Source organism: Neodiprion fabricii, chromosome 5, assembly GCF_021155785.1.
Source record: "Neodiprion fabricii isolate iyNeoFabr1 chromosome 5, iyNeoFabr1.1, whole genome shotgun sequence".
Taxonomy (NCBI): Eukaryota; Metazoa; Arthropoda; class Insecta; order Hymenoptera; family Diprionidae; genus Neodiprion; species Neodiprion fabricii.
The window spans coordinates 17,680,224-17,968,581 of record NC_060243.1 but is presented as its reverse complement, the minus strand read 5'-3'; the positions used below and the strand labels follow the sequence as shown (position 1 = coordinate 17,968,581).

The following is a 288,358-nucleotide window of genomic DNA, read 5'->3' as shown; positions in this document are numbered from 1 at the left end:
ACTTTCGATTGAAAATTTATGTACTTTCCTATGACCCTCGGTGAGAGAAGTTGTGAAACATTTATTAGAAAGCCGATGTTACAAGAATTCGAGGATAATTTTTTATGAAACTCTTACTAAACGCTTAAGCAAGAAATAATTAACTAACCCTGCACCGAGATATTTCGACAACATACAAGAAAATGGAATAAGAAAAACTGAAATTAACAGTGCCAGTCAGTAAATATTCAACCACAACAACTTGTGAATAATTAAAATCACATCGATTTTCATATTAAACGATTATATTTCTCATAGACACTCGTCATCGTTTAAAAAAAATATCTATCCTCATTCATCCTGTAATATCAATTTCTCAACGGTTAAGACCGCTTTGTCATCTATTAAAAAAAAAACTGTACTCAAAATTCTGCCGAAAAAGAAAGAAAACAAAAAATGCGTTTAGACAACCTGTTACAAACTCGTTCTTCAAGTATTATGACATCAACGAGGGCAGCTCGCACGGAACGATAGCTTCACCTGTTATACCTATACGATCATAACGAGTAAAAGTCGAGGGGTAGTTTTTGCTACGACGTAAAAAAATTCCCCCTTGCCCTACCCACTTAAGGGGCGTTCCACGGTTCAACGTTTAAAAAAAAGCCCCCTTCGACTTACAGGTTACGTAAGCTCATTATATCGTGTAGTGTACCAGACAGGCTAACAGAACCTACGTATCTATGATGTGGCAGGTATTTTAGGGTGATCCTGTCTTTTTTTTTACCACCCATTCGCCTTTCATCCCTTAGTTCGACTGTTTATTCTTTTCCTGATCCTTCGTTGGGATGAAATATTTTTTATTAGTGATTTTTTTTTACTTTTTCTTTTAATTGATCATTGAACGGATTCGAAAATTTGGCGAAGAAACGAGATAATTGTATAATATTACATGTATATAAAATTACTCAAATTTTCACACAATTTTACGTTCACTTGTTCTGTTCGTTGTGTTTTGTACATTCGTGAAATTCAAATTCCAACGATTGTATTTCACTGAAGAAATTCCCTCAAAAAGTGAACTATTTAGGGTATTTCACGCGAAACGGTCCGGTTTTCGGTCAGAATCTCATTCCTCACGATTTTGTGAACAGTTTTCCGTAGTTTTCGATCCCAAATAATTCTTGGCTCCCCGCAAACCGTGATTGAAGGAATTTCGTTACGATCTACTCGATTCGCTTGAAAATTGTACTAAACGTAGTTCAAGTTGTGAAAAAAGTGTGGTATAATTTTCGGCTGGACGCATTTTTTTGTCCGCCGGCAATAAATTCTTGAAAAAAATAATTCTGGGATAAAAATGTTTTTCGATACCAAGGCTTTATTGAAATCAATTGATTATAATTAGCATAGTAAAAAAACTAACCTAGTCTAGTGCAACAAGACACCAAATATAGTTATACATGTTTGCAGCGACCACTCAACTGCAAGACACGATTGTTTTTAAACTGTTTTATATTAGCATTTGGCGTCTGTAGTCGATTTCAACAAAGTTCATTATGTTCAGTAACATTTTCAAACGAATCGAGTAGACCACAAGACAATTCCTCCAATCGCGATTTGCGGGGAGTCAAGAATTATTTGGGATCGAAAACTGCGTAAAACTCTTCACAGAATTGTAAGGATTGAAATTTTGACTGGACGTTAAATTCTTTAAAAACGTTTTGTTTGATTGATACATATTATAAGTGAATTCGTTTCTTACTCAATGTCAACTGAGATACTGTATTGAATTGATTAGGTAAGCAAACGAATTAAAATATAGTTTCTGGCAAATAGAACCAACGGATAATTTGAGAAAAAATGTGCAACAAGCTTGTGGATTTCAAGAAAGAAATGATCGTTTGGTAAGAGTTAATTTTAGTTACATTTATAAGTTTGAAAACGCAAAGTAGGAAAGATTTTGCAAGAATAAAAATGAAAAACTTAATATTCACATAACCTCGTTTCCACCCGGTTTTCAAAATATGATGGATCCGAAAGTTAGCGCAAAATAAAGCTTCCGAAGTTCATAAAAATTGCGGTAAAGTTTCTACCTTCATTCAACTTTATTTTAGTTGCGAGCCTGAACGTTTCTTTTCTGTTGCCAAAGTTATTTACACATTCTTAATAAGATGTAGGGTGTTTGAAAAATGTTTTTTCATCAGATTGCTGGTAGAGATTTACTTTTTTTCATATAGTCAATTCAACATTACCCGTCGAGGATCGCGATCAATACCGGTGAATGTTGTAGGATCAAATATTAACCAATGCCAACGTGGTAAAAGAAGAATGTTTCAGGGAATTCTTAGAAAATATTCTACTGAACAAAAGGAGCCATTGTCGAGTGAAATCACGAAGCAATAGAAAGGAGGAGTGAAATCAATCGAATCTACCATATTTTTAACAATTTTGAAGTCATCTGATTCAAAGTTCTCGTCATCTAAGCTTCTGTTTACAATTTCGTTACTTCCTATTTTTCTATTTCCACAGAAATTTCGACAGTTTACGAAAATGAAAATTAAACAAGTGCACAAGGTACGATTGTCTCATGATGAAATTAATAAAAATTACCGATTTTTGACAAGCCAACCTCCTTCGGTTGAAAATTTATTGAACACGTAGGTGCAAAAATTGGGAACAACTGAAGCGTCCTATCATAAACATCATGGCACGGATGGTCACGCACAGCCTACGTAAACACAATTCAAAAATTTGTGGAATTTTTGAACCGACATAGAAATAACAAGCTGCATTTTAAAGGGTGGCTCGTAATTTACCACAGCTGGCTGTCAAGACAACTGGCAGTGCCAAGTAATCCGGGAAAAGGACAGCTAGTCGAGAACAATGTACCTGTCATCCTCGGGGGATTATTTAACCATAAAACCCGGTTAATCCCACGTCACAAAGGATTAGTATTTCTAGCACCGTCATTCAAACATTACAATAACGCGGTGTCGATTTATTATTTTATCCAGAGAATTATTTGTGCAATCTTTACCCCCTGCGATTTTCACCGGTCGTTGAACTAAATTTCGGTGAAATTTGAACGGGGCTTTATTTTCTTCCCCGATTTTCTACACCTTTTCTTTAATTCCTGATCTATTTATACATTTGTTTTCAATGTGGACAGTTCAGGTGGAGATATAAATTTTCTTTACCTGTTTCTTCCCGTCTACGAGTCTCTCGATGACGTACAAATAAATTTTTAACAAGTAAGACGTACTATCCAAGGAATTACGTGAAGAAAATTGGAATTTTCTCTTCAAAAATGGTTTTTCACTTCGTAACGAACTCCCTTAAAATTATTGTTCGATGAAAGTTTATACTTTGCAAGATAATTGAAATGAAAGGTAAACGGTTTTTGAAGAATTTATAAAAACTTGCAAAAAACGTGCGAAAGAAAAATGAATGGTGTAAAAATATGAGTTTCTCTTGTGAGAAAAAAAATTTAACCCGTACCTACTTCAAACCCCGTAACTTCGGTTACGGTGAATATATCATGTACCGTTACAGAGCTGAAAAAGAAAGAGAGAGAGAGGGTAGAGACAATAAGAGGAAAAAATTAGGTACGCATAACAGGATAAAAGTAACGGGTTTTCAATTCATAAAATGTTAAGCTGGTTTAAAACTGTCTTGAAATTGTGAAAAGTTCAACCCGTATTTACAACGAAGAGTTGAAGATAAAGTACCGTACAACCTGCATTGTAAATTTCCACCCGAAATCCTTCTCACCTCAACCAGTGCAGCTGTTACATTGGTAAATCGGCACAAGCTGGAATAATATATTTTAGCTAGTGACAAGACTGTCAGTTTTATGGCGTTAGGGACTGGCCGCAGGTAACCCGCCCTGTTTGCAGGTCGGACGATGCTAACCCCCTTTTCATTTGCATATTTTAGGTACAGGCTAATTTTGTGCAATTTACAATACGGTGCGAAAAATAAGGCGGTAACGTTTCGGCCAGTTTTCTCTTCCTCGACCAGTTTAAAACCATTTTTCACATTCAAAGTCAATTCGGTGCGAATTTTCTTGGCGGGTAATTTTCGGAAACTCTAAAGAGTTGGGTCAAATTTTGGTAATCAGTGGTTATCGCATTTCTCTTAGAATTTATTTATTATTACTCCTCGCAATTTATTTAGCACGATAATATTTCACGGGTGTTTTGAAGAATTTTTGATTAATAGGACGTTAGTTCCAAAATCTGAAATACGAGCTGCTAAAAATTTTTGGTAATCATAGTTTCTATTAAAGCATTCGAAATTCAGAGTTTTTATCCCATTTTTGTGTTTTTCAGTTCTTACCAGATAGCATCTGCACAACTTCTTTAGACACTAATTTTGTTTTTTCTTTTACACGCTTTCGGGTTCACGTTGGAATTTTTATAAGCTATTAATTGATCCGGCATCACAAAACAATTTGCTGTAAGAAATGTATTTGACTTCTTGAATATTATTCGGAAAATTTACGGGGATCTAATTAGCGAGCAAAGTGAGCCCAAAAACGTTAGAATCGGATCGAAAACACTAGAATTTAATAATTTTCAACGTTTTAACTACACGAGGTTTTTCAAATTGTTGACGCCCTTCTTGCGTTAGCTTGTGTTAAATTCAAATCGATTGACATTCATATTTATTACAAGTGGGAATACTGTTTCATATATGTTCTTCATTGTTGACACAAATAAAATTGAAAAAGATTTCTCAGGCGGTTAGTCTCATCAGTTCTCTTAGTCTCATTAATTCCTAACGCTCATAAAACCAATTTGTTTTTTTTTACAATATACGCAAAAATACGAACATACGGAATCCTTTTCGCAGTTCGTCTCAGTCGTTGTGAAACGAGCAGCTTTTCGAACTATTTTTTTTCCCCGTGGTTTGGAAATTTCCGACGTTTTTCAACCAGCTGAACATATCGACCCGGGTTCGTGTTTTCTTTCCTCCGCAGAAAACGGGGAAACCGAAACTGTGGGTGGAGTGCGAGTGAATCGAGGGCCAATCAAACCGATCGTGGTGAGTCGGCTGGCGGAGCTGTGGGGTCGGAAAAACTGCACATTGCACTCCATAATGGGCGAGGGGATTTCCCCCTACTTCGAAAGACGAGGGGGAGAACGTAAAAAATATACATATTTATATGCTTCCATGTTTGCGACCGTTGTAGCGAAACAATAATCAATGACAACCGGCATCTTATTTGCACTGACGACGATGAGCTGGACAAGTTTTTTTTTTTTTTATTCTCTTTTCATAAGGCAGGTTATAGTGAAAAATCAGTACTTTTCCTCGGCTTTGTCGAGAGATAGTCTTACACGTTGAATGTTTGTTAAATTTTCGTGTTCGTAAGCTACGAAAATCTCTTCAAAAGTAAAAAAATTGAAAGTACTCGAATTTCAAACGAAAGCTTATACGTTGATGCTCCATTACGAATTGGTTGAAGGTGCTTGAAAATCTAGTGGATTTGTTCCATTTCAGTCAACGATGGCTGGTTGCATTCAAAACACTGTTATTTACAAGGTCGGTGAAACGGATTTTCTTTTTTTCCAGTGATCAATTTACTCTTGCCATTTGTTAATCGTGATTAATAGCGATACAATGCTGTTGAATTGTACATACATCGAAGGATGCAATACATTGAAAACATAAAGTGTTCCCATGATTCATCGAAAATAGTTTTGTGAATAAAATGAGCCGTCGCAGAGTAAACTTGAACCAATTTACCAGATTTTTAAAAATTTTGTTTATAAATCTAGTATTTTCAGTGTTTGCATTCTTATAGAGATTCTCGAAGCTTTTAAGTATTATAATTCAAAAAATATTCCACGTCCAACTATCTCGTTGCAAACTTGATAAGAAGTTCACATAATTTTGGTCGTCAAAGAATAATCTCTGAATATAAAAGCATGTTGTGCGAAATGTCGTGGAAACTATATTTTTTAATCTCGTAATTTGTTCAATGGTTGATCGAATGGTTTGAACGATACTGCGATGGTGTTTTTAAAATCTCACGAATTCTAGAAAAGCTTATCTACGAGTGAATCAAATTCGGATCATCCTTTTGAATCACAATGTTGAGCAAATTAGCTATTTTGCTGGTATTTTGAAAGCTAGTATACCGAATAACCATGATAAACATAGGAAGAACGAGAATTTTGAACAGACCGACATTTTTAGAACTTTTTTTAAGAAATCTGTTTCTTATTTGACTCGAAAGTTCAAAATGTATTTATTTTCAAGGTAACTAGTTAACAGTTCTTTCGCGAAATTTAAAAAATTCAATTCGATCGAAGAAGCACCATTTAAAATAACTTTAAAATTAGTTTTAAATATTCATTATGTTAACGTCATCTTACAGAATAAGCTCGAACTATGAAGGATGGTTATTGATGCTGGTTGCAGCCGAAACACAATAAGGGGCAGCGATGTAAAAGAATATCATCAAGTCTTCGATTTTTGAAATACTTATTCTTAAGATCCGTTGTCTGTTGAAATATTCGACCCAAGTTCCAAACCTTTTCAAATGAATTGTAATCTCGGAAAGATTTAAAAACTGTTGGTAACGTGATGAACATAAATTTTAGAACGATTAAAAATATTCGAAACACTTCTGAACTATATATAATATTTTTCAAATTCGCATGGTGTATTTCTAATTGACTTTGGATTGCCGTGAAAGTTTATGATAGCACTGTCGTGAAATAAAATGAATTTCTCGGGATAATTTCAAAATTATACAGCTCCTTTGTTAGGTCATAAAACCTTTTCATCGACCGGCTTGAAGGTCAAAAATGACTCACGTGTAAATAAGTAAGAAATTACAGTGTCGAGACACGCTGTGAATCCATTTCATTTACGACTGAATCCTGAACCAGACGGACTGGCGTCGGTATTGATTTTACGGAAGTGACTTACTTACTAACTGTTATTGTTGTCAAGTTGGTTGGACATCTTTTCCGACCGCTAATATATTCATACGTCATTACGGTGTCTATCGCCCCCGGAATAAGCAACCGAAATGACGTGACCATACAGGTTAGCGACAGGTTAGCGAATAAGGGATTCTAGAGAATTTAGGGAATCTAGGGATTCGCTAACTACGAACTTCATTCGTTCGCAAGCCTCAAATTTTGCGACCACTCGAGTCAACGGATCCCTACATCACCTAAGCTATCGCTAACAGTGCCTAGATATAAGAACGATCGATCTAAGCTTTTTGACTTCATTTGCGGCCAGAAAAAAGGAGCAGGATCGTTTTCTCACAATGTCTACTAGGGTAGCGCTAGGGACATTACTGTCGGGGTATATCTAGGGACCCTGCTGTCAGGTTCATGAGGTTCATGGGGTCCGTTTGTTATTGTCTATCTATTCCTCTTGTTAGTTGTATCACGCGATTACAGCATTCCCCTTCTTAAATTTGAAAAAAACCTGACATCAGCAACTCTAGCGTCTCTAGCACGGACTTATGGACGGAGCGTAAGCTAGACTTGATGGCGAGGGGTATGCGCCTTGGGGAGAGTACATGTGGTAGCACATCGGCCATATTGATGAGCTAAGTTTTCAGGCGCCACGTTTAAACGATTCACTTTAGGCAGTATTACTTTTTCGGACAGATCATTGCCATAAACCATTTCCTCGGACTGTATAAGTATGTACGAACTCAGCTTCAATTGTTTTTGTATAAGAAACTGTGCAAGCAAGCACATTTTTTTTAAATCCAATTTTAATTCCGGCGTACATTCTATAGAGGTACAAAGCACCTGACATAGAACCAGAATAATACTCAGTATAAATGTATACAAAGAAAAAACCAAACCTGAATGAATATAGATACAAATACATCACTTGTTATCACAGCATTCACATTATTTACAGTTCCAGAAGCGTTACTTGTACTTACAGGTGAAATGTAGCCTTATTCTCTACTTCGACCTCGCATTGTTTTTGTGATTATGAAAAAGATCTGTTTTTGCAATTAGGGGCTACACGATAAGGCATGTTGTATTATTCTGAATTCTCAGTCCGTGATCGGCTACCTTCTGACCTAACCTATACAATGATAAACAACTGCACGTGCGTATACATCCGTGTGCGTCCGTGGTCCGTGGTATACGTATACCTATTTAGCTCATCAAGATGGCTGACGGCTCTGATTCCCTTTCCTTCTTTCGCCGCATCCCCGCATAAGTCCGTGATCTCTGCTGTAGAAAGATGTTCCAAGATTGTCATGATTGAAAAGTGAACGAACCAATTAATGTAGTAGCGACACAAAAATTGAAGAAAAATCACCATTCCAGAACTTTGGAATCATTTTTAAATACGAGTCTCGAGATGTGCCTCAGTGAAAGTAGAATGTAATCTACATGTTACTCAGGTATAAGTGATATTCTACAGTGGATGGTAATTGTTCCCTGCGATGAGAGTAAGTCGTTTCTGATCACCTCTACTCTAAATCGTAACTATTCAAATGTTCATGCTCAAGAATATCATGAATGAAAGTATTAATGGCGATTTATGACAATATGGAATTACTGCAATTAGTTATATGTATAGCCTCTACAAAAATAAAGTGTCTGATATCAGTTGACACGAATATTGACACACTTTTGGCATGATTGACGATTTTCATGAGGATAGTATGATTGATCATCAACATGCGAATGTTCTTACTGCAATCCTTTTTATTTCGGATGAAAATCACAAAATATACTCATAATAATTAACATTAAAAGTGGTAAACTTCTCCCGCAACTCGAAATAATTCTTTTCCGAAACCATATGCGTAACGATATTTTTCCTCGTTAATAAACTAACGAAGCTCGTATATCTCGATTCTGAAACATGTATGATTAATGTTGCCTTAAGCAAAATCATGCTTCCGTGTGCGCCTCTCGATCCTTACTGAGATAGGAATCACGGGTCTTAACAGAAATTCTATCTTTATCCGTACATCTTTGTCTGGTATTACGTTATCCTGTCTTATAACGTATTTCCAAAGAATCGTTGCTGCAATTGTCTTTAAGAACATCATAGCGTACTTCGATCCTGAAATTGAAGCCAACTCGTCAACTCTCATTCAGCCATTTTCATCGGAAACTACAATTCTATCCACAAGACAGCAAAACTATTCTGATTTAAATCAGTCAATTGATTATTTCGTTCAAGGTGTTTGTCAATCTTGAAACATACTCCATAAAGCTACATGAATAACTCAACCAATCCCAATTAATCATCAGTATAATGATATTTAACTATTGTCAGAACTGGTGTTTCCCTTACCGATACAATTTCTTGCACCGCCACTGAACGGTAAGTAGGAGAATGGTCGTTGGTTCGCGAATCTTTCAGGTAAGAATCTGTCCGGATCGAATGTTAACGGATCTGTCCAATACTTTTCACTTCTGTGGACTCCTATAATGTTGAGAGCGACCGTACTTCCTTTCAGCAGAGTATACTGATCTGAAAAATCAGTGTTCATTTATGAAGTAACTCCGCGTACACCTCGTTGCAATACATATTAGGTACAGCTTTAACTTTGAAACCCGGTTTTTTGAAACATACGGTAGGAGATGAATGAACAATGTGACGAAAGCTTGCAAACCTAAATCCAAATCGTCGCTCAGCTTCCGGAAGATTATAGGTGCAACTGGGAAGAGGCGCATAGTTTCTTTGATCACTCTTTCCATGTATATCATGCTTGACAAGGCTTCAGGCGTGATCTGTAACTCTCCACTGTCATCGTATGCTGAATCTCCTCCAAATATGCCAGTCAATTCCTGGTATGCTTTTTCCTACATACGACGATATTTAAATGCGAATAATGGAATGACTTCGCACAGCATTAAAGATACATAGCATGAAATGCCTGTATACGCAATATTTCGATTACAAAGTCAAGGCAATTAGTATATTAGACAAACCTGAACATCTGGGTGAGAAGCTAGCATCATCATCAAAAAGGATGCTGTTATTGCAGATGTGTCACTGCCCTGAAAAAGAAAAATTCGAAACGACTAATCATCATATAATTGCGTTTGCCTTCGCTCATTTTGTCATGGTAAAAATGGTACGCTTACGTTGTTTCTTTCCAGTTTGTAGTGAAATTGACTACAGTAATGATTTTTAAAAGCCACCACCTTTGAGTAATATCCAGTATGTATCAAACGCAATACTCACAGCCGTCATCATTGTATCGACTTGTTCCCGGACCGCTTTATCTGTCAGGATCTTGTTGTCGTTGGATAGTTTCAGAAGACCATCTATCAATGTCTCAAAGTGTGTCGACGAGCTATCTGTAACATAAATGCGAATGATAAATATGAAGATGGCAGTCGTTACACTTGCGTAAAGTAAATCACGTGCAGTAACCTAAAATCATTCATCTGTCATTGTTTCAGGAATGATGTTTAGACTTTTCGATTCTATGTCCGACTATGACTGTGAGACTGTTTTCGGATGTTTTTCTTCGAATACAAATGATGTCACAACCAGTACCGTTAATTCTTATAGTACTTCACGTCCATAATGAAACTGTCAGTTGTTTACCTGCAACTTGTTCATTGTCGGCTGATTCCCTTTGACTCGTACGCTGGTGAATTTCTTTTTTCTTCTCTCGTATTATCTGGAATAAAATTGCAGAGGTCAATGACTAGTTCCTGATATTCTTGAAACTCCTATGGTCAATACTGGCGTGGACTGATTGTGAGACCAGGATTAATTTCTATTCAACCAAGATTCGCGGCATTGAATCATCGTCAATTATCCGTAGGCCAATATCATCAAAGCTACCAAGAATCATTTGCCCAGCCAAACTAGCCGCTATACTTCACATATATAATTAATGCATCATATCTTGTAAACCACTAATTGTAACCAGTTTTCGACGAAACTTGCACACCCTGACTTCCCAGGGAGAAAGAACGTTTCCTGTAATTTTCGAACAATTCCAGTTATTGAACATCAAAGATGGTGAAAATATTGTTCTTTTTCTTCTTCGTCATTATCGTTCCGTGCCGAGCCGCATTTCTTTTTTTTTATAACAGATATTACAAAATTAAATCTAGAGCTAATAAGTATCGAATTTACGGGTAAGTAACGTTGCTTCGCTTTTATACATACACAGGATAACTCATGGCTTAATTCTAGAAAAAATCAGACTATAGATGGTTGCCCGAGCCTAACTCGCAAGCTTAAAAAATAGCCTGATCGACTCATGAGATTCTTTAAGAGTTCGACTAGCGATGTAGGACTCGTGGGAACGACAATGCTCGTATAACAAGCAAAATATACAATATACAAGTCGTTGAGGCAATGTCGACACAAACATTAGTCTTTGGCTATCAGAGCACTAATTGTACGTTAGGCATTTGCATGGGCGAAACTGTCCGATAAAATGACGACACGGCCGATCTTAAAAGAAACGGAACGAATCTAGAGATTTCGTACTTACATTGTCAGAAAACTCATGCAGAAACTTGATGTTCTTCTGTTGTTCCTTGCCAAGTTGCGTTCGGTAGAAAATAAAGTCCAGATACAGCCAGGGACTGGTAATCCGTTTGACCACTCCTGAAATTACGCTACGAAAACAAAATATACGGTAGTTTCGTCCCAGGAATAAAACCGGTTGCTCAATAAAAGTAGCCTATTATTCAGATAGTGTCATTCCGTAAAAATTACATCGCGCGTAGCTTGAAGTTTTTTGACATTGTGGATGAAATGTGGATGAGAAAGATAATCTTTACGTCAATAAAATTCCAATTGTTGAACTTACTTTTCTACCACCTCTCCGAAGTCGCAACTCTCACTCGTCTGTGCCTCTAATTTTATACCCATAGCCGTTTCTGTGATGTAAATTATCATATACGCGTCATTAGTCAGGGATAAAGTATGTAGGAACATGTAGTTTAGGTCGCCCAAAACATAACTGCAGTGACCTACCGCATATGACGTCCAACGTACACAGTGAAAGGTATTTATGTATTTGAAATTCTGGCCCATCCAAGTGCCGCTCCAGTTTTTTGGCCATTATGGATGACTGGGCGGAAAATGTATTTACATAAGACTTCAGAATCATGTGATTGAAAGATGGCTGAATCAGCTTCCGGTGCACGTTCCATACAGACCCTGTAATAAAAAGACTTATCGAAATGCCGAAAAAACTTTGTATTGTCGTTGAGAACTGATGCAAGTTGCGTGATTCAGAAGCCTTTATCTCAATCGACTGAATTCGCAATTAGTTTAACGACGAAGTGACGTATTATTCGCCTACCAGAAGCCGTGATTAATCCATCTCCCAGCCAGGGCCGCCCGAAATCGTAGAACTCGTTTTTTTCTGTGGTTTTTGAGCTGAGAAACAGTACCTAAAATTTCGAATCAATTCATGACTGGAATTTCTTACTGCGTTAGATCATTATTAAATCATTTTACCTTCAGTTGTTCAGGAATAACCGTAACGAAGATTGAAATATTGCCGAGTGAGGTTTTGAAACATGGAGGATACGCTTTTCCCACCTCGAGGATCCTTTTCAAAGTAACTGTAATGACATAGATTGTAAAACGCGATGGTTTTATTAGCTAATGAGGATTCTGTAACTGCGAAAAAATGTCACTCCGTAATTATATACCTTCGGTGCCACCCAACGTTAGATACGCGACGCCTATAAAAGGCAACGTTCGGGGCCCTTCTGATTTAGGTGCATAATCAGAGAGAGGTCCGATTAGCAAAAGCTGGATCGCAACGTTGATAATATTGTAGAATATAAAGCACGCCACCACACAAATCGCTGCCGTCAAAGGGTCCATTTTGGTATTCGCGAGTCTCGGTAAGGGACGTCTGTCACTCGGTAATTATCACCTATTATGACGTAGAAAAGTCAACGCGTTATGTTTATTGAATAATTCCTGTCACCTTATAGTACTATTAACCAAGGATAATTAACATATCCGCCTCTGTTTAGACTGAACTGATCTATGAGAGCCTAAGTTAGATTCACTGCTCTTTTAAAGGTAAAGAAGAGCCTAATTTATTCCCCACTAAGGTACTTACGGATTACGTAATATTGTTAAACAAGACCCAAGCATACAAGATCCATCATTCTTGACCACTTACATGAAGTCAATGAGTGCGGATAAAAACTCATGACTTCAACTTGAGCCCATATTCGAGAATCGTTACTTATACACAGCTTCACGAGTATAATGATACGTATCTGACATTTGAGACTGATGGAAGTTTTGACTTTATCTTCGGCACATGTATGTAGGATCACACCTGAAACCGAATTTCACAGTTTGAATTCTCTGAAATGATGACAAATTTTCCGATATCCAGAAGTATCGGTACAGAAATTATCTCTATAATATGAAAGCACGCGGCGTGAAATGACACCGGAGAATTCGAGGCTCCGCTAAAATTGAGAGAAAAAAATCCCACTGTCGAGACGCGTATAATTCCATTTCGGGTAAACAATAATTTTCCACGTCCAGTGGCTACCAAGCAGTATTTTACGCAAAACGAAACGATGTCTGAAGTAACTGACACATAATTTAACCGTGAGATTAATCTTAAAAACTGAGAATTTATCCCGCGAAAATTAATAATTGTATGCGTGTATGAATCACGGAAGTCTCACGCAAAAAATGAACCGTGTTTAATTCACCTAAGCGAGAGATTGCGTGAGCTTCGGGTGAGATAAGGTGTCATTATTTACTCGTACTTACTAATGGATTCTCTACGCGTAAGATGAAATAATTTTAGTTGTGAATTTGAAAAATTTATCCTACAGGGCATTCTTAGTGTACACATTCGGCAAAATAAAAAAAATAAACGTTCATCCCTTTTTCCAACTTATTGTAATACTTGAAGAAATTTTCGGTTTTGTGAAAACAAACTGTTAACGAGGCCGTCTCATTTTGAAATCGATATAAATCGATGCGACGTACGTCTTGTCAAAGGAGGTAGATTCAAAAGCTCTTGGTTCTCATCTTACTGAAAATGTGCAAGCTGTTTCTAGTCAAAATTTATTTGAAAAAACACATTTTTATAGTCGAATAAGAGACTTTAGTTATTCTTGAAAACCATCGCAAAAACAATATAATTCTCCTAATCGATCGAAAATATTAAGTCACGTGATCTTTCCTTTCTTTTTAAATAATTTAAGAAATTGTGAATAATTTTCGATAACGTTTTGCAGGAATTGGCCCATATCACAAGTAATGCCATATATGTAACCTCACAAAAGTGTTTTGAGAGACAGTTTATATCGAAGGTATCCATTAACTTTGAGGGTCTTTTGAAGTTCGTGTATCCGAATCCAAATCTGTTAACGTGTAGAGCACTAAGCTGACATCGACGGAACTTATACCTAATGGAGTGGTCAGTTACGAAACTAAACCTGTATCCATCATTTGATCATTAGATACTTTAAAAAAATAGCACAACAGTTATAGCATTTTTCTCAATTTCATGCAAAAAAGGCAGTATTAATATCGCAATTTCGTGTCTCAAATGCAAAAATGGGCTTGAAAGCCTCATTCTATACGCAATTTTGAACAAAAACGCTCCAATCCATTTTCATTTGTCGCAGAAATAAAGAAATGTCATGAGATCTACGAAATCGTAACAGTAAATGGCAGACTATGTTATCTTTGAGGTCATAAAACTTTCAAGCGAATTTTATGTTGGATCGTATTTCCGAAAAATCATTGTTGTAAATGTCTTCTTTATCATCATCAAGCGTTATACTTCGTTCCTAAAAATGGAACAAACCCATGAAGTAATTCTCAGCAAATTCAAATCTATGTCCTTGTATATCAATTTTATTAATTATTTTATATCAAAAAATTTTTTACAAAACAATATGTATAACCGACAAAGCTAAATAAAGATCTCAGCTAATCCCAACAAATCATCACTACAGTGACACAAAAGTGTTACCAACTCTTATCTATTTCCGTCATCGATATAATCCTTTTGACCAGCACAAAATGGTAAGTATTAACAATGGTTGTTATTTCGCAAATCTTTCGAGTAGAAATCTCTCTGGATCAAATTTCAAATATTCGGGTCAGTAAGTCGCAATAATAATATCGAGTATAAACGGTGCGTTGTATCTACAGCCTCCATCATTGTATCAACATAATCCCGGATCGCTTTGTCCGTCAGTGTTTCCTTGTCGTTGGATAGTTTCAAAAGATTGTCAACCAGTAGTGAGGTTGAGCCATCAAGTTATCTGATACGAAAAGATAGACGAAATTATAAAACCGGTGAACATCATACATAACTCAAGTATGAGTCTCCGCGTAAGCGGTGTTGAAACCTTTCGTCCCAACATCAAACCGCGTCAGTTTCCAGATCTCTTTCCTAAAATTTGTGAGGCCGAAAGTTTCAGGGAAGAAAAGCACCGTTAATGAACGACAACGTTCTTGGGTTACTTTACGTCTGTATCCAAAATATGGTCTATACTGTATCGGCGCTTGCTAGCTGTGTCTTATTCGTTATCGGCTGATTCCTTATGAGTGTAACGTTGGCTTTTTTGAAGTTGGATTCTTTATGATCCCTACGCTGAGTAATTCGTTCATTTCTCTCCCATTCACCTGGGATGGACCAGCAGGAGTCAGTCACTCAATTCCCCGCAAAGCTTATCTTGTGGGTTGTTTTCAGCAGTTTCCATTGATCGAGAACTCCAAAAACAGCTATTAGTTCAATTACGTAGTTCTCAGACGTACTTGTACTTTTTGTAAGTAATAATGAATGGTTGCTCGAGTATAATTCTAAGGTATAACGTCAGTGCAGATGGTATAATCGTTAGGGGCCAAATTTTACCGTGCAAAAATTTATCGCGCATAAGATACCGCGCGTATAAAACGTGTGAGCGGTTTTCGGACAACAATCGTCGCGCAAGGATTTTTTTGCGGAATGTGATATTCAAAACGAAATGATGCCGGAAGTAACTGACACATGATTTAATCATCAGATTAATCTTAGAAACTGAGAATTTATCCCGCGAAAATCACTAATTGTATACGTGTACAAATCACGGAAGTCTCACGCAAAAAATTAACTGCACATGATTCATTCAGGCGAGAGATTGCGTGAGTTTCGGGTGAGATAAGGTGCCATAGTTTACTCGTAATCATGGATTCTCTAGGCGTAATATGAAATAATTATATTTATTAACTTGAAAAATTTTTAATACGGACCATTCTTAGTCAACTGGACCAGATTCCGCAAAATGTTTACACAACGAGGTCCCACTTTTTCTACTTATCACAATATTTGACGAAACTTTGGTGAATTTTTTCGGATTTTGAAAATAAACTGTAAAGGAGGTACACTTCATTTTTATAAAATCATTACAAATCCGATATAACACGAGTCGTGTCAAAAAAGATAGATCCAATAAGGTTGGATTTTTTGGTTAACTTACTTAAGCGCGGAACTCTTGGTTCTCATCTTACTGAAAATGTTAAACCCGTTCCTAGTCAAATGTTGCTACAAATCTAAAGCACATTTTTTTTAACGAATAAAAGACCTTACCTTCACGAAAAAAACCGAAATTGGATGTAAATTCGCTCCCCCAAGTCATAGATGATGCTAAATTCCCACAAGAAAAGAGTAGAGGGAGCGAATTTACACCCATTTACACTCGATTACTACCCGAAACAAACTTTCCAGTTTTGGCCCAATGCGATTGATTTCGATAAAACCGAATGTAGGGTCAAATCCGTGGAAAAATAATTTGATACACATGTACGAATGTGCGGTGTAGTATTTTTTTATTGAATGACAACTTATAAACGACACCTGCCGATAATAAATGATACTGAGAGTAAAAAAAAAAAATTCCCACAACCTGGTATAATCGTTCTCCACACGTAAATATGTAACGATATTATTTTGTCTCTCGAGCCAAATGGGGCATACTTGGCTCCTCAAATATCTCTGAAAATGACAAACGTTAATTTACGAAAATTTATGCTCTTATGTGCGTCTCTTGATCCTAATTGCGATTGGGACCGCGGGCCTCATCATAAATTCCATCTTCAATCGTACATCTTCCACTGGTGTCGCTTTATCCACTGCTAAAACGTATCTTCGAAGAATCATCGTTGTGAATGTCTTTATTAACATCATAGCGTACTTCGATCCTGAAAATGGAACATAACTCATCCAGTCATTTTTTCTAGTGCACCTATATTCATTGTATCCACAATTATTGACAACAAAACTTCTATTACTCATGTTATTCCAAACATTTTTTCGTTTTGAAATACGATCCCATAAAGGTACGTGCAGATATCGACCAGTTCCATTAGGTCATCAGTATAATGATATTCGATTATACATATATTATCAACTCGGCTATTTTCCTCACCTATACAATTTCTTGGACCGCCACTGAATGGTAAGTATGAGAATGGTTCCTGTTGTGCAAATCTTTCAGGTAGGAATCTGTCCGGATCAAATTTCAAAGGATCTGGCCAGTATTTCTCATTTCTGTGAACTGCTATAATATTGAGAGCGACCGTACTTCCTTTTGGTACGGTACAATTGCCTATAATATCAGTAATCGTCTAAGAAGTAACTTCATGCACGTATTTACAACAATGTATTACTACACGGAGCACAGTATTTGCAAAGATGTAATAGTAACAGAATAGATAAGGTGACGAAAGCTTACGAACCTAAATCCAAATCATCCGTCGCCTTTCGGAAAAGTAAGGGTCCAATTGGAAACAAGCGCATAGTTTCTTTGATCACTCTTTCCATGTAGGTCATTCTCATCAAGACTTCTGACGTGACGGGTGGTTCTCCATTATCATCGTATGCTGCATTTCCTCCAAAAATGTCACACAATTCCTGGTACGCTTTTTCCTATACGATGGTATCGAATGCGAGTAATTGCACGTGTTAACAATGACATAGAGATACTAGACTGTGATGCCAAAGTAATTAGGAGATTAGACAAACCTGCACACCTGGTTGAGAAGCAAGCATCATAATCACAAAGGATCCTACCACTGTCGTTGTGTCACTGCCCTGCAAAAACGTATAGGAACGACTGATCGTTACACAATTGCGTGTACCTACACTCATGCTGTCTACTTGACGTTGCCATGTGCATATGTTTCATCTTCCCGGTTTATAGTAAAACTGACTATCATGATAATTTTTCAAAGCAATTTGGAATAACATCCGATATGAACCGGACGCAATACTTACAGCCACCATCATTGTATCAACCTCTTCCCGGACCATTTCATCCGTCAGAATCTTATTGTGGTTGGATAGTTTTATAAGATTGTCTATCAGTATCTCGCGATGATTCAACAAACTGTTGGCTGTGTAAGTATGAACGTTAATTATACAGTTCACGGTTGTTACACGTACGCGAGATAAGTAAATCGCTCTCAGTAATATAAAATAGTTCATATGAGTTTAATGTTTTTGTGAATCATGTTCAGACTTTTCGGGTTCATAATTCAGGTTTTTAGTGTCTGACGAATAGCCCTGAGCCTGTTTTCGGGTACTTAGCCTTGCTTTAGACGCAGACGGAATCGGAATCAGTACCTCTCACTCATCCAACTCTGGTTAGAATTTTTTGGGAACACGTTCCGTCTATAATGAAAGTATGTGGTGTTTACCTGCATCTTGTTTATTTCCAACTGATTCTCTTTGGCTAGTACACTGGCTTATTCGTTCCTTCTTCGCCCGTATTACCTGCAATGAAACCACAGAAGTCACCAGCCCGCCCCCTGTCTATTCTTTAAGCCAATACTAGTGCAATCCGAGACCTGGTTTGTAGTCTGTCTAACTTCATTCATTATCTGTCATACGATCGTGTTTCTTGCGTACTGATAGTGATCGCACATTTTTTACGTCGAATAGAGGCTCGGTATTGCGGCTAGGGCTAGAAACGTACCCATTCTCAAGCAGTGTCGGCAGCATATTACTCAACACAAAGCTCAAACACCACGTTGCGATCACTTGTGCTTGAAAAATTGTCAGAGTTACCCCGCCAAATATACTATGGATATATCTATACAATAAAAACAAAACAAAATTGAACGGGATGGATTCGGAGCCAGAGACAAGTAGCAATAAGTACTGAAACAGTTCTTCAAATTCATCTTCATGTGTTATTATGACCGTTGCGGATTTCTAAAGAATAAAGGTAATATACATACTTTCAAATGCCGGTTGATGTTCTACACTCAAGTTTAAAGTGACCCTTAAAGGAATACTCACGAACTTTGCATCGGAGCACCAATGCTAAGTGAAGCATTTGTGAGAAAGAAACTCTATAACTAGCAGATGATGCAAGGAGTGTCCAAAGGATTTAATACAACCTGCAGATTTCACACTTACGTCGTCAACGAACCCGTGCAGAAATTTGATATTCTTCTGTTGGTCTTTGCCAAGTCGCGTACGATAGAAAATGAAGTCCGGGTACAGCCAGGGACTGAGAGATCGTTTGGTTATACCAGCGATGACCCTACGTAAACAGAACGTATAGTATTTTCCTACCGAGAAAATACTTGGTCAAAGCGATCTATAAATTTTTCGGACGGCATCATCGAGTAAACATTTTATAATGTAAACTTCAAGCGTTTGGACATTGTGCATAACGAGACAAAAACTAACGATAAGGAAGAGAACCTTCCTGTTAATGAGATTCCAATTATTGACTTACTTGTCTGCTGCCTCTCCGTAGTCACAATTCTCTTTCGTTTGTGCTTCTAAATTTATACCCATAGCCGTTTCTGAGACATAAGATGATAATTTATACATGTCATTAGTCAAGAAAAAATGATCACTCAAATGTTATTTAGGTTGTCTAATACGTAGTTGCAATGACCTACCGCAAATAACATCGAACGTACACAATGAAAGATATTTGTGTATTTCAAATTCTGGTCCATCCAAGTGACGTTCCATTTTTTTAACCAGTATGGCTGTCTGGGCGGAAAATATTTCGACGAAAGACTTGAGGGCTATGGAATTGAAAGATGGCTGTATCAGTTTCCGGTGCACTTCCCATATTGACGCTGAAATAAAAAACTTTTCAAAATTGTGCAAAAATGTTGGATACTACACAGACTCGCCTAATTCGCGGGTTAAATTTTTTTTCTTCAAATTTAACAGTACAATGTACCTCATCTTCCTTATTTCGCTACTCTTCATCTTCTAAATCCAACAAGATGATGACGAGGCTGATGATTGTAAGGATGATAGAGATGGTATGATAAACATGATTACAATCATATCAATTTATTGACGATTTAACAATAATGACTCGCGTCGGTATGCCTGTGAATGATCTGAGTATTTGTTGGTACGGCAATAATGGTATGGTGAGTATCGTTAGGATCACGAATTAGATGAAGGTGAAATTTTTTCAAAGTATATGAGTCATATATTCGCACATTCGCTTGATATAACTCATACAGCCAAATTGCTCGTGTGTTTCCTTTCACCACCATTGTTGAAGAAACCAAAATGAATGCGATATAAATTCAGAAGATCTAAAAAATTGTGCGATCCAAGCAAGCTATCCTATTACTCTAATATCTCATGTTCAAGTGTCAAAATACGATCATTCACCTACCAGGAGCTATGAATATTCCGTTTCCCAGCCAAGGCCGCGCAAAGTCGAAAAACTCATTTTTCTCAATGGTTTTTGAACTGAGAAGTACAACCTGAAATGGTGAAATAATGGATGGCTGCAACTTTGATCTGCGTTGAATGATTATCAGAATTACTTTACCTTCAATTGTTCAGGAATACCCGTGACGAAGATTGGAATTTTTCCTAATGACGTTTGAAAAGATGGAGGATATGTTTTTCCCATGTCAATGATTTTCTTCATAGTAGCTGTAATTTCACATATTACAGAACACGACGAATTCATTAGCTACTAGATATTCGCTAGCTATGGCAAAATGTCTCTCCTTAATTACCTTCAGCGCTGCCCATGAAGAGATAAGCAAGACCTATGATAGGTATACCCTGCGGTCCGTCAAACTTAGACGTGTAATCGGAAAATGATCCTATTTTCAAAAGTTTCACCGCCACTTTGATAACGTTGTAGAGTATGAAGCACGCCAAGGTACAAATCGCGACCGTCAAAGGATTCATTCTACAATTCGCGAGTGTCCGTAAGGGTGGCTGTACGATATTTGTTAATCGCTGGTTATCAGCTTTAGCGGTAAATAAAAGTTGACCGTTTGTTCTCTATGTCTTCACAGAATGAAACCTTTCGTCGTGTATATTACTAACCGTAGGCAGGTATCACTTCTGCCACTGTTACGACCGAACTGAACTCTGGAGGGTAAAATAAGATTCGCCGTTCTTTTAATGACTATAACATCGTGATATTGTATGATTCCCCCTAAGGCATTCTCAGAATACGCAATTCTGTCATACGACACTCAAGCTTGTTATTTTTTATCGCTCATGTGAAATCAGCGAGAGCAAGTAAACAAAACTGATTTTCATCGCAAGCCCGCATTCAGAATTACAGGCATGGCTTGCTACTCCATCTAACTTGGTAAGTACCTGAACTTTGAATTAAACGATTACATATTTTTCGAACTGTTCAAAAGAGAATTATGGCTCAAGTAACTGCTACGTGATTGCGTACTCAGATAAATTGTTGAAACTGACATGAGAGTTGGCCCCATAAAAGTCACTCGTATGTGTTGCAAAGCATCCAGCCACCGAGGTTGGCATTGAGAGAGAGAATCACCAACACTTCTAAGGTGATCGACACATGTTAATGTCACAAGAGCTAACAGCGACCACGGACATAGCACAACCTGAATATAATCTTTTTTCCACCTTCGGCATCAGCAGCGGCAACACAGCGCGAACTGGATCGAACCAGAATTTAACTACAAATATGTACGAGAAGGAACGACACCTCGCTAGCAGACATAGGGATGGAAAAGTGACGCGAAAAGTGGACTTTCGACTCTCCGATCGAATTTGAATCTCTCAACTTGTAAAATCGATTAATCCATCCCAAGTCGTAGATTGAATAAATATCGTTGAAATATATCACAGTCACATCGGGCTCAGAGTTCTGATTTCCTAGCTCCAAGGAGGGTGGCGGCTAGGGTAATTTATACCTCCCAAGTCTGTGAAAACAGCGTCCAAAGGTAGCTCTGGCAATTTATTGTCCGAGTCTACAAAATAGGCAGCCTCGCTATCTTATTATTATGTTACCCAAGTCCGCAACAAGGCGGCTCTGGTATTTTATCCGAAAATCTGTGAAACGAAATAACTAGTTAATCAGAATGTTTCGAGTTGACCGAGCCAACAGTCTGTCTACCTAAAAAGAGAAGTTCCCTTCTTTATAAATTAAAATTTCACTGTCAGCAAGGCAAAGATCACTCACGATAAACCACATACGGACCAGAGGCTTGCACCACCTGCAAACATTACAGTGCGTAGAAGTCATAGTAATGTTACACAAATAAAAATGAACCGCCTATCACCTACTTAACCTTTCATCTTTCGTAGCGCTAGTAAGCGCGTGAGGTCTTCAGAGACTCCACGCTGTTAATGCAATATCTTCATCAGCAATACAAATATAAGGTTTAATATTAAAAATTGTGGTTGTGCGAAATGTGTGGTTTATACGTCTGGCAATAAGAACTTACGTGTTGCAAATTTCAATTTCATTCCTTATTATAAATTAACAATATTTCATCTCAGATGGCGAAAAATCTGAAAATTTTACCCATGCAAATGGTTTTTTTCAGCCTAGCTGCTAAGACGCAGTTATAAACTAAGAAAATAATCCATGACGCAAAATTTTTCAATAAATGAGTCCAGTTGTTATTGCCTTAGAGAATCAAGTACCTTTTTCGAGCAACGAAAAACTAGATGTAATGAGAAAAACGAACTAAATAAGTATTTATAAATTCCCAAGTTTATGTCGTTAATATGATTTTAAACTTTCGTTAAAATTTCAATTGACCCAAACAAAGGAATGACTTTACGTTTAGTTCTGTACCACAGAAAATATTCGTTCCCGTTATACACCACGATTAGTAACGCCAGTACGTGCGTGGGGTCCGTGGAGACCCCGACGAAGTTTAACGACTTATGATTGCGAAATCAATGAGGAAAATAGCGCGGCAACATAGACAATGGCTTTATTGGAAGATTCCTGGAAGATACTAAAAACAACAGCACCGGAAATTTTTTTCGGAGCAATGTGTAAAAAATGAAAGGCATTGGGTCTCTACGGCCCGCACGCCCCTAATGAAGAGTTAGGTAAGAGATTTCGTGAGCCTAGGGTGACATAAGGTGTCATTATGTACTCGTGCCTATGTTTCCATTCAAGACGAGTAAAAATATTGATTTTGAATTTTCTATATTCATCATATGGAACAATTATATATCATGCCATGGACATGGAGAATTCATACATACAAGGTGATTAACAAAAGATGATGAAAATTACAATACCATATATCAAGCATGAATTTTTATTACAAGAATCAAGCAGGATAGGATGTAAAATTTATTGTTCAAGTTGCCAACTACGATGTAGGTAAGTATGTTACTCGTGGCGAATAAAGAAGACCATGCAGTGGCAAGTGGACTATCCTTGAAACATTCTTTACGTTCTTTTCAGAACGAATGGTACTTTTTTTTATAATGAAGCGGTGAATCGTATAAAGACGTAATACCTGAATCAAATTCGTAGAGTATTAGGCTTGAATTTAAAATCCGCACTTACGCTTACGTGTGCAACAATGGTTAACATGATTAAAGTTATTCTGGGCTTTCATCGAATATATATGAGGTCATCTCATCAAAGCGAAGTCTTATGAGTGAATCTTCAAGTAATTTGAGCACTATTGTTGAACATAGCACAACAGAAAATTGTGGTTCTACCAGTGGATGGCCACTATTAAGATTAATCGCATGTCGAAACATATTTTCTGTGACGCAAGCTATGTAAATGACACTGGAACTTAGTAGAGTCAAGCTACCTCGGTTCTTTGACAACGTCAACTGTAAGTTTCTCGGTGGATTTTGCAGATCTTCTTCTGAAGCAGTGTAAGCCTGAAGTAGTAAGCCTAGTCGGCAATGGTCGCATTTTAAATGCTTTAAGGTCTTTATGGTTTTTATTTTATTCTAACTTATTTCAAGAATCCATTCATTACTTACCTGTGGAATGTCCTTCGGTTATATTTCTTCTTAGCAACTTTACAATAGTCACATCGACCCATTATTCATTGATTTTTAACTAACATTAAAAATGATGCTGGAAAAAAACTGTCCGATTGAAACAAACCGCGGTCGGCTTATTGCGTTGTTGACAACATATGACCATAACGTGACACTGTCATTCGACCATAGAGATATTATAAATAGAGTAAGTAAAGTGAACCTTCACGTAAGTAAAGTGAACCGTATAGGCGTCCAAGCAAAAAAAGAGTCCGTCTGACCTTTCCACTTATGCTAAAAGATGCTAACCCCTATACCTTGCCTACTGTTTTTGCGTTTATTGAAGCTATTTATAATATCTCATATTAAGGTGTGTCATTTTAGGGCGATATTTTTTTTTTTTTTTTGTTGGGAAATGGGAAAACTTCAATACCGTTGAGCTACCTCTAAATATTTTTTGACAGCGCTCCCCTTGCGCGAGGATTTGTTTTCAGATGCGAACTAAAGACTTTTCGGGTGATGGACAAAAAAAAAATATCGCTCTAAAATGACACACCCTAATCTCATATACGACTGACATACTACGACAAATGACGTCACACGTCTCGTTGGTCCCATTAACATTGAGAATGGACCGCGTGTTCTCCACCTAAGCAATGCACGGAATATGTCCGCCGCTATGCAAGCGAGACAGAACATGGATTTCAGATATTAATACTATAAAAACGAATACAATGAGATGAAAAAAATGCGATATTAAAGAGAATGGGCATTGTCATGATGGCTAGTGGATTTTAAGCCAATTGTACATTCAAGCGGGCCCGAGGACCGTAAATGAATTTTTTTACATCTTGTACGAGAGTAATAATGTTTAGCTTTAGTAATAATGTTTGGGTTTCTTGGGTTCGATCCCCCTTTGAAATTTTTTGTTTCCAAAAATAATTTTTCCGAAAATATTAAATAAATGGGCTTCCATGTTAAAATTTAAAAAAATTCTTTATGAAAAAAGTGGTTTATCAAACCCTCCATTGAACACTCGTTACCTTCGTTTTATACACACTTGTGCAAGTGCCAGTGTTCCGGCTATGTATTTATGTCTGGAGACCACGGTCTTTAGCGGTTTGCGACAACGGCCAAAAATAACGAAATTTGAGGTTCTGTAACTCAGCCCTACTAGATAGTAGCGACGCAGTGCCGAAACCGTAAACTACAAATTGATTCAATATCTGAGTCACTCCTAGCCTACCTCCACCACCAGAGTTGCAAGACCTGTGTGTAAGACCGTGCCGTGGACTCTCTGGCTCTTAGATTTCCCCACCTTATGGGTTCCCCGCTACCTGCGGTCAAAGTTGTAGAGTAAACTGCAAAGCTAACCTCAAATGTTAGTGCAGCGAGAGTGTAAGTTTCACGTCAACTTATACAGAAGAAACTACCATGAACTTCTAACGATAGCTTGTAGCCATATCTACAATGCCCAGGTCTTGTGTTGTTTCCAAATGCAAAACTGGTTATAAAAGTTTGAAGGTTAAACGCTCGGTTTTCAAAGCACCATCGAATGTTGAATTGTTTGACAAGTGGAAAGCGGTGTTACCGGAGGGAGTTCGTTTAACTGCGACGAAATTTGTCTGTGAAAGACATTTCAAAGAAGAAGATATCGTTAGAAGATATGTTAGATTCGATCAGAATGGTCGAAAAATTGCAGATGTAAGTTTATCACGTTTATCCGTAGTTACTCTCTATAATTTTCAACTTCTCACTACAGAATAAAATTAAACAAGGTTGAAGTTGGTAACTTTTACTTAACTGAAAAGTGAAACAGAAGAAAACACCATTTTTGAATTTTTTAGTGATTGAGCTTGACTTGTTTTGTTACGATTCTTTGAAATTGAGACAATCTAACACATTTTCAGTTTCCACATTTCCGGAAAACCTGGGAAACTTGAAATAGTTAGGGATTTTTGGTTCTACGTGTAAAATCCATGGAAAAGTCATTGAGTTTCCTCAAATTCTTGTATAAACTTAACTTTTATATCATTATTCAAACGTTGAACTTTCAGCAAAATTTTTAGCATACCTGTGTATAATGACTAACCATTCAATTTTGAATGAAAAATTCAAATGTAACTGAAGTGCAAGGACTTGAAAATAAATAAAAGATAACTTGTAATGATTGATTTAATTGTTTCATTGATTATTTCAATTTAAAAAGACACAAAAGATGTGTGGAATATTTTAATTTTGTAACGTTAATCAATGATATACTTTTAGGAAAAATCGTTTTTTCGCTACTTTAGAGTTGTCAGGAATTTAGTAAACTATTATAAGCAAAATATGTCTGATATTTTTTATTTAATGCAACACTTTCAAAGCCATTGCAAAGCTGTAAATTAGTAATTCTTGTCCATGTTATGTTAATGTTACCAACTTCAATCTCACAATTAAATACCTTGTGCTTGTTTTTTGTTCGCAAATGGACGTTTTGTGTTACACTCAAAAGGTTCCCTTCAAGTGTCCTCGATTGGCGGACCAGGCTGTTCCGTCGATATTTACTCCCGATGACGAGACTGCTCAATCCTTTTCTTCAGTCACCAATTACAGTGAATTGTCAGACTCGAGTATGTGTATGTCTACATACTTTTAAACAAACCCCAGTCGAATTACATAATTGGTTATCAAGATATAAATTCCTAAAATTTAGAACGTTTTTCAGTTATCCACTCGAGTAAACTTTCTTAATTTATTACAGTAGTCGAGAAAAATGATTCTCAGACATTCAAAGCCATGGAAGCGTCAAATATTACTCACGAGGAAGTAAAATTGGCGGAAGAAAAACCATTGCCACAATTTTCACAAACAGAAATTGAAAATGTGAGAACATCACCTGCATCTAAATCACAGACTGGAAATTATTTAACTGTGTTACTGAAAAATGAAATGAGCATTTGTACGGCTGAAGACTCTGAACTAGTCGCTGTCAATCAGGCTAAAATATCAGAAGAACCAAAAACATCTGTACATTTGTTTAATGCACTTACTTCAAAAATCAATCAAGGTTTGTTTACAATACTGTTCATCAATAATCGTCACGAAGATTCAGATTCCCATTATTCCATTAGTTGAAAAGAATCACTTGTCAAAAAATATCGTTATCTCGAATGTTGTTTTTCAGGTGAAGATATTTCGAAAGCCAATGAAAATGACTTCTCGATTCCTACAAGTTGGACGGTTATAAATCAGCTTTCCCCAAACAAGCAATGTGTTACAATCACCCACACACGATATATGAAAAAAAACGGTGTGCATCACCCGATCTTTGATAAATATGTCACAATTGATATCGATAATCGAATACGATACTTCATTTCGGGACGCGTTGTAGAAGCGCAAGAGGCCGGACTGCAAGAAACTTTATTAAATAAAATAGAACTGACCAACATTTTGAACAAATTTGGAAACATCAATTTGTGTGGAGGTTTAGGAAACGTTGACACGCAATATCTTGAACTGAACAACGAATTCAGAGATTATTTCGGTGATTTGCACAGTGATAATTGTTCTCTGATATCAAAGATGAAGCGATGTCGCAGTTGTATAAAGCTGCGGAAAATCGCTTTTCAGAGAAAATCCAGGTACAATAACGATCAGCCGATACGACGTATGCGAAAGGCTATGAATCCGATTGATCAGAGATTGTTGCTAGCATCACAGAAGAAATTGAAACGTCAAAAACGTAAATTAAAACGAATCATGGCGGAAAGAGAATTGTTGAAGAATTCGCTAGCTGAAAAGACCCAAGAGTTGACCAAAATCAACAACGAACCGTTTGATGAAAAGTGTTCAAAACTCAACATCCCAGCTGCTCAAAGAATAACACTGAATGAAATAATCGCAGCCGCTTCCACAACCAAATCCAATGGCCGACGTTATTCGAACGAATGGATAATGCAGTGTCTTTTGTTGAACATAAAGTCGCCATCTTTGTACGAGTATTTAAGGGTGAATAACATTCTACCGTTACCCTGTTCAACAACTATTCGTCGATATTTTTCACTCGCAAACAAGAAGTGCAACTTTGATCAAAATTTCACCGAGGTACTGAGGCGTAAATTTGACAAACTAAAACAGAAAGGACTTAAACTGGACGGTCTGATTTTGTTAAAGGATCTCGAAACGAAAAATCCAATGGATATTTCTGCAGAAAGTCCAGCCTATGTCAGTGTATCGGATTTCAGAAACGACGTCCTAAAGTCTCAAAGTGTCAATGATCAACCCACGCACGGTCTTGTTCTGATGTTTCAATCGTTGACGGACAGACAGACTCATCCCGTTGCAGTTTTCAATGACGAAAATCCTATCCGAGGTGAACAAATATCAAAATTAATTATCGAGGCGATCGCATGCCTAGAAAACTGTGGGGCCACAATTCATGGCGTTATCGCTGATGATAAAACGATGAATAAGAAAATCTGGTCTTCGTTGGGTGTCGAAGGCTCGATTAATGGCATCAAAACATGGTTTACACACCCTGTCGATGAGAGCCGCAAAGTTTTCGCATTTTCCAATGCGTTGCACTTGATAAGATGCATAAGAGATCAATTATACGATAATAAACGACTGCGTGTAAGTTGAAGAGAAATTAATGCAGTGCTAAAAAATATTTTTGTATGCCTATCCTCGAAAACATGATTTCAGATAAATTCTCGTAGTAATTACATTGAGTGGAAATATATCCAGGCTTTATTCATTCTCGACAGTGATGAAGCGAGGGCTAGAGTTTGTCCTGAAATTACACAGAATCATGTAAAATTGGATAGCACATTAAGAATGTGCGATTGTCTTGCAACGCAGGTGATTTACTCATATTTTTTAAAATTCTTATTGTAATTATAATTTATGGTTACGTTATTGATGGATTGATTCAGGTGTTCAGTAATTCTGTGGCAAACGGGCTCAAATTTTATTTGGATCGAAACTGTGATTCATTAATCGGGTGTGAAGAAACTATTGCATTCTGCAAACGCATGAATGACATGTTTGATGCCTTGAAGTGTAACGCCGCAAATCAAGGACTCACCCCTGATTCTGCCAATCTCAAGGTGAGAGATTGATAACATGTATAATACATGTAAAATACATTAGTTTACTGTTGTGTCATTTATTTACTTTTTTAGGTATTGGACGATTGTTTGAAATGGTTAAATACTTGGGAATTAGCGCAGTTCAACGGCGAAATAACGGCGGACGAATTTTTAAATACAGAAACAGCGCACGGGTTGCGTGTAAGCTTAACGTCGACTATCGAGTTATGCAAATATCTGACAGGGAGACTCGAATTCGAATGTCAATTTGCAGGTGAAGCAAGCTAAAAGACAAGGCAGAGGTGTTTTTTCATACGATTCATTAAAAATATTCCCGTTTCAAACGAAAATTATTAAGATTCTTTTCCTGTCTTTCCTTTAGACACATTTTTCAGCTTTCATTCAGTTATCGAGGGTGTTGCATTATAAATTGACTGACATGTCTTTTCAATAAGCATTAAAAATATCAGTTTTGTAAAAGTTGTATCAATATATACACATAATGGCCATGATTGTGAAATTAACAATAAATTTGCGTCAGCGCACGTTGGTCCCAAACCCCAAAAAGCCAGTCAAATTTTGAAAGAAGTTTCTTTTCTAGGGACTTTTGACTGTTGGGGTAGTGTAGGAGTTCATATAGTATGTATTATGACCGCGGATGGGCAAGGTTTCTTACCTGACTTAGGAATTCAATTCGTTCTTTAGCGTCAAGAGTGTCGCATCATTAGCTTGTGATACGCCAAAAAATTCATCGGTTTGAAACATGCGTAGAATGATGAGAAGTTGACCGATTTGGATTCTGTAAAATGGATTCTTCCCCAGAAAGTAATTACAATCTGAATGTGTGAAAACGCGAAATTGTTATTAACAATATATGAGCTAGTAGATTAATAATAAAGGTATTCGTATTTTTCTTGGTCACACTCTAAAAATTCATGATACCAAAAGCAATAAGTCAAATGTTCCATCAGATCCCACTCTGAAACCAAACAGAAGTTGTTGAAAAAAGATTTGTTCAAAACGTATCAAAAAATTAATTACCTATTCAGCTTCAGTTATAATTTTCATGCAATGATGTGCGAATGCATTTCAATCTGTACATATTCCACTTTCAGTTTTTCGTAATGGTCCTGTATAAAATACTGTTTATAATTGGTGAAAATAATTCTATTGATCTTTCTTTCCAACTTTTACAGAATCTACAAATTTTGACTAAACAACAGAAATTTCTTATGCAAGAAAGGGAATTTTAATATTTTTGTAAACAGTATTAACCAAAAATATTAACGTAAAGAATGACAATATTGAAACAGAGATGTTAAATAAATTCAGGCATCCATACATTGTGCCACAAACGCATTTCATCAAAATTGGACCAAATCGAATAACCTTTTCATAAAATATTTATACCATTTTGTATTTTGGTTTTTTTTTTATTTGTAATCAGTGGCCTAAAAATCTCCAAGCTGGAAATTTCCAAAAATAGAATGATTATTCGACACATCAGAACCATTTTTGTGCGATATTAGCGCCCCCAGTTTGACCTTTTCTAAATTTGACTTTCGATTCGTAATCAGAGACTTCGAAAACCGCTATCTACGAATTTTCATCGAAATTAATAAACACTTTCTACGTTTTACCGTTTTTTCGGGATTTAGGAACACTGTACAACGCCACTCGGTGAATATTGACGGTAAGTGGTACGTAATTAACGGTTGGAAATTTTTTCAGTTACAAATTATTATTCTGACTGATATTACATCACAATATAATAAACATAGAGTACCAAAATGCTGAATACTTTTTTCTTGGTCAGTTTGTTTGAGATTTTAGCTGCAAACATATTATATATTTATAAGTGTTTAATGAATACTTGAATAAACCGATGATGCTTTCATGCGAAATCTCGCACGGTGAGTAAACATCGGTGAGTGATATTCTTATTTAATAATCGGTTTGCGGACGCTTCTCAATCCAAGCTTTGATTTTCGGCAATTCGAGAACTCTTGCTCTAAGTTGCTTGAGATTTTCATACTTCTCAAGTATGTCTCCCTTTGCCATGAAATTGATGTAATCGAGCAGGGCGACGAAAGTAAGATCGGCCCAAGTTACAGCACCACCGACAAAATAGCCGCCGTTCTTTTTAACTTGCTCATCTAATTTCTCAAGATAGTACGGGATTGTTTCCTTGAACAATATGCCCTCTTTCAGTGCTTTCGCTGCTGGCTCCGTTTCGTAATGCCAAGCTCCGATTTCTAAAATATGGCAAGAAATTTTTGATAAATAATAAACTGTGAAATTTTGTAAGATCCAGCTATAACAGTTTCGTTTTGCAATACGCTGCAAAAACTGTAACATTTGGAACGATATTACGAAACTTTCAGTTTTTAAATTTTAGTTTTTCCATAAATTTGATTGAGCAATTCCCCGACCTGTCTATGATTCTTCCACATAAAACAAAAATCTCTGACTTTTCCCAGGTTTTACTGATTTCCAAGTAGAGTGAGAAACCTGATTATTTGAAACATGTTTACATGAACCCAAGTGATTTTTGTGAACTCGATTCTCGTTTATTAGAATTTAAGTAATGGTGAAGTTAAACTTCAGCAGCTCTTGCTGTCATTTTGTTTGGCGCAAATAACAGTTGTTATCCGAGTTCCAAAAGCCAATTTAGAGCCAAAGTAAAATTATACGAGTGTGACCAACAACGGTCATTTTCATTTTGCGCATAAATTCGAATCCATTTGAGAAATGTTAGAGCGATTTTTTCCGCAGTAATGCTAATCAAATATTGTCGATCGTAATTTCACTCCACACATTTTACTGAAGCAATAAGTTTCTTCCATCTAATATTTGATAAATACCTTTCAATCTCCATGAATTTAGCGTGTAAAAGTTACCCTGACATATAAGATAAAGATAGTACAGTAATACAAGCCACGACAAGGACGTAATTCAGAAATATTTAGAGACGGGAGGTTTTCACATTCCCTTATACTCATTGATTGAAAATTATTGCACGATTTGAGAATAAAATGAGATCTTCGAATATTTATGTGATTCGCAATATTTCTATGGCTTGTTTAGCATTTTATTACTATTTAGATTTACTTCATTTGGAATATTTGCAAAATCTTTGCTTGTGCTTTAATATATGCAAATACTTACTGTTTCTGAAGTCATCAATGGTGGCGACACTAGCATCAATCTCCATGGCTTCCCAGTCATCTTTGCCAGCAATTCCAAACTGTTTAGCCAAATAGCGTGCAATGGCCGTCGATTGATTGATCTTTTTACCATCAATTTCTAGCACTGGTACTTGCCCAAATGGCATTGCTGAAAGAACAATAAAATTTCATCTCATAGAGATTGATTTATCGAAAAATATTTCGTTCTATGCACAGTCCAGAAAATTGCAGATTGAACATTTCTAACGCTGTCGCAACAAAGAAGATTGATTGAATGCTGGAACAGCAGTATTACGCACTAAAATTGAGAAAAGTTGGTAGAATTTGAGATTCACAAAATTCATCATCAAATAAATTTTAAACTGAGCAATGTTTCAACTTACAGGGCTTCAACTTTGGCCAATCTTCGCGATCGAAGCGGTCGTCCACGAAATCAACACCTCCATAGCTCAGTATAAAGCGAATGGGTTCCGCCAAACCCTTGATGGGGAAATAAGTCAACTTGTAGGTAGGCATTATTCTGGAAAAAAGCAAATAAAGAGACTTACACAATTGATGGAACTCAAGGTAGACACAACATTGCACGACGAACGACACGTAAATTGACCCAATTCTGATTTCACATTTGCTCTCACTTTGAGTGCACTTATTTGATCAATACAGTCTCATGTAAATTTGGGCAGAGACCAAGAAACACTGTCCATCAACATGGATTATACTCCTTTGTTCATTCATTTAAATCTTGATGGGACATGCCTATTTACAAAAATAAAAAAAAAAGAAACTATACAGTAGAGAGCGGCTATTGTTACATCCGTGTATTACCCCCTAAATCAACTTCAAATAATTGAAAAACAATTGCCTAATTTTTTCAGATTTTCAACTCAATTATAACTTGTGCCACAAAGAGGATGAATTTAAATAAATCGCACAGCCTCGAAATCTCGTGTTTTTTTTTTTTTTTTATTTAGAGCTAGTGCAATTTGTCTACATTGCCTGGTATGATGAAACCATCCTACCGAGTATGCATACATTTGTTTATAACATTTTCTTAAGCTTATCCCATCCGCGTTCAAACACTTTATTTTATAGGTCAAGAGAGATAAGTCGATTCAATCAGTAAGCAAAATACTTTCAAATCACACGTGATGTTATCAGTGTATACAAAACACGAACTTTACAAACTGTTAGATCTAAAGTAGCAGCTTGAAACAGATACTGTTTTATTTAGTCCAAATGATCAAATAAATAATGAAATATATAATCTTATTAAACTGCAGGATTACTAACAAATTATTATAATAAACTGCATCGAAAATCATTTTGCAATTATGCTTATAGCAAACTTACGGTTCATAAAAGTTTTCACTGTTATTATTGCAAGGTATTTCTGAGTACTGAATAACTATGCCTAATTATGAGAAATTCTCGGTTTTATCTTGTATGTAATAAAGTAATATTATTACTGCTTTCTTCTGATATGGTAAAAATATGAGGCCTTAGTATAATGCCTAAATTATCAGCAGGTTGAACAACCGTTCACTGATATCTATGTGTCTGGAAACAAGACAAAAAAAACTACACGTAGCTTAAGATTAAAATAGTCGACGAAAGAATTGAATTAATTTTTACGTATTTCAGGATTTCTAGTTTTTAAGGTTAAAATTGGCACATTAATTATAAAGAGAAATTAATTCAAGAGAACATATAAGATTGTTGTAAAAGGTGTTAGTGTTATTTTTTTTGAATTTAAAATCCACAACAAAAAGTTAAAACTAAAAATAATATCTCTGTAAGAATGAAAACTTTATCTTCCTGAACTGAATAGCGATTTTTTCAGGATTATAAAGTGAAGCATAGAGCCGTTCAAATTACACACAATGAGTAAACATGTTACATAAGGTGATAAAAGATGGAACAGGCATTTCTTCTTAGTTATCAACAGCTTAACTGATATAATTAGCTATTCGAAGAAGGTAAACGACATTTCAAAGCATTTTTAACATTCATAGAAAAATTACGTAACAAACGTTGAGAATAATTTTGGTAATGAATGTAAGTAATATAAGGATTTCTATGTATGACATTTTAACGTTTGACCAATCCTAATCTGCTCAAATAATAACATGTTGAGCGTAGAGTTTGAAATTTCAAAATGATAAGGTAAATCTGATACTGATGCTTCAAACCCTAACGGATTAAATTAAATGCAGTGGTAAAAGTCTGCTTATAGTGTACCATTTGTATATCGCAAAAGTAACGTTGGATGTTAAAGAGAATTTATGTATAATTTTCAGCATTCTAACTTTCAACTTTTTTAATTTATAATATAACATTGCAGCTAATAAAGTTAAAGTGGCGAAATGCTCAAAGAAAAAATAATATTTTGCAAATTTTGGAATGACATTGAATAAGTTGAGTTTGTAAAATATGAGTGTGAATGCCATATTACATATAGTTGATTAAATTTGCAGACAATCCGAACTTTGCGATGTACTAAATTTATGGTTGACAATTCATAAAGCGTTAATTTTAAATTTATGCCTATAACCTATGACATTTATCATGTTTTTTACAATAAACAATGATTTACAACTTTGATTGTAGCTACAAGTAATACTTGATAGTGTTCTTCATAGACCTTTATGTATAATAATAATCATTACATAACTGACAACATTGATTTATCATTGAATATACATAAATATATCTGATTGTTCCATTCTTGGACGATAGATCAACGTTGTATTACGTAACGATTATTGCTATATACATATACATAAAGATAATAAAATACAGGCATTTCTCCTGAGTTCCGTATGTATGATATATGATTATTTCACGATGTGCGAAAATCATCAGTAACTGAAGACGCATTGCGGGGAAAATTTGATATGCATTTCGCAATTACCCTGAAATCTCAACTCCCCAACACAGTCATTCTGCAGTTGTAAAAGTTATTTTTCTTTCGACGCTTCGTTACTAACTTCAACCTCATCCATCGAAAGCCCCGGCGATAATAGGTTAGAATTTTACCGGCTTTAGTTTTCAATGATTCCACAAGCATATAATACATCGATACAGTAACATCAGTGATAAGTAAACAAGAAAACATTAATAATGCGTCGGAAAATATTAAATTACCTGAATAACTTACCTATAATCAGAACTTGCTTGTTACAGCCGAACAACGTTAACTCACACTGAATTAAGAGATCTAGAATATTCTCTCCAAGGTTCTTTCGACGTACGCAGGATTCAGCGTTTGTTGAAGGTATCACAGAATTAGGGGAATCCACATATGTGACCGTTGGGTTGTCTATCTGCAGGCGAAACAACCTGTTCGTCGATTGCCTATCTGTACGTAACTGCCGTCATGTGAATACAAAGAAGCGAGAAATCGAAATAAGCTCGACTTAAACAGGTAAATAAAATTAATACTACCCATTATAGTTAAATGAGAACTACTTTAATGGTTCGTTAAGCAGCGACGAACGAAGTGAATAATGAAATGTGGTACCGTTTTAGTTTAGCATTAAAATGGATGAAAGTAGCAACAGGCTCGGGAAAAACGTATAATTAACACACCTAATTGGATTCAAATTTTGTCTCTATCTAATATGATCCGTTGTCTGACCTAACGATGTATAATTTATAGTTCGAAATGGGTCATATGACATCATATGATTATTGCATCAGATCATAACGTCGAAATTTTTACCCAATTTGATCAATTCAATTTTTCTGGGTTTGTAATGTCTAATACAAATGATTAAAGGACAAATAATTGTACAAACTAATCAAACACCGTTGAAGATCTGCAGTTGAAAGAATGAGCTTTTGGCAATTATTTTGAACAATTATCACTATAGTAACATGTATACGTGATAACGTTCAACCATAGTAAACATACTTATTGAACTTGCATGATGAAAGATGCATGATACAAGATGTTTACAATTTTGTAAATTTTCTGCCTACATTAATTATAATTTTTATTTCACGATAGACAAAGTTCCTGACTCGTTTATATAGATCAACCAAAACAAGTATCTGCTTGACGCCGCAGATTGAAGCTATCAGAGTATATAGTTTCTCTTTGGTTCACTTAGATAATATCACATATGGTATAACAGATAATCCCGTACTGATTAAACCAAGCTATTTTTACTGACCTATAAAATGAATCTTCGAACACTGATAAGATAAGCCTTGATACATGGTATTAATAAATGTAACGTATGATTCGTCTCAATCGACAGTGTCAGCTACTCTCTGCTCCTGAATTAAAGTAAGTTTATCATTATCAAATAAGACTGTTTACTGAGGGTCAGAACAGATGTGAGAGCAGTATTAGGTCATTGACTTATCGTTCATCAATGGAGATTGTGTTCACCTCAAATCCCATAAACTCGATCACTCTCATTATTTGCCTTTTTCCAGAATAATGCCTACCTACAAGTTGACTTATTTCCCTACTAAGGGCGTGGCGGAACCCATTCGCTTTATACTGAGCTATGGAGGTGTCGATTTCGTGGATGATCGCTTCAATCGCGAAGATTGGCCCAAGTTGAAACCCTGTAAGTTGAAACATTTCTCGGTGTAAGATTGAATTGATCAAATTTAATCAAAGCTTAAAGCAATGTAATAAAGTTTCACTAGAAATTTAGCAATGCCATTTTTTCTCGCTATCGATGAGTTCAATTTTTCATTTAGTGGTTTATACTCTTTAATAGACTTTGAAGCACGCTTTGACCGTAGTTGGTTCATGATTTTCTCGACTCATATTGAGCATTGTCTGGAGATAAATTTCGAAAGTGCCCCAACTTCTCGATTTGAGAAGTAATCTAATGTGCAAAACATTTATGAATTACGTCGTCTACCAGCCAAAGTTATGAGATGCATTTGAATCAACTTATCACATCATTGATACCGCCATAAGTGACTTATATAAAGCACAGAGATGTTCATTCGCATTATTAGTGCTGCACGAATGGGAGTCTTTTTGGTTTTAGCATTGTTTGAAATGAGCAAAACCCAATTTTCTAGACTGTAAATATAACCCAGTATTTACTATTTAGCCAATGTTTATCAACTGGAACTTTTTGTTCTTTTAGCAATGCTATTTGGACAAGTACCGATCCTGGAAGTCGATGGTAAAAAGATCAATCAATCAACGGCAATTTCTCGTTATTTAGCTAAACAGTTCGGAATTGCTGGTAGAAATGAATGGGAAGCATTAGAGATCGATGCTATTGTTGCCACCATTGATGACTTCAGAAGCAGTAAGTAACTCCAAAATCTTATTTTTTTACGGTTAAGCTCTATAGTGTAAATGATCAAAGTGATCCCAAAGTCACGATTGCATAAATTGTATTTTACGACTAGCGAAGTGGGAAGAAATTATGGGTGTCGAGTAATCGACCTGATCACTGATGTTCGCATAGTGAGAAAATTTACTGAGATAATAAGCAGCTCTGTTGAAATGTTTCAGAAATTGCAGCTTGGCATTACGAAACCGATGAAGCGACTAAAAAACGGAAAGAGGGTCCATTGTTCAAGGAAACAATCCCGTTCTACCTTGAAAATTTGGACGCCCAAGTCAAAAAAAATGGTGGATACTTTGTCGGTGGTGCTTTAAGTTGGGCTGATCTCTTATTCGTTGCTATGCTCGACTACATCAATTTTATGGCAAAGACAGATGTTATCGGGAAGTATGAAAATCTAAAGCAACTCAAAGCGAAGGTTCTCGATTTACCGAAAATCAAAGCTTGGGTGGAAAAACGTCCACACTCTGACAGTTAACTAAACAGATGATCGCTTAGGGATTATTCAACAAATACTTCCGAGTTTTTAAAAGATTTTTGAACAGAGAGATTGCTCTTTTATCGTCGCTTTCTCTGATTCAAAACTCCGGTATTATATTTTCAGGCAATATCATGTGGGCAAATTTTTGTGAAATCACGGAAAATCTTTTCCTTATTTAATTGCAGTTCGCATTGCAAAGTTTGCGGTAAAAAACAGATACGATTTTTCTTGTATCGTCATTGATCGTATAAGACCATCATTATCTCGAGGCACTTGGTTGTGACGAAAACAAAAAAATTCTGCCCGAAGAACTTTTTGAATATACAGAAACTGTAGAACTCGCATAATCTGTGTATTTTACAATTTGGGAAACAAAACATTGGCAGCACTTCGAAAAATGATCGATTCTTTCTATAATTCTGACGTCTTGTTCGATCAAGTCAAACTCGTTTTCTATTTTTTCAATTTCTCGACAATTTTTATTTTTATCATTATTGATGTTTTCAGCTACTTTTTTCATGTCGTAATATCTATAGTAGCAACTACCGCAACATCAATTATTCAGTTTCAGTTATTGAAAAATGCTAAAAAGGAATCACAGTCTAATATGATATATCTCTTTTGAACAGTGATTTTATAAAAATATTTAATAAGCTGACAAGTTAGGGATTACAATTACATAACTCTTTAATAAAATTATTGTTACCTTGTGCTACAGTATTCTTCTAACACTTTTCAACATCTTATGTGATCTACGATTAAGAAGTAAACTGATCACGAGAAAATTACCCAATATTTGTAATATACTCTGTATATACGTTTAATAGCATTCTGTTGTGATATTAATTCGAATAAAATATATACCTAAAGACAAGACTTTCCGGTCATTGACTGCAAACCATTTACATGACCGCTCATTCCGAACCTAAGATTCGAACCTTGCATATTTTCTAACTTTCGAAACATTCGAAACTTTCGTAAGAATATAAAAAGTATAATAATCTACGAAATAATTGTATGCCAAAACTACGCACGTGTCTGAATTTCTCTACTGAATCGTAGAAATTTTCGTAGAAAATTATGAATAAAATTCGTAGTTTGGCGTAGAAATTATTTCCACCAGGGTAACCACTACGATATACTACCACTTTCAAAATCTTCCAAGTTTTCCTTATATGTTGTCATTTCTGCCAAAGCAATAATGAAATTTGGCAACAATAAAATGACTAATTACTAAAAAAAATTCTATTTTGTCGCCACAGTATAATAAATGGATAATGTATTACAGGAATATAGTTTAAGTGAAATTTTCCAAAGTAATGAAAATGTTGGGTGGTATCTTAAATATGTCTAAAATATTTCAGAAATATTGTATACGGCATATTTGGATCGTCAATTGTTAATATTTTTGAAATAATTAAACAATTTCGTTTAAAATAACATGTTTCTATTCTTCAATATTTAGGCCGTGATATATGCATTCAAAACAAATTTCAAACTACTGGGATGAAAATGGAGACGCAAGGAACCTTTCGATGAATATTCTGCTCTCATATACAGCTCTCTATTCTGCTTTTCATTCTGCTGAAAATCATTTTATATCTTATGTAGAATTCACTACTAAGAGAAAAATAAGCTTCGTCTTAAATCCCTCTTACCTTCATCTTTCCAGAAACCATGAAAGACAAATTACAACGTAATTTATTATCAAAGAGTATAAAATTAAGTTTAACTTGGTATCAATTCCAAGTTTAATATATACGAAAAACAAGAACTAAATTAAACTTGGGATCAAATCGAAATTTAGGTGGTACGGAAATCAAGTAAAATCAAATAATACTTAGATTCAGAAACTCCGAACTCAAGTATTTCTATTGCAATATAATTAAACAATCTTATGAGTGAATAAGATCTGGTTACAAAATTTAAATCTGAATCATGCGGCGAATTAAAGATCTCTCGCAGGGTTCTTCCCAAAACTAAAACGGTGCTTCTTCTTCCTCCAAATGCACTGATATATGCAAATGGCTACCTCCAAAAACGGAATGTGCCAAAGTAACATTTGCTTTATTCTTTATTTTTTACGGTTCAAATTTATTTAACAGTTTAATTTTTGGATTTAATAACTTTTTTTTATTTGAGTTTTATTTATCATACATATAATATATAAGCATTAAACTGAGCACGCGAAAACACAATTACGCCACGCGCGAGGTGAAAGTTTTCGGTGAGAAATAAAAATTAGCATTCGTAATTCCTCTTCGATCAATAGTTTCTTGTGATACGTGCCAAAATAATTATCAACAAAGTGGAGGATACTTTTTTGGAGAATTTAAAAATTTTGTACAGAGGTAGTAAAAATTACTTGAATGATTTTATTTTCATAATTTGAACGGATTTTTGTTATACGTACCGCATATTTTTAAATCCACGAAATATTAATCTAACCAACCTCGAAACAGACAGCCCCCCCCCCCCCCCCCTTTTCAGAACCGCTTTCGAACGCCATTATATCACCTACGCATAATTGAAACATTTATTTTTGTAAAGCATAAGTTATTATAATTATATGCATCAATTTATACTATTACACAATTGTAATATTGCTACAATGTGTCTGCGACGTGGCAACCCCAACTGAAATGTAGCAATGTTGATGCAATATTACGCACTGTACGGGATATTCTTGAAATTACGTAATGAATCGGAAATGATGTGACACTTTTGAAATGTTTCTAGTACGAAAGCCCACGACTAAGATTTTTGTCTTATCAAACCAAGGATGAAACCATATATGTAGAAACGATGGATTGAATCACTCTGAGCCCAAAAATATAATTTTCTGAATTTTGCGTTTTGCGTCTGACATGAGCGCATTTTCAAAAATATCATAAAATTTAGCCGACTCGTATCACAGAAGAAAGTCTAATTTACCGAATGTAGTTAAATTATAGCCCTGAGCTACCGAAAACACGGTTTTCATACAAAAATTGTGTTGCGCTTGCCCAGGAACCAATTACCAAAAGAAAAATGAGACGAAAAAAATATATATATAAGTAAAGTTGGGTTATTTGATGCGAAGTAATCAATTTTTGGAAAAAAAATCTATTCGCCGGTGGCGAAGCGTCTGAAAATTGTTCGACATGATAAAATGAGTTGCCCAGATGTAGAATAAACCGATATCAGTCAATTTGTATATTTCACCGGCCGTATCAGACAATTTTTGGATGGTAAAAACAAAAAAAAATCGTATCTATACCCATTTAAAGTATGTATAAAATATTAAAAGTAGTGGTTTTATCGACAATACCTTTCATGGATGTCGACTCATTATTCAACATAACGTCACTCGATTCCGGCAATTGGTTGTCAAATCATCCGAAATCCGTGGCTTTAAATGCAGTTGGACTTTTCTTATGAGCGTTATTCCATATTTCCGTGATATATTCCGTTCGTAATAAATGTTGTTGGAGTTCTGTTTTGCACGGCGCGACGGCAGATTACAAGCATCATGATTCGACAAACTTAGAGTGAGCGTGGATCCATGCCCACCTTTAAATTTGTATGTTTGCGTAAAAATTTCCATTCTGGCCGCATGAACGTCATTGCTTCTTTTGTTTTTTGTTTTTTTTCTTCTTTTCATATAGTTGACAGGCGTAATCCTCCAAGGTGTTGAATGCACCGTTCTTACCAAAAGAACATGCACTGAATTTTGCAACAGCCTCTTGGTACCGTATACAATTTTTTAAATACCGTCAGAGATATCTTTTCCCATCCGATGCAATGCGGAATTGTAGTCACAGCCTGTCATCGCGTGAGAACCGAGCAAAGGTCTGGTTAATGACGGTTTTAGTATTTCATAAAGCCGCGAAACGTTGATGTAACGCCGTGAGCATAACAACCGGTAAGCCATTTGGCAGGCAGTTTCGAAACGTTCTTATCGTTTGTAACTTAATAGGTATAATTGAAAATGACAGAAAACAGTATTTTAGTAATCCCTGTAGGCATACAAAAGCTGTGAAACAATTTGCAAGTCAATTCCTGTGGTATCAGTCGGATGAATTTTATGAAATTTTTTAAAAATGCGCTCGGGTCAAACGCAAGACGCACAATGACTGAAAACTGTATTTTTAGTAATACAGTAACAAAATCTATTTCACTTTTAATATCAGACGTATCATGATAACACGATCCGGCTTTTTTTAAATAGCTAGTCGGCTCTAGGGTCATCTAAACTATCGATTCTATATGATTTTATCCTTGGTACGATGACGCGTGGTTTTGGTCGTGGGCTCACGTGCCTCCCGTTTTATTCTGCCATATTCATGCCGTGTGAGTATGCAAGTGTCGTTTGTTTCAGCACTAGTCAATTATACAAACAGAATATATAAGACGCGCTGCTAACTTGACACCCAGATCAGTTAGAAGCAAACTTCGGTTTCGTTCGGCGAGAGAAGACGAAAGGACAATATTGATAAATCGGACCCGATATTTTTTACATTCGTTCACGATTTCCAAAGAGAATCGATTACATTTACGTAGCTTGCAAGTCGAGAGCTTCCAAAATTCTAACTAATTGTGTTACCAAGTTTTTAAAACCATAAATCGGTAAATCAATTTGCATCGTCCTGCAAATTTCGGAGGTAATTATAGATATTGTTCAAGCATACAATTTATATTCATGAAAAATCAACGCTACTCAATACGTATATTATACTGTTGTTATCGATAACGCTCCGAATTTTTTTTATTCTATAACGTCCACGGCTTTCTCAGTACAATCTGAGCTTGTGGAACTCCGTTACGGTGACTTTCGTGTTCTCTAAACTAACGAATAAAGTTACATTAAATTTACTTGATTGCGAGGAACTCTGTTCGGTTCCGGATTGGAGGTATGTTAAGTTCGTTGTTTTTGATTCGGATTAGTATAGCTATGTGCTGACTCAGGCGGTTAATTCGTTGCAGCTCTATGCAATTTGGTAAGCAAGTTTTGCCGTCCAGGTTTCAGTGACGCGGGCAATTATGCCGTAGCGCATCGCCAAATTAAAGCTCCGCTGCTTTTCCGTATTGGCTAACACGGAGTCAGACTCCAAAGTCGTTCCCGCTTTCTTTTATCTCCTAAGCTGTCAGACACAGGGATGGCACCCGTTGCTGCACTGTGTCACTAAGGCAGGTGGTTGGGCCGTTCCCTATTTCCCTGTGCTACAGTTCTGTGTATTATGTTATTCAAGTGTTCGTCAGCAGCAAACAAGCAGGTATATTGCATTTCTCCAATAAAGCTTCATTATCATCCAAGGTATAACAATAGAAGATAAAAAAATATTTCCAAACGTGTTACCCCCCAAGCACATGTTCCTACGGTAACCAACTTTGAATCAAAACTTGACGCTCATTATCTTTGCTTCTATCAAAGATTAAAAGACAGACAATTGCGTCATGCTTAGGCCATGTTCCTACTGAGATTTATTGGAATCGATCCGTTTATCGACCTATTGTATTTCTTCCACCTACTTCGTCCGATCAACTATACTTAGAGTTTAATTTTGATATTGCCATCCGGAAGAGGGTCCTTTGTTTTAACCTTCTTTGGCGGTACAATTCGGTCGAGCACGGTGGCGTTGGTCAAGCCATCTGCCGGTGATCCGTCTCACTGCCCGCACCTGTGTCCCAGCATCGTGCATAGGTGAGAAGGCGTCACTGCGATCGTTAGTTCGTGATGTGTCGAAGATCGGTGTGTTGGCCGTTCTGTTAATCTCTACTCAGCCTCGGCCATGGTGTAAGAAAATATTACACCATGGCCTCGGCGTTATGGCCGAACATTTCACAATGTATGTATATAAACAGAGAGATGAAGAGATTAAATTCGAATTCTTATCAAACCTTGAAAAACCTACGCTTCACGCTGTACTTCAATTCATTTTTTACTTTATACCTGTTTGCGGAAAAATCAAGTTTACTCAATTGGTTGAACGGAAATAGGGTTACCAACTGTAAAATAGTTTTTACCGCAGGCAAATGTATTCGGCTGAATGTAACTTCTCGCGGTTAAAAAACCTAACAATATTGACAGCAAAGAAAAGAAAAAAAATAAAAAAATGGGAAATGATTTCATTATAAGGCGCAAATGGAACTTAATTCCATATTCCAATACTTAATTCAATGATATCTAAGGCACATCGGTAGAATTAAAATTAGTTGGTATAGTTTTGAAAACTCTAATCTTCATCATTTCAGTTTGTAATGCTGGGAATTGAGAACAAGCACGTTTATATACGTAGATTTAAAAAAATGCAATTTATGCCCCGGTCGATTATAATAAAGATATTATAATAGAAAAAGAGTTTTCCAAAAATGAAAAGCTGTATAACCTTTTTTTAAATATAACCAACTCAACCGAATAACGGGAAATCATTTTTCAAGTCCTTAATTTCAATTCACTTATAACTTGCTTGAATTGGATTTATTTTTTTCTTTTGACACACCTGCGTTGAATAAATAAAAAATCTTCTCCCATCAAATTTACAAAAAGTGTTTGTTTTTTTCATCTTTATGCAATTCACTTATAGCATATAATCCATAAAAAAATGGCGGTGCCCCATTTCGAATATTCTACAATGATGAATGAAAATATCATTCTTTTCAGGGCTGTTAGTGGTCAAGCCCCCTCCAAGAATATGACGCTAAAATTACCGAAATATGCTTATAATGCGGCTTAAAAATATTCGTAAAACAACGATAAAAACGTGATTAATGAATTTTCAACGAAGCATCATGCATGGTGTACAGAAACAAAACTGAATAAAAATTATAGTAAGACGGGTAGAGAAAACGGAAAATGAAATCAAAGCCTAGCAATCTATATATTAGGGTGTCCGTTATTTTGGTTATTTTGACATTTTTTTGATTTTCCGCAAAAACATGTCCATATTATAGAGAAAAAAAAAACCTGTAAATATAAAATTTTTCAGATATTACCAGGTGTGCGTGAGCGATTGAAATTTAAAATGTGAAATACATCCAAATTTACGATGTTTTCAATTTTTCTTTTTTTTCTCATCAGCTAAAATGGACCGAAAGAATGAATTTGATGCTTGAGAAAAATCTTTGCACTTCCAACTTAACATCAGAACAGAAGAGAAAATAATACATCATTTTCAAGTTTAACTTAGTGTCGTTATCTACGGGATACGTACGCTCATCTCAAATTATTTTGTTCCTGTGTATAGTTGGGAGTATAGACATTGGTCTCAAGCACTAAAATGGTTTTTACAGTTCATTTTAGTCTATGAAAACAAATAATTCAAGAACATGTTAGCTTTCAATGAATTAGACATTAACAATTTCAATCGGCACTGGCGCGTGTTAATGATATACCTCATAAAAGAGTTAGGACGTTATACGTACTACATTTAATAAAATTCACGCGACGTCACGCCATGAGCTTGCAAAATTAGTCTGTCGCTTCAACACTGTGCGGAATGAAATAGATTCGTTCAATTTCACTCTACGATCGTTCGTTTTATTGATATGACTATTTTCATCACACTGGCATCGTTGAATATTTGATTTAATAATATTGCCCCAATATTGATTACGGTCAACAAATGACTACTAAACAGAAAGAAAATCTGTTTCATTAACTTTGTAAAAAATAATGTTCTGAATAGAATGAACCGTTGTAAAGTAACATCGAACGAATCTGATAGATTTTTAACAACTTCGAAGCAATTTGAAATGAAGCATTGTTATCTGAGATTTTATCGATAATTTAAGGATTGTGTATTTTATGAACAGACCTTCGTAATTTACGAATAGAATGATTCGTATTATTTTGGGCATCACACTTGGGAGACGTAAATTGATGCATCAAAACAATATTTTGTAGTTTCTGTGGCTCGAAGCTGAATCCCGCAGCCTGCGAGGTATCGCTATCACATTCTCTGAAACAGTACGAGCAGGTCAATTGTCGCGATAAATCTCACAAGAGGGTTAAATGAAGCTAACTGCAATTTTCACGTTTCTAAGTGAAGGGATATGTACTAACATATGCGACACGACGCAATGTACGATTCGTTTAGTGAACCAACAAACTAGCCGTTGATACATAATATTGTTTTAAATGAGTCCTGCAAGCTACGTGGGGAATTGCATGTTCTGTTGATATCAAATTTACAGCATTTCCTGTTGTATTATATTCTACAATGCCGTTTTCTATCTGTTAAACAAAGTACCTTGATTAAAATTTTATCCTCTGGACATTAACGTTTAAAATTTTAGCTCATATAAAACAGATAATCTAGAGTCAGATTGAAATTCAAATGTAGTTAACGTTGAATTTCGTCATTCCTTAGCAATAAAACTGTGATGAAATATGACTGACTGTAGCGGAATCTAATTTGAGTTTACGTGTGGTGACGATATCGTTGATCGATAGTAACCGTAGCTGGTTACCGATTGATGGTAATGGTATACATTTTTCACTATTTACTACTTGGACATTTATAACTGATAGGCAGATCATTGAGATTGGGCAAAGGTGCGATTAGAATAGGCTATGATACGAATATGGCGGAGAAACATTTTCTTCTTACGAAGAAGTATCATAAAATTTATCAGTCTGGCAGTACCTTAACAAGGTCTCAACTCATTGTTCTGGCAATATGATTACACAATAGTTGGCATCATTAGCTGCAATTGAAAACAAAAATCAGCCTTGGTAAATGTTTTTTTTTTTTTTAACTTTTTTAGTTACTTGCGACACCGACCCCTCCCACCTGCTACAGAACTCGCCGGCTAGACGCGACATTATCAGTTGGTGATTATATCACAATATGAGTGCATCGAAAACTTTCTTAATAAAATGATGTGGGTTCAAACGTTGCTGACTCTCCGTCTACAACAAGAAATTAGTAGAACAATAGAATTTGTGTTATCAAGTGGAACTCCGTTTAACAATTCCTTTTTTTTGTGTATTGATTAGCGATAAATTGATTCGTTAGACTCGTTTCACTTGGCACGTGAAGAATTGAAGAATATTGACGCTTAATTGAAACTTTAATTTCATTTTGATCATTGTCTGCATAAATTCATTTTATCGATCGACTAAAGCAGTCGGTAGTATGTTTTGACACACGAAATTGGATGCAGCCTAATTTCGGGAAATAATTTCAGCTAAATAAATCATCAATATCATTTAAGACAGTTTTGAGTTCGTCATTTAATTGATTACTAACATTCTGGATGCGTTATCCCGTGCCTACAAGGTGTACTTTTTGACTGTTTTATTTTCAAAATTTACCTCGAAATGAAGAAGATGAGTCGAAAGATGAGATAAGAAGTGTTGCTGTAATTCATTGTGAACTTAATCGTTGGTTCAAATCTTTTCTCTTTCAAATCTTTTCCAAAAACTGCCTTGAGTGCAAAAATCCAGGAATAAATGGAATAAAGTGTTATTATTATTATTTTTTATTTTTTTCGTACAAGTATTCAACGTCTATTGCCACGATTAGGAAAATACAACGGCATTTATTTAGAAATCATAGAAAAATCTTCTGATTTCAGACTTGTTTGTGGTAAATGAAAATCAAATATTCTTACTACAAAAACGAATACTGGATAGGAGATTTTAAATAAATCAAGAAAATGGTCGCGACTCCCGAGGAGGCGACAATGATCCAGAAGGGTAAAGTTGAAAGGAGAGTTCAAAACTTCGACGATGTTCTCCCTTATGTCGGAGGTGCTGGATGTTATCAGTGGATTCTATTTTTTCTACTTCTACCGTTTGCCTTTGGCTACGCTTTTCTCTACTTCACTCAATATTTCATCACCCTCACACCAGATCAACATTGGTGCACGGTACCTGAATTGGAAGGATGGAATTTGACCGATCGGGAAAAGTGAGCATTTCCATGAAAAAACGTAACGTAATTTCGAAATTTTTTAAATACTCACTTCGCAGAGAAACTCGCGTAGATTTTGAAAGTATTATCACACATTATGATTGCCGAAAAGGTTTCACACAAATTTTATTACGCTCACCAAATTGGTGACTGATTAGAATTTGTTTTTTTTTTTTTTTTTTTTTGTTGCAAAATACCGAAGCCTTCTGAGAATTATTTCAGAACCACTGAAAGTGTTTTAATTCGATGAAAATTGAAAATGAATAATGTCATTTATATTTCACGCTTTAGAAACAAAAAAAATTGGTGGCACGTAGAAACTCGATTTTACAGCATAAACCGACGTGTTCATAAAGCAAAAAAATTTCGACGTTCGACAATACGGAAAGTATTGAATTAAGAATGATGTAAATTTTCAAATTATTTCGAGGAATCAATTCACGAGAACATTTAGAATTTGTACCCCCCGATAATTTGAATGAGAATGTTAACCATTCAAACACTAATTGTGATCGAAGTCATGCAAATCTTGACTAACTCCAAAAATGTCTAAATAATTATTGAAGATAATTTTCTCGGTTCTAGAATTGCCTTTTCCATTCCGATTGTCAGCACGACGGTTAATGAATCGGTAAAGGATAGTGTCGAGACTTATTCAAGATGCAACATGTACAATGTAAACTTCACAGAGTTACTGAGTAATGGAATCAAGGAGCCGAATCGATCTTGGCCAAAAACCCCGTGTCTCCATGGATGGACATTTAATTTCAGCACCATTCCTTACGCGTCACTTGCAGCAGAGGTAAGCTTCAAGTGCAATTTAATTCCGTCAAGTCAAAATCATGCATGCAGCTTTTTGATTTCACAGCTTGAGTGGGTATGTAACAAAACGTATTACTCTTCGCTGGCTCAATCGACCTTCTACGTTGGCAGTATCATCGGTGGATTTATTTTCGGTTACATAGCCGATAATCATGGACGAATGCCTGCTTTAGTCATCTGCAACATGGTTGGTTGTGCCGCTGCGATTGCCACATCGTTTTGTAACAATTTCTGGTCGTTTTGTCTCTGCCGGTTCCTGGCAGGAACTGCGTTTGACAACTGCTTCAACATGATGTTCATCATTCGTAAGTCATACGAGTAATGATACTCTGTAATAACATGTATATGAGCATTGTACAGTGTGAAAATTGATGGTGTTGAAATTAGCTAAGACTTGCTCGTGTGGATTATTAAAAAAACAATATTCTTTAGGTCAAATTGTAAATTCTACATCGGATAATGTCATATTGGCATCAGGAAGTAGGTGGTAGATTGACCTCAGATGGTATTAGATTGAAATCAGATAGTGCCAGACTGACATCAGACAGCGTCAGATTGACACCAAATTATAGTCCATAGTAATCAACACAGTATTTTTTCCAGTGTAAATTGATTATTGGAGATAGACCGAATGGCATTGTTTACAGTGATCGAGTACGTTGATCTGCAGCATCGAACCTTCATGGCAAACGCATCCTTTGGTCTGTATTTTTCTTGCTCCGCCGGCGTTTTACCGTGGCTTGCATACTACATTGCTGATTGGCGAATTCTCAGTGGGGTTACGGCGATACCATTGATGGCGGCGCTTTTTGCACCCTGGATAGTGCCTGAAAGTGCCAGGTGAGTGCTCGAAGTAAGGTCATCTCGAGCATTCCATGTTACAAACGTTGGGAGTAGATTTGTTCGTGATGTTTGCACGAGGTCCATTTCTTCCAGATGGTACATCTCGAGCGGTAAGATTCCGAAAGCTGTGAAGACTTTGAAGAAAATTGCAAAGATCAACGGTAAGACCGTGGACAACGAAATCTACAAGGAATTCGAGGAGAGCTGTAACGAGATCATCAAGAACGACAAGTCACATGACAACTACACTGTTATGGATCTTTTCAAAAAGCCTCGCCTTGCCTTTATCACGGTCATGCTTAACATATACTGGTAAGATCATGGAGAAGTTATGGGAGATGTAGCATCCATCCCCCCCATTTTCAGTTGAGTAGCCCAAGTCAACATCATTTTTCTACTTGATTAATGCAAACAAGTTTGATGTCATTTTTCACCATAACAGTTAAAAAATCGTTGTTACGTATCAAAAACTTTTTTTTTATGAGCAGACGAGCGGCAAACTTAATCCGACCGTCAGCGATCGTTTCAGTACGATAAGTCGAAAGTTTCTACCTATTAAACTGGTCTATTTTTTACATATTTACACAAAATCAACTAACTCAAGTTATTAAGTCGTCAGACATATTCAGTCTGCTAAATTTTGACGTTTTCTCTCAATATATATAACCAAATATTTCATATGAGAAACGTATCAACTCCGCATTTGTTTCTATACATATAGGCTTCTCATTCTTTTCGTGTATGACGGTCATGTTTGGAACATGAAATTGTTGGATCCGGATGTTTTCACGTCGTTCTCCTTGGGTGCTTTGACGGAATTGCCAGCTGCCTTAATACTGGTACTTTACCTCGATAAATGGGGTCGCCGATGGATGAGTTTTCTCTCTATGTTCGTCTGTGCAATATTTTCTTTCATTGCCTTGGCCGTGCCTACAGGTGAGCAAATATTTTATAAAGTATTATAAGTTTATTATAAACGACCATGTACATGCCAGGAAATTATTTCTGAGAAATCACAGTTTCATTGCAACGAATTAAATTTCAAACTCATCTAGATTTTTATTGAATACACATTGACGGCAAACAATTTTTTATCACTCCCGAAAACTGAGGAAAATATCCTAAAAAATACACCTAAGCCGATCCGTTCTCAAGAAATCAAAATGCATAAGTCACACGAATAAATTTGATCTGACGCAGCCAAAAAAAAATATAAAATCATATAATAAAAAAATAGAAACCTCTATTGTGCGAACAGAAGAGTTTTTTGAAGTGACTAAAATTCAGTGCATTATTTAACGCGTCGTAAAGTTTTCTCAATAGAATTTTCAGTTTATACGTTATTTCTGACGGGTACTCGAGGGAAACAAAAAGTTATTTGCTCAAATGATAGAGAAATCTATGCCACGAGGTACAAATTTTTAACGGTGTTTGTAAAGAAATAAAAAGATGCTCACATTGACATGAATTTTTGCGAATTTTAAGGTGTTTCCCTCCCGGTAAAATTTGTAGCATTTTAATTGGGCATCGCTAAGATAATGTTTATTTACGCTCCTCCTAGTTTTATTTTAGGTGCTACCGCAGTTGCAATGGGAATAATTGCGCGCTTTGGGGTGAACTTAGCTGGGAATATTGGATTTCAGTATGCCGCAGAAATGTTGCCCACGGTTGTCAGGGCGCAGGGTGTATCCCTGATTCACACTCTCGGATACATTGCCCATATTATCGGACCCTACATCGTTTATTTGGTAAGTTTCTCTACCTACGAATAACATAAGTTTTACGATTTGTTGAAGCCAATAGCTCAGTATGATCCAGAAAGATTCAAATATTTCATTCTTTCGCAAAACTCGGTGGCAAGAGGTACAACACTTTTAACGACATCTCTCAAAAAATGATATGTGCAAAAATCAGAAGTTTTTCGTGTAACTTTTGATGAAATTTTGATTTGCTATCATGTATAGTAATGAGTAACAGGAAACTTCAAAAGGGGAAGAATAAGAATTTTTGTGACACAGCGAATCAAGTTATAATTCAAATTCTGCTATTTTTATGGCTGAGGTTTGTTCTCTGCAATCAGAAAAGAATTTTCAAAACATAAATTACTACGAATAAGAGAGAGGAGAGACAACATAAAAAGATGAATCATGCTTTAATAACGATCCTGTTTATTTTTTGATTCATGCGTTCACTTAGGCCCTTCTACAATTTTCAATTATTTTGCAGCTATGGATGTAGCTACTTCCAATTATAGTTTCATTGATCTATCATCTTACCATCATTTTTCAGGATGACGTATCTCCGTACCTACCATTGACGGTACTTGGACTGCTTTCTCTTGTTGTGGCTGTGCAATCTTTATTTCTGCCCGAAACGTTGGGCCAAGATTTACCGCAGACGTTGCAGGATGGAAATGACTTCGGTATTGAACAGAACTTTTGGTGGATGCCATGCATATCAAGGTGAGAAACGAGAACATATTCGCATTATTGGTAATAATAAATGCCAGAAACCAATGATTGATAGTAGACTGGCATGTATCGTCTTAATTGAAGAATCAGTCACTTGGTGTGATCCTCACGCTGTAATAAAATGGACAAATTCAAGTCTTGCTTTTTTTACAGTCGATTTTGAAAACCATATTGAATTAGATTATCTACCGATCCTTTTGTGATTTCCAAATGCGCTCTCAAATCCCTCTAAGAACTAGTGGAGCTGGTAACGCAACCTATAACACCGAAACTTATAAGCATTACATTATTTTGGCGTTCTAACTGAAAGTTTAACCGCGGAAACAATTAAGGATCTCCTCGTTTTAGGCCGATAAAGGTTCAACTTTGAAACGCTGTAAATTACGAGTAGAAAGTTGAATGGGAAACGATTTTGAAGCCGATAACCTTGACTTCAAGCTCAATTTTTCAGATATAGTCTCTACATGTTTTTTCTCAAGTAATCGTATCTCTAAGACACTTATGTCAAATTTGTAAAGTGAACGTTTGACGTCACGTGGCCATACGTGATGAACGGGATATTATTTTTGATTTTCAAGACAGACGTTTTGCAGCTTGGAGTTTTCCGTTAAACATGGTTATTTCAAATTTTGTCCACGACATTTTTTCACCTGATTATCCAGTATCAAATGAAATAGGGTCTGAACAACTTTTATCCTACGTAACAAATGGAAAAACCTTGGATAAATGCTGATGCCGAAGGTAAGCGTACAATCTCCGTTCTACGTTTGAATTCCAGTATCTTTGGTATTGAAGAACATAGGAAAAGTTTAAAAAATAGGGTTTTGAAGAGAAACCTTTATTCTTTGAGATGCTGTGACAGAAAGCATGATCGTGATTTTTACTGAAGTTGTGTACCGATAAAGTGTAAATTTTGATCACCATATTTTAAGGGCCATCTTTCGAAATTTGTGGAATTTTTCATTGACGTCAAAGATAATTTACGATCCAAGATTCGAAAAAGCAGCATTCAAATTTTTAACCTTTGTTCAAAAAAAATGTTGCACATTGGTTTTTTCGCCTGTTACGTAGGATCAAAGTTTTTCGGATACTGTGTCTTTTGATATTGAACAACTTGACAAGGAAAAATCACAGACAAAATTTGAAAAGACCATTTTGAACGTAAAACTCCCAAGCTATTACTGGGTGAATCAGCTGCTCCGATTCCCGCGTAGCGACCTGTCGCGCCGGGTGTTAATTGCCGAATGATCTCGCGCGCTGAGCGCTCCGATTTTCAGTTTGATCGCTTCGATTGCCGGTGGCGCCCTCTGCGAGCGGAACAGATTTGTCGCGCGGTTACCACATTTCGGTAGCGTATGTATGTATGTATGTACGCACGTAGTTTTGTTCTTTCGGCATATCCATCGAGGCAATCCCAAGCGACACGAGCATCTTTGCGTTCTGTCTTTCAGAACAGCCCATTGCGCATTGCGTTCATTCCTTGTGCCGCGCCTTGGAATTCAATCACCCCTCAGGGCACTACCCCCGCCATCTCGGGGGTTCATTCTCTTCATTTTCCGGGTTGTCTGGATCCATAATTGACTCGTAGATAAAATGGTTACGTCCCACGGCCCAGATCACGATACAGTCGACAACACAAGCTACAAAATGGCTATCATGAAAAACTAAAACAAAATGTCGTTCATCGCACTTCATCATACTCGTTTTAAATGCAATTTTGTACATGCAATTTACGCAAAAATGCAACGTTTCAAAGTTGGTTAATTTTTTACACGTGTGTCGTTCAAATAGTTAATTGAAAACGTAAATGTTAGCATTTCAAAATCACAAAAGAATCGGTAGATATTCTAATTCAAATGTTTTTTGAAATAAGCGAATACAAAATGAAGAAATTAATTCACACAGCTGATCATTTTTCCACAAAAATTTACTCAAAATATTGCAGCACTTCCGAAAGGAAGAAAAAATTCCGGAAGCTCTCACCTACAAATGTGCTGCCGTAAAGGATCAGCAGCCTCGACCGGTTGGATCGAAAGAATTATAACAGTATGCAAAGCCAAAGCGTTATAAAATGTAAATAAAAATCTTTTATTGCGCTTAGCAAACCCAATAGTTTGAAGAGTGATCACAAGTATCGACTAATTATTGGGATTTCCATAAAGAACAAACAACCCTGAGAAAAAAAATTAGATCTACGTATACACTTTTTGATACGATTTTGACTAAATTTTATCTTCATAGATCTAAATTTTAGAGAATCATAGATCTGCCGAGATTTCCATAGATATAAGTAGATTTACGTACACTTGAGTTCGTCTGACATTGCGAATGAATACTTATGCCTCTTAGATCTCCGTATATCTACTTAAATTTCGGTAGATTTACTTAAACCGGAATAGACCACATTGAATTAGAACTTTGTCCTGATTAAATCTAAGTAAATCTGATTTGATTTATGTAGATCTTTTCAGACCTGGTTGTACATCTGAATATAAGTTCGAACCTGAACAGACCAACCAGTACCTACTCAATTTTATTTTAAGTACTATCTAACCAGTTGTACTAGGTATAAGCTAAACATGATACGCATTTCAAAGATCGCCGTGGCTCAAATGGTAGAATACAAGTCACTGAAATATAATAATACTGGAACGCTCACCGCATGGCTCGATATACGGCTGGCTTTCCAGCGAGAGAGAGATAGCTCCGAAGTGAAGTGCTGTCTCTCTTGCACCAGTAAAGTCTTCCAAAAAGCTTGTAGACCGAAGATCAGTGTCCCTTTCACATGTGTTTTCTATTGTAAATCAGTGATGTTACATTTTTGCTTAGACTGTTCCACGCATGCGCAGAAAAGGTTTCTCTCTGCTCCAAGCCCCTTCCTATACATATAACGCAGCGTGACCGTCTTACAGCCTGTGTTTCTCAATTTGTGCACCAACGACCGGAGCGCTGCAATCTCCGAGGCCGGTGTGCAACAAAGAAAGGAATATAGGGCAGCCGTCTTTTTCACCGTGCGCTTGCGTGCTAAGTAGGCCTCTCCTTCACTAGCGCCAGCGGCGAAAATTCACAACATCGGCTTCATTTTCGAGCACGGTTTTACAACCGGAGTCCCCAGACCTGTGTATACGACCGTGCCTCCGAGCTATTTCTCTTTCCGGAACTCCCGTCACTGCTGTGAGCGTTTCAGTATTATTATATTATATTATACAAGTGTCAATTTTAATTTTTACGCCGGTAGTTATGTGTAAAACTACATCGATTAACATTAGATCTAACGCAGATTTCATTTGATCTAGGGAAATCTAACTATATGCACATAGATCTATCTCAAAATCTGAATCTACGTAGATGTTCCGTGTTAGATCTACGTAGATATAAAATGTTTTTTCCCGGAAATCGAATTATTTTGTTTTTCATGCCATATTATTATATCTATGTGAACCACATCACGGAATGTCTTGCGGGTTTAATTTATTAATCAAAACTATTATTCAAATTAGGTATAAAAAATATCAGCACCAGCTGAAACGTGTTTGAAACAAACTTTGAGTAAGAAACAACTTCTGCGAATTTACTATGGACTGTCCAATAGTCTGGCGACTTATGGAGTTATTGGCTTGGGTAGTCATTATGATACGACATATGATCCTCTACGCAGACTTTAGAACAGAATCTTCAAGATAATTGCAGTTGATGTGAACAAATCGAATGAACCAATAGATATTAAAAAATATTTTACATCTATAACGTATCAGTATGAGCAACTCAAAAATTCATATTATGCGAATTCAAAGAATATAAGAAACAAAAATATTCAACATTCGAAACGTAAATTAGCAATTGGTCAAAGAAGTTATACCTACTACGCAATAAAATTTTACAATGGTCTACCTAATGATTTGAAAGTTCTAAGTGTTAGTAAGGAAACTGAAAAAGAAATTGAAGGGCGATATTCGTAAATTTATTGCTAAGTGAACATTTCAGTCTATTATTGTGTTATATAAAATTCTTATTCTGTTAAATAATTTTATGTAGGGGAAGGGGGGGGGGGGGGTAAAACGGGGTAGGCGGGCAAAATGGGGTATCCCAAAAATTTAAAGAAATTTTTTTTTTTTGAAAAAATTTCGTAAATGGTCAAAAATGACGTCTAGCATCATTTTACACTATAAAAGCTAAAAAAAAAAACATTTGTATACTTTTTGCGAAGAAATACAAATAAAAGATATGGAAATAACAAGAAAAAACTGTTTTAAAATTATGTTGAGAGTAAATTTTATTACCAACGTTAATTTAAAAAGTAATTATTACACATATTTTATTTACTTAAAAAAAAAAAAAAATAACTTTCTTTAGGGGTACCCCATTTTGCCCGCGAAAATAAAAATTTTTTTTTTACTGGAAATTGAGAATTGACATTATTTACGTTGTTTGCAACTAAAAAAAAGAAAATTTAACATATTTACGTTCACGAAATTTTAGTATTTCCTTAAGTACCCCGTTTTGCCCCCCCCCCCCCCTTCCCCTAATTGTAAATGAGTTGTTGATTGTTTTTTGCAACTATTTAAGAAGTATAGCTTTCTACTTTGTCTATTTCGTATCTTAATTTCTCATTTTATGTTTGTTATTATTTATAACACCCATTATTTTTATTTTTTCAATTTTGTGGGACTAATCTATGTACGGGCACGTATATGCCTCTAATAGATTCTTACGCACGGGTCCTTTACAAATAAATAAATCAGTTTAAAAAAAAATTATATCCAAAGTGGATGAAAACAGATTTTGTGCAGTACCTAAATACGGTACAACCGATGTTCATCAACAATTGGAATCGGGTGTTATAACTATGCTATAATATAAGATTTCTAGACAATTTGCCAGGATCTGGTAAAGTAGGAAAATGAATCTGAAAACATAAAAATTTGCTCAAAAGGCTAGAGTTTGATCATTTTTCGTATACTAATTATAAAGCCTTTCCTCAAATTATTGACACCTTAGCTTGTGATATTTTTTTCTCATTTCTTAACTTTTGATTCAGACGGTACAGTCCATTCATACCCAATACTTCATGCATTTGTAGAGATGCGACCCAGGATGACTTGCGCTTAGCACAATCTTAATTCTGAACTTCATAGCGCGGTCCAGCATTTTAATTAAAATAGTCACGTGGTTCACACACGTAATATTACAGCAGTAACTTGAACACAGAACAAAAGGCGCCGCCGGCTCAAGACCCGGATCAGTTGACAGTCAGCTTGAATCAGTCAAGTGTGAGATACCAAAGAGACAAAACAACTCAAACATCACACTTACGTCATCTGCTCATAATATTTGTACGCTCTGAACCGGAGAATCGAAGATTTTGATGGAGTCTGCAAGCTTAACTTTGACTATTGTAACTTCTGTTACAAAAACATTTGTAATCACGAATGATCGGAAGATCCTCATCAATCCATATATATTAAGGTGATTATGATAACTATTTACTCCCATCGTTGTGATATTTAAATCACCGTTGCACAACTTGAGTATTACAAAAATAAAATTTCACCGTAATCCCTCGTTCCACTTGACTGGGAACCTTATTCAAAATCCAACAATTATAGAACTCATTCGATAATCATAAAATCTCGTAGTATCTAAATTTTCGCGCATATTATAACTTTTGTACGTTAGAATTTTCGTATTAAATAAAACGGACAGCTGAAGAGTGAAAATATAGGAAATAAAGATCGAAATCTAAATATTATTTCTCAGTATCGCCTAATCGAAATTTTATTGGTCATAAATTGTCGAATGCTTGAAAAAAAATCTATGCGGCTACTTTAAATACCGGTATAGCAACCCCAAAAAAAGGATGGAATCGGTCGTTTTCTGATGGCGTTCGAGACAACGGCCAATAGATTATGGATAATAATGAAATCTGAATATTACCGATTTAATATTCGTATAATATCCAACAGCAACTGGATTTATCCGCATATTTTACTTGGGCATCAGTGATTACGACCGAACCTTAATTTTTTCAAAATTAATCTCCCAGCATTGGAACATCGCTATAAGATTTTTTCTTAATTGATACAATTCAGTCAATTGCTGAGAAATGTCACACGACAAGGTTAAACGAAGTCAAGTGCGATTTTCGCGATGTAGACAATTAGCGCAATTTCAAACGCCGGTATCATTATTGGTTTTGTGAAAAGCCAACTCAAACTTGAAACAACACAAATAAGCTGTATAAACCGCTAATTGTAAAAGTATTAGTCAATTTCGGCCATTTTATCTTTAACAACGAATAAAGGCTCCGAAGGATTATCACTAGATTTACTGGAAAGTTTATGCAAACGTCACGATTTTGCATGTGCAAATGATGACACAAATCCACTGTGACTATAAAAAAAATCCGGTTATTTGAAAAATGTGATGAAATAAAAATTATTTTTCACAGTTTCTAATCGCAAAAAACTTTTACTCGCGAATCAGTAATAAACTCAAAACGCAAGTCGTTCGAATTGGAGGCATACTTTACGGATAGAATTGCGAATTCTACGGTTTTTATGAATAGGTCTGGGCTCAAACATGTTTTCTTGGTCACCAAGTGCTAATATACACAGCTTATCAGTTGCGCGATATACGTTCTTTAATACTGGAATAAAACCAGATCATTCCTTTATAATTCTACCGTCATAATAGTATAGTGATTTCATACATCCAAAATAAAAAAATATTATACAACTGCAGATAAATTCAGCAATTTAATTGGCGCAATTTTTGCGTTCTCAGTCGTAGAAAAAACACCAAGTTTCTTTTAACTAAAACTAATCAACCGATTCAGCAGATCTAGATGATGGAATTGTGAAAACCATAATGATGGATAGGCAGTTGGACTGAAAATCAAATAGTAGTTCAATTTTCACGTAAATTACTTTGGAAGTGTTTTTTTTTTTTTTTTTTCTTGCTACTTAATTTCTAGTTGCTGAATTTTACTGCGAAGATAATTTCAGCATCAAATGATCTTCACCTGGATCTTTTATTCAATAATTGAATGTACCAGTAAACTTTCGTTTTGACGCACAAAACGTGAAGTTATTGAATTTAGAAATTTTTTCCATATGATTTCAAACTCCGCATAAATGATAAACACGCTTTACAATTTTTTTTTTTTTTTTTAATTTCAGTCTTTCCGTACCGATAACAACAAGAGTATTTTGACCACAAATAAAATCAAATATTCGATGTAGCGAAAGGAATTCAAGCATAGTACGTGAAATAAAACCTTACAAATTGCGCAGGTCGCGAATTGAGCACTGCACAAATTTTAGGAACAATTGATGATAATAAGATGTCGACTGCTGGAAATGCGACGACGACTATGGAAGGCGGCGAGGTGGTAAAAAAAATCGAAAACTTCGATGATATCCTTCCTCATGTCGGAGGCGCTGGACGTTATCAGTGGATTTTGTTTTTTTTGCTTCTGCCGTTTGCCTTCGTCTACGCGTTTCTCTACTTCGCTCAATTTTTTATCACTCTAACGCCCGAAGAACATTGGTGCACCGTGCCTGAGTTGAACGGATGGAATCTCACCGATGAGCAAAAGTAAGTACCTAATTATTACTCTGATTGTAAGAAATATGTCGTCGAGAATTCCTGATTTTCGTTTGTAGTGGTCGCGGATTCCTTTTTTTAATTTTTTTGTAGAAAATCTTTTTTATAAAAAAAAAAAAAAATCTCAACTTCAATACAGTACAAATTTTTTTTATGATACACATCCTGCTAGATTATAATTCTCAAGTTTTTCATATTTTAGTTAATTTATATTTCTCATACTACAGATTCAATCACATCGCAAATAGTTGAAACAATTGTCTATCGAATTTCGGTCCTTATTTTTCGACTAGAATACTTGAATACGAGAACAAAAATATCGATCACAACAATGTATCAGAAATTGTCAAATACTTCATATAATTAACAGATCTGCGTGATTGAATTCACTGGATTTCGAATAGGAATTTTTGATATCAAGCGTAATTTACTCTGTCCCAGAATCGCCCTTTCCATACCAATTAGTGACGCCACAGGGTATAAATCTGCAGATGATAATTCAATTTCTTATTCGAGATGTGAAATGTACGATGTGAACTTCACAGAATCATTGATTAACGGAAATTACGATCCTGATCCAACTTGGCCAAAAACGCCATGTCGCCACGGGTGGACTTTCAATCATAGCGATATTCCTTACGTTTCAATTGCTGCAGAGGTAATTTTCAAGCACAGACTTATGAAAACAGCAGCGACGATTAGATTTTTCAATTTCAGCTCGAGTGGGTTTGCGGAAAATCTTATTACTCCTCGCTGTCGCAATCGATCTTTTACATCGGCAGTATAATCGGTGGTTTTGTCTTCAGTTTCATAGCCGATAATTACGGTCGATTGCCTGCTTTAGTCGCCTGCAATGCCGTTGGATTTTTTTCCTCGATTGGAACGGCGTTTTCCGACAGCTTCTGGTCGTTTTGTCTCTGCAGATTCATCGCTGGAACAGCGTTTGACAACTGCTTCAACATTATTTTCATCATTTGTAAGTGACGATCGTGTTACAAGTTCAGTGTTGATCAATACAGCGAGTTTAGTATTATTATATGATTATTCGGGTCAAAAACAATTTATCATGAAATTATTTCCATCAAAGATAAGATTATCCGTCTTTTCATTCGGACTATCGAAAAGATAATAATCAAAAATTGAGATTCTCAACACATTGAATTATAAAAATTGTTTGTTTCACTGCAATATTTTTATGCGGTTGGAAGAAAAAATATGTAATTTCAGCGTACCATTTTTTTTTTATTCGCGCAACGAAAGATTCTGCGGCATGTGATTTAGTGACACAATGGCGTTGCCTATGTTCCAGTAAGCAGTTTATTTTGTTTTCACAGGGTAAAAAAAATTAACTTATCTCTGTGGGACAAAAGATGAGGTGAATCTGTCCATGATAATTATCTTGGATGAAATTATCCAGATAACATTCAAAGCTGATTACAATTTAGCTCACCCTGTTACAATCAACTTCGTGACATTTTTTCACAGTGATCGAATACGTTGGTCCACAGCATCGAACCTTCATGGCAAACATGTCTTTTGGCATTTATTTTTCCGGTTCTGCGAGCCTTTTGCCATGGCTTGCATATTACATCGCTGATTGGCGAATCCTGTGCGGAGTCACAGCTGTGCCGATGATATCGGCATTTTTTGCACCCTGGATAGTGCCTGAAAGTGCCAGGTAAGTTCTTCCAATGCGTTGACCTTATTCTGGAGTAGTCAATACGTGTTAAACAATCGACAATAGGTGAAAACTGGAAGAAGTTTGGTTTACTTGTGATTGTTTCATCGTTTCCATTTTTCCCAGATGGTACATATCAAGTGGAAATATTCCAAAAGCGGTAGAGACGTTGAAGAACATCGCGAAAGTGAACGGGAAAACTGTGGAAAAGGAAATTTTCGTGGAATTTGAAGAAAGCTGTAATAAAATGATAAAGAACGAGAAATTACACAACTACACTGTTCTGGACCTCTTTAAGAAAATACGCCTCGCTTACATCACTGTCATGCTGAACATATACTGGTGAGAAAACACTTCGAATGTGCTCGAATTAGTTCAATATTAGTTCACAAAATTTTGACCCAAAATGTTACGATAACATTGCTGCAATATATCTGTATTGCAATTGCAGTTGCGAAATTTCCGAAATATTGGAGTAATTTTTAAATATTCTTCTTTCTATATAAACATGTATAATACAGTAATATTGCAATTACATTGGAAATTTATGTTAATATATATTTAATTGTCTTCATCTTGGTATTCTAAACACCTTTTCAACACCTTTGCGTACCAAACTCGGAACAGGATATCATTTTTTGGGAATATCTCCGAAATATGGAGGATATTCAAGGAAACAAATACCTCTGTTGTTTTGATGGCTATTTTCACGCGCAGTGACCTGTAGAAAAATCGCTCATCCTAAGATTGGAGTGAAATATTTTCGCCACAAACATTCGAAAAGAGCATTTGTTCCCAGGCTTATTATTCTTATCGTGTACGATGGTCACGTATGGAATATGAAGTCGTTGGATCCGGATGTTTTCACATCGTTCTCTTTGGGTGCTCTGACGGAATTTCCGGCTGCTATTTTCCTGACACTTTACCTCGACAAATGGGGTCGCCGATGGATGAGTTTTATTTCGATGATGATCTGTGGGGTTTTTTCTTTCATCACCTTAGCTATGCCCCCAGGTAAACAATAAATAAAACAGCATGTAGATAATTAGCTGCTTGCAGCATGTCCGTTTGCAATAATAGATACAATACACATAAACACAGCGTCAAAGAGCTTTATTCCAAACGATTTCATTGACCTACTCGAAATTTTTCTCTGACACGCGGTTAAATACTTTCAAAAACACTGCTAGATTAAAATACAAACCATGTTTACGTAAGTCAAACAAAAAAAAAAAAATAATTTTAATACTAATATTTCGTATTGCTAGTTGATCCGATACCAAATCTATGCCATAGCATCTAAATTTCAGGTATCTGGTGGTAGTAAATTATATGCAACACTGACTGGGTGATCGTAGCTGTAATTATAAAAGCAGTTTTTAATCGCATATGTATCACCTTACATTTATTTAATGTCACAAATTAAAAGTCGAACTGTTCGCACTATGCTTTCTGTATCTTGATATTCGTTAAATTAACCTGCAACGATCAGCTGATAGCTCACTTTGACGCCATATGTTTGTATCGTGTGTTGTTTCAGGTGCTGTTACGGTTACAATGGGAATTATTGCACGCTTCGGGGTCAACATAGCTGGTAATATCGGATTCCAGTACGCTGCAGAAATGTTGCCAACCGTCGTTAGGGCGCAGGGTGTATCCCTGATCCACACTCTCGGATACATTGCTCATATCATCGGACCCTACGTCGTTTATTTGGTACATTTCGGCAATCAGAATCTGCTTAAATTTTGCAAATTTCAGAGAAATAGAAGTGAACGTAAAATGAATCCACATAAAATTTGAATGACCCTATTTTGACGAACAAAACGGTATAAATTCGACGAAGAAAGTGGCTAGAAAATTAGCATCCTACACAGAAATTGTAATTTCGGAACGCAACAATTATGTGTAGGCCCACACGGAACATTTACCTCTAGTGGACGTACCACGGATACGCAATATATCTATTAGACATCCATTTCAACCGAAATGACGTACGATAGAGCTTTATTAAGGATCCAAATGTCCGCTTGTTACACATCGAGTAGAACTCTACTAGATATTCTTACAGATCTCCATTAGAGATATCATTTTGTGGAGAAAAAATGCGGACGTCGTTTCTATCCATTATTCATGTGCATTGTGCACCTCTATTTTGCCCACACCGAACATTTACCCCTGATGGACGTATCGTGAGAAGTATCAGAAACTATCATGTCCAAATCTTACTTGGGCAATATAACTATATACGCATTCAAAAACGACCAAGTGCGTTATACATACCGGATGAAATTCGGAGTAAACAAAACGGCTAAATTGCTAAGGGTTTGTATAATTTGGATCCCTCTTTTGAAAGCGGAGACTGAGGAGAGATATCCATGGATATCTATCGCAAATTTTAATTGTCCGTGTAGTGGATTTCTGTAGATGTTTATTAGAAATCCACCATGAATATGGATCTTTTATGTTACTGTGTATGGACATCTAACAGATTGAGTGTTCCGTGTGGCCGATAATTTCTCAGAATGATAATTATATAGTTTTACGAGGAGGAAATGGTGAAATATGGAAAATTCTAAATCCGAGTGCGCACGCGCAAGCTTTGTTGTCTCTTCGTGCAGGCTGGACACCTTAACCTTTAACTGTCAAGCACGATTTATGGAGGTTATATAGGTAATGCGTATTTTTGGGGTTTAAGCAGATGTCGAATAGTCTATGCGATCATTCAGAAATGCTTGGCAAATTTATATTGTTGACTGATTAATCGCTGCTATGAGTCATATAACAACACAATTTGAATTCGCTACTTGAAGCCCGAGAGTTTGACATCTTATGACCCGTTGCGGGTCAAGATGGCTCTCCTGCTTTGCAGACGAAAATATCGCCATGGTACGATTTCGCCGCCCAATAGAATCCAATCATTTTGCGCATGCGCAATCGTACATTCGGTCTATTAAGTTTCACAATATCCTCTATGTTCGCCATTTTCACTTCAAATTGGAACCGAAAAGTAATATTTTTTGACTCATTGTTTTTCAGTCAGACGTATCTCCATCTCTACCACTGACAGTACTTGGATTACTTTCCGTTACTGTAGCCATACAGTCTTTATTCATGCCTGAAACCTTGGGCCAGGATTTACCGCAAACTTTGCAGGATGGAAATGACTTTGGTAGGGAACAGAGCTTTTGGTGGATACCATGCATATCCAGGTAAGAATCGAGAGTATATAATAATTTCAACGCCTAACTACGAATTTGATTTTACGATTAAGTAGAGAAATTCAGACACTTTCGTTCTGAGATAGAATTAAAGTAGATTACCGTACTTTTTCATGAAAAATAGTACTTATGCGTAGATTATCGTCATATTTTACAGATAATTATAGAATAGCTCGTATTTACGCGATCGTTTTTCTCATATCAAATTGTTGATGTGGATATAATTTGCTGCAGAATATCGCGAAATTCCTGTTTTAGAAAAATGAAAAATGTTAGTTTTTTCACTAGTGTTACCTATCGAGATTAGGCGAGTTCCATAAAATACGACAGATTCTCTAAATCCGTAAAGATCATACTCAAATCTGCTAGGTACTTAATTTGTCTGCCATAAGTTTTCCTAGTGAGAGCGATACGATAATTAGAGGTGGTTTAAAAATTCGTGAAATTTTAGGAATGTTGCAAGAAAAAAAAACTCGAATCGTCTGGGTCCAAAATGGTAATTATCTTTCGCAGCAAATTGTAAATTTTTATAATTTTTCGTAGAAACTGGTAGTTTCTTACGAAATTCCACGAGTTTCTACGGAAAAAAACTCCTTTTGTTTGTGTTAAGTATTGTAATTATTTTTTATAAAAAATTGTAGATTTTTTAAATTTACATAAGAATTTGTAATTTTCCATGCAAAATACTACGAATTTCGACGGTTTTCCACAATGTTCCACGGTTTGGGCAATTTTCTAAGATTTTCAAAGATTTCCTGCAATTTTTAACGAACTGCACTTTAATGTAGTTTGGCGTAGAAATTATTTTCGCCAAGGTATTCACGTTGCCAATGCTTAATGATAGATGAATACTAAATAAACCAAAACCAACGCTATTTTATACTTATCTCCACAAGTTCAGAGAAAATCCCTCACTCCCCTCTCTTCTTTTCATTTACGGCCCACAAAGTTCTCAAGATACAGTCGTGTTCCATCGAAGTTGAAATACTCGATAATATGTCGTTTACAGACGTTTTCGGTACCGTTTCGAAAAATCTATCATCAAATATTACAGTCCAGATGTCTAATGTTTCTATGTTATCTATGTATTACAACAATTTTACAGGTTCTATATTTATATTTTAATAATACATCGAACTTACAATCCTGTAGTCAAAAATCAGCGAATGCAAAAATATTATAAACCGCGGAATTGGATTTCAAACATCAAACCAGAGTTGAAAGCGCTGAAATTAGTTAAATTAATAGTACTAAACTTACTTCCTTTGTACACTCGTGGGCCTTTATTAATTGCTAAACACGTAAGAGTCCATTGATTGCAATGTTTTAAATCCTCTTAGTCAAATCGTGTTGAAAACTTACAGCTCTCACGAGAAGAAGGAGAAATTCAGAAAGCCGGTGACAAGTGCTCAATAGAGGATCAGCTACAGCGGGTTAGACCAAGAATAACATCTCCAATACTGATAAATAATTGCCAGCTATATTATACACTGAACAGATCCAACAGTTGTAGAACAAAATTCATATTAGATTACAACATATCTTCAGATATTTGTAAAATAGAACACATCGTAATCAACGGTTTGGCAAACGAAATCAATTTTCTTGGCCATAGTTATACCTATAATAGCTTAGCACATACTTAAGCAAATAGCCGTGTAATTATAATCTGTGAAAATAAAAGTCAAATATACTATAACCTTTTCTCAAGTTGAGTAATTAGCAAGTAATATCTCAAGCGTTTTTATACTTGTACGTTCAATTCGTTTCAAGTGGAATGTATTCAAGTGGAATACATTTATGGACGTTAATTGTTAAATTAAATCATAAAGAAATTGTTTATTGCTCTAATTACATTGCACTCGTGTAATAGTTTTGTGTAACGACTCCTCGATTCACTCTTCATACCGAGGCGCGCGATAAGAAGTTCCTTCAACAACTTCGTGAAACCGTCTATCAACCGAAACGATAATGTATCGAATGTTCCGAGAAGATTTCAGGTCATTCTACCACAGGATTTTCGAGAGGTTTTGCAAATTTGTACACATAATGCGTAAGAGATGGTAATGGAAAGTAGTATTGAATAAATTACGTACGGGTACCAAAAATTTATCTGTATTCGAATCAGCGTCCTAATCAGGCATTTTAATTCATGCGTCAATTCTAGGAATAAAAACAAACAGTTCTTTGAAATTCAAACTGGTTGTGTTCGACTCGTTCAACTGAAGTTATTTAACGTAGACTTAAAGTATACTCACCATCTTTCCGTTTCACAGTGGTCCAGATCGCGAAAAAACTGGCGAGAAATGGAAGTTACTGTTTAATCTCAACGGAATTTGGCATTTGGTGATTTTTGGGGTCGCGGATTACGAATCTAAGGTCAAGTTCTCAAAAAAAATATGGCAGCCCAAAAATGGCGGATCACTTTCTCCAAAACAGAATCAAACTGTACGAAATCCGAGAGTTTTTGAGGTCGCCGATTACGAATCTAAGGTTAAATTCTCAAAAAACAAGATGAGGTGATCCAAATCGCAAAAAAACTAGCCAGAAGTAGAAGAATATTTTGGAATTAGTTAAATCCAGTATGTGTTTCGAGTCGATGAATCCCAATTTCGAATCAAGATTCAAAAATCAAAATCGCCAACTCAAAATGGCGGCAATTTTTAGTAAAAAAAAATATCCGTTCAGAGCGAAATTGTGAACTTTTAAAAACCCGAAAATGTTAACCTAATATGACTGTACTTTTTTGTTTAAAATGTTTTTTCCAACATTCCAATTTGGGAATCAAGATTCGTCTTTAAATGTTTTTGGAGACTGTCAAGGATTTCCTTTTTCGCATAGGTGTAAAATTTGTAGAAAAAACACCATCAAATTATGTACCTAGTAATAGTCTCCATTTTGGAGTTTGTCATTTACTTGCAAATATTATCTAATTCAATGCTTTATAATTTGACTAAACGGTATTATTGTCAAAAGACATTTGTTTCAATATGAGCACCGATACATTTCTTAGACAATTCTCGAAGTACGCACCGTTAACTGTACTGTGAGTCATTCAAAATCGCGGGATCTCCTGGGATCACAACTAGTGCGATGATAAAATGTTTGTTACAGCTCTGTTTTTTTTTCAAACATTCTTCGCAGGAAACTAAATGTGTTTCCAAAAATCCAAATAAATTTGTTTGACAACTGTCAAAGGAAGTTTTATTTGCTAGATGCTTTTTGTTTTCGGCATCTCACTCCACCGCCAACTTCATGCGTATACTATTGTTATTATAATATTTTTTATACTATTGTTATTATAATCTTTTTCACCTGTTGCTACTTCTTTTTTATTTGTTCAGAACTTTTTTATTAGATAGAGAGATTATACATATAGTATAGAAAAAATTGATACTTACCTTCACATCGGAACTTATAGAAAATAAAACAAATTGAATGACTTATTTAGTTTTTTAAGATCTTTATAAATGGCGTTTACGTAATGTCATACCATAAAAGACCAATCATCAATGATTGCAGTTTTAAATTATGAACCCTGCAATATCCTCTGTGAAACGTCATGAAATTCAATGACTTTTTTGAGCCATGTTACGACTTGCGTAATACCAATAGGAGTTATGAGATTCGATAAGTACTTGTAAATCCGTATTAACCAGTGTGAAAATTTTCAATACTTTAATCTCTCAAATACAAAACAATAACTCTATCGAATGCGTATACCTATATGGGCAATAACAGTTGGCCATAATTTTATAACCATGGCTGAATCGTGCAACGAGATTTAATTACTTCAGTTTTAAATTAAGATGGATCTTCGTACTGTCGATACTCGTCATCTTCGCTGCCACTGTCCGAATCCGAAACCGCGTCAGCCAAATCATTGTCCATTTCGGCATTGATCCTCGCCTTGTATTTTGCATATTCGAAGCCAAAGTGGTCAACGTCATCCTCGGGTAGCGCGTAGACGAAGTCTTCATCGACGCTCGACACATCACTATCACCTCTAAGGCTTATCCTTTTCACTGCGGACCGCATATCGTCCTCGCATATGGAATTCTCGGAATGGTCGGAGTCCGGATAATCGTTCCTCCAATTGGATTCAGAATTTGAGTCTTCGGACTGATCATATACTTCTGCATCTATTCCGTTATCTCTGTAGGAACCAAACACCAGCTCGTCTTGAAATGGGTGAATTGAGACTAGTTGATCTATCAGCATGTCGTGACCGGTTTGAGTATAATACAAATCGTAGACATAGTTTTCATCCTAAAACGAGACATATCAAATCGTTAGGGATGTTTCGATTTTAAGGAACATGTAGCTTTTTTCTTTCTTCAAAACTAATATGCTTTCAGGAAGCACTGCTAACAGAAAGTTGTTCAACTTTCGTTAGCAAACTGTTACTTTAATGCTTGAGTGACTAAACTCTTCTAATTAGAATTCTATTTATGCAGCAAAACTAACCAACGAAACGGAAAAGAAACAAACAAATTTTATAGAACTTTCCGCTGATTTCCGCCATTGTTTCCGTAAATGATAGTATTTTATAAAGCCTTGGTATTTTCACAAAACTTGAAAACATCGCAAGAACAATTTTACTCAAAATCTGATCAGTTCTAAGTTCAATGGAGCTAAGATAAGAGACCCAATTTCCGTTAAGGCAGTCCGCTTGTTTCCAAATTGTGGATTTTGAAAGAAGAATGTACATTTGATTTTAGCAAATATCTATAGAAGAGCCTAACCGATTTAGCCAAAATTCTATTGATTCTCAAGCAAAAAAATGGCATTGGTTGAAATGAAAATCATAAATAAACTACCTGTGCAATGACTACCGTTTCTTCAGAGATAGCAGAAGTTGAATCTTCGACATCAATTACAGAAATTTCCTTGTCAACAAGTTCCTCTACATCGTTTGATTCGAGAGAGCGAAAGTAGTTTACTACTTTGTACCGATTTTCCTGTGATTTTTGTTTAGACTGCTCGCGTGTCTTTGACGTAACATTGGCCACAATATGATTCTTGAAATTAGCCTTCAATTCTTCTTTTGTGAGTGTTTTACTGATACACTCGATGACATTGTCAGCCTGAAATTGAAATGTAAAACAAAGATGAAGTCGAAGGTAAGTTTGAATTAAGTACAATTTCAAGCAGTAAAATTGACAAGAGTGAATTCCTGTCTACGAACAACAAGGATAACAGGCAGGAGATTAAAATGAACAAGTGTATATAGGAAAATTGACGGTGGAAATGACAAAACAGCTGAATCGAAATTAAAGGGATGTAAAAATATCTGAATTGAAAAATTACTTATGAAATCACTAAACGAAATTCAGGTACAAAGAATATTGTACGAAGTAAAGATTTCCCAAATTTTTCACATTTTCCAGATAAAAAATTCTTAATTTTGCAATTACCCTTACATCTTTTAATATTAGAATGATGAATGAGTAAATTAGATCAATTGTTACAGATTATATTCAATTTATTTCAAAGCATTAGACTTCGCTTGTATTAAAAAATTAAGTACAAACTCAATAATCACACATATGCAGATGCACTAAAAGTTTCGCTAAGGTAAGAGTAGGACAGATATAAACGTTAAGGTTTAAAATTTTTAATTTTTCCAAAAATTCGACAAAATTCCTTGGCGTTTTCACGATTCTTTTGGGTAAAAGAAAAATCCCTAATATCAGATCGAGTGGCAACCATGCATAACCTTGTTTTATAATAATGGTAAATTATGTACAATTCGAATGAATAATGCGTTTACTTATATTTGCGTAAACTTTAACTGACTTGTATGTCGCGTACGAATATAATGGATTATATATACCTGATTTTTGACCGTACCGGCAAACTTTAATACGGCTGTGACAGGATCGCTGGCTGCGATGTCTGCGCCGTCGATATTTTCAGTTTTTCGCCGTTTACAAGCGATCACTAAAGCCTCCAGAGGTTCCTCGGCGTTTCTTCGTTTCACGCGCAAAACCGCTGCCATATCTGATTCTTTAATGCAACTGAACTAAGCGAGAAATTGCGAGAATATTCAATGATGTTCGTTGCACCGAAAGAAAACCAAACAACCGAATGCTGAAGCGATATTGCGATTCCCGGTTCAACCCTAGAAGCATACAAATAGAAGCATCACCGCAATCCTACGGGTGGGGAAAAGTTTTCCTGCAGTCAGCGCCACTTGCCTTGCCGTGGTTCAGTACCAAAGAGTAATGAGGAATTGGTAGCGGGAAATTCGAATTTAGAGTAGTGAATACTTTTTCACGTGTAATAAAATTATTACTAAAAGAAGAGTGATTAAATAAATGATTCAATTAGACTGGTATATATTTGATGTCTTATAAATAATATGTTCGTCGCCAATTTCGCTAAATCTCGGTTGTTGAGCTTGATGTTTCCGTATAGCAAACACATCCTTTTGAAGTTATACTTCTTTAGGCGCGTTATGAAAAACTGATGAGAGTGAAATTTCAAGATGCGCGCGCATCACTGTAACACAAAATTAACAGGATGAAGTTGCCCACTCAACCGAATTCATTAAGTCTCGAGTCACAACACGTGTTTTATTTTCATACAAGTGCGAATTATATACGTGGCAATAAAATATATTCAGTAGTGATTTAAGTTGAATATTTGGATTAATATTATTTACTATTTGTGAATATTAGTAAAAAAATTGTGCTAAAATACTTTTTCAAGTGCTCCAATATAATTGAGGTTAGTTATCCGTATGTATTATTTATTGATATAAATTAAAATTTCATTATTTAATATAATTAATACTAAATATTATTAAATTATCAATGTTGAATATTTATTATTGGTTTTTTAATATTTAAAAAATACAGAAATAAATTTAATAGAACATTTAATAAAAAGTCCGTGACGAAAATTTAATAGATTATTTAAATATAATGTAAAACATCCGTTATTTGTTTTATTGTTTTTTAATGATGCCAAAGAAGTATAACTTTTCACGCGCGTACATAAGTACACGCACCCATTTTTTATATATTCCTTTTTATTCAGATATTGTTCATATAATTAGGCTTCATATTGATTTTAATTTTGAAAGATGTCACGTGGTTATTCAAACTGGGAAAATTGGCAAAGGCAGTTCTGAAACAGTCAATTATCTCATCTTATTCGAATTTAAAGGAAATATATGATTAGGTGTAGGCTCTAGTTCGCCAGTTATTTGTATCCGCCAATACTTCGAGGCTTCGGCATATATAGGCCAAGGATTGAACGGATCCAATAATGGCGTGTCCTGATAGTCGGAACGTCGATAGAACGACAATTTTAATGTAAACTTAGGAATAAAATAAAATGAAACTTCCAAAAGAAAAATGCACGCGAACTAGGCACAGTAACCAATCGGTTCATTTTCCCCACTTCGAAAGCATGCCACATAAAACTAACGCGGTGATCCACTCAGACTTTTAGAGCTATAAGTATCAGGGACACGCTTCCGCACGAGAAATTTCGTTCAAAAACTTCGAATTCTTAGAGGGTAAGGTTCTTTTCTGTTATTTTACTATATTTGGTGTTTGCGATTGACGTTCCTCTTACCATTTTTCTCAAAAGACGGTTTGCATATTCTTTAATTTTAAGAGAAACATTCACATCATGCGTTCTATTATTTATACTATGTCATTTCATTATTATTGTCGATAAAACTTTACGTTTAATCCAAAGTTATCACACATATTTTACAAAAAGTTCCAGTACTTTTCATATTCCTTTTGATTTTTGGCCGTGTTCGAAAATTGACCGACAGTACTGTCAGCAATCTTTCATCTCTTTTGCGCTTGCAAGTTCACGAATAGCTCTGACTCTGTCCTAGGGAATTTTCAGTACTGTCAGTCAATTTACGAACACGGCCTTTATAGAGATTGGGTGTGGCCAACGTGTAATCAATATGGCGGCCACAGAAGATTAATTTTTTATTATTAGTTACCTGCAGTTATTCAACGCGCACAAGTGCAGATCGTTGTAATTCCGAATGGCGTGATGCGTGGACAGGTATGATCCTTTCTTTTCTGTCATGTATACTACATGTATATATACCGCTCGGAGTTTTAGTGATTGTGCCTTATTAATTTCACTGTAGTCACACTTTCACCCCGAACAGAATATATCCCAGACCTGTGTATGAAACCACGATTGACAAAGTAGCAAATTGCGAACGAGTCCAATGCTTTTTGTTGCAAATTTGTTTTCGATGCGTCACTTTTTCGGCCGTAAAATGAGACTAGACAAAACAGGCTATCTATTGGACCAAATTTTATCGGGAATTTATATGGAAATTTTATGGGGTTTGAAGCATTTATATGGGGCTTTGAGCAATTTTCACGTGGGATTCAAGGATATGAGATACGATACAAGTAGATTATTGTCATAATATATTCTAAGTGTGAAATACTTCCTGTTTTACACCACGTATATGATATATTATTGATAATAATCAAACATCACAATATCCGTAATAAACGTTACATTCGTTGAGCTACCAATATAATGTTTTTGACGGAATTAATTGACCAGTGTATAAGATAATGCTCTTCAATTTATGAATTAAAAATGCGTTGCAGTAAAGTTAAACCGATTGAAATTTTGTATTTACTATGTTTCTTTAGTGTCAGTTCGTGAAATTGAATCAGCGGAATGAGCGATGAAAGGAGCTGAATGATGGATGGGATTTGCAGTACGGAGTTGCGTATACCGAAAGTATGGAAGAGCAGGTCATTGTGTGGCAGGAGCTGTGGCAGACAGGAAAATGGAAGTACTGAAATGGCAGGTGGAAGAACAAGGTGTTGATATTGGCATTAAGAAAAAGAACGGTTAATAATTGAAATAATTTTCTAGAACCGAGCAGTCTTGCGCTCTCGTTTCGAACCGTCTTTATTCTTAGTATGAATACCAACGTTCTTCCACCAGCCACTTCAGTACCCCCAAGTTCTCAATTTATCATCGACCCTGGCTTTTTATTTGTATAAGCATCGGAGTATAAGCATCCTTAATTTTTTCTTAGCGTTAACATCGACGCTGGCTGATATAAAAGGAAGGCGTCGATGTTAACGCCAAGAGAAATTCAAAACGGATATAACTGCGTGACTGCTGCACACGAAACATGGAAGGACTGATGAAACGATAAGATGTCATTTTCGCGCTGAGGATGGTCGAAGAATACTTCTGTGCAGCACCTTATATCGTAACCATGTCTATTCGATACTCTGATAGATATCATTTTAATCACCATAAGGTTATTCTATGTGAGGCGAACCAGTAAAGTTAGCAATTTTAATGTTGTAATCTTGCTTACCGATTGTACACTGGGTTCGCATTATAAGACGAATGATTGGAAAACGCAAATTATAACAAGGTTACCTTCCTCTCGGTACTGCACAACTTTGTGCGATAGAGGAAGATTGCTGTTTTATTGCACAGTGGAAAAACACATTAAGACAGGCAAATACCAGTAAACGGATGAAACAGTGGGTTAAGTTTGGAAATTTACATTAATAATGTCTTATTTAAAAGTATGTATATCGAGCTTTGTTAAAATATATTTTTCATTAGAATCAACGAATAGGAAGCATTGTTGTGGACAAAAACGTGAACCAGTTCGCTCTGTGACACAGTTTTTGGTGGCTACAATATTTGAAATACGACTCAACCGATTTACTTCAAATATGGAGACAGTATTCTCGGATGGTTAATTTTCTTTGCCACGATCTGACTTTTTTTTGTTACATTATTTTATGGTTAATTGAATCAAAACGTGATTTTAAGATTAGAAACAGTATGTCAGCTGCGAACGGTCGCTACGCTGTTTAAAAAAAAAAAAATTGAAATCATGGCGTATACGTTATTGTGGAAAATTGTAAATAAATATATAAATGTGAAATATATTTTTGTATGTGAATTGAATGAACAATGAATTCGAGCATTTCTTCATAATGACTACCATTTACAGGATGTCTACTAAAGGCAGGACCATAAATTCCCTGAAGATTCCAGGTTTTCCTAAGCAATTTATCAATTTTTATAAAAGTATTGGAGAGTGAATACAATTTTTCATATTTCGATCGTTAAAAAAGTCAATACCTATTCGTAAGCGTGTATAAGTTTATGGTTATTTTCATTATTAAAAAACAAATTACACCAAAATTCCCTGAGAATTTCAGGATATTCTAGGAGTTGAAAAAGAATCCCTGAGAATTCGAGGACTTCCAAGTTTTTTCAGGTAGCAGATACCATGATTTAACTCGTTCCCAGAAATGAGCGTTTTTAGTCATCAAAATCAAATCAGCTGATGGGTTCGTAATAAATAATGAAATGGTGGTAATCTTAAAAAACTTATGACAAGCTGCACAATCAATATTATGCATTTGATGTGTATTCAGGAAAATTTCGAAAATCTAGGTCAGAAATAGAAAAAAAAACTGCTAAAACAATCTCTAGCAATGTTATTTGCATCAATGATGTTAATTAGAAATAAATTCGAACAAATTGGAATGACACAAACTGAGATAAAACCATTTTGAGAAAAGGTTCACCATCATTGGAGCAAATAACATTGCTATAGATTTTTCAACAGTTCTTTTCTCCTAAATTTTCATGAGCCAGTACGATACATTCGATTCTCGCTAAATGAATTAACGCGGATGAATTAATAATACTTAATTGGATCGTTACGAAAATTTATTCACAATATAGCTCTCATAGCATATATATGTATAATAAGTAGCATGTCAGAATTGTACACCATTAAAATACATTTACGAATGTAATATATTTGATCAGTAAATGTACACGTGAGTGATTCGTCGTTCCCGTACCTACTTGAGCTCTATATAACTATGAATAAATGAAGCCCCAGAAAAAAATCTACTAGAAGGCTTTTATTATACAATTAATATGTACGTACTTCGTCACTGATCGGAAGCTTAAAATACAGAATAAAATTTCTGCTGATTCAAAGCAATATCGAAACTACTTTTTTGTTCATTGTGTTTGTGCAATTTCTAGTTTTACTTTACTTTGTAAAATATATCCAGTATCTTGCACGTGCACCTATCACTCTAAATAATCAACAATATTTAGTTTTCAAAGCAAGGTATTGAAATACATATATTCATTTATTTATAAACTGAAGTTAATTCTTTGGCGTTTCTTTTACGCTTCGGTTATCGTCAACAAAATTTCTATAATATCGATACATTACTCATAGTAAAGTCGAAATTTTACATAAGCCTTGTTCAGAACCAGTGCAAAGAATATCTGACGGTGTTGTAGTGCTAAAAAAAAATTATACCGTTGACTAAACAGGTAAACATTGTGTGTTGCTTTGAAATTCGTCACGATCGGTTATTTATTGTTATTATTATTGTTATTGTTATTATCGTTATATAAATTCATCTGGTTCCCTCGGCGCATCAAGATCTCTGTAGTGGATCACTGGCCTCATGTCACTTCCGCCACCACTGAAAATGAGAGAAAATAGAACAAGAATAAACTTTATTCAGCGATGACGACGGGACCAGATATCTTTCTTTTAACAAAATGAAATGAACAAAATTTATCATCAAAGGTAGAAAATAAATGGTACAAAAAAAATTATCACTTCTTGTATAAACGATTCTACAGATAATCAACGGGTTTTAGAATGCACGGAAAAACAAACAAATAACATTGAAGCGCACGACAACTAGAACATTTTTATTTCAATTTTTTTTATATATCTGTATTCTGTTGCAAAATCAGAAGCAAGAAAGAAAAGAACATTTTCAAAAAAGGGTGCAATCGAAATGGTGATGAAAAGAAAAGGCGAAACTTCACGTGGGATACGACATATTAAAGTACGAACACACAAAGGTTACAATTTGTAACATACATAATGCGCATACATCATGCAACAAATAAGCATTTTTTTCACATTTTTTGTTGTTAGTTTCTTTTCAATTTTCTTCAACAGTTTTTCCGACCAACTGAACTTCTGAGGGATGAAATTGGTGTGGGATAAAAAATAAAAGAAACGATTAATCAGGAACGAAATATATTTTCATTTATCTCTTGCGGGTCCATGATTTTTATTTAATCTTTTATTCGTATGATTCACCATTATTTATTACTATCATTCATTTATATATGTATATATATATATATATGTATATATCTAAGTATTATATACAGAAAGTTAGTTTTGATCTAAGGCCGTAATGAGTAAATTCATGACACCGATTACGACGTATTGTCAATGAGTTTTTTCTTTTCTAAACAACCATAGATTTTCGCCTCACGGATTTAAGCAAATACCTCCGTTGTGCTTGTGTAAAATTAAGAAACTTAATTGTTCAATTGTTGAAATAATTGGCATCTATGCCAACATTTTGTCTTTTTATTCTTTTCAAAGCCATGATCTTTGATCAGTTTGCTGTCAGAATTCCCGATGTAGTGAATTTGTTTATGTAACAAAAGTACGATTTATAAAACATTCATCTCCACGTAAAAACACTTACGGAATATCTTTTTTTTTTTTTTTCAAGATCATTGCCGGAAATCGTTCAATTAATAGCAATCTACCACAAAAAGTTTGGTATGAAATTTTTAGCATGATTAAATATGATATCAAACGATATTCACATTAAGAACTGACACATGAAAACTAAAATAATAATAATAATAAATAATAATAATAACAACAATTGTTATTATTTTAGATTTGATCAATTGTTTATCTCTTTCAATCACCAGAGGCGCAAATCCATTATATTCTTTACAAAAGTTACAAAAGGTTTTTTGAAACCATCAATCGTATACAAACTTTGTATTTATAGACATTTTTTTTTTTTTATTTGAACTGTCAGAGTACAGAAGTTTAAACTTTTATTTAATTTATAACCCCAAAGGCGACTTTTATAGTTCTGGCTTGTAAAAATTTCAATTATTTCAACAACTGAACAGTTTGTCTAGTTGATTGAAACTAAGAATTTTATAGAAAATTTTTCGGGAATATTATAAAATTTCAACTTGAATTGCTTGTTATATTATGACTTCTGTGACTGTAAAGCGTGAAAGAATCGTTAAATAAAATATACTTCACAGTGAAAACACAAAAACGGGAATTCGAATAGGATCAAATGTGAATTTTAATAAAGAACCGAACATAAAACGTTTGAAAATCTATCCAATGAAAAAAAAAAAAAAAAACTAGACAACAATCGGTATTTGAACTAATAGATAATACTAATCAAGCTTCATCAAGAATGATTGACTTTATTATGAAAAGTTAAGTAAAAAACGAACAATAAATGCCTAACTCGACGTTTATTGCTAGCTTAGAATTTTCAATTACGTCCCTTTCACCAAGTTTGAATAAAAAAAAATATATATAAAAACGCCAAAATATATTCTAATATGCGTCATAGTAGTTTGCAATACAAGTACGTGAAGTAAGTTTTTATGTGCGATGATTGTATGAGGTCGTAAAAACTTACGCACGCATATTGAACGGTATTTTTTATAACAACGTGGGTGAAGTAAGCTTTTCTTTTGATCGTGATTTCCGTGGATAATCTGCTACTTTTTGGCATAACATGGAAAAAGTGAAGTCATATTGATACGGCGTTTCGAAATACTCGCGGTACGCACGGTATGCCATAAAATAGCACTTTACGCACAGAAAGAAAGATGAAAAATGTTTACGCACATTGTTATAAAAATACTTCGTTTGACTTTCTCATTGTAAATTTTAATTATTGTTTCGGAATATAAAACAAACAGAATCAATTTCATGGTTTATCGTATTTAAATTCTGTGATACTGCGATATACGTGTTGGGCAATTATCACGTGTCGTTGAATATCGATCAAAATATAAATAAGCTAGATAAGAAGTTGATGGAAAATTTTCATAAATCAGGGAGATTGTATGTTTTTTTTTCTTCTTTTTTTGCATTGCTAAATCTCGTGTCAATGATATTTTACTATTTCCAATTGACACAAATGGTTGTGAAATTACAGCTTAATATTCTCAATTGAAGCGTTAATAATTCACAGATAGAGGAAAAAAGATTAAGAAACAGAAAGAGGAGAGGGAGAGAGAGATAGCAACGGAGAAAAATGAATCAGGTTGGGATATATAAAACTTAAAAAATGTCCATGTCAGGCTGGTCCAAGTCGTTATAACTAATAACAGTCCTTGACGTCGAGTCTGGAGCAGCCCTGTAATCATTACGTGACCCTTATACAATAGAAAATAGAATGCAAACTAGACAATCTAGTTGTTCCTGTTATTCATTGCTAGGTGAAAAATGTGTACGGCGCATGCGCAATTACTAGATTTGCAGTCATGGATTATCAATTTCAGTGTGAATCATCGATTAATAATAAATTTTTAAATTGTTTTTCATTTATACTGAATAAAAACAAGAAAAAAATTCAAAGTTCATGGCTGATATTAACATTTGTACATAGGATAAAAAAAAAAAAACACACCAAGTACCAAATTAAAGTGATTATTTTTCTAATTATCATGTTTTGTAAGAATTGTGTGGAAACTGTAAGAAGAAATTTCTCCCAATATAGATTTTCAGTAAAATTTAACAGTCCAGTTATCGATGTCATGACGAACACGTTTTGGCATGCGCTTCTAAAGTAGACATTGAGATTGTTAAAAGAAATTCTTAGCCATTGTTTAAAACTCACCGTCCTCGATTGAATCCTCCACGATTGGGACGCGGCATTCCGAATCCACCGCTAAATCCTCCACCGCCTCCGCCATATCCAGAACCATAACCGCCGCCACGTCCACCGTAACCTCCACCGTAACCCCCAAATCTACTGGGAGAAGGCAAATGAAATTTTCCAATCAAACTATCTGTAGATTAATGAGTAACAACTTTTTTTCCACCTCAAAATAAAATTGAAAATATAATTTCCGTCATCGGAAATGTTTGGACAACTTTGGCATGTATTTCGAGAATAAACATCAATCTTCAAAAGTACTGAGCATGTAATTTTAGATGTTTATTCGATACGAAGTGTGGACATATTTATTATTCAATAAATGTTTTTTTACGAAATCCTTACGCTGTATTTTCCTTATCTGAAGAAAAATTATTTCAAGGTCGATATTGGAACATTAAAATCTTTGTACATTTTCAATTGGTGTAATATTTCAATATAGAAAGTTTTTACTCAATGAAATTCCGTTTGCAAATTAGAAACTTCATAAATTATCTAGTCATGTAAATTTTTCACCATGTTAGAAAAGGAATGATTAAATTGCACACTCTCATTTCCTGCTTCTATAATTCTAACGTCATCACATAATAAATAATGAGCACCAATGCTCATAAAAACTACAAAATAGTCGAGTTGTTGACAGGGGTGGCGTAGAAACTTGTTTCTTTAACCTTTTGTACCTGTTTTAGATTCGTTTCAAATGGAACAAAAGAAAAAAATACGGGTTCAAATAATTTTTCTCTGACGTGCTGAAACAGGAAGTAAAAAAATGAATACCATGAATCTTCCCTGTAAATACAGACTAAGGAATAATCATAAAAGTCTTTGATTATTCATCATTTGTAATCTGACAGAATTACTCACACTGCGCCACCGTAAGGTGAAAATCCGTCACGAGGTCCTTCTCTAACAGGCGCTTTGTTACCCGGATGTTCAGAGAGCTGAGGACGCTTTGGATCCTTCAAATAATTGTTGAAATACTCGGCCTCAGCTTTGACCTCTGCTACCTTCTCTCCATGCTTGTTGAAAATATGCTTTCTGATGAAATCCGGCCCCTTGAATTTTTTCCCGCTTAAAGGACAAAGCCATTTGTCTTTCGAAAGCTCTTGCGTGTTCGCTTGCACGAATTTTTCCACCTCACTAATCAACGACGAAGATGTTAAGGATACGTATTTAGGTGCCGTTCTAATACTACAGGAGCAAATTCGAATTGTTTTTCTGATTAATCGATCAATCGAGTTTTTGAATCATCGACTAATCAGCGGTTACAACTAACCGATTAATGGAGGGTTTTGCTTAATTGTTTTTCCGATTGTTCGCACAGTGAATAAATCAAACATCAAATTTTCTTACAGTAGAATTTCGAAACATCGTCTCAAAAGAAGCAGTTACGAGGCAATACCTCAGTCATTCACCAATGCAACTGATTTAAATATAACCGAAACGAACAGTTCATTTCGACCGGCAATATCGAATGTACAACATGTGAAATTATATATAAGTAATAATTGTGTGAAACAAGGATACGCTTCGGAATTTTTAGCGCCAAGTTTGTCGAATTCATCGGAGGTAGTTGTTGCCATCGGTGTCAGAAATACGGACATCTTGCTCTCAAAATTACGACAATACTCGGAAAGTTCAGTCGCGGATACTTTGGCGGTTGGCGGAGATCCTCTGACGTGCATTATGCCGCATCTGTTCGGCATCTCGTCTTCGTTCGGATATTCACAGTGGTTGTAGTAATCCACAGAATGCACTATACGCAGGTAGAGAACTAATCTGTCCAGAACCTGAAGTAAAACGAAACGAAGTGTTTATATCGCAGGTAAATTGAATGGCAACGAGTCACAGTTACTTCGATTATTGTTGTTTCATTTTAATAACAGGGTGGCCACTAAATTTAGTTCTGAAACTTTTCTTCTTTTATACTTTATCTTAGATCGAAATTACGCTTTTTTCTGACTTTATGCTTCTACCACACATCGTATTTCGTAATAAATTTTACAGTATATTTAGAAAAAAAAAATGGAATTGCACAGTTCTTTAGAAAAAAAGAAAAAAAAAAAAAAACAGAAGTTGCTGGTAAATATGAAGTTTGGTCTTTAAGCATTATATTATTATCATCGTTATCGTTGTTATAAATAAGTATTGACAACCGAGCGAGTTCAACAAGTGAAATAAGAATTGGAGAAAAATTTAAACAAGCAATAAAAATTATGAACGGCTAGTTTAAATTACTGATAATACATGAAAAATTTAGAGACCGCATTCAATACGGTATTTTGCAAGATTACCAAGAACGACAAAAAGCGTTTCCTAGAATTAGCCACTCTGTTGAGTGAACCTGAATTTCCTGTCGATTTTTAAATATCCCTCAGGTTTCAATATGAAGGATCATTATAATTTCTGCGACCTCGCAAGGATTCTACAAACGAATTCTTTAGATCGTCATTAACTTTACTGAGATTTTTACACTGGAGCTACAATTCTTTTTAAATTCTGTGAATATTTGAAGAATTACAACTGATCCGACTGATGTTTTTTTTTCATCATACTTTACTATGTGATTACCGCAAATTTGTAAAAATATGAGATGCGAATTTGTGATATTTCACAATAATCAATTTCACTCAAATTACTTTTATGAGGAAATTATCAACATATTTAAATTCTCGTCAATTTCTTTGTTTGGTGAATTGTTCGAGTTACATTTACCCATTGAACACGAAATATTCATGTAATTAAATATCTGTGTGAATTACTGTAGAATGTTACATTTTTGGTGATCCAAATATGACGTTTAAATCGTTTTAGTTTCATTTCCAGCTGGTAATACATGGTTTTTATCGAAAAACGGGTCCAATATCGCACTCTTGCATCTTATAAAAATCCCTTTATTATATCATGGAATTAGATTCGTCCTCTACCTTCTACAATAATTCTCTTCTTGAAGTAAAGTTTCATAGAGTACCTTTATAAGCAGCGGGTCACGTTCTATGGGACCATCGCCATCGCCGCCAACTTGTCCTTCTTCTTGGTCTCCGGACATACCAAGAAGTTCTTCCTCCTCGGCGGATGCTTCCTCTATCAAATAATCCGTTATATTCTTCAAGACCGGATTTTTCGAAGAGAGTCCAAAAGCCTATTGAAAACAAAAAAAAATAATGTTCTAAACCGATGTGCAGACTACACATATTACAAATTGATAAAACATACTAAACAGCAAACAACTAAATGGTGTAATGGATATCTGAATAATGTCTGATAACCCATGTTTTGACATCAAAAAGTTACGAAAGACATTTTTTAGCCATAAAGATCTCTTAAATCAAAGTATTTCAGGGAGTTTTAATATTAAATTGGTTTCAAAAATCAATTTAAAATAAGTGCTCAGACAGGACGAAAAAATAAAAAATCTTGATCTCTCTTAGTAATAATAATGATATTGTTACAAAGGGTGAAATCACCCGTTTTGTCCCCTTTTAAATGATCTAGTAGTCATCATAGATAAAAGACGTTTATAAACCTCTTATGTCTTTAAAAAGAATAAGGTTGCTGCGTCAACCGACATTATTGTAAAAACAGTCAGTCTCTAGACTTTAAAAAGAGAACTCCGTATCCAAATACATCTATTTTCTTTCTAAAATATTCCTTGTTCGTGAGACTTCTTTGGCTCGGCGTTCGCTTAAATCGCACAGAGAACTCTTTGATTCTCTTAGATCTTTCTTAATTTCCCCCGTTGTTACAATATTTAAAAAAAAAAGCTGAATACACCGAAAAATATCGGTCGAAGTGTGAACAATAACACACTACAATTATTCCATGTATTTTCGACGATTCAAGAATTCAAAACAAGTAATTAGAAATAAGGAAACGGGATTTTTTCAAATCCCACAATAGTCACTAACCAAAGTAAGAATGAATCAAAGGAGCGATAAATAAAGAGATATTTACAGCTTGTTCTACTTCGTTGGAGGTTCTGCTGTCCTTGCCATCGACACCCTCTTTCGAAGCATTGCCATCTTTTTTATCCTCATTCCAAAGTCCTATTCTGTTGTCTAAGTTGTGGACGATTTTCGCACTGAGTTTTATGTCATGTCTGACGATTTGTTTGTGCGAAGTAAGTCCGTTGACCGTTCGAATACGCCGAGAAAGATCCCGATTAACAATTGCGCCTAGTTCACAGTCTCGAAGCTGTAACATGCGAAACATGATTTGTTTTTCCTTTTTCTTTTTTCTGAAGAGTGAATACAATAACTTTCTTTTCTCATTGAACAGGGAATTGAAAAATGATATTTATACGTACTCTTATATTATTCAGGCTCCAGCAGATCTCTTTTATGTTGACTTGCCGCTCGAAAGACACCCATCCTCGGCGGAACCAGCGTCTTTCAGGTTGAGGATCGGCAATAGCGACACGCAGAAAGCCAGGAAACCGTTTGCACATCTGCATATTGTTAAAATTCAAATTAGACGTGGCAGAAAGTTGCATGGGGAAAAGAAAACAACGTTTTTATGTTTATGTTTTAGAAAACATGTTTTTATATTGTTCAAGGACCGTTTTGCACTGGTACTCAAAGCACAGAACTGCCACATTTTTCTATTTTATTTGAAAATCCATACGTGAGTCTTTTCTATTCATACTTGCACTTGCCAATGATCCAAAGGAATGGAACTGAGTTACTTTAAAGCTAGTTTGTCAATGAAAATAGGTAATTGGCCGAGACGGAATACGAAAAATGCTTGAAAATGATACAAAACTGAATAAATGAGCAGTTTTAAAACTAGTTTGTCATTGAAAATAGACCATTGAGACAGAACACAAAAAATTTAACAAAATTCTCAAAGAATACTTTGCACAATTTAATTTCATAAAAAAAATACATGAAGAAACCGAAACTAGTCGTTTGAATAAAAATAACTAGAAATAAGGTTCTGAAGAAAACAATGATCTGAGATTTCATTAAAACAAGAATGAATAACTTAAATTCAATGTCATCGTCAAATTCATTATAATATTTATTCTTATTTTTTTATACATTACAAATAAAATTTCTGACCAATGTTCAGTTATTCATTTACAAATAAAGTTCAGAGCTTTAAAGTTTTTTTCCTACTTACCGCCTCGACTTCAGCTTTGGTAATAGTTGGTGCTAAATTCCGGAGAAATATGCTACTAGTTTTGTGGAGTGCTCTTGGTTCTCTGTCTTTCTCCTCGCTAGCCAAATCTATAACAGTTTCAGGTTCGTTGGCATCCTTGCTTGTTTCCTCCTCGCCCTCTTCTTTGTCTTTGCTTTCCTCAGCTTTCTCGTCATCTTTGATTTCAATTTTCTCTTCCTCGTCTTTGGCCCCAGATTTTTCTTCCGGTTCTGAAAAAAAAAAACATGTTAGTAACACTCTCCATCTTTCTTTATTTTACATTCCATATAGAAAATGCTGAAAGCCAGATCAAAAGAATCGCGTAATTTGTTATTGAGAACAGAAAAAAAATCTTTTTTGTCGAAAAAAAAAAAAGAAAAAAAGCCTGATTGACGCAATATTATTATTTAAAATACGCTTGTTTCACTCTTTGTATTGAAAACCTGGAAATTTAAGTACTGCAAATTATAATCGGGAATTTTTTAAAATGATCCAGACCTTCAAGTCAGAAATTCCCGGGCTCATGTTGCTTTTTAAGTATATGAGAAGAAGAAATTTAAAAGTACAAGAGGATACGATTGATGGTCAATTACTAGAAGTTTTCTACCTAAGCAGCAAAAACAATATTTTACTCACGAAATTAATGGGGATAATCATAGACGACGTTTGGGAATTGATCTTGACATAGAATAATCGAAAGCCATAAACCCAAAGGACCGACATTATTTCAGACCGAGCATAAGTTTGCGATATGAGTCGTAGGTGAGTGTATTCATTATTTATAAGTTCAACATTATAAATTAAAGAGTGTATTTACATATATAATATTGCAAATCTAATAATTGCAAAGCTTTTTTCTTCATATTATCCGCCACTTTCGCATAATTTTATTGTACTCGCACTCGCCACCAAGTTCCAACGACGATGTCACTTTTTGTGCACTCGATGCAAAAAACTTGCGCTAGATTTTGAAATCAAATACATTGCACTTTAAAAGTGGGCGCTAAACTCCCAAGTGGAGCATGCAACCTGCACGTGCTGCGCGCAAGCTGGTGCCTTCAAGTGAAAAACGCTATAGTTGAAATAAATCGTTTCGTTTCCGACACTTACGAGCATCAGCTTTTGGAGTGTCTGGTTTATTACTGTCGCTGTCAGAAAGGCTGCTTGAACTACTGCTGCTGCTGCTGCTGCTATTGCTGTCTGAACGTTTTCGCTTCTTGGAGTTTGGTTCCTCGGATTTTTCCTCTGTTGAATGATAAATCTTAGCATTTAAGCACTTATTGAGAGGACAAAACTAGTTGTTTTGCTGAAATCAAGGCTCGAGGAATTAATGACAAGGAGTTGAAACAGAAAAGAATCGCGTGTTTTTAAAACTGGTAAATACCTTTTTCACCCGGAGTTTGAACCTCTTGAACCTCATCTTCCTTGACCTCAGAATTCTCAGCTAATTTCTCCGACTCATCTGTCTTCTCCTCTTTTTCTTCATCCTCCATTTCAGCGTCACCGTTCACCTCATCGTTTTCATTCTGTTTATCAGCATCTGCTGGTTTCTCAGATTTATTATCATCTTCCCTGTAAAGCGATCGAAATATAAACTATACAAACATGAAAAATGTACAGATGACAAAGTATTGTAAACTATTTATTTTTTAGACACACTAGAATCGATACTTTAAATTTAGTGTAAATATAGGAAGTTCAACTCCCAAGCAGGTACATATTTATACTGTCATTAGTATCATTATGAACAATTGGTTTAAATCACCAGGAATGATTTCAAGATTTCAACAAGTCATCAAACACCACATTTTACAGAATTTCCAAGAAAAACTACAAGTATTTCTTAAAATTTTCCCTACTTTTAGAGAGGAATAGTCATCCTGGAATTTGATCCATTCCTTTCGGTTCTCAGTAAAAAAAAAATCTACCCATGCACTTACGCTTTTTCTGGCTCTTTTTCCGGCTCTTGGTCAACTTTTTGTTCTTTAACTTCCTTCTCCTTAGGTGCAGGAGTCGTTTCCTTCGGAGTGGGAGGATTAGGCGGTTTGGCGTCAAGAACTTTGAGGTCTTCTTCGTTTCCGCCTTCCAGTTTAATAACGACCGCATCCAAAAGGTGTAGCAAAGCGTCTGCTTGATCAGCATCGACAGAGACTTTGTCGATTTCGCCTAGCCGAAGCATTTCCAAAAACACTTCGACACGTTTCTAAATTGGGCACATAAATCATTTTAAAATTAACCAAATTCCTCATTGGTATATCTTTTATCCAACCAATGATTTTTCTTAAGATATGAAACAATTTTTGGAATGAATGATGAGAACATTTTTTTGTCTTTTTACAAAAAAGAATTGTGTGCATCTTTTTTCATAAATGTGTTTCGATTTTCGACGGTTTTTTTTTTTTCAAAAAAGAAATAAAAGTAGAGCATTTATAAAATGAACGAAATGCAAACTGTGAAGACTCGTCTCGTACCTTGAGCGCAGATATTTGTTCATCTTTCCTCTTGACAGATTCTTCAGGGTGGTATTTTATCTTGAACCTATCGCCGCATAAAACAAATATTCTCAATTATAAAATGCCAATATTTAAAAAGAAAGTAAGAAAAATAGTATAACAATAATAATAGCAATAATATTGTGGTAATAACAATTTCAAAATGAAAAATCTCTTATAATCAGTCGAATGAAGTGATATTTTGATTAAGGAATATTCATTCAATATAAACAAAATTGATGCTTGATTCGTATGACAAATTTTTCAAATAAACACTGAAAACGAGTACGCGAGAAGTCTTCGGCAAGAATAAATTTTGTGAGATAAATATATTGAAAAAGTTTCAGCAACGCGTTGAAATCCTTGATCTTTACAAGTTTCGTATTCTATGTTTCGATTTTTATTCTTTTTCGAACTAATCGTACGCAGAAAATTATCACTGGATATTCGATAGGAACGCACAAAAACATTATTGAGCAATTAAGATGCATCTTTTTTTTCTTTTTCATCATCTTGCAAAACCAAAACGTATCGAATATCCAGTGTTTAAGTTCAATCAAATCAAAGGTGGATAGAGAAAAGTTAAGAAATATTTTTTAATATGTTGTTATCAAGGATTGCGAACAAAATTTGTCAATGATTTAAAAAAATTTTACAATGCATTAACAATTGTCACGTATTCTGTAGGCAAACATGAGAGAGAAGATTAAAATTCTGTGAAAATATTGTTTAGGAGAGTTTTTCCACCCTTGACCTGATTAGAAACGGACAGTGTTGTTATTCATGTAAGTTAAAAATATTTATAGTACCTTGAAGTAATGTATAATACATCTATAATATTGTAAAGTATCCCGTCTTAATCTACCCAGGAAAATTATTCTCTTTTAACATGACCAGAAATCTTAGAGTCGACCAATATTAAAGAATTACTCTTGAGAGAACCTTTTTATTCTAAATATATCTAAATTCTTGAGTGTGCAAAAATCTAAAGAGAATTATACACTTTAGATTAAAGTCGCTACTAAAGAACATTCTTTTATCTTTTTCAAATTTGAACCGAGTGTATGCAGTAAATTTTGTATCTTGAACTGTAGAAAAATGGGTTCATCAATTTGAAGGAAAATTGAATGAAGTATAAATACCTCTTTTGAAGCTTTTCCTGCTTCTGGTTACCGAATCGCAAATTTGTGCAACTTTTCAATAATTGTTGCGCGTATTCTAAATTATAGAGGAACGGCTCGATCAATTCGGACAATATTTTAGTGACACATCAATTAATCAGTAAAGACATTTTTCAAACTCCTACTACTTCCTAACGAGCGAGTAAATTTGTGATGAAAATGAACTATTCAATGAAGGTATAAAACAAATTTTTTTGAGCATCTCTCAACTCCTGGTTATAAGATAGCAGTAAACCAATTATTGGGAAAAAAAAATCACAACTGTCAAAATTCTCCTGCAATTTGCCTAGAATTTTGTAAAACGATCTTTGTTTGCTATTTATTATAATTCAGTGTTTGGAGATAATTTATTCCAAAATATTTTACTTGATTGTTCCAATTGCTTTTTCACGTGTATCAGTTTCTTTCTCGTTACAATTCGCTGCGTTGAATTATTTTTAAAACGAAAATTCCACACATTTTAATCTATTCAAACATCCAATAAACTAAACCGAGCTGTTAAAAACAATTTGGTGCAGTAAAAGTTGAACGTTTTTTGTAGAGCCGTGACGTTGATACGTGTCTAGTCGTTAAAAGAGAATAATTTGAGAAAATTTGAGTAGGCGGATTAGGACGAAACACGTTGGAAAAAACGAGTGTTATGCATGTGACAATGACAGCATGGTTCATTTACAGAATGGAGCCTCACCTGTATTCTGATATATGTATTTGCTCGCATTCAGTTTCTCGACGTTTCTGAGAGAGCGATTTATAGATATCTACAACCATTATTTCATAACGGCAAGTTGTTGATATATAAGATATTATTTGCGGGTTTAGAACGCGGCCTAACCGAGCATATTTGGGCTTTGCGCGCCCAGCTCGTAATCTCTCAGTCATATTTTGTAAACTTATGTCAAGAAACGGCGTTTCTCTGTTTGTTTGTTTGCTTTTTTAAGGTCTTCTCGTTGATGCGCGTAACGCGGTTATTAAAATTTTCTTTTTTCATTAAAAATCGTATCAAAAATAATAAACGGACGTTGCGGCCTGTGCTCGAGGCATAGGGCGACCGGCGGCTCTGTGTGCTGTAGGGATAGACAGATCTGATCACATTGTTACAAATTTTACGAAGATTAAACTGTGGCTTATATCGTTTGGTCTTGGTTTTTATTACCCTTTCTTTCGTCATTTGTTTAAAGAGGCTTGTATTGGTTGAAAATTGATACTTTTTATACATTTTATTACAAGATAGTCGCGAGTCAAGTATTCATCAAATTATCATATTCGTAAGCTACAAAGATCTCTTTAAATATACAAACATAGAGAATAGTCCAGTTGTGAAGTAAAGCTTAGATATCGACGCTTGGAAATTGGTAAAAAAAAATCTAAATTTGTTCGATTTCACTCTACGATCACTCATTTTGTTCGGAAGACCATTTTCTACAAATTTACTGAAAAACTGTATACTTTTTTTTTATTCTACCAGCGTAGTTGAATATTTAATTGATACAGATAATTTACTACCGTGAAGAAAGGAAATATGTTTCAGTGACTTTATAGAAAATAGTCTTCCAAATAAAGTAAGCCATCGTAAAGACTCAACTCGAACGAATCTACTAGATTTTTGACAATTATGAAACGTTTAAAATTACTTATAATTGAAGTATTTTCGGTGTTTCTATTATATTGAAAAAAATCTTGTCTGTAAATATGTATTAGTAAATATAATAATTAGGTAAATAATGAACGTGCAAATATCTTGTAACACAATTGATAATGAACATTGATTTTGGCCAGCAAACCTCGTTATAATATCTAAATAATTCTTGTCCCATTTTTTGTTATTTTTCGTTTTTTCCCCCCTCATCCCGTTAAGTTTCCATCAATATTTTTCTATTCTTCTATGTCTATTCTGGCCATTTTCTCACACTTCAAAAACGGCTTTCCTTTCGTTCGGATTTTCTTTACTCTATTAACACGCCCCCCCCCCCCCCCCCCCCCCCCCGTAAATGAAACAAAATTACCAAAAACTTATTCATTTTTTAAATTTCTGAAAAACTCCAAGACCTTTCCGAACAATTGTGTGATTGCAAAAGCAAGAACGGTGCAAAATTCGAGAGAAGAAAAAAAAAAAGGATGTAAGATAATATTCATACTGTAAAGATTTGTATGCAACACTAGTAATTCCGACAACATTAAGTAGGTAATATTTGTGATAATCTCATACAAAGTCCGACACATAAGAAGAAATACAATGATTTTTTTAAAGATTTCATCGCAAACAAAAAGCCGTTGTTGAAGTCGATTCAAGCATAATAATAATAATAATAAGAGCAATAATAAGAACAATAATAATAATGCTATCAAGTTATCTACATTCTGAGAAAATCACCAGTATTTAATTTCTTTACATCATTTTTTCCCCCAGCTTTTTACTCATTTAGCCTCGTTTTTGATTTAAACGTGAAACATGTGCCAATAAAACTCCAAACCCTGGGTATAAATATATTATGCCAGCTCTAGGAATAGAGTTAATGAAGTGACATATATATATATATAATATATATTTTATAACATAGACGTGTAATAACAATAAATAACAACAATGATAAAGATACAATCACAATATAATGAATAAGCTATGGATCGTCACTTACCACTCTTCGTCCTTGTGAGCGACAAAGAATTCGTTGAGTTGCTGCCGCCTAAACTCCAGTTTGTACTCGTTGTAGCGTTTTATCGCTTCCTCATCTGTAATTGAGTCTTCTTGCGTGCCAAGGAACGCCTTGAACGACATCATCGGTGGCTGTGTCTCCACATTCGAATTACTGAAGTTTCCGGCAACTTCGCGACTGTGAAAAATATCAGGTTGCGTTAGAAGAAATAATATTTCTATAGTTTTTTGAAATACCAGTAACTTGTTAAAAATAAAACGTGACAAGTGCAGGTCAAGTGAAAAAAAAAACACTTGTCATAAATTCCCCGAAAAGATTTTCACCACTAAAACTATTCTTTGAATAGATTGAATTCAATCGATGAGATTTAGCATAGTTGCAGAATTTTGAATAATTTTAAACGAATCGAAAACGAAAGAGTGCCTTCTATGATCACTTTAAGAAAGAAAGATCAGGATGCCAGATTGTAAAACAAAGAGATGAACAAAATCACGTACAGAAAACTGAGGAATCGCCTCATGTAAACCCTAAGAACTTCTTTAATTGCGTCAATACGTTAGACAACAGTAACACGATTCCTAACAGCATACATTTCGACGACCAATCAGTCCACAAAGGGACTGCGATAACTAACTTGTTTGCTTGTAAGTCCGCAAGTGTTTATAGTGACTCTGATTTGAATCTTACCAAAGTCTCATTCGAACACAGTGGCTCTTTCGGGAGCATCTTATTCACAACTAACGACATTGAAAAGTCTGTAATAGGTTTAGATACAAATTCTAGTCGAGGATCCGACAATGTCCACCCGTCTTAGTTAAAAAATGCATATCATCCATCTCGGGTTGCCTGAAAGATCTTGCTAACTTTTTTTTCAAGAATGGCGTATACCTTGAATCTTGGAAATTTTCTGGACAACTGATATGAATAACTATAGGCTAAGTAACAAATACAGCGTTTTTGCAAAGTTGTACGATAGCCTAGTTCATGATAAATTGAATATCTACTTAAGAAAGTATATCATTGTACAACAACATGAATTTTTGAAATCATAACTCGGTAAACGCCACATATGCTGACCTACCCAAAGCTTTTGATCTTGTAAATATCAAGTTACTCCATGGAAAACTTGCTTACTACGATGTACATGGTTCGCTGCTCTGTTGGATTGAGTCTTTTCTTACTGGCTGATTACAAAGGATGAAAATAAAAAATTATCAATCTCGCTTGATCGCTCCTTTGTCTGGTGTGGCTCAAGGTATCCACTTAGGCCCATTGTGTTTCCTAATATTTGTTAACGATGTATCACTAGCTATAAAACATAGCTCTCTCTTACTTTTTGCAGATGACATTAAACTCTTTAAGGAAATCCGTAATTTAACGGACTCTGCACTCTTATAGGACGATATAAATGCACTCTTTAAATACTGTTGTCTACATGGTTTACGGTGCAATAATAAAAAATGCTTCGATATAACTTTTGGGAAACCTAAATTACCAATGGACAACTACTTTTTGAACAATCATGTAAGGGATCTCGGAGTAATCTTCTATACCAAGCTTTCCTTCATATTTCATTTTGAATACATCCAAGTTAAAGCTCGTAGAACCATTGGCTTCATTAAAAGATTTACTAAGAAATTCATCAAACCCTGACACTTTTATAGTAATTTTAGCCTGCAAGCTTTTTAACAACTTCATCGACGGCAGTAATCTGATATTAAAATTCAACTTGCATCTTCCTAATTGATACCTAAGAGACAATTATCGTAACGGTCTTTCTTTTTGCAATGGATACCAATTCGTCCCTTGCTTCACCATGCGAGCGACTTGCGAGTATGTGCAATAAATATACGGATCGACTTGACACTTATAATCCTAATCTTTACCACATTAAGACGAAATCTAAATGCATATTTCAACATAACTGAGGCTTTCCCAAGTTGTATCTAGAATTTAAAGCATCATGCCTATCGATGTAATACTATTAGCGGCAACTAAAGGCCTGGATTGTTTTAGTTTATATATTATGTAATTGGGCCCGTCCCGTCGATATGAATACATAAATAAACATTTATGTAATGAAGACATTTTCAAGAGGATGTCCAACGATTTCATGTGATTTACTGCTGATTTTGAAAGATTTATCAAAGTATTAACTACTTCAAGGACTTCGAGAGATTTCATTCCCCGATATTAATTAGATTCATTAGAATCTTATGATGCACATAAGTAGAAATGGTGGAAACTTTTTTTCAAAAATCATTCGAAAGTAGCGCAAAATGGTAAATTCAGTATCAATGTTTTGTTATGTTATTGTTACTAACTCCATTTGCGATAATATCACATATTATTCAAACATTTTAAAACAATTTTGATTGATTTTTCATTGAAATGGATTTTCATTGAAGAGGATTCAGAAAGATTTTATTTAAGATGGCTCCCGTGCAACTTTGTAAATTAAACGAAAATCCTCGGGGTGTTATTTATTTACCAGAGCTTAAAATTAAAATTAATGTTGAAATATTTCTCAGTTGCACAAATACGTAATGAAATTTGCTACACAATAACAATAAGTATAAAAAAAAAACAATTTTTTCTCATGGAACGCAGTATATCCTTGATACGTGTAGTGCTTTTGACAGCGCCAAATGCGGCAATCCTGTATGTAAACATGACATGGATCGTGTGTTATCGTCTGCGGTCTAAACTGTTTATATCGTTTGTGCTTTGAACTTATTTGAGTACGAGGGGGCCACAACTCGTGTACATGCACGCCAAGAATGTTAGATCGGGCATCGTCGCTTTTGATCACTATTTTTAGAAAAACTTCAACGTCAATGCACACTTTTCTCAAGTTTATTCGATTGTTAATATCCATATATATCCACACTATACCTCAATTTTTTTTTTATATTAACACTGCAAATAATCACTACGTTTTAAATGCAGCATTCTTCGTTAGGATTATTTTCAAAATTTTAACGATGAACGCCACTACTTCTGTACATCATTGTCAAATTCAAGACTTATTCTATCCCTTCATTGTATTCGCTCAACATTTAAGTGTTTATTAAGTCAAAGGAAGGCTTAAGAAATCTCAACAACTTCGAGGTTTTCAAAAATCTTCATTGTTAGAGCTACAAACTCCAACAATTTTGCGAAATATCAAGAAAAAATAATGAATACCTACCTCATCCTGGCCAAAAGTCTAGGCGTGAATCTGCTGCGCTTTGGCAACATGCCGTGCGAAATAAGAGCGGACAAAACTCTATTATCGTCATATAATCTCTTCATGGTTAATTACAGCGAGACAATAATTAATGTAAATGACAGAATAAAATGACCACGGAACCTTATTCTCATCGATCGTTAGCAGATGCAGCTATTTGTGATAAAAGTAGCAATGGGCATTTGAAAAGAAAAAACAGACAAGCTCACCTGTTGTTGTTTGAATGGTTGCCGTAGTGATGGTTGCTATGGTGTGCTGGCGTGTAATGATCTGGACCCCAGGAAGTTCCGCCACCATAATAATCGTGGCCCCCGTAACGCGGACGGTCTTCCCAGTCAGCCCGCATTCGCTTCATCGGGGGAGCCATTTCCTGGGATCGAGCTGGGCTGTATCGCTCTCGACCTCCGCCTCCCCCGCCACCTCGATACTCACGGTACTCGGGCCTCGCTCTTGGACGACTCGACCATTCCCTGGGAACGGAAACCAAAATTTTTAATATAAGGGTGCATTTGGTATAAGATGTTGTCTTGAAAATACAAGTGCAAGGCTTGATAGAAGAGGAAGAATTAATGAATACAATCGAGTATGACGTTAAAGTTTGCGAAGTTATCGTAATGGCGGAATATCAAAAATACTCGTTGTCTATTAACTTTCTGATGTGTCTGAAATCCAGAAAATCTGCATATCATACTGTTTTAGCAAATTCGTATCTTTGAAATTCAACTCCTTCAAACTTCATTTTGAAGCTAAGGGTTGTTACATTTTTTTTTATCATGCTAAATTCTCTGATTTTTACAGGTTTCTTATAAAACCTATAGACGAGAGATTTGTAGCATACACGATACAAAATCTAAATTGATAAAAGCACTATGTTAAGGGTCAATGGGTCCCACCGTCTGAATCGAAAATTTAGAAACAAAGGAAAGAAAGGAAAAGTAATTTAGAAGATCCTCTGCAGTATTATTTGGGCAAATGATAGTGAACACAATATCTTCTAAACAGTTTTAACTCTTTTCCGAACTTTCATTTAAACAACCCAAGTAATTAATCCTTGATTCGACATATAAATTATTCAGCATATGGGATTGTTCTCTCATTTATTTAGATTTATTAATGACCTTGAACTTAGTAACGATAATGTGATGAAACATTTAAGAAAAATTAGGCATCTGCACCTTTGGAACTATTTCGAATAAATCCAGTTTCCAAAATATAAATTAAGGGTATGGTATAACTTAGTTACAGTTTACCAAATTTCAGACAATACTGCTGTTGCAATATATTGTATTTTCTAGCAAATCTGTTGTTACAAAAATGTTGTTAATGCCTGGACTGCTGCTTGGACAGTGTTTTTAATGAAGCATCTGAAATTGTCTTCGCAGAGCTGAACCTAAAAGAACTTCACTTAGAGTAAAAGATTTGCACGTACCTGTCAACCCACTCATCTCGGCGACGATCATCGCCACGTCTTCCTTCTCTGGAGTATGACTCGGTTCTTTCGCCCCTGAATTTGTCCCTCCTCTTTCTATCGTACTCGTCATCAGAATCTGCCATTATAATCTGTAATTTTGTAAACGATCGATTCAACAAAGTGCCCAGATTAATAATAGAGACCATTGTTTACTATTCTCAACTCGTACAGTCGTAGAAAACTAATACAGCGCAAGATCCACGATAACAATAATAATAATATAGATTATTGTAAGAGGCGTCCAGATAAGGTGAAAGCTTTCGGGGACAGAAAACGAGATCAGTACGATACGAATGATCTCCGATAGACACAAACTCGTCGCGAAATTCGACTGTCGTTAATTTGTGATGCGCTAAATGACGACGCGTACTCTCGTTGGCTTGGACGGCGGTACGGAGACTTGATTGACGCGTTATTGGGAGGTTATGCTCGACGTTTCAGTTCTGTGGCCGGGTTTTTGTCATGCGAAATGTATACTTGTACAAAATAAAAGCACAGTACAATTACCTGAACGATCGCGGATTAAACAACCGGCTTCACGGCGTAGCACTCAACACGACACACGATTTTTCCTCCCACGGCTCTTCGCTTTGGGTCGCTACAACACTGAGATGTAAGTAGTTTCAGTGGGCTACAACCAGCCCCTGACACAAGCTGCTAAAAGTGGTTCGCAAAATGTCCCTCGATTCTGCCGCCAATCTCCACCACTAGTGGCGCTAGTAGTTATCTGACGGCTTGCGCGCAGTCAGCAAGGGCAGCATGCGTATCAGAAGTCTACTAGCGCCAGGTAGCGGAACTAAAAAACGGGGACAAAACGCGTACAATTTTTTAATATACGAGCAGTGGTGAGTGTCAAGGGCACGGCTACAACCCTTTTTCGGTGTTCGGTTCTCTTCTTCGGGTGAATTTGGTAACAAACTTGCTAACCGAGTTCTAGGGATTTTTAGACATAGCGTAAGACGATTTGTCTATCAATGGGATCATATCAAATCAGAAATAATGTGACGTTACTTGACTTGACTTGAAAATATAAAAATTAATAAGCAGCAAGTCAAGTTGTCCCAATCTCTTGAAATATACCTAGCAGTTAACTTCTAGAAGCTGAAAAAATGTGTATCCATACTTCGATATCGGACATGCTGTGGATTACTCCTATGAAGTTAAAAATTTTGGGAATCTCTCCTCTATCTTTCGGCTCCAGCAGGCATCATCACTGCTAGACGAAGATTAAATTAGATCTAATAAAAGAGTTGCTGTCACAGCATCTACTTCGACTCTTTCACGATCGGCAGCCATAATTGCAATTCAGGGCAATATTTTACGCACTCAGTGCTAAATTCACGCACTCGAGCTGCCAGTGGAACACGCTGGAAATACGAGTCTACCGCTAGTGCGCTCTCAGTTCATACTCAGTGCAACCAGTGGAAAACGCTATGAATTCATTTTCCCTAGGATTTCGGTTTTTCTGTTGGCCAGAAACTGGGTAAATCGCACTCAGTGCGCACAAAGTGCAGTTTAAATTTTACCTTTGCTATTAAGCTGGGATTTCATGGGCAGAAATAAGCAGCAGTTTAGTATCTAATACTAGATGTTACTAATATCTGTCCAGTGATTTGACGCAACAGCAGTTCTGCTCATAATATAATGCGCTCATTTCTTGCGTTTGCTGGTTTAATGATGAATTTCAAACATCAAAAACTTGCGCCGCAAGTGCTGGTAACTTTTAGTGAATTGCTGCTATTGCTGCTCCTTTTTCCTGCCCATGGAATCCCAGCCCTAAGTTAAAAACAAGGGAAATTGCAGTCGGTGCGCACCCAGTGTAACCAGCTAAAAACGGGATAAAATGGACATAGTTGCCGTTGTCCTCGCCTGGCAGCACTGCGATACACTATGTGGCCACAGTAGTTAACCAGCAGGAAAACAAAGTGGAGGTGACGAAAGTTTGGTAAGCATCTGTCGCACATATTTTCGCTTTTATATCCGTTTATACGGGCGCGTTTTTAATATGAGTTACCGAGAATGACGCGAAAATGTTTCGTCCGCGGATGCTCGAGTGGCTACGCATCTGAAAACAGAGAAAGCACTTCTAAAGGAAAAAGGAGAAGAACTTTGTTTAGTACACCACGGGTAAGCGAATGCTTGTTTCCTTCAGCAATATATGAATTACGGGCTATTCAAAAATTTTGGAAACGATATATTTGTGTTGCATAAACATTAGGAACTTATCACTTTCTGTAACGAAAAACATATTCTTCTACATCACAGTGCGAAGAGCTGCGGAACAAGTGGAATGCCGCCTTGGCTCGCGATGACCGAACGTTATCTGCAAATGACTCAGTTTGCGAACTTCACTTCCATGATAGCGACGTCGAAAAATGTTATCAAACTAAAATGCCTGACGGAACTATCCACAGGATAGAACGTGGTAGATACAAGTTAAAACCTGGCGCTATACCATCTGCTTTTGTAATCAAACGTTCAGAGGTACAGTCCCTAAATTTGGTTCAACGGATAAAGTTATAGTAGCGTACATACTCTTGATTTCTTTTCTAGTATATGCATATGTATTAATAAATATTTAGGATGCTGAGGACAGAGCTACAAGTGTGGAGAAGCAAATTTTAAAGGAGAACGATACGAACCTGTCACTAATAAAAATAACAAAAGTGGAAACAGAGCACACTTGTTTGACTAATTTCAATGAAAATTTTACTGAAGATGATTTGATGAATGAGCAAGTTCAATCTGATGATGAGAACATATTTGAGGAATTTAGCAAAGACCATAAAAGCCTCATAACAAAGACTATGGAAGAGTTACCTCAACAAACACTAGAGAATAGTATTGAAATGTGTCAAGAAGATTCGAGTTTACCGTACAGCACGGAAAGACTGAAATTTGACTTGGATAAATTTCGCCTGCCCAAGGGGTGGGCATACATATTTGTTGGCGAAGGACTTCACTTATGCCACTTATCTCTAACCGGCCAACCAGATTTAAACCTCCTGATTGATGGGAACATGGAAATGAAGGTAAAAATGTGCTAATTTTTTCTTCAAATCTAAATCATGCGAGTTTACTCAATAATTTGCGTTTTTCCTTTCAGATTTCGACAGGTGATAACAAAGCGACTTTGCAATATCCAGAGGAGTTGAAGTCCTTTCAAGATTTTCTGTCCAACTTGAAAACGCTGGAGATACTGGCAAATTCGCCGTGTCAAGGAACTGGATTTGACAATTCGTATGACGAATATTTCCATGTTTGATGTAACTTGTAGTGTTATCATATTTCTGAAAATGTTTCAAACTTAAGGAGAAATATCCAAGTCGGTGGCGGAAAAAGTGGGCGAATTTCGGTAATTCATGGTCCAACAACTGAATATTCAATTCAACTGGGATTTGTCTCAATTAAGAGTATACAGTTCGCGTTTCATCTCAATGTTTCTTTCATTAAAATCCATTAACAGAAAGTATTGTTATTGCAATGTAAACAATAATGTAATTTTGTTCGATGCCATGTTTTGCGTCACCCATGATATCTCTAAAATGATTTAACCTATTTGCTTAAAATTTATACCAATATTATACCACTCTCTTTACAACGATCCATATCTAATTTTTTTTTTCACTTTCTAACATAAACTTGATTTCTTGTCTAAAATTTACAATATTTTTTATTTTGTCATCAAAAAAATATGTCAACTAAAACAAAATGGAGATTGTAGCAAAGAAGATGAACTGCCCATTATTGTTAATAACAATTTTTGCTATTAATTATTGCTGAAGAAATGAATTCCTAAATGAAATTCAATCTACGTATTTTTAACGAAAAAAGCTTGAATCGAATCAAATCATTGATAGTCGGAATATTAATTCCCAGAATTCATCCACTTTATCAACCGTCTGCTTGCATATGCTCTTTTAATGAATTTATTTTGTAGGAGGGCAGTGCTATGTACGGCCTTTTGCACCAAAAAGTTGTTGTCGAGGCGATATTGTTTTAAAAGGTGTTCCGCGTGTCGACTTTTGAGAAACCAGAAACTTAGTCAGGAAAGATCGAAGCGCTTGAATGATAATAAACAACAGAAGAGGGCTAACTTGTTGAGATCGCTCAAACGTAAAAACGCACGTCTACAGGGAAAGGTATGTATTAAAAAATTCCGCGACTTATAACGTGTATAATATCAACACGTTACTCAAATTTGTGTAATATTTCAAGGTGCTCAAATTGAAGAAAATTGTTGACACGGCTATGAAAAGAATCGCGCTCCTCAATACCACGATTATAAAGAGAAAAATTGGTGGATTGAACGCCTCACAAGAAATTGCACGAACATGTTTCATTGAAAAAAAAAAATGCTAATGTAAGTTGTAAGTAACTCAGTGATTAGTTACGAACGAAATGCCTTTGTTACATATAAATATACGTTTTAGTTCATAATCAGGAGATAATATAGTCATCAAGATGTCAGATGTGACTACCTCGAATGTTTTAGATAAAATATAACTTACGAAAAAACAGTAATCTCTTGGAATGAAAAATTCTAGCAAATAAAAATAGAAAATTAGCAGTACCAGAAGGTTCGATTGTAAAACGGCAATCTGTTTATTTTTATATATCAACGACATAAAAAAAAAATATATATACTTTTAGTATCAACATTCCAAGCTAAGTAGCCACAAAGTTTCAATACACGATAAAACCATTATTAATCATTCTCATCAGTTATTAGAACGCAACCGAACTTAGAGTTATTTTTCGACTACTAACTACACAAAAATAACATAGAATAAAGAAAAAAACGACTGTCAAAATCGGTGTAACAACATGGACGGACTGAACTCGTGTCTTTAGCGTTCTCACTCAACAACTCTTGAATAGTGAAAATGAAAAATTTAACATCATTTGACGCTGGACATAGTTACCGAGTTGAGATTCCAAAATATTATGTGAAAGAAGCATTTCACAGTGAAAATTTGAATTCTTTTTGCTAGCATACATGATATTGGTAAATGGATCTTATAAAGCTATAATCCAACGTCTTTGAAAAAGTGTCTTGAACGTTAGTTCATTCGTTCAAACATTATTTCGTCGAGTGTGAAAATACTTTTTGTTTACTTTGCGAGCAGATTGGTGAAAAGGTGAATGAGGTTCGGGAATTTATAGTTCGTCAACTAATATTGCGATTCGGTTGAGCAATTCAACTTCCTGCAATTACCATTTTTGTTAGAACATATGAATAAAAAAAAACGTGGCAAAGAGGATAAGCCATTCAAAAATTCTCCCTCCAAATTTGAAGTAAATGGGATTAGGCCGTTTTTGAGATATGGTCGGCAACACAAAACTTGCCATCGAGAAAAATGGTTGACCTTAATTGTCAATAACGATGCTTGCTATCAGTTGATTCTGGTGAAAAAATATGCAAATGCAGCTCAATTTATCCACTTTTGAATAAAACAAACCCCAACCGAATTAAACAATTGCTTGTCGAGATATAAATTATCAAAATTCACTCACATTTTCAGTTTTCTACTCGGATATTATACGTGTACTTAAGAATAGTAATAATGGCCATAACTAATCTGCAGAGATTTTTTGGTGTATCAAAACTTGAATTTTCTTATCCAATCTTTTCAGATCTTCTATTCTTTCCGGGGTATCAATTGCCGAGGGCGCGTCTCCGCCTCCGATTGTTGAACACTGGTCTATTCTGTCTGCAGCCATAGATTCACCCAAGTTTGTTAGGCTTGCATCTCTCTCCACGTTAATTATACTCTCGGTAATATCTCGCGATGCCTTTACCTCAGGCAGCGACATGTCTTTTGTACTCTGAACTTTTCCAGGCGAGCAAGAAATTGATAACGTCGAACTTAGCGTGTCGGAGAGACATGTTATCTTGTCCAATATTCCTGGTGATCAAAAAACAAACACGAAATGTTACGTTGTGTTAAATTTTCTTTTCTTTTGTTCCATCAGAAAAGGTTTAGATGAAAAATTTCAAGTACTTCTAATGTCGCAAACTACACGTATGACGGAATAAATTGAATAAAAAGGGCACAGGAACAAACACTCCTTGAATAATTCATTTTCAGAAAATAACAGAGTTTGAAAAACTATCGATGACTACTGTTAAACTGTGAAAACTATTCCAAAGTGAATTTATTTCGTAATATTTCAATTTCACCCCAATTTATGGACACTGGTAGGTTTTTCTGTAGTTTTGGAAAGAAAGTTTTCAACTAGGATTATTAACGTAATTTTCGTTTGAATTTAAATGGAATAAAGTGATAAAGTTCAGCAAAATCAAGAAATAACAAATACAATGTAGGTAAACAATTGATGATCAAACAAAATTGAATAAGATTTTCAGTAACCAGTGAAGAAACTAAAACTGAGAAGACTTGAATCTCTTGTGTTGAGCAAAAGTTGACTGAATATATTCAAAGTATACAGAACTCGTTCAAAATCGTGTTGCACAAGAAGTCAGAGACTGAAATTGAAGGAAATGGCCTCTTATATTGCTCTATCTGTATGTTCGTCATACAAACGGAGAATAATAAGAGAGTTCTCACTGAATTTCGAGCAATGACTTTCGAAGTAGCGGAATGTTGATTAATTAGTCAGAGTGTGTAGAAAAATGATCAGGCTCGAATAACGTTCAAATTTCTATCTTACCAGTCAAGTCGAAACTCTCCGAATTCATATCAATGTCTTGTTTTATGTCAAAACTGTCCCTGCTAAACAGGTGCTGCCTGACAATGGATAAATTTCTAGTTCTCGATTGATTGTTAGCTTCAAAAGTTTCCTCTGAATTTATAGATATTTCCTTGACATCGGCTTTCGGTGTTTTGTACATGATCGATCTGTCAGTTCGCATCGTCCTGCCGCGTTTTATGTATGGAATCAAACGCGACTGATTAGTCGGTGTCCTTGGCGAACTGTTCGCCGGTTGTATGGACAGAGGCTGCTTGTTGCTATTGACTGATGGAAAAAACGTTGACGAAAATGTTATTGAGGAGGCCGGTTGACCCAAAATCGATACTCCTTAGTTATTTTATTGCAACATAGTTGAATATTGACTAATTCTAAGAGTATTATATCCGCAAGCTGTGAGGATCTCTGAAAATACGAGAATAGAAAACACTGGAATCATAAATAAATGCTTAGATATCCATGCTTTGTTTCAAATCGCCTCAAAGTGGTTGAAATTCTAGTACACTTGCTCAATTTCACTCTACGGTGTATGATTCTATTCAGAAGACTATTTTCTGTAAATCCACTGAAACTTTTATTTCTATCATGTTGGCCTAGGATTTTATAACAGAGTTGTCCAAGCTTTTGTTTATAATTCGTGTACTTTTCTATTTTTGTGTTTTCAAAGAGTTTTTCGTTACGAATAAAATAATTGACTGAATACTCAATGTACGATTATTTCGTGAACAATTTAATGAAAATGATCAACTTCTGGCCAACTAATTTCCTTAGAAAATAAAAAATGAACGTTAAATAGTTATAATATTAGGAATACCGAGAAAAGAAAAAAAAAAAATAAACACATTATTGTAAACTTTATTCTTACCGAACATTTTTATTCGAAACAATTCATGTTTGCAATCTGTGTTCAGGGTTGAATTGTTTTCCTTTTCTTTTTTTTTCACCTTTTAATTTTCAATTACTAGACGGGCACAGTAGTTTAGGTATGACTATGAATAAATGTATTATAAATACCTGTATATGGTGTCCTGATGTACGTAAAGGTTCGTTCGTTTCTGGTGAACCCGTAAATATCCGCAGAAAATGTGAGCCCTGGATCTACATGATAAGAAAACTGATTGAAATACATATATGCAATTTGCAGTTGAAATTTTCCTACTTGAGTCTTGTCTGAAATTCAGTAAACAATAATAAGATGAAGAAATACTCATATTTTGTACACTCAACTCCATCAAAATCTATATGAAAAATACAAAAACAGTGATTTTTAATTGAATGTTTTGTTACGTAAACATTACTGGCTCCAAACTCGTAATAATTTGACAAGCAGTTTACAACTCAGTTTTTTTTTTCCCATTTATTTATGGTTAATTGGGAATATTGACGGTCATTTTGAAACGAGGATAGAATTAAGCATTTCTTTTTAGTATTAGAATGCTTCATTTACCGTGCAATGTATCACCTTGACCCATGCTCGCCTTTCCATAACTTGTGTGCATCGAGGTGGAACTATTTATCAAAGCGACCAGCGCAGGCTGCAGGCGTTTAATAACATTAAGAATTAGCTCGCATCTTTTTATAACTCGCAACTGCTGCGCTTCTGTTGCGCTATCGAGGAGTATTTTTGACGCCATTCCAGCTTCGTAAATTGCTAAAATTTATTAACAATTAGTAAGAAGAAATGGTAAGCAGTTGATTTTTCAACTTTGTAAAGTATACGTGATTGAATATAATTCAGCCAGGTTGGCATTTAAGATACTTCGACAGTTTTCTACGAATTTTAAAGACATATACTGTGAAAAAGTTGATGAAATACGAAAAAAAATTGGTTCACAATTACTCAAAATCTTACACAAAGTTATTAAACCTTATGCTACACCCTCGGGTCAAATTGACCCCACGGCATGTCCACCGTTCTACAGCACCCTTAGTTAAGACATACTTTATGAATTTTTTGTTTCATATTCAAAATTTGATCTTGCTAAAAATAACTAATTTGCCTTGAAATTTAATAGTTATAGAGTATTGCAGAATTCATTCAAGTTATTTGAATCAATATCTCCTCCATTAAATAAACGAATGCGGATTTTCCCAATAGCTTAATCGTCTCTAGTATGACAGAATCGTGAAAAATTTTAGTCTGATAATTGTTCGAAAGACTAATGTTAAAGAAACTGTTATTTCTGTGGAGCAATTATATCATTACGTCCATCATCTGAATCAGTATCTTTGAAATTCACTTTGTCAAAATTGTAAAAAGAACAACAGAAGTACCTAATTAAACAATCCAAGATAGGTTAGATTTTTCATTCATTCTTTCCCTATCCATTGTATTCTACAATTTTGTTTGTCTTTAATTCAAATGGAATTATTCAACTTTTCACAATTTCTCGGACAACAATACTTTAGTTTTTCTGTTTTCAGCACAGGATTGAGAACGAAAATTATTGTAAAGGTTAAGTAAAATAAAATCTTTTCAACTGTCGCAATTGATCGAAGAAAGTTTCAAGCTTTCAATGAACTCTATGTCTTTCGATAAGATATTTTTTACCAGCTTTCAGTTCTTGTATCATCATAATCGTTGGCCTTTCGATTTGATCCCTCCCAATGTCTTCGACTGTTGCATCTATTTGGCTGGATAGTGACAAAGCCCTTTGCACAACTCCTTGAACCTGGGCTTGGGTCACACCTTCTCTGTTATCAAGGTACTCGGACATCCTCATCACTCGCTGTTGTATGTCATCCAGAATTACCTACAAATTTCAATTAAGGAAAGTCGTTACGTTATGGTTATAATAATTTATTTATTCATTTATTTATTAAGCCAGAACAGGATTAAAGATTATTCTTTAAAATTCGAGACCACATTCACATTCTGCAGAAATCACATTCTCAAATTTCTTAATTTTCCCAAGATTTCAAAGCTCAAGAAAAATCCCTAAGCAAGTAGTTCAGCCGCTATAGATGCTCAACTTATTGTTTAACTTAACCGAGTGGCCATTCAATTAGATTTTAGAAGTTCTCCGCCCGAAATTACGCGTTTTCCCGACTTCTTACTGTGACATTTAGCATTTCGGAGAATTCTCTTTGTATTCCTCAAAAAGTTAACATTGAACAGTTCATTCATGAAAACGAGACAGACTTAAGTACTAGTAAACATAAAGTTTCACCTTGAGCATGAATATTCACATTCTTATTAATATCGTCATAAACAACTAGTTTAAACTATTACTAATAGCTCAAAAAACTAGAGATCGCATTAAACACTATAATACATAGTAGAATTTCCAGGAACAACTGTAAACATTTACTACAATTTCCAGACTTTTTCTGAACTATCATTCAAGTGGTACGTATTTACCTGACAATATGCGCCAGAGTCAACAATAACATCGACCAATTTATGCAATTTGTTCATTTCCAACTGCCACTGCCCAGTCAACAGTTTAACGGTGGCTCGCATTTCCTTGTTGTCAGGATGCAGATAAAAGGCTGTTGTTGCAGGAACAAGTTCGGGCTCCAGAGATTCAAGACTAGCTAAGCAGGTTCGGATTTTCGTTACTCCTGTAAAAAAAAGTTTTAGTCGAAACTATTTTATCCAAATTTATTGCATTTCATTGACGTTTCATCGAAATCGGCGGGATTTCATCTAGTATTCGAAATCTTGTGTGGTAATATAACAGAAATTAATCAAATTTCATGAGGATTATCTCATTTTAAGCACGATTTAGCTTTAGGTGAAAGGATTACGATGTTTAACGGTTTAAGATTTTGTAAAATATCACGATACTTCATCGAGGTATCGAAAAGAAAAAAAAAAAAAGTTTCACCAAATTTTTAGTGAAAAATATTAATCACTGATGTTTTACTGATTACTTACTGTTCATGTCCTTGCAGCAAGCAATGGCAAACATTCCGATCTGCATAGCTTTGTCAGTTGTTTGGTCGAACTCCTCGATCGCGGTGCTCAGGTCGATTCTGCTGCGTTCTTGCGCCGCCAGAGAATTTCCACAGGTTTTTATGAGCTTCCTAAGCGCGCCATAAGGATCGCTGAACACTTCCATGACCAGAGTCAGCACCGAAACGTTTACTTTTTGTTCAAGTCTGTACAGAGCATCATTCAAAGTATTCATGTACAGGTTGTTTATACTGGGATCAGGCTTCTCGGAGGTCAGTTGCGCCTTCAGGCTCTCGTATTCGGTGATTATTGACTGAGAAACTCCGGTAATTGCGTTGAAGTTGTAAGGATGACAGACTTGCGCTATGGCCATTGCATGGGCAAAGACGTCCTCGAGTGCGGACCATAAATACTCGCAATCTAGGATTTGATCCTCCCCAGTTTTTGTTGACATTTCAGCCAAAATGTCTAGTGCCAGATCCATTCTAAAGAAACATGACAAACCGTTTATTATGAATTGAACGATCGTGAAATTGCTGAAAACATTAGTCGAGTGAATAGAACATTTCTACAATTTGCCTGTTCTATCATAGATTGACTATCACTTGTCTTGTGATATTAAGAACTCTTTATAATTCTAAGATGTCAATAATTCTACAAGATTTTAGAATCTGTAATATTTACACTGAAAATAAATAAATAAATAAGCTGGCTGACGGATTGAATTTCTACCTGTAAACAAAGTGGTTTTCTTTTTCAAAATTTTCCTCCTCGGCTGTTGGATTAGGAGCATCAAGAACGTTCACAAGCATTTTAAAGCACCAGCTCATTCTGTCACAGGCGTACTTCTTGCAGCTCTGTAATAATGAGTCATCGAGTTAATCAAGCCTGCAGGTTCTGTCAGCAAATATTCGTTCTTATTAAGATTAACATCGTGTTGAACTTTGAAAATGCAACGCATGTTTTCAAGCTCTACAATTTAATGTAAAATTATCCGCAGAGTCTAAATGTCATGTGGAGGGAGTAAAGGAATTATTTCTCACATAAATTGGACTGTTGAGTTGGTGCTGTTCTTGGATAAGCAGAAAGAGGACATTCAGAGCTGCGCAAAGCTGGCTTGAATAGAGAGCAACCTTTTGGGATAGTAAATACGAGGCTAAGCTTTTCCTGAACTTCTGCAGGGGGCTGAAAACTTCCACAATTGAGGCTCCCAATTCCTGTGGAGTGAACAGTAAAAAAAATACTGAAACCACTGCTATCTTACGCGACAGGAGTTTACAATTACTTTGAGACCTAAACTGACCTTAATGTTTTGAAAGTCTTCAATCTCTTGTTCAGCTCCCATGTCTTTAACATAGTCCCAAGAATCCTGGAGACTTTGTTTCAACGGCAGACATTCTAATTTTTCCAGAGCTTCCAAGGCACTTGTAAATTTATCGAGGATATCAGAAACTAGATCTTGGCTATCCACTTTGTGCAATTGCATCACCTGTAATTATATTTAGATAGTAAGGTTGAAACGCACAAAATATAGAATTAGTAGTGGTAAAAACATGATACTGTTTCAATGTTGTCACAAATGTTTATAACATTTATAACAAGCCGCCTGGCACACAAATGAATAAAAAATGCAATTGAAGTTTGTTACAAAATGACTATTTCGTAATTGCAGAATGATTTTGAAGGAGTTATTAAGTTTTCAAAATATGAGCACATTTTGCTCTATGAATGTTCTCAAACTTAGATGGTTCGACTTTCAAATAATCCTAGTTACAAAAAACCGATTTTTCTTTCTAAAAATGTATTATTATATTGACGTGACACACTTCAACCTCATGTGAAGAAAGATGTAAGACCCACAATGGATCAATGAATCAAAAGACAAGTAACAGTACTTGAGAATAGGTTTTGCAAAGTTAAAGTTGAATAGTTGAATTTTTCCTGGCGACAAAAAAAATTTGTAAAATATTGTAATTATTTATGGATCTGAATAAGCTTATATAAAATCATATCGAGTATATGTATACATATTATATAGTATACGAGAAAAGACTAAAAAATCAGGAGTCCAGGTAGAATGATTTCCAGATATACTGACCAAGTTGTTGTTTTTATTAGTAGAACAGAATTGTCCGATCAATGCAACGATTTTGCTCTTCATTTCTTCAGAGTCATTGCAATCGTTGTTTGATAATAATTTCTCAAGCTCGTCCGCTAAAGTATGCAATTCCTCAGAGAGTGATGATGAATCCATTACAGTGTCAGGGATTTCAGGATTTTTTGTTGACAATAATCCTCTTAATTGTTGAACCTGGTGAGTTACATCTTGGATTAATTTTTGAAACATCTTGGATTATCTGACATTTTTCAACAAAATTTTAGCGAACCTACCATTGAAACTTATCGTCGATGATCACATCTTTACTGCAATTTAAAATTTTATACCCCATTTTTCACCTTGGCTTACGCAAAAGACTGTCCACCTTTTGTTAAGCTTATTCAGTTATTTCTATATTCGTCATATGATAAATAATTCAGTGATGGAATCACGAAGGTGTCAAGTTTTCAATTAGTGGGATTTAAAAGTGTGATGCCCAAGTTGTTTGGTGCACATATTCTGATGATGATGCAGACGATGATCTATAAGGCATTTTTTAGCGCGTCATTGGTGTGGGTACTAAAATGAACCAAGGTAAGTTTATGTGACACAGAATATTGTTCTGGTTCACTTTGGTTGCTACACTAATGGCTCGCCAAAAATGCCGGTATTACGAGAATAAAGTTTTAGGGTACCTGAGCCTCGATGGGTTCTAATATCCTACGCATTTCAATAGTTTTCAGGAGCATCTTTCCGACTAAAATTCTACGTCCAAATTAGTCTGGAAAATTCGTGACATAAGTTTACGAATTGTGACGATTTCTCTTTTTCGAAATGTGAGTGAACCAACTGTTTGTAAACAAGATGAACATAGTAGATATCCAATATCCAATCACAATACATCACATATCAAAATATGCATACAGCGTGCGTTCCAAAACTAGCTTACAGCGTCGCAGCGCTAAGAACTCTCTAGGACAGATGCAAAGCTTAAGGGTGCTATTTCATGAGCAGTAAAAAGCAGCAGTGGATTAGTAACTTGCTATTTTTCACTAGCATCAGTCTGGTAATTTTACGCAGCAGCAGCGCTGCTCATGAAATAGGTCGTGGCTTCTTGTGATCTTGTGGCTTGTCGCTCGGGAAACTAAACTGCAAGCAGCAGAAACCTGCGCCGGAAGTGATAGGGGAAAACTGCTGCTGCTGCTGCTTTTTACTGCTCATGAAACAGCACCCTATGGCAGAAAAGGGAACAACGAGGCAACACTTGCTGCTCTATGCCTTGTTTCAAAATGCCGTCCGAGTGAGTAGGTTGGGTGCATTATCTCTTTTGCACTGTTGAATTGATGACTAGCTCTGCCTCTATGGAATAGAGATTGCATAAGGCACGGACTTTATATGAGGAGCCAGACTCTATGTAAAGAATCCGCTGTCTGAAATAAGGTGCCACATATGTTCCGTATGCACCAAAGACAGTGAGTGTTTGATACATTTATCCCATTTGATTCCTCTTCCTTATACAGTCTATGCTCTATGGCCTCCATCATTGGGTGGTCAGGTTATAGACTTATACAGATAGACTGAGCCAGCCCCCTGCAACTAGATCGAGCGAAAAAGTAAAAAGACTAACCTAGTATGTCATATAATTTTAGTTCTTATTGAAGGCGCTAGTAGTGCAGTTGCACGGGTTGCACCACTGTATCAGTGGGTTGCACTCTGTAAAGGCCGTAAAGGTAATCGCGCAAACCGTGCAACTGTACTACTAACGCTCTCTATCGAGTGTGACAACATAGACTCGTTTTCTGAAACACGGAGTGACAGGGGGCTGGACTGAGCGCTCTTATGAGCCGCTTGAAGCAAACATTTAAAGGACAGAAATATTCCGGTAGACTCCATTCTCTCTCTGACGATATTTGTGGCGGGGATCGAGGTGGTAGAGGAGAATGAATAGAATGAGGCAAAATTATGCGCCTATATCTATAGCTGTAACACGTCACTGCGCCGTTGTCTCCCACCATGACGCCGATTGAAATGAGAGAGCAGTACTCCCGGTATATCTCTGTCTATCATATGTAATTGTCAGTTCCTCTTATAGGAGCGCTCAGCCTATCTCTATAAGTCTATGGGCCAGGTACACGGTCTTACATACAGGCCTGGAAACTCTGGTGGTGGGGGTATGTCCTCTTATTGGTGGGTGCTTTCCATTTACTGACACAAGTCGACTTGAGTCAGTAAATGGAAAGCACCCATTGAAGCACCCGTCGTTTCGCCTAGTGACCACGAGTGTCGCTGCGATAGAGGGATTCTGGTTGCGCGAGAGAGATGGAAACAGTTTGTTGACGTCCGTGATTTTGAAACCTGTTTCCGTCTCTCTCACACAGCCTGAATCCCTCGATAGTAGCGACACTCGTGGTCACTGGGCGAAACGGCCGGTGTTTCAATAAGAGGACACCCCCACCATTGAAATTTTGAGCGAGTTTCCAAACCTGTATGTAAGACCGTGGTCAGGTGCACCTGGGCGGCTGTTTAGAACGCACTCTCAGTAAGTTGAGTGAGTTCAGTGAGTGTGTGTTGATTGAAAATATGAGGTTCAAATCAGCCGTCGCTCGATTGTGCCAGTGCCAGTGCTTATTAAGTATTTAGAACCTTTTTTTTACGTCATGTTTATTTCTCAGTGTTAAAATCAGGCATGGCGCACTCTATTTTCGACGCTTTGACAGGTGAGACACTGTCAATAATTACTTCTGCGCCATGTATTTCCGATTACACTAATACCAAACTTGCATTAGTGCATAGACATTTTTCATTTCACTGTGATATCCCATATTTTCCTCATTTCAGGAGTCTCTTTGGATCCTTCGGTGCAGTCGCTCCTTGAATCTCAAGCACTAATTACAGAAGTTGAAAACGCTGGTAAGTATCTTCGCTGATTTCATTTAGTTGCCCTCAATTGTACGCAGCGAAAGAATAAGTGCTTCTCTAAATTCGCTCTAGCCGTTTGTTTCCTTCCAAAAGTTCTTCTAACTTGATAATAGTCAAATTTACAATTTACATTTATGTACAATTAATATGCCTATTCTGCTTGTTCAAGTAATTCGTTGTCACTCCATCAGCATTGAACATGAAACCTAATTGTCAGCTTTGCGTGACCATAACAATCAAATTTCTTCGTATACTTTCTTAGATTGTTGAATTTCTTACCACATATATATATTATAAAATATGCAAGAAACAATTTTTCTACTCAGTCGTTACTTGATGAATTTTTCTTACAATCATGTGGGAACAAGAAATTGCATATTCAGTTATCATTGATACAGTAGTACAAATAATGACTTGACAACTATGATTAGTACTCATTCAGCTGTTATGCAACAATAAACGTTTTTTATAAAACATTCGTAAATAAACCTATTCAATATTAACAATAATGTGTGGGGCTGCTAATACCGAACAATGAAACCATATTTCACACAATAAACACGTAGTAAAATCTCAAGAACCATTTTATAGTTACTTCTTCATACAAAATCAACAAATCATATTTACAATTTTTATGGTTCAAGAATTCCAAAATGATGTTCTCATAGTTCGTTGGAATAATCGGAAGCTAATATTTTATTTGGTCGTTTATTTTCAACAGCTGGAATAGATCAGGATGAGGAAGATATATTTCAGTGCGGAAAGTGTAAAACCCAGTTTACATCCCTGCACATGTTCATACTGCACAAAAAACAGCACATCAAATTGGAAGAGCAGACTGTAGATATTAATCAATACCTGACCTGCCATGACGATCGTATAAATCAACCTAAAGCTGTAATCCAAGAAACTGTACAGTTTGCTTCACAAGAAACGTTCATACAGGCAGATACGATGGGTGAACCTATTATACTTGAGGAAAGCGACATGCTGTTTAGGTGAGATTAAGGACCATGCTGAATCAATTTTGGACTTTCAGTCTGTTTAAAAAAAAGGAAGAGTTATTGTATTAAACTCAAAATATAAATGTTCGGTAAAGGGTGTCAGTTCATGAAATCGAAGTTCATAACATTAATGTAACAATATATGTTTCTTTAAATACATAATTTCGCAACTGTGGTCTTGTCTGAACTTCAGTAAATAATAACAAAGACAGTAATACGTTCGATTTGAGAATTCAACTTATTAAAAATCGTTACAATAAATTGCAAAATAGTTATTGTTGCTTCAATATTTCATTACATTGATGTTATTTCAGAATGGATAGATTGATTTAGATATAGCTTGGTCTACTGATTTCACTTCAATCTACTTATGAGTAATGAATTTTTTAGCAAAATCAATAGAGCCATTCCTAAGTTATTTGCGAAAATGCAAATCCTTTTCTCCGTGATTTTTACTTCTAGTCTATTTTTCTGACTTGACTTTTGGCAGAATAACTTGTGTCATGATATTGGTCGAGACCAATCAAATATTAATATCAAATCAATTTATGCACCATGTGTTGTGAATTGGTTCACTAATTTCAACTCTTATTTCATAGTCATGAAAAAACAGTCAACATATGAATCACGTCTTTATTTTATATTCCGTATGTTCCAAACTACTAATATTTAATTTGATTACACAGTATGGAGCAGGAAGGTGCGAGCTACTTGACACCTGATTCGAGCTTCAGTCACGTACCGATAATTCTGACGTCAGAGAACCTCGATAGTTTTGAAAATCCTGTAATGAATCCTGAAAATGACACTACGCAGGAACTGAAAGAAATTCAATTACCGTCTGAGCAGTGTTTGATGCCTGAGGAATCTTCTATGGAGACTGAAACTCCTGTATCGTATCAACAGAATAATAACGAAGAAGAGGAAGGTGGAGGTGGCCAAAATTTAAAGGTGAATTATTTGTTAATGTAACAATGCTTTTTTGGGAAAACGCGTTACTTTGAGATGTATCCGAATAATTCGAGTTTGTTAAACCATTCGTTCAGAAATCCCAAAGTGCAATCTTTTTATTTGTTTAATTTTTTTTCCAAGTTGACTCTCTTTTGAGTTTTTCTTAGTTTTTAAATTTTGCAAAAAAATATATTCACCTATCCATATTTTACTTGAAATTTACTTCTCAATTTGAACAAACCACAAAAAAATTCTGATAGTCACGGAGAATTTCAGAGTCAAACCGAATAATTTGAATAGTTGGAATTGTTTGTCTTACATACTCAGATATTTGATTCAAATTTGCAAAAATAGTGAGTTTTCTAACACCGTTTTGTTACGTTAAAATTACTTATCTCAATCTTGTATCTTTCCGACATCCAGCAGCCAATTTGACTTTGTTTATTAATGTTTCGTATGACACTTTCAGTACAAATGCAGCTACTGTACAAAACAGTTTTCTAAAAAATTCTATTGGCAGCAACATGTGCGATCCCATACTGGTGAAAAACCATATCAGTGCGTTGTTTGCGGACGAGCATTTGCCCAGAAATCAAACGTCAAGAAACACATGTCGTCGCATAAAGTTTGGCCTGGCACTGCTATACATTCTCTACCGCCAGATGTAAGATATTCATCAACCCATTCACCAGGAATTTATTTATTTATCCACATCTTTTCTCTCAGAACAATGATCTCAAAATTTTTTACGTATTGGTAAAGTAAGAATCAAAACCTCAAATTTACGAACCTTTTTTCGTTTCTTGAAAAAAATAAATTTAAGAATCACACAAGCTCTTGTCCGACTTCTTACTCTCTAATTTATATATTCCAAAGAAACTTGAAGACAAAATGTGATAATATCTCTATATCACTACAAATTAACGTTGAATCATTTTATTCATCAATTCCGGCATACCTTGGGTGTTTTTTTTTTTATTGATCCCCCTTTGTATTTAATCTTTTCAGACACCTCCCGAGGGAGACATGGATCGCACTTACCATTGTCAGTTCTGCAAAGAAATATTTGATTCTTACAAAGCGTTGAAAAGGCACCTAATTGTCTCCCATCTAACGCTAAAAGTATACAAATGTGTGCAGAGCAGCTGCAGCATGATGTTTGCCGAACTCGAAGATTTTCTCGAGCATACACGTAGCCATAAACGTTCAGAATATCGTTGTCACGTTTGCGGTGAAGTCTTCAACACGCTGTCAGATCTGGGTCTCCACCAGTATACGCATTCTTTTCAGAAGCAAAAGACTTCAGAAAAGTGAGTGGCTGCTATCTCAACAACTGAATCATTATTATTATCAGAACACAATTAAATTGAAATACATTTTTTTCGCTGAACAACAACTGGGTGAATTTTGGGATTTTATATCTGGATATCCTGTTATTCAATTCGATTTGGGTTTGTGTTTACAAAAGAATGTAGATCGACCTACATTTACTAATTTTTCTTATACTGTAACCAATTCAAAAGAAGCATTGCTATTGACAATAACTTCAACCATTTTTCTCTGTGATAATGTTTTATGGTTTCCACAATATCTCAAAAACGGCTCAACTTATTTGTTTCAAGTTTGAAGACACTATTCTTGGATAGTTCGTCTCCCTTGCTATGGTCATATATTTTTTTGCCTCTTTTTTAAAAACAAAATGGTGATCGCTTAAAGTTGGAGTTTGATTTTTCGTTCTAAGTTCATGACGCTTTTGTGTAATTAACAAAAGAATATGATAATTTAAAAATAAATATGGCATTATGACAAGAAGGATAAAGTGTCCAAAAATTCTGTCTCCAAATTTCAAATAAATCAGTTGAGTAGTGTTCGAGATGTCGTGGGTATTGCAAAACATTGTTACTGAGTAAAACAGTTGACGTTACTGTCAATAACAATGCGTTCCGTTAATTCAATCTAATGAAAAAAATATGTCAACGAAACTCGATCTGTAATAGTTCATAATTAAACGAAACCCAATCAAATTGAATAGTTTGTTGTCGAGACAGGAATTCCTACAATTCGCCTATTTTTTCAGCCAACTAGGATTCAATTACTGTATCTAATCGTCGGTTTGCGATGAAAAACATAATTGAAAAACTGTAAGTATAGTCTGGAAATAGGTCACTATGATAATCTGTGCATGTCTGATTAATTTCGCAAAGGTACTATTGCTGCTCTGTGTGCAAATCGTCGTTTGCGAATCTGGAGGCTCTTCAACATCACACCGAAACAACGACACACAACTACTCATGCCCTCACTGCAGTAAAAGCTTTCCTGTCGAACGTTATCTACGTCGGCATTTAAAAACGCATGCAACGTCGGCCCAATTCACCTGTGAAGATTGCGGAAAGGCTTTTAAAACTGAACAATACTTGGCCAATCACCGACTAATTCACAGCGAAGCAACTCCGTTCCCTTGTCCGGTAAGTATTTTCAATATGCAAAATTTAAGAATACTTTCAGGGTCATTATCGAGCCACTTCTCTTTGTTTTAGTAAAAGCATTCTGATATCGACCCTGCAATATCACTTGATTGTTCGCTTTCTCTTTTACGTTATTACCAATTATTACTGAAAACGATTATCAGTGGTAAGAATAATTTTTTGCAGCACTGTTCAGCAAAGTTTAAGAGGAAAGATAGACTTGGGCGCCACATGCTGATTCATGATTTAACAAAGAGGCTCAAGTGTCCATTCAGAGGATATTTGGGATGCATGAGCGAATTCTCTCGCCCCGACAAACTGAAAAGACACCTGCTTACCCACAGTAATATTAAACGGTTCAACTGTAGCCATTGTAGCCGAAATTTTCATCGAGCTCAAGCACTGAAGCATCACGAAATCAACAAACACAATCTAAAGTGTGACACTTGCTCGCATGTACGTATTTTCAAATGAATCGTGGTTCTTGGTTTTCTTGAAATGTTTACATTGATACGTTTCAAGTGATAATTAGAAAGTGTCATCGAACAACTCAGTCGTAGTTGGTAACTGTGATGTAACAAAACAATTGAATTTGAAAGCCAAGATTTCCGAAAGAAATTCTACTATTCATTGAGAAAAATTCATATTCATTGTTCCAGCCATGGAAATACTTTTTTTTTCTGAATCGGCGAACAAAATTGTAGTAATTTATGTCTGATTATTATTGTTGATATTTGTATGAATTACAAAGATTTTTTGCGTATTTCATGCACACTGCATAGAAGAATTGTATTCACAATTTGTGCGTAGAATTGTACACTATTTCCATTTTACTACATCACTCAGATAGGAATAGAAATATATTATGGAATCTTATCTTTTTAATTATCGCAACGAAAATGAGGATAATCTCATCTTTTAGAGAAACAGTTGCAATGAGAAACTATATCTCATATTATCTAAATTAATTTCTACCTGAGTAATTTCTCTAGATAATAATGCTAAATTATTATCTGAAAAGCTCAATTTATGCTCCAGAAAAAGCAATCTTTTCATCTGTGATCTTTTCATAAACTTTAGATATAGTGTTCAGGAAGTATGTCTGATAGATTGATGAAATATTTGTCTCATATTATTATTTTACACGATATAAGGACGTTAAGTAGTGTAAGAATGGAATTGATTGCAGGCTTTCAAGTCCAAGGAACAGTTGGTTCTTCACAATTGCGAAATTACCACGACAGATGTTAAGCGACACCGGAAGGCATCTGGGAGTTTCAAACCGCGAAAACCAACACCACGTAGGCAAATTTTATCAAAACCGACAATCAGCAGTGGAGATAAAGAAAAACCTGGCAAATCCCAAGCTGAGGAATCACAAGCCAAGGTTTGTACTTGGTTCTATACATCTTAGTCAATCTATTGAAGTGCTGGGGAAAAAGTTTCTCGCAAGTAGTAACTATGTATAAAACGATATTCAAATAAAAAAAAATCATTATTTTATTAAATTTTATGTTTCAGGATTTTTTACATGAGGCAACAAAATTGGATGCCATCAATCGCAAAGCGATAGCGATTAAAAAGGCAGAGATTACGGAGATATCTAACACGTCGAACCCTGCGTTCGAAATGATCTTGTTACCCTTTCCAACTGAGAAAGAAACCGAATACGAACTGCAAGTGCATTCAAATAAGGATAGTAAGAGTTTGCAAGACATTTCAGCTTGTTGAAGTAAACACTGCTCAGCTGTACAATCAATCTAAAGAAGAAGAACAAACTTCAACATAAGTTGATTGTCTCAAAATTTGACTTTAATTGTATATATGTATATTATGTATGTTATGTATATGCATTTGAACTTTCTCGTGTTAGATACTAATATTTTTTACTTCGAGACGTTGGAGATTTTGCTGAAATACCTGGCATATTTCTGCATTTGTAACTCGAAACTAACATTTTCAAAATTATCGATAGCTCAAGTTTCGAAAAGATTGTCAAAATCTTGGGGCTCAAACATCATCGACGTCTAATAAGTGCTGATTGGTTTGTGAGCAGGTTATTTGAAATTCAATGTACTGCTTTAACGGTTGATAGATCTGGAATTTCGATAGGAAATATCGATTCATTCCGATCCTGGAAATTGAGATTGGCAAATTGAAAGAAAAATTTGTTCGTTTCAAAAACATTTTAATAAGGCCCGAAGTAAAAAGGTGTAATTAATCCTCGAGGAAATGTTCATATATCTTTTTTACATATCTGTGATAATTACATTATTATTATTATTATTATTATATACATAAACAGTCCATGCACAGGTTCTGGCGCCTAAAACGCTATGAGTCAGTCAAAATGTCAGTTTTAAAAATATTTTGCGTTGTTGAGAAAAACTTGTTTTAACTGCATAAAGGCATATTAGAATTTTTAGGCTCAGCTTAACGTTATAGATATTAATTTGTAGATTTTTTGGCTCTTGTCACAAATTAACAAATATTTTATTCTAAATCGTCTGTCTTTAAAAACTCTAAAAAGTCCAGAAAAAAAGAAATGATGCGAACATCTTTACATCGAAATTCAAAGTAGTCTTTAAAAAAAAAAAAAAAAATGCAATTTATAGGTAAAAACTTTGTGCTCTTATGATTATTTTGTATGATATTATATTAACTTTTATCATGTTAGTGTTTGAAATTTTTCTCGGAATATTAAATGGCATATCACGCGATACCGAAAAAAATGTAATCAAGATAGGTAATTTTAACATTTTTAAGCTGAAACTTTATGATGATTTTAACATCATCTCGATGTGTCTTAGCTAAAAATTATGCCACCCACGGCTCTTTTACCAGGTATTAATTTATTTATTGGTAAAATAGGACCTTTTTTCTTGTCATAAAAGACCAAAAAAGTTGTTTACGAGACTTTGATTTCTAACTTTTTGTACGCCAGACCCTGTCTAGATACGTATGTACCTAGGTATAAATGTAAGTATGCAGTTGAATGTGAATATTAATTGGGATTGTTTTACTCAATGAAACTTGGAAAAGTCGGTTTCATTATTATTCAATGTCACTTGCATCGATTTGATATTTTTCTATGTACATAATAATGACGACAAAAACGTCAATGGCAATCCCAGTAATGTATTTGTGCGTTGTGTATGTTTTATGAATGTATCAATTATTTACATTTTATCTTTTAATAAAAAATTTCGCAATCGTGTTTATTGAGGGAATAAACGTTCAACTCGATATAATTCATTTGGAGAATTTTCTACCCACTTTGCTCTGTAAAACTTTGTGTTCGCTTTAATTTTATTACACATAATCTGAATCGGAATGGCTTTGCATGCAGCTTATTTTTGCGAATGTAGAAAAGCATTTTAAAGGAGTTCCTTTGCAAACCTGAAGCTTGTAAAAATTTAAAATTGTCGGAAGAACATTTGCAATTCGTGCGTACAAAAATGTTCTCAGAACAGTCAAAGAGGTTTCTGGTACGGTCATTTAATTAAAGGGTGATTGAAGATCCTCAATTATTTGGTAAACTGACAATTTTTTCAAGGAAATCTTATGCGTGAATACACGTATGTTTTTATATAAATATAAATGTATACATTCCTCAAGTTTTTTTTTTTTCGAGCTGCCAAATTTGTAAAATATAATTAACAATTTTACTGGAACGGAAGTATTACACAGAGTATCTAAACTATTGATAGTACTAATCTATGATTAAGGGTATTCGTTTTGCTTTTATTAAAGACGAGATTTTGTAGATTTCACATAAATATTGTTGCATTATGTCAGAACTCTGATTGGTCAAGTTACATTCAAAAGAACTTGGCTTGCGACGTAAAAATTATTCACTTATTATTCAAACGTTGTATAGATCAGTATTGAAAAAGAGAAGTTTGTAAGTACTGATACCTAAATACGAAGATTAGGGTTTGAGCTTACGTATTCACATTGTAATTAATCATCATCATTCTTACCACTTTCATGAATAAATTTCTACAATCGAGAGAGTCCAGCAAGTGAAATAAGAATCTTGAAAATATTCGAGCGAGCGATGAAAAATTATGAACGGCTGGTTTAAATTCCCAGCAACAGTTGAAGAATTTATAGGTGGTATTGAACACGCCATATTTCAAAGAATTTCTAAGAACAACTGCAAGTATTTCCTAAAATTCTCTCATCTATCAAAAATTCCTCGTCTTATTACCAAACGAAATAATTCATTGACATCTTCTAGTTTCCCTAGACAAAAAGCCACTCTGAAGTTGGGCACAATTTCCACAGTTGTCAAGCTGATTGCAGGTGGCGCACAATCATTGGTCCACTTTGCCGTGATATTCCGGTATTCCAAAATCAAAAAGTATTTTGTTTGGACGATTGAAGAATTTAAACAGGTTAATTTGCCATGCTGCTTTTCTCCAAGTGACGAAAAAAGATCTTCAATAAAGGAAAATTAATTTCATGTAATATTGTATGCTTGAATTTGAATTTTGAACCAACGATTGTGCTGCCATCAAGCTTTAAGAGTTGGCAGTGTGGTTCCCCATTGAATTAAACAATTTAAGGAGATTCTTCAAGTTCACCTTACTTTCGTTGTCTTTTTGTGGACAACTTGAAGGCAGCGATTTCTAGGAACGATATCGCGACAAGAAGCTCCTGCCTGTCACTCGCATTCCCGTTAAAGTAAGTAAAAGGGAAAAAGCCGTTTGAGAAATTATGGCATCGAGTTGGTATTTCGTTAGATTGATGAGGAAATTGATAAACAAATGACTATCTGATCTGAAGATGAGAATCTGTACCAAATCTTATGATATAATCGTGACATGTATTCAACTACACGAGCTTGGGCTATGTTTGTACCTTGTCACCACGCTGATAAAGGTAATGACCGTCATTTTGAACAATATTCACAGAACTACCTTGAACGGAGAACCCTCTGCATCACCACTAACAGTGTTTAAACGAATTAAGGCCCCGATGTCACATTGTGACATATGTTTCAGCCAGAATGATAATGGTGCTGTTGGAATCGATGTATAATTTATTGTACGTTTAATATTTATTGCATTACAAGCGATATGCTAATAAAATATGACCCTAATCAACTGTACATACCACAAGCAGATTTATTTCATTCGACAAATAGACTTACATTTTTTTGCTTTGCACCCGTGTCTACATTGTACGTACATATTAATAATAATATTGAGTAGACGTGTCATGAAATTATATTCCTTGGCAATACGTGTATTTTTTACCTATCTCATACGTATTACGAGAAAAATGGTATGTTTCGTGTATTTCAGTCTGCATGGTGACCTATCATACTCATATAGTCATTTCCAAAATTTACGATACTTAATATAGTTTCTTTAGACGGCGAAAAATTCTTAGTTGTGGTACCTATGTACGGTCCCTAACTATTTTCATTTTTTGTTTTAACCGAAAAATATGTTTCTGGGTACAAAATGAAAATTAATTTTGTACCTGTAAATAGAAAATCAAGGGTGGGTTTTATTCTTTTCGATTATAGTCATTCGTATCATATCTTCTGTAACTACGATAATTAGATGTTGATGACACAATAAATTGATTTGTGGCCCCGATGAACTAAAACATGTTGCGGTAACCAGAATATCTAGTATTGATAACTACTATCACACTGAAGGGGTGGTACTTGTACCAATTTTTTTTCTAATCCCAATAATATCTAAACCGTTATTGTAACGATACACTCATCTTAATGATATTTTCTAGTAATTATACAAGTGATATTTATCACAGTTCACTGGTATATTTTTGACACAAACGGCTGTTTCTTGAGATGAAACATAAACTCATTGATTAGGTGGGAGTGCTTCGGTATCACGACCAAAGTCTATACCGTCGAGGTGAGGAAAATTATATGTTTTTTCCTCAGGGCGGACTTTGGTTCCCGTTTTGCACTGCCAGGCTTCTCCAAGGGCTTCGTTATTGGCGGCAGTTATCGCAATCCGTAGTCGGCTTGGCAAGTTTTCGTCTTCGTAGAGCGATCTGAAGGATGTTGTGAGAGGCTTCTTTGTGCAATGCATCTGTAAATATTGGAACAACAGTTACGAGCGGTCAAGTGGTAGGTTTAACAATGAAAAGCGTAGTGCGTATCAGTCGAAAATGATCTATGATCTTTGCTCTTTACCAACTGCTCGGTTCCTCTGTCAGCACGTACTGTGATTTCTCTATGAGAATACAGTATTCAGCATCCGTTGGAGCTTAACCATTTCCCGTTAGACTAATTTAGACGTTGAACATACAACGAACAGCGACCACATGCATAAAAAAAAAGTATTACAAGTGTCAATTAGGTAGGCACCTGAGCATAGGCCAAGAAGAATTGTTGTATCTCGTTGGATTCCGAGTTCGAAAGCCAGGGCAATGGTATTTTGGCTTCCGCGGGTAAGTTTAACATCGTATCGTAGGCGAGTCGCAGGCCCGCGTCGTCTGAGAATCTCTCATTGAGACTGAGGTCGGATATCTGCAAATTCAGTCAATTCCAAACAGTTTATTCTGGTTTTATTTATGAGATTAAAAATTGGGGTTACAATGACAAAATACATGATGTTTTGAATTATGACATTTTCCTTATTACATGCGTAATGACACTAGTTTGACCAAATCAACAGTCCAGCGAAATTGAATTGAATTCTACAAGGCACTCGCTTAGGGCATCCGAGCAAAATTATAATTATTGAGCGTAGTGAAAAAATCAATTCTATCCATTTAGTCGTGCCGGCGAGTTATAGAAAATTCAAAGTATGCGTCCAGTGTGAATTCGATAAAGATTTTAACGAACGACTTGTTACATACAACTGATTTGGTACAATTTTTTGAAATCATCCACAACTTTAGCAATTAGACAGTCGGGATTTATCATAATTTATTGACGATTTACCCGAGTCATTCAAACTTTGCTCAGAGAATACATTTTCAGAAATGCAAAAAAAAATTATTTTACTACGACCCCATATTTGATTTGTCTAACCAATGAATAAAACGGACAATGCTGAACGTCTGTGGCTTACGCTGTAATGAATATTTTGAGAAGTCGATGGCAGGAAGATGGAGTCCATTTTTCCCCTCAAATTTTGGTATTGGTTTTTGTAGTCGCTTCTGTAAGCTGTATCATCCTCCGTGTTAGAGCAGAAAACAGGCGCCACGCCCCTACCTTTCCGACCGTTCAGGTAATTTATGCCTGAAAAGAGATTAATAACTGTCTCAATATCTCCAATGTATATCGTCATATGTATTCTCTCAGCTTTCATCAAATCTGAGTTGTCTGTCTGATCTCTCGCGACACAGTTCGCACATATCTCGCTCAAATAAAGTATATCTTTTATTGTGTATTAATCATCGACTATCTTCAATCATGATGCCGATTCACTCGCTCTTGTCTTCTGTCACTAATTCACGGATCCCACGTCAATGATCTAGCTATCTTTGTAAACATTAATATTTTCGGGAATGCCGAGATTTTCGGGAATCCGACCCGAAACTGATAGATTTTTCCCGATCAGAGCTGAAGAATTCTGGTATCCGCACGTCCCTACTCGAGGCGTTATTATACATAATTACCGTTATTGTATGAATAATTAAAAAACAATAGCGTAAAGGTTGCACGATCCAACTTTCGGCAAATATAAGTTTCAATTTAGCTTCCCCCTGCCCAATTTCCCATCACATTTCAGTCAAGTATACTGAAAAAATTTATAGTTTTGGCAAATATGAAATAACTAAAAAATCTGATGCACTCCCGGTCCTTCAATGTTCTATTGTTATACTAACTATAAAAAATGTAGCAACATCAGGTATTATCATCTACATCGCCAACGATAATCATTTAGTTACGTTGACTAAACGGTTTTACTACGAAACTTCTTTGGCATAATTTATTTGCTGTGATTGCCATATCAAATTTACTCGCTCGTATTACAAAATTACATATTTTGATACTACATTAGGATGCTCGTAAGGACTGTTACGTCTGGCAAAACCAATCATAATATATCGTTATGTCGATTATTGTTGTTGTCATCCGGTCACAAGTGATGGGGTGGTTATGGTGTTCTTCCGCCCAAGAATTGAACTCGTTACGTGGATAAGTTTAACTTTTGTATGTAGGGTGTCCCAAAATTCGCGCAAGATTTAAATTTCGCGCAATTTGTGCGGTAAAGTGTTGCCACCAAAAATCAAAATACAGCGTGACAGCTGCCACTTCGGGGTTATTAAAAATGGGGCGATACTCGAAATAAAAACGCGTTTTCATTGTTAAGCAATAATTTAAAAATAACGAAGGCTTGACAGCTACAGTTTGCAATTTTTGCACAAAATCTGGTCCGAATAGTGATTTAAATTCATCAAATGTGAGGAGATTAATTAAAAATGTAGATCGACTAGATCAATTAGTCATCTTGAACACTCTGGCGGTCGTTGAAGGACTCGTACCTTTGAGGAGGAAATTGAGCGCTGTGTCAGTGAAATTCAGCCATACTTACGCAAAACGGTAATGCAGAAAAATTTCAAAAAAAGAGCGCGTATGTGCCAGCAATGCTATTGCATACACAACTCTGTTCTGTATACTTTATGGATCAATAAAAAATCGACTATTAGTAACTATAAAGCAGGGTTTTCCACCAAAATTACTTTTTGCGCGAGTTTTGAGACACCTTATATAGTTGTCAGAAGCATATGCGATAGATTTAATAACTAAACACGAGCATGTAATCATTTGGAGTAGTTCTAATCAACAAATAAAATTCAAATATGTAGCCTGATTATGGCCATTAGGCACATCTTTCTGACATGTCAATTACTTATAATTGATTGCAAATCGGGAAAAGCTAATTTTTATCTTAAATCCCGAAAAAACGCCGCACGCACAATTTTGCTCGGGACGCCAACCCATAGACTTACAGAGATAGACTGCGCGCTCTGTTCACCAAGCTGAAGCCGTAAGCCGTATTCAGAGAGTGAGAGAGAGAGAGGGAGCAAGAGTTGGCCCTCTCACTCTAACCGGTGACTCGGGTCGAAGTACAACAAAAAGAAAGGTGGTAGAAATCTATAGAAACGACTCTGAAGCTATCCCCGTTGGAAGAATCCGACTATCTTTGCAAACAGAAGAGTTAGCTTTTATAAAAATCAAAGAAACGACTCCATCTTTTGTTGACTCAAAGTATAAATGAAAAAAATGGTGATACAAGCGGGCACCAACGAAGTACAATTCATATTAGTTTTTGAAATGTTTTTTTCCACAGTCGTGTGACAGATTCACATAGGTCTTAAGCGGCCCCGTAACACCGCACAGTCTATCTCCATAAGCCTGTGTTCGAATCTGGGACTCCACGGATGACTATATTCTTTAATGGCGACAGAATATTTAGTTAAAACAATGTCAATTAACCGCAGGTACATCCTTCTTTACGCGGATCGGTCGCGATTTATTTTCATAAAATGATGATCGAACGAACAATTTTCCAATAAATCGGTTTGGTTTATTAAACGATACTTATCTCTACGTATATGAAAAGGAGACGTACATAATTTCCATAATTATGGCATCTATTTTCATATTGAATCGAACTCAAGCGCCGTTCGCGTAACTCGTTCGCGCTGGTTCGTTCAACTACAGAAAATCGTTAACGTTTTCGTTGCGTGTGAAATTACAGTATGGTTAACTGTTCATACACATGACGGGTTATACGTGTTAAAGCAACTACGCGTTATTTTCATGACAATCACACCGAACGTTATACGTACAACGCAGCGCCATGCGTGAAACCAACGGTAACTTCATAGCAGTCGCTACCAACGAAGAACATAGTTGCCATAAATGATTTCTTTCGCTATATTCTTGAAGTTGATATCGTCATTCAATTATCTGGTGTTGCAGCGAGGGAAGTTGTATTTAATGTTTCCCCCAACTACAGTCGTTCTATGTACACATAGGTATATCACGTAGTTGTTTTGACTCTAGCATTTTTTTAGTGTACTCACGACGCGTCACGTACCTGTGAAGTCAAAATGATGAGCAATTTCATTGGCGATAAGCGTTCCAAGAGTAGCTAGCCCCAAATGCTGCGTTGACGTGGTGTAGGAACGGCCCAAAAAGCGCCAATCTACAGCTCCGAACGGTATAATTATTTTCTCGAGCTCGTATATAGATGAAGTCGACGCGTCGTACGGTTGGGCGAAGTACGTCCATCTGTGAATCGAAAATCGACTTTCAGACCAATGCTGACCGATCGGGACAATTTATATTCCCTGCGAAACTGATCATCGATTTCGTATCGCGGGGACCGTAAAAATGATCGTCAACCAAGCAAACGCATACATTTCTTCGCTTGGCCGTTTATCCAGCATCTGGTACATGGACGTTCTGTACATCTTCCGCAGCGCCATTGTGTCGTTGAAAAAATCGCCTGTAAGTTCGATCTGTAAAATATAACGTCTGTGGTTTAAACAATCCGTTCTAGCCCGCTATCCGAAGGAAGGTGTCTGCGGTTTGATGTTGCGTACCTCACTGTCGTTTGAGTTATGATAATCGGTTCGGTGGGCGGGTGTCGCGATTGAGAGACTTGCGATTTTCTTCAAAATTGCTTCTTTGCTCTTCTTCCCAATCCATTTCTGTTTCAATACATTCGACTCCAATGTTTTCCTTAATTTTTCAAACATTTCGGTCATCTGAAGCCACAACAACAATCTTGGTTCACAATCAGATCGATACATCGTGAATTATATGCTTGGAACGTCGCAGAATTCGAAGGCTTTATTCGCTTACCGTTCTGTCCATGACCTCGAGTTCCTCGCTTTTGAATGATGACATGTATAAACTGGATGCATGCGTCTTCATCAGGTTAGTTGCTAGTCGCTTGCAGTAATTTTCGACATCGTGGCGCGGAGCAACAAACTGCGAGAAAAAAAACAAAATCCGGAAATTGTACGAAATAAGTTGGTTTCAAGTCGAAACTAATATTACATCGCGTTTCTAATTACTTAAGGTCGTAGGCTTAAAATTAGATGAGCTTTTAGTGTTCGTGAAGAGGAAAGGTGGTATAAATTTTTGAACTTCCCGTTTCCTTGTTCTCAGATAAGAAAGGAAGTAATTGGAATTACCCCGAAAACAAAAAGTTGAGTTTTCAATAGATCTCGACTTTACGAGATATAGAGAAAGACATGCAACCATTTTCGGATGGACGTACATATGTGTGGATGTATGTTTTTATATGTATGTTTTTATGTATGCATCTGTGTGATCAGTTATTTCGTCCGACGATGTCTCGAGAGCGAGTTACCGGATTTCAATTAGTTTGGCCCAGTCGACGCGGCTTCTCCAAACTTCGAGCTAATTAAATTTTGGCTTTGATCGTTTTACTAGTCGGATTGTTTAAGTAAGAAAATTCCAAAATATAAAATACAAATGATGTCTCGAGAATGAATAAATAGATTCTATTGAAAATTGGTACCGTAAGGTTTGTTGGTTGGCTGATCACGAATCTGAGGTCAGATTTACGAAATCCAAAATTGTAGAACCAATATGGTGGAAAAAAATCTAGAAATATTCGGATTTCGGTAGAAATTAGTAGGTGGAGATCTTTTGGGTCATTGATAACGAATCCGAGCTCAGACTTCCAAAATTTGTGACGGTGGATCCGTTATAGTGGTTAAAAATAAAAAATCGTCATATCTTCATGTAATGGTATCTGAGGTCTTTTAAATCGTTAATCACGAATCTGAATATGTAGTTAGAAATTCGAACTGGATATTACTATTTTTTTTTCTGTGAACTTGGAACCTGCAGTGTGAGAACGGAAAGTTCGAGGGCTTATTTTTAAATATTAAATTAGATTAAATTATAGGCTTATTTATAAAGCCGCTTATTTTTCGTTATAATTCGGCGAAATTTGAAGAGTATTATCAAAAATGTTGATATTGAAAAATTGATAAGTTATTGACACAAGGTCGTAAGAACTGGTGCACGGGACTATTGGCCCATTCTGAAAGGACGAATAATGCGAACCAATCACAGTAGTCCATAAGCGATATTATGTAAATGAATAGATCGAATTATGTTGAGAAGTTTTCATAATGGTTTCACTAAAAATGTTTAATAAGCATATTTACTTATATGAATATATTATTCATAAAAACAAAGCGATAAAGGTAACAACATATTATTGTCTGGTGGATCTACTACACAGCACACTCTATTGGCCTATAGACAACCTTTTGCTTTCTAGTTTTCGGATCATTGATTCTAACTTGTTCATGGATTTGTTCATAATTTTTGTCGGAATCAGTAAAAAAACACGAGGTGACCCTTCGTCCGAAAAATCACATTTTGGCGCTTATGACTTCAAGCTATCAAACACGAGATAATAGTTTTGAATCATCACGATACAGACTCTTCACCCCATGCATTTCGATCTCCAACGGCCCCTCATCAAATGACGAAACTTACCTCGTGATAGACATCGTTAGCGTAAATTGCGAGGAGAGCATCATTTATCCACGTTTCGTCACTAATGTGATAGCTTCGAAAGGCGACATTCTTTACAGCTCGAATAAGGTCTTCAAGAAGATAACCATGCCAGCGTTTTCTTTCCACATTTGCTCGAGGTGGTAATAGTTTCTTGAAATCAAGCTACAAGAGTAACGATGTTTGATGAAATTCTTCGATATATCATCGGATTCTTATTTTTTCCTCTGCTGCAATGTGTAGATTTCTCTGTAATTTACTTACGAATGGCGGTTGTTTATGTGCCCGTCTGACAGAGAGGTCATCGTCACCCTTCAAGATATATTTCTTGGTTGCGTAGGCCTTACGGATTTCATCTTCATCCATCTCCTGCAATGCAGAATCACCATTATAGATGACATATTATAGACGATCATTGCACACGTATGGAATCAAAAAATGAGATACATGCCGGCACAAGGAAAAGTTTCATCAGCTTCTCAACGTCAAACCCGACTTGTTTCGATCGAATATCATCCGTTCCGAAAATTTTTTTCACGCGATCTTTGATGGACGTTGTAAAGGTGCCCAAGTAGTTCTGTCAACAAAGTTTACTTCAAGGGTTAAATTTACTGTTACAGGTAATATAATTACCTGTCATTCCAGCATCGCATGTACGTATAAGATATGTAATCGTGCTATTGGATTGTATTATGTAAAAACCAGGTATCGAAGGCATACTTAATCTCACCTCGCACTCTTTGTAAGTTCCGTAGACTTCTGTCAAATTCACTTCCGGTTCGTTTCTCACCGATTCCTGCTGTTTATAGCATTCCTCTGCTCTTCTATTCGTGTAGGGGTCAGTTCTGCTGATCAGTGGCCCAATTTTCCAAGTAAACTGAACTGTTTCTGGCTCTGTGTTACATTTCCCTTCTTTTACTGCGAGGTCTGGAGTAATGTCGAATAAGAGGGCGCTGCGAATCAGACCTCATGCTTACTCGATAGGATTTAGATTTTTTTCTAACAACGAAACTTGCATTCCATCCGCGATTGCGTTGACTTGTAGTCAGAAGTGACTCGAGAATTCAAATGTTATAACTTTAATGCGTTTCGGATGTAACTGTACGACCATTAGGGTGGTTAAAAAAAAAACCTTTTCTGCTCTTACCCCCTCAAATGTTAGTGCTTGATAGAAAAAAATCCTCCCAACAGATGAGCTCTCCAGCTTAAGTCGGGTGGGGGTCAAAATATTCGTTCTCAAAAAAAAAAAAAAAATAAAAATGTTAGTATTCATTTATTTATACATTTTTGCGTTCTCAATTTTTATCTTTCTACAAGTCATCTTTTCGTATTTTTGGTCTTTCTACGTTTTTAACTGTCGGCAGTTTAATTTTCGGGATTTCGTCCCGTCGACTTTTTGGTCTTTCGCATTTTTGTACCCCACCCCTCAAATTTAACAGGTCATTCATTTAACATGGGAAGTAAACATGGAAAGAGCGACAAACACTAACATCTGAAGTGGTAAGAGCGGACAAAATTTTTTTTTTTAACCACCCTGATGAGCATGCTGTGAAAAGTGCCTTTACCTCGATTTTATCACATCTTCTGTCACGTGTTTTCAGCTAAAGTAATACCAAATTATGTCAAATTCTGAACATTCATTGACCGTAGTTTGATAGCAATCTTTAATAAACACAGGAAAAGCATATTTTTTCGCGAAAAGTTCAAGTTTAATACAGTACATGAGATGATTCATGTATCATGAACATGTTGTGTCGATGTGTTTGCAATACAGGGCTACCATTTGAGTCCCGCAATAATCCTACAGGAATTGGGTTTTAGTGGAATCGTCTGGATTTTTGATATGTTATAGATCTTGGCATTCTGAACAAAAGCCTTCACAGGCACGGCCCTTCCCTATGAATAGTTTCCAAGCTAGATACCACCGAACCTTACAATGTTCATTCTATTCCCAGTTTCCTTTGTGCAAGACAAACAACGAAAAGAAAATTATTTCTAATAGATAAAACTGAGGCATGTAACCGAACATGACCACCTCAAGTCTATAGACTCATCCCCTCCTGCAACCTCAATGATCTTACCTGTAGACGACGTTACCTGGCGGGACCTGGTGCAAAAAAGTGTTTTTGGTTCTCCGATGGAAGAATGGAGATAATAAAGTGCCGTATATATATGTATATGTGTATCGCATATACTAGACCGGTTCAAAAAAAATTTACGAAGCTTTTATTCCAAGTCACACGTTTCATAGTTGTAGGAAGCGGAAATAAGATGCCAGTGAAAATTTGAGCCCTTGATGTTGACATTTAGTGGTTCATGAACGCCATTTTTCATTTTCCATTCGATTGATAATCGAAAATGGTTTTAGTTTAATTCTGAAATCTGTAGCTCAGTAACGAGGTGATGTACATAAATGTCCGATAAATATTTTTGTAGTGAATTCAACGCTCTGCAATAATGGTCTCTTATAATTTTTTACGAAAAATGCACTTTATGACTCGTATCATCTCCCAAACCACTTCATAAAGTACGGTAAAAAAAATGTATGTTGCTTTGTGACCTAAAAGAAACCCGCAACATTATTGTAATAGATATGTGTGCTATAATAGGGTACAATATTTACGTTTTTTATGTCAAAGTTTACCACTTGACCCTTTCAAAACTGAATTGAATCTAGCGCTGGAATAAAATTTGCTTAGGCGTGTATCGATTCCCTATCTTTCACATGAGCTTTCTAATCTTTTTCAGAATGTTCCTTAACCTGTATTAAAAGCTAATCGTGGGTCCATTCTAATGGATACGAAGTGTTCATTGGCAAGATTTGAAGAAAATTTAAATTTAATATTCCTATCACTACTTTTATTATATAATTTGTGATGTTGGGAAAATTGTTAATTAAGCAATTGGATAATTCGAAAACATATTGATGATTCGGAAAAAATATTGAAGTAGGAAAAATGATAAACAATCGATGGAAATAATGTGTCCAACCCGAGAGCTTATTCCTTTTAATTATAATCCATGAATAGCATTTATTTCTTTACAAGTGCGTTCTACATGTTAAATAAATATCGTTACATGTTTTTCTTGCGTGCACATATGATGACCACTAGGGTGTGCCAAAAAAAAATAATTATTTTCCCAAACGCGCATCAAAATTCTGGTAGAGCATCTCAAATAGAATATCTCAGCCAAACATGAGCTCTTAATATGGATATTTAGAGACGCCTATTTTATTATTTCCAATTTCCATTTGAATAACACTTATTGTTAGAAAAATAGGAGGATTTTCAATTCATTTTCTCGTAAACGGCTCGACTTATAAACTACGTAAATACAGATTCTTATGGGAAATTTCACACTATATTAAAAGTTCTGAGATAGAATTTTCCTCGCTTTAACTGATCAGAAGATATTCAAGATGACTCAATGTTTACAGACGAATACATCTTAATTGGTTAGAGTTAGGAAAATTTTATCTCAATACTTTTTTATAGAGCGTGAAATTTCCTTTAAGAATCTGTGTTTAGATAGTTTATAATAGCCGTTTACAAAAGAAAAACAAAATTCCGATTTTTTTACGTGTTATTTAAATACAAAATGGAAAAAATTAAATAGGCACCTCTAAATATCGATATTTTGAGCTCATATTTGGTCGAGATATTCTATTTCAGATGATTCACTGAAATTTTGTTGCGTGTTTGAAAAAAATAATTTCTGGCACTCCCTAATGACCATATATGTATAATAAATCTTTTTTTTCTCATGACAGAATCTTTGCATTAATTGTTGCCAAGCTTATCTATTTTTTCATAACGTTTGAGGCTATCCTGGAAGCATAAATGTTTTTTCCAGAAAGAGAGTTGACATTAAATAGCCTACAAAAGTAGAAATAAAAACAAAAGTCACACGCATCTCTTTTTTTAACTATTGAAGCTGCACTTTTTCGACTAGACAACATGCTCAAATGAAGGAATAGTCTTCAATATGTGGTTTTTCAAATAGTTATTGGAAATGTTGTCAAAACCCATACTTTACAAAAACTCTGTTGAAAGAAGCATTTGTTCTGAATTTTCAAAATGCACAACCACTGCAATGGTCAAGGGTTCTGAAAGGGTCAAGCTGCTATTTAAGTCGAATGAAAATACTCTTATCACTGTGAAATCATCTTGGATGAAACGTTTCAAACAGGGAAAAATACGATTATATTTACGATCGTAAGAGATAAGAAATTTTTGGGTCAGAAATATTTTATTATGACTATTAGTAGGCGTGATGGAATTAAAAAAGAATCTGCCGTGAAATCTTTTTTTTTCGCGATACTTTTCATCGTCATGAGAATGGAGAGTCTGTCGGGCTGTTTGAAAATCTGCCGTGATGATCGCAAAAACGGCTAAACGAAAAATCTGAAACTGCCGAGACTTGACAATGAAATGAAAAAGTATTGAAAGAAAATTTAGAAGAATAAAACATTTTCTACAGAACAAAAAATTCATACATTTTTTTTTCAAATAAAAATATAAACTTGGAAAAACATAAAGTAATTTAATGAAGAAGAAAAAGTATAAGTTTTTCGGTTAAACATTAAAAAGCGATTCATTTCCGGTAGAACCGAAAGTTCAAATTGAAAGGGATATGGAAATTTTTCATGGCAATCATTTAGGCTGTGAAAATCTGTGATTTATAGATTTTTTCATCGAGATGTTTTCGAAATCATTGCGGAAGTTTTTCGGACAGACCAACAGGCCGGCAGACCGACCGACACTTCTATAAAAACCTGTTTTTCGAATTGTAGAGGATCGAAAACGTAAAGATTCCTTAACATTAGCAAACGTGATTTTCGACTGACACTAATACTTCTCTGACATCAGGAGAGGTGTTGAAAAGTAATAATATTTTATGATACTATTGTATGACATTCTTTAGATGAGAAAAAGAACACTTCAATTTTTCTTAGCGTACTTTATGAAATAGTTTGGGAGATAATAGGACTAAAAATACAATTGTCGTAAAAACATGCCATTTTTCACCAATGGAAAAAGAACGGGCAATGCTATCGTATCCAGCGCACCAAAATATGTCGGAATTACACTAACTCATTCATTTACGATTTTCTCGCAAAAATTTGATAACACTGAGATGATATTATTACTTTAGCATTTAGACTGAGAAATATTTTTTATAATCAGGTATAGCAACCACCGTGATGGATGCATTTATCGCGGAGTGATTGTCAGAATTCTGTTATAAAAATTAGTCATGTATGCACCAACATGACGAGTGCTTTACCAATTTCGTATAAATCTCGTAAACTCTTCAAGATTTGGAAACATACTTTCGAACGATTAAAAATATTTCGTGTGTTTTTTTACGTCTAAAGCTAACATTTTTCATTGACACGACGTGGCGTCAATAGCCTAATAATCCAAACCAAGGTCTACTTACATACCTATGCTTGATTCATAAATGACTACGGCGTTCTTCTTATTGCTTGCCTTTTAAACGATATATTTCACACCTGTGATCAAGCGGGCAAAGATTAGCCAGTAGAAATACTAATGGTAAGCTCACCTGTTCCGTTCGAGAAGTCTCTGAAGCGTATCGCGGAATTTAGGTTGGGTATCATCCTTCCCAATGTTATCCGTGTAATTAAAACGTCCGATTTCTTGTACAGCTCGTCGAACTACAACGTGATGAAAACAATGCCTATTACTAAGTACAAAAATACCTGCCGTTCATTTGATTCGGTCCAGTAAGGTTTCAATTGCCTACCGTTAGCCAATCTTTCAGACTGATTGGTTGTCTTTTCGTAATTCAAGCAGCTTTCGTAATAGTCGAGAAAGGGCTGTTTGTCACTTCGGCGTTTTTGAGCCTCGGCTAGAAAATGGAAGAGAACAAAAACAGTTGATAACGTTAACACCGAAACGTGTGTACTGCACACTGCAGCCCTATACAGAAGTTTCAGTATACCACCCAAAACTACAAGCTTGATCTACCGAGCACGTTTTCCGGTTCAATATTAGTGTAATTTTGGGCGCATTAAATTAATGCAATTGATCGAGTTGCACGCCCGTTGGTCTTTTCTTTCGCAACTAGGTATCGCCGATTGGCGATGAAATACAAAACTACTTCCACTAAAGGAATTTTTCAGACTCTACATCGACTTATGTTCGTTAAATGTGTGGACGAAAAATCCATACGACTGGCCTCGACTCGTGTCATTGCAAGCTTCGTATCGAGAACTTATTAGATGTCTCATGATATTGCATTGTAATCTTGCATCTATCGTGGAACAGTCATACATCGACATGTTACATCTTTAGACAGTTTATTATTTTCGATTATTGTGACACAGCCAGACACAACGATTTTCCGCGTCAATGAAGTAGATCAAACCTGTGCCAATACAGTGAAAAAATCCTATCGAATTATGCTTCATTTGAGTGCACGTCGGATGATTGACTCAGAATATCGTTTTTGTCGTGTTATGTTTGAGTTCCGTTCTCATGGTAAACTTGTATAATAAGGTGAGATTATTTACTGAAAATTCGTTGCATTGCTTGTTCTGCGAGGTCATTTTCTGTCATCAGCTGGTTATCTTCGAACTCTCCACAAGCGTATTCATAAAAATCATCACATGCATCAGAGGAATGGTTCATGTAGGAAAGAATTCGACTCGTTGTGCCTTTGGCCATTTTTGACATAACTTCAGATAACGTCACAGGTTGCATGTGATTTCTGAAAGTATCAGTTGTTGTACATGAGGTAACACAATCGAGGAACTACAAGACAAAGTTTCATAAAGTAAGCTAGCGAGATGATCACGAATTCTCTAAGCGGCTACGTTTTATACAATCAACGAATGTTTATGATGAATACATGAGGTAACTCACGTTAGGGGTGAAGTGTCCGGTGTTTCAGTAGTCGTAGTCTCCAGTCTAGATTCGCCACCTGCCCTGTTAACAAGAGATGGAGTGAGTAAGCGAGTTGGCTAATCAGGAATTCTCTAAACGACTATGTGTCATGCTATCAACGAACGTTGATGATGAACAAATAAGGTAACTCACGTTGAAGGTGAAGTGTCCGGTGTTTGGGGAGTCGTAGTCTCCTGTCTAGATTCGCCGCCTGCCCTGTTAGCAAGAGATGGAGTAAGTAAGCGAGTTAGCTATTCAGGAATTCTCTAAACGACTATGTTTTATACTATCAACGAACTTTGATGATGAACTAATGATGTAACTCACGTTAAAGGTGAAGTGTCCGGTGTTTGGGGAGTCGTAGTCTCCTGTCTAGATTCGTCGCCTGCCCTGTAAAAAGAGATGGAGTAAGTAAGCGAGTTAGGTAATCAGGAATTCTCTAAACGATTACGTTTTATACTATCAACGAACTTTCATGATGAACTAATGAGGTAACTCACGTTGAAGGTGAAGTGTCCGGTGTTTGGGGAGTCGTAGTCTCCTGTCTAGATTCGACGCCTGCCCTGTTAACAAAATATGGAGTAAGTAAGCGAGTTAGCTAATCAGGAATTCTTTAAACGATTACGTTTTATACTATCAACGAACTTTGATGATGAACTAATGATGTAACTCACGTTAAAGGTGAAGTGTCCGGTGTTTGGGGAGTCGTAGTCTCCTGTCTAGATTCGTCGCCTGCCCTGTAAAAAGAGATGGAGTAAGTAAGCGAGTTAGGTAATCAGGAATTCTCTAAACGATTACGTTTTATACTATCAACGAACTTTCATGATGAACTAATGAGGTAACTCACGTTGAAGGTGAAGTGTCCGGTGTTTCAGTAGTCGTAGTCTCCAGTCTAGATTCGCCACCTGCCCTGTTAACAAGAGATGGAGTGAGTAAGCGAGTTGGCTAATCAGGAATTCTCTAAACGACTATGTGTCATGCTATCAACGAACGTTGATGATGAACAAATAAGGTAACTCACGTTGAAGGTGAAGTGTCCGGTGTTTGGGGAGTCGTAGTCTCCTGTCTAGATTCGCCGCCTGCCCTGTTAGCAAGAGATGGAGTAAGTAAGCGAGTTAGCTATTCAGGAATTCTCTGAACGACTATGTTTTATACTATCAGCGAACTTTGATGATGAACTAATGATGTAACTCACGTTAAAGGTGAAGTGTCCGGTGTTTGGGGAGTCGTAGTCTCCTGTCTAGATTCGTCGCCTGCCCTGTAAAAAGAGATGGAGTAAGTAAGCGAGTTAGGTAATCAGGAATTCTCTAAACGATTACGTTTTATACTATCAACGAACTTTCATGATGAACTAATGAGGTAACTCACGTTGAAGGTGAAGTGTCCGGTGTTTGGGGAGTCGTAGTCTCCTGTCTAGATTCGTCGCCTGCCCTGTAAAAAGAGATGGAGTAAGTAAGCGAGTTAGGTAATCAGGAATTCTCTAAACGATTACGTTTTATACTATCAACGAACGTTGATGATGAACAAATAAGGTAACTCACGTAGAAGGTGAAGTGTCCGGTGTTTCAGTAGTCGTAGTCTCCTGTCTAGATTCGCCGCCTGCCCTGTTAGCAAGAGATGGAGTAAGTAAGCGAGTTAGCTATTCAGGAATTCTCTAAACGACTATGTTTTATACTATCAACGAACGTTGATGATGAACAAATGAGGTAACTCACGTTAAAGGTGAAGTGTCCGGTGTTTGGGGAGTCGTAGTCTCCTGTCTAGATTCGACGCCTGCCCTGTTAAGAAGAGATGGAGTGAGTAAGCGAGTTAGCTAATCAGGAATTCTCTAAACGATTACGTTTTATACTATCAACGAAATTTGATGGTGAACAAATGAGGTAACTCACATTAGGGGTGAAGTGTCCGGTGTATCAGTGATCGTAGTCTCCTGTCTAGATTCGTCGCCTGCCCTGTTAACAAGAGATGGAGTAAGTAAGCGAGTTAGCTAATCAGGAATTCTCCAGACGACTATCTTTTATACTATCAACGAACTTTGATGATGAACTAATGAGGTAACTCACGTTAGGGGTGAAGTGTCCGGTGTTTGGGGAGTCGTAGTCTCCTGTCTAGATTCGTCGCCTGCCCTGTAAAAAGAGATGGAGTAAGTAAGCGAGTTAGGTAATCAGGAATTCTCTAAACGATTACGTTTTATACTATCAACGAACTTTCATGATGAACTAATGAGGTAACTCACGTTGAAGGTGAAGTGTCCGGTGTTTCAGTAGTCGTAGTCTCCAGTCTAGATTCGCCACCTGCCCTGTTAACAAGAGATGGAGTGAGTAAGCGAGTTGGCTAATCAGGAATTCTCTAAACGACTATGTGTCATGCTATCAACGAACGTTGATGATGAACAAATAAGGTAACTCACGTTGAAGGTGAAGTGTCCGGTGTTTGGGGAGTCGTAGTCTCCTGTCTAGATTCGACGCCTGCCCTATTAACAAGAGATGGAGTGAGTAAGCGAGTTGGCTAATCAGGAATTCTCTAAACGACTATCTTTTATACTATCAACGAACGTTGATGATGAACAAATGAGGTAACTCACGTTAAAGGTGAAGTGTCCGGTGTTTGGGGAGTCGTAGTCTCCTGTCTAGATTCGACGCCTGCCCTGTTAAGAAGAGATGGAGTGAGTAAGCGAGTTAGCTAATCAGGAATTCTCTAAACGATTACGTTTTATACTATCAACGAAATTTGATGGTGAACAAATGAGGTAACTCACGTTAGGGGTGAAGTATCCGGTGTATCAGTAATCGTAGTTTCCTGTCTAGATTCGTCGCCTGCCCTGTTAACAAGAGATGGAGTAAGTAAGCGAGTTAGCTAATCAGGAATTCTCCAAACGACTATTTTTTATACTATCAACGAACTTTGATGATGAACTAATGAGGTAACTCACGTTGAAGGTGAAGTGTCCGGTGTTTGGGGAGTCGTAGTCTCCTGTCTGGATTCGACGCCTGCCCTGATAACAAGAGATGGAGTGAGTAAGCGAGTTGGCTAATCAGGAATTCTCTAAGCGACTATCTTTTATACTATCAACGAACGTTGATGATGAACAAATGAGGTAACTCACGTTAGGGGTGAAGTGTCCGGTGTTTGGGGAGTCGTAGTCTCCTGTCTAGATTCGTCGCCTGCCCTGTTAAAAAGAGATGGAGTAAGTAAGCGAGTTAGGTGATCAGGAATTCTCTAAACGATTACGTTTTATACTATCAACGAACGTTGATGATGAACAAATAAGGTAACTCACGTTAAAGGTGAAGTGTCCGGTGTTTGGGGAGTCGTAGTCTCCTGTCTAGATTCGACGCCTGCCCTGTTAACAAGAGATGGAGTGAGTAAGCGAGTTGGCTAATCAGGAATTCTCTAAACGTCTATGTTTCATACTATCAACGAACGTTGATGATGAACAAATGAGGTAACTCACGTTAGGGGTGAAGTGTCCGGTGTATCAGTGATCGTAGTCTCCTGTCTAGATTCGTCGCCTGCCCTGTTAACAAGAGATGGAGTAAATAAGCGAGTTAGCTAATCAGGAATTCTCTAAACGATTACGTTTTATACTATCAACGAACTTTGATGGTGAACAAATGAAGTAACTCACGTTAGGGGTGAAGTATCCGGTGTATCAGTAATCGTAGTCTCCTGTCTAGGTTCGTCGCCTGCCCTGTTAACAAGAGATGGAGTAAGTAAGCGAGTTAGCTAATCAGGAATTCTCCAAACGACTATCTTTTATACTATCAACGAACTTTGATGATGAACTAATGAGGTAACTCACGTTGAAGGTGAAGTGTCCGGTGTTTGGGGAGTCGTAGTCTCCTGTCTAGATTCGACGCCTGCCCTGTTAACAAGAGATGGAGTGAGTAAGCGAGTTGGCTAATCAGGAATTCTCTAAACGACTATGTGTCATGCTATCAACGAACGTTGATGATGAACAAATGAGGTAACTCACGTTAGGGGTGAAGTGTCCGGTGTATCAGTAATCGTAGTCTCCTGCCTAGTTTCGACACCTGCCCTGTTAACAAGAGATGGAGTAAGTAAGCAAGTTAGCTATTCAGGAATTCTCTAAACGATTACGTTTTATACTATTAACGAACTTTGATGATGAACTAATGAGGTAACTCACGTTAAAGGTGAAGTGTCCGGTGTTTCAGTAGTCGTAGTCTCCTGTGTATCAAATTTGCTGACAGGCATTTGACTTGTTCCATCATACCGTCCACGTAATTCATCCTATAATACAACCAATGTATCACATTGTGTTAATAAAATTGATTTGATCGAGATGTTTTCGTAAGCATTTAACCGTTATTACGCTTGTTTCACATGGGATCCGCTGACTGTCGTCCGGTACCGGAATTGATTACTACACAAGTTTACACGCATTCTACTAAGGTAACCTACAACTTAAATTACTAGAAGTATCAGCATCAAGATGTAACGGAGATAAACTTCGTCGTTAGTAAAACTGACAATATGAAAGGAATATATTCATTCTTATATACAATGGTTAGGTATAAGAATAAATCGTGAATACCCTTGCATATGTCTTTATATATACTCAGATATAAGAAAAGTGTCATTACTTGTTCGAAAAATAATCCTAGTACAGAAGTAAAATTCAGGGATTCCAGTATGAATGTCGAGTTTTTCAAAATTCGTAGAAATTCCTAGAAATCATTTTTACAGACGCACTCATCTCGTCCAATATCGCGAACTGAGAGAACTATCTGTAGTTGAGAAATCAACATCTATGTATTCGAATTAGAAAATATATTGAAATTTCGTGATAACTGTAAAATCAACGTAGTTGGATCAGCTATATGGTTAATAACTATCTCCTGTATGCATGCTAAGCACACAACATCAACTGTAGAGAGTATTTGACTTAACAATAACAAACCCTCAAATCAATTATACCAATCGTCAAATCATTTACATGAATAGTGAAATATTTTTCTGCATTTTAATAATGAGATCCCTGAAATCACGTCTCTCATTGTCAGTGCTAAACATTTCGTTTTATTTCCACGACTGTAGAAAAATTATACCGTTGTACACATTCACCAGGAAGAAAACAAACATAGATTGATATCGAAAAATTATCAATCAAAATAATTTACAAAAACACGATAAGAAATAGTATCTCCGTTGTACTATGACTGTAGAAAAATAATCGGTGTTGGCGAATTGATATTTACTGCATCCTATCTATAATGCGTTTTGTACACGTCTCCAAGCTTCGGAGAATTAGCTTAGGATAGATGCAAGTTTCGATGACATTAACTATTAGTACTAAAAATCTTTTTTTTCTCTTTTCCGTCTAAACATGTTTGCAGAGTTATCGTCAGTTAGCATCAGTTGAGACCAGAATCACGATAATCCGCTTATGCGTTCTCGAGACATTGTTGGACAAAAATTGATTACACACACCCAGGCGTTTGATCTGAAAATGGTTGGAAGAGATTTTCTGGTGAAACCCAATTTCTCATAGCGGTAATTACAATAGCTTCCCCACTTCATCGCAGCTTACAGGAAGTCCGAAGTTCAATGTAAAAACTGCCAAGCAATAGTCGATCGGCATAGTATAATAATATTAGATTGTGCACCAAGGAGGCAAAGTGGGTCTTTTGACACCGAGCGTAAGTTTTTAGGCCCTTCCAATCAGTTACGACTATTCCAAGGATCTCGTTACTCGGAAGATATGATCTATATCTGTTGTAACTAAAATTGCATAATTATTACTTTGCTTAGGAGTTTGAAACAAGCTGACAATAGATCGTCACTTTTGAAAAAAATGGTGACTGAACGAATGTTTCATGAATCCGAAAGAGGTCTAAAAAACGCTTGATAAACGTCTCTAAGGAATATGGTTGACTTTTATGGGAAACTTTCGAAACTTACTACTTTCGGTAACGTACATCTCCAATTCTAAACAAACAGTCAAATAGATTTGAATGAAATTTGGGAAGAGAATCAACTATTCGATCGAGATATGAGAGAACTTTTTCGAATATCGCTCGAATATCAATTACAAGATGGCGGTGGCCTGATCTTGAAAAATATTTATTACTATCACAATATTATTCTAATTTTCCTAGAATGCGATAACCACGACCTCTCATATTCTATTTACCAGAATTCATTGTTACTTATTCATAACTAATCCGTTCCAAAAACTTTTGCTTTATCGTTCAAATTGTTTTTACCAAATCTATTCGTTTTATCCACTGTATCGTTGCTACTACGGCATTATTCTCGTATGAAAATTTTTACCGGTCTAAAATATTCGACCATCTAACAAATCAAACTGAGCTATCAAGGACTGGGAATGCGATCATCCAGTCTTGCTTATTATGAAAAAGCAAGGATTACCTGTTTTCCTACGATATTATTATCCCTCGACGCTTCTTTACTTTTTGACACCAACAATATGCACAATGTGATAATTATGGCACAAAGTACAAGAAATAAGATCAGTTTAACGATAAAGAAAGGTTTTCGTTGAACTGGAGAAGACTCCGTCCCACCTCCTTCCACAGCATTCACGTCGTACGACCTACAGGTCCGCATTTTTTCTAATTTACTTCGCCGTATTACGCCTATAAAAATTTCTTGTATATCTTTTCAAATCTCAAACTCAAAATTTCCTAATATGTTTCAAACATCTACCGTGCGCGCAGCGGTTTATTACATTGCGCGGTCGGATCAGCACGGAGCTTTATATGTTTAATGGTTATCAGTGGAAATATTAAAATACAGGAATGAAGAGAAATGCCTGCTCAGAGTTCCAGTGATTAATATTAACTGACTAACTTCTGGGATTAATAAATGCTAATGGCTCTCGGTTAGGCCGGCAACCGGATGTGGTTAAGATAAACCTATTTTATCTCAAAACCGCAAGTACGGCTGTGACCATTCGACGCGATTTTCATTTCATATGTAAAAGGTAAAGGAATTTGTCAGAAGAAGAAATTGAGATGTTTCACCGTCTGGTTCTGGATTGTAGGAATTACAACTAAAGTAAATTGTTTGAAAACCCTTGAACTGATAAAAAAAACCAAGCAAACATAATTTTCGCTTCGATTGCAGTTAAAATTTGTATTTCATAAAATCTAATACCATCGTAAGTAGTGATGGTAGAGATAACGATTTTACAAGATTTTATAAGTTGGCTTGTTTATTGATGACGTTCATTATATTGTTGAGAGTTAAAGAAAGATAAATTATTACGTTATTGTTACGTTGATTATTAAGCAATCATTTATCAGCACCAGAACGATGGGATGATCCGATTTTTTGGCCAACCTTGTTTCAGATTCGGGCCAGTTCTGATTAACCAGAATAATATCTCTCGCTAGTTTTTCCGGCGTGCTGCGGATGACGTAACAATAGTACTTTGACAATTATTATGCCGCGACTTTCTACTTATTCCTTCAAAGATCTCGAAAATTTCGAACTTGTGCCAACTAAGCTATATTTTTTAGCCAATTTCACTAGTGCAGGTTATTTAAAGTCCAACAATTTTTTTTCGCGCACATGAAATACCTGTGCACCATTATCGATACGTGTAGTAGTTTTCAGTGACAATTAATTTCGGGGAGAAAAAATTAAACAGTATTTTATGATAATTTCTCCAACGAATAAGGATATATTTTCAAGGTAACTAATCTTGTCCATACGTTATAAACGTAAACAGCTGAATAATGCAAAAAAATTGCAAGCAATAAAAAAATGTTACAAATAAAATTTGTTGGGTATCGAGAGGCTGAATCAAACTTTGACCTTCGCTTTGGCATTGGCTTCATTTTTAGATTAATTCAAAGTCAACTTTTGTTATTCAAATGAGAATACCTACCTTTGACCACGGATTCCGAAAGAGCATTGAATACTATATTCGGATGGGGATCCATGTTAGGCTCATTTAAGGGTCAAATTTTCGCTTGGTGCAGGAAAGCTGGTAAATTGTGATATTGCTGTTTAGGTCAAAGAATGCCATGAAGGCATGAAAATCTGCGGGCGTAACCATCGTTCGGAGAAGGGGTCTCCTTATTAATAAATCTTTGACTCTGTACAGACTTGTACCTTAAGTAACCGCGTCACGCAATGCGTCATTTAATGCATTAGTTTGGTCTTTGGGGCCAATTTGTACCCACATCAAAAATACCTATCATTGGCCAAGGTCACCGATGTATGGCATTCTTGAACGCAAACAGCTATATATATCACGATTTAACAGCTCTCCTGCAGCAAGCGGAAAATTGACCTTTAAATGACCCCTAGGGGTCACTTTGACCCCTGACACGAATACCTATCTGAATGTAAAACTTCGTACACTTTCGGAATCCGAGGTGAAAAGTAGGTGTTGCTTATTGAAAATCGAAAGTCGAACTTCAAATACCCTTAAAACTGAAGGTCAATACCTTTAGTGAACGCCGTAGTTGGGTCAACCCTTCGATACCCAACAACTATTATTTAAAACCGAGTTTAAAACATTGTTTCATTGGCTTGCAATTTTTCAGTCATTCGGCTGTATAAGTTGCAATGGGACACCCGGTGCATAAGAATAAGGATAATAAAATATTATACACTTTGCGCTCAAAAACCGCGTATTACATCATGTTAATCAAACAAGGATATATCTGTGACCTTCACCGCAATTACGCATAGTCTCAATCGTCGTCAGCGTTGAATGTTTTCCGATTCTGGAATATTCTGTAATTGTGTAGCTCGCAACTTTTCAACCGCCTTCGTGAAAAATTATTCCTAACTGTTTACGAAAAAATATTTTTTTAAATTCCGAAGAACCTAATATAATTTGCACTGATTATTTATAATTTTATTTCCATTACTTTCAGGTAAATCGAATATTTTCAGGTATACGATAAAGATTTTACAGCATGTTTCCCAAATGTTGTCGCAGCTCCAACAAATAGACTGATATTCTTAGTGAATTTTAGGATAAATTTGAAATCGAAATTTCTCTTTAACGTTTCCTGAAAATCGACTGACGAGGCGGATGGACTATAAAAATAATTCTGTGATCGCGGAGAGAATAAAAGAGCAGATTTGAGTCAAAACCCCAGAAAAAGAGGGACGGATCAAGATTTTTCGTAAAACATACCTTGCTAAAAATTTCGGATGGATTTCAGACAGGAAATTTATCCGATTTAATCCGCATTCTATCCTAATCGCAATCTCCGTTCGAACACTGTCCGAAGTCGTACGAAATAAGCACCAAATTAACCCGAAATAAGTCCGCCTCCATCCGAAGTTTGTCTGCATTGGAGGCTGAATCGGAAATCCGTCCGATTAGGTCCAGAATTTATACGAATCTCTGAACCTGAAATTATTTCGAGTCCAAGTGGAAACGGAAATTCGTTCGCATTGAATGTTGGATCAGGAATCCGTCCGATCAAGTCCGAAATTTGGACTAATCTCAGAGTTACAAATCTATTTCGTAAAAGTCAATTTAAACCGGGAAAAATTTACCATTTACCATTTACCATATTTTTAATTTTCGAAACTGAAGTTCATTTTCCAAATGCAGTTTTACGGAAAAATTGTTTTTCAATGAGTTATTCAGAGTCTTAACCATGATGTCCTTTCTCGTAGGTGGTGTTATATTTCAAGTTTAGTATCTTTATAATTCCCGACTTGATCTCATCAAATTCGGATTTTATAAATCCGTCAGACCGCTCAAATTTCGGATTTCACCGGATCAAATCCAAACTTTAGCTTCGTTGGACCGCAAAAATTTCGGACTTGGCAGGATTCATTCTGTATTCTGCAGTTTCGTCAGGCCGCATACATTTCGGATTTCGATTGAGATGTATTTCGCACAAATTACGGACATCGCCGGACACAAATCGAGTGACATAAATCGGAGAACGAAACGGACAATTTTAGATTAATTTCGGAATTTGGAATTCAGACGAATTGCGGACAAATCACGTAATCTGCAATCTACCCGCAATTTTCAGCAGAGATACCCATGTTAACTATATTTTTTCTTATCAATGTAGCAGATTTCAGTCTGCACACAATGGTTTTCACTGTTTTTAGAGTAAATTTGACATTTCTTGAATTTTGTATTTTACTGAAAGACCTCATTTGCCTCTCTTTTGCTATAGTTATGAACAGAACTACTTATTAATTCTCTTCGTAATGTTGAAGGAAAATTCCGATAAATATTTTGAAGGTTTTGAGGCATTCGAAAAAATGTCATTCTCCTGAGATTTTTGTTCAACTTTGTGTCAGTACCTGGAAACTATAATAAATTTACAAAATCCCTATAAGCGTTTAAATTACATGAAAATTATTTAAATACAATGAGAAATGATCAAAGTTTTCGAGACTTTTCAAAAGTTCTAAAAATCGCTCAGAGTATTGTTAAAAAATGAATTTTCAAGCATGTAGCGAAGTATAAATGAAGCATTAATTTTTGTTTGTTTCCCTGTTTCTGTAATTCGAATTTCTCCACACACTCATCGTTTACGATTATAAACTTTGAAAATGAAGTAACGAGTTTTCGAAAACGTGAACCGAACATGTATAGACGATAAGTTTACACAATCTTTTCCTCGTTTACGATCAGGACAAGTGTATCGCAGCCAATTTACGAGAGCGTCTGGATACAATATCCGAACTACGAAAAATTGAGAAGCTTTAATAAGAATTAAGTTTTGCAACATTTACGACGACTTAATTGCGGGGATAAAAACATGTAATGTTTGAATATGTTTACACAGATGTCTATATCAGACTATTTTTCGCAAAAATGTCATCGATTTTTTGCCGTAAAAACGATACGCTACTACTCGCATCTGTGCATATACACACCCATATTGTGTAAAAAAATATACCGTGTGTATATAAAATAGGTGCGAATGTTTGTATCCTGCAGTGTGTTCCAATGAAACGGTAGTTAAGTACAAGATGTTAGTCGTGTTCGGAGCTGCAGTCGCTACAATTGCATTATCCGTGCTAGGAAGTGACGGAAAAATTGTAAACGAAAATTCTTGCACGAGTGATTCAACAAAAGCCCGTGAATTTTACATATTCAAAAGCGCGGTCGACGCCATATTGGATTCCATTCTGATCGCTCTTCAGGGAGACTCGGTTGAATTGATTGAGAATTCCCGATGTGATGCATATTCGGCATTGGAGAGAACGGTGAACGGCGTCAACGCCGGTATTTCGTTGATTGGTAGAACGGATTGCGTTGATTACACCGATTACGACGTCGAAACAATCGAGGAGGCGACTATTACCACAGCGGTCAATTTGACCAATAGCTTTTTCACCCCGTTCCGATATTTCCATTTCATGGATCCCGGATCAAAATACACCGTCGAACTTGAAGCTGAGAAAGCTACTTACGAAACGATCAAAGTGTTCCGTAATATTTTTACCGGAATTAAAATGAACCTGCCGAAAAATTGTACCGGCAATTCACCGACCGACGATGAAGATGGAGGTTTCTATTCGATCAATTTCACCTACGACAAAGCGCTGCTGGCCATTATATCTGAAATCGATTACATCTTCGATGCAATTTCATATCTCTGCCTGGGGTCAAGTATCAACAAGAAACGATGCAAGGAGAATCGCTTCACGATTAGCAATGAACGTAAAAAGGCCACATTTGCCGCCGAGGAGATGCTTCGATATACGTACACCAAGATTATGACGAGATGATAATGAATTGTGCATGATGACGGAGTGCCTATTCACTGCTTGTTCAGGTGTTGCAATTCTTTCCGAAGACGCACGATTCCTTGTTTGTTATAAGGTGTCTCAATGTATATAGATATGTCTTGTACGATAGATTATACATATCAAGATCAATAAAGCTAGGGAAATACCACAACAACAAAAGAGCGAAATGGATATAAAAACGAGGAAGCGATCAAGGACGTTTGATTCCTCGGTAATGAGACTCAACAGGTCTGCGCATTTTAAAGGTGTAACAACTCGATGCTGATTTTATTCCGTACAGTCAAGTTGTGATAAATGTATTTAAGTAAACGGTAACGGCCATGGTGTGTGAGCAGAGTTCGGCCAGATCTCCATTTTTATCGTATTTCTTATAGTTCAGGACACATTGTGCACAGAACGAAAAGAAATACTAATTTGAGCATGATAAGTATACTTTTCAGGGTATTTGGTGCAGGAGCTGAATTTTTTATGCGCCTACCTGATAAACTTGTACACAGCAAAAAAGGAATCCTCGTCGAAGGATTTCTCTCAAATTCAATTTTAAAAGCTCGCTACCTGAATTTCAAGTTTCCGTATTTAAATTACGTAGGGAACAATTTTTTTTTCCCAATTGTTAGCACTTAACCGCATTTGATTATATGAAATTTGTTCTGGAACTATTTTGTAGTGGATTAAATTCTCTACAAATGTGTCTTTTGAATTTTTGTTGAAAAGTTAATAGTTCATCCATGAGAAGCATTTTGAGATGAAATTTACGTACAATTTACTTTCAAGCCGACGCTTAAACTTTTAAATCTTTTGAGCTACGGATTGCGCCCAATGAACACTAATGCAATAAATTTAATTCTCTCGAAAACGCTGCTGGGTGGTAAAAAGTTTAACAAACGGATCCATTGCTAAAAATTTTGGAAAGACTGTGAATTCCAGAATTAGTCCGGAATTCGTCTGAACTCCGGAATCAATCCAAAATTGTCCGTTTCATTGTCCGGTTTATGTGACTCGATTTATGTCCGGTGATGTTCGAACCTTGTACGAAGTACGCGTCTCAATCGAAATCCGAAATGAATGCGGTCTGACGAAACTGCAGAATACGGAATGAAACCGGCCAAGTCCAGAATTTTTGCGGTCCGGCAAAGCTAAAATTTGGATTTGATCATAAGTTCAATGATTTTTTTCATTTTTTTTTTGTCCAGCCGTTCGCGAGATGTGAATTATTCACAGTTTCAGACGTTTTTTTTAATGCTCATAACTTTTTAAAAAATGCGTCATTTGATTTTTCTTTCAATTTGTGTGTTTATCAATGAATTTTTAATAAATTTCATGCAAATACATATCAAAAAATTATTCACGAAATTTTTTTCAGTTTATATATTATAATCTGATTTTGAAGATTATTGATATCCTTCGATTTCTTTTTACATTCTCAAAAAAACTACTTTCCATTTCACAAATATTGAGCCTTCGTTGCAAATATGGAATCATTCTATTTTTTCAGAATTTTTTAAAGGTATCGAAATTTTATTTTTCATAAAAAAAACTTAATGTAATATAACTTAGTACGGTTAAGTATGATTCTCAATGTCTAATAAAATAAAATATCAATAAGAAATTAGAAACGGAGGTGTTCGGAAATCGTGGAAATAATATGTCTATATTAGGACCAGCATTCTTATTCTTGAATATTTTTATTTTACTTTTGTTGCCGTTTAAATATTTTACACGAGCGATTCTCGTTTGAGATAGAAGTTACTCTCGTCGTGAGAGATCCATCTGTGTTTGGAATAACGCAATGGAATTTTTGAGTACCCATCATAGTTTTAGCCTTTGAATATCAAATATTGGGAGCGTCGGTTGGTTTTTATAACCTTCAATTGTTGAAAACTTAACTTAGATGTTTAGTAAATTTGTTTGTAAAAAGCAGTTGAGTAGGCATGGAATGCTATACATATACTAAACTTGAAATATTACACTACCTGCGAGAAAGGATATAATGATTGAGACCCTGGATAACGCATAAACAATTTTTCCGTAAAACTGGTCTTCATTTTTGAAAGTTGAAAATATAGAGAATGGTAAAAAAAATTCTGGTTTAAACTGACTTTGACGAAATTGATTTTTAACTTTGAGATTCGTACAAATCCCGGACTTATTCGGACAGATTTCTGATTCAACTTTCTATGTAGACGAACTTCGGACTGAGGCGGATTTTGTTTTAGATCAATTTCGTCCTTATTTCGTATGACTTCGGACGTGTTTGGATGGAGATCGCGATTCGGATACAATGCAGATTAAATCGGATAAATTTCCTGTCCGAAATCTATCTGAAAGTTTTAGTCTATTTATGTTATGTACACCCGAGTGAAGTCGGTTCGTCACTCCCTCATTTTAGCATTAAGGTCCGAAGTAAGGTTGGTAGTAATAGCGTCTAGCTTACGCTTATTGAATAACACACACCACATGTGTTCGATGCTCTGCTGCAATTGGTTAGATGCTAGTACAGGGCTAGTACCTCAACCTTATTTCTGACCTACTAAAACGAGGGGGTCAGAATCGACTTTATTTAGGTCGACAAATTTTTCTTGCAGAAGTAAAAAAAAATTTTGCTTAGTAACGAAGGTCCATAATATTGTCATATATTCTTTGTGTAATAAACTGTTTTCAACAACTCTGCTCTCCATCTTATAGGTTGCATATACTTTTTTATTTATTGTCATTATTTTAGTTATTTATGTACATTAATTGCAGTGTGCTAGTATTTCACAGTATGACCTCTCATTTTATTATTTCAACTGTTTAGAGAATAAGTTAGCTCGGTTTGAAATATGATATGATAACATTACCGTGTTTTTTTTATTAATATTAGATTTTGAAACACACGTATTAAAACATACGCATGGAAAGTTACGTAATGTTTTTGTAGTTGTCGCCGCATGCACTGCTGCGTAAATTAAACTTGGTTTGAACAAATCCTTATGATTCAGAAAAAATGTATAAGCCCGGAATTTCATGAGGTTGAAATCCGTAAAGAAATATTATAACGATGCACGTTTACGAAAATCTCCAACGTAAGGATTATCTGGAACTCTATAAACCGTAAAAAAAGCAAAACGTGACCTCATTTTTACTCAAGTCCTTTATAATAATTTTGAAATTGCGAACTAGTGATTTATGTTTCAATTTTTAGTGACTAACTTCAATCTGGGTGAATTTAAACTGTCAACACCTTATCAAGATGCAAAGGTGGTTTATGTCGATTAGCAGTATTTTGAAGTTGGGATATATGCTTGGCGCTGCGTCAGTGGGACAGACAGGGAAAAGGTTACAGATAATATGTTTATATTAGCTGCTTTTTCACGTGCAACAAACAGCTGGATGCACCAACAGCTACATGCTCTCATAAGCTGTTTGCTACGTACGCGGCAGGTGTGGCGGGGTGCTTCTGATGTATGCAGCAAAGCCAACTGCTGTAGAAAGTAGGTTCATTTCTACTCCGTACAGCAATTTTTATGCACAGCAAGATGCTGAAGAAAACATCAGAATCATTCACCAATCAGAGTATTTTGGCTGCTGCTGCATCCAGCTGTTTGCTGCGCATGAAAAAGCAGCTTAAGATAGATTCTAACCACTGATCTATTCTGACACGTTCGATATCCCTAGAAAGTTTACGACCCACGGTATCGGATGAGCATCGTTTGCAACGCTGGCCGCGCTCCGCAGATTCTTTTTTGTTTGCTGCTTGGCCTAGTGGCACTCTGTCCTAGGGAATTTTTAGTACTGGTAGTCAATTTATGAACACGGTCACAAGTATACCTCCCGGCTTGCCTTACTGTTTTTCCAGCCTCGGGGCTGCTCCCTACTCTTTCAACCGTGCAAAACACAGAGATCGGCTCCCGCTGTTGCTTTCTCTTTTTAATTAGGGCTTCAGCTCAATGCACGGACCGCGCAGTGTACCTCTAAATCAAAATGCCTCAAATATAGATTTCATGCATTTGGTTGTAATTAGTGTAATAAGATATTTCAGCTTCCCGGGCTTGACAAATTATCTCATTATAATTCGAATCTACTGTTAATTTTTTTCAGAATGGTACTGAATACCGCAACGAATTGCTTTTCAATCTTTAGATTTTTTTGAAACACATTTCATGACTTGGCACTCAAGAATATTTTTGGAAGGTGGATGAACAATCGCAAGGGCTTATGTGCGAAACATTTATGAAATATTACTACAATGGTTTAAAATAAAGGTTGCTCCTTTTCCTGAAACTGCTTTTAATTTCCCAATAATGTCTAGCCAGTTTGTCGTTTGGTCATGTCTGAGCGTAATTTATAATCTCGAATTAACATAAAATTCACACAAGTTTTTGAATGCGTAGCACATCCGAGGCTAATTATAATCACACAATATTACTCATCGATAGAATGATAAACCTTATGACTTATCTGATCTTGCGTTGCAGATGAAATACGTGTACACCATGATAATGAAAATGTTCTTTCAAATATTCTCATTAAAAAATGTTCTCGTAAATAGAGAATCTATAAATTATTTAGATTCCAATTTAACGATGTCGTTATAAGGTTGTGTGGGCAGGATTCACTATCTGGTAAGGCGTCCCTGACATTATGTGAGCGGTGAAAAAAGTAACCAAACGGAGTCTTCGAAAAAGATAGCGATTGGCTTCAATTGGGTATCGTGTAGTCCATACTATATGTTGCAGAACCGATTCGTTCTGTCACTCAGTTATCCGTCGGTTGTCCGTGGAATGCAGGGACTACACTTTCATAGTCCGAAAATTTCAGGATTTTCGGATTTGTATATACCAATTACACCTATAGGTAATAACCGATCCTTCAGATCATCGATAGTAATATCACGGAAGGGTAAAATTATTTATTAGCAAATCGTCCATCCCCGACTACAAAAATCTTTGTTCTCAATGCGCGGCAGCGACGGTATTATTCTGCGACTAGGTTCGCTCCACTGTTCTCTCGCATCAATTGGGTGTTTAAGCTGCCAATCAACAACCGCTTCATTTGTTAATTTTGTCAACGTGAAGAGTTCTGAAATTTACGGGAAATAATATACATCATTTGATGTGACATTGTGTAATGTACGTACGTGTAGCTTTGATTATTTAATTTCACACTCATCACATCTACTGAAATTTCCAGTCATGATCACCGATGAGGTCCAAACTGAAACAATGATAAAAGTATGAACATATATATATATACATGTATATAAACTTATATAAATAATATTTTCTAAAAGAACCACCCAATTTTACAGTCAATGATATAACCACCGTAGTAGCATTGCCATTAGTAGCAAAAATTTGAGACGACTCTGTGCGAAGTCTTTCTACATAGTTAATACAGAATCTTGCTTGACAGTAAGTTTTTGCCACCTGACAATAGACTTACGCAAGATTTTGACAAGACCCGCAGTCAAATGTGGCAATAGATAAATCGTGTCTGCAGTTGCACCCTATAAACAGACTTACCTCAGAATGCTACTAGGGGCAATTACATTAAAATGCGCGAAGAGTGCGATTCGTATATAGCTAGGTTATTTCGTAGTTACCAAAATCATAACCACCCAGAGAAATATAATTGATCAGATTGTTGACTGCAGAATTGGTTGAGTCTATCAGAAAATACCATTAATCTCAACTCTAGCTTACACGTTCTAGATTATATGGACGGGAGCCTGGGTGTTTGTTGCAGCATATTACTTTTCTTGGGGTGATAACGAAAAAACAGTGACCGATCCGATTGATGAATCAGGTTGGATAGAGCGAGGTGAATACGCAAAAATGTTAACTCGGACTCATCATTGACATAACTTGTAATTTCTTTTAATTTTAATACAATTTTGATGTAACAGACGAGGTCAATATACGAAAAAAATTTGAATTCACAGAAGTCTAGTATAAAAACATCACCGATGTACAGGTAACAATGCACGGTGATTATTTTACATTGCATGTTCACCAATATAACTTACTTCTTAAGTATCAGATATGTAGAAGCTATTGTTTTTAATTTGTTGATTCAAAAAATTTGATGAAGGATTCCTTTTTTGTACTCTGAGAAATTGAAGTAGGTCTTACGTCTTCCAGGCTTCATATTCCTTTTCCTCATTGTCAGTCTTACAGTCACTTTAAGCCCTGCATCCCCTAACTCCCCTTGTCTTTGCCGAGTCAGCAGGTTCATCTCTCGCAAGTAGATATCCTTCTACATTCCTGTAAACTCTTCAAATCCTAGCTTTCGCACGAGTTACTTATAATTAACATCTCTCAAAAACTAATCGAAGCCCTTTCCTCAGACCGCCTCTTATATCCCGACCACTGTTATAAATAAATTACTGAATCATTCATAATAAACCAACTATACCATTTAAACCATCTCTTCAGTCACTTCCTGCATTGGGAGTAGTGGCACGTTAGTGCATAATCGATGAGTACGAACCCTAAAATAGCCTTGGCTGGGTGTAGAGTAGGTTTCAGTTGCCACTCCTCGAAGTCTACGGGTTCTACCCCGTAACATTCCGGTGGCAGCAGCTTTGTCCGTCAACCTACCCCTCAGTCCAGTGGTCCGAAATTTCTGCAAAAAAAGTTTTCAACTCCCAATATTTCCGGCACCATACTAATTAGTGAGAGCCGTGCCGCGAACGAACTCCGAATCAGACAGTTATTCTGAACTCAAAATACGACGTGTGTACCTGACAAAATCTAAAACTCGCCACGAACAAAAGTCGTGCAACGAATCTTCAATTTCACTAATTTCGCCACATCCTGGTGCTATTACATTACTTATCATACATCCAATAACTGCATAGCGAGTGAGAATTTATGCGCGGTAGTCAAGTTAAAATGACTTTCGCTAAATTGGCGCAACCAAAAGTCACAGGTCCCGCTTTCCAATATTTAATAGCCATAAATTGCAACGACGTCGAAGACCTCATAATTGTCCTCAGCCGAGCATACCGCCCGGATATCTCCATACGTCAGTTGTCTGCTCAATTAATGGAATTACCTACAACCACACGAGCGCATCATTGATTACTCGTGCAGAATAAAAGCAATAATCGAAAGAAATAAACAAGGCAATCGTAGCTAAGCACCGTTAACTGAAGAAATAGTTAATTCGGTGCAATGCGCTCTATAGACGCATTTAAATTTGGTTCTACTACGTCGGCTATAGTAATGCCGAAATAGCAGCTGCCGTGTAAACATATGTATGTACACTTGGGGGCAATGAATCAGACGGCTCATTTTTTATACAGAGAAATTTACAGCGCCATAGTGAGCCGAGCGCGAAACAAACTCAACCTCAATAAACATAACATAACCCACGACCGTCGAATCTAGCCTTTAGAATACACGTCGATCCAGCAAGTCATTATCCCCGCGGTATTCTAAGGTTAGATTCGACGGTCATGGGTAAGTTGTGTTTATTGAGATTGGGTGCTTTCCACTTACTGACTCAAGTCGATTTGTGTCGCTATTCTGGTGTATTACTTTGCCCAGATTGGCCGGTTACACCAGAAATAGCGACACAAGTCGATTTGAGTCAGTAAATGGAATGCACCCATTGAGCTTGTTTCGCGCTTGGCTGACTATGGCACTGTAGGTTTCTTTGTGTTGCCAACTTAATCGTCTAGAGTGAAAAATTAGCCGTCTCAGATACATTGTCGCCGAGTGTACACACGCTCAGATGGACAGAGCCCGGTGTGCGAGTTACGATACGTCGATTCATCAAGGCGTCCTTTATCCTTGAGATAAGGAGAGACTATGAATACGGGTGTAAATCTCCCTCTGTCTTAGGAAGTTTTTAGCGCTGTGCCAGTTATTTCGGAACGCACCATATAGAACGCTCCGTAAGGCCCGCGTCACATGGTCCGGAATCAATCCGGAACGGAACGTCCAGTAGCCAATGATCAACAATTTTCCGTTAGGTCCGTCGTCGGAAAATCGTTACCCGTTGGCTACCGGACGTCCCGTTCCGGATTGATTCCGGACCATGTGACGCCGACCTAAGCGTTTTGAAACCTATGTTTCATAGTTTGTGCACCAAACACAGGAGCGCTGCAATCTCGAAAGATATACAGAGGCCGGGGTGAGCATAGTCTTATGGGGTGAGCAACAAAGAGGATATACAGCAAGTAGGCCTCTGTTCTGGGGAATTTCGAGCACTGCCAGCTAATTTCGGAACTCATCGCGTGGAGAACATACCCGAATTGACCCAGTCCACGGTCTTATATACAGGTCTGGCAACGAAGCCAATTTTCTACAGAGCGGCGTGGTTCTCTTGCTGTCCGTGGTTTTTAGTCTTTGAAATATCCATGTCGCGGCGCTGCTATCTAGGGATGTACGTGGGGTAGGGATAGTAGGGATGAAAATATGCCAATAATAATATTATTATTACGTTGGCGCTGCACTGCGCACGCGTTGATTATCCATCCCTCGATCACAACGTCGACCTGGCGGCCACAAAGTGAGATAAATAACCGGCCGTGAAATGAACCACCCCCACTACCTTCGTTGCCAGACCTGTATGGAGGACCGTGGTCTAACCTAATCCGAACCAACGAAACCTAACCCAACCTCATCTAATCGAGGCAAATAAGAGATAATCTAATCTATCTAAACTATCGAATATCAAACAGGAGCATCGGAATCGCATTACATGAGCTTCCGATGAAACATACGATGCATACAACATAACCAAAACTTAAAACAAAACCTAATAAATGAATAAATATATAAATGTATATATTAAGTAAACCGAAGTAAACATTTAATTACAAAATTTAACGTAAAATGACAAGTAACGAGTTACCTGAGGGTACCTCATTGCGAAATAGGCTACAAGGACGAGAAGAAAATTTGAATAAAAATCGTAATTTATCGGAAAGCAATGATGGTTATAAATTGACTCAGGGAACTGACAGCTTCTCCAAGATCAATGAACGCCCCGTAGACGACATATCCATCGAATTTTTCTACAAACCTCACACCATAACCTTACTTCTCATCTCGATCGGCGCTGTTATCTACTTCGCATTTGTCAGGTACGTTTAATTCATTCACATCACACTCCATTGTACTTCATATTATTCTGCACAAATATTCCCAACAATTCCCTGAGCAATTCTCATACTAGTTGTTAACTCAACATTGCTGATTTTGTTCACCATTTAACACACACTAATTTCGATCATACAAATTGTTTTACCTTGTTCTCTCCTTTTTTTTGACCATTTTTTTTTCAGCGAAACCAACCCGATGGATGTTCAGCCTTTTGATGCGTCTACATAGATTTATTTGAAACAACTTGCCATTACGCACTTGTTGAAAGGCCAATGATAATGGCTCGCATCTATTTTGTGAATGAATCAAAGGTGCGACTGCTACCGGACTACGCAAAGCCTGTTACTCGTGAAAAACAATTATAATTCATTAGCAAATACCCATCACTTCGTTTCTTTTAAATAGTGAAATATGTCAATAAACCAATAATATCCATTTATATTTTATTGTCATACATTTAGGTGAGAAAAAAAAGTTTGATACTACGAAATTTAAAACAATTCATTCAAATCAACTTCAAAAGAGAGAAATTTAAAAACTCGTTACGGTCGATGATCAGAAAATTTTGTGCTATTTGCATTGTACCTTGGAATTTAACATTGCTCACTTTTTTCAATTATTGCTTAGTTTGCTAGAAAAAAAGAGACAAAAAATGTCTTTTCATAATAGAGTTCAAACTTCAATCTCTGTTAGCGCTGAAGCGATTTTGAATATTCCAATGACTTTATTATGCTTCTGTCAAAGTCACTGAAAACTGTTTACTAACTCGCATGCATTCGCTTGAAGTCACCTGAATTCATTCAAATTGATTTCTGTTAAATTGGCTCATCACTCGAGGTCCTGAAATTAAATTCACGTTTCACTACAAAATACTAAATACCTCAAACACAAAAAAATTAGCCTTGTTATCTGTGTTTCATCAGAGCTTTTAATTTGTACTTATTCACGTTATAAAAATTGTCAAGTTTCATTCAGTACAGTTTTTTTTGTGACATTCCAAAATCTTCGTAGAGACTGCTTTGATGTTTCTATTACATCTTCAGATGTCTACTCGCATAGATCACCTTAAACCATAATAATGAAACCAAACATGCTGATATCTTGAAGACTCAGTATCTTCAGTCATTCTAAATTTTCAAAATAGTGAATTTTATTTGATAGTTTCTTTACGTTAAAATTGCTAATTGCAAACATAACGATATGTAGACTTTGTTACCCAAGAATAGTTGCAACTCATTTTTCTACCTATTGCAGCGACCAATCTTTGTAGTTGGAAAAGCAATGACTAGTTTCGAATCTTGAAGAGAAAAAAATGGCCCAACTGCTTATTGAAGCGAGTCCAGTAAAATAAAAAAAAAAGATAGTTTTATCCAAATTTTTTTTCATCAATTTTTTGCAGAGATGCAGCAAACGTCGAGGACAACATCTGGGCAGGAATCTTGTGCGTCGTCTTCTTCTTCCTGATCATATCTGTGCTGACATTTCCCAACGGTCCGTTCACCAGACCACATCCAGCGGTTTGGCGAATAGTTTTTGGGTGCAGTGTCCTCTACCTGATGGGTCTGCTGTTCATGCTCTTCCAGAATTACGAGACTGTCAGGCGGATCTTGGTCTGGATAGACCCGGGCTTGTCGTCTTTCAGGATCGACATGGACAAGGAGTACGGCGTAAACTGCTCCGACATATCGTTGGAAAAGATATGGAATCACATGGATGTGTTTGCATTGGCACATTTCCTCGGATGGACTTTCAAAGCGGTGCTGATAAGGCACCTCGGAATCTTGTGGGCGATCAGTATCATGTGGGAAGTGACAGAGATTGCGTTCGCCCATCTGCTGCCCAATTTCGTTGAGTGCTGGTGGGATGCTCTGATCCTTGATGTCATCCTCTGCAATGGCCTAGGCATTTGGGTCGGACTTAAGATATGCGCCTGCCTCGAGATGCGCGAATACAAATGGGTCAGCATCAGGGACATCGAGAGCACCACTGGGAAACTGAAAAGAGCTGTGCTTCAGTTTACTCCTGGAAGCTGGACCTCCGTTAGGTGGCTCGATCCGAACTGCACCTACATGCGATTCGTGGCTTTGTCTCAGCTTGTTATCTTCTGGCAGATATCCGAGCTCAACACATTTTTCCTCAAACACGTTTACGAGTTTCCTCCGTCACATCCGTTTGTCGTTTCACGGCTTGCACTGATTGGAGTTATTGTTGCACCCTCAGTAAGGTGCGAAAATTCAAATTATACATTATTATGATTAAGGATGAATCGGTGCAACCCTATCAAATCAACCTTAAGAAATGAGGAAATAGCGTTTTAAAACCCTTCAGCTGTGTTATTTTCACCAATGATTGTGAAGACGGTTCAAAAACATTCCTCTTGTGTGATAGAAATGAATTTGAGCAAATTAAAATGATACAAGTTAAGCTATCAACAATTTGAGCAGAGGCGCTATAGTTGAAAACTTAAAAATAATTGAATTCTGGTATTTTCAACCAATTCTAATGTTTCTGGGCTTATTTGGTTCATCATAGAGATCTCCAGAGATCACTTGGGAAAATTTCTGCGAATAATCATCTCTAGAGTGGATAAAAATAGGTTTTTGTAAGTCTGGCTCAACAGACGCGTTATAACTATTCTACAACGTAAGATTTCTTGAATAATATCCAGACAATTCATGGAAGTCTGCTCAGCAGGCAGAATGAGCTTCAAAACACTAAAATTGAATAAAAAATACCAGAGTTTGAACATCATTTTGAACATTGTAATGATACCAAGTTTTCCATAATTGCTGATATATTAGCTTGCATTATTCGAATTTGCTTTGATTCATTTAAATTACATAATGAGATGTCTTTTCATTCCAGTTGACGATCATTAACACAAATAAAATTGGCTAGATATTTCTCAAAAAGTCTGTTCATGATGCCCAAAATTTATGAATTCGTTCGAAGATGCTGAATTTTGGTTGAAAAAGCTTGTTTTGACTAAATAATTTAACTGTTCCCAGGCAATACTACATGTACGTTACGGATCCATCGTGTAGCAGGGTGGGAACTCAATGCTGGGTTTATGGGGCCATAATGGTGACAGAGGCTCTCCTCTGTGTGCGTCATGGAGCGCCGGTATTCGAGCGTACACAAGCGTTAAATATTCTTCTTTGGCTTCTTTGCCAGTCGTTTATTTCTGTGCTATGTGTGTATGGCTGCGTCCTTTGGCATCAGTATTTCGAGGTACGATAACTTGCTATTCGTAACATGTGATCGCTCTGGTGAAAAAATTTCTCCATTAATTACCCTCACCTTTTTCTCGACGACGATTACGCTCTTGTTTTTTCGACAAACAATGAAAACTTTCGGTCTACATTTAATGTGGCCATTTCACTTGAACTTCGCGAAATCGTGGAAAATTTCAGGGAATTGGTTGGTTGATATGGAAAAGTCACGACATATTAGTACTTGCAATTCTTCCCGGAAGTTCTGTGTAAGTGTTCAGTGCGATCTATACCTTTCAACTGTTAGTAATAATCTAAACTAGCTGTTTGTTATTTTTCTCGCTTGCTATGCTCGCTCTATTATCAACGTTTACGTATACAGATAATAATGATGATATTATTAATAACGTGAATATACAAGCTTGAAGCTTGAACTCCGTATTTACTAGTACTTATGACATTCTATTTTTTATTCACGAACCATTCATTTTTAACATTTTTTAAAAATACAGAAAACTGGTAATTTCGGTCAGAGAAACAGGAATAAGTCAGGAGTATTTCAAAACCTAATCGAGTGGTCACTGTACAATTCTCTTATCAATTTTTATACGTCATGCAATGGTTTTAGTGTATTTTTTTTTTTTTTTATTCGCACAAAATAAGTCTGACTGATTTCAAAAAATGTTCATGATATCAGAGAATATCATTGTGGTCTCTTCAAATCTCTGATCAGTGGAATTAGTGAAAGTAATTGAAAAGAGAAACGTTTTCAAGATATTAGAGAAATTTCTATGAAAAATCATCTTTTACGACAATGTAAATTTGCTACAAACACGTGAACCTAATACTACATTTCTAAAAATTCCCATCACTACTCTGAAAATTCCAAAAACTTAAAGAGCTTCAGAATTCACCAGAGAATCTCAATTCTTTCAGGCATTTTTCCAATATCCTTCAATTTTTTCACCAAGGTGCCATATTACGATTAACAATTTTCTATTTATTTCTTTTTTATTTTTCTCATGTTGTTCTAATCCTCAATATTTTTATGTTTTGTGTTTATGTTGTTGCTGTTTTTTGTTCTTTTTTTTTTTTTTTTGTTACTAACGCATTTTGCGTTTTGTGCGCTACGCATGGCGTTTGTCGTTTCAGAGTGGGAAACATACATCCTGTAGCGAAACTGGCAAGAATCGTACGGATGAGAACTTCAGCGATGGTATGTTGTTTTCATTTTTGTTTTTTTTCTGTAAGAATTTCAATTTGAACTTGAGTTTTAATGGTGAACTAGATGACAAATAAATCAGTTTTCATTTCGTTCTTCGATTTTTAAGATAAATTTTCCTTGTATATAGTAAATAAGATTGAGATCAACTAATATCATAACATTTGTAAATTCTATTCAAGAGTATCCAGAATGAATTTTCCCTGTAACTCGATAGATATTGTTTCATTATGTACGCATCCAGTTTACCATTAATAGTCTCAATCAACACGTGAGATTATGGTGATAAAACCACGTCGCAAAGTGATGATTGTTAATTAATCTTCCAGGGAACTTGGCTAGCTGCACACGTTTTACACAGACTATTGGACCGGTGAATAAAAAAGCTTTGTGAGCCTGTACCTCGTACCTACAGATTTGTTGGTAATTAGTTTTCATTACCCCCGCTCCATTTTATTTTCTCCAATTTTTTTTCAATTTAGAGAGAAAGAATTATCAAACCCTTTCTAGTCAAGTCACTGAATCATAGGCCTGTTATAAATAGAAGTTATAATTGTGAGGAAGATAAAACTCAATTTTCAATTGTGTATTATGATGATGATAATTGCATGTTATCACTCAAGTGTGAATGAAAAAGTTAGTGAATTTTTGTCTGATTACGATGCTCTAATTCGTTCTGCAATGATATTAGGTAAATACAAAATATTGTTATAACCCGTCGTCTCAAATTTATTCCAATCACCATCCATCATCCTTAGATTGTTTTATTTCACGTCTTTGTAAAAATATCTATCTATGTATAAACGAATTTCATCGGATTGTTAGAGGGAATGAGCAGAAGAGTTTAAAAAAAAAACGTGAGAATTTCGTAGAAACACAGCTTTCTTTACCTTGTCTTTTGTTTTTTCACTCGTTTCAAGGCCTGTGAATAATACGGGAAAGGAGAGGGGAAGAACTGTACGTGGACTAAAATTGTAACTGATTGTTCTTCTGTCTTGCATATGATCATCCCTATATACTCGATATCATTACGAAACAATTATACATTGAGTATTTATCGAATTATTCCATTCGTAAGGTACAAAGATCTCTTTAAAATTTAAGAAAATATTATATGTTGCAATTTTAATCAATATTAGATATCGATATATCGTTTCGAACCGCTTCAAAATTCGTAGAAATCTAATGGGTTCATTTTATTTGACTCTACATTATTGTTATTATTTTCTACTAATTGTAAATAAGTGAAACAGATTTTTGTTCAGTAGTCAATTTAATATCACCCATTCATAATAAGTAGTCAATGTCAATGCAATGTCATTGAAATTAGTAGGGAATAGTAGTCAAATTTATAGAAAATAGTTTTCTAAATACAATTAGCTATTGTAGAGGAAAATTGACTGACTACTCGATTTTTTAACAGTTTTTAAGCGATTGGAAACAAAGCATCGGTATTTAAGCTGTCATTTACAAATCCGGTATCCTCCTATTTTTATATTTTTGCAGCAATCTTTCTAACTTACGAATATAATAATTTGACAAATACTCTATGTACGACTATCTCGTAATGGAATTAATAGAAATTACCGATTTTTGGCTAGCCAATATTTCAATATCAATTGAAAATTATCGAAACATTAGAGTTTAGACAAACGGCGAAACTGCGTGTACTCAACGTGAGGCTAAACCCGTTACAGAACGTTTGCCTATATTTGGATGGGATTTTTGTATATACGGCCGGTTAGTCGATCTCAAGTCGGCCTGAAGCGCAGACAGAGGATATGTGATATGTTACATGTATGTATGCAACTATACACAACACATGCAGGAAGGACGACGACGTGAATCATCGAAGTCAAATTTTTTTCGTCTGACAACCGACAAAGAAATCCGTTGAACAAAAACGGTCGCTTCGAGATAATTTCGTACAATATAAGCAAGCAGGGAAGCAAAGTGCAACTCTGATAGGCTCGCGTCGCAACGCCTAAGCGGCTTAATTACCTATCTAAACCTCTGAAACGTAAATACTTATACATATCTGTACGGTGTGATGTGTTGCCGTGCGAAATAAGCAAATAAAGAAAGAACAGAGAGGCGAAAAGGCGAGAAAGGGGAACAGGCGACGCCGGTACAACGGGAGTCGGCTTCCAAATTCAAACCGGCCAATCGCAGCCGAGAATCGAGCCTGTCGACCAATCAGCACAGCCGCTGCGAGACTAACTCCACATGTGTGCGTCGGCGATCGGGGCACAATTACAATTTACAGGGGACAGTGGACTGCTGGCAGTTGCCGATATAAGAGGATCCCTTCGTCGCTGAGAGCAGCTCGTTTTCCTAACCGTCAGATTCGTTCCGATCTCGCCTGTCGTCTCTCTGATTTTCGCTCGTCGCCGGACTCGATTACGGATTTATTGCGAGTAAGTATTACCATCTTATTTATCGGCCTGATAGTCATATCTTCAACAATTGACGGTTTATTCGTCGTATTGGTCGAATTTATTAAGCAGGACGTTGCCTCAGCCGCAACCGCACGTTCTGTTACTGGCTCACAGGCGATAGCGTTTTCCAAACAAAGAACGATACCGAGTGATCGAACGTCCCTCGGTTTTATTTTCTTCGTGTATACTTGCCCTTTGTTTACTTTTATACGTAGTTTTCCAATCTTTCTTGGACTTCTCAATCAAATTTTTACACGGTATATCCTAAATTCTATCGAAAATATCACGATGAACTGAATCTTCCTGCCTCGACTTTTTTCGAAGATCGTAAACTCTTTTGGTTTTTGATGTATGGATGGTTTTCTGTTGCCGGCATTGTAATCGCCGTTCTCTCAGCCACAAAATGGTAATCTGGAAGAATCTTCACGTGAAAAAAACGTACTGTCGGTATATTTAACGCAATGCTCTACATATCTATCCGAATAAATTACGGTGATTGCAGATTTTCTATTCTTACACGGACCAATGACTCGAATTTTCATTTAATCATAATAATAATCTCGCCATTCCACAATTTATATATTGTAGAATAACTTTGATTAGAATCTCCGAAAAGTTGCTTTTTCGCGTTTTTATCAACGGACCAAGCAAGCTTCTTTTATAATAATCATAAATTCATATAAGTAGTAAAAAAGTATTTAATTTCTCCGTTTAGGTGTAGTCCAAAAAATCGCATCAGGGCATTCATTAGGTTGAATAAGATGAAAATAGATAGCATATTTCGCTGAAGTTTAATGCTTATATTGTGATTGTATAATTTTAACAATTTACCGAAAAAAAAAAAAAAACTCGGTTCTAATAATATTTTGAATAAATTCAAACTGCCCTCAATTTAATCAGCCTATTCACTTTCTCTCAATCGGTAGTAGCAATCGAGTTTTTGTGATTAAACTACGTTGGTAAATCTTTTCGACTGGGTGCCTTTGAGTCTTGCATGCAGTGGGCACGACGCAGGTCATGCTTTGGGAGAAAACACGGTTACATGCTTCATCGAAACCCGATTGCATATGTGTATACAACACATGACATTTTAACATGATCACAATGTCATTCAATTACGCAATATCTCCACAGCATTATAAACGTGCATAATGAATATATAATATTGAGCATTGTACAATTTTTCTATTCGTCGAACGATAGAGTGCAATTTGTTAATCTGTTAAATATTACTCTTTGCGAGTCGAACCTAACAATAAGACTGATTGTGAGTCTCAGGCTGTGTTCGATATTATAGGATTCAGACTAAAGCGATTTTATCGTGATACGTTCAAATTAAGTTACAAAGTCTAGATAAAGCTGTGATTCGAAATTGATTTTTTTGTAATGAAACTTGAAAACATTATCGAAATGTGTGTTTCACCTGTTTCTGATATATGCATTTTTGCGCCAACATATGTATGGAAATGATTACTTTGTTCTAAAATATTCTGTACAAATTGTAATTTGTGAAATTTTTAAGTCCTCGAATCGTTACCGATCCCATTCCGATGAATTATACCTTTCTAAATTTTTCTCCTTAACTTTTACCCAACACTCATCAAAGTACTAATATCCACTAAATTTTTTTAATGTTTTCTATACGATTACGTTCGTCATATTGTGCGGAACGAATGAATAGTGTTGAAAAAATAAGTACTCACCAGTAGTCGCATTCAATTGTAATGTTTTCGTGACTTTATCAATCTCATTGTCAGGAACGATACGTTGAATCTATACATACGTGATTACATTGTGAACAATGCGCAGGTACCGTCGACCTGTAATCCGCTATTTGTCAAACAGATTATAGCGTAATAATATCACAATGAAGAGAATTCATTAATATTTATTGTTGTTTCATTTTTTTTCCTCCTACAAGGTGACGAATAATAACAAGAGAAATAGTGCAATAAGTATGGCAACCGCTACTGAAAGCAACGTTCCAGTGAGCAACAGTGAGAGTGAGTAATTAATAACACAAGTATGTTACACGCATATCCGCATATTACGAAATGAAACAGTCAGAGATGTTTTCTTGCAAGAAATTTTACCGAAACAAAATATTAATACAGGGATACATCGGATGTACAGTCCGGTTAAACAAAAAAAAAATGTCCTGGTTAAAAAAGCGAAACACAATTAGTTGATTCAGTCGAACTTTGTTGCAAAGAAATTTTTCTCAACGCGTAAAACAAAATCTACGACGGCAAATGTCAATCGAGAAAGTTTATTTATTAATAACTTCGAAGGGACTATATTAATTTTCCGGGTTTCTTTTTTATTTTTTATTTTTATTCCAAGATCGCTGTGTCATTCCTTTTGCGAGTGGATTTTCGCCATATTGTCTGAAATGAATTTGGAACAAAAGATTTTGAAGCTTCGGTTTACTGTTGAACAAATTGTGTGCGTTTCTTTTCTTTTTTTTTTTTTTTTAATAATTGCGGATGAAATCAGCAAACCGATCTATGATGTACAGCGAAAAAAAAAGTTGAAAATGTGAGGAAGGAGTGCATTCGCTCACTGGCAATGAGAGGTCAGAGTCCTTCCCTCTCTTTCTCTCTCGCCTCGTCTTTGTCCCTCTCGATTTTTCCATATAACGCTCCTTGTCAGGGATGCGCGCAGTCTGGAACTGCAAAGGCAGTCGGTGACTGCTTCAATGAAGTATAGTGACTCTCAACCCGATTGTTCCTATCTTTTAATCTGATGCCAGATATGTTGTTGTTGGAATTTTCCGAAAAAGTTTCTGGAGAAAGGCGAGCTTCATGTAATCAAACATCTTTTATCGGTTACATTTATTCTCCACAGTTAACATTGTCTTCGCAACATGTAACGCAAAATTCCCTATTCGACATTGTGTTTCTCGAATTTTCGATTAAAGTAGTCGGTTTTTAGCTATAACTGAATTACTTATACAACACATTATGCCAAGCATAATAATATGTCTTTTCGTCAACTTTTTATCTGTTTTTTTTTTATATCCAGGTATCATTTAAATCCGTGCAGTATTTTATTATTTTTTTTTTTTTTTCGTTGATTATCAATGAAAGCAGTTACCAATGATTGAAACTAGGTTTGAAGTGCCGATTACTGATCTGAAAAAAAAATTTACTGTCCATTTCAGGTTTCACGATGCAATTGGTTGCACAACTTTAGCTTCAATCGTTTATTGTCGATTGATTCTTGAAGAAAATATCATCGCAATATCTCTTCTTACCGCGTCTGATTATTGCGTGCGCAATATTAGTATTACCTTGGCTGCCTTAAAATGAATGCATGTGTGGTAAATATAAATTCGTGTTACACAAAGTGATGGGCGGTAATTATAGTCAGGCCTGATGTTCAAGAGCGTCTTGATACAAATAACTTGAAGTAACTTCACGGAAATTTACCTGACTTCAAGTGTCTTCAAGTGAAGATTTCAAACTACTTGTGAATTCATCAGACTTCAAGTATGTTTATGAGACTTAATCAAGTCGAAGAGAATACAATTGAATTCAAATTACTTCAAGTAACTACACGTGAGTATAGGTAGCTTAGTTACGTCGAAAAAACTTCAAGTGACTTTAGGTGACTTCACGTAACTTCGCTAAGGCAAAAATACTCCAAACGAATTCAAATAACTTGAAGTGACTACAAATGACGAGGAGTTCATCTGACTTCAAATAAACACAAACTACTTTCTCTCCAATGTTTACATCCGACTTCGATTGCGGTCAACACCTCGACGAAAAATATTCCATCTTCAAAACGCACTTTACTGGTTATAAATAACAGTAGGTAATTATTCATTTCACAGTTGTACGTGAAAATATATGGTAGGTATGAAAATTCACAGATCCGTGAAGTATTGAATAAGACAGCGACTACCGATTAATAAATGTAGAAATAACAATGAGCTGAAAAAATAAACGAAGCTACGCAAAAATTAATTGAAAAGTTCCCTCTTGTCCCCGAGTTATTTAACCAGGTCTTTCTATCAAAAAAAAATATTTGCGGTACACGACACACAGTGGAAATTCAATTGCTTGTAACGCTCGCAATTACCTCATTCGATGAAAAGAGGAAAAACACCGGAAAATGATATGAAAAATTGATTTCTTTTCAAAGAGACGAAGAGAAAAACATGATGCCCGAATATGACAATGTTGATGGCATGTAGGGGTAATTAAGGGAGTGCCTTGGTGTATTTTGACGTTGACGTATGCATCTCCAAATATCGAAGTTCAAGTATTTCAAACGTGAAAATGAGTTCAACAGCCCCATTCTGTACGCAATTCTGAACCAAAACACTCTAATACGGTTTCCTTGGACGCAGAAATAAAGAAATCGAGTGGATTCTACAAATTTCTAAGTAAATATTGATAACGAAAACCCCGACACTGAGAAAAATTTCAGAACTATATTTTTCGATTGTGGTAAAAAAAAAAGAAAAAAGAAAATAGTTGAGGACTGAGCGGTAACCGGAACTAAAAATTGCTCTCAGTGTATTAGCATATGTCAGAGATCTTTCATATTCGAGAAATCTCTTTGTTGACACCTAAATAAATGTGAAGAAATCATAAAAAAAAAAGAAATAAAAATCACAAATCCGGATGCCGTGTTCGCGTAAAGGATTTGCCGGAATGGCCAATATACGACAACGTCGAAATCGACCAGGGGCACCCCTTTAAGTATCCAAATGAATCAGGACATTGAATAATTAAGAGGAGAAAAGTTTGACTGAAAAACGGCGTTTTGGATCCCGTAAAATCCGGAAACGCGGAACATGGTTTCTTCCGTATCAGCGCGGATCGAGGAGAAGATGGTGGCTGGCTTACACCACGCACGTACTTGGGCACACGACATACGCACCCTCCTCGCCGGGTGGTGTGTGGGGGTGGATATTGAACGACGCCGAGGGTCGGTGGCGCAGCCCCGTCGGATCAGTCGCCCTCCGGCCACCGCCCCAGATATACCGAAAACCGCCCTTACGCCCTGCGCCTTTCATCTGGCCGCCAGATCCGAGCCAAAACTGGCAATTCGATCGCGCCTCCTTGACGTTAGCGGAGTTCGAAGACTTGAGAGCCGGGAAGCGGAAGGATAGACGAAAAAGAGAAAAAACATACACGTCGCAATAGTATATAACGGGAATAGCACAAGCGCATGTACATACGCGACAACGTTTATCGTCAAATATCAAAAAACAATCAAAAAATAATTAAAATATACACACACATACATACATACATACATATATATATATATATACACATATATATACGGAAGAGAAGATCAATTATTGTTGGGGAAAAGAAAGAACTAGCTTATACTGGGTTGGATTAATTCTCGATTCGTGCCTGGAATTTTTATACTCTCGATCGACTTCGTGAAAATAGTTTCTTTTTTTTTTCATCCTTCTGTCCGACACCTAAATCTGTACAAATATAACAACGCGGCGTGACGATGCTGATCGGTCTGGTTCGCGATTCTGTGCTGCAATGCTTTTGCCACAGCTGCAAAGCCCCTTTGGGCTTGGTTGGTGAGTTTTTAACTTTTTTTTTTTCTTTTTTTTTTCTTTTTTCCCCCCTCTTCCTTTTTATTCATCATTTTCTTATCCTCTGATTCTCTTACACACGTCCAGAAAAAACGAACAGTTTGTTCCTTGCCTCTTCTTATCACTGTAGGAAAAAAAAAAATTTACACCCTCTTTCTTCCCCGTTTCCTTTTTGTATTCTATTCTCTACGGTTTTTGTTTCTTCAGTTTGTTCTTATTGTATACTTGTATCACGGAAAGTGCGATTAAACTTCTATAAGAATCGTTCATATTTCGGATAGTAAGAACGGACGGGAAAAAAGGAGAAGATAAGAAAGATGGAGTCCTTCCTTCTGCGACCTTCCGGGTTCAAGAAGAGCCGCTCGGTCAAACTTTGACTACGGATTTTTTAACCCCACGCGTGTTTCAATTCGGTGACGCAATGACGAGATTACATTATTTGAGAAGCGTCGGAGTTCAATGGTTGAAAATTGTTTTACTTTTTTTTGTACCTTCTTATTTTCTATATTTACTGTAATTCACCGTAATTTACCGGTCGATATTGCTACTCTTAACGTATTATTATGTACACGTATAGCTTGTCATGTTTCTTAATGCCGGCGTCTCCAGTTTCCATATTCTTCTGCAGTTCGATCAATTTCTGATTTCCCGGCGCCGGCAACCGTCAGTCACTATAATCATAAAATACTCTGCTTGCCAATATTATGGAAAAACTTGTAGGATTTTCTTTGTACAAAGTTCACGAGCCTCGATAAATCGAGTTCCTGCAATTCGATATATTTCAACGCCGCAAAATTCGATTGCAATAATAAAAAAAAAAAAATGCTTAAAAGAAATCTATATGAAAAAACCTCGCTTAAATTTTTTTCCAAATATCTTCTTGTTCAAGCTTTTCCATTCTATATTCAGAAAAAAGATCTCGTCTGCATGTTGGATTCTTTTCTTGTTCTTCGATTTGCAAATGATCTTTTTCATTCGTACACTTTTACCCTCGAGAATCATGAGAAAAGTAATCGTTGAACAACATTCATTGCAGGGAACGATATCTCTGCTTTTATTCAATTCGTTTCTTCAACGGTTTTTTTTTCTCTCCCTCCAGTGAACTTTGAAAGTCAAACTTTAAATTGTAACCTGCAGATTTTTTTCCGATCCTTTTTTAATAACCGAAGGTTAAAATTCGTCATCGATTTTTCATAGGGAAAGTTTTCAATTTATTTATTGCCGATTCCTGCGTTAATTTTAAACGCAAATTAACAAATCGCGAAACGTGCTGTATACATTTGCGCAGGTTTAGTGAAACCCGCAATTCTCTTTTTTCTCTCTCTTCGTCCACGACGTCTCAGCTTTTTTTTTCACCTGTCTTGTTACCACGCCGTGATTAGGGTGCGGCCCAAGATGGCCACCCACCCTTAGTGTTTGGTGTTCTGCACCCTCGTGTCGATGAGATCGATTTTACATTTCTGAAATATCATCGCAACGCAAGAGTTTACCCGTACTTTCTTCTTTTTATCCTCTTCAGCCCCGATATCCATCCTCTACCCTCAATAATTACCCTTAATGCTCACGTAGAAACGAAACATTCTCTGTGATCACAATCACTTTTTTCGTTGAACCCTACGGAAAAGACTTACTGTGAATAATTATCGTAAATTCTCAAATTCGATCATTTGGAAAACGCCCGTATTCAATTTTTATTCATCTTGACAAATATACGTTGCAGAAGAAAATTAGAAATACATAAAGCCGAAGAGCTTTCATAAGATTTCTGTAAATTTTTTATCAATTTACACATGATAGTTTTTTTTCTGTTGCGATTTCTTTCAAACAGAAAGTTTGAATTTCACAAGGTCGATGAAAATATCTGACGAATAATTCGTGTAGACTAATTTCTTCGAAAATTTGCATACAACGTCGTAATATTTTTTTTCTGCAACCTTATATATTTTCCAAGGTATTCGTTTATCGCTGGTGAGTAAAAAATGATAGACTAAGATTATAGTTAAAACGGTCGATTTTAGAAATTTCAAATCAATCACAGATTGAAAGTATTTCCAACTGGTGGTACAAATTGAAAAAGTTTGAAGGTAAAAAAATTCAGTGTCTACGAAAAAAGCGACTGATTTTACAGAGTTGTATCAAAATATTATCATAATGTTCGTGAACATTATAATACGAAGTCCTTCCATCACATTTCATTCTCACTTTTTGATAAAACCTCTTTCAAGCTGCAACACAACGGCGTGGTGCGCCAATCACAAAGAAGCCGGCCGGCAAAGGGAAACCACGCACGAAACAGCCGAAAAAAGTCAAATTTATCAGTGAGTAAATTTATCCGATCGGCCAGATCAGTGGTAAAAATTTGGAAATAAAATTACAACTTCCTACAGGTCCAAGATTTTTCAGTTTTCTACGTTGGTTCATTTTTTTCGGTCCCTCGTACACCTATCTTGACAAGCTTGTAAAAAAATTATCTTTAATAAACCGTTGTACTAACTAGTATCACGGGTTTTTAGATTGAACTTACTGTCCGCAATTAGGTTTTTGCTTTATTGTAGGAAAACGGAGTTATTAAGATCTTGACTTTAAGCTCGCAGATGCGACAATGAAAAAATAAAGGGCTTCATTCGGGTCTTCAGAAAAGTGTTGTTTCGGTTTCAATTTAAAAAAGGTGATGTTTTACGAGCTTTTTTTTTCATAATTCTTACTACTTTTTTCACAGTGAAACCGAAACAAATTATACACCTTTTGCCTCCCAGCCGACGATATAAACTTTCGATGTACGAATCATCGTCGAAGATTCGAATTGTTAAAATAATGTGACCTCGTCAAAATTATTAATGACTAAACTTTTTATGCTTGGATTTGCATTTTTTCGTTAAGTTTTGGATTTCTATGCTTAGATTTTCATTTTCAAACAATCTTGAAATAAAATTCTACTGAATTAAGTAAGGATCGGCCATAGAGGGAGAATCAAAAGCTTGGAAAAGATTAAAGCAGGTTATAAAATCTCAAGCAATGAAATCACATGAAACAACGCTTATACCACGTAATAAAAATAAATCTGAGCAGATTTTATCAATAAAAGCTGAGATATATAAACAAGTTGAAAAAATTTTTTACATTAGAACATTGAAAATAATTAAACTTTCGTGTTATTGATCCAATACGAATATTTTTGGGATTGTTTTGCTCGCTGACCAGATCACTACAATTTTCTGAAAAACTTTCAACAAATTTTAGATTATAGTCTAGTTATATCACGTAAGTGTATTTGTTAATGAACACAATTTTTTATATCGTACTTACAAAAATCGATTTTTATCAACTTTGGAGATAATTAATCAATACGTGTAACATTTTTCTCGAACAATCTCAGGAGACTTTTTTGCCGAACAAAATGAGTTCGAAAACATTGAAATCGCTTAAAAAACAGCAGAGTTTATCCATTTTGAAGGTTCTAATTTGAAAAACCTTTTCTCAAACAAATTCTCAAATATATTGGCTAGTTTTATTCGCATTTTTTCAGATTCATTTCTGTTGAACAGTAGGTGTATTTTTTCATTCGTGGCCACCATCCTTAACGTAGTTGAAAATTTGCGAAACATTTTTTACGCCTCTTTTCCTATCCTATGATTCAGGCTGTGAGGCCGAACAGCTTCGTACTTCAGTTTCACGTCTTGAACCCTGATCCTAACGTTTCTTATTTGTTCGGTACAATTTTTCCCACTTTAAGACCGTGCGCCTAATGCACCCTTAATTTATTTATAACCCTATGGAGGAAAGTCGCCCTGAGTCAGAATCAGCGGCGCCGACGAGGCAGGAAAACTTGTCGAAGCTAGACGTCGCGGCGCCTAAAGGCTAATCAGACTGTAGATCGATCACAGTCGTCGGTCTCGTGTCGTGACTCATTCCTACCTGCAATTTCCGTGTGTGTGACTGGCTATATCTCAAAATACCTTATTTTATTCACGTAAAACGGTATATACGAACGGTTGGAGTTTTTCCGAAGAGCTCTATTATTTAATTTCACCCCTTAAGAGGATGGTATAGCCAGTCGTTACCGACCGAGTTAAATGTCACTTATTTCGACTATAATCAAAGCTTACGCATCACTGATGTAAAAATATAAAAAATTGTAAAAAAAAGTTTTGATTTACGCAAGAATAACGCCGAGAAATATATTCTAGAATTCAATTACCACTTGTTTCAGGAATACTTTTCCTGGAGTTACTTTCATATGGAATCAAAAAGTTTTTTTTTGATAGTTTTGTTCGGCATTATATGTAGGATGGCGCTGACTGCGGCATTTTCGCATAGGTACTGCGTACGCTTTGATAACATGTAGTCAAAATGAGTGACATATTACTCAGTCGGTAAGAACTGACTATAGCATTTTCAAAACGTCGCGCGCTATCGGCAGGAATTATCAATTTATTTATGTTTATTCGTTTTTGTCACGAAAGCTAGCCAACCATCATTGGAGAGTAGTATTTTATCACAGAGATTATGAATATAACCGATCGAAACCTTCGGTTGACATTTTTGGTAAAGTCTATCGAACTCACACTCCACATTACAGCCTGTAAAGACACAATTTGATGACACTGGTCAACAGTGGTTTTGTTACCCTTGATATTTGAGTGGTCTTAGTAAGATTTGATGTCAACGACCCTAGGAGTAAGCGTAGTTTTTCGAAATTGACTCCGGTTATTTGTTTTATCGACATTTTCACACGTTACTTGAAAAAATCGATTTTTTCCGTCAATTTTGGTGTTTGAGAACCAAAAATTGACTAACTAAATCATGATTATATTAGAAACACCCCCCCTTCTAACAATACTACAATTTCATAAAAACTAGAGCCCATCTAATATAATTATTATATTATTCCTAAGTTCTACGTTCTCAAATACCGTAAGTCACGGAAAAAAGTCAGGGTGACAATAAATAAATTTTTTGTCGAGCTATGTAATCGATTTGATAGTATTTCACGCAGAAATTGTTTTATCACCAAACAACAGGAACCTTACCATTGTTGTTATTACTTCGTGCGTACGTTTCTCACACTTTTTTCAAGATTTTGGTGAATTTACAGCAAATTCGAACCTGCCCGTTTCACCGAAGCGTGAATTTTCACAATTTTTCGTTAAAGTTGAGGTTAAAGAAACGTTGAAGGAAGTAGTATATTGTGTAACAAGGAGACGAAGTTAATTTGCAATTTGAATTGTATAGGCGAGCGCGCATACGAGCTGAAGACGAATTATGCAAATACACGAGGCAAAAAGATCGTTGCCTCCTTTTTGCACACGATCCTTTATATAACAGGAGTAAGCTACGCGTTTTTACGTTTTACGATTTTTCTTGAAGCACGAAATCGACGTTTTTGCGATTTGTTTGCGATTGCGCATTCGCAGGCTCACTCTACCATCATAAAAACGGGTACTTTGCGTACGGAAAACGTGCATGAAAAAACGCGTAAAACATGCTTGGGTTATATAAAATTACTATTTCACTATTTTGGAAATCCCTATTTTGAAGAAGCTGTTTGTAAAATATGACACACTCAATTGTTTTGGTACAGTCTATTTATCTATTGAATATTGAACAATCCTAAATTTGCGAAATTACGAGTCTTTCTGCATAAAACTGCATCGTCGTAAAGTTACGAAATTCTCGCTAATGTATATTTTTCGAACATGAATGATGATTGTGGAGTGAATTCAACTCGCGTTGGGTAGTTCAGACATGTTCGCAGAAGTTTGTATCAACGTCTGTCATTTACAAGAATTGAAACAAAAACTGCAGCTCAAAAACTGTGACTTGAATGATCCAAAAAAATTCATAGACAGTACTGTCAACTAGTAGTAACAGAAACTTACCAAATACGAAAAATTATCACAGTTTTGCTTCGAAAAAAAAGTAGAATTATTGATCAAAAATGTCGTTCACATGACACAAACACTCGAAAACCTTGATAATAATAGTTTTGAACTCTTGATGTACTACTGATCGAAGTTATAATTTGTACTGTTTCTCACGCAGCAATTTGAATTGGCTAAGTTGATGTTCAGTTTGAGCAGGAATTCGTTATGAGCTTGGAATAGCAAATGCTCGTTGACATTTTCCTTCCTTATATGAACGTGCATCAAATATTGTGTTCGTTTGACGTACGTTGGGAAAAATTTTGTGGCAAAACTTGATTCATACAGTAATGTAAGGGTACAAATTGAGACTGGTATTACAGTTTTACATTAAACGATTGAAAGTGTTCGGACTATTCAATCATTGGTTCTATAACAAACTGTATAATCAGTGTGAAAGCTGATGAAAGTGCTTTGAAACCTTATTTTATGAATTTGTCTTCTAGACATTCATTTTACTAGACTCTACATTCGGTACATTCTTGAGGATGAATCGGCTGTATCGTCTGATCCAAAATTGGGAAAACAGGAAACACTGCGAAAAATCTTCAGTAGTGTTACTTGAGACCTCTACTTTAAATAGCGATACTTCCTTCAATGTTTCGTTATATTAACATTGCTAATTTTAATCTGGTCAACGTTTAATTCAGAAGGTCCGACTCGTTCATCCTTAAATTCCTATCTTTTTCGACACAATGCACAATGTACTCTGAGTAAATTGTCTAATCGTCTCCAAAATCAAATTCAATTTAGCAACTGAGATTCGATGCCAGGAGAAGTCTAAGGGCGGTCTATGCTATGAAGTGATTTTGGCCGAGCCGACGGTCCCAAAACGGACTTCCTCACCGCCGCAGCCAAGTCCGACTCAGCAGATAGCGATAGAAGACAAGCTGAGAGCAGCGGAAGAGAGGCGACTCTCCCTGGAGGCTCACAAATTGGCTGCTCTCGCAACAAAGCTTGGAAAAATCGAGGAGGCGTCTCGCAAAAAGGATGAGCTAAGCGCTGCCTTTATTTCTCAGACCCGCGAGGCTCTTGATGCTAAAATGACAAACACTGAGGAAAAACGAGAGGCTCACATCGCGGACCTTAAGAGCAAGCTCAAGGAACATGTGAGTTCAAATCCGAATTCATTGATTCTTCTTATATTCTATTTTCGCGTTGTAGACCTCTCGCAGACTTTTAAAAGTGCTTAAAATGTTAGTGAATCTATCGCTCATCATTTACAGAATTATTCTTGCCAAAATAAATTATTGAGAATCTTAAATCTCTATCGACTTTGTGTTGGGCATCCTGCTGCGATTTAAAATTCCAGTGATTGTGGATGTCATTCAATTTTAAACAATTTCATTACTTACTGTCTGGTTTTGTATATAATTGTCACATTAGGTTTGTTTCAGTTTTATCAAATTTTAAAGTATTTGATGCTCATTTTTTTTTTACTCTTTATCAGATTGTACACAATTCTTTAACCGATTCTGACTGGATTAATACAAAATTTTACACAATATGAAGATTTGCCTTCATATTTCCGTGGATTTTATCGCGTCTCACTTGGATTTTAACAGATTTCAGAAATACTACAATGGTTGGCCTGCGATTTGTCAAAATTCAAACGTTTGTTATTTACATTTCATGACTTGTCAGAGAGATTCGTTTCAAATTTTTCTCAGGATTTCACAAAGTTACGTTTCATCACCGAGTTCCACTTCAAATGTATCTTAGAATTTTACAAAATTTCATTAGCCATTTACTTTCATTTCAAATTTTTCTCAGGATTTTGCGGTATTATCAAAATATTTCACATTTATTGTATATTCAGTTCAGAGTTTGCATTCAGATTTTGCGAATATACTATTGATGTGAATCAAAAAATCTTACGTAACATCATAAATTCGTATGTGAATTGTAATAACCAAACCATGAAGAAATGAATTCAATAAATTTTCGGCCATTTCTTTTCTTCGTTTTTGCACTGTGAATATGAATACAGAGAGGAATTTCATACTTAGCATGCATTTTATTATCGCCACTTTCTTAGAAGTAAAGCATAATTCCTCGATTCGCAATTAACAAATGTTTTGATCCAAGTTGGAGAGTGTGGAAAAGACTCGCCTCAGTTTGGAGCAGCAGACAGAGGAGGTTCGATGCGCAGTTGAAGAAAAGCTCAAGACTGCCGCAGCTCAGCGTGATGAAAATATTAAGAAGATGCTTGATCGCCTGAAGGAACATGTGAGTATCAATACACATCGTGCCGCAACCGATAGAAACTAAGGCGTTAAAAAGAGTCAAAGAAAAAGGTAATCACGTTGGATAAATCCCATCTCGTTTCTTTTTCATCTCACAGATAATGTATTCATCTTTCTGCAGTACAAAGATAATATAAACTGTTTATAATATTGAACCATCTAGGCGACTTTATTCGGAATAAAGGCTCTGATATAACTTTACGACGTTGAATGATTCGTCGACAAGAATGTCTGTCAGAAAAAACTTATTCTGACAGTAAATATAAAGGAATATTTTTTTCGAATTCATATTTTTTCATTCTCAGTGTAGTTAAGAATATTGTTTTATCATCGTTATCTTATACATTATCTAAGAGATGGATTTTCAAATAATCTGTATCAGTAAACTCATAATAATAATAATAATTTATAACAGTAAATAAATAATTGTATAAGAAAGTGGCTTTTATCTGATCTGAATTAAATTGTATATGAATAATCTGATCTTGATCTAGATAAAAATATTCATTATCTTGTAGAAAACTCATTTCATGGAACTAATGGTGATTGTTTTGTTGATGATAACGATAATAGGAGGACCAAGTTGTTCGCGTACGGACAGGAATGTCAGAGCGAGTGCAGCAGCTCGAATCCCAGATTCAGGGCAAATTGGATCAAGCGCGCGAGCGGCGTGAGACAATAGAACGCGAGCAGAAGGAAAAGCTGCGTAATCATGTAAGTTTAACGGCTGACGAGTTATTTTTAATTAAGATGCATGTGTACTTGAAATGTACATATATTACAAGAGAGATTTTTGTATGAATACAACATATTTAATACTAAACATAGTATTATTATATACATTTCCGTGTATATTCAATCCATTGCGCGTACATTATATACATTGTAATATATACTTACAATTATTCCTATGTAATTATATACCAGGGCTGTAAGATTCATCGATTTATCGTGGGTTCAATCGATTCATTGGAAAATCAATTAAAAGGGGGAATCGACTAATCGAAAAAATGATTAACTGAAAAACCTGCTTAATTGAAAAAATGATCAAGCGAATGTTACGATTAATCGATTAATCACACAGTTTTTGTCATTCCCAGAGATCTGCGAGTTTTTCACATTTTTAAAATAGAAAGAGAGCTGCAGAGAAATTAAAGGGAAAGAAGAGAATCCAATAGCAATCATCGTCGATCTCAATTCGAGGTTAATTTTCAAATTCTGTTTATTCTTTTTTTTTTTTTTTTATTTTTTGTTTTTTTATAAATACATTTAAAAGAAACATAATTATGGTGGAAAACTTCTGTCCTCGGCTGTTAGTAGAAAACCAAGCGCTCGCTGATTTCTGGTTTTTATACTGTCTCCATTTATCATGTGCCTTACTAATTAGCTGCAGAATCAGATTTCGCTGTACACAGACTCTTTCTTAATTTTTTTTCCCCCCAAAATGTAATTCAAATACCTTATCTTGAAAATTGAACACTGGAAATGAAAATTTCTTATTTACAAACAGTGTCGCCATAAATTACAAATTACTTTGACTTCAAAAATTGATTCGCAACGCTGTGGTTTTTCAAAAACACTCACATTCGAGATGTGAATATCCGATTGGAAATTTTGGTTCCTTTGAAACTGTGTAAAGCATCATGAATCCGAAAAAAAATTGATAATGAGCGAATAAAAAAGTGACTAATGAAAGAAAATATATTTTTGGGGTTCATAAAATGAGTATAATCGTCGCAACTAATTAATATCATGTCCGTGTCGAGTGAAATCAATTCTGCTGCGAGTGCACAAACAAAATACCAATAAAGAAAAAAATATGAGTACGGTGAAAATGAAACTGATATACATGAATGACGGAGGAGGAGAGAAAGGACTGGTTAAATAGGTGTATAACATTTAAGTAAAAAGGGGTTTCGATGGTGGTCTAGAACACAGTGAAGATAGCGGAAGTGCGTCAAGTAGCCGAGGTCTTTGCGCTGAAGGCAGTCGAGGCTAAAGAGCGAGAGCTCGCCATGAGGCTGACTGCTGCTGAAATCAACCGGCAGCGAGAGATTCAGCGTCGTGTTCAGGCCATTCGCCAGCATGTAATTCTCTTTGAAATTCATAAATTCTCGTCAACGATGCTTCTTGTTTTTTTACTTTTGTTGTCATCGTTATCACATATTATTTTTGCCCTTAAATTCTCAATTTTATTTCGCTATGTATCTCATCCATCTATTTTACACCAGAAATTAGGCACTTGTCCGCTTATTTACCATCACAAATGTTAATAATATTTATTTATTCATACAACGGTTATTCCACATGTTTTCTAGACTATCTAGTATATTTTTGGTTTTTTATTCATTACCATCGTGATATTATTTTGTTATTCTACGAATTTCAGACGATACTTTACAGGTTCAAAATACGATACATTTTTATGCATGTTGCGCTGTCATACATAGATATTTTGTGTGTTGTATGTTTTTTGATGCCTGCCTAGAACTTGGCGTGTTAAAAGAGATCCTATTTCAACGTACATTCTTTGGCTCGTTGTTATATTTCAAAGGGTCTGAAAGCCTCAGATTTCAACTAAACATTTTCTTCAACTCGTACGAATTGTTGAAACCCGACAATTATTCCGTTCTGGAGATCTTAATTTTTATGATTAAAATTTTGTTCAGCTAACAACTCTTATTTTTTTTTTTTTTTTGTTAATTTGATATGTTTTTTTCCTGTCAACTTTGGTATCCGTTAGTATTCATCAAATTGTACATTGTATAATATATCCATCTGTATAAATTCGTTTCTTTAATTGTTGCGGTCTTAGAAATATTGTTTTTTCTTTTTTACACCAAGCCAACTGTAATTTTCTAATCGATTGCTAGATTGACATGTGTACAAGTTTTTTTTTTAATCTGTGAATTCGTTGAAGGGAAATCTTATACACATACGTAAGAGATTTTCAGTTGGTCTCAAGAAATTCAAACACTGTGTTACGTTTTGCTGTTGTACATAAACCGTCTCGTTATGGTACGTTTTAACAAAGAGAAATTTTTAATCTGAATCACATATTGCGATGCTTATTGTCAGAGCATTTAAACGATCGTTTGTATACTCTATTCCTTACATTTGTCTGAATCATTTCTCAAGCAAGAATCTTTTCCTGTAATGCATGAAACTTGAGACACTGAAATTTGGCAGAAAATAGGGTTCGCAAGAGTGTTAGGCTCTGTGTTTCTTCTAGTGGAATTCTATCTGTTTGAAAATCTGTTTACTTGATCATTTGTAAACTAGTTAACGCGACAATTTTGATAAACTTTTAATCGCTGTTATGCAGAAATAGATGAGGAAGTTTTTCTTTTGTGATTTCACTACACAATGTACACACACACATGAAAATTTTTTTTATGAAACATAATATTCGAAAGCAAATAGTTTAGGCTGTTTGGATAATTTTTGAGCCTAGCGATGCATTTCATAATCAACACTGTCAATTGGATCGAGAATACTTCGTTCCCTCGACTTAAAGTCCGCAATCTATCAACTTTGAATTATTATACTTCGTCATGATATCAGTTTTAAAATTTTTGTAGAATAACTGCTTAAGATTCATAGAAATTCAATCTGAGCTAAAAGATCTAAAATTGAATGAAGCATTTTCAAATCGCTTCTATGAAATATTAAATGTTTTTCATCACTGGTGATTTTGGAATTACGCTTTTTGATCGTGCATTTCTCGGTTGATTGCGTATTTTAGTAAAATATTGACAATGTAAGGAACAAATTTGGAGTTTTTGAGAAAGTCTAGGCTCAGAAATTACAGACTTTAACTGTTTGGAAATTAGATGATTTCATCAATGGCTAACTTGATGCGAAAAACAAAAAAACTTTCAAATACATCAAAATCGGTAATACATGTGTAGAAATTTCCGTGTGCACGTTTATATTAGTCAACTTTGGTGAAAATTTGGGAAATAAATTTTTCCTACATTTTCTAACATGCTCTAGAAAAATTCCAATTGTCATACTCTCAGCAGAATATCTTAGAATCGATTTTTCGTTCCAAAGTATATTATTCTTATTAAAATTTATCTCTTGCCAAAATTACATGTATCTCTGAGGCTTGATTTGAAAAACTTTGTATGAAAGTCACAATGCGCAGAATTTTACAAAATTTTTAATAAAGTATGCACACACAAAATTTTGTTCGATGAAACTGCGCTTCAGAGAAATATTTTGCACTGTTAAAATTCTGGGTCATTGAATGAATCATCGGTCATGTATATAGATACATGATTTAGCTATTATGTAGCTGAAATAGTGAAATATTAACACACTAAGACCTACGGCTTTGGGCTGGCTTGTAAACTAGGTAGCAAAATAGCGTGTCGCTTGAAAATTGTGTACGCGTCTCTATATGGCGACTGGCCCACTTTTTCCATCGATCTTTTTGGTATTTTTAACCATCTTCTAAAATACTTTATCAATTTAAGACATTGTGTAATGATCTTCAAATGGTTGATCTCTACTTGTTCAGAGGTGCATTTTTTTTTGATAAATTGTTTATCATCATTGCAACCACATATTGTAGAAAAGGTGGTTGGATATGATAAAAAAATTCTATCTTCAAGTCTTCAGATGTAATTTTGATAGACGTGTTTCACCCCAGATTATTGAGTGTCCTGTGATTTCGATTAAATTTTTGCGAAAGTAGATTTACAGAGAAAAATTACAGAGTAGCTGTTGTTGTACACTAAAATCACCAAATCTGCACGCAGAAAAACTGTTGAGCGAAATGTCTTATCGACAACTGTGCTCAAATTAAATAATTGTTTTGAAGCGGACAATGTTTAAAACGTTATTGTAACAATTTTCATAGAATTTTTTGGTAATAAACCGTAACATAGATAAAAAATTTCATTGGTCTATTGAATTTTAATATCCTTCAGTTTGATGGAAAAAGAAAGCCGAAGTTGACAAAGAAGCGACGTATGCACAGTTGAGGTATTATTTATTGGCTGAGTGTGTTACTTCTTGTTAATGATGTTGACTAATAATTGCCTGTTACAAAAGGAGAGACGTGCTGAGATAGTGAGGCAGAACAAAGCAGCACTTGCTGGACAAGAATCAAAAACAGGGGATCAGCCAAGCTCGCCGGTGGAAAAGGAGACTGCCAGCTCTGGTTAAATTTCCTCCTTCCCTTTCTCATTTAATAATAAATATCATTTTCCAATGTTCTATAAATATATTTTGCTAGGGCGTAATGATTGTTCCCACCATGATGTGTGTAGCGAATTCGTACTGATAACCCGCAAAGGATTTATTACACGTAATGAATGAGGAGGATGATTTGTGATGATGGTAATGTCAGCTTTCGGCGATGTTCGAATCTCATGACAAATATTTACAGACGATTCGACGAGTTGATGGGTTACAATATCATTCTTTTTTAATTCACTTCGCGTTACCTGCTACTGTGTTTCATTTTTCTCTTCTAAATTACGCTTTCATTTTTTCAATCGTCACCAGTGATTGCTTGGATTATAATCTTTTTCCAGAACCGAATTATTGAGTCGAAGTTGTTCAAAACTATACCAAGATGATTATCTAGCCTTTCATATAATTTTTAAATATAGTCATTTTCAATTTCGTGCATTTTTTATTTATTTTACCTTTGATTGTGTTCTATTTCGTGAATTAAATACGAAAAATGAAGAGGCCACGTTTATAATCAAGAAGGACTTCAGTGAATATCCTCTACATAACTCTATCGCTTTTTACAGAACAAAGTAACGATATAATCGCCTGCGAAATATAGATGGAATCACTATTGATAACCATTAAAATAACAGTTTAATTTTTATGCTTGTGACAAAATGAAACTTATTCACAAAAAGAAAAAAAAAATCGCGCATCTAAATGTATTTATAGTTACGTAATAATTTTACTTTGTTTCCTTTTGTTTCATTATAGTTATAAAGCTTTGAATTTAAGTTATCACATCATTATTATACTATTAATATTAAGTGTTTTCCTTTCATAATTTTCACCTATTTTGATACGAATTTTGTATTTTTTTCTGCGAATGATCGTAAAAAAAAGTTGGAAAAGAAATGCAAAATAAGCTGAAGAAAATTTTTCAAGCGTTCGCAGGAGATTAATCGATATCATAGTATGAAACTGAAGAAATAAATCTATACTTTTATTATTATAATTTCTTTGTTATTTATGTTTATCCGTTATTGTTATTATTATTATCATCATCAACAACAAATAGTGACAACATAAGTAATAAAAAAAAATCACTACTAATAAAAACTCGAATAATAATAATAATAACAATAATAATAATAATAATTGTAATGATGATACCTAATTGAGGAATATTGCTAAAAACAATTACCGCTACAAGGAGATAATAAATAACGCGATAATAAAACCTGCATACTGCTGATGATTAGACGTGAGAGACTAAATTTAAAAAAACGAAAAAACTAATACAATAATTTTACACTGCTGGCTTAATACTTGAATAATGCGTCTAATATGGAGATAAGAGGAAGAAAAGCGCGTGAAAGGAGAGTATAAAAATAAATAGACGAATAATATGATACGAGGTATAAAAAAAAGATACACGAATCAATCGCGAGGATGATGATAAGTATAGTAAATAAATTCGTATGATGCTTTATACTAGGCTTGAAACTTGAAACGTTTTGTACTCAATTATAATAATATTAGAACGCTGAGAAAAGGGAAAAAAATTATGAAAAAAACCAACACTATATTAACACAAATATACATATGGAGTATATATATAAAATATAATAATTATTACAATAAATATAATGCTTCTGTGATGACTAATTCACTATATTCTATCACGTGTTTTACATAGTTTCTATAAGCGCAAGATAATAATAATAATAATTCAATAAAATTACCCATTCGGCAGCTTCGCTCATATTGGATGTGTTTCAAATGTCGTATTCTGGTGGGCTTTGAAAAATATTTCTGAAGTCGAGAATAAAGAAAAAAAAACAATTTGAGACCAAAAAACTCCTTGCGAGATTTGAAAAAAAGTTGGCCGTACCTTTCATTACCAAATCTAATAGGAGTAATAGGATTATGTCATATAATGAAATGTCCAGATTTGAGCCTTGTGGACAATTATACACGTTGCATTGTTTCATGAAGAGAAAAGAGCTGTTTTTTGTTTCAAGTTGAAGATTATTCTTATTGGCTCATACCCGATCTCATGATCAGCTTTTGATTTAAAAGCAGCATGGCCTTTATTATGCTGAGGATTTCCGTTTTACTTGTTCTAAGATGTCGAGTAAAAGTAGATTATTCAACTTTATGATGGCTGTGAATGTGCTGTATCAATCTGCTAGGTCGTGATGGGGAGTTTGAAACACAAATTCATGTTTCGGAATGTCAAATTTGGGTATGTTTCTAATGTAAGAAATTTTTTTCCAATCAAAATTATGTCTGACATCGCAGTTTTGGTTGCAGCCGTTTTAATTCCAGTGCATAGAAAGCTGAATAATAGATTCTTCTTGCATTTTGATTTGATGAGGAGAAACATTGAATGATAAGAACCACTGAAATGAGACATTTTAGAGATACCTAATGTGTAGAAATATTCATCGTCAACGGCAGTTAGAAAAGGGCGATACGTGCACGCAGCAAGCCATGAAATATTTTTTCCACATTTAAAATGTGCTATGACGCACCTATATTTAGGATGTTTCATAGCCAATGAATAGGAAAATTCAAATAAATAATGATAGTGTTTATTATTGTTATCATTAACGATGATCTAACAATGACGAAAGGCTGAAATTTTGCAAGGATAGAAAAGAAAAGGAATAATGATGAAAAAAAAAATAGAAAAAAGTAAGAAACCTTCTGAAAAAGTAAGATCAACGGGGAAGAAGAGTAAATGAATATAAATAATTAAAAAAATAACACTCAAATCACAAAACACGGTGCAATGAAATGATGGCAGTATTATTATAATGACGAATAACTGACAGGCCTCCGATGTTTTATGAGAAGGATTTTATTGGGGGGCATAGAAAACGTGACCGTAATTAAAGTTTGAAATTCACGGTTGTTGGGCGCAGAGTGTTTCTTTGAAATTTCCAATGTGTAACGATGATATATCTATTTTTGCATAATTGTTGTGTGTGAATCTTTTTGCATATTGTATTTCATATAATAATTACTATCCTGGTACTTGAGTGCATATATTATAGATCATATACCTACCCGCCTACCCCTGGCAGTGATGCTGTTTTATCCTTTTAAATATTTGTCCTTGTAAATTTTTGGTTTTGTGTACTGTTATTAACAATGTATATCTCTCAATGAATAACAAACACACACAAGGAGTCCCTTTCTTTTGTGAGCTTATTATATTAGTGTATTGTCTTGAATATTGATAGTTTACTTTAAGCTACGGAATGAACTGAACTGCAGTCAATGCTGGTAAAATAAATGCAACATGAAACTCTATCCTATCTATCTCACCTGAATACAATTTTACCCTAATCGAATGAGACCCCGCATGGGATTGGACTTGAAACTGGATATAGAAATCTCCTGACATCAAACTTGAGTAAGGATGCGTTGTCTATATAATAAGTAAAATTTACGTATTTGTAGTAAAGGCCCTTCGACAGTCAATTTTACATGAAACTTATCTGTATGTTACAAGAGATGTCACCGGTGGGGATATTGAGTGAAACCTTTTGAGATTGTCAGATCAATTGAATGTTGAAGTTCATATTCCAGATCACATATTGGCTCGTAACTTTTGAGATTGTTTACGTCGTATTTTAAATCGAAGTTTCCAGTGAAGTAATTAAGTGTGCCAGAAGGTTGCTTTGAAAACATATGTATGAGTAAGTGGAGTTTGTGGAGTTTAACTTGCATCTGTATATTTCGACACCAATTTTATGATTCTGTTTTTCTTTTGTCATTTGTTTTACAAGAATTTTTCTGCTGGAGTCTAATCTTCAGGCAAGGGAAATTTTGGGATTTTCAACCAATGGGTTAGGTTAATAGGGTAATTAGGATAAAAAAGTAAATGCAGTATATTCTGAAAAAACTGTCTTTATATCGTAACCTGGGCTAATTTATATTAATTTCCTGCTCTACACATATGACAATAGTTATAGTTACACCATGCATGATGATAATGTTATTATATTTAAAACACTCGATTCTCTTGATATCAGAAACTTAATTGCTATCATGGGCTTCTTAATCGTAGCTCAGGAACGCCAAGTATTGATTTTAAAATGTCCCTACATATCGCTGCAAGCGCCACTTGCGCTAGAACCCAACATTCTAATTTTTGACAAAGTAAAGTCAACCGCCAGGGCTGAGTTCAGAAACCTTACTCGAGTGACTCGGTATCATTGTGTCTTTGTGTAATCTCATCCGTTAGACAGAGACAGTATGATATCCGAGTTCACTCAGCCCAGGGTTTCCAGATTTGAAACCATAGACTTATTCTATGTCTGAAACGAAATGTGTTACCATGGAGACTAGAGTAAAGGAGTGGACACAGCGTGCTTCAGAAATGTACACGAAATCCTGGCTAAAGCGGCGGCGCTGCGATCAAATAGATGGTAGTCATATATATATATATATTTAGATCAGACATACTGTTACTACTTATTTCCAAACCTCAATGTGGCAAAATTCGTGCAGTGTTTATGTTTACCTGTGTAAAACTTTTTGTTATTAATGTGCAGTGTTAATTAATTTATTATGTTTATTAAAATGGGTGAATCAAATTTCGTAGAATAAAAATAAGCTGAAACATTAGGATAAACATCGATGTAATGCTCCCAGACAACAAACGAAAAGAACATACGAACACACAAAAATAGTCTCCTTAACCTCCAATATAGGTGCGTCACTTTTCATTCTACCGCGGATCGGTCACTTTCATCGTGTGGACTAATTTTATTACTATATTTATGATCTTTTCGACTCATGCGATGCTAGTGGCAGAGCGGAGAAGTAATTGAAGGACGGTTTTTTGAGGACGCCGTTACTACTTGTTCTCCTATGCTGTGTCCACTCCTTTAATCTAGTCTTCATGTGTGTTACTGTTGTTACGTTCCGAGAGGAACGTTTCGAGTCGATTCTGATTCGCCGCGTGATTTAAATTGTTCTCCTGACTTACGTCGTTGGTATATGTAAATCTCGGGAATCCGCTGATCAGCTCCTCAGATCTTCTCGTTCAACTCGCCTACAATTCTGAGAGTTTGTTAGGTAAGGCTCGTGCCAACCATCACTATGCGTGATTGAAATAATTATTTATGACAACACTTGGATTAATTACACATTTATCAACAATCTCCTTTTAGTTCTCTATGGTAGGTTTACAATTGTGGTACGGATTGGTGTTAATCACTATCGCAGTGACAAACTGTTAATAAGTCTCGGAGGTTCTGAATTAATTATAATGTGATTTGATTCTAGGATTTCGGTAGAGTTCTGATCTGTTCTCTATGATGTCTGAAATTCTTCTATGCTATTCTGTTTTCTGGAAGGGTTGGATTAGAAGGAAAGTAGGAGGAGTTCAAAAGGAGTCGCGGTTTCTCGCGGGTCTCGGATGATTGGTTAAGGATGATGGAATAATTGGGGGTAAGGTTTCTGGTTCGTGCATGAGATCTCGGTGGTGGATTAGCGCGAGCTGGTTGGCTTAGGGAAGCAAGCGATGAAGCGCTAATTGGTCTTATCATCATTAAAATGAAGGCGCTATCCTGAATACTAATAATAAGGGTTTTTTTCCCTGTGAACTATTCGTGATTTCTCTTCCCACGTTTCCGGTGTTTAGTCTACTCGATTATCTTAACTATTGCAGGTGTTTATTACTTTGGGTTATTATGGTTGAGATCGTAAATCAAAGGTTTTATGTGAAAGCTAATATTGAAAGGTATAACGGTTAAATGGGAAAAAATATATATACCATGTATATTATGAATCTGACTGATAAAATAACGGTTAATCTAGCGTATGAGAACTATCGATATAAGAATTTGGACGTTATGGTGGTAACTATGTATGTTGGTATTAATCTACGACTATCGGTAAGAGCACGTAAGGCTCTCTTGTGGTAACTGCACGCTGGTCAGGTAGGGCGCAGAGAGAGCGCCGCCGTGGATACCGGCTGGCACGTAACACTGTGATGGTCATTCGTCTATTTTTAGGTTGAGGTACACGTATCGAGCATAAATTTAGTATCAAGTCATCTTTGCGGGCTTTTTCGAGTATAACGATGGATACTAATCCGTAGCTTTTTCGCGGATGTGATCGTGAATCCCTGTAGGAAGCCTGAAAAAAGAATTCGAATCTGTGTAGATAACTTAACAAAATTCGCAAATGACACAACCATCACAACCTACTAAAGCACGCTGCGTCGAAAATAGTGCACAGAAAAGGAATGTTTTCTATCGTTTGATTTCGGGACAAAAACAAAACAAACAAATGAGAATATAAGATGTAAAAGTTGAAAACAGCTGAACGTCGTGACCGCGTTCGGCAGATCCCTGCAGTGCGTCGTCATGACGTCGTAACGACCGATCAACCGCGAGATGGCCAAGACCAGAAAAACGTCGGGAACGGAGAGAGAGTGGTATATTCGGTGCTCTAGCAGCCGAGAGTATAATGTCGGACAGTATAATAACATACATTGATAGAGTATGGTATGCTATAGCGTAGTTGGCAAATGGCGGTCGCGGAATGAATAATAATGTGCAGTTGTGGTTTTTGTTATGTTGAATATTGGACGAACGAAGTGTAAGATGTTAGTGAAGAGTCCTACGTCGGAGAAAAAGCAAAGAAGGAATAATGTCAGAAGTGCCAGGAGCGGTGCCGGTAAGTCTTTAGATCGGAACACCTTCGTCAGTATCAAATATTCGACGGTCGTGTAGCAGTCGACGAAAGGGTTCTGACTCTTGACCACTGACTGCCTGACCACCGATTATGCGATGTCAACGCAACATGGCGGTGGTTTCCGTGATCTCGAAGTGAACATAATAATCGCTTGAATTCAGGGGCAGGAACATTTGAGGATGAAATTTCTCATCGAAATTCGGCTCCGAGTGAGTCCGTAATTTCGTCGATTCTGTTAGTGCTAGTTTACAACGCACTCAAGCCTGTTGTTTACCAACGCTTACTGATTTCAATGCGTATTCCGCCGTGGATTTTGGTCGCCATGTTTCGATGTATTCAAAATATTTACGTCTTGAGAACGCGAATCATCGTTATTCAGTTGTTATGTATACCTTGACTAGATAATTTTTACAATTGTCATGCTAAAGGCCTGTGATGCGAGTTTCGTGGAAGACGCGATGTATGGATATGTTTACATTGGTTGGTACCTGCGTTTACACATGTATACAAAACACACATGACACACTCGTAAAGACAGGGTAAAGGTATGCGTGCTTAGTTGCGAGCTGGTAATGTAGCGACGTCAAACAGGTCTAACAAGAAGCACTTACTGGACGGTCGTATTCTCGCATTGCGCCTTCACTTACACGCGTACACGTGCAAATTACACAATGTTGCCATGGCGATCAGAACGCCGGTCGATGTTCTCGACAAATTAGAGAAGACAATCGATAGATGCGATGTCGCGAATTCTCCCACTTGTCCTGTTTCTAATTCATCTTCAGCGTGGAACGTGTTCAAATAAATTTACACGGTTTATAATTCCCGAGCAACAAGTAGTTCATGCAGAATTTTTAAGAAGTAATTATTTCGAGCTCGCTGATAATCCGATCGAGATTTAAAATATGTGTTGGCATGGTTTTTAACCCTTATCGAAAAGTGCAGATTGAAAGTATACTCAAGAAACTATAGGAGGCACTATAAGTGAAAGACGTCCTATTTCTCACCGATGCTAAACGTAGCGCAATATTTGCCACAACTGTATTCATACGTCGAGAATCTTGTATTGAAATTTCTATCATTGAGACGTTTGGTATGTAGAAATATCATTAATGCTGAACTATGGTATTAATTAACGTCTATTAAGGAGTTACGTGGATTTTTAACTTTCAAAAACACCATTTTTTCTATAATTATTTTTCAAATATAATAAAAGAGTTATTTTAATCAAACTTAAGGTATATGAAAGGACGATATTCAAACTATATTACGTAAAATTTTTATCAAAAAATGCTGAAAATTCAGTCGTTCCGAACTGGTTTTCGGAGACCAAGTATTTCCGCGGCGGACAGGATACCACCTGCTAGCTTCATCTGACATAAAAAAAAAAACAAATATTTTCTGTTAGTAGGTGAGTATAGCTAGTGAATGAACGAAGGATTTTTGAAAAAATTCGCATTTGAATTTTTGCCAGAGCTTTTTACAAGAAAATACGATTTTTGGTACATTTTACACTATGCATTGCCTTGTCAAATAAGTTGTGATCGAAGAAAAAAATCTCCTTCGTTCATTCTCTAGCTATACTCACTAACCGAAAATATTTGGTTTTTGATTTCAGACGAAGCTACCAGAAGCTATCGTGTCCACCGCGGAAATACTAGGTCTCCAAAAAACAAGTTCGGAACGACTGAATCTTCAACATTTTTGGATAAAAATTCTACGTAATATAGTTCAAATATTGTTCTCTCATATACCTTAATTTTGATTAAAATAATTCTTTTATTATATTTGAAAAAAAAATTATTAAAAAAATGGATTTTTCGAAAGATCAAGAACCATGTAACCGCTTAAGTCGACACAACCAAATGAGCACAGTCACAAAAAAAAAAGTTTATTAGTATAGTGCTATTTTGTTGCTAAATAATTACGCTATCGTCAACTTTGTTACCGCATATACTGTTTTTCAAATGGTGGTTGTACTGAATTGATACTTGAGCTCGCACAACCATTCAAATGTTTTTTTCTCGTCTAATCAGGGAGTCAAAATTTACTACTCTTGTGTTGCTAATTTGTTGCCCAATTTTCAATTTCTTTCTGCAGATTATTAAAAAAAAAATTAATGTTTTGCCGACTGAAGTCAAAACTTGGTACAACCAGTTCGTTTTCTTCTTCCTGCAATTTCCTATCAAAATTTTCGGAAATATTAATTTCATTACACGCTCCAGTAACATCGTTGCTTGCTCTCTCGCAGAAGAAGCTGCGCAAACCACACCGAAACAACACATTATCTTGCGGGAGAAACTGCGCTACAATAACTACAAAAACGCAAACACGAAACGCGAATTTTTCAAGTTCAACTAACGGGTTTGCTGCATTGAACCTTCATACAGCTAGGTATGGAAAACTTTTGCTTCAACAGCTTAAATTATTGCTGTAAATCTATTACTACTAAACTTTGCTGATCTAGCGAATTATTTTTTCCGTAGAATAATAATGCAAGCCCAAACGCGAACGTAAAAATAAAAGTAAAAATAAAATATGGGTGTGCCAAGTTTAGTGTCGAGTTGGCAAAATGTTTATTTGTTCGAAAATGGGCGGCACGACGTAATTGAAAGTAGTTATACAAGTTAGCAACAAATGAGCAGTGAATTTCTCTATCTCGATTCAAAAAAAAATACATGCAGCGACAAAATAGCACTAAATTACTATACGAGCTTGATTTTTACGATTGTGCTCATTTGGTTGTATCAGCTTAATAAACGTCATTATCTAGTATTTCATCAAGAATAGTTTACTATTATTATTGCTATTGGCTTACTATTGGCGATTTTTAGTTGACTTCTATAACAGAAAAATATTCTTTCCGTTGAACCTGATGGCTTTGGATTAAACGTGAAGTTTAAACAGAGGCGAATTTTCAATCTACCAAAAATATTTCAATTGATTCGAATACATTTTTCGCTAAAGTGTACGCAATGATGGTGAAAACGATTTTTACAGACGTCCAAAGGGTGGCCAACTCAGAAGTTAAACGGATTATTTGAAATTGAAACTGAAGTGAGTAGATGAAAATGGCTTTTGTAGTAACAATACAAAGTTTGGAATTCCGTGGGATTGTGATTATTTTTCAATCAAATTCTTATCACTTTTTGCTACGGCAATATTAAGATACAAAATGTTAACGGCAAATCGAAACCCTTTTTCAGGATGTGGATAAGAAAATGTGTTACTTGGAATTTTGAAAAAATCCGTACGACGTTCAAAGCTTTTTGTGTTGTTTTTGGTTTCAGATGATTCGTGCTACTTATAAGGTGACCACCCTTTGGACTTGCACTGAAAAACATGACCCGCGCTCATACCTCATGCAAATATTTATACTTCAATAAGAACGAATTACAATTTGTCATCAGTTAAAAACAATGTACACAGTTTTTCCAAAATAAACAAAAAACCGAGTTTTGAAAAATCCGATACCATTTTAGTCTCAAACGTTGCTCTCTAAGTTTTCAATGTCTTTTCACTGCTGCTGTAAGGCTTTCCTGCAACATTTTCAGGTTAGCGATAAAGAAAATGTAGAAATTTTTTTTTTTTTTTATTGTCGTTTGGAAGTATACATCTTTAACATAATCGATATAAAATTACTTTACTTACACCTGAAAGTCGATTCGCCATGTTCGTTTGTTATTCCTTCGAATAATTCTATTACAATTTTACTCGTAGACGTCTTTTATCGAATTCTGAATACCTAAGACGAAGCATTTTTTCGAAGAATGTACCGTTATTAATTTATAAATCATGATCCGTTTTAATGTGGAATGCTTAATAATTGAGACATTAATTGTCCACCATTCGTTGCTAATCTAAATTCTTGTGTCGTTTTAAGGTACCAATATGTGAAAGGTAGCGGTCAGCATTTACTCATATGAGGTATATGTATAAAATAGGAACAGGTGATTGGAAAATATACTGAAATAATCTAAGACGAAATGTATTCAAATAGTCTACCACGTCTATTTTCGGCGGCACGGTTCATTTCCGTTGATGGCTTGAAACGCGTCTGAGGGACGTCTTTACAATTTACAACTGTGTTGTTCTATTTCAAAAATAGATTTTTAAGAGGGTGCAAAAATAGAATTGCGTGTAACGCCGCGGGAACATTTAACATTTAATGAATTTCATATAATATTAATATGGTTTTGCCTATGGCGGATTTTAACGTGCAATATTGAATATCAGTATCAGGATTTAAGGCGGTTCATCAGGACAAAACACATGGAATACTTTTACTCTTATAATTCAGTCTATTCGAAAGAGAAATTCAACGTAAGCAGGTTAGAAATCGTTTCCAACCAAGCAGTCAACATTTCTTAATGAAGAAAATTAATTAAACTAATGGGCTAACAAAATCATATTAGTTACTAAAAAATGATTATCATATTCTCGAAGAAGTTATAGAAAGTATAATGACTATCGTAAAATCACTGCAATCTTGTGGCTAAGTCACGATACTTTCATGTACCGGTTTTTCGACTACCGCACAATATAAGTTTTGAATTTGATCTACTCGCAAACAAACTCCTCTAAATTCTCGAAACTTCAACTTAAGTCTTCTTTGAAACTAATCAAGAGAAGGGTTTTTTCAAGAAGTTCGATATCACCTTCAGCGAAGGTTTGGAACCCTATTAAGAGTTCAATTCGTTCAATACTGACAATGATTTCGAAGAGCAACCAAAAGACTCGTTATTCGGATCGAATAGCGGTTTTCATTGGCTGTTTAATTCGGGACCAATTGTTGAATGCTGCTAGATTTTTAATAAATTCTCGAGTATTTCAAATGTAGGTACGTTTATGTTCGAGAGATTGCTCCACGACTTTTTCACGGTTGAACCGAGTTGAATTAAAATTTTAATCATTCTAAATCAGTCTTTGAGTCGAGGGAACCTGATTTTGTTTTCAACAGAAAAATGATACAAAAAACCAGTTAGCGTAGATCCCGAGGAGAGCTCATTGAGCAGTCGGAACGCATTATCGCGTTCGTCACTCACTGCGTCATCGGCATAGCCACAGATGGCAGTTACACATCGATGTATACACATGCATCCTAATGTCTCAAGGCCTTTGCAATGTAGGCCCAATCGCCGCCAATCATCAACCATAATGTTAACAATTTGTCGTGGGCCAACTTTTTAAACTACGACATCCCTTGCCGCCTGTGTTCTTTGTCGACGGATCTTGTTTTATTACATATCGCGTGTTTGGTATGCATTATCGTGACGTCAAGTCTAATACGTATACATCGTGTATACGATTCACGTGTACACGGTTTTTTAATTTTGGTTTTTTTGTGTGGTTTTTCTTCACAGTTTCCTAAGATCTCGAAAATCGTCAGACCGAGTATAATAATTGAGATGAAAAGATTTTCCGATTAAAATTTATAAATTTAGATTAAAAAAAAATATTCAGACACTTACTTGCAAATCGAGCGATTTGAAATTTCAAGTTTCGAAACATTCCAAGTTTCTAACTTGCACTACTGCAAATACGATAAAAATCTAAAAAATTATTTGTTATTTGCACAGTTCAAACAATGAAGCAAAACGATTGACCAGCTTGTTGCCTAGATTTGAGTCGAATCAATTTAGGTGATTGTATTTTGCCCGCTGTTCCTTTGTTGATTATGTTTACTGCATCATTTTATATTTATAGTGTACGTATGTTGCGTAAAAGTTTATTTTTCCGTCGAATCTATTTATATTTTACTCGTAAATCTTGTCTATTCATAAACAGATGAAAAGATTTACATTGGAGTAAAATGATTTTAAACCGACACAATGAATCAGCTAGTAGAAATTATTATTTCTGTCTTCAAAAGATGGATGTTCGATTCATGTTACGACATCCTATTGAAGTAGTGCTGTCACATTCATAAGATGCCGGTAAGGAACGTTTAATGGATAGATTAGACCGACAGCTCCTTTTAAATGTACATACATTTATTCTGCAGTTCATTGAGGCACAATTATACGAACGGCTGATATACGTATATAAAGTATTATACGGTTTAACAAACGTTCACAAACCGTTTATTTACCCCATTGATCCACGCCACATGTGTTACTTAAATTTTATGCTTTTGTGGGTTTTTATAACCATGTCATGTGTTATTATAGTTATTGAATTGTAGTCATCGACCGACTCATGGATTTAATTTATTAGCGGTCGTTTTCTTCAGCCTTAGATCGGAAACGTGAACATTGAAATGGCCAATATATCATTTGATTTGTGCAGAGAATCTTCAATTTTTTGACATATTCGTTAAATTCCACTGTCGAAAGTTTACGGGGGTAACTTTTTTTTATGCCTACTCTGATGTAACTGTGTATTACGTTTTTATTTCAACCTCGATTTTATGTCCGCCATATTAAAAGTTAATGATTTATATAAAGTTTCAAAACTGATAGGTTGTATCTTTATGAAAATTTCCCCCTTTGCAATCGGTAAACATTTTGCGATCACATATATTTATTTTTTGACTACTGCGTATGACATTAGAAAACATAACGTCCCTAAACTTGGTTTCAAATGACCGTCGATTAAACACAGAAGGGTTTAAAAATAGAAGAAAGAGGAATTCATCACTAAAGTGCACAAGATTACAAATAAAAAAAAAAATAAATAAATAAATAAAAAAAAAGACAACAAATATTGACAGTTCTCCCGCTTTTTTCTATCGAAAATTTGAGAGCCACCGTGTTAGCCGCACTAACAGCGCGCGGCGATTCGATTCGATCGGCCTGTTACAAATAGGTTTTTCCAACCTCCAAAAAAACTCGTTACTAAAACACTATGAGTAGTGGGCATTTATAAGTATTCATTATAGCCTGTCGACGAGATATGCAAGGTTATATACACTGTACATAAATATAAGCAAAGATATAATGTAATATTAAAATCATTACATGTTTACACTATTGCGATCATTATTAATTATAATTAAAAACAGAAGAGAAAATTGTTTCCGTAGCTATTTAGCGTGCGTGTTTATGTGCACGTTGCTTTTGATACGATATATACGCGCATGCGTAAGTTGGGTCAGTAAATTCCCGAGCAATAAACATCTGTTTTTTTAACGGGGGAATTCAATGCGGTTTCATCTTGCGTTGTACGGTCATCGGTCCCGATGTTTTTTTCTTTTTTATGGTATATATAGCAGTGTCAGTTATAATCACTCGTATCTTTTTTGCCCCTCTATCCATGTATGAAGTTGGAAGCCGTCGCTAGCTAAGCTCTTCGAATTTTGTGGCAACATTTAGAAATCTGAAAAAATTACAGATATTAGTTACTTTCTCATTGCGGGCTTTCAGGAAGTTATGAATAACTTGTTCACTGTTCGTTACAGATAAATTTATAGTTGTAGATTTTTTGGGGCCGCTTTGATGAATCTGAAAATAAAATCATGAATATTTTAAGACTCCGATTATGAAAATTATTCAATGCAAGATTTGAAAAATGTATTTATCCCCTCAAAAAATACCTGTGGTGCAAAAACCTTTCGCCAAGTACATTAAAAATGAGGTCAAATATTATTGACATCAAATTCTGAATATGTAAAAGTTTCAAATCTTTCTAAAGTGATTTATAAAATTACTTTTGATGCACTTTAAAGTTGTACAAAGAAATCTGTGGACAGATTTTACGATGATCGTTGAAGGGGCCATTCGCTTTGATATTAACGAAGCACCAGTGATTTCCTGGTGATGTCCAATATTCAAAAATAGTTTGCATTCCACTAATCTTCAAGTGGTTCCTAAACGTTTGAAGGTGTTTGGAATTTTACTGATTTCTAATTGATTTTCAGTATTACAGTACATTTTTATGTCTAGTGATTTGCAGTGATTTTCTTCAAGTGAATGGTTCCTCGATGCTGGTGTTTGATCCTGTGTTCGGTCGTTCGTATTTGAAAAACTATCTATCCATGCACATGTTACACCAGTTCTACTTCAGTCGAAGCTTTTAGTGTCGAAAATATGGAAAGAATGTTTCCATATTCAGGACAAACAGAGCAATAGATTACGTAAAATACTATACATTTCATACATGTTTTCGCTCAAAGTTATGTCTTGAAGAATGTATCAAACCATGAATAGTGTTCAAGTAATTATCTGCCAACTATATAGCTTGCATTGTGTACCACAAAAAATTCCCAACTCCTATGATGATAAATGAATGAACAGAATCTGAATAAGAACAAACATGGGACTAGCTTGCACAGAATACAATACAATCAAGTTTTCGGGTTAACAAGGCCGAAAAAGGAGACACCAAGGCCAGCAAATACTTGAACCGCAACTCGTTTGACGAATTGTTTTCGAAATGCGTTGCTTAGTGAGAATCCAGGTTTCTGTATATTCCAACCCTTGTCCTTCGCTTTTTGCCAGTATCAGCTGACTCCTGTAGGTGCTGGATCTACGCTTCTTCAAAGAACCCACGTGAGAGAGGCGATAGCATGCTTGCATACACTTGTCAAACAAGATACTAAATTGATAATATTTCACACCTATTTTATGTCAAAATGTATTGTTTTGTATATATCAGTTGGCACCGCACACTCGTGACATTTGCAGATTTTATTGAATCTTGGGCTTTGTTCGCCATCGATGTTACGACGTACGATTTGCTACGCGTTTTGTGCTCTGGACTGATTTTTGTTCCACAGTGCATGCTGAGCGCAGCGACGTGCTTTCTTGTGCAAACCTAGTTATATAGAAGGTATATCTGCCGGGTTATGTATGTAGAAAATGTAGATGCTTATTCATTTTAATAAATAAATAATATCTGTAAATTCTCCTCGGTATAAAGAAGTATATGGAAAACACAATCAATGAAGCACACGGCGATTGACATTCATTGTGAGGGTACAATGCAGTTTCGAAAAGTTGACGTAAAATATTGAAAGTTTTTACGAATCACACATGTGAATAATAGAATCCACAATTTATCAACCAAATATCATAAATTTAGATCAATATAATATACTTACTGAATCAACATATTATGACTTACCTGCCGGTTTTACTTCAAGTCATTCAGGTTCGGCGGAATCATCGTTTTTATTGAAAAACTTTCCCACCATACCCATATCAATTTTTAACACATTGTTTGAGGTTGCCTTTTGGATACCAATGTCGGTCATAATTTCGCAAAAACACTATTCATTCGAAGATACGAAGAAAAATTACAGGAGGATTTGGATCTCGTGTAAGCGTCATCTGCTTTTACCGCCATCGTGCCTCTGGAACGAGCTAGGGGAATTTATGGGGACTTTTAAATGCGGTCAATCGGTTTCTCAACAGGGCTGTTCAGTTTTCGCCACCAGAGGCCTTCACATAAATTTCGTACGGGTTAGCGATTTTCTACGTCGTTAAATGTCCCTTATGCTCATAGCATTTGGCTATATCACGGGCACGGTCTTACATACAGGTCAGCCCCCTGACACACGCTGCTAAAAATGGTTCGCAAAATGTCCCTTGATTCTGTCGCCAATTTCCACCACTAGTGGCGCTAGTGCTTGCCTGACGAGCTTACACGCGGTCAGCGAGGGCAGCGAGCGTGTCAGAAGTCTACTACTAGCGCTACGTAGAGGAACTAAAAACGGGGACAAGACGCGTACAATTTGTTAGTATACGAGCAGTGGTGAGTTCAGGGGGATGACCGTGATCACGGGTCAATTATACAAGACGGACAACCGTATTTATCACTGTTTTGTATATCTATATACACCAAAAAGTGTACGGTCGAAACGACGTGGCGACGACGAAAATTATTGATCGATCTGACTATTTCGACGATGGATGTAGGTAATAACAGAACTGGATCGTACTGATATAGGGTTTAATTGAAAGCTTCAAAAATTTATAAACGCATGAAACTTGCCGAATGTAATAATTTATCGTGAGAGGGAACAAATACCGAAAAGTTTCTTTAAATGAACTTTCCGCGATCAACCACCGCTGATCTTGATTCTCTGCCAACTGGAATTATCACGCGTTTCTGAATAAATTTTTTTTAAGATATTGAAATTTCATTATTTTGCGTGGAATTTTCAGTAGTATTCACTAAAACACTTCTTTCATTGTGTTTGCATTGTTAAATATTCAATTTTACAACATTGCACCAATGTTGGTTTCGATCGACAAATGGCAGTATCGAATTGGGTATTGAAAAAAAAGAAAATCCGTTTTACCGACTAATGTAACAAATAATTTTTCGAATAAAATTACCGATACCAGAGTGAATCGTACGAATCTGCAAGATTTTAAACTATCTTTAAAGGAGTTGATATGGAGAATCGATACACATAAATTTTTCTTCAAAATTGCAGTATTTTTTATATTTTTATATTTGTAAGACATTTCCAAGAATACATTAATTTTATATATACTAAAAAGTATCGCTTTCGGTAGGTCAACTAATCTGATCGAGGTGAAACCGCATGGAGTTCCTCGTACATGTATTCTTATTTTTGTTTTATGTTAATGTAGTGCCATTGTTATAATAAAATTACGATGATTATTATTTCTATTACTATTATCGCCAATTTTATTCGCATAAGGAGCTATCGTCGTAGTAACGCAATCGTAGATGCATAAAATTAACGTGTGATATATTTATGCAGTATATAATGTATAAATTTAGTTAGTGCATGATGGCAACAATATCGCCCGGGGCGATTTTTGTTCCTCATCTTCGGTTGATTCACTGTCGAATGACGTAGGGCGGTCACAATATTCCAGTTGCGTGCTTCGTCGCCTGGCGGCACTGCGTATATTGTGTTGTTATAGTGACGCTGACGCCGCGACGTCGAGACGTCGCCATTGCAGATGCCGATGCACCTGCCGCTGCAGTCGCCAAGGTAAATCGTCTCAATCTTCGTTTTATGTTTCAGAATTCGTGTGTATTCTTGCGAAATGTGAATCCGCGGAAATTTTACGCCGATACATGTAAAATACGATCAGTGAGTAGATATCTTATCCTTAATAAAGTTAGTTATTGTGTATTCACTAATGTCATCGATTCTATTTTTCTATGCATTGGTGAAATTGTAGTATAATAAATCGTTTGGGCGAATCTCCTCAAAACTAATTGTACAAAATATAGTAAAAACGCAATTTAATGTTTTCGAAATAACCGACCATCAAGCTGTCGAAAAACAAAACAATCAGTTAATTGAATGAATCGATTGGTCTGAAATGAGGATTAGTCTGCAGAGAAATTATCGTCAGTTTCGTAAATAGTTCGGGATGAATCGATAGATTTTTTTAGGTACACGAAGACTAATTCCATTGAAATCGGTTTATTTCTTCTCGAATTATCGTTGGTTGAAAATTTGTTACACACAGATACACTGCGAAATATTCATCTAAAGTTGATGAGAAGTGAATGTGCAATGTCTCGAATCACAGCGTCAATTCGAAATTTCTCTTATTTCCGAGGTGAATACAATACCTTTTTTTTTTCTTCGAGTGGAGAATAAAAAAGAAAAAAAAATAGAATGTTGGTCCTTGGGGTATTTTCGTCCAAAACAACTGTCGTCATACCTGAACGATGTCTAATAATCTTGAAAAAAAAAAAAAAAAATGAACGCTGCAACTTATTTTGATTGAGGTCAAGAACACTTTTACGCAACTGAAACAAAAACTTGAAATTAATATGTTGACAATTTCATTACGTGGGAAAACCATCCTGTTTGGAAATTCATTACTTGTAAAAAACAGGGTGAATGTTGATGATAAAACCGTCGGGATTACGATGGTGTTTGAATGGAAGCCGAGTTGCAGCGTCGACGAATGACGTCTTTGAATATCGATGAACTGCAACGGGCGCATTGTCGGCGTGTTTATTGCAGGCTTAAGTTCGAAACGACCTTCACTCCGATGAACTTGAATTTTGTTTGACTTGAAAAGTCAGGAGCCTTGAATCTTTTGCTCCGTGGCAATTAAAATCATGTACACAGAATATACAATCAAACATATCACACAGAGAGAAAAGATTTGTTAAATTTATGTGTGGTGAATCAACAATTTTGTTTTCAAGTGAAATATCATATTTATTTAAATTGAGAAAATATTTCTTTCCTCATATTTGATCGCGATATTTGATAAAAATTCTATACAGTTATATGTGGCACAGGGACAAACCAAAATTGCGGTCAAAATTGAGTATCCAAGGAAGAAGAAAATCGTTGCCAATTTCGTTGTTGGTCGTTTTTTATCACGTGCGGCAGAAACCCATATCCGTTTTGCCGCTCGCGTAAATACAAACACTCCTGTGTATAATAAAACATGACACGTACGAATTTCAAATGTGGATATAATATAGTGTATTTGCCCAACGTTGGAATCTTGTCGGACAAGTTCGGAGCAGAACGCTCGCTGCACGATCGCTGCAGACGTAAAATTTCTTCACACTCACTCACGAGCAGTTGACCGAAATTCGGGGAAAAGCGATTTTGGAATATCAGTATCGATGTGTAGTTGAAATTTTGCAAAAAACCGATTAAAACACTGCATATTTATTACTGCTTCTGTCAGTTTAGGGTATAAAACGCGTAGTGGCTAACTTTTTCGAAAATCTAGCTTGTTTTCCCCTATAATCTAGTGAATTAGGTCACGTGGGTTTCTTCTCTTCTGTCTATATTTTATTCTATGTCTAATGGCGTGTCTTCACAACAGTTATCTACGAAGTTATCGAATTCATGTTCTTACATGCCGGTCTGAATACGACAGGGGTGGGGGTAGGCCGATCATTGTCGAAGTTTTTTATTTCCATTTACGCTGCAAGGTGTGCTCATAGTGACAGAGAAGTAAGTATTTTCCGTCTCTCTCACTCCCGAATTCAGTGCATGCACCGTCGACCCTAACCCAAATTAATTGAGAATCGGCGGAAGAGGAACGGTTCTAAACGGATCAGTCCTACAAGTTCGTTCTTACAAGTGGCGATCTTACAAGTTCGTTTATCTAAATTAGTGTGGAGGAAGGAGGATTGATTTTACAGAAATTAGTTCTTAGGGCAAAGATTCTACAGAACATGTTCTGCAGACTCGTTTCTACAGAAATATTTTTCTACGGAACGTTTCCCTACAGGAAGGAATTCGAGATTCACATCAGAAATGATACTGCATGAATTATCCTACAGGAGAATTCTTGTGCAGAACAGTTTTCTAGTTTTACACATCCAAGAAAAATATTTGAAAAATAAGTCAAAAATTTTCGTCCAAGCAAATATTTTTTAAAGCTATTTGCATTCCTTGTTTGTTTTTCTTCCGTTTTCTGCAAAAGTTTCTCAAACTAACCAACTATAAAAATCAATGTAATCTGCTGGTCAATCCTCTTCTGGAGAAACGTATTATCACATTCTTTTGAGCAGGTTCAGAGTGTGCGAATATTATACCGCACATATTCCATCCAGCACGCGAAACTGTAGAATAAACTCGTTTGACGCTCGTCTATTGCCAATAATTGACTCGTTACATAACGATGCAGCCGCGGTTCATATCTCGTTTCGTGCATCATCATTTTTGTTTTTATTCTTCATTAATTTTGCATGTCGAACTTCTGCGGAGAGCTTTTTTTATAATAACTCCTGTAGTAGATATGGTAATTCTTCATTGATTTTTGCCGTTCTCATCTATACTGAAAAAAGAGCGACAGATCCCGCGATTTGTAAAATAGCACTCAATTACAGTCTCTCGCATTGTTAGGAACCTTTGCATCGGTGACTCTAGAGAGCCAATCTACAACGTCTCGACGTTTATACAGTGATGTATTATAAATGAAGATTGAGGATACAGAAAAGAAAACTCAGTTATAATATCGATGTTTATAGAATGAGACGCGAACGTGACAATGCCAAATAGATGGTACTACACTCCTTGATGTGTTTTATGTATTTATTGACATGTCTTTACAAGTAGAGATTTTTTAGGTTATGCCGCTGGAATAACTCAGGGTAGAAAGTATTCTAAAACGTATCTCGAAGATACAAGGTGCGTTCCGTCCGACAATATTTTCGTGATACTTTATAGTCAGCAATTATTATCAGTTCCTCTTTCAAATACAAAGGGGTCTTCCACTCAAGTAATTATGGTGTCAAAATCATTCGGAATGATTTCGCAATCTCCGAAATCCTACTGCAATCACTAATATCGAAATAAAATCCTGTATTGGTAATCATTGGTAATCATGAGAAATCATTCAGGATTACATAAATCTGTTTCCAATCTTGAGAAATCATATGAAATCTTAGAAATCATGAGAAATCACATAATCGAAGTAAAATTTATTTATCTCCTCAAGTTATCTCCTGTAATCACTCTATAAAATCTGAGTAATTATGAAGCATTGTAATCACGGTGACATTTTTTCTCGGTAAAACATCCCCTGTTAAGTACTAACAGACTGCAACAGAAAAAAAATTTAACACCTAAGGGAGTGCCCTTTCGACGTTGAAGTTTATATCTCCAAATATCTAAACATGAAAAGGGGATTAACAACGTGATTCTGTATGCAATTCTGATCAAAAATTCTTCAATACATTTTCATTTGGCGCAGAAATAAAAAAATGGCATCGACCAGGGAAACCCCGTAAAGTGCGTAATGTTAACGTAAAAAATCGTTTGAATATTTCAGAAACTTAGCACGTTCAAAGTTCGCCTGTAGTTTTTAGCAATTATTTCCTCCCAATGTTTCGTTTTACGTAAACATTAACGGCTTCAATCTCACGAAAAAAATTCGTCTATGAATATTAGACGGAGTTGACGGAATGTTGCCGCAGGATACGTAAAATGTGATCAACATGTATTTAATCAGGTCGTTAACTTGCAACACTCACCACGATTCGGGATTGTGTTGACTAAATGTAAACTGGCTTCGACAGCTTTGACAGCTCCGACGGTTATAACGCCGTTCTAATTATTCTTACACAATTTATTACATATGTATATGTAGTATGTGTATACAGCACACTTCGCACGTGTGTTGTGCGTACATAATGAACAGCAGTTCGAAATCATTTAACTAATGAGAATATTGTATAATTAGGTTGGTTTGTTGTTGCTGCGGTTTCGCCGGCATGTTTCAGAAGAAAAATATTGCATATCGCTTTTTCTCAACTTCGTATAATATTAGTTGCAATATTTCGCTCATCTTCCTTTGCTACATTTAATCTTTTAGAACTGATCAGGCTTACGAAAAAATTATGGCGTTCAAACAGTTCTTTGAGTCACATGTGTAGATGAAATGTTCTCGTGCGTTTTTGTCGATTGGTTTGACTTTTCATTAAAAGCTGAACTTAACAGGTTTTGAACGTTCTTCTGCAAAACTCGCTGCTGTACTCGTCTCCATATTTTTTTTTTTTTTTTTTGGCCTATACTTGAAATGAATCCCTAGTTTGTATTTAAGGAACATTAGATTCTCATGATTTCAAGATGCTTCGCGTGATTTTAGAAGTAACTTCCAGTGACTTTTCGCGTTACTTAACTGCAGTGTACAACTTTCCGAGACTTCAAAAGTGATACGTCATTTTCAGTAAATCGTAACTTTTTCCAACATTGCCTGATTTCACTATAAGTTGACTTTATACAGGTTTACCTGTCACAGGAATTCAAACGAATTTATCATTTCAATACCTAACTTCAAGTGACTTTACACATGAAGTATTCGAGCTACATTTCATACAATTCAAATAACTGACGTCAAATGAATAATGACTTTATACGTTCGAAGGCTGCGTTCGACCGATTTCAGCTATGACTTCACTCGTTTTGGTAATTTAATAAAAGAATGATATAGTCAGTCTGTACCGACTGAGTAAAACATCACTTAATTTAATTATTATCATACCCTACGCAGCATCGATTCTACGTGCGATATCAGATAAATATATCAAAAAAAAAAATTTTGTTTCACGCACAATGCGGGCAAGAAATGTAATTCTGTAATCGGATCACCACTAATTGCAGAAATATATTTCCACGAGTTATGTTCGCATGTAGCGAAAAGGCTATCGGATACTTTTGTTCGACAAACGTGCGGAATACTTTCCACGGTATTTTCTCAGTAATGCAACGTAAGCTTTGACGATGATCAACATAAGCGAAATTTCCCTCAGTCGATAACGATTGACTATAACATCCTCTCAAAAACGCTTCCAACAGTAGATGCCTGTAGTATTCAAGTAGCTTGCAACCACAGCATGTAAGTAAGCTTGCCGTGTTGTCCGTAATTGAAAAGTTCTGAAAACCTGGCGAATTTGATATATATTAACAAGTGACGCACTTAGTGATGACATTAAGTAGTAGGAAGTGTATTTGGTTTTTATCAAGCTTCAGCTAATGTAATGCACACACGCGGTATGTACACAACATATTATTCATTCTTCCTTACGAACATCGCGTAACTTACGCAGAGTCAGACATATATATATGCATATATAACGGATACGTTATATGATGTGTATGTGTGTGTGTGTGTGTGTGTGTATGTGTTTCAAATCCCACCGCGAAACGGTTACACGTACCGACGAAATGCAATCATTAGGCTAACGTACAAGTCCAATTTACTCACGCGGCGGCGTTATCACGAAGTATTTCTTTCTCTCAGTTTCTCTCACCGAAGTTAAGGTCTTATAGCAATATCGCTACTCATGCATACAAACGTTTGATTATATTATCTCGGCTCTCGTACCGCCGTTTCACCTGTTATTCGTAAACACCCTGGCAAGGTATTTCTCACCTATTCACATGGTAATCGATGTACATACATGCTCGCAGTAATTATGTGCATACGTTATATACACACACACACTTCTTACTTATGCATCGATAACTATCGTTCGTGCCTACTGCGTGTTGTCTTTCCCAGGTGAGAAGTTGTACGGGCAAGCTCCGATTCAGTGAAATCGATTCTTCTGCTCCGTATTATTTGTATTGAATTATAATCGTTTAATATCGAGAGTCTTTTTTTATTTCGTATCGTGCCATTTCATTCATTTTATTACGAAAGAGATGCCGAAGTGCTTTCAATATCATTTATCGTAGATTCTCGACCAGAAACAACCGACTGTTGAATCTTTTGACATTTGAGTGCAATCCTTGATATTATTTCGCGAATCGTAAACTTGATACCTTCCAATTCGTTAACTTTCCTAATGCGCTTCCTTACATCCGTATCCAAATCTACACCGGCATGAAATAGTTCCTTTACGAATGTATGTTCGCAATAAAGACAAAAACTGCCGTACCCGATTTCAATGAAAGTTTCACCTACGTCTTCCTTACGTCTTTGAGGCTTAAGTGGCCGGTTTACGTTGTGCAAAAACGTTTCAATTAGGTAAGAAAATGATCCAAGTATAATAATAATTAGAATTTTTGCGTATACTCTGTACATCTGTGTTGGTACTACTAAAAATGGCCGCAAGATGGCGTTTCTTCATTTATTTAAAACTTGCGACGTAATCCGGTAGATGGCTGCCAAGTTAACGCGATAAACGCGAACAAAACGCGACCGGCTTTACTGCATTTAGACGGATATCTTGATCGTGATTCTACGGACAATAGTTTCCAAAATTGGTAATTTGTTCGCTTGTGGCTCTCTCTCTCTCTCTCCCTCTCTCTCATTCGAATGCGAGTTTCACAATTGAGTCTCGCACTATATTTTTTGAGGCTACTTTACCGCCATCCCGTCGCGCCGAGAGTCAGTTTGTTTGCCCGAGGCTATCAATCGGTAAATACATAGGTAGTAGTGGTAACAATGGTGTATAAACCAAACCGAACACGTCATACGATTAAGCTAATGGAGGTGCTGACGTAAAGAATTTTACGTCGTTTGTCAAAGTGTCGCGTAAAACACAATGTAAATGTTCAATTTCTGCCGAAGTTTAATTTTTCGATATCGAAAACCCTTAAAAATTTTATAATCAATAATTTCACCACCTATTCTTTTTCCGATATCTATACATACACTCAGTTGAATTCAAATAATCTAAAGTCCATCATTTTTAGGGAGTTTTTGGTTTGCCGATTTCTAATACAGGCGGATACTGAGGTGAAAATGCACAAATCGAGGTTTCTTAGTTAGATAATTTCAAATATTATGTCTTTAATTCAACTAAATTCGTACGATTGAAGTTTACCCGACTTCACTTGAATTCTAATGAGTTAAAACAAAGTCATGAGTTAACAGCCACTCGACATAACTTTGGGTCACTTTAAGTAACTTCACATGACTTCAGGAAAGTGTGAGCAATGAGTTTATAAGATTTCACCTAACTTCAAGAGGCTTGATACCAAGAGCACGTATAAGATTTAACTTTGAGTATAATTAACCGGTATGTTCAATCATTATACCTGTTGAAAGCTTAAGTGTGAATTAATACTTAAAAGACTTATATTGCCCGAATCCGAAGCGTTTACACGATTGTTTATACTTGAAATTTTCAGTCTTGTGTAAAATTTTGTATTACACATCGGGCTGTATTCGGGCAAACAAAGTGTTCAACGATAACGGTGACGGTTTAAATAAATCCCTTAAGGCAAGTCGGCATACGCGCCATAGATATTAAATTTCAGATGAAGAAAAATGTCCCACAATTTTCAAGCGTTTTAAACGTCAAGTCAGATTTTTTCATACTTTTCTCAAAAAACAGGATCAAGTGCTGAAAATCCAAACGCTTAAAAATTCGATGAAAAAAATTATCGACAAGTCTCTCTCGTGCACGATAAGTTTACAGGTCTAAAATTTTGGGTATTTCTTGCATCTTACGTACATACGCGATGATGTATGGAAATTGGAGTTAAACCGGAATAATTACTACCGATCGTTTACTTATAATTGGCGGAATTTCCAATGAGTTTGAAGTCGACTTGGCGAAAAAATAAAACCGTAGATCATTGACGCAGGAATCATTGGGAAGCTTTGACGCAATTTCTGCGTTTAAACAGTCCTCGTTCAATGTCTCGCGAAATTCGAAATCAGAGTTATTCGATTTTTGCAGTGTAAAAATGTGGTTTTAGCGTGTATTTAAAAAAATATTGAATATTTTTCAACAAATCTGATGTTGCCCGAGTGCGTTAGTATATCAAAAATTGAAATGTGTTGAAAATTATTTTGTTGTTAGCTACGAGTATTCGAAGCCAGAACAGCCATTTCCGAAAAATAAAAAACAATCCACAACTGTGACGAAAAAATCAGCTGTCTCTGTATCTGTATTTTGAATTATTATAGTCACAATAACAACATTTCGTACTATCACTTGGTTTTGCTTATGCTGATCATCGCTGGTTATTGCACTTTCGTAAATACGATTTTAGCACTATTTATTAGTTGTGTATATAACGGTACAAGTCGTCTACTATATACAAGCATGTACGAAGCGTTGAAATTTGATCACTGCAAACTTTTCGAAAATAGAAATATCTAGACGATAAATATCAGAGGATACGGTAATTTTTCAAAATTTACCAGAATTATGAAAAAAAAATATGATACAACGTTTCCTTCTAGCTGTTTCTGAATAATAAAAACGATGATAGAATAATTGATAATAATTTCTTCCTAAACAACGATAAACCGAGATGATGAAAATTTTTTTCGGCCAAGTTATTTTCAAGAGGGTAAATCAGAACTGAAACGCAGAAACGATAATACACACTGATTGTGAGAGTAATTTTTAGTTTCGGTTACCGCTCAGCCCTTAAATATTTTTATTTTTTACCACAATCGAAAAATACAGTTTTAGGTATAAAATGAAAATTAGTATTCTAGCTGTTACCAGAAAGTCTAGTATCCGTTACTATTCTTTCTCATTACGATCGCTGAAAATTTATCATTGCAGATAAGTGCATCGTTGTTTGAATTATGAGTAGGCGCTGACTGTTCTCGAGTGTTGAGAAAATAAAAGGTCATTGTCCATCGAAGGCGTGATTTAGGTTTAACGATGTGTGTACAGTTTGCACGCGGTGTCACATCTCGTTACTACCCTGTTCAATTGCGAATCCTTAATCCGTTCCGAAACTGTTGTATGCACGCATAGTTGAGGAAGCACCCGATTATTCCTGCGATTTGTATATTTACATTATCGCGACACGCTAATTACTCGTTTAGCCAGAGTTTCGTCGAAGTAATGACTGTTCCAAACTTTGCTCTCGATTGGTTTGAATGAAATAACGTTGTATGCAAATTTACGACGTTGAAGTTAGTAACGTCATGGTAACGAAACGTTTGGGAAAAATTAATATTTTCTTTTTTTTTTCTGCAATGATTTTGAAGTAACGGTTTTCTCGCAGCGTCAATTTTTACGATAACGTTACCAACTTCAACACGATGCAAATTTTCCATGCGCAATCATCGGGGCTGCCGCTTAAAACTGAAAATTCTGGAATAGTCTAGGGATTTTTGTATTACCTAAAAAAATTATTATGACAGAGTGAGAGAAACTTCGACGAAAATTGAAATTGACATTTCAAACTTTGATATCCTTCCAAGTTTTATACTCTTACCGAAATACCGCGATTCGCTCGCAATTGAAAAATTTATACGTAGCAATGAAGTACAAAGATTTTTAAACAGTACGTAAAATACAACTAGTAATACAACATGAAATGGAATTTCGATTCTGGGAAACGTGGCAAATTTAGGGATTTTTACTGCGTAATAAAGAAGTTCGTGTGATCTAAAAAAGAAATATAGAAACATTTAGTTTCAACTTCGAACATTTTGTCATTAACGACTGTACAGATGAATCGCATTATCCTACTAGTTTTCTACCGAAAAATTTATGTAACTGAGAAAAGAATAAACTGGGATGTATTTTTATCTTGAGCTTGTTAGTTTGTACGAAAAAAAAAAAAAATACAACATGTATAATCGTTTTAATTTAAAAATGGTGAAGATATGATTCAGAAATAAAGAAATTATTATTACGAAAAGTCTAACTCGGCCGATTTGTATGTAATTGTTATCCATAACAATTTCACATGTCCAGAGCAAATTTTTTCCCACGAAAAAAATGTTAAAATGAAAATTGTAATTGTTCTCTGTCATTGTCGTTATTACAATTAGACGTCTAAAGGTCAAATTCATTCGTTGAATGCTTAGATATACAGTGTTAATTTTTGTATTCCCATCGGCGTCGTTTTACAAACGATGATTTCCTCTCGCGTAGCATTCGAACCGGTATAATTAATAATTAATTTATCTCGCTTGTCGATTTTATTTTCATCGTTAACCTTCTTCCAACATTTTTTCCTCAGACCTTCGATTTTATAACATATTATGTGACGATCAATTTGAACAAGGATGTATTTTTTTGATACCGTTATTCTTGCCGGAAGTACGTGGTATAGTTTAACGACAGATAAAGAATACGAACCGCTATAATTATACAGTCGAATAAGAATTTGAAAAATGTAAAACACAAAAAAGAAAACATTAATTACTTTAATGTCTTTTTTTTTTTTTTCTTCCATCTTTCACACCATCGTTTTGCCAAGTATACCAGAAACAGGTTTTTTTTTTTTCTTAATATATATTTTTTTTTTATCTTTTACACTCTCAACACCAAATTTATTCTGCAGTGATATTCGCGCGGCGTAAACGAAATTCTCTTCACGAACATCATAATATAACAATTTCGGAAAGATTCAACTTACTTCGGTAAGTTTATGTATTATACATATATGTGTAATACGTATATTGTTAAATGCGGTTAGGTATACATTATAATCATATACCGATCAACAGTGAATATATGTATATATATACACGTATTATGACACGCCCGCGGGTATAATTCTATTTAATGGTAAATCCCAGTTCTTCGTCGCTACGTCACGTGTACCGGTTTTATTAAATCAAACGTGACGCCATTATGGCCACGTAACTAAGGTGGTTCGCTATTCAACGCGATTCAAAGACAATTCTTATTATTTACGTTCTTTTTCTATTTCCGTGAGCAAATCAGGGAGTATAATATATGTATGTATATATATATATGTGTGTATATACACACACCTATGTGTACATATGCCTGATGCATGCGTACACAAATTACTTGGGTATTTGTTGATGTTGATTATATATACGAAATGAAACATAACGATTTTAATGAGTGTTTACTCGTTGTCATTTATCTTTATTACATTCCCAGATTTCTAGACGCTTAATTAGTTGTTTATTACGTCACTTATACGACAAGGTGTCTAATAACATTACTAGATAAATAAAACGGTTCTCGTAAATTTGTCACTACGTACTTCTAATCGATTTTGAATTCCTGAAAAAAATATAGGCTTAGACATTGGTTTCTAAAAGTCTAATGTAGTTTTAAAATGCTTCTACTCTTCATCTACATTCCCCGATCATCCAGTGAACGCGATGTGTTAATTTTTAGCAGAATACATTTTTTTTATAAAATAGATCGAGTTGTTGTTGAAATAAATCAAATCTGCAAGACGGGATTTCATCAAAAACGGATACACAGGAATTTTGTTTGCGAGTAGCACCAAAGTATAAATACTATTACATCTATCCATCAAAATTAAAAATAGTTATTATTTTTGTTGAAAACGCGACGAGTTTTTTCGTACACATTGCATATTTAATTTTTGTAATTGTGACAAAAAAAAAAAAAACGTGTTCCAATTATTGCTAGATTTATAAATTCCGAGGCATCTAAAAGTTTGCAAAAAAGTATTCAGGAAGCTTGTGTTTTTTTTTAACCAACTTTAAATTGCCAGGTTTTGCATTACTTTGTCATTTTTAGCAGGGAGATTCAGCGCTAATACTTTGTATAATCTTGGATCAATTTTCTTCGCAAATTGAAACTAACAATCACTTAATTACCTCGAGTTTGAAATCTTTCTGATCATCATAAAATTATGAATCAAACACATTGAAAAAAATTCAACTTGTCGTAGCTGCTAGAAAGTTCTGGTAAAGTGGTAAACGTTTTGTGGGTGGCGATACAAACTTTTCTACTTTTACGTACCTCGTTTTGATTTTACACCGTTGCGGTTTTCCTTTTACGTCGCCCGCCGAATTCCTGGTCAAAACTAATAACTCAAATATTTCTCAGTAAAAATTGCTAGTATTACCATACCTATAGTTTTTTGGCTGGCTGATTTTGAAAATGAATGCAAAAATGCAAAATTCAAAATGGCGGACCCGAAATGGCGGATATTTTTTACAAAGAATGGTACGAATTTTTAGAAATTCATACTACGAATGTTTTTCGGGTCGCTGATTCCGAAAAAAAAAACAAAAATGCAAAATTCAAAATGGCGGACGTTAAATGGCGGATGTTTTTCGCGAAAAATGATACCAATTCGCTGAAATTCATACTAGTAATGTTTTTGGGGTCGCCGATTCCGAAAACGAATGCAAAAATGCGAAATTTAAAATGGTGGACCGAAAATGGCGGGAATATTTCGTGAAAAATGGTACAACTTTGTTAAAAGTGATATTTTGTAAATTAATTTCTTTAATTCATACAGATTTTTTTCTTATAAAACAAAATAACATAATTTTTAAAGACACATATTAATCGCTATCTGAAATCTCATCATCGACGTCGTTTTGACGAATGACGTTGTCTGCGTCGCCTTCTTCAAAACTAAATTTTTCATAACCTAGAAGCGCGATCGCTTCAGGAAACAAACTTTTTCCCATTTTGGGAGGTGCCTTTCGCAAACTCGAAATAAGCGGGTCTGAAGAAGCTAGAAGTCGGAGAAATATATCTTCAATATTTTTTTCTCTCGAGCATTTTCGTGAGTAACGTTCGCGGTAATTCCGTACGTCTTTATTTCGCGACTCCCGAGCTTCTTCAGAGAGCTGTCCTATTGGCAAAATGGCTAATTCGACAATCCGTGCGCCATGCATAAGTACCTTATCTACGGTTTTGGACATACAATACCATGGGTATAATTCAACGAATCGATCAGCAGTCTCGTTGCAATATTTTCCAAACGAATCTACTTTGACGTTAAACCCGCATGAAATAACTTGCAAAATTACGTGAAATCTTTTCATTAACTCAGCATCGACCCCAAGAATGCGAGCAGACGTTTCAGTGTTTCCAAAAAAACGCCGAGCCGTATCGCCGTCATTTCAGAAAACGATCCTCAATGCGGCAAGCATTTCGCCATTTCATTTTGAAATTGCAAATGACTTTTGTCAACGCCTGTCGCGAACGATCTTCGATGCGAAACAAATGTGGTGCTTTATTGAGCAGTTTAACGCCCAAATTTTCGATAAGGGTATCGAGATTTTCGTCCCATTCCTCATGCACGGCATCAAACAGTTGCTGTCGTGTCCACTGCGCAACCTCCGTCTTGGATCCTATCGTTGAAAATGCAAATATTTTACTTACTTTTTATAATTTATAAATTAGAATTATTCACTTTCATGATAATATTCAGTAGTGCGAGTCCAATGAAATTCAAATTGGACACCATGTATATTACAGCAGATACATTTCTGACGGTCCCCAGGTATATGTAAACAAAAGAAAAGGTCTGCGTCGCCCCGCTACACTAATCCCTCGATGGGCCTCGAGGCTCCGACCGAGTCGACAAAACACTGCTTCAAAGAACGCGTATTTTTGACCAATGGAGCAAAAAAGAGCACGCGATGCCAACGGTTTCACATCCTCTATACTTTTTCACACTAGGAATCGTTGAGATCTCCGCAGGATCTCCGGGGATCATAAACTAATTCTCTACAGATAGTAATGCAATTCGATGAAATAGGTTATTTTGCAGCACTCGTATTGCATCGTTAATATCATCGCCATAAATTCCGAAACTTGGTTCGTTCGCAAAATTTACGTAATTCACTTACCTCGAGGAATAACATCCATTTTGGTTCACTCGATTTTGATGAAAATTGAAAAAACTACAGGCTTTTTTTTCGCGCGCTCGAAAGCGTGCACACACCACAGTCCCGCGCGAGTCTCGACAATGGTCACTTTAGAGGGTTTATCACAAGCCATGGAATGAATACGAACAGCTGCCCTTCTGGATTTCAAAGCTCTAATGCTATTTATTGAAAAATATATGAAGCTTTACCTCGGATGATAACTTTCGGTTTTGGGGGTTTTGGCCGAGAATTCAGGCTTTCGGACCACTGTGGCGCCCGGTCAAACAATAATAATCATGATCAATAGAAGCCGCAATTCCAACCACGTGGCCACGACTCACGTGAAGTCAGCCCACCTTGGTGGCAAAAAAACATTGCTCCAAACATTGTTCCGAGTTTTTCTGGAGTTGTTCTACATTTTCTACGGATTCAATATTATAAAATGTTTCTTTCGCCTAAGATACTCCTCTTCTTTCTCCTAAAATGCAAATTTTTTTTCGGTTCTGTCGCTGTTGAAAAATTGTTCCAAAAGAAGTTTTTTTTTGCATAGCCTTTGTTTTTGCAAAAATCAACATTTCCGTGCCTCTGTTCTGGTTCTTAATACACAAAATTGTTCCCTTAATTGTACATACATTGTCCGAAAAGGAGGGATTTTCAGCGATAGTCACCCAAGTTTAGAAAAAATTCAGTGTTACGGTTATTTTTGCGATTCTTTACTTTGTTCCAAACGGTAAAAAATTCAACCCCAACTTTGGTTATGAATAATCTTTGATATATTCTTGATTCCAAAAGTCCACAACGACTTGCGACAAGTTTAGAAAGTTATTTTTGAATTCTAATAACGCAAGATAAGTTATCAACAATTTGAGAAACGTTCTTGTAATTAGAACGTTAAAAATTATTCAATTCTTATCTTTTTGATCCGACGATTCTTATGTTTCAGGGCTTATTTTGTTGACCGTAGATATCTCCAGATAAGATCTGAAAACATCTTTTTACAAAAAGTTATCTCCCGAGTGAGTGAAAATAGATTTGTCAGATTTTCTTGATATCTTGAATGTTTTCGGAACAAATTATTACACAGAAGTGAAACGAGCACAAAAACTTTACAATCGGTTTAAAAAACACGATGCAGAGTTTGATTGTTTTGAAATTGCTAATTAGGAATTTGCATCACAAACTGTAGATATCTTGGCTTCTTAATTTGAATTTGCTCAGAGTCATTTCTGTTACATAGAAAAGATGTTTCATCCATCGTCACCATCATTGGCTCAAATAACGTTTCTGGAAACTTTTTGAACGGTCCTTCTTGTCTTTTCAATCTTCAACTCGCATTGCCAATTCTCAGTTCAAGACGTTCCAAGCCATCTCACAAGCAAAGTTTATTGCGCGTGTTGCAACAAGACACAAGTCTGCACTGAGCTACTTGATATACTTTATAACATCACGCGCGATCCATGCGCATTTAAAGGGAAGGGACAACGTCCTCTATCTGCAATCGAGGTCTTTTTTTTCATCCGCGTCTGATGTCAGTTGGTTGAACCCGATTGTGTTCACTGTCAATAACAGTCGCGACGTTAATTTTGCAATACACGTTGCACCACCATTATCGATGGCATGGTCTCTTCTTCAACGAATGCGGTAAAACCCGCGGCTTTCTCTCGTCGTCAATCGGGTGGAATCTGGCTCCGATCGAACACCCTGCGATTTTTTACCGATACACTGAGAAAAATTTCGTTTGTAGAACAAATATCGTTAAAAAAACTGTTTGAATATCGTTGGAATTACGAAAAACGAGGTACGCCTGACCATTTTGCGCTATCGTCGATACTTTTTTGGTAATTGCAACGCAAAATCAGTTTCTGAGGTTTACTCTACTTTTTTAGTCAAACAAGGCTTTAACGTCAATTTATTGTTGCAAAATGAGAAAGAATAGCAACGGATACCAGACTTTCCGGTAACGGCTAGAAAACTAATTTTCATTTTTTACCTAGAACTATATTTTTCGATTGTGGTTAAAAATGAAAATAGTCAAGGACTGACCGGTAACCGGAACTAAAAATTTCTCTCACAGTGTAGCGAAACTGTGCAAGTTCTGAGCTTTGTTCTCAGGGCTTTTTTGACACTTCTAACTTTCCCTATTTTTCCCAAACCTGAAGCTTTCTCGACTTACGGTTATGCTATGACAGGTATTCCACAATTTTCATAAATTTCATATCTCATGATGGCTGCTTCCCACCACAAAGTTCTGGCGTAAATTGGTTATCGTTGCAATTTAACGGTTCAAATATATCGTTCAAATTACAAGGATTAAATGTGGGACAGGTCATATTTTAACTTGCTTAGGTTTTTACATTAGTTTGGGTGGTTTGGTTTAGCTTTTTTAGCTTTCACTCGCCCGAATTAAGCTTTATAGGAATCAGGAAAAACTCGATTTTTTTTATCAACCTTGATCGATCTAGATCGAAACTTCAAACGGTGTTAAATAACGAAATAATTATGCCTTCCGATGAATTTCCGTCATACGAAGAACGAACTTCCAATACAGTATAATTACTCTGATCGAGACTTCCGAGGATAACCGTGTATACCTATTAATTGCCATGATCTAATTCCATTGACATTTGTTGTGGTGATTTTTCAACGAGCCATTCCCGAAACTTATAAGATCCCGAATACGTTTACAGACAACGTGATGGTTGAACTCTTGTGGATTTTTCTACACATTCACGTGTACGTAAATTCTAAAAATAAACTCAATCCACATTTACGGAATGTCTAATATTTGACATTTTCTCACGGTGTGTATATTTATCCAGCAGAAAGTACTATCGAATTTCTCTGGCTGCAACGGATATTTAGCAATATTTATAATATAGGCTATATTTGCTCTACCACAAAGTGGTATGTAAATTTGATTCAAGTTTACCGCAATAAAGCTAAGAACATACATTTTCAAATGTAACAATCGCCAATGTATAATAAGCGTTTGCCATGATTTTTTTTAACGGTGTTTTTATCGACGTGAATCATTTTCACATCAATTATGCTGGCTCATAATTTTTTAAAATAGAAGTTCGATTGCTGAATGTTTCACACAATCGTCATATATTATAAAAATCCGATCAGCATTCTCGTCTTTGCATATTTTTACCCAGTAAACTGTACTTACTGGATAATAGTTGAAAGTAAAAATAGTTTACGACTGTAATCGTAACCATTATTAGAAATTAACGATGGTGCGAGGAAAAATTTAAGGAATTTTGTGTCGTTTTATGAAAAGAGAAGATAAAGTTTCCGTCATGAAAACTCCTATGAACCTGAAGTTGGTAACGTTATTCTGTAGATTCACGTTTCGGATAAAATCGTTATTTAGCAGTATCAGAAATATCTGAAATGCAGTAAATTGTAATAAGGAAAAATGTATACAGACTTGGAAAACTTTACTACATCAAAGTCACTATAAAAATGCAAAATAGTGATTTTACCCCTCTATGTTTCGTTACGTTAACGTCACTAACTTCACTCTCTAAAAGCCTCGGTTATATGAGACTATTAAATATGTCATAACCGTGTTTTTGATTACCGATTGATACGGAGTTTGATTTATTAGCTACTCAACTCGGCATTGTTCAAATTTTACTTATTTTACGACTTTCGAGACAAGTTATCAGCCTTTTTTCAAGGGATTCGTAAATTAGGAAACGACACTTTTATCTCGATTTTATTATAACAAATATTTGTGAATCGACTACGATTTTCCTAATATTGCAACCCAAATAAGTGAGAAAATTGTTGACAAGATGTATATACTAAAGAAACGGTACAAAAATTTATACATACACATTTGAATTAGGATATAAGATGAAATTTTTCTTTAAATATTGCGTCGTTTCGTTCGAGAATACATTCTGTTTACCGTGTAATTCTGCAATACATTTATTGATAATTTTTTATATACTAATCCGTGACTATTATTTCTCATTACGATCACTGTTGCTATATTTTCGAAGATTTAACGTTTGTGCAACGATAAGTTGACGTTAAATCGTTATTTAACTAAAAAAGTAGAGTAAACCGAACAAACCGATTTTGCGTTGCAATTACCAAAAAAGGATCGAGGATTGCGCAAAATGGTTAGGCGCGCCTCGTTTTTCGCAATTCCAACAATATTCAAACACTTTTTTTTTAACGATACCTTTTTTACTCAATTTTTCTAGTTACCACACAAACGAAATTTTTCTCAGTGTGTGAAATAATTATACGTCCATGATCGCGAACAATAATCCCATGCCCGATTAATCTGTATAGAAAACAAAAAAAAAAACGGTTTGATTGATTCAAAACAGAAACAAGGCAGAAGAAAGTGATACCGACCCTGATATTCCATGAAGAACATTTATAAAAAATGTACATAAAATGGCTTGTATTCAATTTTAGTCGACTATATTATTGCACGAGATTCATAATATATTTTCATCCTTATTATAATCATTATCGTTTTTGTATTACCATTATTAATTAGCTTCGTTTTTTCCTTTCTTTATTCGTTTTCAAAGGAATCTGAATCACACAGAAATTGTCGACAAGTATATGATATTAAAAGTATAAGTAATACGAAAATCTATCCGTATTTTTATAATATACATTGTTTACCAATGTTCCATAGCGAATTTAGCTATCACAATTATTTTCCATGTAGAGATTGCTCTTTGCATCACGTCTCTTCTCATTAAGATTATTACCGATAAATATAAAACTTCGGTTCGTCGAATGTTATTAAATTTTCGAACGAATTGTACAGCAGATCGATTAGATTGACCAGATATAAAATAGAAATAATTATGCAAAATTATCTGTCTGAAAATTTTTCTTCTACTTCAATAATTCACAATTTTGAATTTTCCACCACCGCGTGCAATAATTTTTTCACAAACTTTTTTTTACACTTTATAAGTCCCGAAGTGTAATTTTATTGTTTCTATTTACGTATACTTTTTGTATATCAGTACATAATGCTTATACGCTTATAATACTGACTGACCTGAGATACGAATAATAATCTTACGCTGAATAAAACTATATATGGAACATTCCACGTCAAATTATCAGCCCGTGTAGCTGAGCCTCTTCGATTTTAATCATTTTTTAGTATGATGTTCATACGGACCGTAGAAGGTCTAGGAATTTTTTTCAGATTATTTTAACCACCGATGAAGTTTGAAAAAAATGGACAAACCAATTCCGAAGACGCCATCCTTAAAAAATACGAAAAAATTCACAGAGAATCTGCGATTTGAAATATGATCTTCAAACACTACACGATGTGTTTATATAAAAATAGTAAATATTGAGATCCCATTAATCGTGTGTTGGTCAAAAATCACATTTTGAATCGTAGAATCGGTGTGAATTTTTTGAGATTTAAAAGAATTACATTTTCGTATAAATTTCACTGAAGAAAATTTGAAAAAATTCTTCCGATCCTTTTGGCTTGGTAAGTATATCACATTAAAAAATGATCAGAATCAAAGGTACACGGGCTGCTAATTTGACGTGGAACGCACCGTATATATATATATATATATATATATATATATATATAATCACTGTTGCTATATCGTGGAACTTGAATAATCTGAAAATATATATTTATACGTATCAAATTATCCGACAACAATCTTACGGATGCTAGACACTTGCTTTCCCGTTATAATTAATCAGCCAATTTATTTGGATTAACGCTTTATCTTTACACAACGATTACGTGGGTGAAAATTGAAATGCTTCTCACTTATAAGTATTATTATTCACCTTATCTTTTCTTAACACATTTATTTACATAGACACACACATATGCATATGTTGTGTACCACATGCATATACGTGTAGTTATATAGATGTGTACGAACATTGATGATTCAAACACTCGGCTTTACTGGCGGTCTGCTGATATTATCTAACACGTTATTTGTAAACATTATATATATATACATACATGTGCGTAATAAAATATTATATGTATATGTATTAGATTTAAAAATAAGATTTGAATTTCGGATGATGAAAATTCAGATTTTTTCATCGCGTCGAATCGGAATGAAAATCTCAAAAGTCTAAATATCCGAAACGCATGCGAATTGTTCAACAGGATTTGAAAACGTTTTCAATTAATGACGAGGGAAAACTTGCTAATGGAATTGAAACGTAGTTAATTTAACGGAAAAAAGATTTGAAATTCGATCGTATCGAACGTATCTTCCTTGTACCGCATTGTCTTAAAAACACCACGTTTATTTACACACATTGAAGTAACAATGTTAATCTTAAACAGAAATTATTACCTCCTGTCAAAATGACCGTACGTACAGGTACGCTATAGCAAGATCATTTATTCTTTGAAAAAACAATAACTTAATTGACATAAACACTTGAGTCAGTTTTTTGAATCACCTTAATTAGCACGAATTTCTCAAATTTCGTTCAACGTATGAATCGAAATTCGCAAGCAATGCAATTATCACCAACTTTGTACAGATAATAAGAAACAAAGGAACCTTACATTACAGATGTTGTAAAAATATGGAACGGACGTGATTTTTCATTTACGTATCGAAATGAAGAAGCTGAAATTGATCGTACGATTATTCATGTTGCATCTGTTTTTCGCGATCGGATGCCCCGAAGGTTGGAAAAAGAATTATAACTCGGCGTGATCGATGATCGATGCTCGTCGATGCAATAATAATATGTGCTGTACAGCCGGAGATGAAACCAGTGTAGATGAAACCTTTGAACCGCTTCGGCGATAACAGGAACCGTATAGCCAAGATCTGTAAAAAAAGGCGAATAAATAACTCCCTCGAGTTATCGCGCGTTGCGTTTTTTTAATATGGGTATAATGTACTTTCTGGTTGGATCGTTCGTATTTTTTTGTTGCGCTCAGAGGCGTGAATTCGGATTCTATCTGCTTTTATTACGTACACAGATCCCTGCCCGCCTTTCCTGATCTGCCGAAATCTCGGGCTGCGGGAAACGAAAATCTTGGAATCTAACAATCGTTACGTCGCTCTTACATGAAAGTTTTTCTACAATGACCAAAGGCTGTTTACATAACCGCTTTTCCGATACTCATCTAGCTATAGCTTTCGACGATGTTGTTTGTTTTATACGCGTTTGCATTCCGACTGCGGATTCGAATGAATAATAACCGGCCTCGTAATCAGTCTGATTATCGTACGAGTATTAATATCGAATTTGTGATTTCGTTTAAGTTGTAACGACAATTTTTTTAAGCGACATGAGAATAACGGAAAATAAAACAAATGTCGAAATTGTGATGAAAAACAGTTTCGGTATTGACTTTTTTATTTCAAATCGATTTAAAATGCTTGAAAGTTTATTATTATAGTAGGTGGAAAATTATTATTCACAAATTAACTGAAACGGATTGTTTATATGTTTTTAAATTATTGGAACAAGGACGGTATCGTCCACCCTGACTTTCTCACTTATTGGTGTCTCGGGAATTTTTCATTGTTTAAAAATTTCTACTGATTAATTAATTGAAAATTTCCTAATGCAAACTATTGTAATCAATATATCAAATAGGCCTTGAATTTTTTGAAATCCTATCCGATCCCAAAAACTTATAATTTATGTAAAAAATGTATACGATTAGAGGGATAACTTTCACGGAAATTGATTATTCCATCAATTTTCACGATTTTTTTCAATCAAATTGTTTCCAGCGATAACAATTTCCATTATATCGCAATAATTACTCTCGAGTACTGAAAACCTCTCCGTCTACTATCAGAAATAGTCAAATACCACAAAAAAGAAACATGTTTTCAAAGTTCTCTAAATATACAAAAATGGATGTAAGATAGGTGGTAAGAATACTTACCACTGCTATTCAAACGGCCAAGAGCAACGAGAAGTGAGTTTTAGATGAGTGCGCAAACAAGCCTGTGAATCAGAAAAATACTCAGACTGCATTAGGTATATATTTATACATATAATACTTGCGTATGTGAAAAAAAAAACATCGTGAGAAATACTCGACGTGTTACATGATATTATCAATGACAAAACTTAAAAGTGACGATTATCAGACAACTATCAAGAAACTGATAACCGGCAATCTCGTTTTTGGGTTTAAACAAATAGATTGTTGCGTAAACTATTGTTTTTTCCTTTTATCGATTCATCCTCATCGAGCTGGCTTCAACTGCATTCCCAAAAATAATTTGGTTCCTGAATATACCGATATGATTAGTGACAAATAAACTGTAAGTGGAACAAAATAAAAAAAAAAAAAAATAACAACAACAACAATAATAATTGAAACTGTTATTTGTATTTCTTAGTAAGACTAAAAAAAAAAAAAAAAAAATGAATTCAACCGTGATGAAGTTTCAAGTGTAAACAATAAATTTTCTTTCCTCGTGTGATAATGACCTGAAGAAAGAATGAACAGTGAAAAATATGTGTTTGTATACAGTAAATGTATTACGTATACGACGTTTGAAAACTTAAATAAATAAAGAATTGGAGATTCATTTTTGTTGTTGTATAATGCTGCCTGTTACAGCGAAGCGCTCGTTTAATCGCCGGTCAATCTTTAGATAAGAAAATTTCAATGAGACTAACAACGATAAAGAGAGATCTTTACAATATGAGAACGTATAATGTATTATAAATAACCGGTGCGTGTCCGAATTTAGATCTTTTTTTTTTGTCCGCCGTACGCGACGACACCTGTTTTGTAACGCTAAGCTTGCGCCAATTCGCCCGGCTTGCATATCGAATAGATAAAATGTGTCCACGTGAATTAGTTGGTGAAATCCGACAGCACAAAACTGTACTAAAAGCTTGTAATCAAAGCTTCGATATCGATTCAAAATTGTTGAAGATTTGGCAGATTCGTGCGAGTTTTGCATTTTGTATCGTAGAAGACGGATTTTCAACAAATTCACTGGAACAGGTTTTCTTTTTCAGTAGTAAATTCAATATCGTTATTTGTTGATCGTGTAAACAGTACCGTTGCAATGTTGTAAAATTCAATATCCAACGATGCTGACATGATGGAAAAAAAATGAGTTTCAGTAAATTTGTAGAAAATAATGTTCTGACGAAGACGATGAGTCATAGTAGATCAAAATCGAACGAATCTACTAGATTTTCAAGTGTTTTGAAGCAATTCGAAACAAAACATCGACATTTTAACTTTTGATTATAATCCCTCTATAGTTAACAACATATTTTTGTATTCTTTTTAAACAGATCTTCGTACAGTTCACGAACAAAGTGATTTGACGAAAAGTATCGAATTTTATCCAATCGCAATTTCATCAACTCTGTTTCAAATGAAACAAAAGGAGAAACGAACCGTACAATTTTCCCCTAAACTTTCAAAATGCGAAATGAGATAACAAAAAAAAAAAAGATCGATTTTCAAGTTCGATCAATTCACAACCCGGTTTGACCAGTTTTTGGATCCAATACTTCCATGTCACGGTTTATACTGTACGTATATTAGGTAAACTTGGGGACAATGAATCTGAGTGGCGCTTCGATCAGTAGTTTTACCACCATAAGCAATCACATATCCCTAAATATGTCTTCCTTCTGGAAGGGAGAGCCGAGTTGTGACTATGAAACGAGGACGCCTCTGAGATTTAAAAAAGCCTTCATCAAGGCGTCCTTTATCTTTGAGATAAGGAGAGACTATGAATACGGGCATAAGACCGTCGTTTTGACGTTGACATGTATACTTGGGGTCAATGAATCTGTGACGGCTAATTTTTTACACTAGACAGTTATGTTGGCAACACAGAGAAACCTGCAGCGCCACAGTCGGCCGAGCGTGAAACAAACTCAATCTCAACAAACGTAACATAATCCATGACCGTCGAATCTAACCTTAAAATACCGCGGCGATGATGACTTGTTGGATTGACACGTATTCTAAGGTTATATTCGACGTTCGTGGGTTACGTTACGTTTATTGAGATTGAGTTTGTTTCGCGCTCGGCCGACAGTGGCGCTGCAGGTTTCTCCGTGTTGCCAACACAACTGTCTAGTGTAAAAAATTAGCCGTCTCAGATTCATTGTCCCCGAGTGTACACGCGCTCAGATGAACAGAGCCCGGTGTGCGAGTTACGATACGTAATATTATACATTCAAAACGTCGTTTATTATACCGAAAGCGCGGCGCGCACGCGACCCTCGATTAGGCGTCTTTAAAAGCGAATCACGTGAATCGCGACAGTCCGAACGAAATGCTTGATCACGCGTTGCCCTGAGTAATTAGGCGTTGTAGGTATGTCACTGTGCCTCGAACTCAGGCCGCAGCGTCGTCGTCGTCGGCTTTCGTCTCGCTGACTATCGACGACCTTGTCAGGCCCGCGGCGTCGCGACGCCGAACGTTGAAATGCCGCGATGATGAGGAGCGTGTGGAGAACAGTGAGATAGGCGCCACTTCACTCGATTTAATAACGCTTCGTGTGATCGAATTCGAGATGAAAATTGTACCTGAAACGGGCGGAGTTAAGAGGATGGCAAGGTCATTTTTTACCGACCGAGTAAAAGCTCACTCGTTTTCACTATTACACACGCTTACGCGTCACTAATGCAGAAAAAGTGCAGCTAGCGCCATTCCACGTTCGATGCGAATAACTAGTATGAAAAAAAGTTTTTATTTACGAAATAATAATACCAAGAAATGCAGTCTTCCTGCAATCGAATTAACACTTATTGTAGGAAGATATGTGTGGGGCGAAAAAGTTTCTCGACATTTTTGTTCGGCATTGCGCGTGGAATGACCCTATCTGCAGTTATTTATTAATTTGTTTTGCTTTAATAATGTTTAAGCGTGGGTAATAGCCGAAATACAGGTAATTTAAATTTTACTTGATTGGTAAAGACTGACCCCAGCATCCTCTTAAGGTGCTTGTATGGCAAAAATTTATACTTCTTATTAATTTCATTACGAGTCAATCTGACATTCAGTATTCATCAAATTATTATGTTCGTAAGCGAGCTGCGAGAATCTATTTGAAAATAACAAAAATAAAACACACTAGAATTAGCCTTTATCCGGAATTCTCGTTTCGAATGTTGATAAGTACATTCACAGGTACAGCAACTTGAAATAATTATGTCACGTATTTCTTCTTTTTTTTTTTTTTGTTTTTCGTTTTGTTAGACATAACAATTGTGAATTTTGAATAAATAGACAGTTGAATTTTCCAGCGTTCTTGCTGTATACAAATATATCTTGGCACGGGTGACGTCATAACCGTATTGTTTACAATGCTTCGTACGAGTTATGATTTTTGTACAGCTGAAAAAAAGAAAAAATACGACGTAATTATTTGTTCGTGAACTATTAAAATACGTCAATAAAACAACAGGGTTTTACCCTAATGTTTCGGTCCGAAATTTTCACAAGAATCTTGTAGCATCGTTAAATTTTTCTCTTCCATGGCTCATTTTATTCAGAAGACTACTTTCTACAAATTTACTGAAACATCATTTTTATGCATTTATTCGATTCGGCGAAGGAGAAAAAAATTAGCCACTTTCTTCAGCGCAACTTGTTCGTTTATATCGCAATCAGCCGATGGGAAAGAAAGTGCTGTGAAAAAAAAAAACTGCAGCAAACTTTCAAAGCCAAAATTTACCGTGAAAAAAACTCTGCAACGTGATTCCGCGTGTGTTTTGTCGTTGTTTGAAAATCTTCAGCCTTTTAGTTCCACGGAATAATCTCAAGATAAATTGTTAAGATTTTGAACGCCTGCCAAAATCTATTTTATTCTATCAACGTATAGCCTTGACCATCTCGGTTTTGATCCATGTTTTTTACATCATTGCTTCAACTCCCAAACGCTCTTACAGACTTTAATTTTTCAACGCTTTTGAAGTATAAAAAAAAAATACTGTGAAGTTTCTGTTCTATATTGATTTCAATGTTGTCGTTGTTTCGCCAAAACTTGCCGAAAAAATGTGAAAAGGAGGAATGCAGAAAAAGAAAAAGATACATCTAAGTGAATCAGCATCGTAAACAGTTATTTATGAGATCTTTGGCACAATCGCACATATAAATGTACATAAACTGATAGAAATACATGTCACATAATTTTGTTTTACGACTGGAGACTGTATGGTGCACCATACCTTTAAAAAAAAAAAATCAAACAATAAGTGTAAAATAGAAAATATAGCCGATTACTTTTATAATATACATGATATGTGCGACTGTATACTATACCATTCAGCGCATTCTAGAATATTAATTTCAAATTCAATATCACTATATAATTTTGACTGAAAATCTCTCGCCGTAACGTGTTAACAAGATTATCAATAATAACAACGATTGATAGAAAGTTAGCATATTAATGTCAAAGTAACGATACATTGATGAAAAAGTCCCTATTTCCCAACCTTAGAATCCCACCTTTTGAAGGTTGATCGACATTGCAAAATACGAGTTGTATAATGCTTCCCTTCAATAAAACCTCATAAATTTTCGAGAGACGATTCTGAAAATTGTGGAATAACCATTTTTTTCCCTCTTTATACGTACAAAAATTATGCACACGTGACAATTGAAATTAATTTCATGACCATATGACGAAGAATAAATGAAAATACAACCATCCAACGAATCACTCTTCTGCAGATGTTATAGAGAAAAAAAAAAAAAAAAAAATTGAAATATTTAAAAAAAAAAAAAAAACTTACATGTATGCACTAACGCACATTTATACACACTCTCTTCTTTTTACACACGTCATCAATTTATATGTACATAACGCCGAGCTGTAGACAGGAATACAAATAGATTATATGTATATAACATACCAAGCGTACGACATATTATAACGCGTGGACTTGTTGCGTGCGTGTGTGTATTAATATACATATTGCATGTGTTAAATTATACAGCGATACGCGTGCGTGTGTAAGAGCAATAATTAGCGTCTTGACTAACTTGGCGAGGAACGATGCGGCGGGAGGGGTGGGGGGTAGAATCACTGCTGAGAGACGGACAACTGCGGAGGATCGAGGGGTGGGGATGAGGTTTAGAAGTGGGGAAGTATTTCTATTCAGTCTACGATCCACGATCGCCGAAGCGGCAGTCCAGTCGTAGTACGTACTAGTACGAGGTATTAACTCGAACGTGAACGTGAAACTGTGCGCGGTGTTGTTTTGGCGTGCTACGACTTCTCCTCTACGACAATCGTGTGAATGCACAGTCGAACCAAAGTTCAGAGTGCAACTATACGTGAGACAGGACGTCACGACTCGTGCATCGTCACAATCGTCACAATCGTCACAATCGTCATGTACGACGTTGCGAGTTGGAAAGCGTTTCATGGTGATTGGTCATTTGTCGGTAAGATGGTTGTGTAACGCCGCATCATCGAAAGATGGGGCTGCGGGTGATTTACAGATCCAACCTCTGTTGTGAACTTGAACTACTGTACGCGTGACAATGGCTGTGCAAAACAGTTTGGTAATAGCCGAGCACATCCGATAGGCAGTGGTTGACCAAGGTGATAGTGGTTGAAGATATATTTTATACCAAGGTGCTGGTACCGATCATTACACACGTCGAGCACGTGGAGTGGTCGAGTAAATTGCCAAAGATAAGTGTCACACGACGTTGCCAATCTTCTCTATCCTCTCGGAGTCGAGAGTGTTAAGTGCTTGTGTCTTGCCGTTGAACGCTCCTCTGATTTTCCGGATAAACTATTGTGGCGGCGGTGGTGGTGGTGGTGGTGGTGGTGGTGGGTTGTAATATCTCTCCTCCGAGTGCCGAAAAGGGAAGTCCGATGGCTTTAATGACACGTGCGGGGTACTTTGGATGATGACGAGTCGGCTCGACAATTCGCTGAGGGACACTGATGAGGAAGCGAGTCGCGATGATCGGTTGATTACAACCACGTGTGACCGTCGGTGAAACAGCTGAAATAAACGCCGTGATTGAAAAAACTGTGTGTCAAGGGAAAATAGTGAGGAAAAGAGGAGCGTCTACTGCTCACTGGGATTTGGATGGCACCTGATTTAGGCGGCAAACGATCGCCAGGCAGAGCGATTACTGCTGCTCATTGCAGTGCCGGAGGGATGCTACTTTTGCAGCACAGACGATCCGCGGTGGGACACTCACTCGACGGCTATCTGCATGCTGGTAAATTTTTTCGTCAACAAATTGAACGGGCTACTTTTATCAACAAGTCAATAAGGATATCGCGGTCAATGGGTTCATAATTCACTTTTTCCGATCACCCTGCAGGCTCACAGTCGCGTTAGTCAGTTCCAGTGTGTAACAGCGTTTTTTTTTTTTTTGTTTGCCGAGCGAAAGGTGGATAGATACGTAGAAAAGCTTGAATTTCAAGGTTGTTACATTGACACGACGAAATTTTGAATAATTTTTAAGAGACTCATTACCGTTACCAGACCTCAGGATTGTTGGAAGTGCACTAACAATATAATGAACGGTACAAACGGTGAGATCAAGACCGTGCCGTCCGAATCGAATGTTGAGTGGAGAGAAAAATTAAACCTTCGATCAAAAATCTACAGCAGTAGTATTTTTAAGAAACAGCACTGCTACTGTGCGATGTAGACGAACCTGAGTAAATTGAATAGACACGTGACAACATGTCAGAATTTTGAGAAACGGTTCGCCATCATTGCCACAAATAATAATATTTTTCTTAATTAATTCTTTCCTGACTTTTGACTCAGACGGTACGGCCCATTCGTCCTCGAAACTAGAAATCTTCATTTATGATTGTACCTCTCACAATCTAATTGTGAGCTTAAAAAGTCGCGACTCTTCCGTACGTCTCGTCACGTTAACGTTACCAAATTGAACGTTGTAAAAATGTGTCTAGCTGCTTTAGCGCAGCGATCACAGAGTTTTACGTTACTCGGTATCAGTTTTCCTCTTCGTTCAATCTTCCTCCGACATCTAGATATCGTTAGTTTCTCAATTCCGACTCCACTGTGTGTATCACGTATGCTCCGTAAAGTATATCAATATTGTGCTGATTTGCGTTGCGACGTTAACCGCGATCATAGTTTCCTGACCCTGGACCTCGACCGAGTACATCTATACACTAGCAGTGTCTACATCGAGTAAATTTGTCAAACATCGCTCCCAACGGACGGACGGACAACTGTGTCGAGTAATTGCTGATGACGGTAGATTACATCGTTAGTTCGTCCGTTTACTGTCCGCGAAGCATCGCTCGCTCCGGGGCATCCAGTGTTACTCAAGACAGACTCGCTTGTCGTCTTATCGAACGTTATAATCGTCTTATACACATATTTTCTACCTCATAATTTTACATCGTGGAATAGATTGCCCGTGCACCATCGGACCGATACAGTGAACACTGAAATCTCGATGATGGTTTTCCCAGTTCCATTTAAAATCATTCTCATGGAGCCTGTCCGGATCGTTCAACGAGTGTCAACCGATGGATACAATCGAACGGATTTGAACGAATTCATATGGACCACATGGATTCGTTACATAAATCTTGAATTGGTGCATGAAGTCTGAAACACCGACAATGGTGGATGACATGCTCTGCTCCGTGTCATATTGCTTGCTCATTGTCAACGGGACTGCACAAGTCGTTCCATCGATGCGTAATCAATGCCGTTGGTGCATGTGCTCGTTGACCGATCTCTTCTTCTCCATACAGGCCTTTTGATCGATTGCCTCTTGTTTTCGTTCTTCTTTTCTTTCCTTTATTTTTTCTTACGTTGCTTTTATTCTGATTTCACGCGGGTTATTGCTCTTATACGTCGCTGGGGTTCAAAGGTCAGTCGCTAATTGACTGCACGTTTTTATTTCTCTATGTGTTCAATAAGGCCTGCACATCACCGTATATCATTCACGAAGATTAGCATGCAATACGGATATACTGAAGTTATCGACCGTATAACGAAGGGACGGTGATATTTTCGACTTCGAGGCAGGGAAGCCAACTCACTCGAAATGGGGCATGAGATGTCAAATTCCCCCGCGTTAAGTGTCAAATTGAAATTACATATGTTGTAAGGGGGTTTCTCAGGTAAGAGCAGTTGAACATGATCATATTATTGGTTCATTGGGGCTAGACTAATGGATGGAAGAGAACGAAACAAAATTTATTCGAAAATGAAGCTGAAACTAGCAGCCAGAGTTGACAGACAAACGTGTTTAACTTTTGGGAAGTAGAAAAATGCAGTTCAGTTCCATTCTCGGAATTCTGTAAAAGCATTGGGTGTTCAAGGTATTTGAAAAAATTTTGTTTTTCGGACCTTACTGCCTTATTCGAACGAACGTTAGAACGTTCGGGTGCTAATTCTGGCCGCTAGCTTCGGTATCGTCAGTCGAAAGCTACAAATTTCCGCTGTGAAAGCAAAAAACATAAAAATTTGAATCATCTTAAAAATGTACTCCCGTAAGTCCGTTCAAGTAGAACTCTGCAGAAAAGGATTGGCAAAATGGTAACCACGTTTGTAGGTGGATGGAATATCCAACATACATAAACTAAGACTTTTTAGAATCGCCAACATGTCCGCTAAGCTTCAATGGAATGGATTTTGGATTCGAGTTTTTATTTTTGAGAAATTAATAAAAAAGTTCTCCAAGAACTGGAAAAAACAAAACACGAAATCTGATGAAAAAAGTCGCTGCTAAGGCAAATGTCAGTTTATCAAAAATCCGTTCCACAGAAGTTTAGAGAATATATTGATGATTCTAAAAAGTTGTGGTTTTTCAGATATTCCGTCCGCCTGCGAACGTGGTTACCATTTTTTTGCTAATCGTTTTCTGCAGAGCTCCGCTTAAACGTACGTACAGGCGTAAATTTTTGAGATAATTTGAAAATCGTTCTTGTGTCTCAAAGCAAAAGCCCGCAGCTTTAGAATAGGGTTTGGTTCATCCTGTTCCGTCTATTAGTCTAGTCACAAAAAATATTGAATAAAATGAAAATTTTGTACCGCTCTTACTTGGGAAACCCTCTTAAGTATATGACAACTGGTGGCAGTAAACAGTCATTAGTCAGTTGACGGTAAAAGTTTTTCTACCATTCCCGAATCACTACAGCGATTATTTGACATCTGCTTAACTATAAAAATTTCGCATGACCTACGTAACCTTTAGAAATCTCGATTGACGGCTGAAGTTTGAGGTGGCTAGCCTGCATGAAAATTCGCCAAAACTCGCGCATGCAAAGTCGGATGCTCAATCTGCCAAGTTTCACTGCGAGAAATTTTTAGTTATGGTTACTACAGAGTCTTTAACTGTCTCAATGCCTTACCGTAACCGAAAATCGTAGTTTTCGGTACAAAATAACAATGAGTTTTGTAATTGTAATCAGAAAATATAGTGTGTTTTACTATTCTTTTTCATCACGATCACTCGCATCATATATTCTTGTAACTATTGCGATAATTTAGTGTCGGTGCAACAATAAATTGATGTCAAGGCTTTATTTAGCTGATGAAAATTTAGTCAAATAAACATATCGATTTAACGTAACAATAATCAGAAAATCTAATATCGACAACCATAACCACATTAAACTGTACTCGTGCCACATTTTCATTTGTTTCCGAAAAATATTTGAAGCATATAACCATTTTACTAAAATTTCCCCGATAAACACGTATGACGACGATATTTTTCTCAATGAAGGAATGTTAATGCATCGAATGAGATCGTTGTTGAAATATGCAAATTGATCCTGAATCAGTTCCTATTATATTACGTTATGTTATTGTTTATTATTTATTATTTATTATTTATTCGCTCCCTACGAGTAATTTCTTTTTCATATGTTTGTATAAGTTAAAATGTGTGAGAGGGCCCTGGTCCTTCAAAAACAACCTGTTTTTCCACCGAGGACGAGGTCGTCCTCTCAGTCGTTCGACGCTCCTGATAAAGCAAAGACGTTAAATAACAAATAAAAAGGCATTCAAGCACGTTCACCTAAACAATGGATTTATTGACACTTGTTAAAATCACCACCTAACTAACAATAATCCCAACAACCGTACTGCGTAATTTTCGCAAGGGCCGAGCTTCCTCCGTAGATACGATTAGCTGCAGGTATGGTTTTGCTCTATTGCATCCATTATCGCCCGTTATCTTGTTTATTTGACTAGACTATCTCTGATGTCATTAGTGTCATTTAGTCGTACCATACCGACACCGAGACGAGCTGTGCATCCATCCGCTCATTGGTAGACGACGGCTCGTATCTTCCACTCGCGTTGTGAGCATATCGACGGTAGGTATTTGCAGTTTTTACGCATCACGCGCGATCTCTCGCTGTTGAAAACGCGCGGCGAGAAAACAAAGCAATAACTTGACTGGTCTGAAAGACACAGTCCTGCACATTCCTTTTTATTCGAAAATATTATATTTGGATACGTTCTGCTTAAGATCCGAGCTTGCAGAAATTTAGTTCAACTCGTATATGTGGGGAAATTTACATTTTTTTTCCGTGTATATAATGGGAAACCGGTTGAACAAGATTACAAAATCACCCATTTCAGCTTCTAACTTGTCATTTTTTTTTTTTAGGACCTGGGTCATAATGTCGAATGTTAACAAATATGAGAATCTGTTTCATAGAGTTTCGACATGTAGAAAGGTTGATTATAGATAAGTCAAAATGTAGAATCGTCAGGATTCTGCAAATTCTGTTTTGACTTTTTATATTCTTATTCGTTGTCGTAATTCTATATTTTGGTTGCCCATGCTTTGACCTTTTTTACATTTGTACTATTTTTTACTTAGCCTTTTTTACATTTTGAAATACTGTGAAACAGATTTTAACGTTTATGAAAATGGGATATTTTGATCCTTATTACTATGTGGTCATCGTTTGAACTTTCACTCTTTTAACAATACGGTATTATGGTCGCTCTTCTGACTGCACGACTAATCTAGTTTTGAAACTCTACCTTACAAAAAATGAGGGGGGGGGGGGGGGGGGGTCCGAAAAATAGAATGTCCACACAATATAGAAGGATCACAAACCGCGAGTTTTCGAAGACGCGAAGATCCGTTTCATGTGATTTCAAAATGTAAAAGGTCGAAATATCAAAAAGTAAAAATGTACAAAGGTCAAAGTATAGAAAACCAAAGTAAGATTTGTAAGATTCTCATCCGTTCTGACGATTGTACATTTTGACTTTTCTCTACTCCGCCGTTTCTACATCTCGAAACTCTGCGAAACAGATTTTCGCATTTTTGAAAATTCGATATCGCGTCTCTACTATTTTCTAACCATTCTATTACTTCTAACCCCCTGCAACAATATTTCCATTTCTCCTCTATTTCTCGCCGTTTTAGTTTGTTGCAAAAAAAAAAAAATCCCCACCCGATCCATCCGCGGATGGTGGATCCCCCGTCCTGTCCGATCGCCGACTCGTCGTCGCTTGTGCAGTTTCATTGACCGATTATCGCTCACCGAAGCGTCCTCGAAGCCCGATCTCGTTGCATTGTGCTCGCGTCGTCTGCACAGGCGGCTCTCTGCAACGACGCGACGCATCGCCTCGCTATTGGCGCCGACACATTTGAGTCGACTCGACGATGCATAGGTACTCCGGTCGTTGACATTAACTCCGTGATTTTCCTCGCGCCCGTAACAAATAACATATCGCGGATCTGCTCTCCATGTCCATTGACGGCGCTGCTCCGATGCGAGAGCAAACCCACCACAGCCTCTCATCCCCTGTGTCGTCGCCTCGTTGCAATTGCGAATTCATTCGCGTGCAATTAACAGCAACCCGCTCCGACTGCGTGACTAACTCATGGAGATTCTTCCCCTGTAGTGATATATTTACAACTTTATTGCGTTGTTGTGCGTTGTCCTGCTCGTTATGCTAGATAATTTAGGTTTTCTTTCTTTTTCTTTTTGTTTTTTTTTTCTTCTTTAATTTAAACATTTTTTTTTTTTACAGATCACGTTGAGTGGCCATCAGGGTACGCGAAACAAACGAATCTATCGAATTTATGGTTTTAAAAGGACCTATTTGTTAAGAAAAAAATTCTCCCGTTGGGAAAAATTTTTAGCTCAATTTTAAAAGGTGTCAGCTGGCCATTTGAAACTTTCCATTTACGTAACACGAAAAAAAAAAAATTTTCCAGGTATATTCTTTTAGGGAAAAGAATGAAATAAGATGCGTGAAAGATGTTGTTTATAAACTAGATTCGTCAAAGAAGTAGAGTGTTGACACTTTCAGTCATGCATTTTTCATCTGCATCGATTTGGATGAAAATTGCTACTCGAGGGTTTTTGGAGAGTTTTCGGGGTCGCTGATTACGAATCGGGCATTAGATTTTCAAAATTCAAAATGGCGGATCCAATATGGCGGACGTGAAATTCCAAATACTTATTAATTCTTCTAAAACTTTGTACTCAGGAGTTTTCGGAGTCGCTGATTACGAATCGGGCATTAGATTTTAAAAATTCAAAATGGCGGATCCAATATGGCGGACGTGAAATTCCAAATACTTATTAATTCTTCTAAAACTTTGTACTCAGGAGTTTTCGGGGTCGCTGATTACGAATCGGACATTAGATTTTCAAAATTCAAAATAGCGGATCCAATATGGTGGACGTCAAGTTTTATATATCTTTCTACTCAATATTTTGGCCTGAATTTAGTAGTTTGGGGGATCTTGGAATCGCTGATCACGAATCTGAAGTCATAACTTTATAATTTCTAAATTCAAGATGGCAAATGCCATCTTATCTTTCTTTGTCTATATTAGTGTCTCTCTCTTACCGCTACCCGGAACTAACGACGAGAACGTGGAGAGCATCTAGTTCCAGTTTTGGGTTTGTTTTTTTCTGTTTTTTTTTAAATTTTTTTGTGATTTTTCTTCTAGTTGTTTTTTTTTCAATACCCCTATTATGACGCACGCACGCATATATATATATATATATATATATATTAGACTGTTTCAAAATAAATCGACAATTTTTTTTTTTCTATATATATATCAATGATAATGATAAGGAACGACGGATTTTAATTATCTCAAATTTCATCTCAAATTAACTGAAATATTTATTTCTAATGTATATTTGAAGGAATATTCCTGATAAAATAGGATTTTATGTGATTAAAATTTTTGTTGTCACATTGCCCAATTGGATCGACTATAGCGGATCCACAATTTTGAATTTTCAAAATCTGACCGTGTTCAGCGATTCAAAAAACCCTTAGATACGTATTTTCAGAGGCCTTGGTTCAATATTAGAGCTCTGAGGTGATTTTTTAAAAGGTGGGATCGTAGCGGTCCCACTATGACTGAAAGGGTTAACTCATTTATTCATTTTTTATTGCATTTTTAAACATTAATCTGCTGTTTAATTGTTAATAAAACTTAGTTTGTTAAAATCAGGATATTGCTGGCGATGTAATTGCACTAATTGCAAAATAAATTGTTTTTGTTCTTAAAAAATTTGTTTTCTCAGTAAATAGGTTCTTTTCAGACCATAAATTCGATAGGTTAGTTTCTATGGTTCATTCTATTGCCCATCTTTGTGGGTCCTTTCAACCCTTCTAAATCGTTTGTTAGCAAATACAAAAATATACGTGTCTCTCAGTTTTCGATGCACTACGCTGCATATGAACTAGATTAAAATCGGAGAATGGTATTCAAATCAGAAAGTTCAAGCACTTGAACTCTGGTGTTTTTTTATTTTGTTCTCAGCGAGGATACTGTTTCATTCGTACTCACCAACATTGGCGCGAATAACGTTGCTGGAAATTTATTGAAACGGTTTTCCCTCTTATCTCCTAATTTTCCGAATCGTAATGTGAACTCCATTCATCCTGATGCAGGCAAACCAATGGTCTAAATATCATCTGAATCGGTCGATACGTTTTTGAGTTCTTGTTGGACGTAAGATCTACGTGAATTGTTTTTCGGATAACGCCAGCGGAAAGAGCACATTCGATTTTACTCAAAAAATTGTTGAGTCTGTCTCAAAATGATCAGAGACAATTCTCTGGACATGAAAACATCGAAAAATCTGATGAAAACTAAACCAACGCATTTTAACGCAACGACTTTTGTTCAAGAATGCAGCATGTACTCGAAATTTTTATCGATTAGACTTTATCACGTTTTTCAGTTTCCTGCGCTTGTCCAATGCATATGAAACCTATAAACAAAGGAGCCCGTTTAATCAGTCCAGGAGTAGCTGCTGATATTTTCAACTTGTGGGTCAAAGTCAAACCGACCAATTCCGATGCCTTTTAAAACGTGAACTGCGTCCGATATTCTTAAAACGTTATCTCATCTCGTTAGAATACTCGATATTCATGAAACAGTAAATGTTGATAGGATACTAATCAATTTTTTTCCAAAATTACCACCGTGTCCTAAAGCGATTTAGCAACTACGCAGTTTCATCACGAGGTCTTTTATACCACGTACCTAGTGAATTAGTGAAATAACGTACATCTGATCATAGATGTAAGTAGCTATACTGCTGTAAACTCATAAGCTTATTCATTATCTACACTGTTTTACTATAACGCGACGCTTTTTGATAATATCAATAGTATAAGGTCACCCGTGTTTGACAATACCCGTATTTATACTTATCTGAAACCTTTGTGTTGTGAAGTTTCTCTGTTAACTTTACAGCCACTATATCCCAATAAAGAAATATCGATAGAAGTTGTTCTTGAGTATTGTCATGATTCGAACATTGACCATTGCTGTTAGACTCGTGGCTCGAAGTTATCCTCTTGGAATACCTTATATATTCTTCGGTCAAATTCCAAACTAATATGGATAATGACAAGTCCCGACCGCTTTTACTTCTGACATAATATATCTAATCATGAGTGGACAAGACTGATTTTCATGTGATAAATTATGTCCCAAAAACATCGGGCGGTAAACTGTTGTACAAAAATTGAAAACTCACATTACAAAATGCATTTGTGGCACAACATACCGTCAAAAATACCCCGGTTCATACATTATCGTTTTGACACTTCGTATACACTATTTTTATGAAGATATTCTCATACATATGAGGTGATTTACTCTGCGACGATACGATGACATGCTGCTTTGTGGTTCCGAGACGTTTTTGCCGTTTTCAATTAATTTCGATCGAAAATTCACCGAATTTAACACTTTCTTTTCGACCCCAATTTCGAACTGACGATCAAAGTTACGATTGCGATTTAATATTACAATCAAATCTGAGTTCCGTGGGCCTAGAGCTTTTCCTGCACAGTGCAAAGAATGCTTCGAATGTTTCTTGAAAAGAACGAGTTCTGCTGCATGTCAAAATTGCCACGGGCTAATGTATGTTTCTTTCATTGTTCTTTATTACAGGTGTTATTTTCTGCGTCGATTTCTTCAACGTTATGTTACGTCGAGCTTTGAGTGACAAGCGATTTCGAATAACCGTATAAACTGGATCATTACTCGCACGGTAGAAAACAAGCGGCCAAATAGCACGGTGATCATCGCTCAATATTCTCTACGTTTAAAAATAACATGCAGGTCAAATTTGGAAGTGATGTCACAACGTTCAGGAGGTTGGCTAGAAAACGATACATTTTAGTAATTTTTTTTTTTTTTTTTTTACGCACACGATCGTACGTCGAGTACATTTATCGGATTCTTATACTCACCAGCTACGAAGATCCCTGCAAAAATGGGCAGCATTGAGAAATACTTTATTTCAAATCGCTTCGAAAATTAATAAAAATCTATTATATCCGTTAAAATTGAGACTAAGGTGGCTCGTTGCATTTAAAAGTAGTATTGACTTTGTAGAAAACAGTCTCCTGAATAAAATACACTATCCTAGAGTAAAATTGAACGAATCGAATGAATTTATAACAATTTCGAAGCGATTCGGAACGAAGCATCATTATCATCTAAGCTTTCGTTTATCATTAGACTGTTTTTTGTTTCTTGAATTTTTGAATCGGAATCCATAGCTAACGAATATGATAATTCTGTGATTACTCCATGTATAACGATTGTCTCGCAATATGATCAATAAAGAGTATCAATTTATGACCAGGAGTTTGAAACCAGAATCCTGTCAACTAAATCGTACTTCTTGTACGATCGGAACGATTGTAATTCCTCTTCCATCAGCCCCTTCGTTTGCGACAATTAGTTACCGATGGCAAAGCGATCGGACAAAGCTCGTGAAAGAGTCTTGATTTTGTATTCGTCCTGAAGAATCACACCTACCATCTTTTTTCTACGGATGCGTCTGCAGGTGATACAAATGTTCAACTCTGGGTCCGCGACAGGATTCTCAGGGTTCGACTTTTGACCGCGGGCATTTTGCGTTATGGATGTTTGCGTCGAACTTTTCCACGGACAGACGCGTGCCTTTGCTTTGGGCAACGATATGGGAGATCGGCCCATCTAGGAAATGCTGATTGAAAAATTTTATGCTCCTAATGACGGCTAAATAACATCACAACCGCGCGCATGCATTACTCTTAAAGTCCGACCGAAAATCGGGGAAAAAGGAATGGAGGAATATCGGTTATTGTACTCCGTGAAAACTTTTTGAAGTGCTCTGACGACAGCGATGATTAAATTGTTAATTCAATTGTTCGATTTCTCTCCGCCGTAAATCATATTTTATCCAAATTGTTGTTTTCTCTAAATTCACTGAAACAGATTTTCCAGTTTTCGAATTTCGAAATCAGTATTGCTATCTGTTGATCGTAATCGGTATCGTAGCAGTGTTGTTAAGTTAGATATTTAAGTATGTCAACACGTTGAAAAGAAGTCTTAGGTTCGAATTGTAGAAGCTATTCTTTTCAATAAAATGAACCATCGTAGAGTGAAATTGAATCAACTTATTCGACTTTTGAGAATTTTGAATCAATGATTGAAATGAAACCTCAATATCTAAGCTTTCGTTTATATGTGCAATAGTTTATATTTTTCCGCTTAAAATTAATAAAAAATATTGATTCTTGGCTCACGTCCAATCTGTCGTTCTAATATATGGTATTTTAATTTCTTGAGCCGAACGCGATTGAAGATGTAATTGCTTCGTAAATTTGATATATTTATGTCAAATCCAAGTCCTACTATCATTATAAAAAAATTTTAATTATCACATATTCGTTTACATATTATAATATCGTACGTGGCTTGTACGGATTTGAATTTATTAGATACATATCTCTTTTCTCTCGTATTAAGTCGCGGAATTGTGAATTTTTAAAATTTTATACGCATCTCGTATTAATATCACATTTTAAAACGTTGCGACTCGTAGAAAAAAATGCGGAATATAGTAAAGGCTAAATTCTATGTTCAGCGTTGCTTGTATTAAGTGTGAAGTAATAACTTGACAAAAACACATTTAAGTTCGTTGACACAAGCCAAGGTAACGAGTGAATACCATCTCCAAAACCGATTGAATTTTAGTCAATAAAGAATAAGGAGACAGTTCAGCATGTTCTTCACAACTTGCAAGTCAGTAATTTTGTCTAGAACTGTCCATTAAATGAATGTAATATAAATGATATTGGAGGTTCAGATTTTTTTCGAATTCAACACACGAACTAAGTGAAAACTAAATTTGGGTTGAATAGAATCATAAAGATTTTTATAATTAGGTTGATGATGTGTGGAGAAAAGAAATTAGTTTTTTCTGAATATCCAATTTCGTTGTACAGTAAATTTTGTCGTCGATGGCTTTATTCTCAATGTTCGATCGATAATAATGTAAATCGATAACGAAAGATTTACGTCAGAATTCGGGTGTGAGATGGAACGAATAAAAGTCATACCGTCTCTATCGAGGCAGACTTTACATGCGTCGAAATGATTGAGCGTGTTAAGGAAAATCGATTTTACGTCTTATTTTACGAGTTAATCGAAAAGTCGGTAATGAGCTTCGTAATTTAGGTCGAACAAAAGAATGATCGCGGCATCGCCTTAAGGCGGCGCATTCAATGGTGGTGTAGACAGATTTTAAAATCTAGACAGTTCTCGTATGGTTATAGAATTTCTGATACGTGCCGTCAAACAGAAGCCAGAATTACTATATTATACGAAAGAATAACTGTAAAATATACATACACACATGGGCAAAAGATTTGTATACGTGAAACTGAGGAATTGTAACGATTTCACCCAAGTCTTCCCCTAAATCGTAGTGATTTGCTTGACTTCAGAAGTTTTTAAAATTGTTCATCGTGCGCACTGTGTCCCAGAAATTGTTTCGGTATCGACACGAAGAAAACAAATAAACTAGTAAACATTCCTGTAATAAGGAATAAAACGACATCCATACTGTGTGATAGAAATGAATGAAAACAAGTTTGAATAGGATAAGCTAAAACATTTTTGGGGGATTTTTTCGTTCACTGTAGAAATTTACAGAAGTTGTTTGAGAAAAATGTTACCATTAGTTAGAATATCTTAGATTGGATAAACATAGATTTATGCGAGGGGCCAATCGCTCAACATCAGTAGCTTTGTACGGTAGATTTCAAGATTGAATCGTTTCAAGTGATTCTACATGATTTCAAATATTTCAGAGTATCCAAATTATTTCACGGAATTTTACGAGCTTCAAAAGGATTTTCAGGCTTATATGTAATTTCAAAGAATTTCAAAAGGTTTTCGAAAAATCTTGTACGATTTCAGGCTTTCATGCGACTTCAAAGATTTCATAAAATCCAAAAGATTTTGTAAGATTTCAAAGTATTTAAGATGCAATACAATTTCAAAGATTTCATAAAAATCCACAACTATTGAAAGAATTTTGAACAATTTCATGGGATTACAGAGAATGCGTGTAATGTTAATTAAGATTTTGCAGGGTTTCTCAAGATTTGTTCAGGATTTAAAAGATTTCGTAAAATTTGATTATTGGCGCATACTGGATTCTAAGAGTGGTCAACCCTTCGCCATTTTTTCAACTAGTTGACATTTCAACTTGTTGCAATCGAATTTGATCAGAATCATTTCTATTGCCCAGTGGAAATATTGTTTCGTTCGTGTTCGCGAATCGTTGGTTCGAACAACACCGCTGCAGGTTAATGTAAAATTTTTTCGTTCGTCTCTTTTCACAGCTTCTGATCATTCAGACCAATTCATCCTTACTCATGTTATCATCATAACACAGTTTTCTCTGTTTCCGCCCCTCCGCAGGAAGTGCTGGGGGTCTGTCATCAACTGCGACTGGGACTTCCGCGAGAGGAACGGTAGCGCCAACGGCTAGAACATATTCCTCGAGGAGGATCAACCACCCTCGTCAAAGTGCGCAGCCCAAGGTGCTGCTTGCCTCGGCGAGGCCAAACTCTGGTATCCGGGGTTCCGATGAACTCGCGGCGAGACTGATAAGCGCCCAGGACGCCTGTGACAATTCTAACGACTCGGGCCTCGGCTTCGAAGAGCGGCAGCAGCAGCAGCAGCAGCAGCAGCAGCTCTCCAACGCCGTAAGTATAATTCTATCGTATTCACACTGGTTCACAGACAAACATTTACAATTGCGTTTACTGTCCTTAACGAAAGGGTATTTACTTAACGATCAGGTGATAGAACCATTTCGATCGGTCTCCAAGTGATTTTAAACTTTTTTAACTGGTTTGAAAATGATTTCCAGCTGTTTTAAACCAATTTTAACCAGTTTCAAACGGCTTACAAGTGATTTCAACTGAATTCAAGCGGTTATACAATGATTACAAACAATTTTGAACTAATCTCGACGATTTAAAAATTATTTTTTAAGTGGTTTCAAGTGATTCATAAGGGTTTCAAACTCATTTTAAACGATTCATGACCGATTTCTAAGCAAAAGTTGTTTGCAATTTTAACGAGTAAATGGTCCCGAGGCCCTATTGAATATTTTCATTTTTTACTACGGTTGAAAAATATAGCTCCGGCTAGAAAATATAAGTTCGTTTTGTGGCTGTGAAATTCTGACTAAATGATGATGGAGGAAAACAGTCATGCTTTAAAACTTCAGTACTTTAACTCGCTCGAAGTCGTTCTAAATGTAATTCAAATAAAAAAAAAAACGTCATTTGTCCTTCGGTGTTTCGCCACGTTAACTCCCAACTTTAGTCTGATATTTATTTACACTTCTCTGTTATTCGGGGATTGACGTGTATAATCAGATGTACGGTCTGAGCAAAATAATGTCAAAACGGGAGAGTTACAGAATAAAAAATGGACAATTCCAACTGACGATGGGGTTAATCAAGTTGAATTAGGCCAAAAAAATGTCCCATTCATATGGAGAAACGAAACGAAAAAAATACCAGTGGATATACCTGCGTGATGCTCAAACATAAACAACTTTTCTGTTTGTGTACTCTTCGTAAACAAAAGCAAACAATAATTATAGATTGATCAAATCTTCCAAGTAACTAACCTGTTTTCTTTAGATATTGAAACGGGTGTCACCTATTAATATCGTCTATCCACATGCCAAAGATGTGAAACTGATTTAGATTCTAAACAATTACTTATTGAAATAATATTTGAATGTAGTCATCAGTCTGAAATTCATATTATACTATTTCGACCGATGTTATTCAGACCCTTTTTTCTAAGTAGCTTGAGTATTTTTTCTCTTAAATTTTCATTATTTTCTAAATTGAATTTCTTCTGTTGTTATTACAATCTGTTGCTTTTACGGTGATTTGTAGATAACTTATTTAAAAATAAAGTGAGATACGTTTTGTTACTGAAGTACGATATACGATAAAGTTTTTACTAAAACAGAAGGCAGACTCGAGTAATACGACGATTTAAAAGTTGTTGATCACTCGGTTTTCTTCGAAAGGAGTTTTTTTTTTCAATTTCCTTTTATTTTTATTTCTTCGTATGGAGGGGATATTGTGTTGACCAAATACATATTCATTAACCTCATTTGCACTTTTACTTCGTAATTGTTTCGTTCGAGGATTGTTTTAGTTGGACAGCTGATTGAAAACTTCAATAACATCTGTTTTTGAACCAGTTAAACAGTCTCTTAAATCAGCGTGAAAGCTAATTTCCTCATTACAGCAACACCTCTGTCTCTTATAACCCCACATAATTAACCACCTAGCCAGAATATTTTGATAGTTCGCAGTCTTCTAGACATTTCCAAAATTCAAACCAACATCACATGTATAATGTATATAGTATATACCTATACATATTTGGAAGTTCAAGGGTCAAACACTCGTTTGTCTCTTTGCAAGTGTTTCGTCTGCACATCGTGCAATTCTAACGCTATATGGAACTTCAAAAACAGCGAAAAATTAGTCTGTATAATTTCAAAAAGTTAAATTGTAGAAGGGTCAAAGCATGGGGATCTGAAGTATATTTAGAACCGTAAGGATGAGTACATAAGCCGAAGCATAAAATCGTCAGAACTAGAACAAGAGTCAAAACATAAAATTGTCAGAATCCTGCCGATTGTTTATTTTGGTTACTGTATATCTACTTGTCTACGTATCAAGTTTCTAAATTTTAAAATTTTGTCAAACAGCCTTCCGCGTTTTTTAAAATTCGACGTTGTGGCCATTCTATTTCTCAATCCTTCCACCTTCTCACCCTTATCCTTTCACTTTCGTTATCAGGGCTGGAGCGCTGGCGAGGAGGATTCGAAGCGGCGCAGAATGGACATAAAGCTGGAATCGGAGGACGCCAACTTTGCGTTCCCGGAAGTTCAGGCACGCGGCCGAAACGAGACGAAGACCGCTGCAAGGGGTAATACAAATGGTATCGGAGGTGCTTCTATTCCCAGAGGTGGGTTAGGAAGCGTCGTCGGTCGCGTTATTGGCGTCACAAGGCCGCGGCCAGCCATCGGCGTCCTCAGCCCAAAGAGGGCCCCCTTTACTCATCAAGGCCCTGTCAGACTAATTTCGCAACTATGTGAGTCGTTTCCCCCTTGAAATCATCACGTCAAAAATTTCAGAGACTCGCAATTAATTCACGGAATATTACAAGATCGTGAAGATTTTTATAAGCTCTCAAGAGATCTCAAATGATTTTTACAAGATTTTACGTAAAATTTGATGGGATTTTAAGGGGGTGCTCTGGTCGGTTTTGACCACGGTCTTACATATAAGTCTTGAACCGAACGTGGTGGGGGGTGGTCAGTTCACGTCCGAAACAAAAGTACAACTTATGGCCACAAGAGAGGCGCTACGAGTTATTCACAAGCTTATTATTATTATTTGGCGGAACCCTAATCAATCTTTTTGATACTCATACACAGATAACCTTACGTTGTAATGTCACTCACAGCCCCCTGACACTCACCACTGCTCGTATACTAAAAAATTGTACGCGTCTTGTCCCCGTTTTCTAGTTCCTCTACGTGGCGCTAGTAGTAGACTTCTGATACGCTCGCTGCCCTCGCTGACCGCGTGTAAGCTCGTCAGGTAACTACTAGCGCCACTAGTGGTGGAAATTGGCGGCAGAATCGAGGGACATTTTGCGAACCACTTTTAGCACCGTGTGTCAGGGGGCTGGTCACTCATATGTCTATGAATAACTGTCAGCGCTGCGTAGTGGCCAGTAGTGGCAAAAAAAATTTGGACAATAACGCGGCTACCCCCACCACTCAAATTTCAGTTCGCTGCAAGACTTGTATGTAAAACACCCGTATTCATAGCCCTTCCTTGAGGAACAAGGATGCGCTTGGTGTCTATGCACTTATGACCCGTATGACGCAAAGATCACAGCCAGTCTACAGGTTAACCTCTTTGAGGTTATACACTCTCATTAACCGACGCAACTTGACAATGCGAGCCAAGCGGTTTAAGTTCGATTTAAATATGGCGTTGTGACATCTGGTGGCAAAATAATCCGTTACACTATGTGGCCACATTTAGGTTTGAGAGACCTTTTTCATCGTATTTATTGCCGTAGATAGATTTCTTGCAAAGAAACTAAAGCTTCACAGCTTGCGCTGGATTTTCCGTACATTCGTTACGCGTAATTGACCCAAAACAATCCACTGATAGTCCAGTTCTTATCGCCATATTGCTTAGCTACATCCCATGTTCGTGCAAATGCGGATTTCTATTACATCACATGATATCGATCGATTTCCAATTTCACCCTCGATTTTCAATGATTTCTCAAGGTTCTGCATTATGATGTTACATGACTCTAATCAAATCGTAAAATCACTCGAATTCATTCGAATGGGGCACTTTGTTGAAATCAATGGAAATCGATAAACTGAAAGTAAAAAAAAATACCACGACATGAATAAAACGAAAATATGTTGCTCCAAATTGATGTTTCAAATCGAAATCATTGATCCGAATTGTAATTGAACAAACTTTAGCATTTGACTGTGCTGAAGCGAAATTTTTTTTTTCCATGTGAGAGGATGCGCTTTACTGCATATTCAAATAAAGATGAAATTACCAACGATTTTCAGATAGTACGTCAAGAGACGGAAAGACGCAACTGCAGATAATCTGTCAGCCGGAGCAGCAGCATAGAGCTAGATACCAAACAGAGGGTTCACGAGGCGCTGTGAAGGATCGGACAGGAAATGGATTCCCAATAGTGCGTCTGGTCGGTTACGACAAGCCAACGACCCTCCAGGTCTTCATTGGCACAGACCTGGGTCGAGTTGCTCCACACATGTTTTACCAGGCATGCAGAGTGAGTGGAAAAAACTCGACCCCTTGCGTTGAGCGCAAGGTGGATGGTACGATTGTCATTGAGGTGGACATGGATCCGGCAAAAGAAATGCTGGTCACCTGTGACTGCGTCGGCATTCTGAAAGAGCGAAATGTTGATGTCGAGCATAGATTTCCCCAGGAAGCTGGCATTCTTCAAGGGCGCAGTAAAAAGAAATCTACCAGGTGTCGCATGGTGTTTCGCACTACTATTTCGCACCCTAACGGCACCACTGAAACTCTACAAATTTGCTCACAGCCCATCGTTTGCAGTGAGTATAATCCTTTTTTCAACAAATCTACAGAATGACTTGTTAGATACTCGTTTACCCATCGATTTCCAATATTTTTCATGCACTTGCAGTTTTCGTTCACGGATTAGAAGGCTGAAAAAGTACGTGAATTTTAGCAATATATATCTTAACAACCAATTTTTCAATTTGATTGGAGTGTGTTTTATTCAAAAGTATGTAAATCGAGCTTTGTTTGCATTTCTTTTTTTATTGGAATCAATTAACGAGGTGCATTGTTATTGACCTGACTGTAACGTCAACCATTTCGAGATGTTTAGCAGTGCCCACGATTTTTCAGAAACGACTCAACCGAGCGAAATGATTGATATCACTGTCAATAACATTCCTTTCTGTTAAATTATCGAACAAAAAAAAAAACTTGAGTGACGCTTGATCTACTCACTTTTGAACAAAATACACCCTAATGAAATTGAATAAATGGTTTTTGAGGCATTAATTTCCAAAATCCATTCGCTTTTTCAGTTGTCTTCCTTATGCTAAAAACTAGCAGCCAGAGTTCATAGTTAAATTTGCTGTTTCCATTTAAACAAGGCGCAGTGACGCTCAGTGATCGAAGTTCTGTTCAAACTCCGCGAAAAACAGCTAATACATTTAGCAATTCTGATCAGGCATCAAACACTATCGAACTATTCTTTTTATAACAAGTCTACTGCACTTGGCCGCTAACTCTGGCTACCACCAGAAGCTTCATGTGTTTTTTTCCAATAAAAAAATTAGATCATTGTTGATTCAAAGTGGACATTTCTTGTCAAAAAATGTTGAAACAAATTAATATTATCAATCCGATCAGAATACGAAGAGAAAACTGAAGAATAGTATCCATTTCTTTGTTGAAAAAAATAACAATATGATTAAAAGCTCATTGATTGGATGAATGTAAAAAAACTCTGGTCAAATAGTTTATATATTTTTTAGTTTCTATTTCATACTCTTTCAAAAAACAAAAAAAAAACGTCTTTTAAAGGTAGCGCGACTTTCTGGGTTTCATCCTACTGTTTGGGGGTGATTACTCATTGATTAATCAAACATACCAGAAGTGACAAGCTATGGAGGTTTGTTGTTCATTTATTTTTTTCACTGTATACAAATGAATAAACAGTTTCGTGCATTTATTTGTCGAAGAGTGAAAATTTAACAAGACATATTGTCATCCATACAACTTGTCAGAAAAAACAAATAAAAGGATAGCTCCAACAATAAAATAAACTCAAAATAAAAAATTGTTTTGTTCGAAGAAAAAAAAAAACTATTAAAAACAATACTCACGAATTCTATAAAATCTTATATATTTTATTACGTTTTTTCAAAACACAAAGCAACAAATCCTCTGCAGTATTTTGAATCATTCATGTTTCCCAGAAACTGACAGTGTGCTTTGAACAGTTGTTATAGAAGTATTTATAATATCTGTATGAGACAGTGTTTGTTTGAAAAGTTTTTGGAAATTCATAAACAAATTCATGATATTGGTAATGATTATAATAACTGAAATATCTGTCCATAATTTGTCGATTTTCCTGCATAAAGATGTAGTACATTGACAGAATTCAAGTCCCTTTTGGTAAAATCGTTTCTAAGGGTCACAGTCATTCAATCTGTTTGCAGGGTAAAATCAAAATAGTTCCGTTAGATGTTATCTGGATAGTTATATTGAATCGGGTTACACTTGAGAAATTGAGTATTCGTACATTAAGAATTCTTTTTGGCATTAGTTTATCAATCAAGCAACAAGAGAAGATGATTGTAAAACGCTTCATTCCTATTTATGCGTAAATACGGAGAAATGAACTTCGATATAAATTTGATGGTTGTGGTATGCTTAATTTCTGAAAAAAGTCAGTGTAGTATTCTGAAAACGTCTGAGAATTCTTATATATTCACGTATTGACAATGAAACGTAGACATTCAAAAAGAAAAGAAAAATGTGAAATTTTCGGCAAACATGTAAGCGTAAATATTTGTAAATGGTGGCTACTTTTCTGCAAAACCTGAGAACCCAGTAAATGTCAGCAAGTTTAGGTCGGTACAGAAGAGTCAGGGGCATTTCGAAAATACTTGCGTTTTTTTTCTGGAAATTCCGTGAGATATGGCGTTCAATTTAATCTTTAAATTTATCAACTATTACTGGTAATCTAAACTAGTTTGCTAGGATATTTTTTCAATTCTTATTTCACTTACCGCATTCACTCAATTATGTGTATGTATTTGTAAAGTTGACAATGATGATCTTAATAACAGTATGGACATGTACGCTAAAAACATAAACTTCAATTTAACTAGGTTTTCTGCTTTTTATTTATTCACGAACTATTCAACTCAGACGTTTTTAAAGATATTGAAAAGATGTTCCAAAATGCAAAGCAAGGACTCGGAGAAAAAGTGTAGGTTCGATCAGGGAAACAAGGAAAAGTAAGATAATTTTCAAAACCAAATTGATTGGTGACTTTAAAACTGTGAACTTAGCATTTACTGGAAAATTTAAAGGCAGGAAGATTGTAAAGGATTCTAGTGATTAATCTCTACCATTTTCTCTACTTTCTCAGCTCAACCGCCAGGCATACCAGAAATCAGCAAAAAATCTCTCACGTCATGTCCATGCACCGGTGGGCTGGAGCTGTTCGTGCTGGGAAAGAACTTCCTGAAGGATACACGAATCGTGTTTCACCTGGACGACGAAGATATGTCGAGCAGCATGGAGCCACACTGGGAATGCGCCGTGCTTCCTGACAAGGAATTTCTGCAGCAGACGCATCTGGTCTGCGTGGTTCCGCCATACAGACGCCAAGATCTCGAACCCAACGAGTCGGTTAGTGTGAAACTCTACGCAGTTTCATCGGGGAAGACTAGCGAGCCTCATGCTTTTCTTTATACCGCTGCCTCTGCCGCTCCTGAACCATCTGTTGGAAAAATAGAATCTGTTTTACCCGTTTTGACCACTACTTCAGCCGAAGCCACTCTGACTTCGTCCACAGAGGTTGTTTCTCTGACAAGCGTTTCTACGAGCTGTAAGTGCAATAATTAATAATATGAGTTCGCTACAGAGTTTCAGAATTTTTTCTGAACATTCGGACCGATTTTCATCCAATTTTTACGCGATCGAGGAATTGAATGTATTGCTAGTCGTCAAAAAATCGTAAAAATTGATGTGCTGACCGATTTTTAATTTGTCAATGCACATAAGGTGAACAAAAAAATCCTTCAACCGAAATATATACTTTATTTGACTTGATAAGGCGGAATTTTTTTTACAATTGCGTAATCAAAACCAGTTGGATTATGAAAATTTCAATTCATTCAATGAAACAAATTAGGTAGCTGCAACTTATTCCTTAAATATTCGGTACACTTATCTTCATAAAATATATTCACCTAATAAATTGCCCACGTAGCTTCAACGAACTTTCATTGTTTTAAGAAATGATTCATTTTATCAGTTGATTCCAAAATTTCTCAGGCCAATATATAGAAACAATACATTGTTTTTCACAAATTGTAAAACTCCATTCAGTAAAATTTACATGATAATCGTAAATTTAAAGTAAAATAAAAAATAGATTTTTAACCACATGTAACTGTACACAATTCAAAGACCGTCGATAAATTAACAACTATAAGTTCGATTGGAAAATTTCCAAAAAATCATATTCTTTTTTTCAGTGTCGGCTGTATTTTGTTCGGAGTTCATTGTTTTACTGATTTTGGAGTGAAAAAAAAAAGAACAAAAATAGAAAAATAGAAAGCACCAATTTTTCAGGTGGTTGTTTCTTGAAAAATCATAAAGTCGGGAAGAAAGATCTAAATGAGAAAAAAAATGATTATTCTGAAGGTAGTGATGGAAAAACCGCATATCCGTATTCAACAATGCGCTAATCAATATCCGAATAAATTTTTAGCGCTACTTTCGCCAGTGGTGACAAGCACGTCAAGTTTCGCATCGGCCATGGAACAGCAGCCGTCGCAGCCTCACTCCGAGCCGCAACAAGTGCAACAACAACAACAACAACAACAACAACAACAACAACAACAACAACAAAAACAACAACAACAACAACAACAACAACAACAACAACAAAAACAACCACAACCACAACAGCAGCAGCAGCAAGAAGTGTTGAAGAGCGAGAGCTGCCAGTCACCTCCATCATCGAGTTCGCCAGTAACGCCTGTAATGATGTGGACCACACAGTCCCAGAGTTCGTGCACAAATGTAATGATGCCACCACCTCCGATGATTGCAAGCCCAATACTAAGCATTCACTCGTCTTCCGATCTCCAGCTGATACTCCCCGATAACCTGAAAACCGAGATCCTCGACGAAAGCAGTCAGAGCAGTATGATTAGCGAAAACAGCATGCAGGGACTGCCGAGCAGCACAGCAACCAGCCAGCAAGCAGCGTCCCGTCCCCTGCAAATAAGTGGCGAAGGCTCGAGGGAGGCTCCAGCATCACTTCTGTCTGTCGTTAGCGCTAATGTCTCAGCAGCTGTGAGTCCCTCTGAGGAGACAGCAGTTAATCTGCTCGGGGTCGCAGACATGATTCGAAATCAACATCCGCTCGCCCTCTCTCCGCAAGATCCCTTCAGCGTTATGCAAGACTCTCCTCAAGTGAAGGTCCTCAGTCCACGACACATCAATAAAGAATCGACGGGGCTTTTGTCGTCCGGAGACGGAGACGGAAGCTCCAGTGGACGGGTCCAGGGTGCAGGTGTCGTCGATCTACGAATGAAACAACAACAACAGCAGCAACAGGATTTCTCCACCCTGACGACGTTTGCTGCAACTGCTCCTGATCAAAGTCTACCTGCGCAAAGCGGACACAGCATTGAGAAGTACCTGAACCACATTGAGACTTCCCCATCACAGAACAAGGAGCCAGAGAGAGGCGGAGCAGGAAGCGATTTTGTGGCCAGCGTCCAGCAGCGAGGGTCAATTATATCGACCGGCAGGCAACAGCAGCAGCAGGTTTCGCAACCTCCAAATATCCTTGCTCCGACACACGCGACTAAGAAGTTAGATGCTTTGGTCAATTCTGCAGCTGAAACGCACCAGCTTGGTTCACCAGTTCCAGCCTCTGAAATCTCGACGGTGAATCTGATAGGGCATGTTTCTCCGGACGCCGAGGCGATCCATCGACAGCAGCAGCACGACGTTATGTCTGGATCTCCGCAGCCAAGGAACAGTCCGCCTATTCCTGTTAAGGCGATGATACTCGAGGCACTCATGCCCGGGCCAACTATCTCTGGACAGCCCATGACACCTGTCAGCGTCGCTGTTCCTGCAAATAATGGAGCACCTGAGAAATTGCCTGAGGAAAATCTTCTAACGACTATTGCCACTGCGCTTCTGCCTCCCATGCAGGAACCACCGATCAATACTGCTGCTGGTACCGCCGCTTCGCCTACTTGCGTTACCACCATTCATCGTCCGCTGCAGGTATTTTTTTATAAAGCTAGTCATTTTTTTTTTTACTGTTCAGGGTATATTCATATTGGTATGCATAGGAAAAATCTGGAAACGTGCGTAAAGTTAGTTAAGCAGTCGATTCACGTGATACCAGGTGTACCAATGCAACAACGAGAAACATGCACGTTTAACCGTTAAATCCGCTTCATACGCCGTTTTGGGATAGTTTGAAAGATACATATTTTCGCTTTTCGGTTTATCGAAAACCTGTTCCACCAAGTTTAAAGGATACATTGACGATTCTAAAATATCTTACTTTTCACGTGTCTGATATACCGTTTGCCTGTAAACGTGGGCCACTGTTTCGAATCGTGCTCCGCTCAAACGGACGCAGAAGAGTTGATTTTCGTGATTATTGAATTTCTGCTCTCTTGTTATAAAGCCCTTTAAATGCATTTACTAAAGCACTTAACCCAGCCCTGAACAAAACCGAATAATCTCAATTGTCCGAACACCAGGTACCAAGCGAGCCGATTCCCTCAGCAGCTGAACAGATCCAGCAGATGCAGGTTCTTGCACAGCAGGAAGTGGCTGCAATGCAGCAAGTCCAACAGGTTGAGCAAGTGATGGCACAGGCTCAGCAGCAAGTTGAGCAGGTTGTGGCCCATGCACATCAGCAGGCAGTTCAGGCAGTTCAGCAGGCGCAACAGCAAGTGGTCCAGCAGGTTGTCCAGCACGCGCAGGTGGTCCAGCACGCGGTCCAGCAGGTCCAGGCAGTCCAGCACGTACAAGCGGTTCCAGCGGTGCAGCAGGCGGTTCAACAGGCTACGCAGGAGGCTGTTCAACAGGCGGTTCAGCAGGCGACCCAAGAAGTGGTCCAGCAAGTCCAGGCGGTTCAGCAAGCGGTGCAGCAGGCACAGGCAGCACAGGCAATGCAGCATGCGGTTCAGCAAGACATAGGATCGATGCTGAGCCAGCCGGCAGGTTTTGTTGCCGAAGCGAGTTCGGCCCTGGCCAGTGGAGCAGCGCAGGAGCCAAGCCAGCAGAGGCTGACAACAGCTGCCGAACAGGCGATAAATTCAGTGATAACAAACGCGACACAGGACATAATAAACAATCGTCCAATAACTACGACGACAGCGCACGCGATCATTGCTACAAAGAATATTCTCAACAGTGTTGCGACGCAGAGCGCACAGCTAATGAACACCGCCATGGAGGGGATTCTGCCAAAGTCTCCGACTGGACAGGGTGCCATGGTCGAGCAAGTTACCAACAAGGCGACATTGCCAGTGGGCAATTCTAGCCAAGGTGTCAGTGTGCCTGTAACTGCCAGCGGGCCTGTTAATCCCAGCAACGCTGGACCACCTGCCAGGAAACCTGAAGATGCTGGGGGCATGTTGCCACAGGAATTAACTTCTATGTCTGAGCATGACCTTCTCAGCTATATCAATCCCAGCTGTTTTGATCCCCAAGGAGGATTTCTCATGTAGTATCGATGTTGATATGGGTGCTATATTGGATTACTCTAATACACATATATACTAACCCCCTCCCCCCAAATTCGCAAAATGATTAAGGTGCTTTGAACATTTACGAGTATTGGGATAATTTATTTTTATTTTGAAACTTTGACTCGATTTGGAATTTATAAAATGATCGTGTATTATTATATTGTCAGAAACTGCATCCCGGTCAGCTAGGCCGGAATAAACATCATACAGATTTTTCATCTATTTATTTCTCTGCGAAACGAGTTTTTGTGGTTATGCTGGGCAAATTATTCAATTATCAATTCATGTGATAATTTATCGGCCTTGAGTCACCAGAGCACACTTCCTAACACAAGATCTATCGTATCGCAAAACATTTTGCGCCGAACCGATGTTTCATGAAAGAATGGGATGGATTTTCGTAAATACTCTGAAATCGGACACATGGCCCTGTGCTCAAACACCTTAAGACGGTGCCCTGATCTATTTTGTCGTTGACGTATGTATTTCCAAACATCAAATCCATTCTACACGCAATTCTGAACAAAAACACTCATACGTTTTCTTTGACGCAGAAATAAAGAACTGCTATAAATTCTACGAAATTGTCATAGTAAATTCGTAGAATTCACGTCATTTTTTTATTTCTATGTCAAATGAAAATGTCTCAAGAGTGTTTTTGTTCAGAATCGCGTGTAGGATGGGGTTGTTAAACCCATTTTCGTGTTTGAGATACATGGACGTCGATATTTGGAGATATGTACGTCAACGCCGAACTCGACCAGGGCATCCCCATAATTTTGAAAGGTATATGAAGTAAAAAAAATTGAGACTAACTGTTAACAATTGTTTACTCAGAATGTGTACATATAAAAAAAAAAGAAAAAAGAAACTAAAGAACGTTATTGTTTTATTACCGTTCGAAACAATCGACACCGCGATTCACAATATGTACCTATATATATATATACGCTACGGGCCTTACCACGGCGACCAGAAACGTCCCACTACCTTCCATCACGCGGTAAACCGATCGATAAAAATTCGGCATGGTGAGGACTGTCGTTTAAATCGAAGGCCGTAAAATCGAGGCCCTAGTATACCACTTAAATTGAATTGGAGATTTTTTAAATCTTTTTTTCAGTTTCTTATTATTATTTTATTTGGGACAAAACAAAAGTGCCTTGAAAGTAAACTACGTGTTTATTTATTTGACTTATTTTGTTTTTCAATTATGTAAAATTAGATTGATGAAAGTTGATAGAAAGAAGAGAAGAAAAAAAACTAATATTTCTTTTTAGATTGTAACGAGGCGGTTTTTGAACTGGATATATTTAACACACACACACACACACACACACACACACACACACACACACACACACACACACACGCGCGCGCGCGGGAACAAATCCTATCTCCCCTGTTAAATTCAATTGACGATGAAGGACAGAAACCTATTATTGTTAAGTGAGACGGGCGCAACGGGCGCGACAATTAAATTTTGTTACTATTATAATATATCATGACAGGGTGTCTACTACCTGGAAAATTCTGGAACTTCTTTAATTCTTAGGGATTTTTTTTTCTCCTGGAATATCCTGGAATTCTCAGGGAATTTTTTGACGAATAGAAATTTTTATTTTTCTAATAATTCAATCAACTTATAAATACGAAGCTTACAAATAGATACTATCTTTTTTATACATCGTAGTATGAAAAAATTTAGCCATCGCATGCATGCAAAAATATATATATATATATATTTTCATACTGAGTAACATTGTTTAACCCTTTACGGACGTGAGATCGCGAACAGCCGCCCGATTCTGTTTACAGTATCAAGACCTACTGTGCACGGCTCCGTCCGCAAAGGTTGCCACAAATGGAAAATCGTCTCTCCGATATATCTGTAAGAATTGAAAACTTGCCTGGAAAAATCTCGAAACCTCAGGGAATTTGGGGTTCTCAGATTAGCAGACACCCTGCATGAACATAGTTCGTTTTAACTCGTAGTAATGATTTTTACTATTTTTATTTGTATTTTCATATCGTAATTTGTGTATTTCCTCAGTGCCAGGGCTGCGTCCTTCTCTTCTGCTAAGAGATTGCACACGTTTATATATCCTACCTACATGTTTTATGTCAAAACCATAATCGGGCAGATAATAATAATAATAACAATAATAATAATAATAATAACAATAACAACAACAACAATGGTGATAACAACAATAGTAATAACAAAACTTCATGCATACGCGATCCGAATATGGCGTAATTCTATTCTAAAAATGTTTTTTTTTTTGTCATTATTTCTTTTTAATTCGTTTTTATATTTATCCACACAACAAAATAAATATATAACAAGACGCCTTGTTTTTAAAATGATTCACTCTTTTTCTGCATTTTCTAATTTCGTGCATTCGCGATGATTCTGAATCACTTTATCTTACCATTACCCAATTTAACCGCACTAGAAAAAACAACTTTCAGTCTTCACAGTATCTAGTATAAAAATCGAAATTTTTTGTGTGGATTGGGGAGAAACTTGGTAAATAATACTTTGACATCCAATCTAGTTATAAACAAGAAACAGGGTCTACGATTATTTATAAGTTCAGTGTCTTCATTTTTACAGGTTTGTAATATGAAAAATTTATGATTATTATTATGTTTTTTTCCTCAAATAAACGAAAATACAATGAATAGATATATAATTGTAAGTAAAATATTGAACAAGATTTAAATTGTATGTAAATAATTTCGATGAAATGACGCCAATTTTGTTTATTATTAATATCATTTTTCAACAACTTTGTTGACCTAGCTTTGCAATTAAAACGGATAAAAAAAAATGGAAAAATTTTAATCTGCGTGGTCGTAATTTTGGAATAGAATTACCGGTTGTGGTCCTATGGGTGAATTTGAATATTGCAAGATGTCGTTCTTTTGCCAATTGTACGTAAAACAAAATTATAATTCTATGAATTGTTTGTAATAATTTGCTCTTGACTTGATTTCATTTAATATAATGGATCATTTTTGTTATTGTACATCTTTATATACACCTCTTGTGTTATGTAAGTGTTATAAGTTTTATAGTTTAATTGTTCAGTAATAATAATAATAATGATAATAATAATATGATTGTGTTGTTGATTAGTGACGATATGAGAAAATTATGTGAGTTTGTTAATGTTATTATATATACGGAGTAAAAAAAAAGGAGGCAAGAAAATATATTCAATGAATCGTGCGACAAAGAGATTGTACATGTATATATACACATACACACATATCTGGTATTATGTGTGGTAACAAAATTAACTTTAGGAGTACAACAATAGCTATTGATGAGGTGGAAAAGTTTGCGGATTAAAAATGAGAAACAAAAAAAAAAATGATGACCACTAATCATACGCATATGAAACCGTGTATAAATACTGCAATATCAATCAAATACACACACATTGAACAGGTACGATGTATTGTTCACGCTCATTCAAAAGAGGTAAAGAGTACGTGACCGATATGCTTAATTGAAATTTGGTTGAAATGAGCTTATTCACAATAAGCATAGCGTAACTAAACGTAGCAAAAAATCTAACGTAATAATGGAAAACCAAATACCCCTTCCTCACGGTCCTTAGTTTGATCAATAAGAAGTTTCATGCCAATGAACAAGACTCCGAATACTCGCCAGAATTAGGATATATATATGCATTTGTGTATACATATATACGTATATATGTACACTCCTATACAGTAGGAAACAGATTTTATACACGCACGATGATATACGCGTACACATGTACTCATATGTCTAAAATATATATATATATATATATACGTATATGAGCGTGCGTGTGTGTGTGAGTACATATGTGTACACACACACACACACAACTATATATCTATTAATGATCTTGAGGTAACGTTTATAAAAAAAATATATATATATTTTATATCTGTCATACAAGCATATAATTATCATGTCAATTTGTTGTAATACACAAAACTAATCAGATATATATTATATAAATGACGCATAACTAAATTTTTGATACGAAATGGTTCACCAACGATAATTTCCTACCCAAAATTTTCACCACCTTCCAAACTTCATTGTGACATACGCATAACGGTTCTGAAACAGATTTGCCAATCAACTCACGCAAACGTTATGCATTCAACTTACCACCTCAATTATTAAGACAATATCAGTTTATTACTTCCTTTCTCTTTATCCCTCTTTCCCTCTCTGTGAAGACGAAGGTTAAATCTGTGTCACTATTTTGGCAGAATTTAATGTATGAAAAAAAATCTTATGGATTCTGAAGTAAGTGAATATTTTGTGTATCATATCACATTATGTACATTTTGAGCTCTGTTTTTGCGTTAGATTGCTTGTGATGACATATTACAATATCGCTTTACAATACTAGTTTGTAAATCAACAGTACATTTTTATTGCTGCATACATTCAAACGCATTTGAGCCAGGCTCCCGTATCCCCGCGGACCTTCCGTTCCTTCAGAAGCTTCTTCAGATGATGGTTAACGTTCTCAGCAGCTGCAATCCAGAGGTTCTCGGGGGTATCCTGCAAACATGAATTATGTTTTGTAACTATATAAAGTAAAAAAAAAATCAAAAAACCTTAGATTCACAGTAACGAAGAGTTTAACCATTTTTGAGGTCACGTGAAGTCATTTAAGGTCATATGAACTCGACCGAAGCCTTGGTATCACGAAGTGGTTGAAATAATTTCAATTCAATTGAAGTCTTGCCAATTCAATTGCAGTTCTATGAATTCGTTCAAATCAATGGACGTCTTGTGATGTCATTTTCAATTCAATTGAGGTCTGTCGAACTATTTTAATTCAATTCAAGTCTTTCGATTTCTTAAAGTTACTTGACATTTAACGAAAGCTTTCTGCAATCTTTCGACTTCATCAAGCCTTTGGAATTCACAATTAAGACTTGAAGTCATATGAACGCTCGAATTCCCGAATGGCCAAGCCCTCGATAGTGCGACACATTATCAGTAATACGATAATCATGATACCTACTTTGTAAACACGTCGAACTATGTCAATTTCCGACATCGGTGTCTCGGTGGCGTGCTTGTAGAGGACATCAAGGATTTCCTTTTCCCTCTGGTGCCTATGAGCGATATAGAACTTTATTCGAGGCACAGGATCCTCAATGACCGGTCCGTGTCCTGGATAAATGAGTATTGGAGAAATATCGAGGATCTCTGATAGTGAAGCCATATAGTCGTAGAGGTCCTCGAAGACGGCCGTTCCCTCACCCAGAATGCAGTCGCCACTGAAAATCGCGTTCTCTTCTTCGAGTTTCAGGCATGCATGATCCGTCGTGTGACCTGGAGTCCATTTAACTGTCAGAGTCGCCCCTTCCGTCCGAAATGATTGCCCGTTCTCCATGGCCTCCCATTTCAATGAACGTTCGTCGTCGCTGATATTTTGAAGGTCATCTGGCGCCCTGGGTAACTTCGACACCCTGAGTCGGTCACTTTTTGAAATTTCCCAATTTTTCGACTTGTTCGGTTCGGTTACTCTGGATTCCACCAATGCTTTCACCGCCGACACACCGCCGATGTGATCATGGTGCCAGTGGGTCAACAAAAGGTGTTCCAATGTCGCATTTTCGCTTTTAAGCACCTCGGTCAAGTGCTTTGTGTACTCGGTCGACGTTGTTTTGTCACCCGCATCGATCAGAATCCGTCTTAAATTTTCGGTTTTCTTTCAATCATTTATTAATTCGTATCTCATGTAGTAGACGTAATCGGTTTTGGTCACCTAGGTACCAGTTGTGGTCATAGTTTAATTATTCGATTGTAGCTATATATATGTTCATTACATATAAACTGGGGATATAGCCCCAAACGGTACAGAGGTGTTTTGATCTACTTGAATACTAATTTTCAATCTAGAAAGTGTACCGAGTAATGAAAAACTTTTGTTCCAAAACTTGCTCGAAGTCAGATTTTGATAACGAGTTGAGTAATTGATAAGATTAGTAAGAATGAGTAACATACGAGCCAAATTAACAAATAAAGAATTCTATTTAATCGTCCACAACTGGTGCATCTACCCACTTTTTTCACAAAATTGGCGAAGAGCCACGATAGGGCCATTCTACATGCAATGCCAAACAGGAACACCGAAAATAATTTGATTATATGCGAGAATAACGCCAGGAAATGTATACCTGCATTAAATGGTAATTGAATTACAGGAATACATTCCCTAGCATTATTGTTACGTAAATCAAAACTTTTTGCAGATATTCGTAATTGACATAGTATGTAGAACGGCACTATCAGTTGGAGCTTTTTTGCGTTAGTGATGCGTAAGCGGCGGTATAGTCGAAATAAGTGATATTTCACACGGTCTCTAAAAACTCACTACAGCATCCTCTTAATGTAACGCGATACTTTTTTATTTATTTTTATTTGAAAATGTTATTTCGTAACTTCAGGTTTGCGTATAGTTTAACAAGCCGTAATAAGGCATAACGTGATCATATTTTCAGTGCCGAATTAATGAACCTGCCGCCCCCAGACCCTAAAATTATCTGCTGCCCCGATACGTATTTTTTCCGATATCTTATTATTTAAATGAAAGAAAATGCATAGTTCAATAAGTCGATGCCATGACGTTTTGGGTAACTTAGTTTTTTTTTTTACATCGGTCTACGTCCACTCTTTTGAGCAGCAAATCTCTCAATTAACTCTGTGTAATACGTAGAAGTTGTAAGATCTTTTTCAATTGCAAAAAATACAATGTATCCACTAATTATCATTTCATCCGAATATGATTGGAACACGATCTGACGGCAAAAACTGTAATAATGTAATCTTAACAAGAAAAAAAGAAAAAAAACGGCAGTGCTGCTTCTAAAAATTTGCCACCATGAAAAATCTGCCGCCCAAGGCCTGGGCCTAGTCGACCTAGGCGTTAATCCGACGCTGCATATTTTGCAAACTGAATATCTTCAAACTCACTTGAAAGTTGCAAAATACTGAATTTTATTCCAATGTCTCGTTACGTTAACGGTACGAACTTGAAACTCTTTTTGCGTTGAATTAACATCTTCAGTCAGCACTTCTTGTTCTTCTTCCTCAAGGGAGGCTTCTACTTTGTTGGGCCAGAATAAAAAAAGTTTTCGATTCTTTTTTATCGGAAAGAGCCAATGCACAAGTATACGCTCAGCAAATTTCACAATTGGAATCCAAGCAAAAATAATGGCAGACAAAAGGGATACGGTACGCGTGAAAAAAGCTGCCGCCATACATTCCACTGCATTAAAAGAGGCAAGATTGGCTCAAAGACTTGGGCGATGACGTCTTAGAGGGAGGGGGGGTTACAGCTTGCACGGTCTAAACTCATACCTATTATTAGGAGTTTTTTTGAAAGAAAATGAAAACACTTAGAGAATCTGAGTTTGAGGGGCTTTATTATTTATAGTTTCAAGAAAAATTAGAATTTTTTCATTGAAATTAACTCTATAACTCATGATTTTATTTTTTTACCTCCAAACGCATGACTGGGGTTCGAAAATAAAATGCAGATTAACTTTAAACACGTTTTTCTCGAAACCACGTTTTCTCAGTTTCCGGAAGTGTCCCTACACATCCTAGATGAGCAATCGTTATGAAATATGGCAGGAACGTGTACAACAAACATCTTCATTAGTTGAACTAAAATTATCCAAAAATATTCGAGCGCTTTCATTTTATGAACAAAAAACTGCATCTTGGGTGAAGAACTAAGCATCCCCTTTGAACACTCACTGTTTTGCTATTTTTCAATTTTTATTCTTGATTTTAGTTCAACTTGTACACAATATTGTACAAAGTAAAAATATATTTGATATTTTTTCTTCAGATTACTCGTCCAGGACTTAGGAGTTCCGCAAGCGAAGAATATCATCGTCGGCGCACCGACCTACACGGTTCCTGCAACTCCCAGTGCCATCTTTTGTCAAACTTAAAAAAATACTATTACGTTCAATAAAGACCGGTTAGTAAGTATGCCAAATATCAACAATCTATATTTAATATTTTTCGCATCAATAATTTGTGAAAATTCGAACATTTTTTAGTCTAACAAAGTAGAAAACCTCCCTTAAAGCTACGTTTCTCTATTGAGGACAAGTACTCGACCTCATCGTCACGAATTTTGTTTGAAACAATTTGAAATAGCTATTCAGTAACTTAAAGAAATTAACAAGGTTTTACATTTTCTTTTCTTCTTGCTCCGAAATCCGTGTAAATAGAAGTTTTGCAACATTTAAAGTTCCCAATAAATGTTTTATTACAAACTAACATTATCAGTATTTATGCAGGAAGAGTATTTCAACACAAAATATTTTCACGATGTAATCACCTTGGTCCTGTACCAACGAGGTACGTGTTTGTCCCCTGCAACGTCATCGGGCCTGGATTGCAACCGAGGATACGAATAACACGGCTTGATATTCGCGACACGGTAGGAATAGCTGTCAACGAGGTCATGATGCTAGTGTCCGAAACTCCGATATCATCAATAGCCCGCTATGAGTTTAAACCTCTAAACAAAAGTAACTGAATTGTAACTCTGGTAAAAACGATACATACTCAGTATCAGTAGAATAGAAAAGAGATATTTTGACTTGCCGTACGAATAATTATGAGCGCAGCTAAACTTCGATCGTTAGCAAGTTAGTTAATCTATTGATTCAGTATTCGCAAGCTCGATGGTACGGAACGATATTAGCGTCTTACATGACCTAACCTCAAAGGTTGCGGACTGTGATTTTTCAGTCATTCCTAGCCACGTGTTCTACCTTACCGACCTAACTCGCCGAATTCACATGTTTCCACGTCGCTGCCACGTTTTAATCAACACGAGGTAAACAAGTTTCAAGTTTATAAACTGCGTCGCATGTTCTGTGTACTTACGACAGACTTGTTGCGTCCTTACAATCGAAAAATATCTTCGTATTTGTTGTTAGGGGTCAATGACATAATTAACCGATTGACGCAGTGTGGGTTGATGCCAAGGCGGGAGATAAGCCATTTGGAAACTCATTAGTCATTGCTCATTATCTATAAATAAATACGAGTTTCTCGATAAATTGGAACAAATTTATAATTTCCGGGTGTGAAGTATTTTGTATTGAAACGAAGCGAAAATACTTGAAAGGAATCGGTTTTATTTCAAAACAAATTCTAATTTCATTCGGGGAATTCGGAATTGGGTACTAATATCAAAGTAATTGCAGCCATTTCGTTGATTATACGTAGTTGTAATAAATATACGTGCGTGATTGAAGGATTTTAGCAGTTTCGTGAGCAATGCTCGTTTTGTATTCGCTGTCAGCAAGTAACTTGCATCTAATTAGATTATTTTGATTCGGTTTAAACAAAACATAGTTTAATTTAGTTCATTTGATTTTAACTGACTTAATTCCTATTCTTACAATTACCTAAATTCAATTCGATTAATCTCAATCTGATTTAGATCAAACTAGCTTATTATAGTTTATGACGCAGTTATATTTTTCTACAGGCGTAACTATCGTACGATATCATTGACATTTAATAAATCGTTGCTAATTTGATTTAATTAAATGTAACTTATAGGAACTGATGCTTTCCTTTGCCGTACAGCATTAGCTTGATATTACTTGGTTCTGTCTTAAATTCTGATTTGAACATGATATGTTATGATTTTATAATGTGATACGGTGCTCTCTGATCTTCTGATATTCAAACAATTTATACTCATTGAAGTACGTAAATTCGTAAGCTGTTTTATCTTTATCATTTGTAAAATCGAGGATAATTTAGTTTTTGTGCAATTAGTTTTTGACAATAGGCAGCGAGATAGGTAGATTAACATAGTCTAGTTCATACTACTCTTTATTACGAATTCGGTCGTTATATGCTGTAATAGTATAGATATTATTGGTATAGGTTATTGTGATTATTACTGTTATTGTAACCACAATGACTACGGTATGATTGCATATGATTACAATTAAAAAAATGACCGCTAGATTGAAGACATTTTCATGATTACAATGTAATTACAGTGATTGCAAAATTACTACAGTAATGGATGACACATTGAAAACTAAAATCATCATACGTCATATCATATCATCGTACATCATACATGATACATCGTCATGCATCATACATCATGCATAGTATTAAAGTTTGATACCAAAGTTTGGATGTCGGATGTTCGGCTGTTCGGTAAGTGACGTCACCCAAAATTTTTTTTCTCTCGACGTCATCGATCTATGGTAATCAGCTGGCCAAATTCTTCAGTCTGGATACAACCGCGCAGTAGAGCGGACGGATAAGAATCGCGCTCCGCAGATTTCGTGTACCGGGTTCTCTTCCTCCTGGATCCTGCGCTCCGGGTTCACTTCCTGGTGCAACTCGAGTTCCAGGACAAGCGCTCCGTAATTTCTGCGCTCCAGGTCCGTTACCTGGTGAAACTCAACTTCCAGGACAAGCGCTCCGTAGTTTCTGCGCTCTATGTCCGCTACCTGGTGAAACTCGACTTCCAGGACAGGCGTTCCGTAGTTTCTACGCTCCAGGTCCGCTACCTGGTGAAACTCGACTTCAGGGACAAGCGCTCCGTAGTTCTGGCTGTCCAGGTCCTTGACCTGATGACTTTTGACCTTCCGGACAAATTTTCAAGTTTGCAAGTTTGATTATTGAAAACGTCATGTTTTCTACTATCATCGGATAGGAAAAAAAAACCGAACGACCAGGATTAACAAATTGCAATTGGTGAGTGGTTGGCATTGTATACATAGGAATACATGACAATAACGTCGTTCAATTGGAGCTAGAATTGCTGTGCGTAGTGTTTCAAATCTGTCAGCACTTAGCTGATTGTTCTGTGGTATTTTTTGACGAAATTTATTGTCATAAAATCACAATACGTTATACTTACATGCATGTGTAAACCTGATTTGTAGCATTATATAGAAAAAATCTTACTGATAGATTCGGTTTGCGTCAGATGCACAAAGGCAGTGTTCATTCTGTATACTATGAAGCAAATACCAGAATTTTTTGGGGACTCGTCGTGCCCCAGTCTCCCCTACAACTATGTCTTCCCTACAAAAACCAGTTGCACTAGGCATCCGACCCCGAGCGAGCTTTAACAAGAGAGTGTTTCAAAACTAGTTATTTTCGATTCGCGCATCATTCTATTATCAATGTGTCGAAATAACCCAAAAAACCGTTATATAATATGAATTGTCGAGCTCGAACGTAAAAAGTAACGATTTTACCAAGAAAATTCTGAACGAAAATGAATGTGATTTAATAGATCTTTATGAGTTTTGTAGTTCATTGTTGATAAAAATATATGTCAATTCAAAGTGATTTTAGCTTTTACATTTCAGACACAAATTACGCAGTCCGTCTTTCCTGTCAATTCGGGATTCCAGCGGCGAGGCGCTTCATTGGCCTGCTAATAACTTCGCCATTTTGCGACAATTGATGATAAGTAAATTTTTCTTGTACTCTCCAAATGTAAGTTGGAATACACTCGAAATTATGAAAAGCTTCGTTGGTTATCTTCCATAGAGAAAAAATAACCGACAATTTCGACGTTTCCCTGAAAAATTGTCGTATTTGATTGATTTAAAAAATAATAATATTTGTACTTTGCCCCATCTTTCATATGGCAGCATTTTAAAAACCCGGTTTCCACTTTGAACCGACATGAGAAATATTTTTTCTCCATTATCTGATTTTATTATTCACCTTTCTTCAGTGTTACTTAAATATTTAGCTGCATAATAATTGATTGCTTTCAGTTTTTAACCATTTGTATACGGTAATAGTACAGAACAAAGAATTATAATCAACTATTTTCCTGTGAACCATTAACAAAAAGCTATGTTACTATTTGTGCACGGTCAGTATAACATTTTTATAACATTTGATGGCGATTCTAATTATATTTTATCCACATTTTTTTCAACTTGTTACATTTACTATGAATTATTTCGATTCATTTTTCGCACAAGCCCAAATTCAGTAGCTCTCAATGCGGTCGTAAGATTTCGATAATTTTTTATAATTTTCTCATAATCTTCTTGGTCAAATCTGTCGATGGAAAAATTACATTATTCCTTACACAATATTGTTGATGTGTTCTAATACTTGAAATATTCATTAGTATTCGAGGTATGACCCGAGGTGGTTAACGTTGGAGGTGGTTGGCGGTGGTCGAGGTGGTAGAGGTTGTTTGCGGGTGATCGAGGAGAACGAGTATTTGTGCACGGTGAATAAAAAACTTTTATAACATTTAATGGCAATTGTCATTATATTTTATCTAAAATTTTTTAATCTTGTCACGTTTAAAATTATTCATTTTAATTAATTTTTCGCGCATGCCGAAATTCAATGGTTATCAATGCGCTAGTGAAAGTTCTATAATTTTTCATAATCTTCTTGTTGAAATGTGTCAATACAAATATTATAATAATCCTGACACAATATTTGTCATGCGTTCTAATAGTTAAAATATCCATTAGTATTCAAGGTATAACCCGAAGTGGCTAGCGGTGGTCGTTGGGGGTGGTTGGCGGTGGTCGAAGGTGGCCGGAGATGGACGAGAAGGAGGTCGAGGTAGGCGAAAATCGCTATAATTGTAGCCAAAAATACAGAGGAGTTAGCCTTACTTTTTCTTCATTCCTAGAGCCGAAAGTTTTTGGTCTCAGATTCGATGTAAATGACCCTTGCCTGACTGATTGGACCCTCAGGAACTCCGAAAACACAGCGCAAAGAGCGTAGGTCCAACAGGAGAGAAACGGCGAGCAAAAAAGCACCTGCTGAAAAATGTCGAAAACACAGGATCTGGTTTTTTGGCTGTAACTAAAGATGCGTTGATCCCAGCGTATTAGGACTGCGCCTAATCGTTTCCTCTGGCAAAATTACGTTAGAATAGTGTACGATAGAATTTATTCCGGCACTTTTCAAAATCGCGAAAATCTTCGCCAAAAATGTAAAGGGGTCAGCCTTTGTTACGCCCCGACGTACCGCCTTGGCGTACCTTTTTCAAAATTCCATTTCATTTCATTTCTTTAATTTCTACAATGCACAGATATCATTTCATCAAAATCTCATATTCTAATAACGTCGAGTTCCACCCCTCCAGGCAAAAGTCACGTAGAGACCAACAATGATCCCTAGTATAAGGTTCAACTTTCTTCTATTTAACTGGTACCAAGAACTGAGATAGGAGACTGCTGAATTAGCATCAGTAGCGCTCAGCCTGGAAATATCCCTCTTTTTAAGTTAAAACTGTAATCAATAACTAGGATAAATCACTACCTTTGGAACCACCAAATTAAAACAGATTACTTATTAGAATGTATGAATGAATGTGTGAACTTTGCATGTAAATATATTTTGTTCATATTTTCAATGTGTCACCGACGAGATTGAGAATCGTCGGAACACCGTCGAAGAGCGTGAAGTAACGCTGACCATGTGGATTTTGGCGCCAGGAGGTCGCTCTCGCATCTCATTGGCTAATTACCGTTGTAACTTATTACAACTGCAGCTCCTTGGACCCTCGGACCCAAGAAGCCGCGTCTTTCGTCTGTCAAGTCGCGAGGTGCGTGGACGTCAACCCGGATTAGCCCTCTCGAGCAAGAGTAGCGTTTGGAAAATCTTAGTTGTGACCGACCTAGTCTCGCGCTAATTCGTCAAAACCGAGCATTCAGTTATTCTGTTAGCTGCAAAAGACTCACTATTTTCTACGTTTCCATCTTTTCTGTGATTTACTAAATCTCATCATTTCGAGAATAGACATTTTTATGCCATTCCATTTTCCATAATTAAATGAGTTCGGCCCTGATTCAACCGAATCAGGTAATTTTAAGTGATAATAATAATAACTACATTAGCGTTTTAATAAATAAATCGTTGGAATCAATTTTAACATACATCAAAATCAGCAAATTGACACTTTCTACTATAACTTTCGATAATGAGATATCGTTCTAAATCTACAAAGACTAAGTGACCGACGTTCAACATCGTTCGATTGATCAACTTTTCCGAACTTGAGGTGAGGCCCTGGTCCCAAATTCTACTGACGCAGACCGACACGATCCGACGGCTCTCAATCTCGTCGACCGATTCACCTAAAGATAAGTCAATCCGAGTGTTACTCTTCGAAATTGAACGAATTCTTGTTTCACCTTTATAATCAGAATTTACTTCAGCAATATTCATTTAAAAGCAAGTCTAGAATTGGTGGCTAGCTTCACTACCTCCAATTAAATCATACTTATGGTTTCCAAGAATTAATCAACTAGACTTAACAATAGGATATATAATTGATTTAAGATAATCTAAAAAGAGAGATACAATATCGAATAATCACGACCAGCTAGTTATAACAATCGTTCAGAGTAGATGTTCCTGGTACCAAATAATAATATCCTTTAGAATAAAACAATACACGATTTGTATAAACTCGAACACTTTATAAATTGTTACTTTCGGCTCTTATGTCATTATCACCATTGATTGTTACCAGACATTTCAATCACCAAATCGAAACAGAATATACTTCATTTTTTACCAGTTGAATCATATTGAACCATTTATTTTGATCGACCTTTTCCCCATTTTCATTATTATAAAATTGCCTCAACAATTTGAACAAACCTCACAGACCTGTACAGGACTATAGCAATACGATCCTACAAATTACTGGCTTATCGAAAGGTAGGTCTTTTCTTAGTTTCAATATTTATTCATTGTCGTTACGTGGGAGCTTGATTATTCAATTAATCATTAACTACCACGGCTCAGTACACTCTCACCCCCACGTAACACCTTGCTTTTTTTTCAATTTTCGTCCAAAAAATTTATGGTCTCAGATTCGATTTGTACGACCCTTTTCCGACTAATTGGACCCTCAGGAACTCAGAAAACGCAGCAGAAAGAGCGTGGGATCAACAGAAGAGAAGTTACGGAAGCAAAAGCACCTGCTGAAAAATGTCGAAAATCCAGGTTCTCGTTTTTCGGCTGTAACTTCTTATACGTTGCGCGCAGCGTATTGGGACTGCGCCTAATCGTTTCCTCTGGCAAAATTACGTCAGAATAGTGCACGAAAGAATTTATTCCAGCACTTTTCAAAATCGTGAAAATTTTCGCAAAAAATGCAAAGGGGTTAGCCTTGCTTTTTTTTCAATTTTTGTCCAAAAAATTTATGGTCTCAGATTCGATTTGGACGACCCTTTTCCGACTAATTGGACCCTCAGGAACTCAGAAAACGCGACAGAAAGAGCGTGGGATCAACAGAAGAGAAGTTACGAAAGCATAAGCACCTGCTGAAAAATGTCGAAAATCCAGGTTCTCGTTTTTCGGCTGTAACTTCTTATACGTTGCTCGCAGCGTATTGGGACTGCGTCTAATCGTTTCCTCTGGAAAAATTACGTCGGAATAGTGCACGAAAGAATTTATTCCAGCACGTTTCAAAATCGTGAAAATTTTCGCAAAAAATGCAAAGGGGTTAGCCTTGCTTTTTTTTCAATTTTCGTCCAAAAAATTTATGGTCTCAGATTCGATTTGGACGACCCTTTTCCGACTAATTGGACCCTCAGGAACTCAGAAAACGCGGCAGAAAGAGCGTGGGATCAACAGAAGAGAAGTTACAACGGAAAAAGCACCTGCAGAAAAATGTCGAAAATCCAGGTTCTCGTTTTTCGGCTGTAACTTCTTATACGTTACGCGCAGCGTATTGGGACTGCGCCTAATCGTTTCCTCTGGCAAAATTACGTCAGAATAGTGCACGAAAGAATTTATTCCAGCACTTTTCAAAATCGTGAAAATTTTCGCAAAAAATGCAAAGGGGTTAGCCTTGCTTTTTTTTCAATTTCCGTCCAAAAAATTTATGGTCTCAGATTCGATTTGTACGACCCTTTTACGACTAATTGGACCCTTAGGAACTCAGAAAACGCAGCAGAAAGAGCGTGGGATCAACAGAAGAGAAGTTACGGTAGCAAAAGCACCTGCTGAAAAATGTCGAAAATCCAGGTTCTCGTTTTTCGGCTGTAACTTCTTATACGTTGCTCGCAGCGTATTGGGTCTGCGCCTAATCGTTTCCTCTGGCAAAATTACGTCAGAATAGTGCATAAAAGAATTTATTCCGGCACTTTTCAAAATCGTGAAAATTTTCGCAAAAAATGCAAAGGGGTTAGCGTTGCTTTTTTTTCAATTTTCGTCCAACAAATTTATGGCCTCGGATTCGATTTGTACGACCCTTTTCCGACTAATTAGACCCTCAGGAACTCAGAAAACGCAGCAGAAAGAGCGTGGGATCAACAGGAACAAAGTTATGGAAGCAAAATCACCTGCTGAAAAATGTCGAAAATCCAGGTTCTCGTTTTTCGGCTGTAACTTCTTATACGTTGCTCGCAGCGTATTGGGACTGCGTCTAATCGTTTCCTCTGGAAAAATTACGTCAGAATAGTGCACATAAGAATTTATTCCAGCACTTTTCAAAATCGTGAAAATTTTCGCAAAAAATGCAAAGGGGTTAGCCTTGCTTTTTTTTCAATTTTCGTCCAAAAAATGTATGGTCTCAGATTCGATTTGTACGACCCTTTTCCGACTAAGTGGACCCTCAGGAACACAGAAAACGCAGCAGAAAGAGCGTGGGATCAACAGAAGAGAAGTTACGAAAGCATAAGCACCTGCTGAAAAATGTCGAAAATCCAGGTTCTCGTTTTTCGGCTGTAACTTCTTATACGTTGCTCGCAGCGTATTGGGACTGCGTCTAATCGTTTCCTCTGGAAAAATTACGTCAGAATAGTGCACGAAAGAATTTATTCGAGCACTTTTCAAAATCGTGAAAATTTCCGCAAAAAATGCAAAGGGGTTAGCCTTGCTTTTTTTTCAATTTTTGTCCAAAAAATTTATGGTCTCAGATTCGATTTGGACGACCCTTTTCCGACTAATTGGACCCTCAGGAACTCAGAAAACGCGGCAGAAAGAGCGTGGGATCAACATAAGAGAAGTTACAACGGAAAAAGCACCTGCAGAAGAATGTCGAAAATCCAGGTTCTCGTTTTTCGGCTGTAACTTCTTATACGTTGCTCGCAGCGTATTGGGACTGCGCCTAATCGTTTCCTCTGGCAAAATTACGTCAGAATAGTGCATAAAAGAATTTATTCCGGCACTTTTCAAAATCGTGAAAATTTTCGCAAAAAATGCAAAGGGGTTAGCCTTGCTTTTTTTTCAATTTTCGTCTCAAAAATTTATGGTCTCAGATTCGATTTGGACGACCCTTTTCCGACTAATTGGACCCTCAGGAACTCAGAAAACGCAGCAGAAAGAGCGTGGGATCAACAGAAGAGAAGTTACGGAAGCAAAAGCACCTGCTGAAAAATGTCGAAAATCCAGGTTCTCGTTTTTCGGCTGTAACTTCTTATACGTTGCGCGCAGCGTATTGGGACTGCGCCTAATCGTTTCCTCTGGCAAAATTACGTCAGAATAGTGCACGAAAGAATTTATTCCAGCACTTTTCAAAATCGTGAAAATTTTCGCAAAAAATGCAAAGGGGTTAGCCTTGCTTTTTTTTCAATTTTTGTCCAAAAAATTTATGGTCTCAGATTCGATTTGGACGACCCTTTTCCGACTAATTGGACCCTCAGGAACTCAGAAAACGCGACAGAAAGAGCGTGGGATCAACAGAAGAGAAGTTACGAAAGCATAAGCACCTGCTGAAAAATGTCGAAAATCCAGGTTCTCGTTTTTCGGCTGTAACTTCTTATACGTTGCTCGCAGCGTATTGGGACTGCGTCTAATCGTTTCCTCTGGAAAAATTACGTCGGAATAGTGCACGAAAGAATTTATTCCAGCACGTTTCAAAATCGTGAAAATTTTCGCAAAAAATGCAAAGGGGTTAGCCTTGCTTTTTTTTCAATTTTCGTCCAAAAAATTTATGGTCTCAGATTCGATTTGGACGACCCTTTTCCGACTAATTGGACCCTCAGGAACTCAGAAAACGCGGCAGAAAGAGCGTGGGATCAACAGAAGAGAAGTTACAACGGAAAAAGCACCTGCAGAAAAATGTCGAAAATCCAGGTTCTCGTTTTTCGGCTGTAACTTCTTATACGTTACGCGCAGCGTATTGGGACTGCGCCTAATCGTTTCCTCTGGCAAAATTACGTCAGAATAGTGCACGAAAGAATTTATTCCAGCACTTTTCAAAATCGTGAAAATTTTCGCAAAAAATGCAAAGGGGTTAGCCTTGCTTTTTTTTCAATTTCCGTCCAAAAAATTTATGGTCTCAGATTCGATTTGTACGACCCTTTTACGACTAATTGGACCCTTAGGAACTCAGAAAACGCGGCAGAAAGAGCGTGGGATCAACAGAAGAGAAGTTACGGTAGCAAAAGCACCTGCTGAAAAATGTCGAAAATCCAGGTTCTCGTTTTTCGGCTGTAACTTCTTATACGTTGCTCGCAGCGTATTGGGTCTGCGCCTAATCGTTTCCTCTGGCAAAATTACGTCAGAATAGTGCATAAAAGAATTTATTCCGGCACTTTTCAAAATCGTGAAAATTTTCGCAAAAAATGCAAAGGGGTTAGCGTTGCTTTTTTTTCAATTTTCGTCCAACAAATTTATGGCCTCGGATTCGATTTGTACGACCCTTTTCCGACTAATTAGACCCTCAGGAACTCAGAAAACGCAGCAGAAAGAGCGTGGGATCAACAGAAGAGAAGTTACGGTAGCAAAAGCACCTGCTGAAAAATGTCGAAAATCCAGGTTCTCGTTTTTCGGCTGTAACTTCTTATACGTTGCTCGCAGCGTATTGGGTCTGCGCCTAATCGTTTTCTCTGGCAAAATTACGTCAGAATAGTGCATAAAAGAATTAATTCCGGCACTTTTCAAAATCGTGAAAATTTTCGCAAAAAATGCAAAGGGGTTAGCCTTGCTTTTTTTTCAATTTTCGTCCAAAAAATTTATGGTCTCAGATTCGATTTGGACGACCCTTTTCCGACTAATTGGACCCTCAGGAACTCAGAAAACGCAGCAGAAAGAGCGTGGGATCAACAGAAGAGAAGTTACAACGGAAAAAGCACCTGCAGAAAAATGTCGAAAATCCAGGTTCTTGTTTTTCGGCTGTAACTTCTTATACGTTGCTCGCAGCGTATTGGGACTGCGCCTAATCGTCTCCTCAGGCAAGATTACGTCAGAATAGTGCATGAAAGAATTTATTCCAGCACTTTTCAAAATCGTGAAAATTTTCGCAAAATATGCAAAGGGGTTAGCCTTGCTTTTTTTTCAATTTCCGTCTCAAAAATTTATGGTCTCAGATTCGATTTGGACGACCCTTTTCCGACTAATTGGACCCTCAGGAACTCAGAAAACGCAGCAGAAAGAGCGTGGGATCAACAGAAGAGAAGTTACGGAAGCAAAAGCACCTGCTGAAAAATGTCGAAAATCCAGGTTCTCGTTTTTCGGTTGTGACTTCTTATACGTTGCTCGCAGCGTATTGGGACTGCGCCTAATCGTTACCTCTGGCAAAATTACGTCAGAATAACGCATAAAAGAATTTATTCCAGCACTTTTCAAAATCGTGAAAATTTTCGCAAAAAATGCAAAGGGGTTAGCCTTGCTTTTTTTTCAATTTTCGTCCGAAAAATTTATGGTCTCAGATTCGATTTGTACGACCCTTTTCCGACTAAGTGGACCCTCAGGAACACAGAAAACGCAGCAGAAAGACCGTGGGATCAACAGAAGAGAAGTTACGAAAGCATAAGCACCTGCTCAAAAATGTCGAAAATCCAGGTTCTCGTTTTTCGGCTGTAACTTCTTATACGTTGCTCGCAGCGTATTGGGACTGCGTCTAATCGTTTCCTCTGGAAAAATTACGTTAGAATAGTGCACGAAAGAATTTGTTCCAGCACTTTTCAAAATCGTGAAAATTTTCGCAAAAAACGCAAAGGGGTTAGCCTTGCTTTTTTTTCAATTTTTGTCCAAAAAATTTATGGTCTCAGATTCGATTTGTACGACCCTTTTACGACTAATTGGACCCTTAGGAACTCAGAAAACGCAGCAGAAAGAGCGTGGGATCAACAGAAGAGAAGTTACGGTAGCAAAAGCACCTGCTGAAAAATGTCGAAAATCCAGGTTCTCGTTTTTCGGCTGTAACTTCTTATACGTTGCTCGCAGCGTATTGGGTCTGCGCCTAATCGTTTCCTCTGGCAGAATTACGTCAGAATAGTGCATAAAAGAATTTATTCCGGCACTTTTCAAAATCGTGAAAATTTTCGCAAAAAATGCAAAGGGGTTAGCCTTGCTTTTCTTTCAATTTTTGTCCAAAAAATTTATGGTCTCAGATTCGATTTGGACGACCCTTTTCCGACTAATTGGACCCTCAGGAACTCAGAAAACGCAGCAGAAAGAGCGTGGGATCAACAGAAGAGAAGTTACAACGGAAAAAGCACCTGCAGAAAAATGTCGAAAATCCAGGTTCTCGTTTTTCGGCTGTAACTTCTTATACGTTACGCGCAGCGTATTGGGACTGCGCCTAATCGTTTCCTCTGGCAAAATTACGTCAGAATAGTGCACGAAAGAATTTATTCCAGCACTTTTCAAAATCGTGAAAATTTTCGCAAAAAATGCAAAGGGGTTAGCCTTGCTTTTTTTTCAATTTTCGTCTCAAAAATTTATGGTCTCAGATCCGATTTGTACGACCCTTTTCCGACTAAGTGGACCCTCAGGAACACAGAAAACGCAGCAGAAAGAGCGTGGGATCAACAGAAGAGAAGTTACGAAAGCATAAGCACCTGCTGAAAAATGTCGAAAATCCAGGTTCTCGTTTTTCGGCTGTAACTTCTTATACGTTGCTCGCAGCGTATCGGGACTGCGTCTAATCGTTTCCTCTGGAAAAATTACGTCAGAATAGTGCACGAAAGAATTTGTTCCAGCACTTTTCAAAATCGTGAAAATTTTCGCAAAAAATGCAAAGGGGTTAGCCTTGCTTTTTTTTCAATTTTTGTCCAAAAAATTTATGGTCTCAGATTCGATTTGGACGACCCTTTTCCGACTAATTGGACCCTCAGGAACTCAGAAAACGCGGCAGAAAGAGCGTGGGATCAACAGAAGAGAAGTTACAACGGAAAAAGCACCTGCTGAAAAATGTCGAAAATCCAGGTTCTCGTTTTTCGGCTGTAACTTCTCATACGTCGCTCGCAGCGTATTGAGTCTGCGCCTAATCGTTTCCTCTGGCAAAATTACGTCAGAATAGTGCATAAAAGAATTTATTCCGGCACTTTTCAAAATCGTGAAAATTTTCGCAAAAAATGCAAAGGGGTTAGCCTTGCTTTTTTTTCAATTTTCGTCTCAAAAATTTATGGTCTCAGATTCGATTTGGACGACCCTTTTCCGACTAATTGGACCCTCAGGAACTCAGAAAACGCAGCAGAAAGAGCGTGGGATCAGCAGAAGAGAAGTTACAACGGAAAAAGCACCTGCAGAAAAATGTCGAAAATCCAGGTTCTCGTTTTTCGGCTGTAACTTCTTATACGTTACGCGCAGCGTATTGGGACTGCGCCTAATCGTTTCCTCTGGCAAAATTACGTCAAAATAGTGCACGAAAGAATTTATTCCAGCACTTTTCAAAATCGTGAAAATTTTCGCAAAAAATGCAAAGGGGTTAGCCTTGCTTTTTTTTCAATTTTCGTCTCAAAAATTTATGGTCTCAGATCCGATTTGTACGACCCTTTTCCGACTAAGTGGACCCTCAGGAACACAGAAAACGCAGCAGAAAGAGCGTGGGATCAACAGAAGAGAAGTTACGAAAGCATAAGCACCTGCTGAAAAATGTCGAAAATCCAGGTTCTCGTTTTTCGGCTGTAACTTCTTATACGTTGCTCGCAGCGTATCGGGACTGCGTCTAATCGTTTCCTCTGGAAAAATTACGTCAGAATAGTGCACGAAAGAATTTGTTCCAGCACTTTTCAAAATCGTGAGAATTTTCGCAAAAAATGCAGAGGGGTTAGCCTTGCTTTTTTTTCAATTTTTGTCCAAAAAATTTATGGTCTCAGATTCGATTTGGACGACCCTTTTCCGACTAATTGGACCCTCAGGAACTCAGAAAACGCGGCAGAAAGAGCGTGGGATCAACAGAAGAGAAGTTACAACGGAAAAAGCACCTGCAGAAAAATGTCGAAAATCCAGGTTCTCGATTTTCGGCTGTAACTTCTTATACGTTGCTCGCAGCGTATTGGGACTGCGCCTAATCGTCTCCTCAGGCAAGATTACGTCAGAATAGTGCATGAAAGAATTTATTCCAGCACTTTTCAAAATCGTGAAAATTTTCGCGAAAAATGCAAAGGGGTTAGCCTTGCTTTTTTTTCAATTTCCGTCCAAAAAATTTATGGTCTCAGATTCGATTTGGACGACCCTTTTTCGACTAATTGGACCCTCAGGAACTCAGAAAACGCAGCAGAAAGAGCGTGGGATCAACAGGACAGAAGTTACGAAAGCAAAATCACCTGCTGAAAAATGTCGAAAATCCAGGTTCTCGTTTTTCGGCTGTAACTTCTTATACGTTGCTCGCAGCGTATCGGGACTGCGTCTAATCGTTTCCTCTGGAAAAATTACGTCAGAATAGTGCACGAAAGAATTTGTTTCAGCACTTTTCAAAATCGTGAAAATTTTCGCAAAAAATGCAAAGGGGTTAGCCTTGCTTTTTTTTCAATTTTTGTCCAAAAAATTTATGGTCTCAGATTCGATTTGGACGACCCTTTTCCGACTAATTGGACCCTCAGGAACTCAGAAAACGCAGCAGAAAGAGCGTGGGATCAACAGGACAGAAGTTACGAAAGCAAAATCACCTGCTGAAAAATGTCGAAAATCCAGGTTCTCGTTTTTCGGCTGTAACTTCTTATACGTTTCTCGCAGCGTATTGGGACTGCGCCTAATCGTTTCCTCTGGCAAAATTACGTCAGAATAGTGCACGAAAGAATTTATTCCAGCACGTTTCAAAATCGTGAAAATTTTCGCAAAAAATGCAAAGGGGTTAGCCTTGCTTTTTTTACAATTTTCGTCTAAAAAATTTATGGTCTCGGATTCGATCTGGACGACCCTTTTCCGACTAATTGGACCCTCAGGAACTCAGAAAACGCAGCAGAAAGAGCGTGGGATCAACAGGACAGAAGTTACGAAAGCAAAATCACCTGCTGAAAAATGTCGAAAATCCAGGTTCTCGTTTTTCGGCTGTAACTTCTTATACGTTGCTCGCAGCGTATTGGGACTGCGCCTAATCGTTTTCTCTAGCAAAATTACGTCAGAATAGTGCACGAAAGAATTTATTCCAGCACTTTTTAAAATCGTGAAAATTTTCGCAAAAAATGCAAAGGGGTTAGCCTTGCTTTTTTTTCAATTTTCGTCCACAAAATTTATGGTCTCAGATTCGATTTGTACGACCCTTTTCCGACTAATTGGACCCTCAGGAACTCAGAAAACGCAGCAGAAAGAGCGTGGGATCAACAGAAGAGAAGTTACAACGGAAAAAGCACCTGCAGAAAAATGTCGAAAATCCAGGTTCTCGTTTTTCGGCTGTAACTTCTTATACGTTACGCGCAGCGTATTGGGACTGCGCCTAATCGTTTCCTCTGGCAAAATTACGTCAGAATAGTGCACGAAAGAATTTATTCCAGCACTTTTCAAAATCGTGAAAATTTTCGCGAAAAATGCAAAGGGGTTAGCCTTGCTTTTTTTTCAATTTCCGTCCAAAAAATTTATGGTCTCAGATTCGATTTGGACGACCCTTTTCCGACTAATTGGACCCTCAGGAACTCAGAAAACGCAGCGGAAAGAGCGTGGGATCAACAGGACAGAAGTTACGAAAGCAAAATCACCTGCTGAAAAATGTCGAAAATCCAGGTTCTCGTTTTTCGGCTGTAACTTCTTATATGTTTCTCGCAGCGTATTGGGACTGCGCCTAATCGTTTCCTCTGGCAAAATTACGTCAGAATAGTGCACGAAAGAATTTATTCCAGCACGTTTCAAAATCGTGAAAATTTTCGCAAAAAATGCAAAGGGGTTAGCCTTGCTTTTTTTTCAATTTTCGTCTCAAAAATTTATGGTCTCAGATTCGATTTGGACGACCCTTTTCCGACTAATTGGACCCTCAGGAACTCAGAAAACGCAGCAGAAAGAGCGTGGGATCAACAGAAGAGAAGTTACAACGGAAAAAGCACCTGCAGAAAAATGTCGAAAATCCAGGTTCTCGTTTTTCGGCTGTAACTTCTTATACGTTACGCGCAGCGTATTGGGACTGCGCCTAATCGTTTCCTCTGGCAAAATTACTTTAGAATAGTGCACGAAAGAATTTATTCCAGCACTTTTCAAAATCGTGGAAATTTTCGCAAAAAATGCAAAGGGGTTAGCCTTGCTTTTTTTTCAATTTCCGTCTCAAAAATTTATGGTCTCAGATTCGATTTGGACGACCCTTTTCCGACTAATTGGACCCTCAGGAACTCCGAAAACGCAGCAGAAAGAGCGTGGGATCAACAGAAGAGAAGTTACGGAAGCAAAAGCACCTGCTGAAAAATGTCGAAAATCCAGGTTCTCGTTTTTCGGTTGTGACTTCTTATACGTTGCTCGCAGCGTATTGGGACTGCGCCTAATCGTTACCTCTGGCAAAATTACGTCAGAATAACGCATAAAAGAATTTATTCCAGCACTTTTCAAAATCGTGAAAATTTTCGCAAAAAATGCAAAGGGGTTAGCCTTGCTTTTTTTTCAATTTTCGTCCGAAAAATTTATGGTCTAAGATTCGATTTGTACGACCCTTTTCCGACTAAGTGGACCCTCAGGAACACAGAAAACGCAGCAGAAAGACCGTGGGATCAACAGAAGAGAAGTTACGAAAGCATAAGCACCTGCTGAAAAATGTCGAAAATCCAGGTTCTCGTTTTTCGGCTGTAACTTCTTATACGTTGCTCGCAGCGTATTGGGACTGCGTCTAATCGTTTCCTCTGGAAAAATTACGTTAGAATAGTGCACGAAAGAATTTGTTCCAGCACTTTTCAAAATCGTGAAAATTTTCGCAAAAAATGCAAAGCGGTTAGCCTTGCTTTTTTTTGAATTTTTGTCCAAAAAATTTATGGTCTCAGATTCGATTTGGACGACCCTTTTCCGACTAATTGGACCCTCAGGAACTCAGAAAACGCGGCAGAAAGAGCGTGGGATCAACAGAAGAGAAGTTACAACGGAAAAAGCACCTGCAGAAAAATGTCGAAAATCCAGGTTCTCGTTTTTCGGCTGTAACTTCTTATACGTTGCTCGCAGCGTATTGGGACTGCGCCTAATCGTCTCCTCAGGCAAGATTACGTCAGAATAGTGCATGAAAGAATTTATTCCAGCACTTTTCAAAATCGTGAAAATTTTCGCGAAAAATGCAAAGGGGTTAGCCTTGCTTTTTTTTCAATTTTTGTCCAAAAAATTTATGGTCTCAGATTCGATTTGGACGACCCTTTTCCGACTAATTGGACCCTCAGGAACTCAGAAAACGCGGCAGAAAGAGCGTGGGATCAACATAAGAGAAGTTACAACGGAAAAAGCACCTGCAGAAAAATGTCGAAAATCCAGGTTCTCGTTTTTCGGCTGTAACTTCTTATACGTTGCTCGCAGCGTATTGGGACTGCGTCTAATCGTTTCCTCTGGAAAAATTACGTTAGAATAGTGCACGAAAGAATTTATTCCAGCACTTTTCAAAACCGTGAAAATTTTCGCAAAAAATGCAAAGGGGTTAGCGTTGCTTTTTTTTCAATTTTCGTCCAACAAATTTATGGCCTCGGATTCGATTTGTACGACCCTTTTCCGACTAATTAGATCCTCAGGAACTCAGAAAACGCAGCAGAAAGAGCGTGGGATCAACAGGAACAAAGTTATGAAAGCAAAATCACCTGCTGAAAAATGTCGAAAATCCAAGTTCTCGTTTTTCGGCTGTAACTTCTTATACGTTGCTCGCAGCGTATTGGGACTGCGTCTAATCGTTACCTCTGGAAAAATTACGTCAGAATAGTGCACGAAAGAATTTATTCCAGCACTTTTCAAGATCGTGAAAATTTTCGCAAAAAATGCAAAGGGGTTGGCCTTGCTTTTTTTTCAATTTTCGTCCAAATAATTTATGGTCTCAGATTCGATTTGTACGACCCTTTTCCGACTAAGTGGACCCTCAGAAACACAGAAAACGCAGCAGAAAGAGCGTTGGATCAACAGAAGAGAAGTTACGAAAGCATAAGCACCTGCAGAAAAATGTCGAAAATCCAGGTTCTCGTTTTTCGGCTGTAACTACTTATACGTTGCGCGCAGCGCATTGGGACTGCGCCTAATCGTTTCCTCTAGCAAAATTACGTCAGAATAGTGCACGAAAGAATTTATTCCAGCACTTTTTGAAATCGTGAAAATTTTCGCAAAAAATGCAAAGGGGTTAGCCTTGCTTTTTTTTCAATTTTTGTCCAAAAAATTTATGGTCTCAGATTCGATTTGGACGACCCTTTTCCGACTAATTGGACCCTCAGGAACTCAGAAAACGCAGCAGAAAGAGCGTGGGATCAACAGGACAGAAGTTACGAAAGCAAAATCACCTGCTGAAAAATGTCGAAAATCCAGGTTCTCGTTTTTCGGCTGTAACTTCTTATACGTTGCTCGCAGCGTATTGGGACTGCGCCTAATCGTTTCCTCTAGCAAAATCACGTCAGAATAGTGCACGAAAGAATTTATTCCAGCACTTTTTAGAATCGTGAAAATTTTCGCAAAAAATGCAAAGGGGTTAGCCTTGCTTTTTTTTCAATTTTCGTCCAAAAAATTTATGGTCACAGATTCGATTTGTACGACCCTTTTCCGACTAATTGGACCCTCAGGAACTCAGAAAACGCAGCAGAAAGAGCGTGGGATCAACAAAAGAGAAGTTGCAACGGAAAAAGCACCTGCAGAAAAATGTCGAAAATCCAGGTTCTCGTTTTTCGGCTGTAACTTCTTATACGTTGCTCGCAGCGTATTGGGACTGCGTCTAATCGTTTCCTCTGGAAAAATTACGTTAGAATAGTGCACGAAAGAATTTATTCCAGCACTTTTCAAAACCGTGAAAATTTTCGCAAAAAATGCAAAGGGGTTAGCGTTGCTTTTTTTTCAATTTTCGTCCAACAAATTTATGGCCTCGGATTCGATTTGTACGACCCTTTTCCGACTAATCAGATCCTCAGGAACTCAGAAAACGCAGCAGAAAGAGCGTGGGATCAACAGGAACAAAGTTATGAAAGCAAAATCACCTGCTGAAAAATGTCGAAAATCCAAGTTCTCGTTTTTCGGCTGTAACTTCTTATACGTTGCTCGCAGCGTATTGGGACTGCGTCTAATCGTTTCCTCTGGAAAAATTACGTCAGAATAGTGCACGAAAGAATTTATTCCAGCACTTTTCAAAATCGTGAAAATTTTCGCAAAAAATGCAAAGGGGTTGGCCTTGCTTTTTTTTCAATTTTCGTCCAAATAATTTATGGTCTCAGATTCGATTTGTACGACCCTTTTCCGACTAAGTGGACCCTCAGAAACACAGAAAACGCAGCAGAAAGAGCGTTGGATCAACAGAAGAGAAGTTACGAAAGCATAAGCACCTGCAGAAAAATGTCGAAAATCCAGGTTCTCGTTTTTCGGCTGTAACTTCTTATACGTTGCGCGCAGCGCATTGGGACTGCGCCTAATCGTTTCCTCTAGCAAAATTACGTCAGAATAGTGCACGAAAGAATTTATTCCAGCACTTTTTGAAATCGTGAAAATTTTCGCAAAAAATGCAAAGGGGTTAGCCTTGCTTTTTTTTCAATTTTTGTCCAAAAAATTTATGGTCTCAGATTCGATTTGGACGACCCTTTTCCGACTAATTGGACCCTCAGGAACTCAGAAAACGCAGCAGAAAGAGCGTGGGATCAACAGGACAGAAGTTACGAAAGCAAAATCACCTGCTGAAAAATGTCGAAAATCCAGGTTCTCGTTTTTCGGCTGTAACTTCTTATACGTTGCTCGCAGCGTATTGGGACTGCGCCTAATCGTTTCCTCTAGCAAAATCACGTCAGAATAGTGCACGAAAGAATTTATTCCAGCACTATTTAGAATCGTGAAAATTTTCGCAAAAAATGCAAAGGGGTTAGCCTTGCTTTTTTTTCAATTTTCGTCCAAAAAATTTATGGTCACAGATTCGATTTGTACGACCCTTTTCCGACTAATTGGACCCTCAGGAACTCAGAAAACGCAGCAGAAAGAGCGTGGGATCAACAAAAGAGAAGTTGCAACGGAAAAAGCACCTGCAGAAAAATGTCGAAAATCCAGGTTCTCGTTTTTCGGCTGTAACTTCTTATACGTTGCTCGCAGCGTATTGGGACTGCGCCTAATCGTTTTCTCTGGCAAAATTACGTCAGAATAGTGCACGGAAGAATTTATTCCAGCACTTTTCAAAATCGTGAAAATTTTCGCAAAAAATGCAAAGGGGTTAGCCTTGCTCTTTTTACAATTTTCGTCTAAAAAATTTATGGTCTCAGATTCGATTTGGACGACCCTTTTCCGACTAATTGGACCCTCAGGAACTCAGAAAACGCAGCAGAAAGAGCGTGGGATCAACAGGACGGAAGTTACGAAAGCAAAATCACCTGCTGAAAAATGTCAAAAATCCAGGTTCTCGTTTTTCGGCTGTAACTTCTTATACGTTGCTCGCAGCGTATTGGGACTGCGTCTAATCGTTTCCTCTGGAAAAATTACGTCAGAATAGTGCACGAAAGAATTTATTCCAGCACTTTTCAAAATCGTGAAAATTTTCGCAAAAAATGCAAAGGGGTTGGCCTTGCTTTTTTTTCAATTTTCGTCCAAATAATTTATGGTCTCAGATTCGATTTGTACGACCCTTTTCCGACTAAGTGGACCCTCAGAAACACAGAAAACGCAGCAGAAAGAGCGTTGGATCAACAGAAGAGAAGTTACGAAAGCATAAGCACCTGCAGAAAAATGTCGAAAATCCAGGTTCTCGTTTTTCGGCTGTAACTACTTATACGTTGCGCGCAGCGCATTGGGACTGCGCCTAATCGTTTCCTCTAGCAAAATTACGTCAGAATAGTGCACGAAAGAATTTATTCCAGCACTTTTTGAAATCGTGAAAATTTTCGCAAAAAATGCAAAGGGGTTAGCCTTGCTTTTTTTTCAATTTTTGTCCAAAAAATTTATGGTCTCAGATTCGATTTGGACGACCCTTTTCCGACTAATTGGACCCTCAGGAACTCAGAAAACGCAGCAGAAAGAGCGTGGGATCAACAGGACAGAAGTTACGAAAGCAAAATCACCTGCTGAAAAATGTCGAAAATCCAGGTTCTCGTTTTTCGGCTGTAACTTCTTATACGTTGCTCGCAGCGTATTGGGACTGCGCCTAATCGTTTCCTCTAGCAAAATCACGTCAGAATAGTGCACGAAAGAATTTATTCCAGCACTTTTTAGAATCGTGAAAATTTTCGCAAAAAATGCAAAGGGGTTAGCCTTGCTTTTTTTTCAATTTTCGTCCAAAAAATTTATGGTCACAGATTCGATTTGTACGACCCTTTTCCGACTAATTGGACCCTCAGGAACTCAGAAAACGCAGCAGAAAGAGCGTGGGATCAACAAAAGAGAAGTTGCAACGGAAAAAGCACCTGCAGAAAAATGTCGAAAATCCAGGTTCTCGTTTTTCGGCTGTAACTTCTTATACGTTGCTCGCAGCGTATTGGGACTGCGTCTAATCGTTTCCTCTGGAAAAATTACGTTAGAATAGTGCACGAAAGAATTTATTCCAGCACTTTTCAAAACCGTGAAAATTTTCGCAAAAAATGCAAAGGGGTTAGCGTTGCTTTTTTTTCAATTTTCGTCCAACAAATTTATGGCCTCGGATTCGATTTGTACGACCCTTTTCCGACTAATCAGATCCTCAGGAACTCAGAAAACGCAGCAGAAAGAGCGTGGGATCAACAGGAACAAAGTTATGAAAGCAAAATCACCTGCTGAAAAATGTCGAAAATCCAAGTTCTCGTTTTTCGGCTGTAACTTCTTATACGTTGCTCGCAGCGTATTGGGACTGCGTCTAATCGTTTCCTCTGGAAAAATTACGTCAGAATAGTGCACGAAAGAATTTATTCCAGCACTTTTCAAAATCGTGAAAATTTTCGCAAAAAATGCAAAGGGGTTGGCCTTGCTTTTTTTTCAATTTTCGTCCAAATAATTTATGGTCTCAGATTCGATTTGTACGACCCTTTTCCGACTAAGTGGACCCTCAGAAACACAGAAAACGCAGCAGAAAGAGCGTTGGATCAACAGAAGAGAAGTTACGAAAGCATAAGCACCTGCAGAAAAATGTCGAAAATCCAGGTTCTCGTTTTTCGGCTGTAACTTCTTATACGTTGCGCGCAGCGCATTGGGACTGCGCCTAATCGTTTCCTCTAGCAAAATTACGTCAGAATAGTGCACGAAAGAATTTATTCCAGCACTTTTTGAAATCGTGAAAATTTTCGCAAAAAATGCAAAGGGGTTAGCCTTGCTTTTTTTTCAATTTTTGTCCAAAAAATTTATGGTCTCAGATTCGATTTGGACGACCCTTTTCCGACTAATTGGACCCTCAGGAACTCAGAAAACGCAGCAGAAAGAGCGTGGGATCAACAGGACAGAAGTTACGAAAGCAAAATCACCTGCTGAAAAATGTCGAAAATCCAGGTTCTCGTTTTTCGGCTGTAACTTCTTATACGTTGCTCGCAGCGTATTGGGACTGCGCCTAATCGTTTCCTCTAGCAAAATCACGTCAGAATAGTGCACGAAAGAATTTATTCCAGCACTTTTTAGAATCGTGAAAATTTTCGCAAAAAATGCAAAGGGGTTAGCCTTGCTTTTTTTTCAATTTTCGTCCAAAAAATTTATGGTCACAGATTCGATTTGTACGACCCTTTTCCGACTAATTGGACCCTCAGGAACTCAGAAAACGCAGCAGAAAGAGCGTGGGATCAACAAAAGAGAAGTTGCAACGGAAAAAGCACCTGCAGAAAAATGTCGAAAATCCAGGTTCTCGTTTTTCGGCTGTAACTTCTTATACGTTGCTCGCAGCGTATTGGGACTGCGCCTAATCGTTTTCTCTGGCAAAATTACGTCAGAATAGTGCACGGAAGAATTTATTCCAGCACTTTTCAAAATCGTGAAAATTGTCGCAAAAAATGCAAAGGGGTTAGCCTTGCTCTTTTTACAATTTTCGTCTAAAAAATTTATGGTCTCAGATTCGATTTGGACGACCCTTTTCCGACTAATTGGACCCTCAGGAACTCAGAAAACGCAGCAGAAAGAGCGTGGGATCAACAGGACGGAAGTTACGAAAGCAAAATCACCTGCTGAAAAATGTCAAAAATCCAGGTTCTCGTTTTTCGGCTGTAACTTCTTATACGTTGCTCGCAGCGTATTGGGACTGCGCCTGATCGTTTCCTCTGGCAAAATTACGTCAGAATAGTGCACGAAAGAATTTATTCCAGCACTTTTCAAAATCGAGAGAATTTTCGCAAAAAATGCAAAGGGGTTAGCCTTGCTTTTTTTTCAATTTCCGTCCAAAAAATTTATGGTCTCAGATTCGATTTGTACGACCCCTTTACGACTAATTGGACCCTCAGGAACTTAGAAAACGCAGCAGAAAGAGCGTGGGATCAACAGAAGAGAAGTTACGGTAGCAAAAGCACCTGCTGAAAAATGTCGAAAATCCAGGTTCTCGTTTTTCGGCTGTGACTTCTTATACGTTGCTCGCAGCGTATTGGGACTGCGCCTAATCGTCTCCTCAGACAAGATTACGTCAGAATAGTGCATGAAAGAATTTATTCCAGCACTTTTCAAAATCGTGAAAATTTTCGCGAAAAATGCAAAGGGGTTAGCCTTGCTTTTTTTTCAATTTTCGTCCAAAAAATTTATGGTCTCAGATTCGATTTGGACGACCCTTTTCCGACTAATTGGACCCTCAGGAACTCAGAAAACGCAGCAGAAAGAGCGTGGGATCAACAGGACAGAAGTTACGAAAGCAAAATCACCTGCTGAAAAATGTCGAAAATCCAGGTTCTCGTTTTTCGGCTGTAACTTCTTATACGTTGCTCGCAGCGTATTGGGACTGCGCCTAATCGTTTCCTCTAGCAAAATCACGTCAGAATAGTGCACGAAAGAATTTATTCCAGCACTTTTTAGAATCGTGAAAATTTTCGCAAAAAATGCAAAGGGGTTAGCCTTGCTTTTTTTTCAATTTTCGTCCAAAAAATTTATGGTCACAGATTCGATTTGTACGACCCTTTTCCGACTAATTGGACCCTCAGGAACTCAGAAAACGCAGCAGAAAGAGCGTGGGATCAACAAAAGAGAAGTTGCAACGGAAAAAGCACCTGCAGAAAAATGTCGAAAATCCAGGTTCTCGTTTTTCGGCTGTAACTTCTTATACGTTGCTCGCAGCGTATTGGGACTGCGCCTAATCGTTTTCTCTGGCAAAATTACGTCAGAATAGTGCACGGAAGAATTTATTCCAGCACTTTTCAAAATCGTGAAAATTTTCGCAAAAAATGCAAAGGGGTTAGCCTTGCTCTTTTTACAATTTTCGTCTAAAAAATTTATGGTCTCAGATTCGATTTGGACGACCCTTTTCCGACTAATTGGACCCTCAGGAACTCAGAAAACGCAGCAGAAAGAGCGTGGGATCAACAGGACGGAAGTTACGAAAGCAAAATCACCTGCTGAAAAATGTCAAAAATCCAGGTTCTCGTTTTTCGGCTGTAACTTCTTATACGTTGCTCGCAGCGTATTGGGACTGCGCCTAATCGTTTCCTCTAGCAAAATCACGTCAGAATAGTGCACGAAAGAATTTATTCCAGCACTTTTTAGAATCGTGAAAATTTTCGCAAAAAATGCAAAGGGGTTAGCCTTGCTTTTTTTTCAATTTTCGTCCAAAAAATTTATGGTCACAGATTCGATTTGTACGACCCTTTTCCGACTAATTGGACCCTCAGGAACTCAGAAAACGCAGCAGAAAGAGCGTGGGATCAACAAAAGAGAAGTTGCAACGGAAAAAGCACCTGCAGAAAAATGTCGAAAATCCAGGTTCTCGTTTTTCGGCTGTAACTTCTTATACGTTGCTCGCAGCGTATTGGGACTGCGCCTAATCGTTTTCTCTGGCAAAATTACGTCAGAATAGTGCACGGAAGAATTTATTCCAGCACTTTTCAAAATCGTGAAAATTTTCGCAAAAAATGCAAAGGGGTTAGCCTTGCTCTTTTTACAATTTTCGTCTAAAAAATTTATGGTCTCAGATTCGATTTGGACGACCCTTTTCCGACTAATTGGACCCTCAGGAACTCAGAAAACGCAGCAGAAAGAGCGTGGGATCAACAGGACGGAAGTTACGAAAGCAAAATCACCTGCTGAAAAATGTCAAAAATCCAGGTTCTCGTTTTTCGGCTGTAACTTCTTATACGTTGCTCGCAGCGTATTGGGACTGCGCCTAATCGTTTCCTCTGGCAAAATTACGTCAGAATAGTGCACGAAAGAATTTATTCCAGCACTTTTCAAAATCGTGAGAATTTTCGCAAAAAATGCAAAGGGGTTAGCCTTGCTTTTTTTTCAATTTCCGTCCAAAAAATTTATGGTCTCAGATTCGATTTGTACGACCCTTTTACGACTAATTGGACCCTCAGGAACTTAGAAAACGCAGCAGAAAGAGCGTGGGATCAACAGAAGAGAAGTTACGGTAGCAAAAGCACCTGCTGAAAAATGTCGAAAATCCAGGTTCTCGTTTTTCGGCTGTGACTTCTTATACGTTGCTCGCAGCGTATTGGGACTGCGCCTAATCGTCTCCTCAGACAAGATTACGTCAGAATAGTGCATGAAAGAATTTATTCCAGCACTTTTCAAAATCGTGAAAATTTTCGCGAAAAATGCAAAGGGGTTAGCCTTGCTTTTTTTTCAATTTTCGTCCAAAAAATTTATGGTCTCAGATTCAATTTGGACGACCCTTTTCCGACTAATTGGACCCTCAGGAACTCAGAAAACGCAGCAGAAAGAGCGTGGGATCAACAGGACAGAAGTTACGAAAGCAAAATCACCTGCTGAAAAATGTCGAAAATCCAGGTTCTCGTTTTTCGGCTGTAACTTCTTATACGTTGCTCGCAGCGTATTGGGACTGCGTCTAATCGTTTCCTCTGGAAAAATTACGTCAGAATAGTGCACAAAAGAATTTATTCCAGCACTTTTCAAAATCGTGAAAATTTTCGCAAAAAATGCAAAGGGGTTAGCCTTGCTTTTTTTTCAATTTTTGTCCAAAAAATTTATGGTCTCAGATTCGATTTGGACGACCCTTTTCCGACTAATTGGACCCTCAGGAACTCAGAAAACGCAGCAGAAAGAGCGTGGGATCAACAAAAGAGAAGTTGCAACGGAAAAAGCACCTGCAGAAAAATGTCGAAAATCCAGGTTCTCGTTTTTCGGCTGTAACTTCTTATACGTTGCTCGCAGCGTATTGGGACTGCGCCTAATCGTTTTCTCTAGCAAAATTACGTCAGAATAGTGCATGAAAGAATTTATTCCAGCACTTTTCAAAATCGTGAAAATTTTCGCAAAAAATGCAAAGGGGTTAGCCCTGCTTATTTTTCAATTTTCGTCTAAAAAATTTATGGTCTCAGATTCGATTTGGACGACCCTTTTCCGACTAATTGGACCCTCAGGAACTCAGAAAACGCAGCAGTAAGAGCGTGGGATCAACAGAAGAGAAGTTACGGTAGCAAAAGCACCTGCTGAAAAATGTCGAAAATCCAGGTTCTCGTTTTTCGGCCGTAACTTCTCATACGTTGCTCGCAGCGTATTGGGACTGCGCCTAATCGTCTCCTCAGGCAAGATCACGTCAGAATAGTGCATGAAAGAATTTATTCCAGCACTTTTCAAAATCGTGAAAATTTTCGCGAAAAATGCAAAGGGGTTAAGCCTTGCTTTTTTTTCAATTTCCGTCAAAAAAAATTTATGGTCTCAGATTCGATTTGTACGACCCTTTTACGACTCATTGGACCCTCAGGAACTCAGAAAACGCAGCAGAAAGAGCGTGGAATCAACAGAAGAGAAGTTACAACGGAAAAAGCACCTGCTGAAAAATGTCGAAAACCCAGGTTCTCGTTTTTCGGCTGTAACTTCTTATACGTTGCTCGCAGCGTATTGGGAATGCGCCTAATCGTCTCCTCTGGCAAAATTACGTCGGGATAGTGCATAAAAGAATCTATTTCAGCACTTTTCAAAATCGTGAAAATTTTCGCAAAAAATGCAGAGGGGTTAGCCTTGCTTTTTTTTCAATTTTCGTCTTAAAAATTTATGGTCTCAGATTCGATTTGTACGACCCTTTCCCGACTAATCGGACCCTCAGGAACTCAGAAAACGCAGCAGAAAGAGCGTGGGATCAACAGGAAAGAAGTTACGAAAGCAAAAGCACCTGCTGAAAAATGTCGAAAACACAGGTTCTCGTTTTTCGGCTGTAACTTCTGATACGTTGCTCGCAGCGTATTAGGACCGCGCCTAATCGTTTCCTCTGGCAAAATTACGTCAGAATAGTGCAAGAAAGAATTTATTCCAGCACTTTTCGAAATCGTGAAAATTTTCGCAAAAAATGCAAACGGATTAGCCTCATCATTGGATGAAGAATATAGAGGCAGTTGCCTTCATGGGCTTTGATATGACATCCGAAAATTGCTCCGTGAGATGTTCCAACGGTAGAGCTGAGAACTTATCGCAGAACATTAGAGAGTTTCCGATTTCAACATGATGCTGGCTGCATTCACCTTCTGAGTAACACAGTCTTTGCAATGGTAAGCCCAAGCCAGTACCTGGCCTGAG

The 288,358-nt window shown here is 36.4% G+C and overlaps 16 protein-coding genes and 1 long non-coding RNA gene across 44 annotated transcripts; 10 read left to right on the top strand and 7 right to left on the bottom strand.

Moving 5' to 3' along the window:
- Positions 1-8,666: 8,666 nt before the first annotated feature.
- LOC124181986 lies at positions 8,667-21,332 on the bottom strand. The gene is made up of 25 exons (XM_046568761.1): positions 20,965-21,332; positions 20,772-20,878; positions 20,613-20,703; positions 19,867-20,052; positions 19,698-19,767; positions 19,373-19,499; positions 18,649-18,724; positions 18,227-18,345; positions 17,975-18,043; positions 17,689-17,878; positions 17,379-17,558; positions 16,988-17,151; positions 16,857-16,945; positions 12,627-12,835; positions 12,430-12,536; positions 12,272-12,362; positions 11,941-12,126; positions 11,774-11,843; positions 11,453-11,579; positions 10,549-10,624; positions 10,180-10,295; positions 9,924-9,992; positions 9,605-9,794; positions 9,283-9,462; positions 8,667-9,048 (listed from the first exon to the last, which is right to left on the bottom strand). Exons 1-25 carry the CDS (start codon positions 21,140-21,142, stop codon positions 8,864-8,866), a joined length of 3,252 nt encoding a protein of 1,083 aa, XP_046424717.1. The 5' UTR covers positions 21,143-21,332; the 3' UTR covers positions 8,667-8,863.
- Positions 21,333-25,427: 4,095 nt separating this feature from the next.
- Positions 25,428-30,630, top strand: LOC124182337. 7 transcript variants are annotated; one of them, XR_006870748.1, is made up of 8 exons: positions 25,433-25,894; positions 26,688-26,805; positions 26,937-27,242; positions 27,360-28,810; positions 28,883-29,038; positions 29,113-29,286; positions 29,362-30,093; positions 30,465-30,630. XR_006870748.1 is itself a non-coding variant. In XM_046569461.1 (8 exons), exons 1-7 carry the CDS (start codon positions 25,661-25,663, stop codon positions 29,554-29,556), a joined length of 2,634 nt encoding a protein of 877 aa, XP_046425417.1. In that variant the 5' UTR covers positions 25,433-25,660; the 3' UTR covers positions 29,557-29,570; positions 29,870-30,630. The 7 variants fall into 7 exon arrangements, 5 of the variants coding, with proteins under 5 accessions (XP_046425420.1, XP_046425417.1, XP_046425418.1 ...); XM_046569461.1 differs by having other exon boundaries at positions 29,362-29,570; positions 29,870-30,630; XM_046569462.1 differs by having other exon boundaries at positions 26,940-27,242; positions 29,362-30,630.
- A 188-nt stretch (positions 30,631-30,818) lies between these two features.
- LOC124182339 (glutathione S-transferase-like) lies at positions 30,819-35,739 on the bottom strand. Of its 2 annotated transcripts, none has more exons than XM_046569468.1 (4): positions 35,614-35,739; positions 32,840-32,976; positions 32,437-32,604; positions 30,819-31,523 (listed from the first exon to the last, which is right to left on the bottom strand). In XM_046569468.1, the coding sequence occupies exons 2-4, from the start codon at positions 32,970-32,972 to the stop codon at positions 31,213-31,215; spliced, it is 612 nt and encodes a 203-aa protein (XP_046425424.1). In that variant the 5' UTR covers positions 32,973-32,976; positions 35,614-35,739; the 3' UTR covers positions 30,819-31,212. The 2 variants fall into 2 exon arrangements, with proteins under 2 accessions (XP_046425424.1, XP_046425425.1); XM_046569469.1 differs by lacking the exon at positions 35,614-35,739 and adding an exon at positions 33,807-33,947.
- An 18-nt stretch (positions 35,740-35,757) lies between these two features.
- Positions 35,758-38,662, top strand: LOC124182338 (glutathione S-transferase-like). 2 transcript variants are annotated; one of them, XM_046569467.1, is made up of 4 exons: positions 35,758-35,880; positions 36,900-37,036; positions 37,574-37,741; positions 37,951-38,662. In XM_046569467.1, the coding sequence occupies exons 2-4, from the start codon at positions 36,904-36,906 to the stop codon at positions 38,259-38,261; spliced, it is 612 nt and encodes a 203-aa protein (XP_046425423.1). In that variant the 5' UTR covers positions 35,758-35,880; positions 36,900-36,903; the 3' UTR covers positions 38,262-38,662. The 2 variants fall into 2 exon arrangements, with proteins under 2 accessions (XP_046425423.1, XP_046425422.1); XM_046569466.1 differs by lacking the exon at positions 35,758-35,880 and adding an exon at positions 36,657-36,747.
- Positions 38,663-42,690: 4,028 nt separating this feature from the next.
- Positions 42,691-54,377, top strand: LOC124183949 (carcinine transporter-like). Its single transcript, XM_046573175.1, has 10 exons — positions 42,691-42,907; positions 47,826-48,160; positions 48,749-48,965; positions 49,032-49,290; positions 49,633-49,825; positions 49,922-50,140; positions 50,550-50,764; positions 51,401-51,576; positions 52,118-52,290; positions 54,245-54,377. The coding sequence occupies exons 2-10, from the start codon at positions 47,907-47,909 to the stop codon at positions 54,300-54,302; spliced, it is 1,764 nt and encodes a 587-aa protein (XP_046429131.1). The 5' UTR covers positions 42,691-42,907; positions 47,826-47,906; the 3' UTR covers positions 54,303-54,377.
- A 2,236-nt stretch (positions 54,378-56,613) lies between these two features.
- LOC124183946 (carcinine transporter-like) lies at positions 56,614-66,591 on the top strand. Of its 4 annotated transcripts, none has more exons than XM_046573170.1 (10): positions 56,614-57,765; positions 59,622-59,895; positions 60,346-60,562; positions 60,607-60,880; positions 61,390-61,582; positions 61,709-61,924; positions 62,382-62,596; positions 63,123-63,298; positions 64,622-64,794; positions 66,168-66,591. In XM_046573170.1, exons 2-10 carry the CDS (start codon positions 59,642-59,644, stop codon positions 66,217-66,219), a joined length of 1,770 nt encoding a protein of 589 aa, XP_046429126.1. In that variant the 5' UTR covers positions 56,614-57,765; positions 59,622-59,641; the 3' UTR covers positions 66,220-66,591. The 4 variants fall into 4 exon arrangements, with proteins under 4 accessions (XP_046429126.1, XP_046429125.1, XP_046429127.1 ...); XM_046573169.1 differs by having other exon boundaries at positions 59,478-59,895; XM_046573171.1 differs by having other exon boundaries at positions 56,615-57,765; positions 59,478-59,895; positions 60,622-60,880; positions 66,168-66,589.
- A 1,873-nt stretch (positions 66,592-68,464) lies between these two features.
- On the bottom strand, positions 68,465-70,934 carry LOC124183947 (probable RNA polymerase II nuclear localization protein SLC7A6OS). The gene is made up of 3 exons (XM_046573174.1): positions 70,640-70,934; positions 69,624-69,890; positions 68,465-69,072 (listed from the first exon to the last, which is right to left on the bottom strand). The coding sequence occupies exons 1-3, from the start codon at positions 70,802-70,804 to the stop codon at positions 68,608-68,610; spliced, it is 897 nt and encodes a 298-aa protein (XP_046429130.1). The 5' UTR covers positions 70,805-70,934; the 3' UTR covers positions 68,465-68,607.
- Positions 70,935-72,574: 1,640 nt separating this feature from the next.
- On the top strand, positions 72,575-74,751 carry LOC124183948. Its single transcript, XR_006871090.1, has 2 exons — positions 72,575-72,843; positions 73,458-74,751. It is a non-coding gene; the product is annotated as an uncharacterized LOC124183948 (long non-coding RNA).
- A 320-nt stretch (positions 74,752-75,071) lies between these two features.
- On the bottom strand, positions 75,072-96,396 carry LOC124183945 (serrate RNA effector molecule homolog). 4 transcript variants are annotated; one of them, XM_046573164.1, is made up of 16 exons: positions 96,242-96,396; positions 95,693-95,823; positions 94,473-94,733; positions 91,017-91,211; positions 87,179-87,245; positions 86,648-86,910; positions 86,092-86,279; positions 85,818-85,952; positions 84,690-84,937; positions 83,875-84,015; positions 83,523-83,762; positions 82,540-82,710; positions 81,096-81,358; positions 80,433-80,708; positions 79,530-79,664; positions 75,072-76,307 (listed from the first exon to the last, which is right to left on the bottom strand). In XM_046573164.1, exons 2-16 carry the CDS (start codon positions 95,815-95,817, stop codon positions 76,229-76,231), a joined length of 2,787 nt encoding a protein of 928 aa, XP_046429120.1. In that variant the 5' UTR covers positions 95,818-95,823; positions 96,242-96,396; the 3' UTR covers positions 75,072-76,228. The 4 variants fall into 4 exon arrangements, with proteins under 4 accessions (XP_046429120.1, XP_046429121.1, XP_046429124.1 ...); XM_046573165.1 differs by having other exon boundaries at positions 79,530-79,661; XM_046573166.1 differs by lacking the exon at positions 75,072-76,307 and adding an exon at positions 77,231-79,046.
- Positions 96,397-97,393: 997 nt separating this feature from the next.
- On the top strand, positions 97,394-103,270 carry LOC124182545. Of its 4 annotated transcripts, none has more exons than XM_046569973.1 (7): positions 97,395-97,861; positions 98,000-98,218; positions 98,317-98,766; positions 98,841-98,974; positions 99,675-99,876; positions 99,953-100,097; positions 102,554-103,270. In XM_046569973.1, the coding sequence occupies exons 1-6, from the start codon at positions 97,754-97,756 to the stop codon at positions 100,094-100,096; spliced, it is 1,257 nt and encodes a 418-aa protein (XP_046425929.1). In that variant the 5' UTR covers positions 97,395-97,753; the 3' UTR covers position 100,097; positions 102,554-103,270. The 4 variants fall into 4 exon arrangements, with proteins under 4 accessions (XP_046425930.1, XP_046425929.1, XP_046425928.1 ...); XM_046569972.1 differs by having other exon boundaries at positions 101,372-103,270; XM_046569971.1 differs by having other exon boundaries at positions 99,953-103,270.
- Positions 100,734-109,353, bottom strand: LOC124182544. 5 transcript variants are annotated; one of them, XM_046569967.1, is made up of 13 exons: positions 109,140-109,353; positions 108,738-109,023; positions 108,445-108,657; positions 107,650-107,835; positions 107,390-107,563; positions 107,079-107,203; positions 106,329-106,831; positions 105,810-106,012; positions 105,000-105,201; positions 103,896-104,099; positions 103,463-103,546; positions 102,410-102,715; positions 100,734-101,643 (listed from the first exon to the last, which is right to left on the bottom strand). In XM_046569967.1, exons 2-13 carry the CDS (start codon positions 108,738-108,740, stop codon positions 101,312-101,314), a joined length of 2,535 nt encoding a protein of 844 aa, XP_046425923.1. In that variant the 5' UTR covers positions 108,741-109,023; positions 109,140-109,353; the 3' UTR covers positions 100,734-101,311. The 5 variants fall into 5 exon arrangements, with proteins under 5 accessions (XP_046425923.1, XP_046425924.1, XP_046425925.1 ...); XM_046569968.1 differs by having other exon boundaries at positions 108,738-108,986; XM_046569969.1 differs by having other exon boundaries at positions 108,738-108,855.
- Positions 109,354-110,953: 1,600 nt separating this feature from the next.
- On the top strand, positions 110,954-118,366 carry LOC124182153 (zinc finger protein 341-like). Its single transcript, XM_046569036.1, has 10 exons — positions 110,954-111,161; positions 111,283-111,354; positions 112,085-112,361; positions 113,054-113,318; positions 113,788-113,982; positions 114,327-114,628; positions 115,523-115,784; positions 115,971-116,240; positions 116,974-117,171; positions 117,306-118,366. Exons 1-10 carry the CDS (start codon positions 111,131-111,133, stop codon positions 117,513-117,515), a joined length of 2,082 nt encoding a protein of 693 aa, XP_046424992.1. The 5' UTR covers positions 110,954-111,130; the 3' UTR covers positions 117,516-118,366.
- A 3,261-nt stretch (positions 118,367-121,627) lies between these two features.
- LOC124181985 lies at positions 121,628-142,021 on the bottom strand. The gene is made up of 39 exons (XM_046568759.1): positions 141,609-142,021; positions 139,363-139,466; positions 139,189-139,251; positions 139,015-139,077; positions 138,841-138,903; positions 138,667-138,729; positions 138,493-138,555; positions 138,319-138,381; positions 138,145-138,207; positions 137,797-137,859; positions 137,623-137,685; positions 137,449-137,511; positions 137,276-137,338; positions 137,102-137,164; positions 136,928-136,990; positions 136,754-136,816; positions 136,581-136,643; positions 136,408-136,470; positions 136,234-136,296; positions 136,060-136,122; positions 135,887-135,949; positions 135,713-135,775; positions 135,540-135,602; positions 135,366-135,428; positions 135,192-135,254; positions 134,840-135,036; positions 134,071-134,175; positions 133,870-133,981; positions 129,029-129,251; positions 128,750-128,875; positions 128,563-128,667; positions 128,281-128,463; positions 126,601-126,729; positions 126,339-126,503; positions 126,154-126,254; positions 125,831-126,024; positions 122,849-123,018; positions 122,140-122,301; positions 121,628-121,861 (listed from the first exon to the last, which is right to left on the bottom strand). The coding sequence occupies exons 1-39, from the start codon at positions 141,804-141,806 to the stop codon at positions 121,628-121,630; spliced, it is 3,957 nt and encodes a 1,318-aa protein (XP_046424715.1). The 5' UTR covers positions 141,807-142,021.
- Positions 142,022-155,259: 13,238 nt separating this feature from the next.
- Positions 155,260-160,897, top strand: LOC124182155 (phosphatidylserine synthase). 3 transcript variants are annotated; one of them, XM_046569039.1, is made up of 6 exons: positions 155,889-156,030; positions 156,232-156,360; positions 157,449-158,273; positions 159,058-159,280; positions 160,414-160,477; positions 160,813-160,897. In XM_046569039.1, the coding sequence occupies exons 2-6, from the start codon at positions 156,350-156,352 to the stop codon at positions 160,875-160,877; spliced, it is 1,188 nt and encodes a 395-aa protein (XP_046424995.1). In that variant the 5' UTR covers positions 155,889-156,030; positions 156,232-156,349; the 3' UTR covers positions 160,878-160,897. The 3 variants fall into 3 exon arrangements, with proteins under 3 accessions (XP_046424994.1, XP_046424993.1, XP_046424995.1); XM_046569037.1 differs by lacking the exon at positions 156,232-156,360 and having other exon boundaries at positions 155,279-156,030; XM_046569038.1 differs by lacking the exons at positions 156,232-156,360; positions 160,414-160,477 and having other exon boundaries at positions 155,260-156,030.
- A 1,649-nt stretch (positions 160,898-162,546) lies between these two features.
- LOC124183660 (stress response protein nst1) lies at positions 162,547-192,036 on the top strand. Of its 3 annotated transcripts, none has more exons than XM_046572414.1 (9): positions 162,547-162,900; positions 164,843-164,924; positions 175,171-175,526; positions 176,506-176,646; positions 177,237-177,377; positions 178,595-178,750; positions 181,725-185,560; positions 191,571-191,627; positions 191,861-191,953. In XM_046572414.1, the coding sequence occupies exons 2-7, from the start codon at positions 164,879-164,881 to the stop codon at positions 181,836-181,838; spliced, it is 954 nt and encodes a 317-aa protein (XP_046428370.1). In that variant the 5' UTR covers positions 162,547-162,900; positions 164,843-164,878; the 3' UTR covers positions 181,839-185,560; positions 191,571-191,627; positions 191,861-191,953. The 3 variants fall into 3 exon arrangements, with proteins under 3 accessions (XP_046428370.1, XP_046428368.1, XP_046428369.1); XM_046572412.1 differs by lacking the exons at positions 162,547-162,900; positions 164,843-164,924 and adding exons at positions 167,892-168,481; positions 170,722-170,814 and having other exon boundaries at positions 191,861-192,036; XM_046572413.1 differs by lacking the exons at positions 162,547-162,900; positions 164,843-164,924; positions 178,595-178,750 and adding exons at positions 167,894-168,481; positions 170,722-170,814.
- On the top strand, positions 188,174-252,624 carry LOC124183659 (nuclear factor of activated T-cells 5-like). Of its 3 annotated transcripts, none has more exons than XM_046572411.1 (8): positions 188,174-188,552; positions 240,693-240,979; positions 243,116-243,284; positions 244,933-245,451; positions 248,037-248,498; positions 249,387-249,525; positions 249,580-250,924; positions 251,413-252,624. In XM_046572411.1, exons 1-8 carry the CDS (start codon positions 188,450-188,452, stop codon positions 252,385-252,387), a joined length of 3,999 nt encoding a protein of 1,332 aa, XP_046428367.1. In that variant the 5' UTR covers positions 188,174-188,449; the 3' UTR covers positions 252,388-252,624. The 3 variants fall into 3 exon arrangements, with proteins under 3 accessions (XP_046428367.1, XP_046428366.1, XP_046428364.1); XM_046572410.1 differs by lacking the exon at positions 188,174-188,552 and adding an exon at positions 226,599-227,684 and having other exon boundaries at positions 249,387-249,522; XM_046572408.1 differs by lacking the exon at positions 188,174-188,552 and adding an exon at positions 226,599-227,684.
- A 3,783-nt stretch (positions 252,625-256,407) lies between these two features.
- LOC124183661 (endoribonuclease LACTB2) lies at positions 256,408-261,235 on the bottom strand. The gene is made up of 4 exons (XM_046572415.1): positions 261,071-261,235; positions 260,802-260,982; positions 257,460-258,135; positions 256,408-256,990 (listed from the first exon to the last, which is right to left on the bottom strand). Exons 2-4 carry the CDS (start codon positions 260,927-260,929, stop codon positions 256,874-256,876), a joined length of 921 nt encoding a protein of 306 aa, XP_046428371.1. The 5' UTR covers positions 260,930-260,982; positions 261,071-261,235; the 3' UTR covers positions 256,408-256,873.
- Between the last annotated feature and the right edge of the window lie 27,123 nt (positions 261,236-288,358).

What these genes read in the sequence shown, in the direction of transcription:
- LOC124182337 (XM_046569461.1), top strand. Translation starts at nt 25,661, where the DNA reads ATGCCCAGGTCTTGTGTTGTTTCCAAATGCAAAACTGGTTATAAAAGT. An exon ending in TACTTCAAAAATCAATCAAG is followed by an intron (nt 27,243 to 27,359) that starts GTTTGTTTACAA and finishes GTTGTTTTTCAG; the next exon opens with GTGAAGATATTTCGAAAGCC. An exon ending in CTGATTCTGCCAATCTCAAG is followed by an intron (nt 29,287 to 29,361) that starts GTGAGAGATTGA and finishes TTACTTTTTTAG; the next exon opens with GTATTGGACGATTGTTTGAA.
- LOC124183947 (XM_046573174.1), bottom strand. Translation starts at nt 70,804, where the DNA reads ATGGCAGCGGTTTTGCGCGTGAAACGAAGAAACGCCGAGGAACCTCTG. An exon ending in CCGGTACGGTCAAAAATCAG is followed by an intron (nt 69,891 to 70,639) that starts GTATATATAATC and finishes TTTCAATTTCAG; the next exon opens with GCTGACAATGTCATCGAGTG. An exon ending in AAACGGTAGTCATTGCACAG is followed by an intron (nt 69,073 to 69,623) that starts GTAGTTTATTTA and finishes GTCTCGTTTTAG; the next exon opens with GATGAAAACTATGTCTACGA.
- LOC124182153 (XM_046569036.1), top strand. Translation starts at nt 111,131, where the DNA reads ATGGCGCACTCTATTTTCGACGCTTTGACAG. An exon ending in GAGGTGGCCAAAATTTAAAG is followed by an intron (nt 113,319 to 113,787) that starts GTGAATTATTTG and finishes TGACACTTTCAG; the next exon opens with TACAAATGCAGCTACTGTAC. An exon ending in AGTGTGACACTTGCTCGCAT is followed by an intron (nt 116,241 to 116,973) that starts GTACGTATTTTC and finishes AATTGATTGCAG; the next exon opens with GCTTTCAAGTCCAAGGAACA.
- LOC124183661 (XM_046572415.1), bottom strand. Translation starts at nt 260,929, where the DNA reads ATGACCTCGTTGACAGCTATTCCTACCGTGTCGCGAATATCAAGCCGT. An exon ending in CTCGTTGGTACAGGACCAAG is followed by an intron (nt 258,136 to 260,801) that starts GTGATTACATCG and finishes CGAAAATTTAAG; the next exon opens with ACGGATTCTGATCGATGCGG. An exon ending in TAGTTCGACGTGTTTACAAA is followed by an intron (nt 256,991 to 257,459) that starts GTAGGTATCATG and finishes TCATGTTTGCAG; the next exon opens with GATACCCCCGAGAACCTCTG.
- LOC124183659 (XM_046572408.1), top strand. Translation starts at nt 227,549, where the DNA reads ATGGCACCTGATTTAGGCGGCAAACGATCGCCAGGCAGAGCGATTACT. An exon ending in GACAAGCGTTTCTACGAGCT is followed by an intron (nt 248,499 to 249,386) that starts GTAAGTGCAATA and finishes ATAAATTTTTAG; the next exon opens with CGCTACTTTCGCCAGTGGTG. An exon ending in CCATTCATCGTCCGCTGCAG is followed by an intron (nt 250,925 to 251,412) that starts GTATTTTTTTAT and finishes TCCGAACACCAG; the next exon opens with GTACCAAGCGAGCCGATTCC.
- LOC124182545 (XM_046569973.1), top strand. Translation starts at nt 97,754, where the DNA reads ATGACGCGAAAATGTTTCGTCCGCGGATGCTCGAGTGGCTACGCATCT. An exon ending in CTTTGTTTAGTACACCACGG is followed by an intron (nt 97,862 to 97,999) that starts GTAAGCGAATGC and finishes TCTACATCACAG; the next exon opens with TGCGAAGAGCTGCGGAACAA. An exon ending in TTGTAATCAAACGTTCAGAG is followed by an intron (nt 98,219 to 98,316) that starts GTACAGTCCCTA and finishes ATAAATATTTAG; the next exon opens with GATGCTGAGGACAGAGCTAC.
- LOC124181985 (XM_046568759.1), bottom strand. Translation starts at nt 141,806, where the DNA reads ATGCGGACCTGTAGGTCGTACGACGTGAATGCTGTGGAAGGAGGTGGG. An exon ending in CCGGACACTTCACCTTCAAC is followed by an intron (nt 138,904 to 139,014) that starts GTGAGTTACCTC and finishes TCTTGTTAACAG; the next exon opens with GGCAGGCGACGAACCTAGAC. An exon ending in CCGGACACTTCACCTTTAAC is followed by an intron (nt 138,382 to 138,492) that starts GTGAGTTACCTT and finishes TCTTTTTAACAG; the next exon opens with GGCAGGCGACGAATCTAGAC.
- LOC124183949 (XM_046573175.1), top strand. Translation starts at nt 47,907, where the DNA reads ATGGTCGCGACTCCCGAGGAGGCGACAATGATCCAGAAGGGTAAAGTT. An exon ending in GTCATGCTTAACATATACTG is followed by an intron (nt 50,141 to 50,549) that starts GTAAGATCATGG and finishes CTATACATATAG; the next exon opens with GCTTCTCATTCTTTTCGTGT. An exon ending in TGCCTTGGCCGTGCCTACAG is followed by an intron (nt 50,765 to 51,400) that starts GTGAGCAAATAT and finishes GTTTTATTTTAG; the next exon opens with GTGCTACCGCAGTTGCAATG.
- LOC124183946 (XM_046573170.1), top strand. Translation starts at nt 59,642, where the DNA reads ATGTCGACTGCTGGAAATGCGACGACGACTATGGAAGGCGGCGAGGTG. An exon ending in AATCTCACCGATGAGCAAAA is followed by an intron (nt 59,896 to 60,345) that starts GTAAGTACCTAA and finishes ACTCTGTCCCAG; the next exon opens with AATCGCCCTTTCCATACCAA. An exon ending in GTCATGCTGAACATATACTG is followed by an intron (nt 61,925 to 62,381) that starts GTGAGAAAACAC and finishes ATTTGTTCCCAG; the next exon opens with GCTTATTATTCTTATCGTGT.
- LOC124183660 (XM_046572412.1), top strand. Translation starts at nt 168,406, where the DNA reads ATGCTGATCGGTCTGGTTCGCGATTCTGTGCTGCAATGCTTTTGCCAC. An exon ending in AGCCCCTTTGGGCTTGGTTG is followed by an intron (nt 168,482 to 170,721) that starts GTGAGTTTTTAA and finishes ACCTCTTTCAAG; the next exon opens with CTGCAACACAACGGCGTGGT. An exon ending in TTGATCGCCTGAAGGAACAT is followed by an intron (nt 176,647 to 177,236) that starts GTGAGTATCAAT and finishes TAACGATAATAG; the next exon opens with GAGGACCAAGTTGTTCGCGT.
- LOC124182544 (XM_046569966.1), bottom strand. Translation starts at nt 109,193, where the DNA reads ATGCTCCTGAAAACTATTGAAATGCGTAGGATATTAGAACCCATCGAG. An exon ending in GAAAACCACTTTGTTTACAG is followed by an intron (nt 106,832 to 107,078) that starts GTAGAAATTCAA and finishes ATGTTTCTTTAG; the next exon opens with AATGGATCTGGCACTAGACA. An exon ending in TTGCTGCAAGGACATGAACA is followed by an intron (nt 106,013 to 106,328) that starts GTAAGTAATCAG and finishes TTTTTTTTACAG; the next exon opens with GAGTAACGAAAATCCGAACC.
- LOC124182338 (XM_046569466.1), top strand. Translation starts at nt 36,698, where the DNA reads ATGATTCGTCTCAATCGACAGTGTCAGCTACTCTCTGCTCCTGAATTA. An exon ending in TTGGCCCAAGTTGAAACCCT is followed by an intron (nt 37,037 to 37,573) that starts GTAAGTTGAAAC and finishes TTGTTCTTTTAG; the next exon opens with CAATGCTATTTGGACAAGTA. An exon ending in CATTGATGACTTCAGAAGCA is followed by an intron (nt 37,742 to 37,950) that starts GTAAGTAACTCC and finishes GAAATGTTTCAG; the next exon opens with AAATTGCAGCTTGGCATTAC.
- LOC124182155 (XM_046569037.1), top strand. Translation starts at nt 155,780, where the DNA reads ATGACAAGTAACGAGTTACCTGAGGGTACCTCATTGCGAAATAGGCTA. An exon ending in TTTGGCATCAGTATTTCGAG is followed by an intron (nt 159,281 to 160,413) that starts GTACGATAACTT and finishes TTGTCGTTTCAG; the next exon opens with AGTGGGAAACATACATCCTG. An exon ending in GGATGAGAACTTCAGCGATG is followed by an intron (nt 160,478 to 160,812) that starts GTATGTTGTTTT and finishes TTAATCTTCCAG; the next exon opens with GGAACTTGGCTAGCTGCACA.
- LOC124182339 (XM_046569468.1), bottom strand. Translation starts at nt 32,972, where the DNA reads ATGCCTACCTACAAGTTGACTTATTTCCCCATCAAGGGTTTGGCGGAA. An exon ending in TTGGCCAAAGTTGAAGCCCT is followed by an intron (nt 32,605 to 32,839) that starts GTAAGTTGAAAC and finishes TTGTTCTTTCAG; the next exon opens with CAATGCCATTTGGGCAAGTA. An exon ending in CATTGATGACTTCAGAAACA is followed by an intron (nt 31,524 to 32,436) that starts GTAAGTATTTGC and finishes GCCATATTTTAG; the next exon opens with AAATCGGAGCTTGGCATTAC.
- LOC124181986 (XM_046568761.1), bottom strand. Translation starts at nt 21,142, where the DNA reads ATGAATCCTTTGACGGTCGCGATTTGTACCTTGGCGTGCTTCATACTC. An exon ending in TGGAAATAAACAAGATGCAG is followed by an intron (nt 18,346 to 18,648) that starts GTAAACACCACA and finishes ATACTTACACAG; the next exon opens with CCAACAGTTTGTTGAATCAT. An exon ending in TACGTTGGACGTCATATGCG is followed by an intron (nt 11,844 to 11,940) that starts GTAGGTCACTGC and finishes TTTACATCACAG; the next exon opens with AAACGGCTATGGGTATAAAA.
- LOC124183945 (XM_046573164.1), bottom strand. Translation starts at nt 95,817, where the DNA reads ATGGCAGATTCTGATGACGAGTACGATAGAAAGAGGAGGGACAAATTC. An exon ending in GTGACCCGCTGCTTATAAAG is followed by an intron (nt 81,359 to 82,539) that starts GTACTCTATGAA and finishes GTTTTACTTCAG; the next exon opens with GTTCTGGACAGATTAGTTCT. An exon ending in GGAGGATTCAATCGAGGACG is followed by an intron (nt 76,308 to 79,529) that starts GTGAGTTTTAAA and finishes TCTCATTTTCAG; the next exon opens with TGGTGGCGGAAGTGACATGA.